General features: G+C 47.6%; 7 protein-coding genes across 14 annotated transcripts; 4 read left to right on the forward strand and 3 right to left on the reverse strand.

Annotated features, from left to right (window-relative positions):
- Positions 1–6,181: 6,181 nt before the first annotated feature.
- Positions 6,182–94,538, forward strand: Fbrsl1 (fibrosin like 1). Of its 2 annotated transcripts, XM_032887237.1 has the most exons (19): positions 6,182–6,831; positions 20,724–20,924; positions 37,254–37,358; positions 39,232–39,267; positions 59,009–59,038; positions 74,200–74,245; positions 76,049–76,367; positions 76,522–76,742; positions 77,133–77,201; positions 77,372–77,601; positions 78,273–78,323; positions 79,218–79,286; positions 79,377–79,406; positions 79,581–79,652; positions 81,458–81,587; positions 83,815–83,892; positions 84,091–84,174; positions 84,331–84,535; positions 93,082–94,538. In XM_032887237.1, the coding sequence occupies exons 1-19, from the start codon at positions 6,544–6,546 to the stop codon at positions 93,923–93,925; spliced, it is 3,108 nt and encodes a 1,035-aa protein (XP_032743128.1). In that variant the 5' UTR covers positions 6,182–6,543; the 3' UTR covers positions 93,926–94,538. The 2 variants fall into 2 exon arrangements, with proteins under 2 accessions (XP_032743128.1, XP_032743127.1); XM_032887236.1 differs by lacking the exons at positions 37,254–37,358; positions 39,232–39,267; positions 59,009–59,038; ... (12 more) ...; positions 84,331–84,535; positions 93,082–94,538 and adding an exon at positions 21,687–23,994.
- A 5,816-nt stretch (positions 94,539–100,354) lies between these two features.
- Positions 100,355–112,185, reverse strand: Lrcol1 (leucine rich colipase like 1). The gene is made up of 6 exons (XM_032886963.1): positions 112,078–112,185; positions 103,431–103,558; positions 102,197–102,322; positions 101,875–102,000; positions 101,643–101,765; positions 100,355–100,593 (listed from the first exon to the last, which is right to left on the reverse strand). Exons 2-6 carry the CDS (start codon positions 103,542–103,544, stop codon positions 100,591–100,593), a joined length of 492 nt encoding a protein of 163 aa, XP_032742854.1. The 5' UTR covers positions 103,545–103,558; positions 112,078–112,185; the 3' UTR covers positions 100,355–100,590.
- Positions 112,186–113,875: 1,690 nt separating this feature from the next.
- Positions 113,876–117,102, forward strand: P2rx2 (purinergic receptor P2X 2). 5 transcript variants are annotated; one of them, XM_032887111.1, is made up of 12 exons: positions 113,876–114,090; positions 114,234–114,369; positions 114,465–114,536; positions 114,616–114,691; positions 114,770–114,866; positions 115,015–115,095; positions 115,197–115,335; positions 115,658–115,788; positions 115,952–116,045; positions 116,187–116,252; positions 116,338–116,415; positions 116,623–117,102. In XM_032887111.1, the coding sequence occupies exons 1-12, from the start codon at positions 113,915–113,917 to the stop codon at positions 116,725–116,727; spliced, it is 1,251 nt and encodes a 416-aa protein (XP_032743002.1). In that variant the 5' UTR covers positions 113,876–113,914; the 3' UTR covers positions 116,728–117,102. The 5 variants fall into 5 exon arrangements, with proteins under 5 accessions (XP_032743002.1, XP_032743004.1, XP_032743005.1 ...); XM_032887113.1 differs by having other exon boundaries at positions 116,686–117,102; XM_032887114.1 differs by having other exon boundaries at positions 113,876–114,092; positions 114,200–114,369; positions 116,338–117,102.
- A 2,180-nt stretch (positions 117,103–119,282) lies between these two features.
- Positions 119,283–167,776, reverse strand: Pole (DNA polymerase epsilon, catalytic subunit). The gene is made up of 49 exons (XM_032886896.1): positions 167,679–167,776; positions 164,288–164,429; positions 163,815–163,895; positions 163,112–163,156; positions 162,885–162,977; positions 162,476–162,630; positions 160,119–160,260; positions 159,751–159,831; positions 159,097–159,204; positions 158,508–158,618; positions 158,191–158,276; positions 157,868–157,987; positions 156,352–156,484; positions 156,016–156,129; positions 155,546–155,758; positions 155,041–155,148; positions 154,578–154,706; positions 154,397–154,499; positions 154,163–154,309; positions 153,853–153,998; positions 151,918–152,066; positions 150,292–150,384; positions 149,959–150,103; positions 147,359–147,516; positions 146,769–146,964; positions 144,558–144,772; positions 140,231–140,333; positions 139,279–139,359; positions 139,073–139,195; positions 136,625–136,834; positions 136,185–136,394; positions 135,793–135,936; positions 131,466–131,606; positions 131,069–131,222; positions 130,886–130,992; positions 130,555–130,731; positions 130,246–130,469; positions 129,885–130,105; positions 129,444–129,648; positions 127,397–127,570; positions 125,732–125,857; positions 124,384–124,525; positions 123,572–123,749; positions 122,377–122,508; positions 122,053–122,246; positions 120,799–120,999; positions 120,329–120,454; positions 119,683–119,772; positions 119,283–119,602 (listed from the first exon to the last, which is right to left on the reverse strand). The coding sequence occupies exons 1-49, from the start codon at positions 167,738–167,740 to the stop codon at positions 119,489–119,491; spliced, it is 6,852 nt and encodes a 2,283-aa protein (XP_032742787.1). The 5' UTR covers positions 167,741–167,776; the 3' UTR covers positions 119,283–119,488.
- Positions 167,777–167,908: 132 nt separating this feature from the next.
- Pxmp2 (peroxisomal membrane protein 2) lies at positions 167,909–178,297 on the forward strand. Its single transcript, XM_032886929.1, has 5 exons — positions 167,909–168,223; positions 170,106–170,216; positions 172,300–172,462; positions 174,575–174,694; positions 177,987–178,297. Exons 1-5 carry the CDS (start codon positions 168,102–168,104, stop codon positions 178,053–178,055), a joined length of 585 nt encoding a protein of 194 aa, XP_032742820.1. The 5' UTR covers positions 167,909–168,101; the 3' UTR covers positions 178,056–178,297.
- A 4,788-nt stretch (positions 178,298–183,085) lies between these two features.
- Pgam5 (PGAM family member 5, mitochondrial serine/threonine protein phosphatase) lies at positions 183,086–190,037 on the forward strand. 2 transcript variants are annotated; one of them, XM_032886770.1, is made up of 6 exons: positions 183,086–183,314; positions 185,798–185,976; positions 186,810–186,935; positions 187,018–187,106; positions 187,201–187,334; positions 188,795–190,037. In XM_032886770.1, exons 1-6 carry the CDS (start codon positions 183,127–183,129, stop codon positions 188,943–188,945), a joined length of 867 nt encoding a protein of 288 aa, XP_032742661.1. In that variant the 5' UTR covers positions 183,086–183,126; the 3' UTR covers positions 188,946–190,037. The 2 variants fall into 2 exon arrangements, with proteins under 2 accessions (XP_032742661.1, XP_032742662.1); XM_032886771.1 differs by having other exon boundaries at positions 187,204–187,334.
- Positions 190,038–193,563: 3,526 nt separating this feature from the next.
- Ankle2 (ankyrin repeat and LEM domain containing 2) lies at positions 193,564–222,984 on the reverse strand. 2 transcript variants are annotated; one of them, XM_032886395.1, is made up of 13 exons: positions 222,615–222,984; positions 219,564–220,040; positions 217,963–218,169; positions 216,277–216,470; positions 215,993–216,181; positions 207,381–207,503; positions 205,386–205,452; positions 200,840–201,009; positions 199,697–199,803; positions 199,032–199,222; positions 195,033–195,660; positions 194,364–194,495; positions 193,564–193,985 (listed from the first exon to the last, which is right to left on the reverse strand). In XM_032886395.1, exons 1-13 carry the CDS (start codon positions 222,799–222,801, stop codon positions 193,766–193,768), a joined length of 2,892 nt encoding a protein of 963 aa, XP_032742286.1. In that variant the 5' UTR covers positions 222,802–222,984; the 3' UTR covers positions 193,564–193,765. The 2 variants fall into 2 exon arrangements, with proteins under 2 accessions (XP_032742286.1, XP_032742285.1); XM_032886394.1 differs by having other exon boundaries at positions 216,277–216,473; positions 222,615–222,896.
- Positions 222,985–226,083: the final 3,099 nt, after the last annotated feature.

The raw sequence follows: 226,083 nt of genomic DNA on the forward strand, positions 1-226,083 counted from the left end.
AAAAAGCTATGGTCCATTGAACCACAGAGGTTAGGTATAGAGTTAGGGACTAGGCATGCAAACAGATCTCATTAGGAAAAGGAAATAGAACAGGTAGCCATGTATAGGGGGGAGGGGAGAGCTGGAATGGGAGAATCAGGTGGGGAGGAAGAAGGGAGAAGGGGGAAAGGGAGCAAACATGGGGAGACACGGCTAAAAGTAAGGGCTGTATGGGGTAGTACGGAAACTTAATAAAGTAGAAGCTTCCTTAAATATATACAAATATGAAGAGATATAAATGAAATCTCCAAATAATGGGAGAGGCAGAGTCGCAGCTGGCCGTTTCTGTGTTAAAACAAAACAAAACAAACCCCCACAGAAATATTATAAGAATATGTTTTTGTTTTAATCCCAGGTGTGGGGATACCGGGCTGCTTCAGAACAGCAGCTGACTACGATTTTCCTCGTGCTCTAGCAGAAGCAGGGTTTTTGCCAGCTGCAGATAGTTTCTGTGATGTTGTGGCATCTGGGAACTTTTCGGAGGGTATATAAATGCTAGGGCCCTGAGAATATTGTGGGTGTTGGTTACAGGTCTGTCTCCCTCCTCCCTCCCTCCCTCCCTCCTCCCTCCTCTCTCTCTGTGGTTGGTGTTGGTTGTGGTTCGTTAGAAGAAACAAAAGGAAATAAATTAGATTCAGGGCTCGCTCCCCCCCTCTCCCTCTCTCCTTTCTCTCCTATCTAGTGATAGGGGGTAAACGGAGAGGGGAACAAAGGGTGGGAAAAAGAAGACCCCACAAAATATCGAAGACTATTTACATCCAGTACCGAGACTGGGTTGCATCTAATTGAGTCGTTGGCCAAAGGGTTCCCATGGGAATTCCCAAACAACCCAGGCTGCTGCCAAGCCGATGGGCTGCTCTCTACAAACTGACAGCAAGGCTTCGTGGCTGGAGATAACAACCACATAAGTCCTTTAACCTGTGTTCAGTGAGATCGAGCTGGTGCCTCCATAAAACCTTCATTGCTGTGTTCTGGTGTCTTTGCTACAGGAAAGTACTCTGCCTGCTACCAAAAGAGAATTTGTAAACACCAGCCAGCCACAAGTCCTTTGCTTACAGTGGTGTCCTGCCTGTAAAATCCCATAGAGCAATGGTGGCACAGAGCTTGGGGGAGTAGCCAACCAATACCTGATTTGACTTAAGGTCTACCCCGCAAGATGGAACCCAAACCTGACCAAGAACCAAAGACTAGGTAGTCCAGGAACTAGGATAGAACCAAATACTACCGTTCTTTTTTATACAAACAAAACAGTAGCTATGAAATGACTTTTTTTTTTTTTTTTTTGTTTATTTATTTTATATGAGCACACTGTAGCTGTCTTCAGACACACCAGAAGAGGGTGCCAGACCTCATTACAGATAGTCGTGAGCCACCATGTGGTTGCTGGGAATTGAACTCAGGACCTCTGGAAGAGCAGTCAGTGCTCTTAACCACTGAGCCATCTCTCCAGCCCCGATGAAATGACTTCTAATGTCATTCTGCTGTACTCAGTGCCTTGCTCAGCCGTCATCAGAGAAGCTCCCTCCTGCAGCAGAAGGGATCGGACACAGAAATACAGCTAAACGTGTACCTGGGAACACTCAGCCCTGAATGGGGTGTCTGTATCACATCCTTCCTAGGGCTCAGGGAACTCCCAGGAAAAGGAGGTGAAAGGAGTATTCCCGGCCAGAGAGGAGAGAGGACACCAAAAAAAAACAAGGGAGGCCCTCTATATCACGTGACTCACAGAGACGGAGGCAGCATGCACAGGGCCTGTAAGGGTCTACGCCAAGTCCTCTACATATATATTGTGGCTTCCAGTTTGGTGCTTTTATGGGGTTCTTGAGTGTTCAAACAAATCCTTCTTCTTGGACTCTTTTCTTTGTTTGTCTTGTCCAAATCTGATTATGATAGTTTTTCTTTTCTTTTCTTTTTTTTTTCTTTTTTTCGGAGCTGGGGACCGAACCCAGGGCCTTGCGCTTGCTAGGCAAGCGCTCTACCACTGAGCTAAATCCCCAACCCCAGTTTTTTAAATCATATTTTGTTATATTTTATTATTCTCCCTTAGAAGCCAGTTTATTTTTCTGAGAGACAGAAAAGGGATGGATTCAGAAGGGAGGGGAGGTGGGGAGGAACTAAGAGGAGTAGAGGAAGGGGAAACTAATCACCATATATTATGTGAGTTAGGGCAACAATTTTCCATAAAAGGTAAAACAGAAATGTAAAATAATCACAAACACCCTCCTTAGCATTTGAAAGGGAAGAGAAAAAGCATCATAATTGCCTCTCCAATTGCCCCCCTTAAGACTTAAAATACCCAGGTTGGGGGGGACTTCCAGTGGAGGGAGGGGAACATCAACCCACCAACAAAACCTTCAACCCAAATTTGTCCAGCCTACAAGATGCACAGGGATAAAGGTGGAGCAGTGACTGGGTGAACAGCCAACTTGTGACTTGGGCCAAACTTGAGACCTAGCCTATGGAAGAGCCAACGCCTGAAACTACTAATGGACACTCTTGCTATGCTTGCAGACAGGAGCCTAGCATAATTGTCTCTGAGAGGCTTCATCCAGCAGCAGATGGAAAACAGGTGCAGAGAACCGTGGCCAAACATCAGGTGGCGCTCAGGTGGAGCTCAGGGAGTCTTGTAGAAGAGTGGGGAAGAGGACTGAGAAAGCCAGAGGAGTCAAGGACACCACAAGAAGAACCACAGAACCAGCTAACCTGGGCTCATGGGGTCTCTGAGAGACTGAATCACCAACCCAAAGGCATGCAGGGGCTGGGCCTAGGCACCCCTACATAATTGTAACAGATGTGCAGCTTGGTCTCATGTGGGTCCCCTAACAACTGTAGCAGGGGTGGGTGGTGACATGATGTCTCAAGATGGGTGGTATCCAAGGGGGATAATTCCCCTCAGAGAAAGGGGAGGAGATAATGGTGGGACTGGGAGGAGAGGAGGTAGTGGAGCTGTGACTGGGATGTAAAGTGAATAAATAAAATGATGGGGAAAATATATTGTTTAAAAAATATTTAAAATATCTTATGAAAGGGAGGAAGATGGGGGTGGAATGTTTGTTGAAGCCAATAGTGGAAGGCTATTCCTGCCAAAATAGGGCTATTTTATAGATTTACTTCCTTTTTCTTTGATTCTGCTTAATCTACAGAGTTATATTTTTGTTTTGTTCTGTTTGTTTGTTTTATTTTTGAGGCAGGATCTCTCTATGCTCCACATAGTCTTGGCTGTCCTGGAACTCACTATGTAGACCAGGCTGGCCTCAAACTCACAGAGATCCTCCTGCCTCTCCTCCTGAGTGCCCATTACACCACTTTTGTTCAAAAGAATGAAATTTCTCTTTTCTTTTCTTTTCCGGAGCTGGGGACCGAACCCAGAGCCTTGCGCTTGCTAGGCAAGCGCTCTACCACTGAGCTAAATCACCAACCCCAAGAATGGAATTTAAGATGTATCTTTTACTTTGGGTGAAAATACACCATCCTAAACTTCCCCAAAAGATTGTAAGGTTACAATGTTATTGCTCCTTCCTTCTACACTTAATCTACAATGAATACTAGTGATCCTCCCATTCTGGCTGGTGGAGACAGGAGCATCAGATGTTCAGGGTCTGCTTAGGCTATAGTGGACGCTACCCAGGGCTTAAGGTGCTTCTGTTTCAAAATCAGATCTTTTCTAAGAAATGACTTGCTTTTGTTTTTTATGTGCATTGGTGTCTTGCCTGCATGAATGCCTGTATGAGGCTGTTATACCCTAGAGCTTGTGTAAGAGACAACTGAGGTGCCATCTGGGTGGTCTGGAAAAGTAGCCCGTATTCTTAATCACTGAGCCATCTTTTCAGTGCCTCGACAATCAAATCTTTTAAGAGCTAATCCTGGAGAGGTGGCTGAGGTTAAGAATACTTGGCTACTCTTCCAGAGGACCTGGAATTCAATTCTAAGCACCCACATGGCAGCTCACCACTATCTGTAAATCCAGTTCAGGGACCAGATACCCTGATACAGACATACACGTGGGCAAAACACCAATGCACATAAAATAAAAATAAGCAAATTTAAAAAAGAAAGAGTTACTTCAAATGGACCTGACAAGACTTGAACTGGAGGCATCAGTTTACAGACACCAGAAGGTGGGGCTTCCACTTGCAGTTAGATAGGATTATCATTTCCACTAAGAAACTAGTATAAGGGCTGGAGAGATGGCTTAGCGGTTAAGAGCACTGACTGCTCTTCCAGAGGTCCTCAGTTCAAATCCCAGCAACCACATGGTCATAACAGGCTGTAATGGGATCTGATGCCCTCTTCTGTTGTGTAAGTTATATATAATAAATAAATCCTTTAAAAATTGCATCAACAACTTTATCAAGTCTTTGCCAAACTGGGTGAACAAAATGGCCCTCTAAGTGGAACCAAATGAAGAATGTTCCAGCCCCTCTTAGGCCTGCCTCCCTTTCTCCCTGTGTCCTGTGGGAGAAAATCAGTACACATGTCTTTCCTTAGCAAACCTCCTCTAGGGAACAACTGAGTTACAGCCCTATTCCTCCAGGGTGGCCATGACTGGTCTCTAAGTTGGAAATGAATTAACAGTGTCTTTAATCCCGGGAGAGCTAAGGAAATTGGGAAGAAACCCAGAAAGAAAGTTCTTCCTAGCCTGGTCTCTGGATCCCCTGCCTTTCACTGAGGCATTGCATCAGAGAATATAGGAGACCTGGTAAGCAAGGATACCTGTTATTTCTGTTGAAAACTTAAAAAACTGGGTCTCAGACCTTGTTTTTGGAGTAGAAAAGGGTTGACCTAGGGGAGGGAAACTCCCCGCAAGCTGGGGGTGTGGTGGTCTTGGGAGGAGGTGTCTAAAAGAGAATAGAGTGAGCAGGAATGAGAAGCTGCTTTGGTTCGCGTCTTCCCAACAAGGTTCTTAGCTAGTTAGACTGTTTTCATAATAAAATCTGGAATGGGAAGAGGAGGGAGGCTTCCACCCCCTCACCCTGGTTAGGCTGGCAGGTATGCTGGTCCTGTGTTATTATGTGAAAGAAGAGCACTTGTGGATGGTACGCCATGTTCCCAGATGCCCCAAGGGACAGAGTGGCAGAGAGCCTGCGGCCCTTCTCAGCAGTCAGATAATGTGCACTTGAGGTCCTGTCCAGGGGCTTTCTCCAGCTGTGACTGCTTCTTTTCAGGGCCTCTGCTGCTCAGATGTAGGCATGGCTCAGTGTTCCTTTTCACTCAGTGCCCAAGCTGTAACAACCTCCCCTTTCTTCCTGTCAAATGTTCCCATTTCTGAAGGCCATCAAAGCACCTCAGAGGTTTCTGGGTAATTGTTGTGTGAATTAGTGGCCGGCTCCATGTGACATTCCAACTGGGGAAGTTGCTGAGGAAACCCACGGTTTTGTCTAGCTTTGAACTTCCTAGCAGCAGTCCCCAGGTCCTTGACTAGTGTAGGCAGGTCTCTAAGGAAAACATACTCGAGGCCGGAGGGTTTTAAGAGAGCTACCTAATTTAACTTGGGGACCAGGGTGAGACTGGGTTTGAGGGTTTGCAGGTGGAGGATGACATACTCGACGCTTACAGGTCTCCACCACTGTGGACTCCAGAACTGACCAGCCTACTCTCTCACGGGTTTCCACTCAGTTTGCCGGAAGCTGCTGTAGGTGCATAGACCCATCACCTCCTAGGTGAAAGGCGGAAGGGGCGGCGCCCACCGCCACAAACTCGATGCTGGTGGCTGGGTAGTGTAAGCTTAGCGCTAATTGCCTAGTAGGCGTGGTCAGTGAGGCGGGGCTTGAAGTGGGCGGGATCTGACCAGGACTAACCTCAGGGTCCTGCACAGGTGAGCAGGACCGGAAGGCAAGGGCGGGGCTTAAGGAACTGAGAGCTTAGACAAGAGAGGTGGAGCCCGAAAGAATGGGGCGTGGTCTGACGGGGGTGGGGGCGGAATTCTAAAGAGAAGTGCGCAAACGGGTGTGGCCTGTTGCAGGGGCGGGGCAAAGGGAAAGCCCCCCTCCCGGGGCGGGGCTTAATGTGAAAGGGCGAGGGGCAGCTCAGCGCAGAGCCATCTAGTCCGGAAGGGCGGGGTCAGGGCGGGGCCAGGGTGGGGCGGAGTCGACGGGTCAGCCTCCCCCAGCTGCGCCCGCTTCCTCTGGCACTCCGGCCCGGCGGAAGTGCGTCAGTTGTTATCCGCTCTGGCCGCTGCCACTACTGTGTCTGCCTCACCGTCCCGGTGCTCAGAAGCTCCGCCACCCGCGGTCCTCGGCCGCCCACTGCTGCTGCCCTCCGGTCGCCATGGGTTGTGTCCCTGGGGGCCTGGTCTAGGGCCGCTGAGAGCCCGCCGCACTCCGGTGCGCCGGGCCCGGACCCGGGGTCCTAGCCCGCGCGGCGTCCAGTGCTGAGAGCCCGCGCCCGGCATGCCCGCCCCTGGCCCCTGAGTCCGCCCGGCCCCGAGCCCGCACGGCGCCCCGCAGCCCGGCGGCACGGCGTGCAGGCGGCGCGGGGCGCCAAGGTCACCGCCGCGGCGCCGCCATGGAGGCCAAGGTCCGGCCGAGCCGGCGTTCGCGCGCGCAGCGAGACCGCGGCCGGCGTCGGGAAGCTGCCCGGGACGCCCGCGCGCAGAGCCCGTCGTCGGGTGAGGAGCCAGAGCCCAGTCCTGGCAAGGAGAACGCGGGACTCCACGGCGCGCAGCCTCAGCGCCCTACGCCTCTGCGCGCTGCGCGCCCCCCGCGGCGCCGTCGCCGCGAGTCCAGCTCGCAGGAGGAGGAGGTTATTGACGGCTTCGCTATAGCCAGCTTCAGCACCCTGGAGGCCCTGGAGGTAGGTGGGCTGGAAGGCCAGACCCGGGACCAAGGAAACCCATATGCATGCCTCCTGGGCCCGCGCTGCACCTTGCCAGGAAGAGGACCTGGAGTGAGGGGTGTGTGGGAGGACTTAAAGCCTGCCAACCAAGCGGGCTTTGCAGCGGTTGTTACTTGTTGCCAAGTTAACGCTGCGTCCGGGACCAGCTGGGGAGTTGGACAGTGTTGAGCCTCGGGAGGCAGCGATGATAAGATGGACACTTGGGGATTCTTCCTGTTGGGTGATCTCTTAAGGGTTGTTTGGATGAGACCGGGAGTCAAATCCTTCTTGGTGACTACTTATTGCATGGGTATAGGTAATAGGTTTTCTAAAAGTACATGTCTGAATGAGTTGTCATGCACAGTATTTGCTAAGCAAAGTGTCCTTCCTATCTGAACTCAGGTTAGGAGAGAAGGAAGTGAGAGAGATGGTCAGCGAGTGAGTGAGTGAGTGGGCGAGCGGGTAGCCACTGTGTCTCTGGAACACAAGTGGTTGGAAATGCCGGTCAGGCCTAAAGAGCACTAGCAGAACCTTCAGAGGCCCCTAGGAATGCAGAGTGAACACCTTGGGAACCATATCTCACTCCCTGGGCTGTGGTCTTAGAGACCACTGCAACCCTTCTCACTCTTGCCCTGACTGATATCTGCGATTCCCCACTTTCAGGCCAAGCTTGAGAAAGGGGAGTTGTTCATGGCATGTTTAAATTGAGCCCCTCCCCCCCATTTCATATCCTAATTCTTGGGTCCACTGGGTCTGTAGAGCTCAGTGAGGGTGGGATGGTGATGGCCACTATGAGTAGCCCTGAGTTGGGTTTGTTCCATACACATTTGAATGAATGCAAGGCCGAGGCACACCTTGTGTTCAGCCCTTGTGTCTTTTGGGGAACACAAGAGATGAGTTCTGGGCCGAAGCCAAAGATCTTAAACTAAGACGATTTTGTGGGGTGTGTTGTCTTGTGTCTGGTGCTGATGTGCTAAGACGTGAAGGCTTTGGGTTTCTGCTTTAGGCATGATAATGACAGTCAGACACTGTGCTAAAGCTCCTACATTACAACCGTGGTGCTACCACACGCTCCAGATCTGTAATCTCAATTCCTACCTTGCCACGCCTGTGTCTGCTGGGCCCATAAAGAGCTCCAAAGAGCCTGTAGATGCATTTAGCCTTTTCCGCATTTCTTCTTTGGGCCTCTCTGGGTATTGGGCTTTACTGCCTCACCTTAAATGCTCTGTCTATCTGTGTACTGTTTGGTGCTGTTACAGCTTAACCCAGCCGTCGATTTAAAATCTCATCTGAAGAAGGGTATTCTTAATTCCATTCACCTTACCTTTTGGTTTCGCCTTCTCCCACTCTGTGGAGACTTGACTGGTACCCCTGGATTTTCTGCCCCTCAAACTTGTCAATGGGAGAATTGTGACTACAGGTTCCCCCAGTACCCAGAAGGAAACAACCAAGACTCAACATAGTGAGGAATGAATACCTGTGAAAGGAGGAATAGCCCTTCAGGAAGTCCAGAGTTACTGCCTTAAGGCCACACATCACACTGTCATTAGAACAGCCCATTTGTATCTAGTAGTCTGCTTGTGTTGGCTCCACTTGTGTTCTCTGGCCTTTCCCCTCCTCTTCTAGGCCACATATATAGAGAGTTGACTCATACAATCTTACTGCTTACTCCAGGTTCTGAGAGATTACCCTGCCTCTCCATACACCTCCCCTTACACCTCATGCGCAGCCTTACTTCTGACCTTTCTGAGTTTGGCCTTGGGAAGTACTTGATATCTGGACAGGTCATAGTATCTAGATCATGTCTAGAAGAGTTTTGCTGGGTCTCATTTACTGAAACTAGTTTTTCTCCCTGAAGTCAAGTAATTTATAACCCCATCCTATCACAGTGGTGACTAGTTCACTCCGCCAGTTGTCTTTACAGATAAGAATTCATTTATCCCATCAAATGACCTTATAAGCAGGTTTGGACACTCCCCACTCTATAGATGAGAGATCCGAGACACAAGACTGGAGTTTACAGTCTGTTCTGCTGCTGGTTCCCTTGCTCTGCAGCCTCCCTCATTTGCTGGGGGAGATGGCCTGCCACATTCTCAGACCAACAGGACTCCAGCACAGAGAGAGAGAGCGCTTCTCAACAGTGACTTTAGGATCCCCACGTGCTATGACATTATTTGAGTGTCAGCAAAGTCTGTATAATCCCCCCCAAAGGCAGTTCAGTATATGTGAATGACTTGTGAGATGTATGGAAGAATGTCCCATTACCTTATTTGAAAATGTGTGTGTAGGCTCCCTGTGCCGGGGCACCCTCAGATATCTCTGTTCATCTCTCTTTGTCCTTGTAGGGGTTGCAACCTTTGACTCTTGTATCTGTGAGGATAACTACCTTCCCAAATGTCATGGTGGTGATTGTTGGCTAGAGAGGATGCAGTGTGATACTTAACCACAGATTTAAACTAAGAGCCTGTATGTAACTGAGGGCATTCGAGCTGGTCTTCTCTTAACATGTTGGGAACATGTTGGGAAGTGAAGGGCAGGGATCCATAGACCCTTGGTTCCTCCCTCTGGCATTTAGGAAAAGTAGATTTTCTTCTTGTGACAGTTCTCTTGCTGTACTGACAAAGGTAAGAGGACACTGTGCTCCCATCACCCTGCAGTGAAAAGGGTGAGGACCTGGTTTAGGGACAGAAGCATCCTCTCCACTCAGTCCATGTGCCTTAGGTCACTGAACAAGTTGTGCCGGTACCTGTATTTCTAGGAGGCAGACTTATCCCGGCATTCAGCCCCAGGCAGACAAGCACTTTCTATCCCTTAGAGCTAAGACTATGGGGAGCAGGGCTCAGGTCCATGTGGCTTTAAGGTGGCCAGCATCCAGAGCACTAGTCTTTTACTACTATCCCCAAGCAGAAACCACCTGTGCTTTCATGTCATGTGATTTTGTTGATTTGTTTGTGCAAGTTGATTGAGGGTGATCAGAAGGTGAAGCTCTTTAAGAAGGTGAGTGTAAGTGGTGGTGGTGGTGGTGGTGGTGGTGGTGGTGGTGGTGGTGGTGGTGGTGGTGGTGGTGGTGGTGGTGGTGGTGGTGGTACACTCCCAGCACTCTGGAGGCAGAGGCAGGCGGATCTGTTTGTGTGTGTGTGTGTGTGTGTGTGTGTGTGTGTGTGTGTGTGTGTGTGTGTGTGTGTGTGTTTTCAAGGCCAGCCTGGTTTATAGAGCTGGTCCCAGGACTTGAAAAACAAAACAACAACAAAAGAAAAGGAAAAAAAAAACAAAAACAAAACAAGACCAAAAAAAGCTGAGTGTCATGTTGCTTCAGCTCCAATGCAACATTCGATGGGTATCTGCCATTTTTTAGAGCCTCTGTCTGGGGAAATAGCCAGGAACAGATGTATCCTTACACATAAAAGAGAGAGGTGCTGTTTACTCCCAATGGAGTCACAGCAAGTAACAGCTATGCCATTTGCACATAAGATCCCTTATAGTGGCCATAGAGAGCAGGGAAGGAGATTGTTCTTCACAGAAGGAAGATACACAACTGGGCACGTAATGTGTCATTTATGGCGGGTTAAGGATCCTACAGTGGAGATGTGGATGCGATGCCATCTACAATGGGAGGAGGAGAATTTCCAGAGGAGACACAACTGGGTAGCCAATATCACCTATATGGAGTTGAGGAAGGTACCTCACAATGGAGCTTGGTAGAGCTATACTGCCTACACAGGGAGGGGACATTATTGCTTCTTACCCCTGTGCGGTGTGAACTATACTGGGGACAAAGAGGAAAAGAAAAATTGCCCCAAATGCTGTGTGCTGTGGTGCTCATGACGTTTTCTAAGTGTTGTGGGTTTGTTGTTTTTTTGGTTTTTTTTTGTTTTTTGTTTTTGCATTCTCTGGTCAGTACATATGACTTATAATTCATAAAATATGCTGTAAAACCACACCGTGTACAAAGCTGTACATAAGAAACTGTTTGCGACAGGGCATGGTGGTGCATACCTTTAATTCCAGAACTCCAGAGGCAGAGGTAGGTCGGTCTCTGAGTTCCAGGACAGCCTGGGCTATGTAGAGAGACTTTGTGTTAAGGGGGAAAAGCCCAAAAAAGCAAAAACCTGTCAGCCTAGCTAACAGCTACCAGTCTGCTGTGACTGCTGAGAATGGCTGAGCAGCAAACTAGATCCGTGGGTTTATCGTGAGTCTCCTGTTTGCAGGTACAGGTTCTTGGGACACAGTTTGGGAAGGCTGTGTTCTGGGGTAGTCCTTCTGTGAGCTGCTGGTCGGCTGAGTAGGGAGTGCCTCCATGTCTGTTTTTGTACATAGCTGTGGGAACTGAGACCAGACAGACTTCTAGGTGAGGATAGAAAAGAGCTATGGCCGGCAACATTTTCCATTCAGGAGTCTGTGGTACCTCCTTGTGGCTGCTTCCTGGTGTGAGGTTCAGTGTGTGCACATGCTTCGTCCAAAAGTCACAGGTCTGAAGTCTGGGACCTAACTTTCTCTTAGACTGGGCATTCCCCGGGGCTGGGTGGGGGGGTTGATCCTACTGCTGTTGGGGGTGAGAGGAAGACCAGTCCTTCAGGGGATAAATGGACATAGCATATGAAGGCAAGGCTATCTCAGGCCCTTTGGCCCACATGAATGCACAGTGCACCTGGGGCAGCCTGTCCAATGCCAAGACCTTGTCTGAAGCAGACAACTTCTTGGCCTGCCTTGCCTGGCACTGTGATGCAGGCATCTCCCCCGCCGCCCACTTCCCAACTGTATAGCTTTTTGAAAGGTCTCATTTATCTTTTGGAAACCCCATACCTTTGACCACATATATAGCTTTTCTTTTTAGCTCATTGGGCCTGTTAACCTCTTGGCTTGAGCTTCTCTGTACATCTAGATCCTTATGGCCACATCTGCCTCCCTGGTGTCCCCATACACCCACTTCAAACCTGGACCTTGGCTTGGAACTACTCTCTGCTTGGAAGGCTCTTTCCCCAACTGTCTGCTTGCTTAGGAAGGACACAACAGTGAGCAGTACCTCCTGTCCCATCGGGGCTCTTTCTGCTCTTGTCCTCTAACAGGCTGCTCCTTTCTGATTGTCTGCTCCTCAGGGGAGACAGCAGGCATCTGTGTTGTTTCTTCTCCCTTCACCATTGACCCACCACTGCCACCCACACACACCCACACCCCCTAACAGATTCAGATCTGCGTGAACAGACTAGTGTGTCACCTGGAGAGACTGAGCCAGCAGTGGTTGTCAACGTGGGGCTCTGAGGGTAGTTCCATGAGTAGAACTTGTTGTTTGATACCCTTTCCCCCCAATTCTTGTTCTGCTTCAGTGAGAAAGCGGTTTTCCCAAAGCTGCACTCATTTGCTTCTAGGCAGCAGTACTCTTGAGTTCTTTCTCACCAGCGCTTGACTCTGTTTAGAGCCGTAAATTTACTCTGCTGTCAGTTTGTCAGTTTGTCTTGCATTTCTTAGCACTGCTATTTCTCTGGCATCTTTACTTTGTGAGTGAGGTCCCTCTAATTTTGGTTCTGAGGTGCAGCATCTCATGGGGACACTTCTTGAAGCACCTTCCTGGGCCTTGATGACTGAACCTTGGTTTTGTACTTGAGATCCAGTAACATTTCAATTGTTCGCTCTTGCAGGTGTCTCTGGAACCCCAGAGAGGATTGCATGTATGGGTGGAGTCCATTCCAGGTTTTGCTGTGAGCTTTGATCCTGTATTCCTGTGGGGTTGGTCTGAGACTGTGGTTCTGTCAGCTCTACTGGATTGACAGGTTCTCTGCCCTCTAGAATAGCTACTTTATTACTACACAAAATTCTCAGGTTCCTGAATCCAGCCTTATTAACTGGTGACCAGTTGATCAGTGTGGTTGGTGGCGAGACCTGGCTTTTGAGTGAGGAAACCTATTCAGGAGCACAACCTATGAGCAGAAGCTAAGATCTGATGTATACACGGTATCTAGCAATGCCCATCTGCTAAAGCCCTGGGTACTTCAGCCTGGTTATAGTGTTCAGAAGTCTGGGAGGGGCCTAGTCCCCTCAAGTCCCAGTGACCCAAGCTGTTTACCTCAGCACCCCTCCATCCAGACTCCAGTCATTAGACAACTTCCTTGTTCCCTTCCATGAGCTAACTGGGCCTGCCAAGATGATCCAGGCTTGAATCCAGGCCCAGTATTAGCCTACAGCTCTTCCACCCACTGGGTCAACTTCTGCTAGGTGGGTTAGAACCTCTAATTGTGCTTGGCTGTGGTTGTGGCTTCCAGCTCTGGTTGATAGCTGGGGTAAGGGGGTAGGAGGGGATGCCATGGAGGATGTGTATAGGATAGAGTAGAGGGTATGAAACTAATCAGAACTACGGAGGAGGGTTGGGGATTTGGCTCAGTGGTAGAGCGCTTGCCTAGCAAAGCGCCAAGGCCCTGAGTTCATCCCCAGCTCCGGAAAAAAAAAAAAAAAAATAGAACTACGGAGGAACACAGGTGGCTGGCTGGCTCTCACATCAGCCTGTAGGCCCCAGAGCTCTGCTTTGCAGCCATTCGAGTGGAGTTTGCCTCTGGACCCCTGTGGCCTTCCAGAGGTGTGTGTGCAGTGTCACCTGTGCCAGAAGCTACTTTCTCTAAGCAAAGCAGAAGGCACCCTTTGACTGTAGAGGCTGAGCTAAGGTGTGTGCAGTAGATCTGCTTCACCCACCTGGGAGAGCCTGCTGATTCTGACACTTGAACAGATTCAGATCGGTAAGGCTGTAGAGGGGTTGAGGGAGGGTGATGCCACCCAGGCCCTCTTTGTCAGGAGCCTGTTGTCAGCCCTCTGAACTTCAGGTTAGAAAGGATCCCTTTGTTTCGGTTGGCAGGAAGTCCCTAAGTATATAACCAGTGAGGCTTTGGCATCCCATCAGCTCTGTCCAGGTCTGTCTATAGTACATGAGCAGGTAGTCCTGGCCTGGGTTTGGGGTGACCAGGCTGACTGAGCCATTGGGGTGAGCCTCTATCCTATCTGTTCCCCCTTACCTGGGCCAGCCTCAAAGGTCACCTGTAAGATCTGTCACCAGTGAGTGGCAGAAGGCATTGAGGGATATTGTTAGAGTCTGGGGGTTGTGGAGAAAGAGGCTCAGAATGGTGGGTTTCAGGTCCCCTTGAAGGGAACTGGCCAAAGTGCAACTGGGAGAGGAGAGGGAGTGCTGGTGACTTTTTGGGGGAGGTTGGTCATTGCATAGCAGCTTAGAAAGTGCTCATTTTAGGTTGGCAAGCTAAGGAACGTGTGGAGGCTGGGACAGGAGGTCCTCAAAGTATCCAAGGTAGCTTCTTAAACCAGTGTGAGATGAGTGTTGTGGGGTTAGTGTTCTAGTGCCATGCTCTATCTGTGATGTCCCAGCTAGGTATTAGTTCCTAGCGCAACATGAGCTTTAATGTGTGGTTTCTGTTGAAAGTTGGATGGAGAGCTGCTGAGTTTGTGGCCTCTCATGTGCAGAGCTTTTCTAGCCCAGACAGGTGTCTTGCCAATTGCAGTGTGTGTAGTGTACACAGTTGTGCATTGGGGGTGCCTTCTGGTAGAAACCTGGCCATGACATGGCTCAAGAGGACCGAACCCAGGGCCTTGCGCTTGTTAGGCAAGCGCTCTACCACTGAGCTAAATCCCCAACCTGACAATTTTCTCTTCTTCAAAAGGCCCAGAGACCTTTCTCTTTGAAAGCCAGAGACCTCACAGGGGTCCTTCTCATCTGCCCTGGCCACACTGCCCCTCAGCCCCTGGCTATGGGGATACTGCTCATCTGTAGCGCTTTGTTGCCCTTGACTAGATTCTGTTTTGTATGACCTGCCCTTCCCTCATTCCTTGTTGCCTATAAACTGGGACTTGACTGGCCAGACCCAGACAGGGAAGGAACATAGTGACTGCCCAGGGGAGAGTGAGTGACTTCTGATGAGGTGAGGTCATATTTTTCACTATCCCTAGCTCCCTCCTCCATCTGAGATGGGGATTGGTCAAGCAGAGTTGGGACTATACTGGCTTCTCAAGGCTCTAAATGCAGCAGTTTTCTGTCACCCAGGTATAAAATCTACATTTTCTTCTAGGGTTCCAGGAGCACCATGGACCTATCTCAGGGCTTCTACACATCCCCTAGCAGTATAGCCACTGTCTCCTACCTCCTAGGAAGAAGCCCTTTGCCCCTCAGCCTTGCCAGCCAGGCGTAGCAGGGACCTCTGTAAACTGCTTGGGAAAGAAAATCCCTTTCCTGCTCTGGGCTTAGTTCCTTATCTGCAGGAAGGGTAATGAGGCAGCATGTGCTTATTCTCCCTGCCAGGCACTGGACACTAGGATGAGAGTTCCGTGATGAACATGCTTAGGTCCGTCTAAGACCTTTTAGACTCATATCTACACCAGGTAGACAGACACTGCTGGACCACAACTGGGCCACTTGTGGACTCCAATGCAGAGAGGAGAGCAGGCCCTTTCCCCTCCTCCACCCATTTTTAACTCACCCAGATCCTTTCATGTCCCAGACTTGTGGCATCAGAAACATCCAGGCTGGCTTCAGCTGCCCCTGTACTACAGAAGAGGCTTTGGGGGACACCCTGGATGACAGCTGAGCAGCAGCTGTGCTGAAGCTTGGAGGGGCCTGCAGTATGGCAGAAATCAGACATGAGGTGTGTCTTCCCAGGACTCAGAGGAGAAAGTGCTGTTGTGCAGATAGATGGGTTGTTGGCTTGCCCTGTTCCTGACTAAAGAGGATAGGCTAGGAAAATGGCCTTCTGCCCTAGAGCCCCAAACCTTCTCACCTTCTTTCCTGCCTTTGCCACACTTTGTTTCTGCTCTGGGACCACTTTGTTCATCTGGGTTCCCACTTTTAACTGCCCTCATGCAAATCTACATGATCTTATTTCTCATTTTTTATGGCTGTGGGAAATTCTGTGTCTAGAGTACACAGAACCCACATCCTACACAAGAGTGGCCCCAAGCAGGCCATGGCATTAGACCTGAGAGCCCATAGGTCCCTCCTACATGTTCTCTCCTTTGTAGCAAACTACTTGCTATCTTTTGGGCATCTCCCTCATTGACCTTGCCCTAGGGCTTAGTCCTCACAGCAGCTCAGAGGGAAAAAATGCCCCAAAAAGACATGAGATCAGAGAACAAGACTGTATATAGTCTGTCTAAACAGACCATGGCCTTTCAACAGATTGGAGCTGAAAGGAAAGAAATGTTAGGCTGTGGATGTATTGATTGTGGAGACTGACCAGTAGTACTATTGCTCAGGCCAGCAATGGACGTGTGCTTGTTAGGGTCACATATAGTAGGTAATAACACAATGTGAACCCAAGCACGTGCCTCTCCAGGTTTGGTCTATTGCTATGTATTGTAATGCTAAATTCTAACGGAAGGTCTAGGCCTAGGTGTGACTTCTCAAGTTTACAAGCTTTTTTAATGCAAACCTTGTTCCTTTATTTAAAACGATTGGTTAAATGTGTGGGGCGGAGCACCCCTTGGGAGGTAAGGTGGAGGAGGAATGTGAAGAACTCTAGGGGGGGGTACTATGACTGGAATGTAAATCAAAAAATAGGAAAAGAAACCTACTGGTTAAATAAAGTTAGCTACAGCCAGTTACTGGAGGGATTGGAGGTTTGGGTTAGCCTGGCGGAAAGAAGCCACCACAAGGAGGGAGCATGAGCACATGGCCAGGAGAAACTGCAAGTATCTGGGTCTGGGGTACACTGCTGGAGAGGTGGCCAGACCGGCAGCTGGAAGAGTAGATTAGGGGTTATTACTCCTCCCCACTCCAGTAATTGTCAAAGTCAAATAAAAGTCTGAGTCTCATTTGTAAGCTAGTCCGGGGTAAGATTAAATTTTTTTTGGTTATTTTGTTTGTTTGTTTGTTTGTTTGTTTTTTGTTGTTTTTTGTTTTTACTACAAGTGGCCTGCATGCTTCCTTCTCTAGTTGCAACTTCTCCCTGAATAGTAAGTACTACTAATGTCAGTTCTTCATACCTTCTGCACCTCGTTCAGCCATAGAGCAAGGTCTGCTTTATCTCCAGCTGACCCTCTGCCCAGACAGTGTTGTGTATAGTGCAGCCACTAGACTGAGATCTGAAGGGACCAAGGTTCTTGAACCTTGGTGGGTGGAATGGTCAAGATACTTTGCTCAGCAGTTGCAGGATGGGCTATGGCCCATGGACCCCAGCACTATAGCAGTAGCTCTGGAGTAGCATGTGGCAGCCCCCACTGCTTACTTGGCCTATACGCTACAGCCTGCTGGCAGCTGGGTAGTGGGTATGAAGGTGAGATCCATAAACTTGTAGATTTCGGAGATGGCGTGCAATGGTCTAGAGCCTTCTGGAGCAGGCAAGAGGTCATGAGGGCCTACAGAGACGGATATTCATTCCTCTGGGGAACGTATGACACAGGTGCTGTGAATGAAACTCATTTGGAAGAAGTGTGAGCTGAAGGAGGAAGATCTGAGTGGGAGAGCTCTATTTGCAGCTGGAGAGGCAATTAGATACCGTGGTAGTTGGCACTGCCTACAGGAGTCAGGACTGCAGGGACCTCGTGGTTCATGGGAATCCTGCCTGCAGCCTAGAGAAAAGCAAGCAAGCAGGTTCATAGCGAGGTGAAGTGTGAGGGCTGCTGGGACTTTTCTTTAAACTTATTTTTACTTCATGTTGATTGGTGTTTTGTCTTTAAGGGGAATCTAGGATCCCATGGAACTGGAATTACAGACAGCTGCAATCTGCCATGTGGTGCTGGGAATTGACCCCAGGCTGTCTAGAAGAACAACCAGTGATTTTAACCACTGAGTTATCTCTCTAACTCCTGGGGGGCTTGGGGAGGGGCGTTCTTTTATCCAAGATAAGGGTTTCTCCATGTCCTGTAGCTCTGGCTGTCCTGGAACTTAACTGTAGACCAGGCTGGACTCAGATCTGCCTGCCCCTGCCGCTGAGTGCTGGGATTAAAGGTGTGTGCCAGGTGGTGACCTGGCTAGGGCTGCTGGGATTTTTAAATAGTTGGTTTGGTCAAAGGGGTCGTTGAATGCTGGAGCAATAGTTGCCCATGTACGGTTCTTGAACAGACTGTTTCTGGGCTAGGCCTCTCTGCTTTGTCTAAAGGGACAGCCTTAGCTTGTTGGTCACAGGAATATGAGTGAGCATGTACCTTCCTGGCTAAAGGAGTGGGGCTGAGCCTCAGGAGGGCCACAATGGGGGTAAGCAGCTTGGACCCCAAAAAGGAGCAAATCTCATTGTGGTTTAGTTTACTGTAGTGCAATTAGAAATTTTGTTGGTGTTGCATAGTAACACTTGGTGGGAACAGTTACGCTGTTACCATTGGAAATTGAATGGATGTGGGGAAGGTGGGCAGTAGTGGTGCATGCTTTTATTTCCAGCACTTGGGATGGAAGCAGGCAGATCTCCGAGTTTGAGGCTAACTTGGTCTACATAGTGAGTTCTAGGACAGCCAGAGCTACTCAGAAACCCCGTCTCAAAACCAGAAAGGAAAAAAAGAAAATTGAATGGGCAGTTTGCTTTAATACGCACTCAGCTTTGGTATTCTTTCTTAGGAGGGAAACGGGCTTGAAGGCTGGCTATGATTATGAGGCTGTTGCTACAAGCAGGGCCATGTGTGCAGGATTGAGTATTGGTGGGTAACATTGATGCATATGATAGTCAGATCTGCTCTGGGCTCCCAGTTTTTGGCTTCTGCCAGAAGCTTAGGCAGGAGTTGTATTCTCCAGAGTACTAGAGGAAGGTTCCTGGCACAAGGATCTGGAGCACTAAAGACCAGGGTATCTGTTTTGGTTGGCTTTTTTGAGCCTTTAGTATGTACCTTCAGTTTTAAGGTACTCAGTACTGGTTTTATATGTAGATCCAGTGAGTATCTCACAGAATGCCTAAGGCAGGGCACTACATTGAGCCAAGAATATGAAACTTAAGTTTTCTGCATTCTATGAGTGTTTTGAGCCTTTCTTTCCTTAGTGTCCCGGCACTTTTGTGAGTGGCCAATACTTTCCCTGGCCCACTTGAAGTCAGCCATTCTAGAGCTCTGCTTTCTCTTAGACCTGTGGTACCTGAACCTGAGTTGCAAGTCGGCAGTCCCATGCTCCATTGCTGGCTGCCTAGGCCCTGACTTGTGGCTGTACAACCTCTCTCTGAGCTTCAGTGTTTGTCCAGTAGGGGGCAGTAGATTGTAGAACAGCTAAAGGCAGCCCCACATTGTGTGTTATTTCCCTTTGATGATCTGAGTATATGTCAGGCCAGTGAGGATCTCTTCCCTCACTGGTGCTCTATAGTCAGGGCTTTTAGAGACAGGTTCTACTGGGTAGTGTTGTGGTCAGGCAGACAGAATGACCCACTATTCCCAAGACAGGCCAGATAACGCTCTTTTTGTTTGGTTTTTCTGAGATGGGGTTTCTTGGAACTCACTCTGTAGACTAGGCTGGCCTCGAACTCAACAAAAATTCATCTGCCTCTGCCTCCTCCTCTGCCTCCTAGCCTTAGGATTAAAGGTATGCGTTGCCTGTGTTCTAATATGTTAGGCAAAAGTGACTTTACAGGGGGAGTTTCAGAGTAGAGGTTTGGTGACAGCCCTTCTAGTACCCGTCAGTCACCTTTGTTCCCTCAGGCTCGCGTACACACAAGGTACCTTCATGAAGGAAAATTGGAAGGTCTCTTAGGGCAGGGACTAGCTGCTGTCTGTTACTCACCAGCCCTTCTCTAGGCTAAGGGGGGCAGATGGCCAATAAAACAATCCCATGTGTGAGGTGAGACCATAGAGTTTACCAGCTGAATTGGAGGGGCCAGTGGAGTCTTTTTGGCCTTTTAAAAGCAAAGTGCCAAATAGATTCAGAGAGAGGATAGTCAGTTTAAACCTGAGGCAGGGGCCTGGTTCTGCAGCCATATGGCTGTCAGCATCCCTGTCTATTTCTTCCTCCCTTCTCCCTTTCTGGATTTTGGAAAGTGAGGGCTTGCCTCCTGACTGGTGTCCTCCTAGTAGACTTATTGCTTAGTATCCATGAAGTTGACCTCAGTTTGTTTAGACTTTGGGTCTAATACACCCTGGAAGCACCATGTCATCTGTAACATCAGAGTTCTGTAAATCTTTGCTTTTGTACTTCTCAGCCCTTAGCAGCAGGACAGTCTGACAACCCAGGCCCTTGTGGGAAGGTGACCAGATAGTCTGCAGTGTGGGGACAATGAGGTCAGGACACTTGTGTATACTGCAGAAAGTCCTTATAACTCAACCCTGCTCTGACTAAGGCAGGGAGGCAAGACAGGAGACTTAAATCTTCTATCTCTGGGAGGAGGAAGCATGGTTGGTGGCTCTGCCTCTGAGGCCTTGTGAAAATAGAGTGGTTCTGTGGTGGCTCTCCTTTGTCTTCCTCATGGTGTTCCCCTACATACAGACTTTCTATTTTATGGGAAGTTTTGTTTTTCTGTAGATCTGTTTGCTGGTCACTGATTTTGGGGGAGTACATGTGTGTGTTTACCTTACTTCTCTGCCACCATTTAGTATGTCAGCTAGGAAGCATTGTAGGGAATTGGTATCACCTGGGAGGGTAGGTAACTTGTGGGGAATTTGATGTCACCTGGGGGCATTTCCTATTTTCTATATAGCATATTGCCAAGGGACACTTCCTAGGTGTCACCTGGTGAGCCCCAGGCCAACATGTCACCTCAGAGAGTTCCCAGGTCTGCCATACATGAAGATTCTACAGTGCTGTATACTGGCCCATGAGGACTTAGGGCCTCATACGTCATCCACTCATCACCTGTCCATTCTCTTTTAAACATGGCCTTTTCAAGTTAGAGGCTCCTTACACAGGAGTCACCCTAGCCTTGGAATCTGCTGTCTTCCTAGGGTTCCCACAGGCTGACCAGCATTCCCTTTTCCCTCTGCAGAAGGACATGGCTCTCAAGCCACATGAGCGGAAGGAGAAATGGGATCAACGCCTCGTGAAGAAGCCCCGAGAGTCAGAAAACTGCCCATCTTCGGAGCTGAGTGAGAACAGGCAGCCCCTGGAGGTGGGCAGTCCCACTTGTGATACAGAGCCCACTTGCGATGAAGGGACTAGGAAAGTCCCGTTGCAGCCCTCAAAACAGGTGAGCATCTGTGCCCTTTCCTTTCTTAAGACCTGCAGTTGTGGGATCTGTACCAGGACTATACAAGAACCTGGACCCCACCCTTCGGCGTTTGGCCTGCCTGGCAATGCACTCCATCGTTGCTGGGCTTGGGGTATGGGGTAGACAGGAGCCAGGCTGGTCACAGAGGTTCGGGGACCTGTCTGTCTGCCCAGCTGGAAAGGCCTACCTGGCCAGTGCTATTGCTTCTCCCCAGGAGTACAGGGGCGTGTGCTGGCCAGGATGGGTGACAGTGCCAAGCTGATAGGCCGGCCCCGTTTCCCACTGCGTCCGTCAGGTTCCGCCGACTAGGTGTCTGGAGACATCTAGAGTGTCTCTGTAAATGGATGTGGGGACCATGCTCCTGCTAAGAGAGGGGAATGTCAGCCAAAGGCTTCAGGTTGGTGGTCCAAGAGTGAAAGGAGAAACCAAGGAAAAGGATGGCCCCCTGGAGGAGCGTTCCTGCCCAGATGAGGTCTGTCAGAGCAGGTGGAAGCTGGGCTGGGCTGCCTGAGCATGGGTCTGTCCTGGGTCATGGCTCAGTGCTGCAGCTGCATCCTTCCTGGGGACTCTTACTTCTGTGCCCTCTTCACAGAAAGGGGTTTTCTCAGCAGTTAAGCCTCTGCTCTGAGCTCCTTTGGGAACTGGGCTCTGGAGAGGGAATAGCATGTCTTGGGCCTGGGCAGGATGGGGGGTCCGCTGGCGCACCTGCCCAGGTGGACACATACTCTTTCTTCCATGCAGGTGTGCTCCCCAGAAGGGGGGCCGCTCCCAGCCAGCCCCTGGCACCAGAACGGCCCGACCCAGCAACAGCAGCAGCAACAGCCCAGCCAGTCCAGCCAGCCCCAGGGGCCCCTCCCAGCCCCGGGGCAGCCCTGCCAGCCCCAGCGGCCGCCCCTGGGTCAGCGTGCTTGGCCCCATCGATCACTTCTAGGCTTGAGACAGCCCTGCCAGCCCCGGCGCCCACTTCTGGGCCCTGGTCAGCACCATCGTCCCCAGCTTCTGCTTCCGGCCCCAGATCAGCTCAGCCAGACCCAGCGCTCACGCCTGGCTCAGCCCCGCATGCCACTCTTGGCACTTCCAGGCTCCAGGCAGCGCCTGCGGTCCATCCAGACTCCATGGCATCGTTACCGCCCACTTCGGTCCCTGTTGACCTCGTGTCACCTCTGCCGGTCTCTACTGACCGTATGGCACCGTTGCCAGCCTTTGCGGTCATGGACCACACTGTGTCCCTGTGACCAGCCGTGTAGGGCTGCCACAGGGCAGCACTGCCCACCCCCACAGTCTCTGCTAGTCCAATGCCAGCAGTGCCTGCCCCCTCGGACTCTCACCTTGCAACCACGCCCACGCCGTCGTCCCAACAGCTGCCTTTCAGGCCAGTGCTGCTGCCGCCAGCGGGCACTCTTGGCCCCACATCAGCAGAGCCAGCCCCATAGATCCCTCCTGGGCCAGCCTAGCTGCTCTCAACAGTCATCAGTGGGCCCCAAGCAGCCTCAACAATTAGTTGAAAGCCTTGAACAAACTAGTCCTCCCAAGCCTGCCCTGCTGAGCCCTAGACAGTCACAACAGAAGTGCCCACGTCCCAGCCCGGAGCAATCCCATATACCCAAGCAGCCCCTCATGGGCCCGAAGAAGCCCCTGCGGTCACTTCTGGGCCCAGACCAGCCTCGAAAACCCCAACCATTACTTCCTCTTCCTGATCGTCCTTCCCTTCTGGGGCAGCCAGGCCTGGCCCCCCAGCCTCTGCTGAGGCCTCTTTGTCAGCTGAGACGGCAGTCCCTACTGGGACTGGTGCCAGCTCGTCGTCCCCGGCCTTCCATTTTGGGCCATCCTTTCAGGCCCCTGAGGTCACAGTGGACTCGACACTCTGCCCCAGGGGTGGCCCGCCAAGCCCCATCTGTGAGTCCTGGAGCCTGAGGCTTGTAGATGACTTCCTGGGTGAATTCGTTAATGCTACAATTGGACTGCACTAATGAGAGCCGGCTCTCTTTAAGCCTAAGATGGTTTCCCAGACTGCCCCAAGGCTGTTTCCAGACTACTTTGCCTGATTGGGCCCATCGCATCAGAAGGAGAGATGAACTCCATGTCATCCCACTGTCCCCTCCACGGTTGTCAGGCTTCTTGGTGTTACTATGCTCCTCACATGTGCTGCTTTGTGATGGACGACTCCTGGGCAAGGTTACACAGTCACACTAAGGACTTGGAGCTGTTGGGATCCCTCAGCATCTTTTGGTGCCTCTAATTGCCAACACTGTCTTTGCATCTCTGTCTCCCGTGCATGTGTGCAGGTGTGAGTGGTATGCTTATGTATGCCTGTATGTGGTGGACATGTGTGATGAAGTGCCAGCCTAGGCTTCACTCTCCTGTCTCCCCCTCACTCCCTCTTCCCATCAATGTATTCCCTGCCCTGAGCACAATGGCTTAGGTGACTCAGGACCATACTGTGGATTTGGTTGGCTGCGTTTCAGGCCACCGTTTTCTTGCCTGTGGGATGATGCTAGTGTCTACTTGAAGATCCTTCAGCTACATGAGAGATGTGAAGGGTGGTGACTCAGTGGCTGCTTCCCCACCTCTCAGGGCTCTTCCTTTACCCCAGAGGCACGGTAGGGCAACTGGAAGCCCCTGTCTGAACTCTATTCCTGTTATAACAGTGTTCAGCCCTGAGTTTGACACCTGTTACTACAGAGACATTCTTGGGCCTGCACCTGTCCCACAGCCCACTCTACCTGTGATCGAGGTTGTTAACCCCTCCCCAGTCCCATCTCAGGGCAGCCCCACACTGGAGTCCAAGTGGCTAAACTGAGCCCCTGAAGGGGAAGTGACCAGAGCAGAGGACATACTACTAGATTTGGACCTTCTGTGCTGCCTACCTGGGGTTCCTTGGGCTGAGTGGGCCAGGGCTCCCAGTCTTAACCTGGTACCTGTTTACCTGAGAAGGCCCCATTCTGTTGTTCAACTACAGCCTCTGAACCGAGAAATTTGGGACTTATTTTTCTGATTTTAAAAATAAAGTGCCACACCATTTTTATAATACTAGTGTTTTATAATTTAAGTACTCCGTGTTCTGTGATTTATTCCATTGAGTGGTTTTGTGTATCTAGATTTGGCTTTCCATTCACTAAGCACTGTCCTGGCATAAGCAATAGAGGTTTGAGGGAGATGTTGAGTCACTAAGGGTGGAGTTCTCCTCCCCCCCCCCCCCCGAGCTGGGGACTGAACCCAGGGCCTTGCGCTTGCTAGGCAAGCGCTCTACCACTGAGCTAAACCCCCAACCCCCAAGGGTGGAGTTCTTGAGGACAGCATTCATGCCCCTCTGAACCAGGCCTCTCTGTGCCAGTGTTTTGAGGAGGGTTGGTTACATGGGGTAGCCCAAGGATCCTAGGGCCAGTGTTATTGTCCTGGATCTACAAGGATTAGGGAAATCTATTCTTGGTGAGGCGCTATGCCCACACAGGCCCTTTGGTCCTGCCTGGAGCCAGAAGGTCTTGTTAGCATCCTCCACTGCAGCGCTTAGCCTATCCCAGGGTCGAAAGACCAGTTGTTAGCATAGAAGGTTGAGGTTGCCATAGCCAGCTGGGTTTCTAGGACTGGGAACTAGGACTTGGCATTGGATACTTAAGACTACTTGAACTTGGTGGGCGAGAGGATAGCTTAGCAGGTAGAGAGGTGCTTGTGCACAGGCCCCATCCCTAGATGCCACAAGGTGGCAGGAGAGAACAGGCTCTTGAGAGCTGTTCTCAGACCTTCATAGGCCTGAGAACACTGAGACACTGATACATGTATGTCTGCACTCAAATATATACATTTACACAAAGACTACACCCAGCATAGGGAGGGCAGCATCGCCAGGATCCTGATAGCTGGGTCACATACATGGGCCATGTTCTGCAACCTCTCTTGGGGATCTGCTGTTGTGGTATACTGATAACTCTGAACAGCTGGAGATCCAGGTTCCTCTGGATTTGTCAGATTGTAGTCTGACCAAAGGCTATGTGGGCTTGCCAGGGTATGCAGCTGGGAGTATGGGTCCTGAGGTGAGGTTGCCTGGAACTGCCCTGGAAGGAAGCTTGGGGTCATGACAGCTGTAGGGGCCAGTGGGCAGTGGGCTCATCCAAGTTGGGGTGACATGAGTGGGGTCTAGAAGATCCTTTGGAAATGGACCTTGGGCTCAGTGCCGTCATCTGCATGTCTCAGTGGTCATCAGCAGCTTCTTACTGTTAGGGCTTCTACACCAGGTTCAGTGTAGTTCTCCTTAGCTGCCAGTGAGGTAGCATAACCAAGGAGGGGAGGGGAGCCTGAAGAAGCCAGTGGCATCCCTACTGAGTGTAACGGAAAGGTGAGCCCTTCGAGTGGTTTTAAGTTCCCTGGGAGGTTAGGTAGCCCCTGTTGTAGGGTCTGGAAGTAGAATGTTCCTTGGGTTTTATGATGGATCAGTCAATGCAAATTGGGGCAGCCTAGGAGGGAAGAATGCAAGCACAGGCTACGTTGAATATGACCTCCCCAAGGCATTTACACATGCGTGCGTGCGTGCGTGCGTATTTTACTTGACTCACCCAACCTTGCAAGGCTACAAAGGTTTTTCTAGCTAGGCAGATGCTAGTCCATCCTGCCCTCCATGTTAGAAATACAGCCTGTGAACTAAAGTTTACCAGTCTTCCCAAACTGCTCACCAGGTTTCATCCAGAAACTAGTCCCAGCAAATTCCAGCTGATACGCCTGCAGGGGCCTAACTATCTTAGAAGTGGGGCACATGGCAGAGGGAACAACCAAACCTTGGCAAAGAAAGTGAGGCCATCCAGAAACAGGAGGAGAATGTCTTAGGGCCTTGGAGCTGCTTATTTGGGTGAAAGGAGGTGTCTGCCCCTGCCCCTGGGTATGGCAGGTGGCATGGTCTGACCTGGGATCTCTACCTGCCTGTCAACGCTCCTAGATGGGCTCAGATTCCCAGTGCACAAGTGGCAGAATGGCCCTCAGCTTGAAGAGGAAGTGACAGGTGGATGCCCCCCCACAGTTGGCAGAGATAGGGGAAAGTCCACAGGAGCTGGTGTTTCAGTCCCACTACAGTACCTCCTGGGCAGTTTCTAAAAGAAAAAGGTATAGACAGGTGTGTGTAGGGCCTGGACTTAGAGTAGCACTGCTGGTGGAAGTAACACATGAGCCACAAAGATTCGAAATGTCTTATAAGCCACACCAAAAGTAAACCATCAGAATGAGGTTTTTTGTTTCTTGAGGCAGATTTTTCCGTGTAAACCTGGCTCTCTTGAAACTTTTTCTGTAGAACAGGCTGGCCTTGAGCTCCCAGAGTTCTGCCTTCCTCTACCTCTCAAGTGCTGGGATTTATAATAGATATCATTTAAGTTTGCTTACTTAAAGCGTTATCATTTTAAGATGTAATTATGAAAGTAATCAGTAATGGATCAGAGGTGCCCACCTGTGATCCTAGCATTTGGGAGACTGAAGAAGGGTCGTGAGTTCAGCCTTATTACTTAAATCTTGTCTTTAAAAATATCACTGAGATGTATGTGTGTGTTTGTGTGTAGATACCTGTGTTTCCACATGGAATGTTAGCATGGGGCCTGAGGATATGGGAGACATATATTGGAGATGGGAGCTAGCAGAATCAGACACAGGGTCTCAGATAGCTCAGCGATAGCAGCTATGGGGAAAAGACTTACTAGTAAATCTACTAGGCCTACGCTTCCAAGAGATAGTCCGTCATTGAAGGGCATCAGGAGAGGAGTTCAGGGCAAGAGCCTGAAGGTAGGATCCGTGGGAGAAGGCTGCTTGTTGGCTTGCTTCCTTGCTCATGCTCAGCTGGTTTTCCCATACATCCCAGTGTTTGAGTGATAGACCCACAGTGGACAGGGATGGCCTCGCAGTCAAATCTGATCCAGGCTTCTTTTTCCCAGGTGAGAGCTCTTCCTAGGTGATTCTAGGTTCTGCCAAATTGTCAATAGAAAGTAACTGGGACAAATGATGAAGGTGAGAAGTCCCTTGCTAAATTAACCAAGAAAAACAACACAGACTGCCTTGTCTTAGGTGCCGTAGACATGAAATAGATGATCAGGAATGGGTTTATTCCAACCAAGTCAATAACTGAGTGACACAGATAAATTCCTCAAAAAATTTAGTCACAAAACTGGTAGAAAACTAGGCGTGATGGGAAATACCTATGATCTCAACATTTGGGGGGCTGAGGCAGGAGCATGGCAAGTTGTTCACAGTGGTACTCTGTCTCTACCGGATGGCAGGGACAGTCTGAACTGCCCTGTGGCTGCCAGCCTGAATTTGAACATGTGTGACTGCCCCTCCAGGGCCCACCCCTCCATCAGCCCCCTCCTCTTCCTGTTACACAGCAGTCTGATGGTATTTTAGGCACACTGTGTTGTTCACGCCTTGTTTAGCCTCTCTCTAATCTGGACAGCCCAATAATCTCCCCAGTATGAACCCAATAACTAAACCAGGATTCCAGCACAGGCAACAGTGATGGCCTGGCCATCTCCACAGACAGGCTCCTGCTCTCCTTGGCTAGCCTGTAGGTAGGCGGGGGGGGGGGTGTTCCCTGTAAGTATGGCCTGTGTCAGAGGGCCTTCAGAGTGTTCCCTCTACCCCAGCTTGAAGCCCAGCTTCCTGTACGTTGTATGTGATCCCTCAGGACCTAACTTCCCTCGGGCTAACTCACCTTTGTGGGTTTTCTCCTGGCTGTCCTTGTGTGGTGACCCCTTGCCCACTTTTCCCCAACTAGGCCCTTCTGTCCTTATTGACCAGGAGCTCTTCTGCCTGCCCATTGAAGGAGGTGTGAGCTTGTCTGTTCCTTTCCTAGCCTGTGAAACCAGCTCACGACAGCCCACCTTCAAGGTTATTGGGAGGACTAGTGAGCTTGACCTGCTTTGTCTTTCTTTAGCTGGCACCTGGCAATGTCTGCTCATCATTGTGACCAGAAATTTCTGCCACCTCAGTCAGGCATTGGGAGATTCCTGTTCCTGAAAGCCAGCTCTGCAGTCACCACATACCTGTTCACTTCTGCCAGGCTACTTTCTTCGGGGCCAAGACCTGTGGCTTCCTCATTGCCCAGTGAGCTGGAAATGGATGCCCTCTTGAGGAATGGATGATACTTTTATACTCTAGCACTGTTTCGTGTGTGCGTGTGCGTGTGTGTGATAGTAGGAGGAATGTAATTTTTTAAATATTTTTTGTTTTTGACAATTGCATGCATGTATACAAGGTGTCACATTCCTTGCACTGCCTTTTCTAGTTGGGCGGCATCCCCTTTCTAGGCCCAAGTCTCCTATCCCTATGGAGTGAGAATGTTCATTTACGTATGTCTTCAGGATATGGAAATGAGAGGAAAAGAGTAAGTCAGCAGGGTGCGTTGCCTGTACCCTGTAATTCATCCCAACCTACATAGTAAATTCAAGCCCGCCCTTGGCTGCTTGAGACCCTGTAGTCAAAAAAAAAAAAAAAGAAAGAAAAAATAAAAAAGGCAAAATAGACTTAAACTAAATGTGTGATGGTTACTATTTTTACTCTGATTTTGGTGGTTTCTTCCTCTTATACCACTTTGCTGGTTTGAGGCTCAGAGCCTGGAGGCTCATCTTGCCATTGTCTGCAGGCCCAATCCCCTTCTTTGTGTCCAAGAAGACTGTCCAATCCCCTGCTGTGTCCAAGCCAGACTGTTTCAAGTGTGATAGCTTTGTGAAGCACCTTTGGACTGGGGTCAGGGAGGTGCATTCAGGACCCAGGCTGCTGAAGTTCCATTGGGCTCCCAGGGCTCCAGGCAGATCCCTGTGAAGGTTAAATGAGACCACTCTGCGGTTTAGATCTGGGGCATCCCTCAAGGCCCATGTGCAAATGCTCAGCCTCTGGCCCTGCTGGGACACAGTTGAAACCCTAGAAAGTGGGGCTTAGTAAGAGGAAATCAGATTATTGGACACATGCTCCTGAAGGGTATGGTTGCTCCCTGGAACCCTGCTGGTCTCCGTCTCTTGTTAATTCCTCATGCCTTTGCAAGGATATATTGCCTCACCACAGAACTGAATCCTAGATGCATGTAGAGAAACCTGAAGATGGCCAGCACTCAGCTCTCCAGTACTGCTGAGTATGGGGATACAATCATCCCAAACACTGCCTGAGCTTCCCTTCAGTGGGCCTGCTATGCCAGGCAGAGGTGACAACTCCCTGCTACCAAGCTCTCACACTGAATTAGGGAGAGAAATGAGCCAGCAGTCTGTTAACTAGTAAGCTTTACATACGGTGACAGAATGCTTGAGGTAAACAACTTGTAACAAAGAAAGAATTGGGCGCGGGGTTTCAGAGGCTCAGTCTGATCTCTTACCTGTGATTCCTAGGGCAGTTCCAGAGGCCAACACGTGTTCTTTAGTACGTGGGCCAGGAGGGGTGCTCCAGACCAGCATGGTACCATTTTACTCTCACAGGGATCAGCAGGGAGCTGTAGCAACCCATCGAGTCTTTTAAACCTTTTAAAGTCTGCCAACACAGAAACGGTATAGTTCTAGAAGTAGCAGATAGGGCTTGCGTTAATCCAACTGAGCCCAGAGCAGACGAACATGAAACTTTGCTGACAGAAGAGGCTCACTGAAAGGAAATTTCCCAGTTGGAGCCCTAATGCTAATTACAACCATGAGTGCTTCTCCTTTCTGGGCTGTGTCTGACAAAGCAGACCCTCAGTGCCAGACGGCATAGTGGGTATAGTGTGAACTCCATCCAGGTCTTGTTGGGTGGCGTGGGTGGAAGAGCTAGGGATCCCCTTCACCAGGTCTGCGGTGCAAGTCTCACACATTTACATGAATATCCTCTTCCCTTGGCTGTGACCTTCTCTGTGCTGTCCATCATTGGACTCTGCAGACCCGAATACTTTCTTGAGGCAGAGATGGATTGTGCTTGCTTTCTCTCCATCTGGGCTCGTGCTGTGAGTGAGTGGCCACTCAGCAAAACATAGGTACGAGGAGCTGTTCCAGCAACTGGAGCAAAGTGGGGAACAATGGTGAGCCACTTGGAAACTGAACTTGGGTCCTCTGGAAGAGAAATATACACCCTGAGCCATCTCCCCACCCTCCGCTGGGGACAGTAGTGAACAATAGTGACATGTTGGTGCTAATGGGGAAAGAAGCAAATGGAGTGTCTTGGCCAGGTAGATCTGGGGTAGTTACATGAGGGCTCAGGTCTGAAAGGAGAGATCTGTACGGAGTGCCTAGGTCTGGAGCCACTGCTGGGTACCTGTAGAGGGGAATTGTGGGGTGTAGTCAGCGATACTCAGTGAGTGCTGCTGCCCAGGCGTAGGGACCACCTGTACTGGAGACAGCAAAACAGAAATGGTGAGTTTCCTTGCTGTACTGGCTGAGGTCTTTGCTGTGCCAGCATCTGTTCTAGATTCTCAGGAGACATGGGAAGTCAGGACTCAGCCCTGACAGTGAGTAGGGGTTATGGTTGAGGAACAAAGAACATCAGAGAGAGTCACAGCTCAGTCTCATTCAGCGTGGTCTTGCTCTGATGAAGTCTGGTTGCAGCACTGTGAGATCCAGCAAGTCAGGGTTCCTGCCTGGCACAGCTCATTGCAGGAGGCCATCAGTTACTTGGGTAACTTGGGTCAGTCTCAAGCTTAGACCCAAGATGAGCTATCCTGTGTAGCCTCCAGAGTCCTAAAATTGTAGGAGCAGGGGTCAATCTCCTAAAAAGAATAAGCATAGAGTGGCACAGAGTGTGGGCACAACATATATAAGAAGTGCAGTGTGGGGGTTGGGGATTTAGCTCAGTGGTAGAGCACTTGCCTAGCAAGTGAAAGGCCCTGGGTTCAGTCCCCAACTCCGAAAAAAAGAAAAAAGAAAAAAAAAAGAAGTGCAGTGTGTGTTCAGGACATACCATGTGCATATGGGATGTACTGTACACATAGGATATATTATGCACATAGAATGCCATGTATTAAAAATGTACTTACAGCATACAGGAGTCACCATATAAGCTGGGCATGGTGTGTACATTTGGCATGCTGTACATACAGGATATACATAGAGGATGACATGCTGTGCATACAGAATTCACTGTACATATAGGATGTATATACAGGATACACATAGAGGATGACATGCTGTGCATACAGAATTCACTGTACATATAGGATGTATATACAGGATACACATAGAGGATGACATGCTGTGCATACAGAATTCACTGTACATATAGGATGTACATACAGGATACACATAGAGGATGACATGCTGAGTGATGGGGAACCTAACCACACCTCTCTGGCCTAACCTGGGTCTGATGCCTGAGGGAACGGTTGCTCCTCGAAGGGATCTCCCAGGGCTTATAGCACAAAGCAACCAGGCAGCCGTACTCCTCATCCTTAATCCAGGAAGTGAACTGCCCCACAGTTAGGTGGACTGTAGAAGCCACAAATTAAGCATTTGTCTGGGTATGGATCAGTTTGAGGTTGTGTGACTGTCTCCTTGCAAATACTCCAGCATGTATGTGACCAATCAGACTCCCGCACACCATTCAGGTCATGCCCTGCACTTACTCAGGGTTGCCGTTCCTTCTGTCTTGTGTGTGTTCTCAGCCTGAGTAATGATGGGATTCCAGTGGGCCTTTGTGCCCCTTGAAGTGCTCCAGAGCATGAAGGTATTTGGGGAGCTGGTGAGGTGTGTATAGTACACATTTCATGGACAGCCTGGTGTGTGTACATGATAACGTGTGTCCATATGCTCTCTGGCTCTGGGTTCTGGTAGACTTTCTAACTTCTGCAAATGAAAAAGGATACTTCTGGGCCCTTTATCATCTGCTCAGCTACAGATGGCCAGGACCCAACCCTTGGACAGGCTGTCTCTGTACCCAAAACCTCAGTGTGTCTGAGTACCAGAGTAAACCACATGCTTCCTGCCTGGGACAGCAGTTCACCAGCCACCAGCCCTGGAAGCAATCACTTCCTTGTGCAGTGGGGAGTTGAGTAGGGAGAAGGAGGAACCTCATTGCTAGAGCCACCATTCATGGCTACTAGAGCCCTTTCCCAGCCTGCTAGTCTGGTTGCCCTGTTTAGAGGAACTCGGTGGAAATTGGCAAGCATTTCCGAAGGCCTCTTCCTCCCATAAAGCTGGTTTACCAGACAACACTGCCTTTGCTTTGAGCCTTCTAATGGGAGTGAGTTAGGACTCTCCACCCTGCCCTCCTGTCTCCCAAGGAGTGTCGACTGAAACCCTGTGTGTATTCCAGCATTTAGCAGGCACTGGTGCCAAGGAGGGCCCTCCCCACCCTCAAGCTCCCTCTTATCACATGTGTTCCCTGCAGAAGTCCATGCACAGTGCTGTGTACACCTCCGTTTCCCTGTCTGCCCAGTTGATAGCATGATTAACATTGAACAGGTACGGGTGCAAGTCTCTGTTGGCTTAGTTTAGTTTTTTTTTTTTCTTTTTTCTTTTTTCTTTTTTTTCAGAGCTGGGGACCGAACCCAGGGCCTTGCGCTTGCTAGGCAAGCGCTCTACCACTGAGCTAAATCCCCAACCCCCCTTAGTTTAGTTTTTTTTTTTTTTTTTCTTTTTCTTTTTTTTTTGGAGCTGGGGACCGAACCCAGGGCCTTGCGTTTGCTAGGCAAGCGCTCTCCCCCTGAGCTAAATCCCCAACCCCCTTAGTTTAGTTTTTATGTCTCATGTCCTACCCAGACTCACACCAGGAAGTAGGAAATGTTTCACTAGTACATGCTGGCAGCGGCTGCTGGATGTTGGGAAGCAGCCTGGCTCATCAGCCTACTCCAGTCGAATTTATGGATTGTGGGAAATGCTGGGCTGCAAGATCAGTTCATTGTAAGCTTGGGAACCCAGTGGGACAATATTGGCCTTTCTCTGAGGTTTCGTGAGCTCTATCTGTCCGGACACCTAATCATTGTCCCACCTCCCTCCGTGTCACTTCCTGAATGGAACTCTCCTGTCCCCTTGTCTGGGAGTCTTCTCCTTGCAACTTCCTCATAGATCTGCAAAGCCTAGAGTCAAGGACTGAATCCCAACAATACTGAGGGCCCATGAAAGTTCTAGTCCCACGGCTGCCAGTTTGGCTTCTAAACCTGCTTCTTGGAGCTGCCAAGTGACCCTAAGTTTGTGAGCCCTCGGGTTCTGTCCAAAGATGCCTTGGGTTTACGCCACTGTCTGGCAAGTACACGGTCAAGAATAATTAAAGCTCGTGGCAAGAGAGGTCACTCAATGCCAAAAGCTCTGGATGCTCTTTCAGAGGACTTGGATTCAATTCCCTGTACCTAGACAGTTGTTCACAGACATCTGTAATTCCAGCTCCAGGAGATCTCATGACCTCTTTTGGTCTCTGTGGGCAGTGCATGCACATGACATTCCTGCAGGCAAAATACCTCCACACAAAATAAAAATTTAAAAAAAGAATTATAAACCATCAAACCCATTAGGACAAAGAGACAGCTCAGTAGGTAAAGGTACTTGCTGCTAAACCTGACAACCTGTGTTCAAATTCCTGGAACCCACATGGTGAAAGGAAAGAAGTGATGTCTATAACTTGTCCTCTGACTTCCACATACACACTATGACATGCGTACTCACACACGTATATACACAGCACAGTTATAAATTAATCTCCTACATGAGGCCAATGAGAGACATGGCCAGCCTACAAGACTGGTAAAAGAACTGTGGTCTCAGAGGTGACCTCAGAAACCTAGAAAGGACTACAAGGGGAGAGATAGAGACTGAATGTGGCTGTGTCCTCCTGGAGTGCATGTGCAGTTGCATGGACTCCATATTGGCAGACATCCTGCTCCACATCCAAGTCCAAGAGAACTGCTCAGAAGTACCTGGCATGGCTTTGTAAGGAAGTCGTTTGTGTAGGTACAGTACCTATGGTTCCTCCCTGAGGATTGGCTTGCAGCCATTCCCTGTAAACTTCCTGGCTCCTGGGCTGCTGAGGGTGCATAGGAGCCTGTAGGCTACAGTCACTCAGACATGTTGCAGGAGCAAACTTCAAATGATTGGATGGGCCTTGACCTCTGATCCATGTCTGGAGCCTCCTAAAATGGAGCATACAGACTAGCCCCCCTTTGTCCATCAAAGTGGTTACATCACAGAACAAATGAAACACTGTCCAACATAGGCAGTAAGCTTGCCTGCCTTGTGGCACAGACAGAGCAGCCTTTTCTGATGGTCCTCCCACCTTTCTTTGCAGTTTGCCTCCTTAGCACCTGCTGCTGTTTTGTTTTTTCCCTTCATTAACTGTGAGCCATGTGATTTTAAAGGCTCCATGCATGGAGAGGTGTGTGTCTGTGTGTCCATTGTCCACAGGAGCCCAGTGTACAAGAAAGGACTCGGATGTTGGCTTGTCGGCTGTTTGACTGTTGGTTGGCTGGCTGATTAGCTGGATGGATGGATGGATGGATGGATGGATGGATGGATGGATGGATGGATGATGGATGGATGGGTGGATGATGGATGGATGGATGGATGATGGATGGATGGGTGGATGATGGATGGATGTGTGGATGATGGATGGATGGATGATGGATGGATGGGTGGATGGATGGATGGGTGTGTGGATGGATGTGTGGATGGATGGATGGATGTGGATGTGTGGATGGGTGTGGGTGGATGGATGGATGGATGGATGATGGATGGGTGGGTGGATGATGGATGGATGATGGATGGATGGTGGATGGATAGATGTGTAGATGGATGGATGTGTGGATGGATGGATGTGGATGGATGGATGGATGGATGGATGATGGATGGGTGGGTGGATGGATGGATGGATGGGTGGATGGATGAATGGATGGGGGGGTGGATGATGGATGGATGGAGGATGGATGGATGGATGGATGGGTGGGTGGGTGGGTGGATGGGTGGTTGGATGGATGGATGGGTGGATGGATGGTTGGATGGATGGATGATGGATAGATGGGTGGATGGATGGGTGTAGATGGAAGGATGTGTGGATGGATGGGATGATGGATGGATGGATGGATGGGTGGGTGGGTGGATGGATGATGGATGGATGGGTGGATGATGGATGGATGATGGATGGATGGATGATGGATGGATGGATGGATGATGAATGGATGGGTGGATGGATAGATGTGTAGATGGATGGATGTGTGGATGGATGGATGGGATGATGGATGGATGGATGGATGGGTGGGTGGGTGGATAGTGAGTGGGTGGATGATGAGCTGATGATAACTGGTAGCTTGGGTGGATGAGTAGATGGACTAGTGGCTTGGTGGCTGGTCTACAAGGCCCAGAGGTGGGTATAAGTATAGGTATTCTCACCTGCCCACTGGAGCAAATAGGCCACCTTCTGGCTCTAGGCAGACACAGAGGTCCAGGTATACTGATCTCATCCTTCCGTAGTTGCTAGGGATGGAAGCATGGCATCTTCCCCACCTCTAGCATAGCTAGTAGGAAACTTCCTCAGAGTGAGTAAAAAGCAAGAAAGACCAAAGGGCAAGCAGGTGGCGCTGTTTGGGATCCACCTGGTTACAGAAGGTGACAACTGTCCCATGTGTCTGTGATTGCAGTTGTTTTCAGAATACAGGACTCGGCTCTATAAAACTGCAGGAGGTGGGGTTTTCAATCTGAGGACATCTACTTAAGAAACGATAACAGACAGCAGCCCACGCCACCTCCAGGGCTCCACCATAGAGTCACAGGGTACAGCACTCACTCCAGTCTGGCTTATAGAAAAGATGGCTTCTATATATATGTATCAGGCAGAAAGCATGCCTGGTGTTCTCACAGTTCAACTCATAGGTGTACATTTCAGCCCTCACGAGTTGCCAGTGAGTCTTTGTGCACTGTGGGTCAGAAGAGAGAACACCCCCATGGCTCTCAACCTGATGAGAAAGATACAAGAAGATTCTCAGTTGGTCTACTAATGAAAAGTCCCTGTAGAGTTAGTTCAGTCAGTGACTATGATCACCTTTAGCTCCTCAGGCTGGGCTAGTTCCTCTGCAGTCCACGTAGACCAAAGATACCAACATTCACATCTTTGGAGCCTTAGACATTTGCCTGGGTGAGGGGGCCCCATTTAGCCATCTGCACATACACTTTCATCCAGTCAGTGTCTTGGTCTTGGTACTCTGTTAGCTCCAATAGGAAATGGTATATCCAGCTCCTGCCAGTCTGGAGCTGGGGAGAAGTTGGCAGTTCCGGGCCCTAAACTGGTTCTAGGGCTGGCATGGCACGTGCTTATGGTGAAATGATTGGAATCTGAGGGCCTTGACCAAATCCATACCAATGGCTCTGGGGTGTTAGATCAGGAGGGATATAAAAGATGGAAGCAGGATGAATGTTCATTCATGTGCATTCACATAACCCCTTGCTGTCCCGTGCTAGCCTAACACTGCACCCAGGTTATTCATGAGGAGACCAAGCCCATCTATTACAAGCTGTGGGAATGTTCCCCATTAAACAGACCAGAGACCCGCACTGGGCAGAAGTGTGAAGTCATCATGCCTGGACATTTGTGTTCATGTCTGGGGCTGGAATGTGGCCTCTGCAAATAGTCTGGGAATGCTGTGAGCCTAGCTGTGTGGGTGGGTGTTCCTGCTGGTGCTGGTATCTAAGGCCAGTGATATCTGTTTGTTCTAGTTCTGGGTCCAGCCTTTTCTGGGCCCGTTTTCTTTTTCTGAGAGTGAAATAGGTTGTCCTAAGGGCTGTTCCAAACAGCCAACAGACTCAGATGTGTAAAACATTAAGCATAGCCAGTGCCAGGCAGCCCTGGGGTGTTTGCTTGTGCCTACAGCAGTGCATCAGCTCCATCCTACAAATGGCAAACGGAATTCAAGCAGTAGCTCAAGATCACAAACCTAAGGAGTTGCTGTGACTCCTGAAGGAGGCACTGTGGGTGCATGGGTGTGATGTCTTACTGTGTACTGTGGTAGGGAAGGGTAGCCCAGCTCAGCAGAGCCTCAGCAGGAAGAGAGGCCAGGCTGTGAACAGGGAGAGCAGTCTCTCAGTCCCCTGGGATAGCTTCAAAGTCAGTGACTGGAGGAATCAAGGGCAGAGCCAGTCACGGTGTGGCTCCTTAGGGCATTTCGTTCCTGTCCTGTCCGGTGTTAAATTTGCAGTCATCCAGGTGGGTTTTCTGGCCCTGTGTCTCTCTGTTCTTCCTGATGACTCTTCCAACAGACCCATGTCCAAAAGTTAAGGGGAAATGTCCTCCTGTCCCGTTTGTCACTTCCAGCACTGGAATGAACCTAACTCTAGTTTGTGGGGAGGATATAACCCTGGCCAGGAAGTCTTATTGGTCAGTGCATGTTTGTCTGAGACTTTTTCTCCCTGTCCCCAGATGAAGGTCACAATGGCCAGAGGGGGTGACCGGAACAGTGACGATGACAGTGTCCTTGAAGCTTCCAGCTCTCAGCGTAGCAGCTCGAGGGACCAGCTAAGTGATGTGAGTACCCCTGACTGACATCCTGGTGTCCCTCTGAAGGTATCCCATGGTTTGACCATGCCTGGCGACTCACACGGGGGCTGCTCGTGAGCAATTAGCAGTTTGTCTTCCCTCCAGAGCAAATTAGGTCTTCAGCCGTAGGAAGGTTTAAATGAAGGGCAGCAGTTAGAGCTGGCAGGAGCCCATCTGGAACATTAAGTATCTCACAGTGCACAGTAGCAGCCTGAGAACTCATCCTGTAATCCTCAGGTGGGCATCCTTCTGCCTTAGGGCAGATGCTACACCAACATTCTGCATTGATACCTGGGTACGAATGTCTCCACAAATGTGTCTGAAACACCAGGTGCCACCTTGCCCAAAGCAGAGTAGGCAGCTGCACATGTTGGCATGGGTCCTGAGGAACCTGGGGCTGGAGGGATGGGTAGGGGTGCATATGCAGTGATACAGGGATTTGGGGATACGTATCAGTGCCCCTGAGAGAGGACCCTGGGTGCTAGGTCTTTGGGATAGTCAGGCCCAAAGCCAAGTGGAAGGGGTCTGGAGCTTGACACAGGGCTGGCCTAGTGGGCATAGTCAGAGCAACCAGGCTCACTAGAACCGAGACACAGGGACTCAAGAACTGGGGTAGAAACAGAGGGGCCACCCGTGGGGTTGCTGTCTCAGGAGATGGCTACTGACACCAACCCTGCCCAGCTCCTGAAGTGGCCTCAGGGTGGTTTTTTTTTTTTTTTTTTTTGAAGGACTAAATTGAATGAGTCGTGTCTCATTATCATTTAAATAGGGGTTGGGGGTGCAGCCTGCTGCCGCAGAGGGAGGCATAATTGCCAGGCTCCTGATCTTGTTGCTGCAAGATGGGAAAATAGGCTGGTAATTGTCTGGGGCCGCAGGGCTGCCCTAGTTAGCACTCTAATTGCGGCCCAGGATGAATGAAGCTGCATTCTGAACACAGCTCGACATGAAGCTGAGAACTCACCAATTATGCCCCACCCCCACCCCATCAGCTGCCTGTGGCTAGCAGGTGGGACCCATACAGGGGTAGGTTTGGGTGGGCTCCGCCTTCCAAGCAGTGGCCCTAGGCCTAGTCCTGTCAGTAGCCTTTAGGAAAGGATACCAGGCATTGATTGCTTTGAAGGAAGGGAGGATTGTAGCTGGGCCTACTAGCTTCCATTCCCCTTTGCTGACTGTTTCCCATCTTATTGTCTCACGAGTAATCATGAAGTCCCCCTGCCACCCCACCCCCACTGTCATTTTGCAGGAGCTCAGCCTCTCCCTGCACCCCATCCTTCCACGGCTTCTGCTGCATGTGCACACACACACACACACACACACACACACACACACACACACACACGCACGTGATTGAATCTGCTCTGTGGCCTATCTTTGGAGCTGTGAAATCCCTGGCAGCTCAAGCTGCTCCTGGGTCCTTATGCCAGCTTCCATTATGGTCACTTGGCCTTTAGGACCCATGCTATCTCCCTGTTCCAGAAGGGCCTCCCTGTGGGTTCCAGAAGAAGTGGTGAAAGGCCAGCCAGGATCTTCCTGCTGTACTTCAGGGAACAGTTTTAGTTAGCGTCCTAGTCCCAAAGGAGCAGTGGATTGGCTAAGGGCATCCCTGCAGGGCCACCCAGAGCTATTGCATAACTGCTGGCCTGTCTAAGCCAGAAGAGAGACTACTACTTCAAAGGCGGCTCCAGAAGCTGTCTGGTGCACAGAAAGTCTATGTTCATCCCTGTGTCGTTCATCGTTGTCCCTCCCCCAGCCCTCCCAGTCTCCAGTGAGGCCTTACTGGCCGTAGGGTCTATTGCCTGTCTGCTGGGGCCACTGGCTGGGGCCTAGCCTGCCACTGACTGTCTTTTTCCTTTTCCCACAGAGCTCGGCACAGGCGGTTTCTGGGAGAGGCTACTCAGTAAGTCTCCAGCCCTTCCTCCTTTACTGTCTTTGTCCTTGCCTCAGGGCCATCCCTCAGCCAAAGCTGCCTCACAGCTCCAGTGCCTAGAGGGTCCCACCACCCTGGAACCTTCTCCTTTAGAATCCTGGTTGGGTTTGACCTCAGCAGCTTCCTGGCAGGCACTGATCTTGGGACATACACATTAGAGTCTCTAGGACTTTGACCAGGAACCTGAAGTGGGTCCCTGTACAGGTGAGCAGGGTGCCAAGAAGTGGGAAGTCCCAGGCTGCTGCTAATAAGGCGAGCAGATCTGGCTAGGGACCAAGGGTCGTGGGTGTCAAAGATGCCTGTGGTGTGTGAGCAGCCATATTCCAGCTCTCAGCCCCATTCATCTATCTGCTGGAGGGGCTTGGGCTTAGGCTGGAGGCTGAGAGGTCCAAAGTTGCTGTGTGCAGAGACTGTGGGGAGATGAATGTGTGTCCAAGTGGTGGGCTTGTGGCCAATGGAGAGCCACATCGGGGCAGGATGGCATTCAGCAAGCTCATGCTGCAAATATCCCGGTGTGGGCAGCCATACCCAGGTCTACTGGAGGGGCTTGATACATGTTCAGTGAGGTCCACTAGGGGTATGACCTCAGGCACAGTCGAGTCCCTCATCTACCTGAGCTGGTGGAGTGGCCCTGGCACCAACCAGAGCAGCCTCTGAACCTCCTCATGGCTTACTTCATTTCCTCTTGAATATCAAGAGAAACATTAATGACACCATAAAACCCAGAGCTTCATAAAAGCCATTTCTGCAGATTTATAGGCGTTTTGGCTCATTGGAGGTCTGGGGCTGGGACTCCGCCTGCCTCATCCCTGCAGCCCTGATTTACTGCCAGTTAGGCCTGCCTAGTTCACTCTCTAAATCGCAGTGGCTTTTTATAGGGTATGTAATTAACCCATTAGTTACCCAGTGGGGCCTATTGGAACAACTCTCCCAACCCTGGTGTCTACCCCAGATTCCTGGACACCGGAAAGAAAGCAAGGACGAGTTGGGCCAGCAGCCCAGGCTCAGCAGACCTTCCAGAGACCAGATCAAGGGTGGGGCTCCCTGCCTTGGCTGGAGGAGGGGCCTGGCCTCTTCTTTCTCCATCTACACTTCCCACCTCCCTAACCTCACCTCTTATGTTGTCCACCTGAGGTGTAGAAAACCAAGGCTCGTCAGACCTTGCTCCACTTCCAGTATGGGTTCCACTGAAAATATCTAGTATTTGGGCCTTCGATCACAGGGGCTATGGACACTTTGGAGAGGTGACTCCTGTAGGTGACCATGAAAAGGGACCTTTCATGATGGGACTTGGGCAGCCTTGTTCACACCTGAGCACTGAGAACAGCAGCCCTTGAGAGTGATTGTGATGCCCCTAGTTTGATGGATAGGCCTTCTCTGTCACCCTCCTTTGTGTAATGTCCTGATGTTCCTGGGAATGGCTTGTGACCAGGACTTTGTTGGACACTGAGAAGTAAGCCATCTTCATAGAGGGCTCCAGTACCAGAATCTGCTGGCAGTACTCGGAACCATGAGAGTTGAAGCAGCTGGCACTGGAGTCAGCCATGCATGTCTGGGCTAGTACCTGGGCACAGGCTTAAATCTAAATTCCCAGGGGTCTGAAGCATCCCATGGGAAGGAAGAATGCTACGTCTTGGAACATACTCCTGATGCTGTGGCCCTGTGTGACACTAATGTTTGGACAGAGGCTCTAAAGCTAATCCAAGTTGATAACAAATGATCTCTGGCCTGAGTCCCCTGGAGTATGTGGGGCATCGCTGCTCTGAACTACCTGGCCATTTTTCTGCTTCCAAGTCCACCATCATCATATAAGACTTCTCTCAAGACCTTGCTTTTCTATTTTCCTAAAAAGCCCACAATTAACTTGCCAGATGCTTGTAGTTTAACCCCCTGTGGCAGCTGCGTAAGAGTGACAGTTGGGGGCAGGAAGGGAAGAGGCAGCTGGTCTGCAGTGTGACTGTAGGGCTCCCATCTGAGCAACAGACCCAGAAGGGCCTTGGAACCTACACAGCCTAGGTCCTAGCATATGCAGATATCTTAGACCTGGCTTGAATCAACAGATCTCTAGGGTCTTCCTGTGTAGAATTTTCTGCTTCAGAGTGCCATTGCGAGCCCTGATACTTACACACTATCTCTACCTGGGACCTCATGTCCATTTGTCCTATGGGTTCAGACGGGAGCCGAGCTCCAGGCAGACAGCAAGAGACACTGCCCAGTCTAATCAGCAGGTGTACATGTTTGAATGTGTGTTGCATGTAAATGGGACTTTATGTGCTATCTAGATCATGTGGCTCTATGGCTTTTTATGTAGTAACTGTTGTCTTTCCTTGGCCTGAGTATCTGTTTTTATCATCTGTAGTTTATGCATTCCAGCACATCTGTAGACATTACTCACATGTCCCTCTGGCTTCTCAGCTAATCCCGTTTTCTCACTGCGTTTGTGTGCAGCTCTGGCTGTTTGTAGCACTGGTGTGGATGTGGGTGAATGCTTCCCTACCTGAGCACTTCTTCTCCTTGCCCCAGAGCATCACTGTGCTCACACCACTATGTATCTCTAACCTAGCTTTGTAGGGTCTTGTTTTGAGATAAGGTCCTCTCTGAGTAGCTGTCACTGTCAAGCAATCTATTTATGTAGACTGGCCTTGAATTTGTAGAAATTTACCTGTCTACCCAGTGCCAAGACTAAAGGCACACCCAGCTTCAGACTCCATTTTTTTAAATTAATGAGTTAATTTTGTAGCACTAGGATTTGAACTGAGGTCCTTGTACACACTAGGCAAGCATTCCTCCACTAAACTACATCCCCACCTGCAAACTGTGGGGGCTTTTTTTTGTTGTTGTTGTTGTTTTTTAAAGATTTATTCATTTATTATATATAAGTACACTGTAGCTGTCTTCAGATACACCGGAAGAGGGCATTGGATCCCATTACAGATGGTTGTGAGCCACCATGTGGTTGCTGGGAATTGAACTCAGGACCTCTGGAAGAGTAGTCGGGTGCTCTTAACCGCTGAGCTATCTCTCCAGCCTGCAAACTGTGTTTTTAAAGTAGGTTAATTTTGCTGAGATTTATCCCCAGAAAAATCCTTATTGTTCATCCTTAGTAGCTTTCACTCTGAAAGGTAGGCACACCTCCCCAATATGCCACCAAATGTTTGTTCCATAAAATTAGTCAGTGATTTTCTTTTCTTTTTCTTTTTTTTTTTCCTTTTTTCTTTTTTTCGGAGCTGGTCAGTGATTTTCTTAATTTTGATTGCTCACAGCCAAGGTTGTGATCATGTGTCTCCTGGAAAGTGGGGCTCAGAGGTTTCCTTTAGGAAAGGAAATGAGAACAATTTCTGTACGTAAAAATTGCCAGTTGGCCTCCCATCCTCAGTACTAAGAATGTTCTAGAAGTGCCCATGCCCAGCAAGTGTAGACATTGTCTAGGATCAGGAGCAGAGGAGATGGAGGTAGCCATAGTGGAGCTGAACTGACCAGTGCTGATAGGGTGCAGACTGGAGACCTAGCCTGTAATGTGGAGTTAAACTGTTGGTATTACTCTTGCTCTGCAGATGAGGTCTCAAGGCTTGAAGAGGCTACAGAACACACCTGCCAGGCTCTGGCTTCAGGGAGAGTTTGCTGAGTCCAAGGTCTACATCTCCCTCCATTACACACACACACACACACACACACACACACACACACACACACACACACACACACACACACACACACACACACACACACACATGCCCCAAGGTCCTCTACGTGGCAGTTTGGCCCAAAGTTCCCTAAGTACCTTGTCACGTTAGAAAGGAACTGTTGTCTGAGTGTCCTGCCTAGACCCTCCACCTTGGTGCCTGGAGCACCATCAGGAACCCTGGTAGCCCCCAGGCCGCCTTCCCTGTGGTCTCCCTATTGCCCTCTGGTCTTCTCCATCATAGGGACCTTGTTACAGGTATGAGAAAGACACTGCTCATTTCTTTACCCTTCTCCTCCAGTGAGTGTTCAATGAGCATCTCCTGTGTGTCAGCCACAGTAGCACACAGCTCAGAGTCTGACCACGGTGACAAGGAAGGCATGGCTGCCCTCACAGGCTAGAAAAGTCTCCAGCCTCTGTCCTACTGGTCCCATCAAGTCAGCTGCAGCCCTGCTTCTGATCTTAGGCAACTGCGCACCTGCGAGGCATGGATACTTCCAGAGCATCCTCAGTACCGAGTGTGGGGAGCCTGGTGTGGGTGGGGAGTGAGAGGAGAAGCAGAAGGGCCAGGTAGGTGTTGCTTACCTCATGTGGTAGGTAGGGGTAGGCCTGTGTGAGCTGTGCCTAAGGGCAGCTACAGGAAGGCCCTGCAGTAGAAGCCTAAGTACGCTTGAGGGGCCACAGGCAGGTGAGAATTCTGATGAAGAAGCTCTCGAGGTGAGGCTCCCGGGCAGTGAGCCAGGGAAGCTCTGGCTGTGGTGCAGCATACGAGTCGTGCAGGAGGGTAGGATGTGGTGAGGAAGCTGCACTGCCTTCTTCCAGCCTTGATGGTTAGGGCAGGTGAGGATGCTTTTGTGTGAGGGCAGACATCAAGGCCAGGTACAGAATCAGGATCCCACCGGCAAGCAGTACCTGCTGGAGAAGTCCCCTTGGCACCTGGCACAGGGTACAATTAGCTGATTATTATAGTTATTATTCTTATTTTAAATTATTTTTAGTGTGCGTGTGTGTGTGTGTGTGTGTGTGTGTGTGTGTGTGTGTGTGTGTGTGTGTGTGTGTGTGTGTACGCACACGCGCCCGCATGCCTGTATAAGTTTATGTGTACTGTGTGCTTCTAGGTGCCTTTGGAGGCCAGAAGAGGGCTTTAGATCCCATAGGATTGGAGTTACAGGTAACTATGAGCCACCCAATGTAGGTGCTGTAAATTAAACCCAGATCCTCTGCAAGAGCAGGAAGTGATGCTCTAAACTGCTGAGCCGTCCCTCAATCCCTCAAAAATTAACTTTACATTGTTAGATTGTAACCTACTAATGTCTGTGTGAGCCACTTCCTTCTCAGCTCATCCCACTGAAGATCCTTACACTAAAGAGTCCCTGAGGGCAGCTGAACCTGGGGTGCACTTCTCATTGCTCCCTACGCTTCCAATAGGGAAACGTGCAGGAGAATGCTGGTAGGGCTTCGGTACCTGCTGTGGCTTAAATGCCAGGGCAGTCCTCTGCTGTTTACAGACAGGGCGACGCTCCTGTGTCAGAAGCCCCTCATCACGTAGGTAGCCTGACCGCCTAACAAGTAACCCTGAGGGTGATGTTGTGAAGCTCGTGAGAAATTTAGTCCACACATCAGGAGTTCACACAGGACACCTATAGCTGTCCCCCAGCATCTGGGCCCTCTAAGCATCAGCCTTGCCAGCCTGCCTCATCTATGTATTTTCAAACTGAGGCTGGTGCTTGGTGCTTCTGTGAATGGACCCTCAGGGTCACCTCATATGATCTGCGTAGCTGATATTTTGATTACAGGGACCCTACTTCTTTTTTTTCCCACAGAGACCACACCAGGTTTGGGCCCACAATGACTGTCTGCGGTGTGCAGGACTCATAGCACGTAGGAAACAAAGGTTTTATCCCAGCAGCTAAGCTCTGTGAGCCTGGGACTCCCTTACACAGCTTGAAGGATCCCCAGAGACTGAGGGTAAACAGAGCGCTGTTCACTACTGGAAGAGTGAGTGTCTGTTCTGAAGATCTGAGGCCACGTGCTCCTTGGGCTTAGCCGCTGCTTGAGGCTGCTGTTTCAGCCAAGATGCCAGTCTCTGCAGACTTCAAGGTTGTAGGACCCCTGCTGACTACAGGAACAGTCAAAGGAAGGGCTATAGTCTGTGGAAAGGGTAGCAGGTCTCCTTCAAACCCCAAACAGGCTACCTGTGTCCATCTTGTGCGGCTGGCGTGGGGACCCTCACCCAGTGAAGTTACCATACATGGCCATTTGGTTTGGAGCATAGCCATCCAGAGCTCTAGGCTCTCTGCTGTACCCTCACCCTACACGATGGACATCCTTTTGTAATCACCCCCTGTTCTTTCTGTTCTTTGCCGAGGAAAGTCTCTATGGCCACTGTGGCACTAATCCTGGGTCCTTAGGGGTAGAAGTGGAGGCTGTGCTTCCATCCTGCCGGACCATGTGAACCTGCTCTGTGCCTGCAGAGAAGAGCCAGTGTGGCTCCTCATAGCCCAGCTCTCGACCAACGTTACCCCAACCTCAGAGGACATGAGGTTCCAGCCTGAGAGTCCTGAGTGGGCAACAGTGTCCTGTTGAGGGTGCCTGAGGGCCAAGAGCACCGGGGAAGGAAGGAATTCTTTATCACGTGGATACTCTTCTTTGGCCTCTCTTAGGTTGTCGTGCCTGAGCTGTGGCACTGCTACTGGGCTCCACACCTGACCCTGCCATTTTTCTTCTGGGTCTGAGTGCTGTGCTTTGAGTTGGCTGAGCTGGGACTGACTGGCTTGCTCATCTGTGCAACGGCCTAAAGATGCCTCTGTCACCCCCAAAGCACGGTCTTGCCTGCCTCTGGAATACCTGTGAGTGTCACTGAGTCCCTAGGCTATGCTCAGGCAATCCAGAGCCAGACAGTGTGATCTGAGCAGTTAGGGCTGTTCTGCCTTGGAAGGAGGATAGACTGGAATCTCTCTGGGCCATACAACCACTTCCCCAGATGCAGGTCTTAGCTGTGCTTAAAGCCAGGTGTGTCATTTGGTTAGGTGGCCAAGGTATCAAAAAGAGAACAGAATAGGGGTGGCCTGAGGTAGATATGCCTCAGAGCTGGGGCTAACATTATACACGGGCAGAGCTGTCACCCCTTCATCAAGTCCTGAAGGGAACACAGCTATTCTGATATACCTGTTCTACCTTGTGCCTTCCAGTGACAAAAGCGAGCCCCCCTCTATCCTCTATCCCATGCCAGTGCCTCTGCCCTGGTCAGAGTCACATGTCTGCCCTAGCCTGGCAGCCCTGTAGTGTAGGCTCTGCATTCACGAGGCAGGTTTATGACATCCATTGTGCTGTTCCTAGTGCCACTTCCAAGTGATCGTAATTTGAACAAAAGCAATAAACCTGCCAGCCTCTCTCTGGAGCTGGGCGGGGAATTGGGGGGCACCTACTCCTCTCCTCCTGACCTCAGCACAGGAGTCTTTAAAGTGGAGTAGCTCATGCCTCCCACTCATCAACCTTGTAGAATGACCTAGTCTGAGGGCAACAGCATGGGCAATCTAGTTGCACTCTGCTGATCCCTCCGAGGGGGGACTAGAGATGCAGGGCTACCAGTGCAGAAGAAGCCATACGTGGATAAAACTCCTGCAGGGATAGTGCACACAAAAGACAGAAATGAAGCCGGCAGTGGTGGCTCATGCCTTTAATCCCAACCCTGTGGAAGCAGAGGCAGGTGAATCACTGAGTTCCAGGCCAGCCTGGTATACAGGTTATCCATCCATGACAGACAGAGAAACCCTGTCTTGAAGCAAACACCCCTCCCCCCCCAAAAAAGATAGGTAAGTGACATCAGAGTAACTACTTGGAAGAAAAGTGGTACTAGGTCATGCTGGAGAGATATATTGCCACCCTAGTGATCAGGGATGGATAGCACTGTGATTGCAGAGAGGCCACCCCAGTGGCCAGGGCTGAGGCTCAAGGGAGAAATGGCAAGCAGTTGGGTGAGGGCTCTACTCAGTGGTATTTTGGCATATTCAGGGAACTAGAAGAAGGTGGGTATTGCTAGATGAGGAGCCCAGAGAAGCAGAGTGTGGAGGCAAGGGACTATGAGGCAGTAAGTGTACCGGTCCTTCTCTGCATGCTTTAGGTTAGATGGTTAAGAAGATAAGAGTCCCAAGCCTGAGGGAGGGAGTGGTGCCGGGTGAGGACCATTTCAGTGGCTTAGGCACAGCTGCAGCTGGGTCACCTCAGGAGAAGTCTCCTTGGTGAGTTTGGAGTTATCGTCAACCAGAGCATAGGCAGGTCTTGCAGGATCTGGAAGATGACGGTCCAGCCATATTCTGTAGGTATGTGGTTCTGTGCAAAGGTGATGTGGGTGCAACATGAACCACAGCATTTCCGAGGACTTCTCTTCTCCCACAGTATTCCCGTCCCTTCTAAAAGTTCCTCCATGTTATCTTTTCACAGTGACAGTTGACTTTTGAAAGAGGCATAGTGCAACTTACAGTTTCAGAAACAGGCACACATCAAATCCTTGGTATGAACATTGAATAGCGAAGTAGTGGTCCCTCAAGGGCCATGTCTAGATGGGGACAGTGGGCATGGTCCTTCCCTGTCCCATTTTACCCTTAGAGACAGGACATGACCCTGCAGAGATTACCCCAAGCTTCTACTCACACTGATGTCTGGCTTAAGAGGTCCTGTCACTGTTTCTGACTCATGATTTATGTAGCTCAACTGTCAAGTAATTCTACCCTCAGAATGAGGATGTAAGCTGGTGGCTGGGCTGGACTGGAGGCCATCTAGAATGTGTCTTCACCCAGCCCTGGGCAGGGTCTTTCAAGGCACCTTCTCAAGGTCTGCCCAGGGGGCAGTCAGGAATCTCCAGGCTCTGGATGGAGCCAGTTGTAGCTAACTCAGCCTAGGCAGGCCCAGGTCGAACCAGTCACACTGCTCCAGGCTTGGGATAGACCTAGTTTCACAAGGGTGCCCTTCCCCCCCCCATGGCCTCCTTAGTTCCTCCCTATCTCCCCCTATGCCCAATGCTGCCTTCTCGGGGGTCAGTTCCTTTCTTGCCTATAACTTTGAGGTGATTCTCCCCTAACTTATGTGCCTGGGCCACTGGGCTTTGCTGTGAGAAGTGAAATAGCTCATAGGTTAGAGACTCCACTTCTCTGCCCAGCTTCCCCAGTGTTGGACAGTGGAGCTACAGAGATAGGCTCTTTTGGCACATTAGGCTTAAGACCTTCAGAGAACACTGTGTGCCATGGCCAAACGTAAGGCGGGTCTGTGGGGCTACCACACTCTTCCTAGCTCAGAAGCCTATTAGGTCCTGCCTTTTAGGCTGGAGTCACTAGACCCTTTGGGCAGTTCAATGCTGACCCAGTACAGCTGTATTCCTACTCCATGGCCTTAGGTCCCCACAGAAGGTCAGAGGGTCAACAAGGAGATGGAGCATCCCCTAATCCCAGCAATTCTGACTCAGAAGTGCTGTGGCCTGGTGCTCCACTCTTTCTGTGTCCCTCCTGGGGCTGCCAGTGCTTCCTGTCATCACAGGGACCTACAGGGACCCCTGACTGTAGGTCCTGAACCATAACAGGCCTCTCAGGGCAGCCTGGTTCCTGAGTTCTTGCCCCATCTTTCTACACCCTGAACACCTCCCAGCAACCTTGGCTAAAAGATTTCTGTAGAGGGTCCATGACTAGCCATAGTTGAAAACTAGAGAAGGCCCCTCTTTCTCAGAAGCCACAGCTAGCTGCTGGGAGGAAAATTGGGGTAGCATTGGATGATGGTCCTTGGTCCTCCAGAGGGTGACCTCGCCAGACCAGAGCAAAGCCAAAATTCAGTTATTGAGAACAAACCAGAGCTGCTGTGACACCACAGTTAGGGATGAATATTAACAGGGGCTCTGTTTAAGAGGTTGTTGATAAATAATTCATGAGGTCATTAGCACTCTCAGTCTGACAACAGGAGAATATACTAATATAGTGGACTCTGAGAAAGGTCAGCTGCATGCTGGGCCTGGCCATCTTTTACTTATCCCCTGACACAGGCTTGTCAGTTATCCCAACCTAGCCTGGGCTGCTGGGAGGGGAGTTAAGAAGAGTAGTGGGGAACACAACAGTGTGTGACTAGAGAGGAAGGTTGATAGTGCCAGGCTTGGGCATAGCTGCCATTGGTATTTCCTGGGACTGAGGCTAAAGGGTCATAGAAACCTCACAGGCCCAGTGATGGGGTGGGGGGGATCTAAAGGAGGATATTATGGGCAAGGGAAGTGGAGCAGGGACTGTGTTAGACAAGGACACACAGCGTGCAGGTGGAGGGCCCTGTGCTGTTAGACAAGGGCACACAGCGTGCAGGCGGAGGGACCTGTGCCAAAGCTGGTTGTGGGTGTACCCAAGGTAACTTACCTAGAGCACTGGGGAGGAGATGTTCCAGGAGCTTCCTGCTCTTTCAAGTGTGTAATTACAGTCACAGAGGCCTGTAGGAACCAGGAAGGTAATCCAATGTCCTGGTTAGCTCCCAGCAGAGTAGGGTAGGCAGCTGCTGCATGGGTGGATGTCCAGGTATGTGTGGGTCGGGCTGGAACTTAAGCAACATGTCACATTGTGCCATACACTTCTCTGTAGGTTGGGAACACAAAGATCACGAAATCATCAACCCAGTTAAAATGAGAGTGTGTACCCTTGAGACATGGATGGGAAATGGAGGAAACTCCAAGCAAAGTCACACAGAATCCCATGTGATGAGTGCCAGGCTGAGTCCGAAAGGCAGAACCAGTCTGTGCCCCAGACATATGACCCTGTGGAGCACACAGATGAGGCATGTTTGTGATGCAGGTCTATACAGTGTTCTGTGCTTTCCTGGGTGGTGGCCCACATAGAGAGTATATCGGGAACACTTGTCTAGATTTTCCTCGGTGTTATGTAAACACATATGAGAATACTAACACTTTTCACAATAGAATTAGACCGAAGCATAAATTGGGCTTAAGCAGGTTTTTAGCTGTGGGAAAATTATTGGAACATTTCAGATTGATAAAAGATGCTAGGCAAGTGTCCTTTCTAGGTCTGCCCCCCAGTTGTTACACAGAGCTAAGAAGAGCACCCTCCCAGGACGGTTACCCTGCAGGCCACTGTCTGTGGCTCAGGACATCATACTCTGGCTTATTTACCTTGTTAGAGTGACCTCACGTTAGGATTCTCTCCATGAGAGGCTGAAGATATCATGAGGCACCAAGGTCATGAGTATTTGCTAAGTGTGCTGGGCCTAGACCTCCCAGCTGAGGAATGAGTTCACATTGTTAAGCCTGGTTAGAGAAGTGACCGCTTGCTCTGGATCCCTCACAAATACTGCTCCGTGTTCCACTGATATGCCAACTGAGGGTCCAACCTAAATCCAGAACTCAGTCACCCCTAGTTGTGCCTGAGGATTGATGCTACTCCTCTGGGTCTCAGTTCCCCATTAATGACCAGGTATGTGATGGGACATGTGGCCCCCCATCTGGCCTGTACCAGTGCCTGCCAGAAACCCATCCAGAGAAGGAGAGAGAAATGGGGATGAATATGCTATAGGTTCTAACCTGAGGCAAACCTCCTATGACCCTGTCCATTAAGTCCTGGCCCAGTCAGTCCCATCTCAGAAGTTGACTGTATATAGACGTACAGACTTGTATATAGCTCTCCATTCATCCCCAGCTGCTGGGTCCCACTGTATCCATGTCCCTCATATGCCCATATGTAGTCAGGTCCTATTGGTCCACTTGAAAGCATACCACATCAGCCAGGGTCCAGCCGGGGTCCAGCAGAGCTGCCCTGATCCTCAGTTATCCGTGGCTCCATCATACCCAGTATTATCACCAGGCTTCAGCTCCGTCACTTCACCCTCTCCCTGTCCAGCCATCTCTCTCTCTCTCTCTCTCTCTCTCTCTCTCTCTCTCTCTCACTCTCTCTCTCTCTCTCTCTCTCTCTCTCTTTTGGAGCTGAGGACTGAACCCAAGGCCTTGTACTTGCTAGGCAAGCACTCTACCACTGAGCTAAATCCCCAACCCTTCCAGCCATCTCTTGACCGTGACCTCTCAAGGACTTTCCTCCTCCCTGTCAGTCTCCTCTGACTCTGACATTCCTTCTGAGGTTGGGTCCTTATATGCATCACAAGGCCTCTGCTGCAGTCACTGTATGGAGGCCTAAGCAACGATGTCCGCATATGAAGGACAGGGATATCATATTTGTGCAGGGATGTTCTGTCTGGCACCTCCTGGTTTCTGATGGCCCTTATCTGGACTTCAACATGTAAGAACTGCATAGCAACACTTGAATTGCCTTGCCTGGCTTCACCCTCAACTGTCACCAGCCCTATATATATTTCTGCTAGACAGCACGTAGAACCTGGTTCTGGGCCCTAAACTGAGCTCCCAGCCTCTGCCGGCTGACTTGTTACAGCAGGTCCTCTAACCTCTAAGCCTCCAGTTCTCCTCTGAAATGGACAAGTGAGCTTGGAGTGTGTGGCTACCTCATATCCCAGCACCCACAATCTAGGACAGGAACTCTTGTCCTCAGAGGTTCATCAGTTCAAAGGCTCCAGGGGTCAAGGGGGAAAGAAGTTTATGTGGTCAGTTGTGGACTGCCTGGTCCCTAAGGATACCAGGCAGCCATGGGGAGGACCCAATTGGTGACCTAGCTGCACAGGGTAGATGCACTGGCCTGCCAAACTCACTACATAGATCATCCACATGACTCCATGTATTAATCCCAATCTGGTCATCAGAACCTTTCAGTGCACTCTTGAGTCCCATAGGGGCACCCCACATATTATTATATTATATTATCCTTATGTTAGCTGGATTGCTAATTAGAATATGCATTGAGGTGAGTGTCTTCCCATTCCATACCTGCAGAGGCAATGCGTCTCCTAGGCTGGCACCATGTAGTCCTCACTCCCTTTCTTGGATTCTTCTCTGGAAAGTTCTAAGCCTGTATGGAAGCCAGAATTCAAATGTTGGAGGCACAGGACTGAGCCCAGTCAGTGTCATGACACTTGACTACCCTCACAGGATCCAGGGAGGAGTTGAGAAAATCAGGGTGCCAAGAACTGTGTGTGAGGTCTGGCTTCAGTATATACTGCAGGAACACTCAGGCACATGCAGGCGTACTAAAATACATGTGCACACATCCCAGGGCTGATTGGTGCTCACCATAAAGTTGTCATGTGCATGGAATATACAAGGTCTGTGTGTCAGCAGAAGCCAGCGGGACACCTGCATGTTATTCTAACTGTGCTTGCCTCAGGCAACCTATACCCAGCCCCCAGTGCCCCTTCGGTGTTCAACGTCCCCGCGACTGAGACCCTACCCCATTCTTGGGCCAGGCTCCGTGGACTATCATGTTGAACCTGCATCTTCTTACATTCCCGATTCCTTTGTCCTGTTTGCATCTCCTGGGGCCTCTGCAGGTGGCAGTGCCACTGGGAATATGTTTTAGCTGACCAGGAGGGACAGGCCCCTTTGTCCCAAACAGCCCTGAGGTAATATCTCACAGCTCTTGTATGGTCACTGGGTAGAAACCCAAACTACATTTGGCACTTGCCTAAGGCTCCTGCAGCCCTGCCTTGGCCCAGGTATGGTGACCTGTGGTAGTCTGAGGGAGGCCTACCTTTCTGTCCTCTCCTCCTCTATACACATGGTTGGACTTTCGGTTATGACTGGGAGTAACTCTGGCTGCAAGGCTCTCTTCATGAATCTTCATGCTTTTGTTTGAGTGGTGGCAGACAGTGGTTCTCCTCTGAATACTGCTGTAAGCTGTAATTAACATTCACAAAGAGAAGAAAGCACGGTGCTACTCCTGCCTTAACAACTGTGCAGACTTGTGTCTTTGTAGGAGTGACAGGAGTGCCCACCCCAGCAGGCAGCTGACCAGGTCTCTAGAAACTCAGGACAGGGAGGTCCATCCTAGGGATGGCTGCCAAGCTGAACAGGTGACAGACAGGAGTGGAGCTTTAGTGGGTAGTGATGGTGCTTGGTTCTCTAGTTGCCATGACAAGACACCTAGCACTTGCAGCTTAAAGAGGGGTTTATTTCTTTGTGTGTGGTGATGCCACCTTTAATCCCAGAGTTTAGGAGGCAGAGGCAGGTGGCTCTCTCTGAGTTTGAGGCCAGCCTGGTCTACATAGTGAGTTCAGGACAGCCAGGCTATTTAGAGAGGGGAGTCTCTCTCTCTCTCTCTCTCTCTCTCTCTCTCTCTCTCTCTCTCTCTCTCTCTTTACCTAATATTGTTATTGATTATTTGGGAATCTCACATCATGCACCCTGATCATGCTTACCTCCCAGTCCTCCCATGTCTGCCCCTTTCCTCCATGACCTTTCCCCTTCCCCCCCAAAAAGAAAGAAAAAATCCATTCTGATATTGTCCATATAGTCATTGGAGCATGGTCAAACTCCCAGCGTCCAGCCGGACAGGGGGAGCTGAGACCTTCTCCACCTGAACCCCGACCAGAGCCATCCAGTGTGGAGAGCTACACCTCAGCATTCCCATCTCAGTTTTTTAGGCGCTCACCCCCGACCCCTGTTTTAAGGTTTAATTGACTCACAGTTACCAGTTTGAATATAATTCATCATGGCAGTGAAGGAATGTTGTTCCCAGGAAGGTGAGGTGGTTCACATTGTATCCACAGTCGGGAAGTGTACACACTCGCGCGCGCGCGCGCGCACACACACACACACACACACACACACACACACACACACACACACACACACAAGTTATAGACCTTTGCTGTTCAATTGTGTGAACTAAATGTATTCCCATTCTAAAAAGGAGAGCTAGAGGCACAGCAAAGAATGACCAGCCAAGATAAAGCAGAAGCTAGCAGGGTAAGCACCAAGTCTTGCAGCTCCATATGCAGAATCTGGGACTCGTGATGGAATCGTCTGGGCTCCAGTAGCTCTTTTTTTTTTTTTTCCCTTCGAGCTGGGGACCCGAACCCAGGGCCTTGTGCTTGCTAGGCAAGCGCTCTACCACTGAGCTAAATCCCCAACCTCCAGTAGCTTTTGATAGCCTTACCCCTCTGGTTCTTCTGCCTGAAGTACACAGCCTCCGTCTTGAGTCAGTTCTGCTCTGTGCTGGCAGTTTTCCATGGCAGGTGTCCCATAGTCCTGACATCTACAACATCCTGGGCTCCCCGTAAGTTCATAGCTTTACACGCCTTTCTTTCAGGGAATCCAATCCTGCCACACATTGCCTGGCCCGAGCAGCTTTCTAGAGTTCTGGTGAACACCTCCTTGACCCCGTAGGTCTTGTGTTTGCATGTTTGTAAAACCAGCACCAATGTGGACAGTTCTGTCACGTTCTTTTTCCACCTCAGCTGTAATGGCTTCTGAGAAAACCTTTCCCTAGTAGATAGTTTGTCTCTTAGTAAGGAAAACTCTTTAGGGACTTTTAATTCAGGCTTCCTCTTTTAGATAAATTTGCATTATCACAAGTTAGAGCTTTGGAAAAGTAGGCTTGTACTCAGCATCCTTTCTATCGTCCCAGAACATAAGAGTTTTCTCTCTTTTTTCCCTTCTCAGATTCAGGGTCTCTAAGTATATAGACCAGGCTGGCCTTGAACTCACAGAGATCTGCCTCCCTCCAGCTCAGAGTGCTGGGATTGAAGGCGTGTGCCACCATGCCTGGAAAAGTGTGTGTATATGTGTGTATGTGTGTATGTATGTATGTATATATATATGTGTATGTATGTGTGTATGTGTATGTATGTATGTGTATGTATGTGTGTGTTGTGTGTAGGCATGCGTTCACATACACATACTTGTACATATGTACATTATATATGCATATGTTGTGTAGAGGCCAGAGTTCAACTTTGGCTGTCATATCTCAGGAGCTGTCTACCTTTAGTTTTTTTGGTTTTGTTTTTTTGAGACAGGTGCTCTCTATGTAGTCCTGGCTGTCCTAGAACTTTCTATGTAGACCAAGCCAGCCTGGAACTCCCAGAGATTGTCCTGCTTCTTCCTGAGTGCTGGGCTTAAAGGTGTGCACCCCTGTACCTGGCTACCTCATTAGTTCTTTGATAACTGACCTCTCTCTAGTCCCAGGCTCATTGACTAGGACTGGATCTTCCAGTACAAGCACACGCCGCCACGGCTGGCGTTTAACTCAAACTTAGGTCTTAATGCTTGTGTGACAAGTAATTTATGGGCTTCTCTATTTCCTGATCAAGAAGGCTTGTCCTCAACGGCACTAGTCTCTTAAAGAATTATAGAGCTTTCGCTAGGCCTTCTTTGTCTGCAACTTTCAATGGGTTCCAATGCCTTCCCTGTCTTTCTACTCCACTTGCTGCTGTCTGTTGCTGTAGACCTGAGTAAGGGCTATGCGACAGCTTGACTGCTGTGCCGTCTTGACATTTCCTCTGCCAAACGAATTCTTCTCATCATATTTTAAATCAGCTTCACCAAAGTTCTCAGGACATGGGTAAAATACAATCAGAGTCTTTGCCAAAATGTTACTGATGATGTTAGCACAGTTCTTAGAGGCCTGTTCTTCCCCGAAACCTAATCTCCAGCTCCACTGTTTATGTTGCTTTTGACAGTCTAGTCTTGCAGACCACTACCAGGACGGCCCCTATGTTCTGTTTGCACCGCTCTGTGGTGGCTCCTCTCCCTTCAGCTTCAGATGCTTCTACATTCTTCCCACAAACCAGTTCCAAAGGCTTGTGAGCCATATGGTTGATAAATCACAGCAAAGATGACATTTCTTGGTTTCAGTTTCCTTGGTTATTGTTGTTGTTGTCATCACTATGGCAACATACTTGACCAAAGCAAATTGCTGAAGAGTTTATTTAGCTCACAGTTAGAAGATATAGTCCATGAGAGAAAGTATGGCAGTAGGAGTGTGAGGAGGCTCTGTACATGCATGCACTCAAGAAGCAGAGACAAGTGGTAGTGTTTAGCTCCGGCTTTCCTTTTCTCTCAATCTAGGACCCCAGACAGTGGGATGGTGCCACCCGTACTGTGGGTGGGTCTTACCACCTCAGTGAAACCTGTCTGGAAATACCTCAGAGACATGCCAAATCCTGTCCTGTCCAGTTCACTAGATTAGCCATCAAAGGGGGACCCCGACACAACGGTGATGGTGTGATCACCATTACACCTGCCTTGTGCTATTCATGCATGTATGTATATCTTCACATAAGCCACAGTACCTTCCTGTAAATGAGCCATCATCCCTGTTTTACCAGAACCATAAACTGGGGCATAGACAAGTAAATTGGGGCACAGCATAGCTGGTAACATAGCATTAGAGCAGATGTCTTTAGAGCCGATGTCTTGGTCCCTGGATATATACATCCTTTCTCCTTATACTAAAGGCCTGTCCATGCTACCACCAAGGCCAGGGCCCCTGAGCCCTGTTCAGCCCTGAATCGTGCTCAGGTGACTTTTAGAGGACGGGCGTGTCTCTTCCCCACCTTGTTCTGATTAATTGCCTCACTCAGTTCTAACTCCATTGCAGTTAAATAAATGTTAAATCAGTGGAACCTAGTGACTTGGGTCCATTTGACTACTGCTGATGGTGCAGCACTGACAGTTATAAGATCTGGACGGCCTCTCCAGTGCCTGCTGGTGGGTTCTCTCACCTGGTACTAGGCACCATAAGCTGCCCTTCCTCATCCCCGTGTTCCACTATTTAGCCCTGCTCATCTGGCTTCAGATGTAAAAGCCATCAGACAGTCTGTGACCAGTCTAGGTCTGTGAATTGCTGTCCTGGCCATAGGATAAGGTACAGGTGGGCTCTGGGGCTGAAGAAGGAGCAGAGGGTAGGACTGGCATATGATCCAGCTGTCCCCAGGCTGCCCCAGTGACAGACATGCCAAGCAGGGGTTGATCCTGCTATACTGACAGTTTAGTGAGGTTTGATGGTAAGAGGCCTCTGGTCATGGCAGCCCAGCTGGCAAGCTCCACACGTGCCCCTAACCCCCAAGCAGCCACCTCCACTCTACCTACACACACTGGTCTCAGTGAGCTGGCACGACTACCTTACTCATGCCACCCGCACTGCCCTATTGCAGTGGCACTAGAATGTTCCGTTGTATTGAGGCTCCACTCACTTCCATAGTCTCATCTCCCACTTTCTCGAAGGTCCTCATTGGCAAACTCTCATAACACAGAGAGGCCCTGTTTTATGCCATCTCACCAAGTCTTGCCTTCCTCACAGTGTCAGGGAGGGGTCAGGGCCTTGAGGTGTCCAAGCCGAGTCCTTGCTGATCCCCACACTAAGAGCCCAGGTGAGAACAGCCAGTGCAGCCAGTGCAGCTGTGCTTCTAAGGAGGGGGTCATGGAAGGGGCTTGGCTGTATGCACACCTCAAGAACCACACATGTCTTCTTTCCTCTAAGACAGTGGCTCTCAACCTGTGGGTCACTACCCCTTTGGGGGTCACGTATCTGATACCTGCATATCAGATATTTACATTACGATTCTTTTTTTAAAAAAGATGTTATTCATTTTATGTATATGAGTACACCAGAAGAGGGTATCGGATCTCATTACAGATGGTCATGAGCCACCATGTGGTTGTTGGGAATTGAACTCGGAACCTCAGGAAGAACAGTCCACCTTCTTAACTGCTGAGCCATCCCTCCAGTCCTACATTTACAATTCTTAACAGTAGCAAAATTACAGTTATGAAGTAACAATAAAATAATTTATGATTGGAGGTCACCACAACATGAGGAACTGTATAAAAGGGGGAAAGCATGAGAACCACTATTCTAGGAAATGATGCGTTCCATGGCCTTAGCATCCAGAGTCTTGGTGCCTGCCCACCCAGGTCATGACCCACACTACAAACCTCACAGGGGACTATGAGCTTCAGGTGTGAAGCCCCCACAGCCCATCTCAGCTGGCCCGCATGTGGTCCTTGAGTTAGAATAAAGCTTCAGCTGCAGTGGGTGGCTGGTAAACACATGTTTATCTATCTCTGAACCCTGTCATTGAAGACATCGTGGCCTGCAGTTGGGGCAGTGGAAGGTAGTATAGTCTGATAGTGTGTATTGATCGTTTTGAGTACAACTTATAAGCCAGCACTGTGCACTCTGACCCAGCCCAGCCCCCATCTCGTGTGTCTCGGGGAGATTTATTTTCAGCAATATAATTTATTTGACATGAACGATCGTAATTGCAGTTACTAGCAAGCCCCCCCCCTTATTTTAGAAGAAACTGCATTGTTCTCTGGCAATGTGTCCTTTTCAAATCTGCTTACTGAAAACGGGAAGCAACGATTTGTTTTCTTGAGTTAGCCAGCTGTACTCACAAACGGGTCTTTCACACACGGGTCATCTGACTCCATCCATGGGGTCCACCCTGAGCATCCCAGGCGCACACTGAAGGCCGGTGTCTCGAGCTACTCCCACAAGAGAAGCTGCTGCCCCTGCTTTACAGAAGCATGGCTTGAGGCACTGAGAGGGCAAGGGACTTACTTGTCAAGGCTACACAGCATAAGGGTGACCTGCTCCAGAGGCCAGAGCAGCTGAATGGGGTGCTGGTATTTCCTGTTAAATTCCTGGTTTCAGACCAGGAGAAGGAACATGAGCTCTCAGCTGGGCAGCCACACCACTGTCTCCTGGTTCACTGGCTCTTGTGGGACTATCCATCTCCTCTGTACCCCATCCCATCTGGGTGTTGAAGAATAGCTATTGGGGCTGCTTCCTGGCAGTGAGAGTATGGTGAGGGCCTCCTTCATCCTGGGTCCTCCTCACAAGATGGAGTGGGCCCATGGAGGTTCCTGGGATAGTTGAGTTCATGTGGACTGGGTAAAACTCCCTGCACATTTCCAAACGTCACAGGTCATGCTGAAGCTACAGGATCTGGCCTGTTCTAGGGGACTAGAGTCTACCCTTCCTGACGGAAACTAGCCATGTTATTTCTTCCATCTGTCCCTGTTCCTTCACATTGTCCCTCCTGGCTGAGATGTGGCTAGCCATGCTTGCCCACATGTACCCTGTGGCCCTAGCAGTATGAAGGCACTGACTTACTTCTCTCTCTCTCTCTCTCTCTGACCCACAGTGCGACAGTGAGAGTGGCGTGGATGACAAGGTGAGCCTGGCTTCCCCCCAACCCCTTTCTGTGGGAGTGACCTGGGATAATCTGTCTATCCATCCCACGAAGCTAGGAAGAACTAGTATCTGGGACTTCTCCCTACTAGAGAGGCTGATACTGGAGGGAACTTAGGGAACTTCTCCCTGCTGCTGTGCCCACCATGATGGCGGTTTAGGCATCCCAACAGTAGACCTCAGATAGGCAGCCATTGCGGAGACCCTGATGGAGATCAGCCTAGGCTCTGGCTGGTTTTAAGGAGGATACAGAGCTTTGCTGAGCAGCAGCAGGCATCTTTGAGGGGTGGGGTAGGAGCTGTTAGTCATTGTTGCCTTCTGCTGTCCAAAACAAAATGCCCCCATTAATCCAGGGCTTGTGCTGTTCTGTGCTTAGTTTTGGAGTCACTTGCCACCATGACAGCTTCTCAGGGCCCTCCGGGTAGCTCGTCCTAACAGATGGTTCAGAAGTCGGGAGAGGAGGGAGGGGACTTAGCAGAGGTCACACTTATCAAGTGGGTTGGGGCAGCCGGTACAGAATTCTGTTTCTGTTTACTGGCCTTGGCCCCTGAGCAAATAAAGTCCTAGCCAATAGGATTGGGGTGCTGGTATCCTGAGTTGGATATGGCAATCCCAAATATAGAGGAGAGGCCACAAAGGGAGATGTTTCCCAGACACCCGGCACGCATGGGAAGGGGTTAGAAGTTAGACTTGGACATTGGTTTGAGGCAAGCTTTTGTGAGAAGGGTTTTCTATATGTAGGTCTTCAGGGTATACTGAGGGTGTTTGGTGTCTGGTCATGCATAGTTTATTTAGGCAGAATCTGCAGTGCAGGGCTCCATGGAGCCATGTCTGGCCTCTTGGCAGGTTCAGACCCTTCTGGCTCTGTTGGCCACTTGCCCTTACCATCTGGTTTCAAGCCTCTCTGGTGCTTTCATGGTCCCTCGGTAGTGCAGGTTCTTCTCACAGGTCCCTTGAACAGGTCAAGGAAACAGTCCTGGAGGTCAGTGTGTCCAGATGGAGCCACTGGGGCTCAGGGTAAGAGACCTGTGGGGAAGTTGGAGCTGTGCCCCCCACTGTCTCGAGCTGCTGCCTCCTTCGCTGCAGTCACCTCATACAGATAGAACATTTACACAAGCTCCTGGAGAAGGACTGAGCCTGCAGTTCCCATGGTGCCACCTCTAATATAAAGCTCACCATAGAAAGACGTTCTCTCCATAGCCCAGAGCTGCTCAGAGCAGACGGACTGGAAGGGGCATGAGAAGAGGTTTCAAACTCCTGTTCTTCCCTCATGTCTTCTAGGGGAAGCAAACCCACCCCTCACCTAAGGGCAGGTGGCCAGTCTGACTGACTGGTCCCCATCGTTTCCCTAACTTCACAGCAGCCAGAGCTGACCCTGAGCCTACAGGGTACCTGGTCTCCTATCCACTGTTGTGTCCGAGGGCTGTTCCTAGGCCTGCTGGGTGGAGTCCCAGAAAGACAGGTACTATTGGGTCTTCAGAGAGGTCCATGCTGGGGAGGTGAGTAGGGCCCTATGGAGAGGTAGCTGCCAGGGAGAGTGGGAGAACACAGCTCCCGTCACCTTTACTCATGTCCCCCTGAACAAGAGGAGTGACCAACAGTAGCCAAGGTAGCACCTGTCCAATTCCACGGTGTCTCTGTTTTGTCACTATGGTGGTGGTCTTAGTGCAGTCTGAACTGGTATAGACAAGCAGCAGAGTGGCTGCTGCTCTGAGGATATTTAGTTATGTACGTATTTCCATGGGGCACTGGATCTTTGGGACAGGCCACATGCCTGCCCTGTTAACTCAGATTGCCCTTTCCACAAGCATCTGGGTCTCTGTGTGAGGGCTGACAGGTTTACTGTCCTGGTGTCGTCTACAGAAGAGAGTTGTTGTCCTGTAGCAGTTACGGTTGCCGTTTTCTGACACTCTTGAAGCTACCGTCTCTGATGGCTCAATGTACAGCAAAGGGCTTTGTGTGGGAGCTGTATCCTCCCGAGTACCCCAACACCACAGATACAGGTCTTGGTCCAGACACCACAGCTCCTGCCACAACACAATGCTGCTTCCTGGATGCTGGGATCCTGAGTTTAGGGGTTGTGAGTCAGAGAGTCCAGACCCCATGCTTCTTCCCTCTTCTTGATGCTGGGACCCAGGTGTGTAGATCCTGTCTTTTGGGCATAGTTTGCCAAGGCCAGGTTCCCTACTGAGGAGCAAGTTAGGGCCAATTCACTGCCCTATTTCTTTCTTTCTTTTTTGTTAAAAAGAGATAGATAGATAGATAGATAGATAGATAGATAGATAGATAGATAGATAGATAGATAGGTAGATAGATAGTACACTGTAGCTATCTTCAGACACTCCAGAAGAGGGCATCAGATCTCTTACAGATGGTTGTGAGCCACCATGTGGTTGCTGGGAATTGAACTCAGGACCTCTGGAAGAGCAGTCTGTGCTCTTAACCTCTGAGTCATCTCTCTCCAGTCCGCCCTATTTCTGAGATGATGCTGTCCCCACCTTTTCAACACAGGGAGAACTCAGGAGGAAGAGAGGCCATTCAACAACTCATATCCACAGGGCCCCTGAGGAGTGTTCTTTAACTTTCACAGCCACTATCTCACCTCCATGTGGCCTGAAAGCCATGAGCAGGGTCAATGATGAGTGGTGCCTAGACCCTCAGTAAGGCAGAGGCAGGCAGATCTCTGTGAGTATAAGCCCATCCTGGTCTACACAGTGAGTTCCAGGACAGCCAGAGCTGTAGAGATCCTGTTAGGGGTGAGGGGGATCCCCAGTGAGTTCCTTGTTCAGGAGCCTCAGCACTGACTCAGAGAGGCTGGACACCCTTGGTGGAGCTGGCCAATTCACCTAGGTAGAGTGGTCCTTTCTTCCAATGCTGGCAGAACCTGAGCTTAGTTCTCTAGTACTCTACGCTTCTCCCACAGGGACAAGCCCGGAGCTCTGGTGCAAGTCAGGAGCCAGACACTCTGGGAAAGTCTCTCAGATCTCTCTGTCACCTGAAGGTCAGCAACCAACAAGCTCCCCTGGTCCCTCACAGGACAGCCGTGCACCTCCACCCGCCAGGCTGCACTCTAGTCTGGCGGCTGGCAGTGTAGGGAGGCTACCTCAGACTCAGGCTCAGATGGCTCCTCCTCAGGGCTGTGGTTGGTGTCTAACTGCTTTTTTTATTGGAAAAATATGGGTGAAAAATTGTAAAGGGGCTCATTAGGCAGCCCATTAAGTCCCGGCCGGCTGCCAGTCCTGCCCAAGTGGCCCTAGCGGCTAGCCATCTGGTCAGGCCTCCTCCCTGCTGTGTGTGGCCTCAGCTCTGTGGTTGGGCTAGCCAGCCCCCAGGACTAGTCTGCAGCCATCTGCATTGTCTACTAGGAGAAGCTCCTTACACTCTGGCCACCAAGAAGGCCCTTCCGGGGGTAAGTAGACCCCACATGGGTCGTGTGAAGGACAGCACAGGTTAGGCACAGTAGTGCATACTGCTTCCCTCAGGGGTGATGTCCCTCTGAAGTGACTTCAGGGGTACGACTGAAGCCTGCCAACCTCTTCTGCTACCCTGTGTATTCTTAGTTAGATTTCTGTGGCTGTGTTAAAACACCATGACCAAAAGCAGTTCGGGGAGGAAAGGGTTTATTGAGCTTACAGGTTGCCATCCATGATCATAGGAAACCAAGGGAGGAACTCAGGGTAGGAATCTAGGGGCAGAAACTGAAGCAGAGGCCATGAACGGGGGCTGGTGTTCCCCATGGCTTGCTCAGCCAGCTTTCTAGTGCAACTCAGTACCATCTTGCCAGGGACAGCACCACCGGCACAGGGCCCTCCTACATCAATCACTTATCAAAAAATATCCTACAGGCCAAGTTGATAGAGGCATTTTCTCAATTGGGGTTCCCACTTCCCAGACAACCCTGGCTTGTATCAAGTTGACAAACAAACAAACATCCACCAGCACAGTGTGCCTTGGGCTTTGGTGTCCGGTGATTCGTCTCTGAGTTGGACATCTCTGGGTTCCAGACCTGGCTGGCTGGCACCCTGTTCTCTTCTGCATGGGCACCTATTGGACTTGGCATGCAGGAAGCCCACTGGGCATGGAACATGGGGTCCAAGGTCGCGGAGGCATCTGCTTATGACTGGTACTTCCTGGGACCCAGACAACCCCATGATACCACTTCCTCACTGACTTTGTTAGCAGAGCAGGCCAGACCTCTGAGGGACAGAAACTTCCTGCTGTGAGTAGAGGGGTATGATTAGCGGAGGTTCAGAGCCCTAAGTTGTAGGAGCAGATGACAGGACAGCTGCACAGAGGTGCACAGAAAGGGAACGAGGGCATGCCTGTCCTGGGTACCTGATTCTATCTCAGAGCTCAGCAATAAAGCCAGTATGGAGTGAGGGTATCCCGAGGGGGGCCCAGGCACAGTTCCTGGACCTCAAGGGTTTTATAGAATCCTACTGTGTATCTCCTATGCACAGCAGGAGGCTTTGGCCCAGGGTCAACACCATTCATGTGTAGAATTGGCTAGGGTTCCTAGGTGGGCCTGTTGAGTACCTCAGCTTGAACAGGCCAGAGAAGAAAGGGCTGTACCTGATGGACGTCCCTAGGAGATGTTGGTTGTCAGGCCAAGTAGTTCTTGTAGCCACCCTTAGCCCTCCAGGTGGGTGCCTTTCACCTGGTGGTGGCCTAGGCAGGATGCACTTCCCATCTGTGCATGGAGAGCCACCACTGGCCATAAACACCCTCTACCTGCTGACTTTAGGGTTCTGCCAGGTGGGAGCAGCTAGATGGATGCCTGTGGGGTGATCTCTATCTCAGGGCAGGAGAGGAGTGAGTCCAGCCAGCCTCAAATAGGATCTCCAGGATACAGAGTAGAAGGGAGTTGGGTGAAACTCCAGAACCAATAATGAGACCTCAAGCCTCAGCCCTGGGTTGGCTAGATAGAGCTGGTCATTGGACCCAAGCCAGTGCTGCCCTGAAGGCTATGGCCTTATATATGGGGTTCCCAGAATAGCATCTGATTCATTATAGGAATGCCATGATGCTGCCCTGGCTGTTTTGAGGGAGAGAGGTCAGTAGACAGGAAAGGATCTTGGGCGCTCTCTCTCTCTCTCCCTCTCTCCCTCTCCTCTCTCTCTCTCTCTCTCTCTCACACACACACACACACAGAGAGAGAGAGAGAGAGAGAGAGAGAGGGGAGGAGGGAGAGAGAGAGAGAGAGAGAGAGAGAGAGAGAGAGAGAGAGAGAGAGATGCTTATCCACTCTCACTTTCTGATACAAGGAGGCATCTTGATTCCCCTCAGGAGCTGTAGTGAACACATATCCTGGCGAGTCTTTAGACATTTAGTCATTTAGAACCCAGCTCCACCTCAGGCTGGGTTCCACCTCAGACAGTGAGTGGGACTGGCAGGAATGGGTATCAGAGATCAACAGGTGAAGCCTGGCGTGGTGGCATCTACCTGTAACTTCAGCATTTGTGTGGCTGAGGCAGAGCTGCAGGCCAGCTTGGGCTACATAGTAACATCCTGTCTAGAAAAAGGAAGCGAGGAAAGAACAGGTGAGAGGCGTGTTCATGTAGCGCATGTGTAGTCATTGCAATGTAGCTTAACTGGGGGTGAGGGGGTGGCTTTCTTCACGACTGCAGCCAGAGCCAAAAGCTCAACATTCTGCAGTATTCTTTCCTGTGCCCATGCCTCCCCTCTACCAGGCCCCAGAGCATACACAAACTGGTTTTTGCCTTCAGCCCCCACCAGGGGTGACCACAAACCACAGGGATCTCAGGCTGCCAGGGACTCTCCAAGCCTGTTTCCTTGCCTGAAAAATGGAGAAAATAAAAGTTCCTCCTCCCTTGACACAGCCGTGAGGCAAGAGAGCTGCGTTGACCATGGCCTTGAACAGGCTGGCTATGGCTTTCCGATGGCTAATGTTTGGCAACCACGAATAAACATGCAGCTGTGTTCCGCTCTCTCAAAGAAGCAAGTGGCTTTTGGTAAGAGGGTCATATTTTTTTCTAACAAAGCAATATAGGACTGTATGGCTGGTCTAAACACTGGCCCTTGCTGAGCACTGAAGTCCCCCATACTGGAACCCAGCAGTCCAAAGTCAAGGTGCTGCAGGGCCTGTCCATCTGCAGGCCCTGAGTTTACCCTCCCTTGCCCAGGTCCTGGCAGCTTCAGGGTATCTCTGAGATGTGGCCACCTCCCCAAGTCTCTGACCATCCTCTCATGACTACAAGTCTTTATAGAGTCTGTTATGGTAATTCTCAAAGCATGGTCTACAGGTCCACAGATGCTGGGTGTTCTCAAGGTCATCTATTAATGGACACTTATAGGCAGCACGTTTTGCCACTCACCACACTGGTGAACATAAAGCTCCTGCCCTTGGCCCAGGAAGCCGCCATCACCCTGATGTCCTGTTCAACTGGCTCAGGTGCTCACGTCAGATCTACAGGACAGAACCAACAGCTCCCCAGATTCCAACACAACACCTGTGCCCGTGCCTCTGCTGGAGGACGCCACTGTTCCATAGCCACATCTCACAGTTCTTTGCCCTGTGGCCTCAGACTCAGCTTCTGAGGGATTGTCTACACAGAGTAACAGCCAAAAGGGAGAAGCTCTTCCCTGGAATGTGATCCTATCACAGGGTAGGCCCTCAGGGAGGCTCAGGTACTAGCTTTAGTCAAGTGAAGGTAGGGGTACTCAGGGGTGTCACACTAGCACAACCCAAAGGACTCCAGGTAGTCCCAGCATCTCTCAGTTCCAGGGTAAGCCCCTCAGTGCTCACATCTTCCCCTAGAGTCATGGAATGATGACGGAGTGAGTTATAATGTGACTTGTTGAACTCACGTGGCTTTTGGATAAATGTGCCCCAATACCACTGTTAAGCCCCAGTGGATTATAGATATTTGGTTTGGAAGCCTGATATTTGATATCAGTGTTATCTCTAGCGGCTGCCTTTATTTCCCATGATAATCTATTCTCCCTCCACTTCCTTCTCAATTTCTAACCTCATTAAACCTCTCATATCACAGTTATTTTCCTTCCTAAACAAAATTAGACAGGCCTGCCCCAGGTTCTGAAAGTCTAATTTTACTTCCAGACCAGGGTGGGAGGCTTGTGAACAGGGCTCAGGGCCTGTCTCTTGCTGTGAGTTTTAAGCCGTTGGTTGGATTGATCTCTCTTCAAGGGCTCTTCTGCCAAAGATAGCCTCGGGAGTGACAAGAAATGACAATCATAATTGTTATGCGATAACAACTCCTCTGTGGTTTGGATGTGTGAGTAGACGAGGCCCCATAGAAGGGAACCTCAGGGCAGGGTCTTGCCCTAAGAGAGGATAGACCCCAAGTTTCTCCAGTAGCACTCGTGCGTTTACTGCCTGTGCTCTTCCATTCCGTTCATTCCTGGGACCCAAATACTGCCAAGAGTGGTACTTTCCACCCTGGCATTCACCCATGCTATGAGACTGCCATTGTCATACCTCTGGGCCTTTCTGTCTGTGGCTCTCTTCTGTAGATGATACCAGGAGCAATAAACCTTTCCAGGCTAAGAGTGTACCACTCTTCTACAGACTCAATTGAAGACCAGAACACAGCAACTCTCAGAGCAGTGGTGCTTAGCAGAAACTACACCAGGGGCTGGATGGGTGAGACAGTACAGCACTTGCCTCCCTGGGCTCTGGAGGGCCGACGGGCCAGCTAGCCAAGTCAGCCAGTTAGTACAGAGTGAAGTCCCAGAAGCAGGCCATAGCTGGAGGGTCCTGCCCTGGGCCAGGCATCCAGAAAGAGACACATGTACCCCTTTCCCATACATCCCTGCTGACCTTTCTGTAGCCCTTATCGTGGTGTGTGTAAGGATCACTTCAGGTGACCATGCTCTGTCACTGCTCCTCAGCTCTGACTCCCCACAGCCAGTCCACTCCCATCCCAGGAGGAACTTGGCCTACTGAATCCTGGCCCCTGGAACCAGACCCTTGACCATATCAGTCTCTCCTCCCTGTCAGTTTTCTGATTGCTGACTGGTGCTTGTGAGAATGTGGCTGTTAGGCATCTAGCACAGCCGTTTTTGTTGTTTTGTTTTGTGGGAGCAAATAACAGGATTTGGTGGTGATTTTGCTTTTGTTATTTTTTTTTCCTTTGTAAGGAAAGGACCTTTATTTGGTAAATAAGTCAAACATAATGAAAGAGCTGAAGATACTGTTGACACTTCTGACAGGTCTCCAGTTATCACTGGATTTCCAAGAGCTGCAGTTGTAAAGATAAATGCTGGTTCTACCTCTAATGCACCCCGTGGAGCTGGCTCCCACAGGCCTAGCAATGGCTGAATTCCCACAAAGTGGATGCCCATGCTGAACCAGGCCTCTGAAGCCCAAGTAGGGGTCCTTCATCCACCTCAAGCTTTGTGTGGGTCCTTGAATTTCAAGGGCCTTTGCATGGAATTGCAGAGCTCTGTGTTTCACCTGTGTGCGTGCTGGACTTGAAGGGCTCGTTGTGCTAAGGTCTGTGTGGCAGGCAAGCATACTCAGCTTCTTTGTGGACTCTGGGCAGCTCTCCTGTCCTCACAAACAAACAAGCAAGCAAGCAAACAAAACTAGATGCTTTGTGTCTCCAGCCTTCTGTAAAGTAACTAGGGCTCAGGGGTTAGCCCTGGCGCCACAGCCCTTTTCAGCGTGGGATGGCTTAGAGTCAGATCTGGATTCAAAGCAAAAACAGGGTTGGTTGGCACATTTGCTGTTGGCTCTGGGGATCCTGTCAGCCTTTCATACCCCAGCTCCTGGACTTGCTAGTGGTCTCGCTTCTTTCTGGCGCTGTTTCCCTTAATGTAAGTGGAGTACCAGTTGTCTGTAACTTGTTTTTGTGATGATCATGGAGTAGAGCCCATGGGCGTTTCTTGTGGCCATTGAAAGTTGAGCCTGGGGTACCACTGGGTCAGATCAGACAGACAACCGTCCTGTGCGGGCAGATCTGCGCCTCGGGGCTGGATTAGTTGGGCCTGCCCGTGCCCCGCCCACACAGCGCTCCGCCTGCCCGCGCCACCACCACCCCGCCCGCCCGACGGTTCCTGGCGGCTTTGCCCAGAGCGCCCGCAGCGCTCAGAGAAGGCGCGGGGTCTTGTGCGCCTCGCGCGTCCCCGGCCCGGGTTCTGGCTAAGCTGGGCATGCAGAAAGAGACTCCCTGGATGGCAGGCCCGCGGGAGTTTCTCTGCCACCCGCGTCCGTGCAGCACCTAGGATTGAGACCATCGACGAACGCAGAGAAGCGCGCAGGATCTGGGTGCCCGAGAGGTCAGTTCGCGAAGAGCAAAGCGGGACTTAGGGTATCGCGGGTGGGGAATCACCGACTCCTTAAAGGAACGGACAAGAGGATGACTCTGGAAATCCCGCTCACGCATCCTCCACCGGAGCAGGTTCCTCAGAGTCCCCGTGTTTCCGCGGCTGCACCTGGGGCGCCTGTGGTGGCAAGCGGCAGGGTGTTGTCTGGTGAGGGTCCTGGGTCCATCAGGCGCGCGGCGTAGGCAGGCGGAGTACGGTAGGGGCGCGCGTCTTTGTCTGCGCCCCAGTGCTCAGTCCGCCACCGAGTGCGTGGTGCCTTGCTTACCTGTCTGGAGTTGAGTTCTTTGTCTGGGGCGGGGTGCGGCCAATGCTATGTTTCTTATCTGATCCGAGAGCTGTCCCTAGCGTCCAATAAGTCTCAAACAAAGCACGCGGTGACCCTATCCCCGAGCCATATTGACGCCCCTTGGAGGATTAGTGGTGTCTTCTTGCCAGACGTGCCTTTTGCCTGGTCCCACAAGCCTGCAACCTGGGAATTTCCCACATGCGTCTTGGAATGACGGGATCGTATTCTTTTCTTCTGTACTCTGGCTCCACACCAAGATTGGAGGAGAACTGCGTACCTGAGTCTCATCCCTGTAGATAATGCCCAGAAAGTTATTAACGCAAGTCTGTTGGCCTCTATGAGACACCTGTCTTGGCCTGGCTAGCCAGCCAGCTCTGAAGTTTGGCAGAAAGGGCTTGTCTGCCTAGGAAGGCAATCACTCAGACTTCTACCATTCCACCACTGGTTCCCCGGGAAGTCCTGGAAACTGGAGTCTTCTGGGTCAGAGCTTTCCTGAATGAGAGTGACCAGCCTGGCCACGTGGGGGAAACCCCCTCTCCCCCCACAAAGCACTAGGATACTTGCATGCACCCCTGGTCTTTCTCAGCAGATTTGCCTGTGCCTGGAGGGAGTTGGCTGGCCATGCCAGGCACTGTTCTGTGATGGAGAGAATATGCCACCCCTGCTTTTCCTCACTCTGCTCCCCACCCCTTTCCCTCTCCTGGAGTCTGGATCATAGATCTGGGTCCATAGAAAGTTTGGGTTTCACATCCACCCTTGGGGAAAACAGTTCTCTGCTGGGATCCCCACCCCCCAACCCTAGCAGATTGAAGACCAAGGAGCTTAGGCCTCCTCTGGGACAGGAACATTCATTGCTTAGAAGTCATTAGATCTCAATTAGAGGCAGGCAGAGTAGGGGTCATCCTCCCCACCCAAATTTGAGTTGTTTCACTGCTTGCTTGCTTATCTTACACCCTAAGGTTTGGAAGTTTCCTTTTGGCTTGGATGTGGAATTGCAGATCCTGACCTTGATGGCTTGTTTCATTTTCCTAATTGAGAGGTCACAGTTCTTTTCTGGCTTGCAGGGCCCCACGCTTACTTGGAAGCTACATGTGGTGCAGAGTCCCAAGATGGGCATGCAGATTTTGTAGTAAGGGCTGGGTGGCACCAAGAGGCCCTGTCAGTGGGGCTGATAGTGGTGGACTTAGGGCAGCCCCCTCAGAGGAAGGCCAGCTGCTGTCCATCCCCTGGTGCCTTCGGGGCTGGTTATGTAGAGGGCCCCAAGAGTTGGGGTTCCCAGAGCTGCTGCACAGGCGGCTACAGATAATCAGCAGGACAGGCTCAGTCAGGCCCGACTCCAGAGGAGCCGCATGAGGTGCCAAGAGAGCTCAGTGGGGAGCATGGTGGCTCTGTGTGCAGAATAGGATAGGATAGGAGGATCCAGAGATTCTACAGGATTCCACTACAGTCAGAGGAGTCTGTGCTCTGGTCTGGGGTAAGCCTTATGTTTTCTCAGCTGGGTGCCATTGTTCTGATTTGGTTTGCTATAAAGAACTTTGTAAAGGCTATGGTAGCCCAAATAGTCCTTGTACAGGAACTGATGACAAAGTGGCCCACCTGAGCTCTGATGGGGACATGACAGAACCTCCTGGAACCCTGGGTGTCCTGGCAGACAGGGCAAGGCAGTAGGGGCAGGGCTTGGTCAGGACCCTGGTGTACCTGTCTGCAGACCAGAGTGATATGTAAACAGCTGATTCTAACCCCATCAGGCCCTCTTCGCCAGCCCAGCAGGTCTCTGGCTTCTCCTATCCACTGACTGAGTCCCTAGTCCTTGTGATTCTGATGGTCAGTCCTCCCAGCAGTCCAGAAGTAGGATTAAGAAGGAAAACAGCCTGACCCTGAGGAACCTTGGCCTTCTCCTCTACCAAACTAGCTTGAAGTGGTGGCTATAGAAAGAGCAGAGGGGTCAGGGTTAGAAAAGCCCCAGCTACAAATCGTGGCATGGTGCAAAAGGACTGGGCGGGGGTGCAGTTAGGTGATCTGTGGGATGCTGGACCTCACTGGCTTTAACTGTAAAGACCTCTGATTAGGCCTAAGCTGTGTTAACTTGTGTCGGAAGCAACTGGACTCCACCTCCAGGGCCTAAAATCCAGCACATGCCACACTTGGAGTTAGAGGTTTGGTTGTACCCTCTCCTCTACCCACCCTTGGAAGCACCCTTCAACCTCCAAGGAATTGGGAACCACTGGTTCCATACCATGTGTGCGATGGAGCACAGAGGCTTATAGACTACAGAAGTTCACTGCTCACTGACTGACTGGAAGTCTAAGGTCAGGACACTGAGAAATGCTATGAGAGGTGAGGTGGCCTGCTTTGTGCTCTAGAGCACTATAGTCAGTCACCCAACATGTAGGAAGTACCCAGCATAGAAGGCAGGAGCCCATCCCCAGGAGAAAGCACAGTTGGGTAGTCAGAGTGGTCCGTGGGTAGGACCTGCCTCTCTGTCCAGTGATGGATTCTGCCCCTCACCGTTCTGGGGTCTATCTGTCTTCCTTCCTTCCTTCCTTCCTTCCTTCCATCCATCCTTCCTTCCTTCCTTCCTTCCTTCCTTCCTTAAGATTTGTTTATTTTATGTATGTGAGTACACTGTCACTCTCTTCAGACACACCAGAAGAGGGCATCAGATCTCAATACAGATGGTTGTGAGCCACCATGTGGTTGCTGGGATTTGAACTCAGGTCCTCTGGAAGAGCAGTCACTGCTCTTACCCTCTGAACCATCTCTCCAGCCCTGGAGTATTCTTTCTTAACTAGAAAAGAAAAGGGAAAAAAAAGCTGGGTGTGGTGGTGTACACCTTTAATCTCAGCACCCAGGAGGCAGAGGTCAACCTGTGGTATACACAGTAATTTCCAGGCCAGCCAGAACTATAAAATGTGACTTTGTCTCAAACAAATTAAATTAATTAGTTAGTTAATGTGTGGGTGGGGGGTGCTTTTCCTGCATAATATGTGTAACATGTACAAAAGAGACAAGAAGGTCCCCTGGGACCGAAGTTACAGAGGATCGTGAGCCATTGAGTGGGTGCTGGGAACTGAGCTTTGGCTCTGGAAAAACAGCTAGTCTTAAACACTGAGCCATCTCTCCCCAGCTCCAGTGTTCTGGGATTTTCCTTAACTTTACCAATCAGAATCCTATCCCGCATCCACAGCTCTCTGGCTGAGGTAGTCTGGACTAGATATTATGTCCCCTTTGCCTGTGGATGGACACTGGGGTGTCCTCACCCCATGACAGCTGGGCCTGGGCCTGGCATCCTAAATAAACCCAGTTCTACACAGCCCCATCCCAGGCCTTGGGCCAGGCCATATGGCTCTGTGGACAGTCAGGGCTCAACAGCTCACACATCCTGACATTGTCCTGTTAGATTGCGCTGGGGAGCTTGCAGGTAGTAGAGCTACATTACGTTATGTTAAGTGTCGGCCAAGGTTGTTCTTTTGATTTCAAGTTTACTCTTCTGAGCTGTTTCTCCCATGAGTTCTCTTGGGGCAAGCCTATTCCCCTCCCCTACAGAGGCTATTTCATTACATTCAGTGATAACTGAATTTCTTTTTTCTAAAATCATAAAGTAGTTTTGAGCCCATGACCCGAGACCCACCAAACCCCAGCAATCTCCAGTGGACACATACCTTCCAGAACTTCCTAAGGCCTTACGGACATAATTACATACATTCACACTCATTGTATGTGCCAGGATATGTAAACTTATGCACTAATGTAGCTACCCATACCTGCTTACACATGATCAGCCTTATGCCTATACAGTATAGGCGCCCAAAAGCACGAACAGACATGTACTTGTACATATACCTGTACATACACATGTACATTCACCTGTCCAGTACACACCTGTACATACACATGTACATTCACCTGTACATACACCTGTCCAGTACACACCTGTCCACACACATGTACATTCACCTATACATACACCTGTCTAGTACACACCTGTACATACACCTGTACATTCACCTGTCCAGTACACACCTGTTCATACACATGTACATACACCTGTCCAGTACACACCTGTACATACACATGTACATTCACCTGTACATTCACCTGTCCAGTACACACCTGTACATACACCTGTGCATATATATATATATATATATATATATATATATATATATACCTGTACAGTGCACATATGCAGGTGCCCTGTATACACGTTTGTGGCCGACGAATGACATCTCATTGTTGCTACGTTTTTGGAGCTGTACCTTTAAAGCATTAAGTGGGCGTGATGGTCTTCACAAACCCCAAACTTCATCGAATCATTTATGTGCAGTTGCAGAACAGGGAGAGGCAGAGAGTCTTGGGGCTTCAGATAAAACCTAGAAACTCAAGGCCCTGTTTTTGTTGATGAACTGGTTCTGTGCTGGATTGTGGTGGAGGCTCTCCCCAGATCCACTCACCCCATACATGTGATGTAGCACAGAAGACAGCAAAAGTTCACAGCTCACTGCTAGATGGAAGTCTAAGGTTAGAGGGGCACAGGAGAATCTGGTATCTGTGTGGTGCTTCCTGGTTCACAGAGGGCACATTCTCAGTGTCCTGTCATGGTGGAATGTCAGGGAGTCCTCCAGGGCCTCCATCATAAGGACACACTGATCCTGCACTCCTTCCATTGACCACAGATCGCTCGGGGTGCCGTCACATTAAGAGTTTCAGTGTGAATTTTTTGAGGACCCACTCAGTTCAAGTGAGGAAGTGATCTAAGGGGACAGAAAGATCTATCCAGGGTCACTTACCAAGTGTTCTCAAACTGCCAAGACCTTCAGAGTATGGGCCCTCCATTCACCTTCCATGGCCACATTCTCATTCTAATTACTTGCATAGCTGCAAACTAAAGGAATATGCTTCTCTGGGAGAAATGGAAAAGAGAGAGCTGCAGATCCCTCAGTTTCATGTGCTTGGACTGCATGAGCCAAGCCTGACTTGGCCAGTCCCAGATGTTGGGAATGTTGAGAATGGCACTGTACCACAGCATGAGACCCACCCCACACCTAGTACCTAGTCGGACCACTACTGTGGCTCACAGCTGAATGCACCCCAAGATATCTTCGAATGCAGCCTGGCACATTTGTGATGGCAATGTCAAGCCACAGTGTCAAAAGGTTGTGCATCTCTGAATAGGTGGTTCTTCCCTTTCTAACTCTCCAGACACTAACTCTGTGCCCTGGCCACAAGGCAGCCACAGTAAGGACTGTCTTCCATTCTCTGCCTTCAGCCTGTGGCTGAGACAGACCCAGCAGAGCCCTGAGCACAGAGATGGGCCACCTGCCAAGCCACTGCCATTCTCAGACCGGTCCACCACAAGGCCATCATGCATGGCCCATTTTGAGCAAGTCCATTGAAGCTTTATGAACATTGTAAATATGTGTGCACAATGCCAAGTCCAGGACTAAGTGTGTCTTCCCTCAGAAGTGTGTAATATACCAGGGATCGGGTTCTGCTGGGGTGGGTAGTCACTCTCAGCTCCAGCCTGTTAGCTTCTTCTCTCTCCTCAGGCATCTGTGGGCTCTGAGAAGCTCTTTGCCCCGGCACCTGACAAAGGTGAGTGTATCCCCAGCCCAGCTCCTGGGTCTCCGGTAGGAGAAGGCAGAAGGAGCCTTGGGAGGGTCTGTTTATCTCATTGGGCAAGGATGGTGGTCTAGAAATAGTGGAGCAAAGGGAAGCAGTCTTACTGTAGGGACAGCTTCCGCTGATCACTGCAGGCATCAGAAAGAGATGGGTATTAGTGGGTACATGTGTGCCTGTATGAATGTATGATAATGCATGCTGCAGCCAAGAGAATAAGCAGAGGTTGGACAGTGTCAGCCATGGGGCAAGTCCTTGTAGAACCCTGATCTTGTCTACAAAATGGGGTCACAAGAACTGCACCTAATGTCCCAGGCCTATCTTACCAGCTATTTTGGAGGCTGAGGTAGGATTAAAATTCAAGGCCATTGTAGGCTATGGAGTGAGTTTGTGGCTATCCTGGGTGCCTTAAAGCAACCCTGTCTGAAAATTAAAAAGTCAAAGAGAGCTAGAGAGGTAGCTCAGTAGCACAGCACTTGCCTAGCATGTGCAAAACTCATCTTGCAACACTGAGATGGCTCAGTGGTTAAGGTGGTGCCAAGTGTGCACACTGCCAAGTCCATCTTCAACGGACTTGAGTTCGACACCCAGAATCCATATGTTAGAGGGAGAGAACTGACTCCTACGAGTTCTCTTCTGAGTTCCACATGTGTACCATGGCATGTGCACACACAAGCCCACGTATACAATGTGAAAAAAAGTATTTTAAAGAGAAATAAGGACATAGTATCAGACACCTTTGATCCCAGCACTTGGGAGGTAGATGCAGGAGGAGCTCCTGATTGTTGAGGCCAGCCTGATCTACAGAGCAAACTCCAGGACAGCTAGGACTGATAGAGAGAGACTCTGTTGTCTTTAGTGGGAGGGAGTAGCTGGAGAAACGGCTCAGTGATGAGGAAATCATACTGCTCTCTAAGAGGACTACTAGAGTCCGGGTCCCAGCACCCGTATCAGGCACTTCTCTCCAGGTGTACTCACAGGTGTACTCACAGGTGTACTCACAGAGACACATGCCTTGAAAACACATTTGTTTGTTTTAAAAGAAAAAAGGGGCTGAGCCGTGGTGGTGCAATCCTTTAATCCTAGCCCCTGGGAAGCACAGGCAGGCAGAGCTCCTGAGTTTGAGAACACTTTCTCAGAGTGAGTTCCAGGACAGCCAAGCTATACAGAAAAACCTTGCCCCAAAAAGACCGAAGGAAGGAAGGAAGGAAGGAAGGAAGGAAGGAAGGAAGGGAAGGAGGGAGGGAGGGAGGGAGGGAGGGAAAATAAGAGAAAAGGGGGAAAGGGGGCTAGAGACATGGTTAAAAACACTGATTGCTCTTCTAGAGTACCAGGGTTAGATTTTTCCATACTCCCATGATGGTTCTCAACCATCTGCAACTTTAGTTCCAGGTGATCTGATGACCTCTTGTAGCCTCCGCAGGCATCAGGCAAGCAGGTGTTGCAGCTAAAACGCTCACACTCAAAATAAACATGGGGTTTATAGGGAGCCTCACGGAAACTTTAAAAATGGGCTTACACGCTAGCCTTACCTTGGGGCCTAGAATTCTGGAGTTATGAAAGGGACCTGGGGCTGGGCACCAGGCAGGAGCCTGGCAGACCTGTGTGACCTCAGATAAAGAACAGGACTTATGTTGCCCCACTGGACACCGGGAATCATCACTGGGCCCTTAACATTGTACCAAGATCAATGGCAGGGTCTGAGCATTCTGGTTAGTGGCAAGTGGTGCTTGGGTACATAGGGCCAGGTCCAACAACACACATGCCCTTTCTCTGCAGGTTCTGGGAGAGGTGAGAAGTCAGAGGCCAAGGCGGGGGCAGTGCCCAAGGTGTCAGGCCTGGAGCGCAGCAGTGAGCTCAGCACCGAGTCTTTCCTGCCTGCTACAGCACCTGCACCCTCAGGACCTCTGCCAGGGGCTCGGGCCAGCCCCCTGGTGAAGAGAGAAGCCCCCATCGTACCTCACCACGTTCCGCAGCCACAGCTTACCCCGCAGCATCGGGGCTCACTCCCAACACACGTGCCTCTGTCCTTGGGCGCCTTCGTGGGCCCTGGCCCTGGCCAGGTGGCATCCAATAGCCTGCACCTGCACAGCCTCAGGTGGGGAGTGGGTGAGGCCACGGCCTGGGGTAGGGCTGTGGCTTCCTGTCCATCTCGGGGCTGAGGGAGGTGTCGCTGGCTTTGGAAAGGGGATGTGGCCATGGGATATCCAGGTTCTGACAGCAAGGATGCCACTGAGCCCTGTGTCCTGCAGCAGGAGCAGCAGCACGGTCAGTGGTACCCCTCTGGGCCTGGCAAAGCACGTGACACTGTCTCCACACGGCCCTGGCCCCCACCTGTCTACCTCACACCTGGCGCTCAGGTCCCAGGCGCAGCACCAGCATCACGCCGCGGCAATGTTCGCTGCTCCCCCAACACTGCCCCCGCCCCCGGCGTTGCCCGCCAGCAGCCTGGTCATCCCAGGACACCCCGCCGGTAGGTGTTACACCCAGGGGTGCATGCTCAATCTCAATGGGGCCCTGGGCCTGGATGAAAGAAGTGAAGATCCTGGGAAGTTTGTGAGCTAGCCGTTCAAGGGTTGTGGTGGAGGGGATCTTAGAGGACTCGTGGGTCGTGCGCATAACATCCCTACTCAGGCAGGCAGTCCCTACTTCGCATTGGCCTCCTTCACCTTTGCTACTTGAAACTTCCAGAAGACCCCGAGTAGGGTTCAAGTCCCTCTTACTTCTGGCTGGAACCTTCACCAAGTTTTAATCTGAAGGATTTCTGAGCGGAGCCAGCCATCTGTCCTGCAGTGCCAGTATCCCAGCCTGAGGCCGCAGGCCTTGCTGGATGGGGCTCACAGACTTCTCTCCTTGCCTCTAGATGCCAGTCTGTTGATCTCATTCAACCAGCCAATCATGTATTGCCAGCCTCATTCGGGGATTCTGATTGGTACTTGGTCACAGGCTCCTCTCTTACCTCCACCCCTGGGCCCGCAAGTAGCGAGCGGCCACCACGGCTTGGCCTGCCGAACCCGGGAGTGCCAGGTGACTATCCGCCTCGCCCCGCTGGGAGCCCGCGGCCGACGTGCCTCTCTGTCTCTCTCTCTTTTTCTCTTGTAGATCACGAACTGCTCAGGCAAGAGCTGAACACGCGGTTTCTGGTGCAGAACGCGGAGCGGCCTGGCGCCTCCCTGGGCCCGGGGGCTCTGCTGCGGGCCGAGTTCCACCAGCACACGCACCAGCACACGCACCAGCACACACACCAGCACACACACCAGCACCAACACACATTCGCCCCCTTTGCAGGGCTGCCCCCGACGCCGCTCATGCCGCCCACCGCACCCTCGCCGGTGCGTAGGCCTGAGTGCTGGCTGCTGGCCGGGCGGGCTGGGTGGGATAGGCAGCAGTACACACAGATGCACACTCACTCTCATGCACATAGGCCTTGAGCAGATGACCCTGGTATCTCGCGCCGGTGTGTGTAGACCTCACTTGGCTGTCATGTCGGGTGCTAGACTGTGGGCCTGAACCCCAGCCCACCCTCTGGTCTCCCCTGCTAGGACCTAAGCCTGGGCTGACTGCAACAGTGCTGTCTTAGGCCTGACTTTAGATCTCCAAGACTAGACAAAACAAGGATCCATGGACCAGGCAATTGCAGCCCTCTCGTGTGTCCCTTGGGCCATTTCCACCTTGCTATGTGCAGCCACTTCCTCTTTGTCACAGCCGGGAATGGGGGCGGGGGGGGGGCGCAGAGGTTCATGGCTTTCCTTCAGCTAGGGCTTCATGCCCACTCCCCTATCTCAAGCCTCAGCTGAGTAAACACCAATCTCTTTGAACCAGGAGCCTAGGCCCCACAGGGCCAGAGGCTAGTGCTCTCAAAGAGCCAGGTGACACCAGGCCATCTGCTTCAGAAAGCAGTAGCCAGCCTGGTCACTGCCCACCCCAGCCTGGGTGGGTTCTGGGCCAATGGAGGGCATTAGGCCTGTACAGGAAGTCTTACCTTTGCTTTCTTTCCTTGCAGTTTGACAAATTCTCACCCAAGCTGGACAGCCCCTACTTCCGACATTCCAACGTGAGTCCCGTGCTCAGACCCAGGTTTCAGCCCGCTGGGGGTGGGGGTGGGGGTGGGGGGGGTGAGGAAGCTACAAACCTGTCCTTGCTCCCTTCTGGATAAGGAGGGGAGAATCAGTGCTCAAGGGCCCTTCACAACGTGGGGCTCACAGCCCAGAACTCTGTCTCTCTCCTGCAGCTCTTCCTGCCCTTCCCTTCCACAGGCCTTGGGCCGCCCACCCTGCTTGCACACCCTGGCCTCCTTGGGTCCCTTCAGGGCTCTTTTCAGCCCAAGGTACAGCTGCTCCTGTCAGGGAGGAGGCTGGCAGGTGGGTGGGTCTAGGGCATGGGGCGGAGCTACAGAGTAGCTCCAATTCTTGTTGGGCTCTGGCCTTACTGTGAGCGACCCCTGCTGGTCGAGGGCCTGTTTGCAGTCAGAAAGCCTGCTACAGAGCCAAGCCGGAGTTGGCCAGCTGACTGTGAAACCCATCCCCTTGCCCAGGTGGGAAGGAACAGGAAGAGCCAGGAGCTGAGCAGGAGAGGTTCCATGGCCTCTCCCTCCACACAGAGAATGTAGGCCCCATTTCACTGAAGCCACCTATGCTCATGCAGCAGCTCCCCAGTCTCCAGGGCTGTGGACTGTGCTTGTTCCTTCTGGAATGCCTTGTCCCTGGTATGTAGGTGCCTCTCATACTCCCCAGGAAGGTCGTAAGCCAGTCTAACTGCCCTGGAAAACCCTTTTGCCTGAAGGAGAAGTGGTCTGTGATGGGGCTGAGGTAACTACAGGGCCCCACCAGCAGACCCAAAGCATAGTCTATCCCAGAATTTGGGGCTCCCAGAGGCCTCCTGCTTGCTTCCTCCCTCCTCAGTATATAGGTCCCTTATGCTCTCTCTCCCTCTCTCCCTGCACCTCCAGACTTCAAACTCAATCGAGATAACAGGCCGGTCCAGTGCGGTTCATACTTTCCTGCAGAAAGCCCCTGGGGTAGGTGTCAGCAATCACCCATGTACAGCATACACTCAGGTCTGTGCTCCCATAGAGCCTGGACGTGACCCATCTCTCTCCTCACCACAGGTGTCTGATTCATACCGGACAGCAGTCAGGGTGAGTGAGTGCATGCTGGGAAGAGGAGTTGGAAGCACACCCAGGGCTGTGGCTGGGAAGGACTCCGGTTCTCTCCTGGGTGGCCTTGGGGTGGTCCTGATGGTAGGAATCTGGGGAAGATGAGGCCTGGGAAGAGGCGCTGGGCTCTCTGAGCACATCCCGGTCCTGCCACAGAAACCAGGGAAGTGGTGTGCGGTACACGTGCAGATCGCCTGGCAGATCTACCACCAGCAGCAGAAGATGAAGGTGAGGCCGGTCCAGGCGGGTGCACTGCCAGGGCCTCCCTGGTGGGGCCATTTGGGAGGACTCTAGGGTGTGTAACGAGAGGCTCTGGCCAGCTCCAAGGTTGCAGTGAGAAGCATTCATGGAACTTCTCGGGAAGAGCCTGGGTCGGGAAGACCAGGGATAAGGGCCACATGCATGTGCACAAGTGTCTGATTGGCAGGTGGTAGGTGAAACTGAGAGGGACAGTGTCCTCACCAGGATCAGGACACTCTGCAGTACAGATGCTACCCCTGATGTACTGCACCTTTGTGTACATGTGTAAAAGTCTCCTAAAGGCCTTAAAGAAGTCAACAGAGAGGGTCTCGTCAGAGAGCTGTTTACAGCCCAGTGCACATGCCTTGGTGGAGGTGGGAAGGTACTCAAAGTGTGGATTTCCAGGACTGGAGTGGTAAAAACTCGGGGTGACCACAGTGGTTCCTGAGTGATCCCTAGTGATATTTTAGGAAATTAGAGCTCAGTTCTCACTCAGCTGTTAACTTGTGATCCTGGTTGGATATGTCATTATAGACATGAAGTTCTACCTGCCTCCCACCTAACACAGAACACTCCAACATGGTGATGTGTAAACCACACACACACACACACACACACACACACACACACACACACACACACACACACACACAGAGACAGACAGACAGACAGACACTTTAGGAAGTAGGAGGAATATGAGCTCCCAAATGCTGGACATAGCAAGGCACGGCAGGGCAGGTCACACAGGCAAGGGTGGAAGAGGACAGAACCCTTGTCCTTGTCCTCAGAGCCACACTCAGTGGAGCCTCTGGCCACAGAGCCCTCAAGGGATGGCCAGCAGAAAGGAGAACAAGCACCTCAGCTCTACATGAATTTAATAAAGTCATGGTTTGGGTGTGTGTGTGTGTGTGTGTGTGTGTGTGTGTGTGTGTGTGTGTGTGTGTTGTGGCTTACATGTGTGTGTGCACCTGCATATGCAATACATGTGTGCCATGGCATGCACTTGGAGGTCAGACAACTTGAAGGAATTGGACTTCTCTTTCTGCCATGTGGGCCCTAAGACTTGAACGCAGGTCCTCAGACTTAGCAAGTGGCACGAGCCTTTACCTGGAGCTGTCTTGCTGATGGAGATTCATGTCTTTTTTTTTTTTTTTTCCAAACTTCTTGCTTCTTTTTTTTTTTTTTTTTTTAAGATTTATTCATTTATTATATGTAAGTACACTGTAGCTGTCTTCAGACACACCAGAAGAGGGCATCAGATCTCTTTACAGATGGTTGTGAGCCACCATGTGGTTGCTGGGAATTGAACTCAGGACCTCTGGAAGAGCAGTCAGTGCTCCTAACCGCTGAGCCATCTCTCCAGCCGGATTCATGTCTTTAAACATAAATTGCATCATTGGAAAACAAGCAAATTTGGGACAACTTAGGCCTGTGGCTGTGCTTTTTCAGCTGAATTTTGTGACATCCAAATGAAGCCATTTTCTGTGAAATGGAATGCACAGAGATGCTATGTTGTAAAGAACAGGCTGATTGAAAGCCATGACATAAAGGAGCTGCATGCCACTGTGACTCCATGCATTGCATGCTGTAGTAAGGTTTTGGTTCTCCTGTCCCAGATGAAACCCACTAAAACTGGCTTTCCTCCCCCTTCCCTGCGGCTGCCAGAGCATGGGCGGTTCCTAAGGAGGCGCCTCCAGTGAGGTCCCTGTTCAGTCCAGGGTACCAGTTCACGGTACCTGGGGCAGTTGCCAAGCCTCTGCACACAGCCTGGCACACACTCTGTCCCCCTGCAGATGCAGCTGGACCCCCACAAGCTAGAGGTTGGCACAAAGCTGGACCTGTTCAGCCGGCCCCCCGCCCAAGGCATGTTCTCTGGGTTCCACTACCCACAGGACCTGGCCCGGCCCCTCTTCTCCAGCACAGGTGAGACCAAGGGTAGCTGGAATCAGGGGTCTGAGTGGGGCCAAAATATCTGTGGGGATGAGAAACACTGAGACCCTGGTGCTACTTACTCAGGGCCCTGACCACTGTGTGTCACCTGGGCCTCTGTCCCACATTACCTGGTCCCTCCTCATCCCGGAACCCCTCACACCTTAAGCTCACCGCCCCAGGACAGTATCTGTGCTGTCTCCACGTGTAGGAAACTGCTTCCAACGGCCTGTGCCCCAGCCTTCCCTAAGTGCACGGCAGTGCAGAGTTATTAGCCCTTAGCCTTGGAAGCTAAGACTTTGCAGTAAGACTTCAGGCCCAGGGTTATCGGGGACACCTGTCTGACATGTATCCAAATGCCGCATCTCCAGGAGGAAAAAGAGGCTTAGCATAAGGCTACATGAATGAAGTCTAGACACAGTGTGTGCAGCCCATCAGTTATGGGCATGGAAGGAGCTTCCTCAAACTCAAAACCCAGATATTGGTAGAGACAAGTTGAGGGCCTCTCTGAGAATGTTCTTCCAGCCTGCGTCCATGAGGTCTCAGGTCTGTTACCTCAGAGCCCCAGCTACCCTCATCTCCGTCCTCTTCCCACTTGGCGCCCACTTTGGTGGATGAGGCAAGTATGTTTCCACCTTTGCTAACATGTTAGGACAGCAGCGCTGGCTAACCACCCAGAGCTGGCCTCACAGTGTGGTGGCCTTTCCCTGTTCCTTTATCTGGCATCCTGGTGGCCTCTGGACTGTGACCCCTCAGATCTGGACCCTCAAAGCAGAGGTGTTCCTGATGGCTTACAGCCTGGCTCAAGTCCCTTAGTGCCCTGCAGAACAGTATAGAAACCCTTTCTTTAAGTGACAATAACTAATGGTTCATTAGTGCTGGCTCCTTTCAGAGACAAAAGTCGCTCATGTTGCCCAGCCCTGCATCTCTCCCTTCACTAGGACAGACAACGACCGGCTTCATCAAAACTTTACACATAAGACTTTCTCTGTGTATTTTTCCTCGACCGTTATTTCTTTGCTGTCCTTTTTCTAACTAAGTTGGGAGCTTAGAGAGTTAGAGTTCGGCCTTTCTTCCAATGCCTACAACTCTGCTCATCTTCCAAACTACACCTTTGGCTTTGATACAGTGGAGTTGCATTGCTCTGAGAGGGCTGACTTCTGTGCCCAATTGAGAATATGGGTTATTTGCTTGTTAGAGCCTCAGTGCAGACCAAAAGCTCTGATGGCTGGAGTGGGAAGTTCACCCACATCTGTCCTCTTAGATTATGTGCCTCACCTGCTGCTGCTCCCCCGACCTGCTGCCCCTCACCTGCTGCCACCCCACCTGCTTCCCCCCCACGTGCTGCTGCCCCCCACATGCTGCTTCCCCCCTGCCTGCTGCCCCCCCACCTGCTGCCACCCCACCTGCTTCCCCCCCACCTGCTGCCCCCCCCTGCTGCCCTCACCTGCTGCCACCCCACCTGCTGCCCCCCACCTGCTGCTGCCCCCCCACCTGCTGCTGCCGCCCCACCTGCTGCTGCCCTACCTGTTGCCCCATGCAGAATGGGTTCTTGACAGGTTCCAGCCTGGGAAAACCTAGAGGCCAGTAGGAAAAAGGAACCGGATCTTATGTGGGACACCTGAAGACACTGAGCTGCTGAGGAGGGAGAGGGTGGAGAGTAGGGATGGAGGTGTGGGGGCATCGACAGGCCTTGGAGCATGGAGGCTGTCTCTGCTTCAGCACCCATGGATAAAAGTCACCCCTTCAGCAGTCCCTGCACTGCTCTCCACACCTGGTTCGTGGAGACCCAGGGTTTGGTTGTTGGTGATGCCAAGTTGGTGTCAGATGACCTTTGCCGGTAGAGCCCTGTGTTCAGGGCTCCACAGAAGGCCATGCACCCAAGACCACCTGCCTCCCGTGGGTGGTCAGGATCATTTTTAGTTCCAGTCTTAAAACCTGGGTAACTACTTGGGGGCTCAGTACCATGATGGCTCACTTACTTGGGCCTTCTCCATTCTTGCCCACATCTTGGCTTCCTCTTCTGTGTGAGCTCTGTTACTGTCAGTACCATTGCCCCTGCCCACCCAGGGGCCTCAGATCCGGGGAGACTGAATCCCAACCTCATGCTCTAACTACACACCTGCACAGTGACGTAGACTTGAAAGAACCGGGGTGTCCCACCAGTAGAGGCAGGAGGTCCCAGCTCTGGTGACTATCAACCTGGCTACTATCTATCCAGGTGCCACCCATCCAACCGCCAACCCATTTGGACCCTCAGCTCATCATGGCAGCTTCCTGCCCACTGGTCATCTGACAGGTAGGTAACCTGGAAGCCTGGGTGGCATCTTCCATGGGCTAAGAGGAATATGAGTGGGTGGGATGGAGGTCCCACAGCCTCTCAGACCAGTCTGGGTGGCACTTGCCCAGACTAGAAGCTTCTGGGCTTCATTTTGGTGTCAGGGTCGAAGACTTGTAGATTTCTGACCCCTTTTTGCCCTCCCCTCACCCCCTGCAGACCCCTTCAGCAGATCCAGCACTTTTGGAGGCCTGGGGAGCCTGAGCAACCATGCGTTTGGAGGTCTGGGCAGCCATGCACTGAGTGAGTGACTACCACATCCATTGCACTGCCCCTCGCTCACCCTCCTGTCTGCTGCGTACCCTTCCCACAGCCTCTTAGGATTGGGCATTGCACTGCTGGGGGCGGGGCATCTCGCTCAGCTCACACTCCTGGCCCTGTCTTCATCTCCCACTTTAGCACCTGGGAGCAGCATCTTTGCCCCCAAGGAGGGCACAGCTTTGCTCGGCCTGCCCAGCCCCCATGATGCCTGGAACCGGCTGCACCGTGTGCCACCTTCCTTCCCCACCCCACCCCCGTGGCCCAAGCCAGTGGACACTGAGCGCCTCTCAGCCCTGACCAACCACGACCGAGAGCCTGACAAGGGCCAGGAAGAGCATGAGCGGTGAGTTCATCTGGCCCCGAGACCTCCCTGCCTGGTTTGATTTCTCACCAGGCAAGTGTGTTAGATCAGGATTGACCAAAGCAGTAACATGAAAGTAGAGAAGGAAAGACCAAACTTAAATCTCCATGGGAGGAGGCTGGGTGCCGGGAAGATTCCATCTGCAGATCTGTTCCCAAAGGGTCTCTCTCACACTTGTAAATGCCAGCAACGGTCGGTACGTTAACCTCTCAGGAGCTTCCTGGCTTCTAACTGCCTGCAGGTTTCTCAGTATGTCAACTTAGCTGTCTGGAGTTTCTCAACTTACCGGAGGTCTTTAGGTCATTAACCCTTGGTTCCAGACCCTCAGAACATGCACAGGGGGTTAGGGGATAGACAACATACCTCTTTAACTTTTGCACCAAAGAATCTAATTGGTCCTGAAGGACATTAAGCTGACCTGAAAAGGCAAAGACGCAGAATATAAGACAGCCATCTGGTGACAGCATGCATTCTCGGAGTGTGTTATAAGGGAACATAAGAAAGTAACAACAGGCAAGACAGCCATGTACAGAACCCTCGGAGGCTTGTCATAGGTGCTAGCAGGACCGGTGGCTTTTGTCATTACCGTCCCTTGTAAGATGTGAGGCCACTGGTTTTGTGGAAGAGCTTCAGACATTTGTCATTGGCCAGCATAAGTTCAGAATTAGTCCTCAGAGCTCGTTTAGTACAACCTTGTGGAGAACATTAAGAGACTGAAGCTGATGAGGAAATTTTTTAATCCAAGTTTTGTTTAGTAAGGTAAAGTTGTACAACTGTCTGAACCACGCACCAGAGCCCCATAGAAGAATAAGGTAACTGTAATTGCTGCTTACTGCATCCATGTCAGACTCCTGCAAGCACTTGGAAAGTCTGTAAGACAAGTTAAAGTCTAATTGGCACCTTATTGGGTCCCTATTATAGTATTGTCTAGCAGTGTCCCAAGGATACCATGGGATATCCTGCATAATTTTCCAGACCTATAAGTCTGATGACAGAGTATCTGGCAGCACTGCAAGGTGGTGAGGGTGCAGAAAGCCACATCACACTATGAGAAGCGATAATGTGCCATAGTTGGTAAACACAAATTGGATTTGACCTCAGTGCTTAAGGATATAGGCCTGCTTTTGTCAGCTGTAGAGAGACACTGCTGTACTGAAGTAATCCAAAGGTCACGTCCTATATCTGGGTAGTGGCTATATCAGGAAAAGAGTTGTTAGTGAGAAATAGTTATCCAAGTAACATTTCATGTAGTTAAGTATAATCTGAGGATTGGACTGAAAGAGACACACTGATCATTTTAATTCTGGATATACTTTCCTGCTGAGTGAGACCACAGAGGTAGCCAAAATTAACTTTTGTTTTTGTACTGTCAGGTCCAATAAAGGATCCTGTCCTCTGGGGTCAGTGGGTGTGGGAGGAGCCTCTGGTCTGTCTTTCACCAGTTAGTCTGTCTCCATCTATATGAAGATAAGTCAAAGGCCTATCTGACCACTGTTTAACTTAGAAGTGTGGAGGAAATTTTCCCTCTGTGTTGGTCCTCCTCTGCAGTGGTTATATCAGCAGGCAGGCATGGTGCTCGAGCAGTAGCTGAGAGCTACAACTGATTTGATAGTAGCAGGCAGAGAGAGCCCAAGACTGGACCTAGCGCGAGCTTTGAAACCCTAAAAGTGACACACCTCCTCCAACAAGACCACACCTTAATCCTTCTCAAACAGTTCCACCAACTGGGGACAGAGCATTCAAATATCTGAGCCTGAGGGTACCACAGATGGCCTGTCTGCCTCCTCTTTTGTGAAGGAGTACTAACATTTAGCAAGTCCCACTGTGATCCTTTTAGGGCCAGCACAATTAAAGGCATGAAGATGGCCATGGTTTAACTTAGAAGATAGGACAGAAGCCTTGCATTCTAAGAGATACTAGGGGTTGTTTGTTTTTCTTTTTTAAAAGATTTATTTAATGTACATGAGTACGCTGTAGCTGTTGTCATATACACCAAAAGAGGGCATGAGATCCCATTACAGATGATTGTGAGCCACCATGTGGTTGCTGGGAATTGAACTCAGGACTTGTGGAAGAGCTGTCAGTGCTTTTAACTGCTTAGCTATCTCTCCAGGCCCAGGTTTGTTTTTCAAAACAGAGTTTCTCTTTGTCGTTCTAGAGGTCCTGGAACTCTCAACATAGACCAGGCTGGCCTCAAAGTCAGCCTGAGCACAGGGATTAAAAGCATGTGCCACCATACATGTCCATATGTGAGTTTTTAAAGAAATAGTAGTGGTCAAAATATCCTTTAAATGTTTGCATTTTATATACATCATCATATGCAGAGCACACTTGAAAAGCATAGACACATGATCCTCTTATCTAAAGGGAAGGAAGCTGTCCAGAAGGAGGATGCACCCTGGAGTTTCTTGAGCCATTTATTTCTAATTTTAAAATTATTTTTATTATTTTCAGTTATGTATGTGGGTGTGTCTGTGTGCAGGCATATGCATGTGAGTATAGGTGCCCTTAGAGGTCAGAGGTGTCAGATCACCCTGTAACTGGAGTTACAGGTGGTCGTGAGCCACCTGATGTGGGTGCTTGGAATTGAACTCTAATCCTCTTGAATAATACGGTCACTGAGCTACCTCTCCAGGAAGGCTTTTTTCACCTCTTAAAAGTTATTTTATGGGGTTGGGGATTTAGCTCAGTGGTAGAGCGCTTGCCTAGCGAGCGCAATGCCCTGGGTTCGGTCCCCAGCTCCGGAAAAAAAAAAAAAAAATTAAAAAAAAAAATTAAAAAAAAAAAGTTATTTTATATCTTTAAGCAATGGGGACCATGTTATAGAACCAGAATTAAGGATTAAGAGATAATATCTTGACTGTGTGTTTTCTTTAAAAGCAGATTTTATATTAAGAAACTCTTAATTCTTCCAAAGAAAGGTTTAGGGCCATTAACCATATGTTTGTATTATCCATGTCATCCCATTGGTTAAATGTATTTTTGTTTTTATTTTGTCATTTTATGTATTCATACTCACACAGAACATATATTTTTTAAATGTATTTTTATTTTATGTACATTGGTGTTTTGACTGCATGTATATCTGTATGAGGTGTCAGATCCCCTGGGAACAGGAGCTACAGGCTGTAGCTACGTCGTAGAACCACATAGGTGCTGGGAATTGAACCTGGGTCCTCTGGAAGAGCTGTCAGTGTGCTTAACCACTGAGCCATCTCTCCAAACCCCAATTTAAGGAATCCAAATTTCGAATCTGATTGTTTATTGGGATTGTTCTTTATAGTTCTCTTTGTGAAAGGGAACCAACATAAAGATCTTTAAAGCAGAAACAAAAGCAGGTACATGTGGAAGCAAAGGGTACTGGAGGAGGAGAAGGAACATTTTACCTCAGTTAGAGGAAACCAGGCCTGGAGACACTGGCAGAGTATTAGGCATTGAGACCCAGCTGTCATAGCAGGTCCTCACTGGGAGCAACTTTTCCCATGGGTTGGGATCTGTGCTTTACTAATGTTTAGCTCTGATTCTCCACAGATCTTGTGTATTGGCTCCCTTTGTTAGTGTCCCAGGGCTGCAGGAATGTGGCTGGGAAAACTTAGGTCCTTCTTAGGATCCAGTAAATGTGCTGTGCAAAAACTGTGTCTTAGTCACTGTTCCATTGCTGTGAAGCGACACCATGACCACGGGAAGTCTTGTAAACTAAGCTTTAATTGTTGGCTTGCTTACACTCTCAGAGGCTCTGTCCACTATCAACCTGGCACCAACCATGGCACTAGAACAGTAGCTGAAAGCTTCCTCCTGATCTGCAAAGGAGGTGGTTGGAGGCTGGCACACCAGACTACATTTTGAAAACTCAGAGCCCACCCCCAGTGACACATTTCCTCCCACAAGGCCCCACCTGTGAGCCTGTGAATTCTTACTAAAACTACCGTAGTACACTCCCTTGCCCCCACCGGCTTGTGGCTGTATCACAATGCAAGAAAATGCACTTAGTTCAGCTCACGAGTCTCCACAGGCTCAGTCTCAGGACTGCCTCACAGTCCAAAGTCTCAAAAGGCAGTGTAACTACAACGCCCCGTAAAATCAAAACCAAAAGTCAAAAAGCAGATCACACACAGTGGCACAGAGTATATTTTATCATCCAAAAAGGTAGGAATGAGAGCATACTAAGGACCAAAGCAAGACCAAAACCCACAGGGCAAATCCCTAATTCTATATCTTCCATGTCTGATGTCAAATCGATCTTCAGAGCTCCAGCTCCTTCCAGCTTTGTTGACTGCAGCACGATACCTTTCTCTAGGCTGGTTCCACAGGCAGCGTGCAGCTCTCCGTGGCAGATACCCCACAGGTGGCATCTCCAACATCTTGGAGTCTCCAGCACAGTCTAAGCTTCACCTTCACAGTTGCATGCATGACCTCTCCAGGCCTCCATGCAGGGACACCCCTGACACACACCTGGCCTCAGCAGCTTTCCTTAGCTGTGGAGAGAGAGTCCACAACCCCTTTGTCTCTAAAACCAGAACCACATGACAGAAGCTGCCAGGTTCTTCTGTTTGATGCGACTGGAACTCGGCCCCCTCCTTCCGTTGATGGTTTCCTTCACTGCCTGTTTCCCTTTGATTTCTTTGCACAGGTTGGAAGCTTACCTGGATAGGGTCTTTCTGTGGGGTCATGATTCCCTTTATTCTGTTTAGGATCAGGCTTTCCTTTAAACATTTTTTATCTCTTTGTCCATCTTTGTTCCTCTTCATGATAGGTCTGCATAAGAGCCATCACTAATAACAACATTGCACAGTCAATATTAAGCTGTCCTGAAATCTCTGCCAGTGCCATTAATTAAAAACTCTTCAGTTCAGCTACAGGCATATTTTCAGGACAAGGGCAAAAGGCAGCCACATTCTTTGCCAAAGTGGTCTCTAGGCCACTTACTAAAGTAATTGTGTAATTAAGTTACAAGTTCAAGTTTCTTGAACTAGGCCAACACGATTCAAACCACCCTCAGCACCATGTCAGTGTTCCTAATATGATGGTCCAGTAAATACCATTTAAAGTGTTCAACCACTTTTCTAGTCTAAAGTCCTAACGTCTCTCTGTTCTTTCAATAAGCAGCATGTTAGACCTCGCACAGCAATACCCTACTCCTGGTACCAAATTCTGTCCTAGTCACTGTTCTATTGCTATGAAGAGACACCATGATCGTGACAACTCTTATAAAAGCAAGCATTTAATTGGGGACTTGTTTACAATTTCAGAGAGTCCATTATCAAGGCAGGGAATGTGGCAGCAAGCATGGTACTAGAGAAGTAGCTGAGAGAGACAGACAAGATAGAAAGACAGATTGAAAGACTAGGACAGACTAAGCCTGGCATGGGCTTTTTACACCTCAAAGCCCCAGTGACACTTTTTCAACAAAGCCACACCCGTAAGAGCCTAGGAGGTCACCACACTGTCAAAACTAAAAATATTAATATCATTTTATATAATTACATATATATATATATTTGAACTTCTGATGTTACTGTTAATCTCAAAGATGTGATAAAAAACAACCTATCCAAGTAATCATCATGGACAACTTAATTAAGGCAAGCTTTTTATTTGTATGCACAGGCTGCCTCCTCTTAAGGCAGTTTAAAGAGGTGAGCATTGAACATGGGCAAGATATACCTTTGTATAGCTCAGGGGAAGGGTGTTTCCAAATGGGGATTGGGCAAAATCGGCAGGATGACAGAAGCAAAACATAAGTAAGTTTGTCTTTATCGTAAGATGAGTTTCAAGACCAAGATGGAGGCAGGCTGGTTCATTAGTTATCTCTGTAGTTTATCATAAAAGGAGGACTAGGCAGTACCAAGGAGTTTTATGGATGGTGCTGTTTCTTTGTTGGTACCAAATGGTTACATTCACCAAGATGGTGGCAAGGTCACATGCTGTTTGCCATGTTGTGGCATCATTAGCAAAGATGGTGGCCAAGTCACATGTTGCCTCCATTTTAATGAGTTCATCAGCTAAGATGGCAGCAACCACATTTCTGCAAGGTGAGCTCAGCCCTAAGTAACCCTAACCGGGGCACAAATCCCTGTGAGATCCACCATCCCCCAGGGTCAAACAGGACTCATTACACCCTTTACTTTACAAAGACACTTTAGTTAGTGTGGATGGACACTCGTGGGCGGGGATGGACCCTGTGGCCTACATAGGCAGAAATGGCAAACAGAAGTAAGAGTGTCATAGTCCCAGCTTGGGGAAGCCGGGCCCCACAACAGCTAGGATCCTAGAGTAGCCAGGATCATAGCATGAGTTCTCTCCTGAGTTGCAGAGTAGAGAAGGGAAGGAAAGAGAATAAAGATGCTTTTTAAAAAAGCTAATGTTTAGGGGTTGGGGATTTAGCTGGGGACCAAACCCAGGGCCTTGCGCTTGCTAGGCAAGCGCTCTACCACTGAGCTAAATCCCCAACCCAAGTCTGAGACTTTGAAAGCCAAAAATATTACCCAATCTGCGTTGGGTCCAGTCAGTCAACAGACTTACTAATGTCTTCAGATTTACTTTAAGGCAAGACAAAAGTGTGTAGGAATGGAAGTCTTGCATCCCATCTTAGGCAAGGTAAGTGCAAAGCTCACTTATGGTAATGAATGGTCAGCTGCAACCAGAAAGTGATGTGGGGGGCCAGGGGGCCGGAACAGGGACCCCCAATTTCAGTGACCAGGCAGGCAAAGCGAAGCAGAGAGTTGGAAGACCTCTGAGTTGTCAATGAGTTGCTTATAAACCGAACTCGGATCTAACCTTAGTGTATGGGTGTTGTATGCATTGGTGTGGGGAATGGCAAGGCCTCTGCTCTAGGGGTTCACAGTTAGTGAGAGGTCCGCATTAGCGAGAGGGAGGAATGAGAGGTCCTCATTAGCAAGAGGGAGGAATGCAGAATAGACCAGGAAGACTTCAAACCAAGTTTACGTGGCTCACCAATAAAACCTCAGAGTGGGGTTTGCACTGTGTATGAGGACAAAGCTTGCGTAGACCCAGAGGTTTCAGGAAGTAAGCCGGGTGAGCAGCCACACTCTGGGTGAGATGTCAGAAAAGGAGCTGGGTAAAGAGTGAGAAGGGGGTGCAGAGCCCCACATCCTCCTTGGATTGAGGATATAGCCCAGTAAATGTACTTGCCTGGCTCTGGCATCCATTCCTAGGACCACAGAAGTAAAGAGTTCCCTAAATATCAGAAGGCAGGAGGGGCCTCCAGATAGATGGGTGGACCTAGAGCTTAAGGGTTCCTTCTTTCTCCACAGATGCCCCACATCTGTGGGACTGAGGGGTGCACTTCAGTCATATTTGGGCAAGGTCTAGGCTACCAAAATCAATGTAATATGTGTTTTCAGCAGGCAGCCCAGGGTCGAAAGCCTGCTTGGTTGACATTCCTAAGAGTTGCCCAGACAGCGATGCCCTCAAGTCCAGTAAACCCTAAGCAGGGCCCCTTGTGGGTGTCTTCTGAATTGAGGATGGGGTTGTTTATGGGGATGACAGTGAATTCTTTTTGAGACAGGGAAGGAGCTGGCTGGGTGTAAAGCAGATGTGTGGGTCAGTGTAGGAGAGGAGGTCACCAGTATCCAGTTAGGGTGGCCTCAAGCCCACACCTGTGCCACAGCCCACTGTAAGCACTGAGAGCTGAAGATGAGGCAGAAAGTCCACAGGAGGTAAAGGCCAGTCTGAACCATGCAGTTCCTGCAGTAGGCACAACCCTGCTTAGGGTGCTCTCCCAGGCCCCTGGTCAGTCTCTGAGGGCTTTGTCAGGCCTCCAGGCCTAAGGAGCAGAGTTGCCTCCCTGCACCACCACCACCCCTGCCTCACAACACCCCACCCCCCATGCCTTCCCTGTGACTGACTGGGCTAGGTGAGAAATGAGCCCTGGCCTGCTCCCGGTGCTGGAGCAGATGTGGGAGAAGAGCTTGCGCTGCTGGGGACCAGGAAAGGGTGGGTGTAAAGGACTATTGTCAGGTTCCTCTCCTGGCCCAGGGGTGGCAGTAGATCTCTGCCACAGGACCCTCAAGGACCCCAGGGCAAGTTGCCCAGGCTAGCCTTGAACTTTATAGTGGCTCTTGAACCTATGAGTCCTGTCTCAGCTTCTCGCCGACTAGATTACAGGCCTGTATGTTTAGGCTGTTGCTAAGGGAATGAATGTAAGGCAGCTCTCCATCCATCTGTGGTTAAGTCAACAGAAAGCAGCTGCACACACTTGGCGTCTGAGAATTCCAGGGTTGGAGCAGTCATGCTGCCTTGCTTTCCCCCACCTGCACCCCATGTGGGAGAACTCCCCTAAATTTGCTCTACTGCAGCCACCCAGAGCAGTATAGAGAGCTGGGCCAATAACCAGGGAAGGATGTTAAGAGCTTCCTGCTGTCTACTGTGTGCTCTCAGTTGGGCTATCTCAGAGGAGCCCAGGATACAAAGAGGCTTCACACTGTAGGAAACTTGAGGTCATAGAAACTTGACAAACAGCTTTCTAGCAGCTGCTGTAGGTAATGGCTCTATCCTGTTGTCCCCAGAGACCTCCTGGAGAAGACGCGCCTGCTCAGCCATGGCTCGCCTATAGCACCAGTGGGCCACCCCATCAGCAGCCTCCTGCAGCGAGGCTCCGGTGAGCTGAGCCGTCCTGGGGTCCTCACAGAGCGTGAGGCTGAGACTCGGGTCAAGGAGAGCCACTCACCCAGCAAAGAGGATGGCACCAAACTGGCTGCGCGACCTCCATCGCCCTACTGCAAGGCAGCCCTGGGCGACTGCCTACGCCTGGCAGGCCTACTGGGTCGGGAGTCCGGGAAACAGACGCCCGATCGGCCCCAGGGCGACGTTAAGGTCAAGGAAGAGCGCAGGGAAGACGAGACACCGGACCTCACGGGCGTCAGCGTGCACTCCACAGCTACACACCTGGGCCTGGGCACGTCAGGCTTCGTGTGGGATCCGCCTCGCGACACCTACCGGGGCCTGGACCTGCCGCGCCGCTCCTTCCCAGCCCCGCCGCCCGCTGCGGGACCCGCTCCGTTCGAGCTTTCCGAGCGCGCCTACCGGGACCGCGAGTCTCACGACTACAGCCCGGAGCGCCTGCGTGAGGTGCGCCGGGAGGAGCTGGAGCGCGCGCGCGCCCCCGACTCAGACGCCGCGCTGCTGCCTGCAATGCACTACCCGCGCCTGGCTCCTGGGGCGCTGCACGGTGCGCTCCTGGCCCGCACCCCGCCGGCCGCCGCCGCGCTCGGTGCGCCTCCTCCACTGGTGACTGCGGGCGGGGTCCCCACGCCTCCCGCCCGTCCCAGGACGACGCCCCTGGCGCTGGGGCCTGGCGAGGCCCGAGACTACTCGCCGGCGTGCAATCCGCCCGAGGTGGAGGCGCGGTAGTCCCGGAGTAGCGAGCTGGCTCACTTTAAATTCTTGGGACCTGAGCACAGTTCCCTGAGTCCGGGAGCAGCGCCACCCGCTCCACACTGCAGCCTACATACATAGTCGAGGACTTTTCGCTTTTCTGGGGGTAACATCATTTTCCGAGCTTGCAATTAGGTCACTGGGAAAAATTTAGCTTTGTATCTCCCCCCTCAAGTGACAAGCATTTTTAATGGTTTTGTATTTTTCTTAATTTTGTGCTCTAACGACATTTTAAAGAACCAAAAAAAAAAAAAAAGAATTTTTAGTTGGGATTTGCAGTTTAACTTCTCGGATCCCATTTGAGCCCCAGGGTTTGTCTTATTTATGGAAAGAAACAGTCTTTCTGTCCAGCGCACTGTGAGGCTCCGAACTCAGGCCCGGCTCTGGCCTTCCCTTGGTACTTGGAACCGACGTTACAGATATATATTAAAATAATAATTAATAATAATGTACAAAACTTTGGGTTTTCTGCCTTATTCTATTATGCATAGGTGTAAGAGAATTTCCTTGTTTTTTTTTTTTTAGGAAAAAATGTAAATACTGTTGATATAATTATAAAACTTATTAAATTCTTAACCTGGACAGTCTATAACAAGTTTCTAGAAACCCCTCTGGTTATTTGTGTATGTGGTCGCAAAAACCCACTCCACTGTCAGTCGTGAACACACTCAACAGTTTAAGTGCAACAGCTATCCTTCAACTATGCACGCCTGGGAGGGCAGAGCGGGATGTTCAGGGGAGACGGTTTCTGAGCTTCCTATCTAGGTGGTTGCACCTTGCAGAGAGCCACACTTCTGGGGTTCTGCTTAGATTCATAGTGGGCTTCAGGACTGGCAGGCTCTAGTCACAAGGACCAACCTGCACCCATGTTCTAGTTTTAATGCAGTGTTCTCTAGTTTTATGTAGGTCAGGCAGAATCTCAGAAGTTCAATCGTGTAAAGGTTTGTTACCAGGAGATGAGGTTTTTTTTTTTTTTTCTTCCCCACCACTAAGCCTCTCATCCATTCGTTCCCGTTTGGCTTTGGTTTTGCATCCCTGTCCTCTCAAGCTTTCCCGTGTGTTGTACGTGTGTTGTCAGCTTGTCCTTTTTGACCAGCATAAATGTGCTGGTCTACCACTCTGTTCAGTTCCTTCCAGCCTGGTTCCCGAAGTGGGCTCTGGTTATTTTAAACAGTCTGTCTTCATGTCAGTTGACACAGAGACAAATACAGCCGTGATTTGGATGAACCGTGGTGCAGTGTTTTGTTTGGCTCTGAGGTAGGTACCTCACTGCCTGCATCCCTCCCTGGGGTATGGGGCTCAGGGCTTCAAAGTACCTCAAGGACATCCCGAGAGAATGGCTGGCATCCGTCCTTGCTGCTCAGCTCTTTCCTTTGCTCCTTTGGAGCTGTGCTTTTGTGGCACTTCTGCTGCAGCAACCCCCTCCCTGTCTTCATTCTACTGACCGTAACCGGTTGGCCCTGGGTGACACATGACCCTAGCCACCCTAGACACAGCAGCCCCTATTACCAGAGTGTCAGGTTTTCTGCATGGACCCCACCCTTCAAGTTCCCACGTTTTGTGCATCGGGTTTGCGACTCACAGGAACATGTTAGTTACCACATGGGGTTGGACTTGACTCCCACTGTGTTTAGCGCTACACAGAATCAGGTTAACCCTTTGTCCAGTAAATGAAAACTTAGAATGAATGCCTGAGTTAGGAGGTGGCCAATGGTCTCCTTCCACCCTTGCCCATACAGATGAAGCTCAGGACACCTGTACATCTGATTTGGTGTAGCCGTCACTATGGGTTTTGAACCGGAGTCTTAATCAGGTCACCTTGATGAGTGACAGGCCTGGGTGACAGGACACCAGTGACAAACCACAGCAGTATTCCACTGGAGTCCAACTTGGGAAACCAGTGAATTTATTGGGCCAACTCTCAGAACATGGGTGGCCCTGAAAGCAGCTGCATGACCAGAAAATGAGAACCCAAAAGAGAACTTAGAGCACCATAAATAAGCTTTCCCTGTAGCTCCCCAGCTCTGACACTCTAGTGCCTCCCTAACACAAGGCTGTGTTCAACTTAGGCAGAATTACATCCAACTGACCAGGGGGTGCAAGAAGAACCACGTAAAAAGTGAAGGTCGGTGACCCTCTCTGTCCCCTCCTGTGAGGAGATGTCAATAGACCCCAAGCCAGATGTTAGAGGTTTTTTGAAAATTGTCACAGCAACTCTGCTGATGACTGTCAGTGCTCGACAACCACATGGCTCCCCAAGCCTCAGAATGAAGGGCACCGTGAGCACCATGATGCTTTGGAGTGGGTGGCAGAGGGGAATGTCCCCTGCATCTCAGAAAGTCGTGAGGCAGATTGGTCTTTCTGACATCTACCTCCTCCCAGGGTAGCCTGGACTAGACTGGGCCTCTCTATGTAGACCAGGCTGGCCTCAAACTCACAGAGATTCATCTGCCCTCCTCATCTGCATTAGAGTGATTCCAAAACCTGGTCCTCAAGAATATACGTTGTTGCCTAGGTGTGACCACATATACCTTTAACCCCAGCAAAGGCAGAGGAAGATGGATTTCTATGAGAGCATAGCATGTTCAAGACCAGCCAGGCTACACAGTGACACCTTCTCTTTCTTTCTTCCTTTCTTTCTATTTTTTTTATTTTGTTTTTACATCTTCTGCCAGAGCCCCGAACCCTGTTCAAATGCCACAGGACTGCCAGGGCCACAGAACTCACCATGAGGGGTGGACAGCAGGTCAAGGGTGTCCTCCGGCTAAGACCATCTTGTGTCTAAGGAGTTCATGTAGATGATTACTGAATTGGCAGCCAAGGAATACAATACCTCAAGCCCTGAGCAAGGGAGCGAGTGGCTCCAAGCTCATGCAAGGTCCAAAAGGGTGCTTACCTGGTGCTGGCCCCTCATTAGTGTGGCACTGGCCTTCGAGTCAGGCATTCATTCCTTTTTGGAGTGGAATGTTACTTTTGAGGATGATGGTCTCGGATGGGCAGGATTCATGATACCTTCTGCTATATGGGCATCTCTGTGAGAATCTGGGTCCAGTGGGTGTCTTTGAATGAGGATGCAACACAACCTGGGAAGACCCAGAGCAAAGGGTGCATCAAGAGAAACATGGAAACAGAACTGGCCCATCAGACTCCATAGTTGCCCACGCCATATGTGTTTCAGCCCTCACCAACCTGCCTGCCTGCAGCTGGCCTCCAGCCAACAACCAGCTCCTAGGCATCAGCATCTGTGAAGACAAAGGGGACAAGATGAGATGTCACTGGGAGGGAACAGACCTTATCTTGGATCCAGTGGGCAGCAGAAGAGGCCAGAGACCTCTACGAGAAGCTGCACTCTGGATGAAGCAGCTGCTGCTGCAGCAGAAGCCTGCTCTCTGAGAGGTAGAGGCTTGAGCTTTGTCGATACCCCTCCGGCTGCTGCCACTGCATGGAGTCACTCATCTTCACTCCTAGATGATGCGAGTCGAGATTGGAAGACCCCCATCTGTACCCCAACTGTAACAAGTCCCCTAGTCTGATGTGCCTCTCAAGTGGTCTGCGGCTACGAGGCTCTACACATAAGAGTGATCTTGGCTCTGAGCAACTTCTGCCTTTCGGCAGCTTTTTCCTCAAGCGTTCTGCCCTCACTCTACTGATAAACTCACGAGTTCCTCTTCACTGTTCCTGCAATTCACTGCTACCTGGGGTCTGTCCTCACTCCCAAGTTAATAAGCAGATTCTCATCCTCGGTTCCACCTTCACGTTATGTGACGCTCTAGACTTCTAGCAAGAAGGACCCCTGATTGCCTCCAAGATCACTTCCTGCAGGAGCCTCACCACCAGCCGTGTTTCTTTGTGACCTGCCTGACAGCTTGGGCTCTTGTGATAACCCCCACAGGACCAGCCAGTGGCCCTGCTCAGCTGTGGTTTCTGGTGCTAATTGTAGATGTCAGTCTTTCCTGACATGAATAAAACATGCGCTGAGCAGCGACCACCCCCTTTTCCACCACCATATTATTAAAGCCATAAAGCACTTCTGAGGTGTTGCCTTGGGCAGGCTCTCCAGGGACCAGCACTACCCAGCCTGCTGCATCTTTGAAACATTGGTTTTTACTTTCCACGGACCAAGCTTCAGATGCAACGGCCCTGGGAATCAACTCCAGAGCTAACCTTCATCCCGGATGTCTGACTTTTGAGATTCAAGACTGTCCTCAGAGGCTTCCAGCCCTGGGTTCTGCAGAGCGGTGATCCCCGTTGTCCTTATGTTTCTTTTTGCAATCCACTTGGCTCAGGCTGAAACTATTCAGCAGGAAAAACAAGTGTTACAGGGACAGATCAAGTCTGGGCTCAAAGGGGGAGTCTACTCCACTTTTGGCTGTTTTATTTTCTCTGGATCAGGTACCAATTCCTGCCCAGGCACTTTCATGCCAAGGCCATATCACCATCTGGTGGCTGTTTTTGGAACAGCACACGGTCTTGAGCTGGTGCCCATTCACTAGAGGCTGTGACTCAGGGTTCCTGCTTGCTCTACTCCTGTGTCTTTTTCAGTCTCAGTTCATGGTTTTCATTGTGCAATCCCTGAAACCTTGCTTTAAAAAGCAAAATGAAACAAATAAAAAAAAACCGAATTCCCCAAACCAGGCACTAACTATAAAACTGACCACAGTTAGGATGTCCTTCCCTTAAGAGGATGGCTACCTCCCACAGTCAGCACCGGAATCCTAACCTGCTGACAGACTCTTCTGCATACTAGCCCCGACTGATCCTCATAGGAAAATCCAGAAGGACCTGAAAAGATCGGGGTCAGAAATAGGCCTTCCCACATAAAACAAAACAAAACAAACAACATCTCTCAGCCGGGAATGGTGGTGCACAAATTCCAGCACTTGAGAGGCAGTGGGAAGTCAGCTGCTTTTCCTTTCTCTTGTTCTTGCTTTTTTTCTTTTTTTTCTTTTTTTTCGGAGCTGGGGACCGAACCCAGGGCCTTGCGCTCACTAGGCAAGTGCTCTTCCGCTGAGCTAAATCCCCAACCCTCTCCTTTCTCTTGTTAGAAGACATCACAGAATGCTGTTTTATTTATTTAGTTTGCATTTATTCAGTTGGGAGGAAGGCATACCTTTCCCCCTCATCTGTGTACATGTGTATGTATGTATGTATATGTGTGTATATGTGTGTTTGTGTTTGTGTGTATGTGTGTGTATATGTATGTGTATATGTGTGTATATATGTGTGTGTGTGAATGTGTGTGTTTGTGTGTATATGTGTGTGTATATGTATGTGTACCTCCGCATATGAAGGCATAGGACAGATTAGATGGCAACTCTAATAAGCCCTTATGAAAGACACACAATCCGGATATTTTCATTATAAACCGCATGCCTAGATTGGGCAGGTCTAGTACTAGTGCTAACTTGTTCCCCAGCTATAAGACCCCTGCTTATAGCTACTTGCAGTTTCTCCCAACCCAGCAATTCTCATCCATTTCAACGTTTTCCTCCTTCTCCCCCTCCTCTTCTTCCTCCTCCTCAGTCCTCTCTCTTTCCCTCTCTACCTGCCACCCGCTCTGGAGCCTCCAATCCCACCTCTCCTCTCCACTGCCCAATCACAGGCTATAGCCTTTTATTAATCACTTAAAATGGGGAGAAGGTTCGTGTATGTGATGGACTGCTCTTCAGGGACAAACCTTTTTTTAAGAGATTTTTATTTTATATATGTGAGTATACTGTTGCTGTCTTCAGACACACCAGAAGAGGGCACCAGATCACATACAGATGGTTGTAAGCCACCATGTGGTTACTGGGAATTGAACTCAGAACCTCTGGAAGAGCAGCAGGTGCTCCTAACCACTGAGCCATCTCTCCAGCCCTGGGACCAACCCTTCTCGAGGAACCAGAATTAACATTAGAATACAAACAGCATCAGGCCAATCCATTACACAACCTCTGGATCCTAGGGATAGAATTCAGATTATCAGCCTTGGCAGAAAATGCCTTTACTCACCGAGCCATCTTTGTTGGCTCCAAAAAGCTATTTTGTTAAGTATAGTTAAAGATGACGATGAAGCCAAAAAGTTGGAAATAAAATGTCCTAGGAATGTCAGCAATTATTAAGAATTGCATATTGTCATTTGAACTTATACATTTATAATTTATAAGTGAGAGCTGATGTCATAAACAATATTAAGCTAATTAAGCTAAAGTTGTCTTCTTCTGTGGTACCGAAGTTTGAACGTACAGCCCTGTGCAGGCCAGGCTAGGTCACCTCCTGTCCTCGAATCCTTTTCTTAAAGAGGGACACCAACATCTAAAATGCTTCTGGTGATCCCAGTAGAGCTGAGCAGATCCAAATGTGTCTTCAGGGTTTCCAAAGATTTCCATACATTCGTTATTGAAAAACATGGACTGGACAAGGTCCTCGTCAATCAGCAGTTTTTATTTACGTGTAGTAACAGAGCAGCAATCCTGTGATCTGTCCCCGGATGCTTCACATGTGGGACTCGAGGGATTCACATTAACAACAAGCAACAGACATCTCTAATCCCTACAGATTTTCAGAACCCAAATAAGGGAACGGTCTGGATGTGAGCAAAGCATTCTCTGCTCTCTGAAGTCCAGCTTTAGTTCTGTATCCCACAAGATCATGTTCACTCACTACGAGACAGCAAAGATCAGAGAGAGAGAGAGAGAGAGAGAGAGAGAGAGAGAGAGAGAGAGAGAGATGAGCTTCATTCTAAGCACCAGCCACAGCGCTGTTTGTTGTTTAGGGCCCAGGCACTGTGGATGGGACTACTTCCCTCATTCAAACTGTTCCCCGATAGCTAGCCATGTGTCAGGATGTCTGAAGTGGTAATCACGCTAAAACACACCCAATAGGTTGGGCTCTCCTGACAGGGGCCGTATTCTTAACCTTAGGAGCTATAGACCCCTGTGCACCAGATGTTATCATGGTGTCTAACAAAATGTGTACTTAACCCCACATGGCCCCAGTGGCATACATAGCCCATGCACACAGTTAGGCTGCTCATGCCCACAAGCCCTATTCTCCATAGCCCTTGTTCTGTGAGCTTCTGTCCACTGGGTCCACTAAGGGACCGCAGAAAGTAAAGAAGGTGGGAGGGAGAGAAGCTAGGAGACCGCTTGCCTGGTAGGTGTAATGGTACATTTCCTTGGTAGACACCACAGACACACACACACACACACACACACACACACACACACACACATGCTGGCGTGCATGCACACACACATACACACATGCTGGCGTGCATGCACACACACACACCATCCACACACACACCATCCACACACACACACACACTCACACACACGCACAGAGACAGAGCTATGAGAGAGAGACAGAGTCTGAGCAGGACAGAGCAGGCATGTGTGCACATGTACAGATATAGACTCACACTCATAGGCCTGCTCCAGCTCCTGGTAGTTTCAACACCAGCTTCCTGAGGTAGAGTTTCTGGCCCTCCATGTGTTTACCATTGTGTTCTATACTTTCATACCCAGGGTGCTCAGTGTCTGGTCCAGGAACTCCCCACCCCAAATCCCCCCAAGTCTGCTCCACAGAGACACATGAACACTAAGTACAGGGAGCCGCTGTGCCCTTTGTTGGTGGGATTTGGTTTCACACACAACCCTCACCCTACCCCTACCGCAGCAGTTAGGTAAGGGTTGGGGCCCCTACTCACCACGGGCAGGCAGAGGGCCAGGAGCCCGGTGCGCTTTGTGCAGTGGGGAAGGCTGTTCTCGCTCAGCGGGAGGCAGCACAGGCTCCAGCATTCAGAGTGGGTTTGGCATACTTCCCCTTCGGGCTGGAGAGAGCCGGTCAGATATCATCTAGCCCCAGGGAAGTCCCTCTCCCCCCTCCTCTCACCAGAGACCCTTCCTCATGGGTCCATGGTTCCCTTGTCCCAAGCTCACCTTGCGCCAAGACACACACTGCAAGAAGATGGACTTTGCTGAGCAGAACTTGTCTGGGTTGTTGCTAGTCCTGATGCAACAGTTGCTGTGGCATTCTGCCTTTTCTTCACAGAGGTACCCATTTGGCTGTGAGGGATCAGGGGACCAGCACTCTCTGCTGCCAGGGATTCCCTTTCCCTCTACCTCCCCTGGGAACTTCCTCTCTCTCCCTCCCCAGGGGCCCACTTCCTCTAGCTCATCTAAAAGCAGGTAGGAGTGGGGCTAGAAGGTGTCCCCTGATGGTTTCTCTCCCTCCCGAGGTGTTACCCAGGGCCCCAGTCACCTTCCTCCAGGGCACACATTGCAAAAACACCGTCTGGGGGGTGCAGAATTTCTGTGGGTTCAGGCTGTTGGTGACACAGCAGTTGCTCTGACACTCAGAATTGTATTGACACATCTCTCCGATCCCCTGAAACATCAGGGGGGTTTGTTCCCATGCTTCATGGCAGCAGCAAAACCAGTTGCCAGAGGGGCTTCTCCCTTTAGATGTTGGCTCCACCCACTCTGGCTTCCTTGTATTAACCTCCCTTCAATGCAAGACAGAGTTGTCTGACCTGGGAAAAGGGGAAGACAAGGAGTGGGGAGAGTGGAAGAGAGCGTGTGAGTCTGACCATTGTGGTGCACTCCCTTTAATTACAACACTCGGGAGGCAGAGACGGGCAGATCTCTGAGTTCGAGGCTAGCCTGAGCTACAGAGTGAGTTCCAGGACAGCCAGGGCTACACAGAGAAGCTCTGCCTCGAAAAAGCCAAAAAGGAAAAAGGAAAGAAAAATAAAAGTGTCTGTCATAGGCCAGGTCCCCAGAAGGTCAGCTGGGACACAGAAGAAAGAGACAAGTGTCAGAACACGGGACATGGGCAAGGAGGGCTGCAGGGCAATCCTGCATAGTCCGCCTTAGTACCATTGATGACAGCTAGAGAAATCAATGCTTAGAGACAATCACTTTCCCCGGGGTCACACTGCTCCTCTGGACGGAGAAAAGGAAAACCGGGGATTTCTACCCAGGGACATGTTTGTCTTGTTTTTATAACAGAAACTGCATATTGGCTGTAGGTTAAAGGCAGAGGAACTGGTAAGCCCACTGCAACCAGGGGTCAGTAAGGAGACACGGCAGGGCACACAGGAGAGAAGACTGAGGAGAAGGAAATCACAGATCAACAGGGCACAGTGTTGGGCGATTTGGGGTATGAGCAAGGCAACCAGGGATATGACAGTGCACAGAAAGGAGTCAGGGAGAGCCTCGCACAGTCCTTGCTGCCTGCCTTCTGGTGTATTCTCCCAGTCTGCTGTGTCTTTAGGACTTCACGGAGAGATGGCATTACGTGAGGGTATGTGTGCAGCCGTGGGAGAGAGACCCTCAGATGCCTTTATGACTACCACTCATCATCCCTCCCCACTGGGCCTGCCCACATGCTCCAGGCCCCTGTCACCTCTGCTCCACCCAGGTCCTGGGCTCCCCACCCTGCCTCCAGCCTTCTAGATAGTAGACATGCATGGGAGGGCATGGCCTGAGCTCACCTTGTAGGCTGAAACCACCTTTACGTTGTCATTCTGGAATGTGGGCACAGCCCAGAGCAGCAGGAGCAGCAGCAGCAGCAGCAGCAGCGGCGGCGTCCTCACCATGACAGACATATCTCACGTTGGGCCTGTCACGGTTTTATAGAGTAAGCCCTGCCCTCCCCAGAAATTTCTCTTAGAAAATAGCTTTTATAAACAATTTTTTTGTAATTTTTTTTGTTTTATTCTTTTTTTTTTTAAAGGACTTAATTTATTATGTATACTGTTCTGCCTGCATGCACACCTGAAGGCCAGAAGAGGGCACCAGACCTCATTGTAGATGGCTATGAGCCATTATGTGGTCGCTGGGACTTGAACTCAGGACCTCTGGAAGTATTCTTAAACTCTGAGCTGTCTCTCCAGCCCCCATAAATAATTGTTTTTATGAGCAGCTTTGGGTTCACAGAAAAAAAATGTGTATAAGACCTGGTAGACTGATTGCCTAGCATATAGAACACACTGAGTTTGATCCGCCATCGCTCCATAAACCCGATGAGATGGTCGTGACTGTACTCCTAGAAGTTGGAAGTAAAGTCATGATGATCAGAATTTTTTTTTTTTTTTAGCTATATAGCAACTTGGAGGCCAGCTTTGACCATGTGAACACACATTCTCTCCTCTCTCTCTCTCTCTCTCTCTCTCTCTCTCTCTCTCTCTCTCTCTCTCTCATCTTTAACTCCACCACACGGAAGTGGTAGTCGGATGTGAGTTCCAGACAAGTCAGAGCTACATAGTGAGACTCTGCCTCAAAACAAACAAAGAAACAACAAATAAAGGGCTAGAGAGGTGGCTTGGCTTGGTGGTTAAGGGCACTTGTTCTTGCAGAGGATCCAGATACAATTCCCAGCACCCACACAGTAGCTCACAATCATTTGTAAATCCAGTTCCAGGAAATCTAACACTCTTTACTGACCTCCTTGGATACTAGCATATACGTGTGCATAAATGTATTCTGGTGCATATAAATAGAATAAAAATAAATAAATACTGCTGGAGAGGTGACTCAATAAGTGGTTAAGAGCACTGACTGCTCTTCCAGAGATCCTGAGTTCAATTCCTAGCAACCACATGGTGGCTCATAGCTATTTGTAATGAGATCTGGTGCCCTCTTCTGGCCTGTAGGCATATGTGCAGGCAGAACACTGTATACATAATAAAGTTTAGAAAAAGAAAAAGAAAACGGCGTGTCCACTGTCGTATCACACAGAATTGCCTGTTCTTCCTGTTCATCCTCCCCCAGCCCAGCAAAGCAACTGCTGGGGTTTTTTTCTGCAGTTCAACTTTTCCAGAAGGCTCTAGCTGGAACCACAGTCTGTGACTTTTCAGAATGGTTTCTTTCATTTGGGTTAAGGATCCTCTGTGTCTCTTTCTGATTTGTTAGCTCACCCCCCCCCTCTTTTTTTTTTTTGATCTAGGGTTTCTGTGTGGCCCTGGCTATCTTAGAGCTCGATCTGTAGACCAGGCAGGCCTCAAACTCACAGAGAACGTCCTCCCTCTGCCTCGCCAGTGCTGGGCTGAAAGGCATGCACCACTACTTCCTGGCCCACATTGGAGTTCTTTATGTGGGTTCTAGGGATGGAACTCCGATTCTCACGCTTCTACAGCAAACACTTTACTGATTAGGCTGAATCTCTAGCCTGACCCTGAACTTTCAACATCCCTTCTTCCCATTGAAGCTAATTCCAAATGGATTAGATTCTCTGTGAAAGTCAGGAAAGAGGTCAAACATTAAGGAGTGTAACATCAGAAGAGTATACTCTCCCTGTTTTTGCCTTTATACAGGTGCTGAGAGCTTCACAGTGCCTTCCCTGCATGCAGCAGCGGTTACAGGAACTGTTTCTGCTCAGCCTGTCCTTGTCGTGGGTCATGGTCCCTGTTTCTTTGTGTTTTTATTTCGGTGTGCCCTAAACACTGAATGACATGCTGAGGATGGCCTGGATTCCTTTGTTTCTAAGAACAGTGTCTGTTTATCTCAAGAAGCAGTTAAAACCGGCTGGGCCTGGTCCAAGTCTGATTCTGTGGGTCTGGCATAAGCAGTGGAGTGCTAAGGGGAAAGGTTACCAGATAGCCTGGCGGAGTCTGAGTGCAGAATGCTGGGACTCTGGGATATGTCTCTTCACTTTCCCTACCCCTCTCACGTCCAGCTGCTCTGCCCTCAATTAACAAAACATAGTGCCTCCCTCTCTGTCCACAAGTAGCTATGTCCTCTTCACCCCTGAAGCTTCAGAGTCCCTTTTAAAGTATTCCATGCCGAGTTATCACCGGCATCTGTGAGAGACGGTTGTTCTCGTGCCAGAGGCTACTGTGAGTTTGCAAAGCGCAGTGTGCTCCTGGGACAAGCCAGAGAACATCTTTCCTATCTTCCTAATGATGTGAACAGAATGCAATGATTCTCCCCTCGTTACAATCTCCCAGAAAACATGCAAATACGCCCAATAGGACGTAATGTCATACTATGACCTTTCAGGAAGAGCCTCCCTGAGGGCCTTGCCGTCTGCTCAGGCCAGAGGCAGCCCCTGAGTGGTGTTTGTGAACACCTAGGTTCCAGCTCCTGTGTGCCACACTGTCAGTCTCAGTTCTCTTGAATGTTTGCTGCTCAAGAAACTGCTATGGAAGGGCGGAATTCGGATCCCATATGTTTTTCAGGCAGCAAGTGTCACAGCACACCATGCACCATTTAAAGTGCATAGCTCCACGGATCCTGAGTTCAGCATAGTCACCGCCTGCAATGCCAGAGAAGCTGGAGCCAGCCTTCCCCGTGCTTGATGTTCTGTGCCTGGGAGATCTGTTGGACAGGTCCTTGGGCCTCTCACTCCAGCACAAACCAGGCTCTCCAAACACTACAGTTCAGCAATGCAACGCCCCCAAAGCCCTGACGTGACCCTTCCCACACTGCATAATTGATCAGGTGAGTCCCTAAAATTGTTGTTCATGCTGTCACCCCTAAACTGATCTCCAGCCCGATCCCCATCTCACCAGGATACCCCCCAAACCCCTGCTTTACACACATTTTAAAATCTATGAACACCAGTTTTTACTTCATTCTTTTCAGGCATGCCAACCTTGGGGTCCAGGATAGCACACACACTGGGCTCCATTCTATACACACAGTCTTGGCCATCAGGGACTTCCAGGGACAAGGACATCAAGGAGTCTTTTGTGGACTTGGCCGTTTTTCCTGTAAAGTCGGGTGTACTGGTTTTGTCGATGTGATACAAACTTCTTGACACCTGACAAGAAGGAACCCTAGTCACGGAATTGCCCTCATTAGACTGGTGTTCAGGAATGTCTGTGAGGTAGCGTCTCGATTGACAATTGAGTGGGAAGGACAAGCACACTGTGGGCAGTGCCATCCCTGGGTGGCGGTCCTGGGTTGAGTGTGAGCTGGGGAAAGAAGAGCCAATAAGAATCCGTCTTTCACCGTCTCTGCTTCCCTTCCTGCCTCTAGGGTTCCCTAGCTCAGGGAAGGGCTGTGATGTGGAAGTGGAAACCAAATAAACCTTTTCTTTCCAGGTTGGTTTCCGTTGGCATTTTGTCACAGCAGCCAAGGGCAAACTGATTCATGCGCCACCTGAGCCTCTGGCTTTCAGGGGATTCCCAGTGACATCGTATTTGGTTTCTTCTGTTCTTCCTGGGAAATCTCTGTGTAAAGTAGAGTGGGGTGGGGCAGGGGGAGGAAGGGAGAGAGGGAAGGACAGAGAGAGAGAATGTCTGTCTGTCTGTCTGTCTGTCTGTCTGTCTCTCTCTCTCTCTGTGTGTGTGTGTGTGTGTGTGTGTGTGTGTGTGTGTGTGTGTGCTACACCCCAGACTTCTTGGGGTTATGAGCAAGAAATCCTGCTAGAAGAGAAGTTGACACTAGGAAGCTCAGATGTGGTCTCTAGCTAGCATCCCCCATTTGCTGCTGGTTCTGCACTGGTCCTGGTGGGGTACTGGGACTACAGGATGGAAGACCCGAGCGAGCCCAGGAACAGACACAGTTTGGAGTATCAGGAGGGGAGGAAACCCATACCCCAAGGCTCAGGACAGAGGTGGGAATTTCCCCAGCGCCTTTACACTTGGCCAGGGGCATCGGGCATTCTCTCCTCCCTCTTGGATTCCTAAACTGGGGACACTGGGAGGCAGTGAGGACTGGGGAGGCATAGGGGTTCTGATCTCCTCCAGAGCTCTGTTCCATGCCACCAAGCTTGGCATTTTTTTTTTTTTTTTTTTTTTTTTTTTTTTTCGAGCTGGGGACCCAACTCAGGGCCTTGCGCTTGCTGGGCAAGCACTCTACCACTGAGCTAAATCCCCAACCCCTCAAGCTTGGCATTTTTACTGAGCCACTGCTGTGCGACGTGTTTGCCCAAATGATATCCTAAGATCACCTTTCTGCCAACCAAGTGCCTCCCTGAGGATGAAGTCCACCAGGCAGTGAATCTCAGCAAAGAGTTTCCTCAACCAATCAGCAGGACACGTGGTTTCTTTGTGTTTTGGGTTCCATGACATCAGAGTTATAGGTATACAATAAGCCACAGCTCACTGCGCTGGAACATTTCATCGGAGAGTCTGGTTCATTGGTTTTGGGAGAGAGTATTACAGCCTGAAGGCCTAGTCTTATTTTGATCTTCACTAAAAAAGAAAAGGGAAGAGAAATAAAAGGAAGAAAAAAAGATAAAGAACCAGTGGGAAAAGGGCTTACTACGAGGAATGAACACGTCCTCTTCTAAAATCCACCATTTAAAGGTACACATTGGGCTGAAGAGATGGCTCAGTTGTTAAGAGCGCTGACTGCTCCTCCAGAGGTCCTGAGTTCAAATCCCAGCAACCACATGGTGGTTCACAACCATCTGTAATGGGGTCTGATGCCCTCTTCTGGTGTGTCTGAAGACAGCATGTACTCATATACATAAAATAAATAATTTTTTTTAAAAAAAGAGAACACATCACTTTGCTTTGTGTGCAACAGAGGTTTGAACCCCCCAAAGCCCACCAGGTTAAGTGCCCTGTTTTTATTAATTGTGAGTCTTGCATTGTTAGGCTGCCCAGCCATGATTCTTCATGGTTCTGCATGTACCCAATTCCAAGTCACTTTTTGTTCCAATAAAGTCTGCCATGTTTATCTATCTTAGAGTTCTCCCTTTGAGGGGTGAGACAGACTCTCACTGTGTAGTCCTGGCTGTCATGGAACTCTCTGTGTAGACCAGGCTGGCCTCAAATTCAGTCTCTTGCCTCCATGGCAAGCTTCAAGTTTCTCTTTTGATATAACGTTGCCAAGTCTGCTTACACTGGACCCCAAGAAACACTTTTCATTTTTTTAGCTTGCAACAATAGAAATTTATTCTGGAGCCAAAAGCCCACATGCAATCAAGGCATCAACAGGGCTGGTTCCTTCCAGAAACTCTGGAGGATACTCCCTTCCATTGTTGAGTCTTACCGCTGTGGCTCTTATATCCTGTGGTCTCATCATTTTCATTGTAGATCCCTTACCAGAAGTACTGGGCTGGACAAGTAGGCATGCACCTTTAATCCTAGCCCTCAGGAGGCAGAGGCAGATCTCTTCAAGGCTAGCCTGGTCTACATAGTCTACATAGGGAGATCTGGAACAGCCATGGCTGCACAGTGCTACTCTATCTCAAAAACAAAACCTCAAAAGCCCTCCAAAAGACACTGTCGTTTGTTTGGAGTGAACAGCGCTGCACTAGGAAGATATGTGTTCTGGCTAACTATGGGTATGTTCCTGGAGGTTCAAGGGCATGAAAATTTATTCGATTTATGTTTTAATTTAGTGTGTACGTGGAGGTCAGAGAATAATTTTTGTGAGGTCAGTTCTCTTCTTCCACCACATGGGTTACGGGGATCAACTCAGGTTTGTGCTCCCAAGTGCCCTCAAATGCCTTACCTACTGAGCCGTCTTACCAGCCACGTAAAGAAGTTTTTAAAGACAAAACTGATGATTATATCAGACATGTTGAAACAATAATTTTCTTTCTCCCCCTTCTTGAAACAATGATTTATTTGTTTGTTTGTTTGTTTGTTTATTCATTTACTTGAGACAGACTCTCACTGTGTAGTCCTTGCTGGCCTGGAATTCACTGAGACCAGGCTAACCTTGAACTCACAGAGATATGATTGTCTCTGCTGCCTTCGGAGTGATGGGATTAAAGACTTGCACTACTATTCCCAGCTCTGGAACTATGTCTTTGACTACGTGATTAACAACCTCCCTCCATGTTTCAGCACTGTGTATGAGTTTGTAGGATACTCTAGGCAAACTGCTGGTCCTAGCAGAGGCGTCTGAGATGGCCGCCATCAGGCAGTGTGAAAGAGAGTCCTTTCTTCATAACCTCTTGGCTTTATCTTGTTAGGGTTCACTGTGCACAATGTTTCCACAATGTTTCATGCCTCTGCCAGAAACAATCTTTGGTCCTGAAACAAAATATACAGGTCCAGCCTATTATGTAAAATCAGACTTGTGGGGCTGGAAAGATAGCAATAAAGAATGCTTGCTGCTTTTTGCTGAAGACCTGAATTTGGTTCCTAGCACCCACATCAGGCAATTCTTCTGGGCCTCTTGGATACCTGCACTCACACAGACAGATCCACAGAGACAGTCACACATATATAATCAAAAAGAAAACACTTCTGAAAAGCCAGCACTGTTGTGAGGCTGAGACGATAGCTCTGTCAGGAGGACCTGAGTTAAATCCCAGAGTTCATGTAAAAAAGGCCAGAGGTGAGGATGTTGAGATGGATCAGTAGGTTAAGGCTCTTGCCTACAAGCCTGACGACCCAGTTTGATTCCCAGGACCCACAGGTTGTCCTCGAGTCTCCATACAAGCTCCTCCTCTATATTAATGCACACAAAATAAAATGTAATAAAGAGTGGGAGCTGGAGATCTGGCTCCGCAGTTAGGAGCTGCTCTTTCAGAAGACACGGCTCAGTTCCCAGCACCCACATGATGGCTCACAGCTGTTTGTCATTCTAGTTCCAGGGGACTCCAATGCCCTCTCTGGCCTCTGCGGGCAATAGGCGCATACACATGGTACACATACATACATGCAATTTAAAACACCCACACACATAAACATGTATATTTAAAATAAAAATATAGATATGAATAAAGCCATGGGTAGTGGTAAGCATACCAGCACAGGGAGGACCCTCGGAGCCTTCTGGCCAGTCAGACAAGCCTAACTGATGAGAGCTAGGCTAATGAAAGACTCTATTTCAGTGCAGCAGAAGATACATACTAAGGCTGTCCTCTGCTTCCACAGGCATGAACACACATGACAATAGACATACATACACATAAGCAACAACGACGACGGCAGAGCGTAGAGCCACAGCCTGAGGTGCCAACCACGTCTGCTCCAGCAGGCAGATCTTCTGCCAGATCTCTGCCTCCATGTCCTTGGTTTTTTTTTTTTTTTTTTCTATTTTTATTTTTAGAGCTGTGTTTGTTTCGCCTGCACGTAATTATGTCTGTGCACCACATACATGCCTGCAATTGGAATTGTAAATGATCGTGAGCCACCATGTGGTTCTCTAGAAAAGCAATAAGTGCTCCTATCTGCTGAGCCAGTTCTCCGGCCTCGGCTTCCATGGCTTTTAGTTACTCTGCCAGTTCAAGACCAATTGTACTTCTTGTCAGTAATGTGAGACACCCCCTCTTCCCCGTGCTGACCAATGGCCCCTTCTTCTCCTCCTCTTTCTCAGTCACTGCCTGTGCCAGCCACAGGAATGGGACCGACTGCTAAGGGTAGAAAGAATCTACTTGTTTCCATCACAGCAAGTCAAGGGTCCCAGATGTCCCTTGTCACCAGGTACTGGGGAGCACATAGCATTGTCCCAGTCAAGGGAGTAGATCCACCTTTTGTACAAACTCATCAAGTGTTCTTCCCGTGTAGCTTAATAGGCCTCATATGTTATAAATTGAGCCACAACCTGAACACTTTCGAATTTCAAACTTGCCATGTTCTTTCTGTGCTTGAAACCAGGAAAAGATTTTTGTTTTTAAGCCTTAACCCTTCCTTTAGGTCCTGACAAGGTCACAGGCCCTGTTTCCAAGTTGGGCAGGGTATACCTCACACAGCCCGAGAACACTTGTGTTATTGCCCATGAGAAGCCCGGTATAAAAAGGTCACAGATCACCACTGTTCACAAAGGTCTACTGGACAGGAAAGCATGGAGCACACCGTGTTAAATAAATCAGCTAGTCACAAAAGGCCAAATACTGTTGGACTCCACTTACACGAGGGCCGTGGAGTCGTCAGATCCATGGAGACAGATGGAAGAGTGGTGTCAGGGCCTAGGAAGGCATGGTTTAATGGGAAGATGTGCTCTGTGGGGCATGGAGGGCTTTGTGGTGACTGCTGAGGTCAAGCTACACCCTACTCTCAGTTATTTCACATTGTACAAAGCAGGGGTTTTCCAGGCTGTGCGCTGTCACAGAAGAAGCCGTTTTACAATTAACTTTTCAGGGTGACTGCAACCCCGCTGGGTAGACCCAGGAACTATACTGTTTCCTGTCAGGTACCACCCACCCACCCACCCAGGACAGACTAATCTGACTTATTCCTGGGAGCAGAAAGGTAGTTTTTGGTACTGCTAAATACCCAGTGGCCCTACCTCCTTGCCTCAGGTCCACTTGCTCCTCTGTGCAGTGAGAGCAGCCAAACTGCAGTTTCCGAGCCGACGTCAGCCTTGAAGTAGAGGGTTACAGGTTAGCCAGCGAACTTGGCCTCTAGTCTCTGAGCAGTAACTCTACTCCACTCCGCTTCCTACTTCCTGCCCCGCCCTCAGCAGAGGATGTAGAGATACATGGATATGGCCTCCCGGCACACTTTCCCCGCTTTTTTGCTTCTGTTCCAAATCAGGACCAGCTACCTGTGGGCCACTCCTCCACAGGACCACTACACCTCAGGAACCTAGAGTCCCCTTTCTCTGTCCCCAGGTCTCCACTGTCAGGTGCTCATGTCTGTTGCTGACTCCACCTCCTGATAATGGTCTCAGTTTGTTCTCATTTATCTACGCTTCTGTCTGTTCTACAGTGCGTGGGCTGTTCATTCACTTGAGATTTTCGCTATGTGTGGGGCATGTGGACTGAACCCAGGGGCCCACAAACACCAGGCAAGTGCTCCACCATTGAACTATTCTGAGGGATAGCTCCAGCACTCCTTGTTAGCTCTTTAGGATTGACTAGGATTGACTACTTACAATCCTCCTGCCTCCACCTTCCCAAGTGGTGGGGTTACTTGTTTTGTTTATGCATGCTCAGCCTCAGGCAAATCAAACCAGGATTTAGCTAAGAAAGGAGGACTCATGAATAGTGACACCGAGGTCTGTGGAGGTCCTTGGTGGTAAACAGGAGGGATGTAATCAGCTTGATGATTTCCGCTGAGGAGGTTCTGTCTGGAAGGGATCTGGGCAATTGGCAGTCTGAGATGGGCTAAGACCCAGCCTTTTGTTACAAAATATTCCCTAAAATTATGCATTCGGTTGTTCTGAATTAGATTGCCTTTGCTCCCTAGACACTGGTCAGATTTAATAAAACAGCTCAAAAATGCAATTTAACTGTGCTGTTAGCAACAGCAAAGAGATGTCCAGGTTTACCGAGGATGGAATTGCTCTGACCTCACTTTGAAGTATTAGCAAAGATCATGTGGGTGGGTCTTGAAAACATGATAAAGCCAGATGGATGCAGGCGTCGTATTTCAAAGAAAAACCCTTCGAGACATGAAGACTACTGTCTGATAGAGCTTAGGAGCGGGGAACAGGAATCTGGCTTCATGGGTAGGGGTTTATTTTGAGGTGGAAGAACATGTTTTGTGTTGTCCAGGGAAGGGAACGTTCAGCACATACTACACTCGTTGGATTGTTCATACGCTAAATGCATCTTATTTCCACAAAAGACAGCTTAAAATCATCTCTCTGAGACATATTAAGATGTTTGATATTTGCTTCAAATAACCTGGGCTCAGGAGAGACATAATCGGTTACCAGGAAACAATTTTGGTTTGCAAGGGGTGGTGGGGGTGGGAAACAGAATTAACAGCGCAATGCTGGGCAGTTCCGTGGGGGAAATGAGGGTTGGAGCTTGCGCCCTTACGTGTCTGTTTTGAGAAATCTGGGGTGCCATCCCTTGGGCCTTTCCTGAGCCTCAAGTGGGTTGAGGGTTGAACTCTCCCAGTGTGGAGCTTCTTTTGGGCTCCCCCAGGACTCTCCAGGCTGGCCTGGCCTCTCCGCCCTGTCACCAAGCTGCACCACCAGGCTGCATTCTGAGCCGCACCCTGCCGCACCTGCAGCCTTCAGGGAGACCAGTACATACAATTCCATCAGCTTTGAAACAGGGACTAGATGGCTACTGTCACAATGGGCGGGGAGCGAGGCCACACCCCCAGCCTGCCCACTGGAGCCGAGGGTGTGAGGCGCTCCAGCAGCCCTGGTGGACCGAGCTCCTTGGGCCATGGCCGCTGCACAGCCCCGGCTTCCCGCGGGGGCGGCCATGGTCCGGCGCTTGGCCCGGGGCTGCTGGTCCGCGTTCTGGGACTACGAGACGCCTAAGGTGATCGTGGTGCGGAATCGGCGCCTGGGATTCGTGCACCGCATGGTGCAGCTCCTCATCCTGCTTTACTTCGTGTGGTGCGCGGGCCGGGGCACAGTGGGCGATCGGGAGGAAGGGGATCCTCAACTGGGGCTTGCGCGGGCGCCCTTAGGGCTTCAGGAGAGGGACATCCTGGTCTCTCCAGAGTTGCCTCCGGAGCCGGCACCGCCCTGTCCCACAGGTACGTCTTCATCGTGCAGAAAAGCTACCAGGACAGCGAGACCGGACCGGAGAGCTCCATCATCACCAAAGTCAAGGGGATCACCATGTCGGAAGACAAAGTGTGGGACGTGGAGGAATACGTAAAGCCCCCGGAGGTGCGGCGCTTCCTGCCCCAGGCCAGATGCTCCTCCGCGGTGTGACTGGTCTGAGTGAGCTGACAGGCCCACCGCGCCTTTATTTCTGCACCCAGGGGGGCAGTGTAGTCAGCATCATCACCAGGATCGAGGTTACCCCTTCCCAGACCTTGGGAACATGCCCAGAGGTGAGGCGGGTCAAGGGCGGTCTGGGAAAACCTAAGCCAGTTACAGAGTCTACCCTCTGACCTACAGTCTCCACTCTAGAGCATGAGGGTTCACAGCTCTACCTGCCATTCAGACGACGACTGTGTTGCCGGACAGCTGGACATGCAAGGCAATGGTCAGTGTGCACCAGGGACAGTGGTGGAAGGCGGGGTTAGCACAGACCTCAGCAGATTAACCAGTGTGTGTCCTGTAGGGATTCGCACAGGGCACTGTGTACCCTATTACCATGGGGACTCCAAGACCTGTGAGGTGTCAGCCTGGTGCCCGGTGGAGGATGGAACTTCTGACAAGTATGCGGGATCCAAAGACCCCATTGGCAGTCTCCTCTCTCCTTACTAATGAAGATCAGATTAGCTGGGGGGGAGGAGGGAGACTATGCCCTCCCTTCCCCGGGGCTTTGGGGGAAAGGAGATTAAACCACTGTCTGTACCTTTACAGCCATTTTCTGGGTAAAATGGCCCCAAATTTCACCATCCTCATCAAGAACAGCATCCACTACCCCAAGTTCAAGTTCTCAAAGTGAGTCTGAGGGACAGAGATCAAATGTCTGGCCAGTGTGTAGGCTTGTGCTGGAAGACAGGTGTTTAGAGTACAGGTCTGTGTCTTCTGCAACTCCTTAGGGGCAACATTGCAAGCCAGAAGAGTGACTACCTGAAGCATTGCACATTTGATCAGGACTCTGACCCATACTGTCCTATCTTCAGGCTGGGCTTCATTGTAGAGCAGGCAGGAGAGAACTTCACAGAACTGGCACACAAGGTGAGGGACAGAGGGCATGGGGACAGAGAAGCTGGGTGCCAGCATCTGCTACCCGGGAAGGGTTTTACTGCATCTAGATGTCCCTTCTTTGTTTTGGCCGGCTATAGCTGGGTTTAGGCAGAGGGGAGAAATGTGATCACGGTCTGTGCAGGCACCTGCTCAATTATTGACACCTGGTCCCATGACTGGTGCTAGTACCTCGCTATGCCTCCAAAGCCAGAGAGTCACTTGTTCCCTGGACCTTTGGCTCTGAGCTGAACCCTACCCCTTGAGGTTTGTCTGCTCTGTGCTCTTCAACCCTCCTTGGCTTACTTTTCTGCAGGGTGGTGTCATTGGAGTCATCATCAACTGGAACTGTGACCTGGACTTGTCTGAATCAGAGTGCAACCCCAAATATTCTTTCCGGAGGCTCGACCCCAAGTATGACCCTGCCTCCTCAGGCTACAACTTCAGGTACCTTGTTCCCTGAATGTCTGGATCCATGACATAGACAGTGATGGTGGCGTTGATTCTAGTTACACCAGAAATGGGCCTGAAGAGAGGAAGATGAGTGTGCTCACATGCCACAGTCCTCAGAATGACAGCTTCAACACCACTCTGGTTCGCTCCACCCTAGGTTTGCCAAGTATTACAAGATAAACAGCACTACCACCACTCGAACTCTCATCAAAGCCTATGGGATTCGAATCGATGTTATCGTGCATGGACAGGTATGCACAGCCTGAAGGGTTCCGCTTAGGTCTGTGCTGGGCTAGCTCCGTGTCCCCTATAGCATCCCACCCTTGAGCTCCATTTCTGCCACAAGCAGCCTGTACTGAAGGTTTAACTAAATGCAAGTCTGTTCTCTACAGGCAGGGAAATTCAGTATCATTCCCACCATCATCAATCTGGCCACTGCTCTGACCTCCATCGGGGTGGTAAGAAATCCAAACTCCCTTGGGGATCTGGGTCAGGTAGGGAGTGTTTGGTAGGCCTTTACCCACTGGCACCTGCTGATCCTAGGGCTCCTTCCTGTGTGACTGGATTTTGTTAACGTTCATGAACAAAAACAAGCTCTACAGCCATAAGAAGTTCGACAAGGTGCGTACTCCAAAGCATCCCTCGAGTAGATGGCCTGTGACCCTGGCCCTTGTCTTGGGCCAGATCCCTCCCCCACCTAGTCACTACTCCCAGGATCAGCCACCCAGCCCTCCATCAGGTGAAGGACCAACTTTGGGAGAAGGGGCAGAGCTACCACTGGCTGTCCAGTCTCCTCGGCCTTGCTCCATCTCTGCTCTGACTGAGCAGGTGGTGGACACTCTTGACCAGCATATGGGACAAAGGCCTCCTGTCCCTGAGCCTTCCCAACAGGACTCCACATCCACGGACGCCAAAGGTTTGGCCCAACTTTGATCTCGTCCTCACTAAGCTACAGACCTGGACCTGGGAAGGCAGAGACAGCTTCGGCTGCTAAGGCAGCCCTAGAGATCTGCGCTCTTCAGTAACCATGTCCATGTGACTGGGAAACAGAAACCTGTGCAAGAGGACAGGCGTCTTGCTTTAGCCCAAGCTTACATTCTTCCTCTCCCTAAGGCTTCTGGGGAGAAGTGGGTTCCCTGCCATCTCCTTTCCCAACAGAACTCCTCATAGGACCTTTCCCTGCCCACCTCTTGTACTCTCATACAGTATTCAGGGACCCCAAGTTAGGGGCTATGCCCTCCTGTTGTATAATTTCAAGCCCCCCTTTAGAAGTTGCAGCATGCTGAGTTCAATAAACCAGGATGAGCTTTCTGGCCTCAATTCTTTGAGAGTAGCTTTGGACTCAGGAATATAAGACAGGAGAGTCAATCTCCTTCCTACGGATCCTGTACTCTGAGTTTGCCTGCATTCTTAGGTCTGTTAACCAGATTGGGTATAGAGTAAAGCTACATGCCAAGGGGATCAGGCTGTGTTCAGAATCAATGTCATGGGGGTGAGGACAGTGAACAGGTGAAGCACAAAGCCAGTACTAACATCGGGGCCTGGGGTAATCAAGTTACTGCGTCTTTCCCCTTTAGTTCCCTGGGAATGTCTGTGCTGAATGCTACCAGAGAAAGCGTCCTAGCTTGGAGCAGTACACCAAGTAGCAGAGTGGCCAAAGAACTAGGGAGGAGTCCTTTCAGTTTCTGCCCACATTACCTGAAGATGGTGTTTGTGTTGGCCACTGACCGTCACACTGAGTGTTACAGGATGCTTGGAAGAACACTGGCTCCTGATACTCCCAGAGCCTTCCTTCCTTGGTCATGGCCTCCACAGGCCACCAAATATGTTTAACTTCCTCTATGTTTGGTTTTAAGTTTATCTAGTTTTAGACAAACAGTCCTTTTCAGTTTGGTATCTGGCCACAGCTCAGAAACCAGGGCCAGAAATACAGTTTTCTACTTCAGAATCCCTAGACTGACCTCTGATTGAACCCAGGGCTGAGTAGTATGTTTGGCTCCATTACCTACCCTGTGCTGCTGTAGATTGGCTTTTCTGGGAGACAAGGCGATGTCTCTTGGGCCCAGAAATCCAGGAAGCTAAGTTAACTAGCTCCCTCCTCCCCTCGTATAATTTGATTTGATTTCCATTCAGAATGTCCCAGCACTGCCAGTTCAGTCCACATTCCAACCAGGGAGGGATCAAGTACGTATCATGTTTCTCCCTGCAGACAGCCTGAGCTCACCAAGGTTCAGACAAATGCCTGATGGATAGATGTTAGATATTACCCTTCCCTTTCAGAGACTCCCTGCACAGGCTCATGTGTATAGGGTTCCTGTACAAATGAAAGTAGTAAACTAGGAATTGCAAACTATACGGGGTTAAAGAGGTACCTAAGCAGATAAGAACACTTGCAGCTTTCTCAGAGAACTGGAAGTTGGTTCCCAGCACATACATGGTGGTTTACAAGCATAATTTCAGTTCCAGGGGATCCAATGCTTTCTTTTGACCTCTGTGGGTACTGAACATACGCTTGGTACATAAACATACACATAGGCAAAATACTCACATACGTTAAGTTCAGTAGGGTTTCCCATCTCCCTTGTAGGTATCTCATTATTTGGAGTATTTGAGTTTGGCACTTGGCTGCTGCCCTGGTAAACTATGGCCTGGACCAGAAAGAAGCAGTAGACAAGGGCTGCATTTAGCTCAGTGAGATTTGAGAGTTCTCTTATTTCATGAAACCAATGAAAGGTTCTGCACATCTAGCAGATAAGTCAGTGTCAGTAGAGAGTAGGTGAGAGCAGCTACGTACTCCACTTGCAGTATTAGAAGGCATCATATTAAAAAGGCTGGAGATTAAGCCTTTAATAAGAGGGTACAGCTTCAGTGCTCCGGGTCTGTGATATCCCGAGGAAGAAGTGATGGCTGAGTACAAGCCCTCAATAGATCTGAAACCTCACAGGACTGTGTTTCCTCATGTTCCTTGCTTCTTCTTCAGTTAAGCCTCAAATCATGCATGTGAGAAGACATTTTTCTAAAATCTTAGGGTGTTCGAGACTATGATAAATGACACTTAAAAACCCTATACTTCTGGGCCTCAGGCTTAAGAGGTCCTTGCTATAGCAGTCCTGGTGGACAAAGAGTGGGTTTTCCACATAGACTGGCAGGGCAAAGGTTTTCTACCCTTTAGGCCCACCTCAGCCCAGTTCTGGACAGAGATCCAGGTCTCATTCAAGACACTGAGTGATAGATGACCCTCTTCATACTTTGCTCTGAAGAAAAAACCCTGGGTCTCTATGTTTCTGGATTTCCCAGAAAGCAGCCTGAATTCTATACCCATGAAGCTGAGGAAAAGGTCCATTTGTCTGAAAATAAGCAAGACTCTGGTCACAGTCAGGGTTTTCTACTGGCTTCTGCATCTTCTCTGCCCACATCCCCTCAGCTCATCTTAGAACATATCTCATGCTTAGACCAGAGGCAGAAGAGGTTTGTATGGAAGCATAAAGTAGAAACTTCAAAAACTTGTATATTTAGCAGGTAACTAAGGGACAGAGTCATTCCATCACTGCTTGTTTATGCCTTTTGACATTCCCGGAAGTATTCTCTCTGTTCTTCCTAGACTGTGGTCATGAGTTTGGAAAAGCCAGGTGATTCAGACTTTTGGAGCAGGTAGTAAGGTGTGGGATTCCAAGGTGTCTTTAGCCTAGGCTTGCTAAAAGTTTGATACAGGGCTTGTCTGTAGCAGCCATTCTATGGTCTCTTGGAGATATGACATGTTGTAGTACTTGGCAATGTTCTGGAAGATTCTAATCTGTTCCATGAAGACCTGTAGGACAAAGAAGCACAATGACTCTGGGTTCTACTCAGACAGAAGGGGAAATGCCCCACGGTGTGAGAATGGCTCACCTCAGTATGGATGGTGAGAACAAAGTCCCCTGCGCAGCCGCAGTACACAGGCATATGGGTCTCTTTCATACCACGGCACTTGAGGCACACCTGAAACAAGCAAGCAGCACCACTAATCTTGGCTCAAACTGGATCCTACCTGCAGCTTTCCAGCCTTGCTGAGGAGGGAAATATCTATGGAACCAATGGCAAGTTTATTTCCCTGCTGCCGTCAGTCATATCAGGACTCAGTGCTTGATGAAATTCAAGAGTTACTCAACTCTTGCCACTTCTTCTCCAAGGTGCCCACCTTGCTGTGGGTATCCTCAACCTGGACTACAAGGGGTGGGAGATCCTGTGTCCCAGTTGGCTGTGTCCTAATGGCTGTCCAGGGATATACCCAAGGGCTCTGCTCAGGTCCTCACAAACTGCTGCTGAAGCTTTTTCTGCTCCGCTCCTGCGCTCTACCAACACCTTTACTGTCCACTGTCTATCTCCCCCCACTGGACAGATGCATGTGCCCTCAGGAGGTATCAACAGATAATGACAGTGAGTGGGCTAGGTCCATGGACAAGGACCACTCCTGGGGCAGTCAGGACCCAAGCATGATCTTGGCTTCCCTGAGATGCCGACAGTGCTTGGAAACTCCTGGGTGTGGGGAGCTCACCAGGTCCTGAAGTGTGAAGGCCATCAGTTTCCTCTGCAGGGCTTCCACCAAGGCTGACTCAATGGCAGATGAGTCGTAGGGGGCCTGACAATTGGAGCAAAGCCACTGAGGCAGGATGGCTCCGTCCTGGGAAACGGGAGGAAGGCTGAGATGTCAGTGTGAGTGGTAGCCAAGGCCCACCTGGGCAACAGCACAGAGGCCTGGTGTAAAGGGAAGATGTAAGGGGATTGCTGGGGCAAGGGAAGCCATCGCTGCTCTTGGCTGCATTCCATGGAGCCTGAGCCTTTTGTTTGTGCTGATCAGACCTTTTCAAAACAGATTTTTAGCATGCTGCAGTGAGTGGCTAAGGGACGGCCTATTTTTAATCCATAAAAGAGTCACTGAGGCCATATATGTTGAGTATTACAGGTTGGGCTACATGTCCCAACCACTTGGGACATTTAGAGGTTTTGATCATCAGCTGAGCTCACCTGAGAGAAAGAAGAATCTTTGCACAGGTCCAGGTCTCGGCAGAAATTACAGCTGTGGCAGATTACCTCAGGGAGCACGTAGGAGTGGCAGGGGTCTCTGAACTGGGCCTCCTCAGAGAATTCACCAACGTCTACCAGGCGAAGCAGGTCTCTGTTTAGCTTATTCACCTGATTTGTGATGTTTGTATCCAGAGATAGTACCTATGGGGACCACAGGCCATCATGAAGAAGCTCCTAGGCCTTTGTCGCTCTGACTCGACCAAATACCTCTTCTTAGTTCATTTCCCAGCACCATCTCAGCCCTTCTTCCCACTTTTTTTTTTCTTTCTTTTTTTTTTTTTTTTTTTTTTTTTTTTTGGTGTTGGGGACGGAACCCAGGGCCCTGTGCTTCCTAGGCAAGCGCTCTACCACTGAGCTAAATCCCCAACCCCCTTCTTCCCACTTTTAACAGAGTCTTACTCAATAGCTTTTGAAGATACAGACTGTCCTCAAACTGGTCCTCCTACCTGCCTCAGCAGTCCCTGGGACTGCAGGTGTGAGCTAACATGCCCAGCCCAATTGTGCTTTGAAAGGGTGTAAATATTCAACGGAAAGGGCTCTGGAACTGGACACCCTGGAAACTTGTGCATACACTGTAAAGATGAACTAAAAATGGACCACAGATCTAATGTGCAGTTCATTACAGCTTGTTTTCTGGGAAAGATAGGTCAGTGACTGTCCAAAGTGCATCTGTGGAGAAGAAACACCCCCAGCTTACCATGTTAAACCCCAAGGTGTAGTCACTTGATATTCAGTGTTCAGCTTCAGAGTGAAGCACTGGGATGCTCAGATGGCACAGTGAACAATAAGTGCTTTGAGTAATGACCCCACACGGCACCGGTAATATCATCTCACCATGCTGGCCCGTCTTTCCCAGATAACAGACTCTGTCACCTCAGTTGGTCTCAGAGGTCTGCTCTGACTGATCAGGCCCATCAGGCCCACTGGTTGCAGGTGACCCATGGACTACTTCCACTTCCACGGGCTGTAACTTTCCCAGCACTCTGCTCTCCTACTCCAGAGCCTCTGTGCCTGGTTCCAGGTCCCCCAGAGTACCCAAGTCTCTTACTGTTTATTGCCAGGCTTAGGATCTATCAGAGCAGGGCTTCTTCTGTAAAACCTAAGCTCAAGTCCCTCAGTGATGGTCGCATTTGATAGGGACCCAGCAGATGCTGATGGAATGGCTGAAGGACTTATACTTATACTGGCCCTCACCTTGCACACGTATTTGATGAACTCCAGAGCAGGGTTATTGAGCAGCAGATGTGAACCAGGGAGGACAGGGAACATCTCTGAGGGCTCAGTGGTGTTCCGAGAGCCTGTGACTTTCTTCTGAATTTTCTGAGTAATGGTGAAGAAGGTCTGAGTGAGCTCATTTGCCACATAATCTTGAGAGAAAGTGATCATTCCTGGGAAAGAGAGAGTGCTAAGGGACAGACTCTGCTGGCACTGGACATCTCCTACCAATCTGCCTATACCATCTGAAGATACTATCAGGTCACGGCACGCAGCAGTATCCTGTGACCAGGGACTGCTCACCAGGAAGGGCCCCGGCTGCCCCTTCAGCCTCCTGGGAGAACTGGCTGGCCCCCTTCCTCTTCACAGGGGTACTGCCTGGGGCACTGTGTCTCAACTCATCCTTCATGCTTTGGTACACAGCCACGATGTATGCTGCAGAGAGAAGCAGATATAGGTCACGGAACATTGGAAAAGACTCCAGAATTTGAAGGAGCCCTGTAGCTGCTTAGATGGTCAGACATGCTCATCTGAAATGTCAATGCTAGCGACAGCTTATCTGCTGCCCTTTGATGATTCCAAAGTCAAATAGAGAACTAAATATCAGAAGGGAATTTGCAGCAGGGTGGTGGTGATGGCACACATCTTTAATTCCAGCGCTTGGGAGGCAGAGGCAGGCTGAGTTTGAGGCCAGCCTGGTCTACATAGCAAATTCCAAGACAGGACAACCAGGGTTATACAGAGAAACCTTGTCTCAAAAAACAAAACAAACAAAACAGAACAAAGCACAAAACACCCAACAACCAATACCTACCTACCTACTTACCTACCAACCAACCAAGAAAATCCTACAAAAAGGGAATCTGCTGATGCCTGAATTCACCCTTAGAATAGTGAATAAATAGGACAGTTTATGAAAACAGACCCTTAACAGCAAATGCCAACCGTACTGTAAAACCTGAGCCCACATGTCTGGAATATTTCTCTTCCTTCCTTCCTTCTTTTTTTTTTTCTTTTCTTTTCTTTTTTTTTTTTTCTGGAGTTGGGGACCAAACCCAGGGCCTTGTGCTTGCTAGGCAAGCGCTCTACCACTGAGCTAAATCCCCAACCCCCTGTTTTTCTGTTTTAATGAATGGCACTGAATTATAAAAGTCTAAGTTTATGCTTATTTGCATATTGACCACAATAACCAGGTCTACAAATACTTTCAAGGTATGAGTTTCCTAGTTAGTGGGCCCCTGAGGCCAGTCTTGTTACTGTATGAGCACGCACATGTTCCCAGGGATGTCAGAAAAAGAACTGGGAAAACTCCCTCAGGGGAGCTGCTCAGGAGGCCCAGAGAGAAGACAGAAAGCCCTTCCATTAGTTGTCCTCTGGTCTTTTTGCTGGGAAAAGTTAAGGCAGCAGCAGCTCCACTGAGCTTGGCACTGTCCTCTCCACATCAAGGAGCCAGAACCACTTTCAATAACTCAGCTGGTTCAGCCTCAGCGTGGCTCACCTGAAACGATCATAAGGAAGTAGCTCTGGCAAGAGGCTGCCTGTGGCAAGAACTGTAGAATGTTCCAGTTGTTCTCCAGTAAGTCCTCAACCTCAGATTGCCCCATGTCCTCCTCTTCCTCCTCATCCTTTTCATTGTCCTCTTCATCCTCAGTTTCCTCCCTTGTCTGGGAATCTTGCTACAACACAAAGACAACCCCTATTTCTACCATGGCAGTAACAGTAAACAAGAAGACATGTGCTTCTATTTAGGGCTAACAAACAAGAAATTCCCAGTGACCAGCTTCTGGTCCTTTAACGATTTCTTCTTTAGCTGGGAGCAGTGCCTTTAACCTATGCCTCGATACTCAGGATGCTAAGGTAGAGAATCCTGCCTTTTCACAACTCCCCTGAACTGACATTGCCTGCTTTTCTTTCCCTTGTGCTGTGGTAGTCTCAGAGGGGGCAAGTAAATGCCAGAATTTCTATTTTAACATTGAATTCCATTCTGTGCAAAAACTGGGCACTGCCAGCTCTCTGTGATCACCTGAAACTACTGCCCAAACACCCAATGTGCCTGAGCTGTCCCAGCTCCCAGGGGGTCTTGCTCTCTTGACATGTCTGGCTTTGCCAGTGTTTCACAACTCTCTCTCCTCCTTCTTTTCCATGAGTTTTGATAGGTTTTGCCTCACGGAAAGCTCTTTGCCCTTACTGGGGCTAACACTATACTCCTAACTTTTCCTGTAAGCCCCGGGAAACAGGATTCAGAGGGGTAAGCAGTACCTGCCACAGGGGGTAAATGTGGTCACACATATATATGTGGACAATACCTACCTCTCTTACTTGTCCACAGTGAATACTGGATGGGACTTTTCCTTTGATTCCACCATAGTTGGATGGATCCATCCAGAGAAGGAATTCCCAGCATCGAGAGAAAGAGATTGTCAGGGAATGAAAGATCTCTTTAGAATGGATGCTGCAAGAAGACAGACAGAAACTGTGAAAGCAGCAGCAGCTTTCCTTGTTCCTCCCTTCCCTTCCTCCCCTTTGTAGCTACACTCATCCTTCTACTCACAAATGGACTTTAAGTGGATTCACACAGTCCCCAAACTTCCTAGCATACTGAAGGAGCTTCCAGTAATGAAGGTGACCAAGAGGAAAGCCAGGACAAGACCGGATCCACTGCGTCTACCTTAGTCAGGTACATGTCACTGGCAGCAGTTTCCTGTTTTCAAGCCCTGTGAGCTTTCTTCATTGGTGCCATTCCTAGCTAAGTTGGCCTTTATCCCTAATCCCACCCTTGGTACCAGTGAGGAGGGAAGGAGACTCTAAACAGATCCTCCTCTTCCTCGTTTTTTTTTTTTTCCCGGAGCTGGGGACCGAACCCAGGGCCTCAAGCGCTCTACCACTGAGCCAAATCCCCAACCCCTCTTCCTCATTTTTTTTTTTTTTTTGGTTCTTTTTTTTGGAGCTGGGGACCGAACCCAGGGCCTTGCGCTCGCTAGGCAAGCGCTCTACCACTGAGCTAAATCCCCAACCCCTCTTCCTCGTTTTTTAAAGGATGTGTTTATTTATTTACCTTAACGTATATGAGTGTGTGCTGTTAAGAACATTTATTGCTCTATCAGAACTGGAGTTCGGATTGGGCGGCTTAACTGTCTCCAAGAGATCTGACTGACAGATCTTTTTTCAAGGCACCCACATACACTTTCTTTCTCAAGAAACAAAACAAAACAAAACCACCCCAAACCTAAAAGAGTCTGCAGTCAAACCCTCAAGACTTCTTATTTACATTGGAGTCTTTGGGCCCAGACAGACTTGAGAATAGGATTCATCCAGGCAGTAATGACTGCCTGAAGCCAAGCCTACAGCACAGGGTCCTGCAATTGAGAACTGATGACCTGGAATCACAACACTCAAGTGTGCAGCTCACATCTGGGAAACGTTTACATAACAGCACTTTATAGAACCTTCTTATAAACAGAAGGCGGCATTGCTTTAACATTTCAGACGTGAACAGCATGCTCTGTATCTGAGTTGTCTACCATAGGTAAACCTCAATGTAGTAGTCACTCTTTCAGCTGCTGTGTTTAAACCTTGGTGTGCTTTCTTCATCAGCAATGGAGACACCCTCAGGCCTTTCTCTATGGCAGCTACATCACCAGGATGTCCTTCCACTAACCTGTTGGTGATATATTCCACATAGGCAAGGGCATCCTCTATCCGGCGTTTCTTTGTACAAAGGATGATGCGATTGAAGTTGGCATAGATGACCGATGACCCCAGGCGCTTGAACTCAGCAATGAGCCTATGGAGTATGTTTGTATTAATGGAGGAGGTGCCTCGGTGTAAAACGAAGCCAAAAAATATAAAAAGAAACCATGAAGAAGACCATGGTGATACTGAAACAAGAAGTATCCTGAGGCTAGAGAGATGGGTTTGTGGTTAACACTGACTGCTCTTCCAGAGGCCCTTAGTTCAAGTCCCAGCAAGCACATGGTGGCTCACAACCATCTGTAGTAGGATCTGATGCCCTCTGCTGGTGTGTCTGAAGACAGCTACAGTGCACTCACATAAAATAACTAATCCAAAAAGAAAATTTCTTTTAAGATGAGGTTTGGGGGCTGGAGAGATGCCTAAAGTGTTAGGAGCACTGGTTAGTCTCCCCAAAGACCCAGGTTTGATTCTTATCACCCATATGGATGCTCACAGCTATCTATAATTTCAGTTCTAGGGGATCCACTACACTTTTCTGGCTTCTCTGGGTACCAGGCACACACATGGTATGGATATACACAAAGACAAAACACTCATAAACATTAAAAAACAAAACAGAGACAGATGAAGTCTGGCTGCACTACTAGGCCTGACCCTGAACTTTAGGTCTCAACCTCCTGAGTAGCTGTGACCACAGGTGCGTGCACCACAGCAGAGCAAGGTCCCTCCTTTGCATAGATGGGAGTGCAGCACGGCAGAAAAACAGCAGGAACAAAAGCAATAGATAATAAAAAGGTGAAGAGAAGATGGTTAGCTCTTATTATATATGCATCTATAATATATAAATGGCTCCTTTTCATACAGAACTCAGTTAGGTTTTGGTTTTTTATTTTGAGGTGGTTTCCATTGTCCAGGCTGACTAAGAAATTCCTACATAAACCAGGCTAGCCCTGGACTTGCCATTTTTCTCAGCTTCCTGAATGTGCCACTTATCCAGGGAACATGACTGGGGCATATTTGACTCTACAGCCATCAGGAACGAGCTACTTCTCAGCAACCATGTCTTCAAATCCATCTGCAGTAAAGTAATTAATGATAAAGGCTCACTTCTTTGCGGTGAGGATCTTCTGGTGGTCATGGAACTTGAACTTAGCTCCACAAAGAACCTCAATCACATATTGCTTTCTCTGCAGCTTAGTGAGGGTGGACATGAGGACCTGGCCAATGAGAACCATGACCACTGGGCCCTGGGGCTTCCCAAAGGTACCATGAATACCTGTGTGGAGCCTAGACTGGGGACAGTGCTGAGATCAGAAACTTGAAAAACTGCCAGAGAATAGTCTCCAAGGTCCCTTAGGACAACCATACAGGCAACCAGCTTGTATACACTAAGGAGGTTGCTGTTTATGACCACTGTACAAGGGCCCCATGGGGAACTCCTCTCAGGTTTTTGTTTGGTTTGGGCTTTTTGAGACAGGGTTTCTCTGTGTAGCCTTGGCTCTCTTTGAACTTGCTCTGTAGATCAGGCTGGCCTTGACTCTGCCACAATACAGTTAAGACTGCCCTGGGCTTCTTTATACAGCACAAAGGCTCATGTCCCTCCGCCCACAGCGCAGGGTGACACACTCACTGCAGGAAGAGCTTCTTCATCATATTGTGCAGTGTCCGGTGAAGGGCCGGGTCGTGGAGCAGAGAGCACGGTGACTGGAGCCAGCGGTAGAAGTGCATCACCTGGTTGTCAGCATAGATGTTGTGGTACTGTGTGATTTCCTTTACCCAGCCAACCACCATGCTCTTCAGGATCCTGAAAGGTGGGAAAGGAGGATGAACTCCACCATATGCAGCTGCTGGCATCACTGTCCCTTCTCATAACCCCCAACTGCCTGTCTGAGATTCATTCCTTGGCCCCATGACTTGTGAGCTTTGCCTCCTCACCACTTCCCTCCATGTAACTCCCGGACTTGCTTATCACACCCGGACAAGGAGACGCACATTAGGCTTTTGTCTTTCTTAAGATCTATTTCTAATTTTTCAAAACCTTTGTGTAGCTGTGATGGTCTGTCCAGTGATTCTGGGTGCCCACAGAAGCCAGAGGTGTTTACTACACTGGAGCTAGATTTACAGTGGCTGTCAACTACTCAACATGCATTCTGGGAGCTAAACTCATGTCCTCTGCGTAGCAGTATTCTTTATTATTTTTCTGAGACGACAGGGTCTCACTGTCAGAAGAGCAGGAATGAAGAGACACAGAGTTGATTATGTATCTTCCATGTGAAGGACCAGGGACGGACCCAAGCTGCATTTTCTAGACACCGATGAGACTCAGGGGAGGTTCCTGGAATCAAACCAATGCTTAGGTAGAACAGACTGGACTTGGGTCATGAAGGGGCCAGAGTATCAGAGACAGGATGCTGAGGTCACTCTTCTGGCTCTCTGTACAAACGCCCACTTCCCTCATCCTGGTTGCTCCATCTGTGTCTGATCCTCACCTGCTCCTCAAGGTTCAAACACTTTCTCTGCTACAACTCTGCTCAGATCCCAGGCCTCCTAACCTAGTTCTTACTTCATCAAATTCTTTTCTTCCTTCATTTGGAGGCAACAGGGCTGAAATACATGTTTTAGAATCACAGACATGAAATATCCACCTCATACTTAGCCACAGTAACCCATCATGACTGCAGCCCCTTAGACCGTGGATTCACTGTTCCTAGCATGGGTGAAGACTGTACCACCCTGCAGGGCTATGGGAGTAGGCAGAGTAAAGCGCTCTGTGTTTCTGGCACAAAGGGAGCACCCTATAGTATACACTGTTCCATCTCTAGAAGCCAGGGCTGACATATCTCTGACAGATGATACTGGCTACAATGACTCATTAGGCTAGGTACCCTGGGAATTTCCTGCAGATACACCTTTGATTACACTTAAAGCAACTATGTATCAAAAAGTTCTTTGTGAGAAAAGCCTCTGGCCTCAGAAAGGTCAGATGAGAGCACTTGTACTGCCTACTATCAGGTAGGCAGGGACAGGAGGGTCTTGCATTATGGAAGACTCAAGGGAGGGCATGTCAGGACTGCAGACTCTAAGGCTGAAGACGGCACAGTAGTCAAGAGCACACACTACTCCTACAAGACTGGAGTTCCACTCCCCAAACCCCCAAACCAGGTGTTTTATTCCTCCTGTAACTACTTCAGGGTATCTGGCTTTTCTGGCCTCTTTGGACATTCATACTCACATGCACTGTACACACACACACACACACACACACACACACACACACACACACACACACACACACACACACACAACCATTCCCTTTTCTGAGAGGGGAAAAAGGGTAGATGGGATGAAGGGGAGGTGAGAGGGAGGAATTGAGAGGAGAGGAGGGAGGAGAAGCTTGGATCAGGATATAAAGTAAGTAAATGACTTAATAAAAATCTTAAAAAGAAAGTGGAATGTGTGGCACATACATCAATCCCAGCACCTGGCAGGCAGTGGTATGTGCCTTCCATGAATGAGGCCAGTCCAGTCTACACAGTGAGTTTTAGGCAATCCAAAGCTACAGAGAGAGCCCGACAATATGTATCTTTTGCTGACTCTGGCTTTAGCATTCTTAAGTGGAGGTTACCTTTCCCCTGCTGCCTTGGCTAAGAAGTAGCATATTATAAGAGGGTAGATACCTGAAGGTACTGGAGCAGAGGGCTGTCTCATCGTAGCTGGCCAGGGCACTGGCAGCTTGATTGCCTGTAACCATGTCCTCTAGGGAGGCCTGCTGGATCACATCGAAGCTGATGCCCATGCTGCCAGCCCCCTCCATGTCATTGACATGGTGGGACTGGAGGATGGTGTTGACTGCCAGGTTTTGAATGTCCAGCTCCACGCACACTGCAGAGAAACACAGCTTGTCCACGTGTCCCAGCCGGCACTAGCATCATTTCCGAGGTCTGTGCCAGTCATTGCCACTAATAGAACAGTCAGTGCTGCCTAGCAAAGGTCAGGCATGGCACGTGACCTCCGACTAACACCTAACTTGATGGAACCCATTTCCTAAGACTTACTTGCCTTTGGGCTTCTTCCACATGGTTGAGCAGAAGACCCCATCTTTTCCTTCTCTCACTCACCAGTAGAGTAACAGCCGGAATTATTGATCTCCACAGTGGCTCGGTCATCAAACTCCATGACAAGGCGGTTGTCATCAGCTTCCTTCCCACCCAGGTCAGGCCGAGAGGTAGGGGACAACCAAAGTAGGTGGTTATGGCGCTGGAGATGGCGTGCAAAAAAGAGGTCAGAGCCGAAAGTGGAGATGTCTTCTGGCAGGTTTCCAACGGGGATGTGGAAGTACCTATTCAGGGGTACAGGTTTAGTCCCAAGTATACGAGCATCATTTAGGGACCATTCACAGGGCCACACACTGTAGGCTCCCAGCTTATTTACCTCTCTTCTTGGGGGTGTGGTACTATTGAGTTACATCCAGCTCCTCACCTGCTCATCTCAAAGGCCTGTGAAAGGCAAATGTCTAAATTGAGGTAGTGCCGGATCATTCGGCGAGCTCCGTGGCGCTGCCAGTCCAGGACTGCATAGCTGATCTTGTCAGCCACTCGGACAGGCACGAGTGGGAACTCCTCTAAGACTGGAATCTCACTAGTCAGCCTACACAGTTCCCAGCTAGACTGGATGGCGATGAGCGTGGGCCCCCGGCGCTCTTCCTGGGTTGAGAAGGCAGAAAGACAGGGCTCAGTGGACAAAGCCTCGGGAGGGGAGACACTTACCACTGGACCCCAATTCTCTTACCTTGTAGGCAAGCAGGAAGCGTTGGATAGCTCTGCAGATGGTCTTCAGGTTGGTTTCAGCACGAACTTCAAAGGCGTGTTTTGGGGGAGGCAGGAGGTTGGGGCCCACCTTGTCCAGCAGCAGGCTGTGTTCTGCTGAGTACAGGGCACTGAGCCCTGGCATTTGGTTGCTGCGCACCTAAGCAGACACCAACTGTTAGGTCTGCTGTGTGTGTGTAGCAGGGCAATCACTGTGCCTTTCTATTTCTAACTGAATGGCAAGAGGAGTGTCTTCCTTCCCCAAATTCTGCCTGACCCACATATTCTCACATGCCCTGGGCCCAATGACTCACAGTATCCAACACAAACACAGATGCTCTTCGCTGTGAGGGGATAAAGACCCCAAAGAGTGCCTTGTGGCCCTGTGTGTGATGGTACAGGTAGATGTGGCGGATACTCCCTGTAGAAGAAAGGAAACCGTTGCCTGAGATGTAGGGGAGGCAAGGCAGGTGATAAGGCTGTTGGTAAGGTCATACCTGGTTCCAAGTAGCTGAACTGGGCCAGAGAACGCATTTCAAGGTGCTCGAGGGCAAAGGTTTCAGCTTCCCAGCCCGAAAGTTGCCTTGCCAGCTGTTTGTTGACCACACACACACAGCCCAGCTGCACCAGGGCCCGGAATAACAATGGGACCTGGGAGAGTGGTGAGTATATTGGGTCAAATGGGACCCTAGCACCACAGCTTTATCTTTGGACATACCCCAGGATAGCCTGTCTTTACCCAGAAGAGACCACCTTAGGTAGACATGCTGCTGACAGCCATGACTATCTAACCCACCCACCCACCACTGCCCCCTGCCCAATTCCCTGTGGGATCCTCTCTGATTATCCAGCTTCATTATCAACCAGGTGGTCAGTGGCCAGGGAGAAAATCACCTGAGTCTCATACACGCCCTCAATGTCTGGTGCTGACAACTCAGTGTTGATCTCGTTGATGTGTTCTTGGTACATGTCCTCTGGTACTGAGTACTCATAGAGATTGTAGACGATGTTGGAACGAGGAAGAGCCCGATTCACCTGGTGACAATGTGGTGATGAGCTTATCACAGCCTACATAGTGGAGCACTGACCAACTCCTAAGGCTTTCAGGACCCGAGATTTCAAAGATTACAACTAAAAGACCACGGTATAATAAAATAGCAACCTGGAACTGGATTATAAATTCTTTCCAACTGAGGCATCGTCAACTCTTGTCTAGAGGATGGGCTCCCAGTCAATGTTTCTCAGATCTCTGATTTATCAATTGGAGGTTCTTGGCACCTAAAACCCACGAATAAACCATACTTTTTTGGCCAGAGAACTAGAAAAGCGATGATCAGACAGCCCTATGTGTGTACTGGTTGCATGTATGGGAGCATGGAGCGAATACACACTGACTCTTCATTAATCTCCACATAAAACACAATCTTACTTCAAGCTGCAAATACACAGACATACATGGTCAGAGGAACACAATTTGAAAGCTGAGCTGACGATGGAACCTTTATACAAAGAAGGTAAGGCTGAACTTGAGATCTAAATTAACAGGATTGGCTGTCTCAACATTCTCTAAACAATTAAACAATTAAAGAAAGCATCTGCTTGTTTGTTTATTTATTTTGTGTGTGTAAAAACAAGGACCTGAAAGAATCAGTTCTCTGCTACAATGTGGGCTCAGTTCCCTTTACTCACTGAGTCATTTTACCAGTGCATGGATTTATAAAATGCCCAAAATATCAAGTGCAGGCTGTCCTTGATGGAACACGTTTCTTGATGTAGCAATCAGGGAAAAATGAGTAATTCTCAAGAGAGCACCATCAAATGCTAGCCCTGTGCTGAGTCACACATCACAACTAATAACAGCTTTATGGCCACTACAGCTGTGCCTACCATGAGCCAGCTACACTGTTACAGCTACACTGTTACAGCTAGACTGTTACAGCTAGAATGTTACAGCTAGACTGTTACAGCTAGACTGTTACAGCTAGACTGTTACAGGTTCATATACCTGGAACCCCAGCAGGGAGGCTGAGGAAAGTCAGCTGAGAATAATGTTGACCTATGTAATAAAATTGTTTCAATAAAATAACAAAACGTCCACAGGAGATGGCTCAGTTGGTAAAGTGCTTGCGGTATAAACACAAGGACCTGATTTTGGATGCCTATCACCATGTAGAAAGCCTGGCACAGAGACGCATGTCTCCATCACAGCGTTAAATGAATGGATGCATGAAATCCCTACATGGATTGTAGAAACAGTGAGCTCTAGGTTCAGGCGCAAAGTGATTGAGGTAGATGTCTGATGCCAACTCTGGGCTTCCACAAGTGGCATCCACACATTCAGGTGCATACATATACACGCATACACATCAAGAGCCAAAACCTACCACAGCATCTGAGCTCAGTAAAAGAATGAAGATGATAAAAAAAATCCTACTGAATGCATGCCTGAAGCAGCAGCATGAAGCCTCAGAATGAACGAAAGTAGTCAGGAACCAGGGAGCTCACAGAGCACCAACCAGCAACAGTTTCCTGGCTTCCCCTCTGGGAAATACCAATGGGTTACCCTACATGACAGGAGCCAGACTGAAATTTCAGAGTACAGTATGATTCCATAAAGGGGCATTCTAAAAAGGTTATGCTATAGCGACAGAGGTCAGTGTCCAAGGATGGGTGAAAAGAAATGATTTGTATCTTGAATATCATGGGCAAAGGACCCACGACTCCAGCCACATATATGGCAGAGGATGGCATTGTCCAGCATCAATGGGGGAAAAGCCCTTGGTCCTGTGAAGGCTCCTTTCACCAGTGTAGGGTAATGCCAGGGCGTTGAGGTCAGAGTGGGTGGGTGGGAATGAGCACATCCTCATAGAAGCAGGGGGAGAGGAAATAACATTTGAAGTGTAAATACATAAAGCACTCCAAGAAAAATAAATTAAAAAAAAAAAAAAAGAAAATCATGGAACTGTGGCTGCCATCACCCATGCAATATTAAGGTCAAAAGAGCATTTTACTGTATTTAAACCAACAAAATAAAGCCTGGAAAAATAAATACCAAATTGATGATGGCTGTGTCTTCAGTATCTAATTAGAAAATGGAAAAAATTTAAGAGGGAACTTCCCAGCTCATCCTACAGATTTCAGCTTCTCGATGTTGCTGACAAGGACTTTCTATGCACACACTGCAGGTGTAGTTCTTATCTTAATACATCGCCACTAATACAAACAATGCCTGAACCAACACTGAACACCATGAGCTCAGGAAGGTAATTATAGGGTCTACGGAATGACACACTGACATGAAGCTCCAGGAGATCAAGTGCATCTACAGTTACAGAAACATGGATCTCACACAGCAGCAGGAAGGAGAGGGGGGAGCATGCTCTGGGGAGGTGGCAATGTCTACCTGGATGGTGGGAGAACGATTCAGGTAGCTACACTTTTCAAAACTGATGCAAGTCAACAGTGACCACACCTATGCTCCTTATCTGCATTAGGGAAGGCAGGTTGCAACTGACTATAACAACAATATAGTCCCAGGTTCACAGTAATGTTTGTTTAAAATTGTTTGTTTTTGAAACAAGAGTGCTGCTACGTAAGCCAGACTGGCCCTGAACTTGAGATCCTCTTGTCTTGGCATCCTGAGTGTTGGCCTTACAGGCAAGGATCACTCCACCCAGCTCACAGGAATACTTTTAAAACATTAAGAATGGAAAAGAAAAGAAAAGTAATCTACTTGCCACTCATTACCCTGGAAACAATATTACTTAACGGCAAAATAGTAAACATTTACTTTTTAAGGAAGAAACTAGTTTGCTCCTGTGCTGGAGGACGTAGCTTAAGGAAAGAATGTGTACCTAGCAATTCACTAGTCTTTGGGTTTGGTCTCTGGCATTGAGAAAAACACAATTCATGAGCTTAGTATTGTAACACAGGCCTATAATCCTAGAATGTGGGTAGCAGATGCAAGAGGGTCAGGAATTGAAGGCCGGCCTCACTTTTATTGCAAACTCAAGGCCAGCCTAAACCACATGAGACCCTGTCTCAAACAGTGACCACCTCCACCCTGAAACAATTCAATTCTGAGTGAGATACAAAGTTCTTACACAGAAAGGGCAGAGGCAGAGATGCTCCATCCTAGACTCCCCAGGGATTTACCAAATGCCAATGCCAAGGACAGTGATGTACACCGAGCCAGAAGGGAGCAGATAATCACAAGGGAAAAAGGTTCTGTAGTGCAGACATTCTCCTACACAGACGCTCACCACCACACAGCGCTACCTGTATGAAAATCCATTAGTCCAATGTGTCCATTATCCTGCTGACCCTGCCCACTTTCTAGGTTCATATTTTACCACGTCAATGAGCTAGAACCAGGCCTCACATATTCCACCTACAATGTCTCCTCTCCCAGGTGTTCCTTGTATACAGCCAATGTCTACCTGGGAGCAGACACTATCATTAAGTAGCTTTACCCTGAGTTATATATTGAGTTAAGTGCGGTGCTCCAACTGAGATGTCACATAAAGAGAGCCTTCCTCGGAATCTTCTAAGTCTGGCTGGAGAGATGGCTCAGTGGTTAAGAGCACTGACTGCTCTTCCAGAGGTCCTGAGTTCAATTCCCAGCAACCACATGGTGGCTCACAACCATCTGTAATGGGATCTGATGCCCTCTTCTTCTGCCTAAGAATCACCTACCCAGAGTACAACTCCATATCTGAGATGCTGTGACTAAACAAGTCCTCAGGCAGGAAGTGGGAGAGTGGTTGGCTGCCTGGGGCTGCAGGGAAGAGCAGGCTTCCAGCTGACTAGTACACGCTTCTTTTGGGAATGACTATAGTTCAGATGCTACAATTTCACTAAAAGCCATTGAGCTAGAGTCTTCCAGTCAACAGACTATATGGTAGATGAATTTATATCCTAACGATGCTAGTAACTACAATAGTACAAACTGCTATTACACAAACTACTTGTCACCTATATCCAATTCTTCCCTGCTCATCAGCTTGATGGAGAGCGGCAGTCTCCATTCCTGAACAGTTTTAAGTAACTCTTTCAATATCCCAGTATCAATGAGGTAATTGAGAAATGGGAACAGGCCACATTGCTCACTAGCTATGTGGTCTTGGGTTGGCAAAGTCCATGCTTCCGACCAATTTTTTATGTGGCCTCCATCATATGGAGACACCTCAGAGGTGACAAGCAATACCAGGGGCCTCCTTACCTTTCGATACGAAGGCCCATCCTCTGCTTTGGCTACCCGCTGGTTTACATAGAATACTCGAGGGATACTCAGCTTGATGCAGTGCAAGTCGCTGCCAATGATAGCCCACAGCCGGAACAGACCAGCCTGTCTGGTCTCACTGATCTGAGAAAACACAGAATACATAATACATAATGGAGGAACATACCGACACCTGTGAACAGGTTACCTCCCACAATAGCCTCCAGCCTTGGCCACATCTTCCTATGTGCAGGGCCCCTGTGACGGGCAGGAAGCTGAAGGTATTTCTTAGTTTCCATCCTATATTGCAGGAATAGCTGCACACTCCCTCCTCCAGGCCCATGAAGGACTGCTCTCAACATCCTGCCACTCTCATGGAAGAAGGCCCACACCTGTATGATCTGCCAGGGGAGGTCCATGATGCTGCGGGCGGTCCGTCGCAGAAAGCTCCCCAGTCCTGTGGCAGGCCCCTCTCGGATAGCCCCAAGCCTTGGCGTATCTTCTGTGGACTCTAAGCGCTGTTTCTTCCTGCGGGCTAGGCGCTGTTGAGCCTGCAGCCGCCACTTTTTCTTGTGGAACTGGAGCCAGACCAACCACTCTTCCTGGGATGGATGGCAATGAACAATTGCTAACGTACGCTGATCATCAATACCTTCCTCCAACAGCCTGCTTCGTGTTCCTAAGCTTCAGCAGCTTTAAATGCTCTCTAACACTCAGGCATTTATGTAACCAATTTGTTCCAGGCTTAAGGATTTTTGCCTTTAGGATCCCTGTACCATGGAGCAAACCACTAGGAGACAGAGCGCCATAGCAACTTTCTCAGAGGTCTCACCTGTGTGGTTCCAAGGGAGGGAGGCTGCCCTAAGACCTCTTGCCAGGGCACAGTTAGTGTGATATCCTGAGACTCCTTTTGGCTCTCCCAGACTCGCTTCCTCTTAGTAGCAACTGGGACTGTAGAGTGATATGGCTTTGTGGGTCCAAAGTCCTCCATGTCTGGAGTGCAGAGACTCAGACTGTTTTCTGAAGCCCGGGCCATCACAATCTGGAAAAATAAAACCCAGCCTTATAATTTAGAATCTCAATCTGGTAAATTCTATTCACAGTACATCTCCTGAAAAGGGCTGTTAACAAATTACCATAACTTAAAAAAAAAAGATTTATTTTTAATCATGTGTATGTACATGAGTGCAGCTCCCTTAGAGGTCAGAAGATATTGGACCATTTGGAGGTGGAGTTACAGACAGTTGTGAACCTCCTGATACCGATATCAGGAACTGAATTCAGGTACTCTGCAGGAATGGTATGTGCTGTTAACTGCTGAGCCATTCTCCAGCCTGTTCTCCCATCCCCCTTTTGGAGACTGTAGTTCTCCCTGCCCTGGAACTCTCTATGTAGACCAGACAGGTTGAAAACTTTCAGAGATGTACCTATTTTTGTCTAGAAGCACTAGAATTAGATCATTTGCCTTAATTCTCTCAGGGAAGCTCCATCTTAAGTTTCCCAGGTGCTTATCAGAGAATGTCAGTTCTTTCAAAAAAGGTGTACCTGCAAGCCTTTTTACAAGGTTGTATGTTTTGAGTCAGAGCTGAAGTTTTAACACTAATTTAACCCTGAATATGAAGGGAGCACTAAGGGAAAGAACAATACCCAAATGCGAGTGATTCCCAAGACAGAATCATCTTGGTGGTACCTGTTCAGTTTTTTGATAGGATCTCACTGCATAGGCCAAATTGGCTTTGAACTCCGGATCCTCTTGCCTCAGCCTCCCCAGTAGCTGTAATTACAGGTCTGCCACACTCGAACCAGGTAAGACTATGTGCTGCTGTTGTTATTATCGTGAAAGCACCTCTTACGTTTTAAAGGACTGGAACTTTTGCTGGACTTTACAGCCAAAGTATACGTGAGGTCAATTAAAATAAGACTACAAGCCTCCTGTGTACTCAGAACTGTTTAACCTGCTTTTAAGAGAACAATGGAACAACCTCACTTGCCTTGACGTTCCCATGTAATCAACTTTTATAACTTAAGCTAATGATGTCTGCAATCTTAAATTAGGTATGAGGTACGAGATATGAGGTATGGGGTATGGGGTAGGGGGTATGGGGTAGGGGGCAGGGGCAGGGGCAGGCAGATCTCAGGACAGCCAGGACTACACAGAGAAACCCTGTTCTGAAAACCAATCAAACAAAAACACAACAATAGCACCCAAACAACCCAAAACCCCAACAGTCACCCTAACTACCCCTCCCCCCAAAACCCCAAAACGATGATGCTTGTTATTTGGGTCAGATTTCTGTAAAGTACTCCATTCCTTCCCCCATGTAATGCTTTCTATGCTGTTCAATAGATATAGTAAGAAACCCCTTGTTAGGGAGACACACAGACAGATACCATTCACACGTGGACTCATACAGACCAACAGACAGACACAGGAGCAAACAAACAAACGCAAAAGGCAGAAACAAACTCATAAAATAAAATTTAGGCTGGCACTGATTCAGACTCATATAACAGATGGACAGAGGATGGAGACACAGGGAACATGAAGTAGAGAATTTAAATATTAACCAGATCTTGGTTAAATGACTCCAAGGGGAAGTGCTTTTATTTCTTTCCTTAATTCAATACCAGCGCATTATTGGTGACTGGGAGCTCGTCACTAATGCATATAGTCTGAACAAGCAGCCCATGCTCTGACGTACTAAGTCATCTCTTTAGCCCCTAATTGCTGAGCATAAGGTTTTATTTGTGCATTAAGTATAGCTATTTAAAAACATGGGGCTAGGGAGATGGCTCTTTTAACCTCTGTGGCACCAGGCATGCACATCATGCACACACATATTTATTCAGGCCAAATACTTACATACATTAATTTTATATATTTTACTAATTTGTGATGTATTCATTTAACATTGTTTATGTTAAAAATTTTGAAAACGATTGTCAATTTTTCTTTTATTTAATATTTCAGTGTAATTTTTGATTGAATCGAGGCTACATTGTTAGAATTATGTATTCCTAGTGAATCAAGACTTGTAGAGACAGGTGGCTCAGTAGGTAGGGTACTTGCCTCCAAACCTGCGAATCTGAGTTTGACTCTCCTAGGTCCTACATGGTGGAAGGAAAACTGATTCTCTTGACTTTTACATACATGCAACATATACATACAAGTAATAAATAATAATAAGTAATAATTTAAATGAGACCGTGTCACAAAAACAAAACATATACATTATGGATAGCAGCTTGCAGACTTGGTACCCTGGGTCCTGTGTGTTACCTGTCTCTTTCCTTCAAGCACAAAGAGCTCACTGATCTTCTTCTGCTTGTAGATATCATTCTTCTCTAGTAGCTTTTTGTGCAGCCAGTCTGGATGTTTGACACGTGGAACTGGGTTCTTCACCTAAGTGAGGATAACACACACCAGGAAGTTCTGGGTCTACTGGCCTTTGTGGTCCAGGGTGGCACCCATGGCTTTTGTCTCACCTGCTGCAGAGCTGCAGGGATGGTGATGATTTTCTGGATGGCACTCCCCAGCCGCTCTATGTAGTAGTCCCAATCCAGAATCTGCATACAGAAAAAATGAGAAGCAGCACTTGTCTACACTGTTACATGTCAACATCACTAAATGCTACCACTAATGAGAATAGGCCAGCTAACCCTGTTGCTGAAGTCTGCCCTCTGTAACGAATAAAAGCTGTGTGCTTTTTGGGTTCCGGGTTGCCTCTCCCTGTGTGGATGAGGAACCGCACGTACATGGATTAAAAACCTTATTCCCTCAAAAAAAAAAAAAAAAAAAAAGATTACTAAACGCTGTGATTCACTTCATCTTCTAGGAATGATGTGCTCATTTAAAGCTTAATAAAACTATAGGATCAAGAGATGGTAGATGGTTAAGGTAGTACCCCAGCTTTATTCCAGCAGCTTAAGGGCTTCCTGATGCCTCAGAGCAGTGAGTGTTTCTCAATCTTTCTAACACTGTGACCCTTTAATACAGCTAGTTCTTTATGAAATTATTTTTATTTCTATTTCATAATTATAATTTTGGTACTTTTTTTTTTTTTTTTCTTTTTTTTTGAGCTGGGGACCGAACCCAGGGCCTTGCCTTCCTAGGTAAGCGCTCTACCACTGAGCTAAATCCCCAGCCCCTGATTTTGGTACTCTTATGAATCATAATGTACATATCTGTGTTTTCTGTTTTAGGTGATCACTGTGGAAGGTCAGGTACATTCTGACGAGCTTTTTTTCCTAAATCTTTAATAGTATAAAAATAGCTAGCAGGTAGCAATATGGCTCAGTAGATACAGACATTTGTCTCATGACTTGAGTTAGATTTTTGGCACCCACATGATGGAAGGGAACCAACTCAAGTTAAGTTATCTTCTGATCTCCACCCACCCCCACATACAAACTCTCTCAAAAAAAAATTGGCACTCACTGTCCGAATATCAAAGTCTTGAAGTGATGAACTCTTTAACCATTTCCGGAGAAAATGTTTCCTCACTGTAGGCTCTGCTTGGAAAATGGCAAGTGGAATGGCCCTAGGTTAGGAAAACAACCAGAATCAAAGACAATGCAAACCTCTATAACTCTTATCAAATGTACATGGGATAAAGACTCTGTACACACTTAATCTTTATAACATTCAATGACTGAGTGATGCTGTGTCATGGTAAAACACTTAGCTTAGGGGATAGGGACCTGCCTCACTGGTAGAGGATTTGCTTATCGTATGTAAGACTTTGGGTTCCATTCTCAAAAATATAAAACAGAACAAAGAATAAGGAGGAGAAGAAGAGGGGGAAGAGAAATACATGAATGGATAAAGAAAATATGGCAGGGGCTGGAGAGATGGCTCAGCGGTTAAGAGCACCCGACTGCTCTTCCAGAGGTCATGAGTTCAATTCCCAGCAACCACATGGTGGCTCACAACCATCTGTAAAGAGATCCGATGCCCTCTTCTGGTGTATCTGAAGACAGCTACAGTGTACTTACATATAATAAATAAATAAATCTTAAAAAAAAAAAAAAAAAAAAAAAAAAAGCTGGCTGCTCTTCCAGAGTTCCTGAGTTCAATTTCCAACAACTAAATAGTGGTTCATAACCATCTATTATGAGATCTGGTGCCCTCTTCTGGTGTGCGAGCATGCAGGCAGAACAATGTACACATAATACACGAACAAATCTCTAAAAAAATTTTTTTTTTCTTTTTTTCGGAGCTGGGGACCGAACCCAGGGCCTTGCGCTTGCTAGGCAAGTGCTTTACCACTGAGCTAAATCCCCAACCCTTAAAAAATATTTTTTTAAAAATTAAAAAAAGGGAAAGAAAATATGGCACAGGCACACACACAATGGGGTAAACTATATGGAGTTAAGTATATTTTCATCCCATTAATTGTTTTACTCGGTCATAAAGAAAAATGAAATTATATCCTTTACAGGAAGAAAGATGGAACTAAAGATTACGTTAGAAGAAAAGATAAATATTTCATGTTTCTTTCACATGCAGCACCTAAATTTAAAGATATTAAAGCACAAAGGAGCCTATTTTGGAAAAGGAACAGGAGTGGGGGACTGTGGTGGTTTGAATGAGACCCATAGACCATATTTGAATATTTGGTCCCACTTGTAACATTTGGGAAGGATTAGGAGGTGTGGCCTTGGTGGTGGCAGCCTTTGAGGTTTCAAAAGACTTCCCTCGTTTTCAGTTATCTCTGATCCTACTCGGGCATTAAGATGTAAGGTAAGGCCTCAGCTGTTCCTGCTTCCACCCCTTTGCTCTGCCATCATGGACTCTAACCCTAGAACAGTAACCCCAAATTAAACTCTTCTATTTGTCTTGGTCAGTGTCTTATTACATCAATATAAAAGTAACCAGGACAGGACAAAACAATGGCAATTAATATGATCACAGATACTGTATGTATGAACGTGTCATAACGAAGTCCCCAGAAGTTAATACGATCACAGTATGTTATGGGTATGAATGTGTTATCATGACGTCCCCTAATACTACACATAACTGAAGAAGAAGGGGCTGAAGCTGAATGCACATTGCCCTGTGTTAGCTGCTTGCTTCGTATGCAGCCACTGTTCAGAGCTGTTTACAGCCATTCTTACATGTGGGCAGTACACATCTAAAACATTATCCATTGGGCAGATACACAGGAGATGAAATGCTTTACTAAGGAGTGAGTTGGTTTTCATATTATCAATAAAGCAGCTGGCAACGTTCAGTTGCCCCAAAATGTTTTTTATTATGAAACATTATAAACTTAGAACACAGCAGGTACTCACATACTCAGCTCTGTCAAGCTGCAGTGCTCTAAAATGTCATTTCCTATGAGAGACAATAAAGAGGAATGCTGCAGATCCCCTCCTCACAGAGACGACAGCACAACCCTTCTCTGGTATTTATTACCTTTGTGCATGTCTTTACTTTGGTGTAGCCACAGTAAAGAAAACTAGGTGGCAGGGTTATTATTATTATAGCTATTATTTTTGAGGCAAGGTCTCCTGATGTGATCTAAACTGTCCTGGAACCTCTATGTAGTCCAGATTGGGCTGCCTCGGCCTCTTGCGTGCTAGGATGGCAGGTGTGCATTGCCAAACCCAGGTCCTACATGGTAGCCTTGGCGAGATGCTGTCTGAGCTCCTCCCTGGTGTCTGTGATAATAGTTAGACCCTTTCAACACCCACATAGCATGTCTTCATCTCTTGTTGCTGTGCAGGAAACTGAACCCAGGGCTTTGTTCACACAGATAGTGTTCTACAACTAATCTGCACGCAAGATTACTTCATCCTTCTGATCTTAGGGGTTGCATTCAGGGCCTCCCAGAAAAATACTCCCAGCCCTTTATTTCTATTTTGAGACAATGCTGCTAAATTTTCTAAGCCTGTAGGATGTCATACAGGTGAAGGCAGGTACGAGATAGAACGAGGTCTATCATTGGACGAAAAGGAAGGATGGGTGGAAGAAAAGTTTGAGGGTGGAGGAGACTGGAATGGGAAGAGGGGTGAAGCCAGGGAAAGAACATGGAGGCTGATGTTAAGATTCCTCTCTGCACATTTATAGGTTGTTATGAATGTTCTTAAGGGATGGATGTGTATAGGGCTTTGTATGTCTAGGTGGGCAGTTATATCTTATCAATTGAATCAGAGGTTATTGTGTTGTGTGTTCTTTCATGTGGCGATTTAAGTTCAAGAGAATATGTGGTGGCTGGGGACACTGAGCTGCTATGGAATTGTGATGTATTTCTGGCATGGTGGCAACCTGCCTTGAGAACTAGATGGGTAGAGAGATTGTTGCCAGGCTCAGAAAGAGGCCAGCGGCAGTGTGATATGGGATGGAGTAGAGCGGTGAGATGCTTTGCTGACTCCAACAGATGTCTTGGGGCACTGCAGTGTCGGACCTAGTGTGGGTAAAAGAAAGCTTTTTTTGTTTTTATAATTTTACAGCAACATGAACCTTTCCAGCAGCTTCAGATTATATACTATACCTCCATACTTAGCTCCTGCAGAATATATTACCACTAAAAACCAGCTGTCCATTTCTGGAAGATGCTATTTTCTTTCTTTTTGTTTTTTTAAAACAGGGTTTCTTTGTTTAGCCATAGTTGTTCTAGAACTCGATTTGTTGACCAGGCTGGCCTCTGACTCCCAAGCATTAGGATTAAAGGTGTGTGCCACCATTGCCCAGCAAGAAGAATGCTATTTTTAAGGCAGGTACATGTTACAAGGTATGTAAAGCTATGTGAGACATGTACTCCTAAGTGCCAAGTGGGAATTGTGGATGTAGCCCACCTGGTATGCTGCTTTATCTGATACATCCTCGGAGTTGAAACGTGTTTTCTTCTCATCTGTGATGGTGACTGAGAAGTGTTGGTGCTATTGGCAGGTAAAGTAGCCTCTTGTACGCCAGAGTCCTACTCTATGTGACTCATCATAGAGCCACTCTCACCATCAAGTTGTTGTATCCAAGATATCCATATCTATGTCCATGAAAAAGAAGCTGACTTCCTTCAAACCAAAATTCTCCAGACTTACCATTCCCCTTCCAGAGTTCTACTTGGGCCCCAGGAGGCCTTCCTATGAACTGATATGCATTCGATGATGCCAGTTTTCCCTTTTCTTTCTGAGACAGGGTCACACCTGTAGTACTAGCTGGCCTTGAATTCACAGAGTTCCATCTGTCTCTGCCTCCCAAGTGTTGAGATTTAAAGGCATTCACTACCATACCAGGTAGACTTCCTTCTTTCAACAGCTACCAGATCCACATTCTTCCTATGGAAACTCCATTATAAGGGTCTAGAGGCTCCACCACAGGTGTGGATTTACAAAGCCAGTTTTCGGTTTTGTCTTTTTAAAGCTAGGGAATGACTATGTAGCCCAGTCCAGTTAGGCCTCAAACTCATTATAGTCCAGACTAACAGTGAACTCATGAAACCTTTGTTTTAGTTTCCCAAATACTGGGCTTAAAAGTGTATACCATCATACCTGATACCCCAAACCCCTTCAGGACAGTCTCTTAAGTTGCCCAGGTTGGCCTAAAACTCAAAATCTTCTGGTCTCAGCCTTTTGAGTACAAGGATTACAGGCACTCGCCCATCTGCTCAACTCTTATTTTGGTTCTTTTTTTTTTTTTATTTTGGTTCTTTTTTTTTTTTTCGGAGCTGGGGATCGAACCAGGGCCTTGCGCTTTAGGCAAGCCTCTACCACTGAGCTAAATCCCAACCCCCTGCTCAACTCTTTAAAGAGGCCTTTACCTCTCAGTGACAGGAGATCCCTCTGGCTTTCGGGAGATGATGTAGCGGCAGCTCAGTCCAGCATCTTTGACCATCTGGTCTCCCAGGAACTCAGCCAGGCGCTTTGCTGTGCTGATGGACGTAGACTTCTGTTCCCCATAATCTTCTAGCTTCCGCGACATGGAGCGGTTCTCAGAAATCAGTTCGAATAATTCGGAATCGGGCATATTAGCAGCCTGGAGAAAGAAACAACAGATGCCAGGAAGATGAAGGCATATTCACTTTGATTCTGTCAGATTGTACATATTTCTTCCCTAGAAAGATGAAGGTAGGCTTTGGATTTCCAAAGGGCAGAGTAATGTCAAAAAACAAACAAACAAACAAACACCCTTAAAAAAGCTACCCTAGCACCTTCGGTTTGAGCCCTAGCACTGCATTAAAGTGTGATAGGATAGTGCAATGGCAAGATAGCCTAGTGGGTGAAGGCGCCTATGCCAAGGCTGACAACTGAGTATTTTTTTTTTCATTTAAATTCGTGTGAAAGGTTTTGTGTGAATGTATATCTGTGCATCACTGTGTTCTTGTGCCCACAAAGGTCAGAAATGGTGTTAGATCCCTTGTGACTAAAATTATAAAAATTATAATGTGAGTTGCCACATGGGTGTTAGTACTCAAACCCTGGTCTTCTTAACTATCAAGCCATCTCTCCAGCCCATGTTAACCTGAACTTGATCCTTTAGGACCCACATGATGTAAGCAGAGAACTGGCTCCTACAAGTTGTCCTCTGACTTCCACATGTACACTGCATTACTCCGGTGTCCCCTATCCTCAAAATAAATGTCACTTGAAAAAAAGGCACACAAAACCTTACCTTTTATCTGACTAGGTTGTGTACAAACTTATCAAGAAATACCTATGAGCAATAAATGCCAAAGCCATACTGTGTGGGGAATAATTATTCCCAATACAGAAGATAAGGTGACATCTGTCCAAAAGAACTGAAGTTCATGTGACACTGGCTAGAACAATGGGATTCTTAAACTTCCTCACAGATGGAAATGTGCAGACAGATGGATTGATAAGTGGCCCAAAACATAACAATACAGAGATAGTCAAATACTTCAAGGCAGAACTAAAGGCATTCCCTCCTTTTCTTTCTTTGGTAATGCTCAAGATAAATTATGAAAATGATGTTATAGCTGGGTATCGTGGCACATACTTTTATTCCCAACTCTAGGAGGAGGAAGAAGTTAAGTGATCTCTATGAATTTAAAGTTAGCTTAGTCTACACACCAAATTCCAGGACAGCCAGGATACATAGTAAGACTCCTATCTCAAAAAAACAAAAAAAGTGGCTGGAGAGATGGCTCAGCGGTTAAGAGCACCCGACTGCTCTTCCAGAGGTCCTGAGTTCAATTCCCAGCAACCACATGGTGGCTCACAACCATCTGTAATGGGATCCAATGCCCTCTTCTGGTGTATCTGAAGATAGCTACAGTGTACTTATATATAATAAATGAATTAAAAAATAAAAAGAAAAAAATTATGTGCACATTAAAAGACTTTAAAAAATCGAGGTCAGCATGATGGCTCGGCAGAAACTTGCCACCATGAAGACTTTTTAGTTCAAGTTCTAGCACCCAGAAAATGGAAGGAAAGAACTGACTTTCATAGGTTGTCCTCTCACTTCCACACATACACACACACACACACACACACAATTTTTAAAAGTTTTTAAGGGGGGATGGGGAGAGCATTTGTTGCTCTTATGGAAGACCTGCCTTTGGTTCTAGAACCTACACAGCAGGTTACAACTGCCTTATAATTCTACTTCCAGAGGAACCGATGCTGACCTCTGGCCTCCGAGGACAGCAGACACACACAGTGAACACAGATACATAGTCAAAATAAATAAATAAATAAATAAATAAATAAATAAATAAATAAATAAATAAATACACATTAAATAAAAACAATTTTAAAAAACACAAACTCAAAATTCAAAGAAATTGGTTTGATAATTGTTAAGTTTTTCTCTGACTCCTTTTACTATCATGCTGGCACTCCAAAAGCTAGGGAATTTTAGGGTATCAGAGCTAAGGAAGCTAGGGTTCATCAAACTGATCCAGGTTCATTTGTTACCTGATTCTCCAGGAGCTTAGCATACAAGTCCAATTCCTTGAAAGATGCTTACTCCTGAGAACCAGCTGAGGAGGCGGGTGGAGCCTTACCTTGCTATAGAGCACATCTAGCCAGTAGTCAGCCACTTTGGCCACAGAGGCATACACCTCCTCTAGTGTGCTGCCCTTGAGGAAGGCCTCAAACACTGAGGACTGGAAGATTTTAATCAGCTGCAACTCCCCTCGGCGTTTCACCTCAAAACCTTTCAGTTCAGCCAAGGAGCCATCTTCATTGAATACAGCATATCTAAAAAGCAAGGAAACACCACAGAGAAATGAACCTCAGGATGCTAGGTGCTTTCTGTCTCCCTTCTGCCTTCCTGCTTCACTGCCTGACCCTCTTGTCTTTAAGGCAGCAAGTAGCAACCCCCACCCCAACGCCCCGCCCCTGCCCGTTAGGTTGATGGCTTTAGCAAACTGGAGTGCACTGAGAGACCACTGCTCACAGAACCAGAATAGAAGACTGACACATCAGCATCCAGTTTTTCCCCCCTCAAATTAAGTAAACAAAACAAACAACAAACAATGAAACCCTACCCAGTTTGTTCTTATTTTGGCTCTAGGTTTATTTTCTTTCCTGAGTCCTTAGTTTGTCCATCAACTGCATTTCCTTTCTAAAACATAGGCTCTGAGATGCCTACCTTTTCTTCAGCTTCTTGCCTTCTTCCTTGGAGGCTGGAAGGATCATAGCAAGGTATGGTCCATCGACTTCAAAAAAGATGCTGTTCTCAGAGCGGGTGACATAGGTGAGAGACGAAGGCTCTGTTAGTTCCTGGTACTGGTGGTTGGTAAAGCCTTCCTAAGAATCAATAACAGGAAAGGTAACTTCACTCCTATGGGCTCACACCCAGGCCCCACCTCCTCTCCTCAGGGAGCGGGTAGGTCAGCAAATTAACTCTACCACACAATGGACAAAATGAGTAGCAGACAAGCAGAGGGTTCTGACAGCAACATACTGAGACTCAAGTATAATTAACAGGGTCTAGGGTTGCATGGTCTATGTTTCCATAAATATGACCTGGGAAAGGAAAAAAGAGCACAAAAACACAAGAGTTGCCTAGGTTTCAGTGGAGGAGAAACTCCTTGAAGAAATGCTTCACCCCAGAGCTAAGACAGGAAAGATACAAGATAAACATAAAGCTAGAGTATCTTATAACAGCAAGTAAGAAAATGCTCCAAACACAAGATCTAAAAAAGGGAACTGTGTGTCTTTGTGGCCAGCTAGGAACAAATTGAGCAAGAAAAGACATGAGGATCACACTGGATTATCCTCCTAGGTATAAAAGAGTCTGCGAATCCATGCTGCTGTAAATCAGGACGGACAAGCAGGGGAATACAAATGAGAGAAGGGTAACACTACCCCCTATAGACTCCAATGAGCAAGCAGAAGGAATGGGATAAACAGCAACCTGCCATGAACCTACACCAGCACAGGAGATGTGATGCAGGAGACATTACTGATGCCTGCAAACCTCAACAAAGGTCAAGAAACATCTCATAGGGGGTTGGGGATTTAGCTCAGTGGTAGAGCGCTTGCCTAGGAAGCGCAAGGCCCTGGGTTCGGTCCCCAGCTCCGAAAAAAAGAACCAAAAAAAAAAAAAAAGAAACATCTCATAGCACGCCTTCATGATACGTGTTGATATGAGGTGCCTTTAACACACGCTCAGATGCTCTTTGACACTCATTCCTTCAGGTGTGATTACTGAGGAAAGAACAGCATGATGAATAGGGACTTGGGGAACTTCCCTGTAGAGACACCTGGCTGATGTGGACAACCTGGCGATGAAGCCAATGTCTCCAACAAGGAGGAAGTGATGATCAGGCATCATCCCCATGATATTCCCCCAAGGAGACCCAAATAACAGCCTGTAGAGAGAATCTGTGTGGAAGTATCACCCGTCAATAAAAAGCTGATGGCTTATTAACTGAAGCAGGATTAGAAGGTGGGACATCTGGCAAAGAGAGAGAGAGAGAGAGAGAGAGAGAGAGAGAGAGAGAGAGAGAGAGAGACTCTGGAGAGTCAAGAGTGGAAGATTTTGCACTGGACTTGGAGGAAACAGACAAATGGAACTAAGGGGAGGTAACTAGCCATGTGACAGACATAGACTAGAATAAAAGAGTTGTATAAGTTACAAGCTACTAGGGAATAAGACAAGGCCATGGCTTAAATAACTAAGTCTCAGAGTAGTTATTCTGGGAACAAAGAGGCTATGTATAAACACTTGTGGCTACAATAGCCTTAGAATGAGGTCTCCAAACTGACAGCAGAAAACAAAATTCCAGACCAAGGCACTATCCAGGGTAAAGAGGACATAGCGTGGGCACCTGGAAACTGGGGACTTCAGATAATATTTAGTTACAGGGTATGTCAACAAGCATGCTTCAGGCAGATGCTAACATTAAGTAAGCAGCCTGAAAGGTATAAAACAGTTTCCTGCAATATTTGTGCATGGTATGTGCACATGGAGGCCAGGTTGACCCTGGATGCTTGCCTCAACTCTTCCTCACTTTGTTTTTCAAAACAGGGTTTCCCATTGAACCCGAAGCTCATCAATTTGGCTAGGGGTGCTGGCCAATGAGGCCCAGGCATTTACCTTTCCTGGGTCCCCGAGGCAGCACTGGACACAGTATGTGCTACCATGTCCCGATTTTACAAAGGTCTAGAACATCCAATTCAGTGTTTGTGTGACACACACTATGCTGAGCCATAGCCCCACCCTTCTTTAGTACTCTTTGAGACTTTTGGATAAGTTTAAAATTGCTTTCAAGTAAAAAAAAGAAAAAGAAAAAAAGAGAAAAAGGGTTGGGGATTTAGCTCAGTGGTAGAGCGCTTGCCTAGCAAGCGCAAGGCCCTGGGTTCGGTCCCCAGCTCCGAAAAAAAAAAAAAAAAATTGCTTTCAAGTAAACGTAAAACCAAAAGCAGTATGGTTCTGCGAAAGTAGCTTTCTTTTTTTTTTTTCCGGGGCTGGGGACCGAACCCAGGACCTTGCGCTTCCTAGGCAAGCGCTCTACCACTGAGCCAAATCCCCAACCCCAGTAACTTTCTTTGTAACATGAATCTAACAGTTGTACCAAACAACTGAGGAAATTAGAACATTACATCTAAGGTAAAAGAACGTTACAGATGGGTGGTTTTTGTAGGGAGCCAAAGATACCAAGAGCTGAGATCTTTCCAAATATCCACACTGGGGACAGGCCAGAGGTCAGATTATATGTGTTTACTTGCTGCAGGCCCACTCACCTTGACCATGATGTTCAACATGGCACCAGGATAGGAGATGGTCAGTTTGGGTTTTTTCACATTGGTTGTCTTGATGACAAAATTTTCAGGAAAGCTATTGGGTAGAACGCACCATATTCCGTCCGTGTCCAGTTCTAAAGGCCTCCTTCAAAGAAAGGAGTAAAGTTCATGGATACAGGGCAATGCCCCCAAGTCCTTAGAAGCCAGGTGTCAAAACCTCAAATATGATAATATCAAGCTGAGTTCTGTCTTCTCAGTCTTTACGATTTCCTATCACTGCCCTGCTGTGCCTCTGTGGTGCAAGCCCTGCAGCCAACCCCAGGCCGCACTCACCCGATCTGCTCAATCAGCTCCCTTGCCTGGGTGATGATGTTGGCTCCTGTAAAGCAGACGATACCAGCCATCTCCATGGAGTACCAGCGAGCTCTGGAAAGGACAGCCAGTCTACGGTGAGCAGGACTGACAGGAGACTCCCTCCATGGGGAATCGAAGGAGGGAGGAGATCCCCAGCAGAGATGATAGAAACAGTCAAACATATTTGAAGCAGGAAAGAACTAAGGTGGAATTTGGCTTTGACCTAGGGAAACTTCTATCCCTAGTCAGGGTGGACCCTGTGCCTCACAAAGGGTTAACATGCTGTCACTTGACAGTTCAGAGTTTCAGAGTCACAGGACTTTCAATCCCACTCTATTCCATGCCATGCCTTCTTTATTCTTATCATAGCTCTTTCCAAATCCTACTCTCACCCACCTACTTCCAGAAACTCTAAGCCCATATCTGGACAGCTGTTCTCAGCCTCCTGCCAGCTCACCCTGCCGTCCTCCTCATTGTCTGGGTTTAGACCTCTTCCCTGTCCCCTCTTCATTCTGACCCAGCAGCATTTAGCACATCCACTGTTATTAAAAGTCAACAATAGGGCTAGTAAAATGGCTCAGTCAGTGAGTAGATGCACTTGTTACCAAGATGTATGATCTGAGTTTGACATGATGTACTCACGTGGTAGGAGAGGACTGACCGTCCAAGTTGTCCTCTGACCTCTGCACGAACACTCTAGTACGTGTGTGCCCACACTCTTATCCAATTTTTAAAGACCCCAACATATAAACACAATCAGATGTGACCTCCTCACAATCAACTCCAGTCAGTTCTCTCCTTTTCTGTGGAGCTACAGGTTGAAAGTACTCTTTTCTCCTGTGTTCCTGAACATTCAGTCTATTGGTTTGTTTCCCTAGAAGACCAAACTAGCTTTGTCCAAGGAACAGAGCCCACGCCCTCCTTGCCATACCACTCAAACCATGCCCTATTCTCTCTTCCTAGAACAGTCTCCACCTTGGCCGTGAGACCTCAGCCCACCAGTCAAGTTCTATGTCGTTCATTGGTCATTCTTCTGCCCACTCTTTAAATAAACTGATGCCATTAAATACCAAAAGCCCTTTCTACTGCAGCGAGGATACAGTGATATAAAACGTCAAATAACCAAATCTTTTTTTTTTTTTTTTTTTTCTTTTTTTTTTTTTTTTTTCGAGCTGGGGACCAACCCAGGGCAAATAACCAAATCTTATCTCCAGCCCACTATGCTTGCTTCCATCAAAGTGCCGAGTAGAAAGTAATGTTTTTTTGGGTTGGGGATTTAGCTCAGTGGTAGAGCGCTTTGCCTAGCAAGCAAGCAAGGCCCTGGGTTGTCCCCAGCTCCGAAAAAAAAAAAAAGGAAAAAAAAAAAGAAAAGTAATGTTTTTCAACACTGGACCCTTGAGCCAATGCAAGCCCTACTCTCATGGACTCAGCCCCAATTAAGCCCGTGTCACCAGCATGTTGTGAGCAGGAAGACCATTCCCATCCACACCCATCATCTGCTCGCTCTGTCGATAACTGAACTGCTCCTCCCCCACAACTTCTTGCTTTTTTGCCGTCCCATCTTGCTCATTCCCTCCCTGTTCATTTACCGCATATGTCCCGTACCCTTTGCGCATGACATAGCCGTAGAATGAGTTCAGGATGCATTTGTGAGCCAGCTGCAGCGAATCATAAAGGATCTCCATGTTCTTGCAGCGCTTCACCTCTGATGCATCGCCCACCTCTACAGCCGCTGAGAGCTTCTTCTTCCACACCTGGAAGAACACTGGGGAGCCTAAGTACCTTACAGCTTCTCCAATTTCAGTCCACAAAAATCAACAAGCATAAAATTTCAATATTAAAAACTTTCAAGTCTGGGGCTAACGAGATGACTCAGTGGGTCTTGCAGAGGACCAGTTTGTTTTCTAGTACACGCATGACGGCTTACAACAATCTTTAACTCTAGTTCTAGAGGATCTGATGCTCTCTTCTGACCTCCATGCGCATCAGGTACATATACATACACACATGCAAAACATTCAAACACAGTAAAAACAAACAAACAAACAAAAAACAATATAAAACAAAAAAGAAAAGAACTACTTTCAAATCCAGAGAACTTGAAAAAGGATAATGAAGACCAATCCCTCTTCAGACTGGCCACCTGTTAATACCTTAGCGCATCTCCATTCCATGTGTCATCTATCCCCATAAAACAAGTACTTCTAGTCTACCAGGCCTCCCATCAATATTGTCATCTTGATTTAAAAACAAAGCCAGCACAGGCCTTTAATCCCAGCAGAGGCAGGTGGATCTCTGAAGCCAGCCTGGTCTACAGAGCTAATTCTACAATAGCCAGGTTTTTATCCAGAGAAACCGTGTCTCAAAAACAAAGTAAAACAACATAAGAGAAACAAAGCCAGCCAACTATGGGCTGAGATCTATGAAACTGTAAGACAAAATAAATCTTAAAGTGATGTTAAGAACTTGGTCAGAGCAATGAAAGCCTGAATAATACAGAAAATAAAAGGCTTTGAAGAGAGCAGTGACAGTTGCATAACAGCTGCCACCCAACTATAATTACAAATGTTAAACTTCATGATACAACAGCTCACCACTATAAAAGGAGAACCAACAATTGTGAGGAGAGTGATGAGGACTGTGTATCAGAACAGCGCGGAGTGCAAGGGACATCAAGCAAGGATCTCACCAAAAATGGCCTCAAGGAACAAGCTCTCAGAATTTAACTACCCGATAAAACATAAAACTCACTTTTTAGTAGGAAAAAAACTCAGGTGGCTCCTGGTAAAACAGAAGAAACCATTTAAACCTCTATACAAAGGGATAGGTTCTATATCAGGAGATAAAATATGTACATGAAAACACTTCCCCTGCGGCTAGAGATGGCGGTTAACAGTACTGGCTGCTCTTCCATAGTACACAGGTTTGATTCCCAGCACCTGTAAGGTGGCTCACAAATGTCTGTACATCCAGTCCCAGAGGATCTGACACCTTCTTCTGATCTCCACAGATACCAAGCACACAGGTTCACATAAACATACATTCAGGCAAAACACCAATACAGATATAAAAATAATGAAATTTTTAAAGAGAGGGGGAGAGAGAGAAAAGAAAAAACATTTCCCCAATTCTTCTAAGTCAGAGGTTAGCAAACCACAGAGTTAAATCCAGTGTGTATGGTGGCCTTAGAGTCTGTAGGGACGACTTACCTGCTTGTACTGGGAAAGCAGTCAACTCACGGCTGTATCTAGCTCAGTAAGTCCTTGTCAGCTCAACTAGTGTCTTTTGTAGCTGCTGCTCTACATAATTATTTCTGAAACAATTACTCAGCACAGTTCCAAGGGCTCAGGCCACGACAAACAGTCTGCATCCTCTCTGGCCATTAATTCTTTAAGTGTATTTATTATCCAAATGCATATGGCGGCTCACAGGGTGCATATGGCAACCCACAAACTACAAGGTGTTTGTAGTTGACCAAGGTGTTTCCACAGAGCCAAACCAAGACCCTCTCACTTCAGACACCAGTTTACTTTGACCCACCTTGTGCAGTCCTTTGAATTCATAGCGCCTGTCTCTGAAGGCCCGCACTGTGTCCACATAAAATGAGTTTTCCCGCTGGCAGATGGTAGTCAGACGCTCTTCTACCTTGGTCATATGGATCTTCTTATAGGCTTTCCGGCAATAATCTAAGACAATTCAGAGTGTTGGGACAGTAGCTGAGACCTTCCAGATGACAAAAGAGCAAGCTGGGACACCTGGATGCTAAGGAGCTCACTTAACTAAGGTAACATAAAGGAATGGGAAACCCAGATACTGCTAATTGTCATTGTAAAAGAGAACAGGTGCTCACCTGCCAGCCTCCGTTTCTCGTATTTAGCCTGTTCTTCACGGGACAGCTCGTGAAAGGCCCTTGCTGGCCCCTCTGGGAACAAAGGGGGGAACTTCTCCGACTCTAGCTGATGCTGGATTCGATGGTACTCACTACGACTGGCTGGCACTGGAAAGGAAGTGATGGGACAGGTTCCGAGATCAGAATCTAGGTCTGTCCTGACCTGCTGAGCACCCTTTAGGGCCTGACACTCACTGAATTCTCCCCTCCACTGCCAGGCCATTTTCCTCTGACAAGTTGCTCCAGGCTTATTGAAGTCACAGGCAGCACAGGTGGCCTCATCCACTATGGCAGAAGGCTATGAAAGGAGGGGAGGGTCAGAATCAACTTGGGTCTGCAAAGAGAGATGACTATGATATGAGAAGGGAGGTCTCACCTGCAGGCGGTTGGTGAGGATTATGTTAGGATACATGGCCCCCACATCTAAATGGTAGATTAGAGGACATTCAATTCTGTTAGGAACATCTTTTAGGGAGGTGAGTTTGTTCTTAATCTGCTCACACACCTATAGAGAAGGGAAAAACAAAGGGACGTTGGTGGCCAACGTAAGAACTAGGTGCACTGGATGGTGATGGTGCATCCCTTTGATTCTAGCACTAGGGAGGCAGAGGCAGATGGATCTCTGAGTTCAAGGCCAGCCTGGTCTAGGTCCAGAGTGAGTTCTAGAACAGGCAGAGCTACACAGAGAAATCATATCTTGAAGAAACAAAAACAAATACAAAACCCAAAAGAATGAGGTACAGTAATGATAATCAAGCCAGGATGGCAAGTCTAGAGGGAGTAAGAGGAAATCACACCAAGAGTCAAATATAGGCCAGCCCTGATTCTTAGGTGGGTACCTCCTGGAAGTTGGTGGCTTGTTCCACAGGCACCTTCTCTTCTTCTTCAATGGCATGGCGCATAGTCTTCTCAACTCGCTGCAGCAGGAAATCAAAGGCTGCAGGATTCTAGTGTGAGACACGAGAGGGCACAGGTCAGGCAGAGCTTTCAATCTGCTGCCAGTGTAAAACAAGGCAGGAGGCACCAGAGGTGCTCTGCAAGGAGACTGTGTCTTTTTTTTTTTTTTTTTTTTTTTTTTTTTTTTTTTTTTTTCGAGCTGGGGACCCGAACCAGGGCCTTGCGCTTCCTAGGTAAGGGCTCTACCGCTGAGCTAAATCCCCAGCCAAGGAGACTGTGTCTTAGAAGGCACCACACGAAAGCTCGTCTTATGTAAGGGGGACGGGAGTGATACTGAACCTCAGAGATGAGATGAAGATAAGACTGTTCAGGCCATTGCCTCTTGGGTTTTACAACAGTACAAGTATGGGAAGAGCAGAACCCCAGAAGCTCAGGAAAGAGGTATACCATCCTAAACCGGCAGGGGATATCACTTCGGAAGACACCAGACTCTAGGGCCTCCACATGGCCCCCAACGTAGGTCTCAGCATCTAGCACGTGGCCATCATCTGTCAGCTTGTTGAACTCCTGCTCTTGCTTATTGGGAAAGATAATGTTGGCATGGAAGGCTTGCACCATCAGCAAGGCTTCGCACAATGTTCCAGAGCCCTTCCGCAGCACCTGCAGGAAAGATGCAGCTGTAGCTATGCATGCCGATCCCAAAATCCCAAATCTATGCCAAAAGCCCTGACTCCTAGGCAAGACCACGACCACCAGAAACCTTGACTGTACCATGGAAGGAAAATTGTGCAGCCGCTAACAGAAGCCCCTGCCTCCTGTGGCTATTCTCACTTTGGTGCCCCAGACTCCAGGAAGATGCCAATGGTGCCACCCGTAACAGTCCAGAACCATCCCACCTGGAGCATCGGTGCACTGACCTCATCAGGTTCCATGGGAATAATGGTGCAGAGGGCGAATATGAAGGGGTGCACATATTTCATGTACAGGTAATAAGTAGCAACAGCATCTGACACTGAGTAAGTGGCCAGAGTCTGGGGAGAACATCAGAGAGCAAGATCATTAAAAACTAAGGGTCCAAGAAATTCATGAAATACAGAAAGTAAAGTTCAGGAAAGAGGCAAGGCTGAGCAGGAGTGATCAGGAAGGAAAAGCTGGTACCCATATCTCAGGTAACCGAGCCTCTCCAGTCACAATGTCTATGACTTCAGGGATACACAGGAGAGGGAATGGGCTTAGGGAATGGGCTCACGTGCCTGGGGCTGTTCAGTGGCCATACGGCACATATCCTCAGGGTCCAGCTCCACAGGGTCATAGCCAAGTTTGGCTTTGGCAGCTGCCTTGAGATTATGACTGCCCACAGGAAGGTAACTGTCCCTCTTCACCCACCTGGAAAAAGGACAGATTCTAGAGATGAACACAAGGCTGGCAAAACCAGACATATCACAATAATGTAGGTTTTAGAGACATTCAAGGGACCAGTGCCGCTTGAACATCCACTTGCCTCGCAGGAACACTCAAAAAATTATATGTAAGAATCTGGATCCTTTGTACCCTTACCCCACCCTCCACTTTCAGCAGAGAACTCAGCCTCTTGCTATGGAGAAATAAAAAGGTAACACAACAAGAATTCCTAGGCCTCTATGAGCCTATCAAACTGTATTGCATGAACTACCTGTCCATCTGTCCTCTGTTTACCCTGTCCTTTCAGTATGCACTCTCGCAACAGCATGCCCTTAAGATGTTCTCTAGGGCTCGGAAGATGGCTTAGTGGGCAAAGAGCTTGCCATTCAAACATAAGGTCCTGAGTTCAGAGCCCCAGCATTCATGTAAAAGCTAGGAACTGCACTGTCCAGTGGCCACACCTAGTCTCTATCTCCCATGACCTGTCCTAGCAGCTGTTCGCTCCTACAACTTCTCTGTGGCCCTTCCTCTGTAGATGTTCAGATATTCTCTCATTACACTTCTAACCTTGCTAGTTTGCCATCTATTAGAACTTTGACCAACCCTATGCCTCTAGGTGACACCATCTAGTTTTGGGCTCCTCCAAGTGCACAGAGACTTCCACAAAAGCATGATTACAACAGAATCCTCTCATATCTTAAATTTATTCTTTCTCATTCCAAGTCAACTGAGCAGAGACGTTAGGTACCTATCTATCCCTAAGCCCCCGCCCATGCTAGCAAACCTGAGTGTTGATCTTTCTTTATCAATGAACCAGTCTCAACCTCTTGGCTTTCCTCTAACCCAAAGGCTAGACTATCAGAGAAAAAGGAGCAACAGCCGATCTCAGACAATCTTGGAGGCTGATGAACTCATGTCTTGGCCCAGCTCAGATGCCACCCTCTTCAACTAGCTCTTTGTATGTATGCGTTCATACCTGTCTTCCTACCTACATGGACCTATGTTCTAAAGACCATGACTTCAATACCTGGGGTAACTACTCGCTTTCAGTCAGCATGAAGCACACTGAGCTCATCTTGAAAATATACAGCCTCTGGGAGCCTCATCTGACTTCATCTATGCAAGCATCAGAATCTTGCTCTATGCTTCTTTCTAGCCAAGCTTTTCCACCTCGCAGGGTATTGTTAAGCATTCTTGACTAAATGGAGGACTAGCAGCAAGCACACAGCAAATCCCTGCGGCCCAAAGCCATTTCTTGGAGGCCAATCACCTCTCCCAACAGATGTGCAAACAGTCTGTACAAGGAGCCTTTCTCTATCACTGATGGGATCACAGGCATGAGCTGCCTACTATGTGGTGTATACATACCTGAGGCAGTCCATGTGGATGCACTGTGGTGCCTTATATTCCCCCTGGCTATCCTTCTGGAAGCCTATCTCCTGGTACATGCTTAGGCCATGAATTGCTGCCCTGGCCTCCACAAACGGCCTAACAACAAAAGAGACAGGCAATGGGGATAAATGAGCTGCCAGTGCTTCCTTTGATCCTTGTGTGTAGGCAGACTGCTCCCAGGAAACACTGGTCCCATGCACTTCTCTGTGAAAATGAAAACCACTGATACCAGCAGGCAGAGCTGCTCTTCTCCCACCCTTCCCTGACACAATTAAACCTTAACAGGAAGCTGGACTCACCAGTCAAAAAAATCCCCATTGTAGGTGACCATAATGGTAGGTTTGGTCTCCTGGATATGCTCAAACCATCTCTGGATCAAATGGACCTGGGCTCAACAAACCACAGAAGTTAGCGGAACCCTTTCTCGGCTTTCGGCAACTTGCCAATACTTCCCCAAACTTAGAAACAGCAGCCTCACGTCAGCCCAGATGCCCAGGACTTATTCTAGCCTTGGCCATGGAAGAGGAAGCTGAACAACAAACACCTGACCAGAATCGGTTTGCATCCTGGCACCTCATGCCAAATACCAGGCAGGCTCTACAGGAAGTCTCTTTACCTCATCGGGTTCATTGAAGACACAGAAAGGCCCTTCATATTCTGGCTTGGGGGTGAACTCAAAATCTTCAATGTCTTCTGAAACAATCTCCCTGTTAGTGATGAGGTAGCCCTGGTAAAGTTCACGAGCAGACAACACAAGTCAGCTACAGAAAAGCTGAGACGCAGACTCCTAGCCCACCCACAAGCGTCTCAACAAAATAATTTCAAAGAACTCCACAAAAACATAAAGGTGACCTGCCTATAATCCTAGCACTCAGAAGGCTGAGGCAGGAGAGCCACCAAGAGTACAAGGCCAAGCTGAGCCACAGAGTGAGTGATACTCTGCCTCAAAAACAACAGCAAAGGGCTGGAGAGATGGCTCAGTGGTTAAGAGCACCGACTGCTCTTCCAGAGGTCCTGAGTTCAAGTCCCACAACCACATGGTGGTTCACAACCATCTGTAATGGGATCCGATGCCCTCTTCTGGTGTGTCTGAAGACAGCTACAGTATACTTATATAGAATAAATAAATAAATCTTTAAAAAAAAAAAAAAACAGCAAAACATCACAAAAGCATTTTGAGTTTCCCAAACAGAGACTCTGTTCACCTGGCCATCAATCATATAGGAGATCATCATAATCTGATCTGTCTCAGCATCAGGGAATTTGAGAGGTAGTTTGGTTGTCTCAATGTCAAATGCCAAAACCACAGGATCCTAAAACGACAAAATACACCATGAATTCAGGTCTGCATTCATCCTTTGGACACCCACATTCTGCCCTGGGTTCAATCACCAGCACCAAAAACAAAATAACCACACATATCTCAAAACAGTAACAAAACCCCCACTGGGGGTAAGAAAATGAAAACACACAAGGAATGAAGCTTCCGGTCAGACCACCTCAGACCCGAAGCTCCCTAGCATTCATTCACTGTCTCACTTGAACATTAGTTAGGACAGCACTGGCAAGGGACCGTGTCCAGGACAACATCTTCATCTTGCAAACAAGAAAACGGAAGACATGGATACCTGAATGAGATACGAATCTACTTCTCACCAGTCACTGGGTTATCAACTACCTAAACGAAAGCTCAAGGGTTCAAATCCAGCTTAACTCAAATACTAATGTTTGAGGCTAACACACAAGTGCAAAAATATGTTTTTAGGTTGGAGACCAGGGGAGAAAAACCTCCCTAATTATTTTCAGAAAGTATTTAAAGAAGAAATAGATTTTAAAACTGAAGAAATGTAAAAACTTACAGGTCGTTCAACGAGATCATCTCGTCGGACAATTTCCACAGGAAAAGCATTTCCTCGAAATCTAACATTGTACCAGTGGGCCTAAGGAATAAGGAAGCACACATTAACTAAAAAGTTCTCTATCCAGAAACGTCTATCTCTCTAACAAAAATGTTTTAATTATTTACTTAGTGAGTGGGGTGTGTGTGTGTGTGTGTGTGTGTTTGTGTACACCGTGTAGGTCCTGGGGATCAAACTCAGGTCATTACACTTGGCAGCCTTAATCCACCAGTTCATCTTGCTGGCTCCAGTAAAATCAATTTTTATGCAGATTTATCCATAGCTCCCCTTGGCTCTTAGGAACTTAACTCAAGCAACCTTCCCCTTACCACATGGATTCTGAGGTCAATGGAGAGGCGAATGTGGTAGGGAACATCATACTCCCGCATGTCCACTATGTTGTCCAATTGGTCAGCTATCTTCTTAGAGGTTTCCTCCTCATCAGTAATTAGACTGCCTCCTTGCAGAATACTGGCAAATAAGCACAGGAAGCCACTAACTCAGTTATGATCTACGAGGAACTGCAGGAGTAAAGACAAAGGCAGCTGAGGAGGCTGTGAGGACCAGGGTAATCTCTTAAGAAATGGCCTTGGATCATCACCCAACACAAGCAGCAGGCCACAGAGAAAGGAAAATCAAGGTATACTGGAGAGGTGTGCATTCTACATGATGTAAGTTAGGCTGTGCACAGTAGTCAGGAGGGCTCCAGTGTGGCTAATCCCAGTGCATTGGCTCTACCAGCAGGCTGCTCCAGCGAGCGTGAAGAGTCGAGTTGGCACCACAGAGACTGTGGAGAGCTGCAGTTAACAAATGAACATCCCTTTCTTTATTAAAATAAAGATGATGGTAACTAGATTATCCTTTAGGAGTGAAGTAAGAATAAGATATCATAAAGCATCCAGCTTAGTGTACAATGAAGTGACTAGGTAATGTCAACTACCTCTATAAAAGTCTATATTCAAGTAGAAAACCTTACACTGGAATAGCCACTCAATATCCTAATAACTGGGAAGCAAAGGCAGGACACCCGGTTTAAACATAAGGCCGGCCTGGCTTACATAGTGTGCTCCAAGCTAAACTAAACTATAGTGTGAGACCCTGACTCCAACCAACCAATGAACCACTGAACCAAGGAGACAACCAATAAGGGGAAAAAAGGGACAGAGGGAAAAGCTCTGTGGCATGCATAAGGCTCTATGTTCAATCCTCATTCACACACACAAAACACACACACACACAACACACACACACACACACAACACACACACACACACAAAACTTAAATTAAAATTAGACAATATACTCTATCACTCTAAGTTTAAAATCAAATGCTTTGTAAGAGAAAAAAAGAGCGTGGGGAGGTGACTCTTGCAGGAGACCTGGCAACTCATACCCATCTGTAACTACTTCTGAGGACTTAACCCCTTCTGTGGGGCCAAGCATGCACACAAAAGCACATACACACAGGCAACACATTCACGCCTATAAAATAAGATAAATTAATCTAAATTAAAAGAGAGAAAAAGTAGCACCTATCAGATGGCTTGCAGGTCCCTATGGTTCAGTTACTAATTGCATCTTAAAATATTCTGAAGAGTAGAGATGACTGGAGTGGGGCGTGCAGACTGAGGAAGTATCCTAAGTCTCAGATCGATTTTGATGTACTTTTTTTTTTTTAAAGATTTATTTATTTCATGTATGTGAGTACACTGTCGATGTCTTCAGACACACCAGAAGAGGGCATCAGACCTCACTTCAGATGGTTGTGAGCCACCATGTGGTTGCTGGGAATTGAACTCAGGACCTCAGGGAGAGCAGTCAGTGCTCCTAACCACTGAGCCATCTCTCCAGTCCTTGATGTACTTTTTAGTGTGTGTGTGTATGGCACAGTGCACATGTGGAAGGTAAGAGGCCAACACTGGGTGCTGGTCCTTGCCTTGCTTCTTGTTGAGATGAGGTCTCTTTGCTGTTGTTTTGTTGCTGCACACACCAAGCTAGATGGCTTGTGAACTTTAGGAGTTTTCTTTCCTCTGCCTCTGATCTCACCATAGAAACACTGGGACTATATATACATTAGCTTTATGTGTGTTCTGGAGATTCAAAACCTGCCCCCCTCCTTGCTTTCTTTTTGAAACAGGGTCTCTCTGCATAGTCCTGCTGGCTTCAAATTCAGAGATCTGTCTGCCTGTCTCCCAAGGGCTGGGATCAAAGGTGTGTGCTACTATAGCTGGTTCTAAAATTAATTCTTTATCAAAACACTGTGATCACTGTTTCTGAAATCATGTTTCATTTTTATCTTGCTTTTCTGTTATTAATGTGCCTAAATATTTAATAATAGTACTTGGTGTTCTGCACTTAAACTTCTCTGTACACTCCAGATTCTCTGGAGAAGATATCTATAAAACAAAACACTTGATAACATTTGTAGACCGTGTTAAAGTGGTGGAGGCAGCACTCTAAAATATTCTCATTGTTATAGCAACTCAATTTTAAAGCCACAAGCCTCTCTCCTATGTAAGAGGAGTTCAAGCACAAAACAGAACACAATCTTGGGAAGACAGCGTTAATTTAATAGAAAGATATCTAACATGGCCAAACATCAGGGGAGTCGCTCTGAAGAGCTCCTGCCTCCATTAGCTTGTTATTCTGGAGTAACTGGCACTTTGCTCTTGAGAAGGAAAGTTACCTGGAGAGCATTGTTGTATACTCGTCACTAGCATGGTCCTGCTCTCGGTTCTTCTTCACCGCAGGAGAGATCTCCTTTCTCACTTTGACAAGGTCCTCCACAGTGTGGAAGGACAGCTTGATGTAACTCCGCTTCAAGCCCACTAAGTGGTTTGGCTATAAAGTAAAAGGACAAGCTGATGGGTTGATGAGAAACAGGAGGGTAAGCCTGCGAGGTAAACACGTCAAGTCAAAGTACCTAGCTTACTTTTGCCTGTGTGTAACACCACCGAGTTCCTTAAAGATGGCTTTGGGAACAACTACCATCCCTCATCCTCCAGGCTGCCCCACAACCCAGTAAACGACCTGACCTTCTACCTCATCCAACACTGTCCGTCTCACCTGCTCCTGGGAGGTCTGGGGATACTTACCAAGTCCAGGTCTTCTTTGGGCACATTCTCTAACTTTGCAATTTTACCCTGAAACTTCTTGGATAGAAAAGATGAAACTTCTCGATCACAACCCTAAATTGGGATCAGAATTCATGTATTTTCCATTAGTAAGATCAATCTCCTTATTTACCTATATCAGTTCTGAAACCCGCCCAGTAGAACAAGGAACAGATCATTTGACCAATTTCTACCAAGCACAGACTTACCTTTCTAGCTGCAATGTAGAAATATGGCTTGTAGGGCAAGGCCACCTATAAAAACCATTAAAAGGGTGTAAGAAAAAAGGAAAAAGGGAGAGATAGGGGAAAAAGATTTCAGAGTGGCAACTGATGAGCAACCTGGATGCAAGGCACCTTGGACCTTGACAGCTTTTTTTCTTTTAAGATTGATTTACTAATTTTTATTTTATGTGTATAGGTGTTTTGTTTACATGTGTGTCTATATACCAAGTACATGCCTGATGCCCACAGACAACAGAAGAGGGACGCATGAGCCCGGTGGTGAGGGCACACACATGCCTTTATATCTCAGCACTCAGGAGGCAGAGGCGGGAAATGTCTGTGAGTTTGAGGCCAGCCTATTCTACAGAATGAGTTCCAGGTCAGCTAGGGCTACAGAGACTATCCCCCCCCCCCAACCCTGCCAAAGGATACTGCATACATGAAATTTGGACCTGCATATCTCTCAGGGGCAAGAACCCCAGAAGCAATACTGTTCAAGCTCTTGAGCTACCTTCCCTCAGGATATCTTAGATGTGACTGATGAAGCTCACAATGAGCTGCAAGTACCTGCACACTCACTACAGCCTCCCATCCCCCCTCCCCCCTGACAGAATAAATGAATACCCCTTATTTTAGACAACTTATTTAACACAGATAGGTTTTTAGATTTTTGGAGTCAAGGGCTTACCTTAAATCTGCTTCCATCATCTTGAATGAAGTAGTAATCCACTGCACTGACTAAGCGTTTGTCTTCATCTAAAATCTCTGTCTATGAGAGAACCATGGAACACGAGCATGTTAACCTCTGTGAAGCCTAAGAGCTCTTTCCAGGCTACTTTCTGAGAAACTGAGTACTCTAAAGATGAAATCCTCACACCTAGCCCTTCTCTGCACCCCTATACAAATACCACCAGCCTCCTTCGTAAGAACTGCATTATGGTCCCTCAGTGGGGAGTCTTCTGAATTTTCTCTGATAATTCTTGAAAGCGTTCTGCTGAGAGCTAACAGATTCCATTTTGTGGAAAAGCACCTCCAATGACCAGGTCTTTCAGACATGCCTTCCTCTCCTCTATCACTCATCCACTAGACAAGGTTGACATTTACAAGAAGAGGTGCAGCCATCCCCCAGAAGCAAAGGATGGGCAGTGTTAAGGGACATACAGGGTGCATGTTGATAAGCCAGCCAGTCCTTTCTCCAGGCTCTTTCAACCTTTCAAAGCCAAACCGTAAGTCCATCTTATCCGTCCACTGGCTCCGTTCCAGACGCTTGAGTGCTGAGACTGAAGAGGAGGGACCATCATCCCTGAGTAAAAGAAGAGAACCAGGCGTCACCACTCAGACCCCTAACTTTCATCTATGTTTTTATTTTATTTTGTGTAGTTTTGTCTTTTTTGAGACAGTGTCTCAATGTAGACAAGGCTGGCCTCCAACTCACAGTAAGCCACCTGCCTGTTTCCCAAGGGATCAAAGGAGTGTGCCACGACATTTGGTGACTATGTATTTCTGATATGGCATAGCATATACATTCCTAGAAAAACATCAAGGCCGGTAGAAGGCTCAATGAAACAAACAAACAAACAGCATGTCTAGGAAAAATACAACAAAGTCAACCCCCACCTCAACCTGTTGACTTTACCACCAGAACACTAACAAAACACCAGTCACACCAGGGTGCTGCTGCTTCCTGTGATACTAAAACCACACAAAGAGCAATATGGCAGTGCTGAGCTTTATGCCCAGAGAAATGAAAACTTACTCCCCAAGTAGTGGGTTTGGAGGGGAACGACCACGCCCAGTCCTACTTGCTTCTTTTTGAGATAGTCTTTCCTTGCCTCCATAGTGGTGGAACTACAGGTGTGCAATGCCACATCCTGCTTGGATTTACTTCAAATTAAAATCAGAAACTGTTTTTAACTTTGCTAGAGAAAAAGAGCTTTAGTCTGCATCCAGATCTCTTTCAAAACCAGGGCTGAATGAAGTGCGACTTTTGAGATATTACTATTTTTGGAGCACAAAACTCCCTGGCCTTTAAATATCATTCCAGTGAGTAAGTTGGTAAAGTAGACTAGAAAACTATTTACCCAGACACCATCTCCTCCTAACATGGGTTGCTCTAAGCTGTCTACCTTACTTTTTATTCAGCCATAGTGTAAAAATCCAAATACATGATGAAAGTACCAGACACCTGCTTACGTATTACCTCAGGCAGTGTCAAATCGCTCTGAGCATGCATTCTCAGTTCATTTTCATGACAACACCCATGAAGAGGACCACCCATTTCCTCATTCAGTGAATACGGAGGCAGTCATACCTAAAGCTCACTCTCTACCTCTACCTGCAGCTTCAAGGACACACGCTGACCTCATGGGACTCTTTCAACAATTAAGTGAGCTAATCCACACAAAACACACAGGGAGGGCTGGAGAGATGGCTCAGTGGTTAAGAGCACCAACTGCTCTTCCAGAGGTCCTGAGTTCAAATCCCAGCAACCACATGGTGGCTCACAACCATCTGTAATGGGATCCGATGCCCTCTTCTGGTGTGTCTAAAGGCAGCTACAGTGTACTCATGCAAAATGAATAAATAAATCTTTAAAAAAAAACACACACACACACACAGAGAATAAGCATACGCTAAACGCTATTACTTGTCCTCAGATCTAAGAGCACACAGGCAGTACAAATTGGGTTATTTTAAAAAGAACAAGGTCTCGGGGTTGGGGATTTAGCTCAGTGGTAGAACGCTTGCCTAGCAAATGCAAGGCCCTGGGTTCGGGTCCCCAGCTCCCAAAAAAAAAAAAAAAAAAAAAAGAACAAGGTCTCAAAGTTGGAGAAGTGTTTATCTGGGAAGAATTCAGAGGAGTAGGGTATGTGTGTGAATATTAACCAAATTCTTAAAAACAAATAAAAGCCTTCCAAAAGCTATTGTTTATTTATTTACTGCAACAACAGCTTTCATCTGCTCAAGTACGCGGCAAAGTTGGATGACTAAGGGCATGTCCTTAGCTGATGATATGTCTTAGTGGTAGAGTATGAGAGGCTCTTTATTCCACTTCTAGCTACATATACATATGTAATACAGAAAGTATGTATTATATATCCAATATACCGTGCCACAATAATATGTAGTAATACAATGCATAAAATCTAATATATAACACATTTTATATATATATATATATATATATATATATATATACACACACACACACACACACACATCATGCAGTCATGAGTATAGATAAAATACTTCCCATCCACCTCTCACCTCTAAACTGAAGTCTAGCATGAACGTAACAGTACGAGTACTGCCCACCTCGTGGCTTTTCATGGCATTATGGACATGAAGACAGCACAGTAACTATCATCACTGTTGGAGGGTTAGACTGAGGCTCCAATGTATGAAACGGAACACAGCTCCTTTTCTAAATCAGGAATGAGCTTCGTGGGGCAGGTAATAGCCTGAGACCTGGGCCTTGAGGGAGCTGTGGATCCAGGTCCTGAGAAATCAAGTCTTCTCATCCTAAGGGACTATGGGTCACAGTCCCAAGGCTGCTATGTGCTCTGTTTATGACACTGTGTGCGCCCCCCCACCCCCATCTTCTATGTAAGACATTGTACTTTTGGGCTTGAAGAAATGGCTCAGTGGTTAAGACCTTGCAGTGGACCCAGGTTTGATGCCCAGCACTTACACAGTGGCTCACAATCATCTGTAATTAAAAGTACCGGGAGATCTGATGCCTTTTTCTGGCCTCCACGGGCACCAGGCACATAGGTGATACTGAGTCTTCACATCCTAATACTCATGCACACTAAAAAGAGATGCTCTACTTCTTAAAAAACTTGCTTGTGTGAGCCATCAGCCTGTGTGACACCTCCTGATCCTGAACGTTCTTATCTTCAGGATCTCATCCCCCTGGCCCTCACTCTCAGGAACCTGTCATTGAAGAACTACTTACTGATCCAGGTCAACTACCACTGCTGTTATGCAGCTGTTGTACAACAAACCCAGGGCTTCACATATCATCGGAAAACACTGTCACTACTCAGCTCTGAACAGGTTTCCCACTCAGGGCTCGCACTCTGACACATAGTCTTATGGCTCACCCAACTGTTTCTGCCACTAGGCAGTGTCACCAATCTCAGTATACGCTATCCACATCTCGTTTGTCACCATACTCTAGTATCTCTTGCCGATGCATAAAAGGCTTGCGGCTTTTGGTGCCCACGAGTAACTGATGCTTCTTTAATCTCAATAAACTGTTTTACTTCGCCGAGACGGACAAGACAGAGTCTTTCTTTGGTTTTCCTGTTACCTCCTCGTTTGATGAGAACAGACACACAACAGGCACAAATATTTCTAGAGAAGCAGCCTGAGCCACGGAGTGAGTTAGCATCTCAATAAAACTACAGAAACACACGGGAAGACTGGAGCCCGCCCTGTCCACCGCGTCGCGCGTCGGGCCCGCCGCTCCCCCGGACACGGCGCCCGCCCAGGTTTGCTCCGGCCGCGGCTGCCGCCAGCGCCTTCGCAGTAGGACACCGGCTCTCACCGGCTGCCTTCGCTGTCCGCGCCCGGCTCGGGATGCCTCCGTCCACTGTTCCTCAGCACCATCGCAGCGTTCCTGAGCTCCCTCCAGCTCCCGGGAAAATTTGGCGCGCTCTCATGTGCTCTCGCGAGACTACAGCTCCGGCCAATGAGAAGGCGCGGCCTCAGACGGACGTGTCCGGGGCCCGCCCCGCCGCGCCCCTCGGCTCTCCAATCGTCCGCGGAGCCGGGAGGCTGGGTCGCAGGGACTGAGGGAAAAGAGTGTGCAGGCTGGCTGCGCGGGTGGCGGGACGGCTGGGTCCGCTGAGGACCGAGGTAGGGCAGGAAATGTCAGGCCGTCCCCGCCCTGTGCCCCAGGTCCCGGGCCGGGCGCCCGGCCGCCTAGCTGTTGGGTGGGCGCCCGGGACGACTCAGAGCCGGGATCGCGATGGCACCTGCCGCGTCAAGGCTGAGGGTGGAATCCGAGCTCGGGTCGCTTCCCAAGCGAGCGCTCGCCCAATACTTGCTGTTTCTAAAGTTCTATCCCGTGGTCACCAAAGCTGTCAGCAGGTGGGCGCACACTGGGAAGAGGAGTGGAAAGGAGGGCTGTCAACAGGGGAGACGCTCGTGCAGAGGAGGGTGAGAGGGAGGGGGCCGGCGGACAAAGCAGCTCCAATCCTGGGGGTGGAGCAGCAGTTCTCAGCCTTGAAGGTTGGTCGGCCTTTCCACTAGGGTCTCAGATCAGGTCTCCTGTATAGAAGGTATTTACGTTAAGTTTCGTAACAGCAGCAGCGCTGCAGTTTAGAAGTAGCAATGGAAGCAGTCTTATGGTTGGGGGTCACCACACCATGAAGAACATAGGAAGGTTGAGAACCACTGCTATGGAGGAATGTGGGTACCAAAGGCAGAGTTCTGCATTAAGGTGCGCCCCGTTCTGCTTAGCCACTAAATGCCAGTTTGTGTACTGGGTCCCAAGCGCTAGCCTTTGCAGTCTGAATGTTGTGAAGACCCGCGAGTCAGGGACACATTCCAACCCTGAGCCACCAAATGCACTGTTGCTGGTGAACTCTGCCCTTTGATCTACATCTTTCGATTTCCTAACGAGATATCACCCTGTTTCTGTTAATTTTTATTAACAGAATTTTCTAGGTTTGTTCTCTACTAACTTAACCTTTCACAAGTGTGTACAGAGTGTTTCCCGTGTTCCGGGCACATAGCTGTGATCAAAACAGGCGCATATGCTTTTTCTGTCTTGGAGCCGAGAAGGAACTAGACCACTCTCCCACCCCCACACCCTACCCCAGCAAAAGGCAGATAAATGTATAACTTAGAGCAGTTAGGGAAATTTCTCCTGTGTTGTTGACATTGATCAGAAGCACAGAGAAGAGAAGCAGTTGTTCACAGGGCACAGTAAGTGCAAAAGTTCTGAGAGAAGAATACAGGGCATGTTGGAAGGTTGAAGAGAAGGACTCAGGGGGAGAAAATGTAAATGGAAGGAAGAAGTAACTAGGGGTCAAGTCAAAAGGGTCCTTATGATCCACACTAAAAGTTTTGGATTTTATAGTTTTTAGAAGACAGCTTGGGGTTGGGGATTTAGCTCAGTGGTAGAGCGCTTGTCTAGCAAGCACAAGGCCCTGGGTTCGGTCCCCAGCTCTGGAAAAAAAAAAAAAAAAAAAAAAAAAGAAGACAGCTTATAGACCTGTGGTGGTTAATGCTAATTGTCAACTTGATGAGGGGATTATCTTGATTAACTTAATTGACCTGGGAAGATCACTAGGAATGGCCCCATTCCTGGTTGGTGTCCTTGACTGTAAGTGGAAAAAGTGTGCTAGCTTTTTTTTTTTTTAATCACACCAACATAAAAGAAACTAAGACAAGACCCATCCTTTTAAAGAAGCAACTGGTCCTGTCTTCTTATTGAGAATTTCACTTCAGGAGTGTAAATTTACATACAACTATTATAGAAGTGTTTTGTTGTTGGGTTTTTTGTTGTTGTTGCTTTCTTTTTGTTTTCAAAGAGAGAAAGAGAGAAGAAAAGAAAAAGAAAGAAAAAAATCCCTGGTGAATTCTGCCCCATTTCAAATGTTTATTTAAAAAAAACTACAGCATAACATAGAGTTTCCAGCTTGAATACAGCCCACAGACCATGGTCAACTACAGAAATGTCCTCATGAGGATCCCCCCATTGCCTTTTACACCCATGCCTTCCGTGGAGCAGCTGTGGGGATGTTGGAAGGCACGCAGCCCAGCAGGTGGAAGTCTCACTGTGCTCATCTGTGGTTTGGCTTTAGGTCTTAGAGTCTCCGTCTTTGTCTAAGCAAGTTACTTCAACAAGGACTCCAGTATCCCATGATCTACACAGCAGGATCTTACAGCAGCCCTGCTATGGCTATGCAGGAGAGGCAGACCCTTGTGTCCGTTGCTCATTTTCTGATTGCCTCTTCCTCTACAGTGGCATTTTGTCAGCCCTTGGAAACCTTCTGGCCCAGATGATTGAGAAGAAGCAGAAAAAAGACTCTCGAAGTCTAGAAGTCAGTGGGCTTCTCAGATATTTAGTTTATGGGTAAGTACCACAGAGAGCTGCCTCATCTCTGCAGACTGAGCACAGCAGAGCTGCCTGTCAGCATTAAGCCTTTGGGATACTTTGTTTTAAAAACCTAGTTCTGGGGCTGGAGAGATGGCTCAGCTAGGAGCGCTAACTGCTCTTATAGCCGTCCCAGGTTTGATTCCCAGCTCCCATGTAGCAGTTCACAAACATCTGTAACCTCCAGTTCCAGGAGATCTGATGACCTCTTCTGACCTCATAAGGCACCAGACACATACTTGGTGCACGAATATACCTGTAAGCAAAATATCCATGCACAAGAAATAGAAAACAAAAATTAAAATTAAAAAAGGAAAAGGAAAAAAAATAATTCTTTAAGCAGCATCAGAGAGCAGGTATGTATGGTGGTGCATATCTTTAATTCCAGCATTCAGGAGGCAGAGGCAGGTGGATCTCTGTGAGTTTGAGGCTAGTCTGTTCTACATAGTAAGGCCCTGTCTCAAACAAAACAACAAAAAAGAAATATCAGAGGCCAGATATGATGACAGAGACTTTTAGCTTAGCCCTTTGCAGGCAGAGGCAGAGACAGTAGTATTGCCACAAGTTTCTGGCCAGCTTGTGCTATGTACAGAGATCTGCCTTTAAAACAAAATCCTCCTTGAGTTCTTTGACCACCACTAATGAAGTGGCTGGATGATTTGAAGTCTTTCCAATTGGAGTGATTTAAAAAAAGAAAGAAAGAAAGAGAAGAAAAAAAAGAAAGAAAGCTGGATGGTGATGGAACTCACGTTTAATCCCAGCACTTGGAGGGTGGAAGCAGACCAATCTCTGAGTTTGAGACCAGACAGGTCTACAGAGGGAGTTCTGGGACAGCCAGGACTACACAGGTAAACCCTGTGTCCAAAACAAAGAAGCAAACTTTGTGTGGGTGTGTGGTGTTAGATTTAAACCTGTGGCTTCATATACGTTGTCACTGATCTCACCTATCTTCATCATTTAGTTGGGTGTGCTAGTATTAGTACTTGGGAAGCCAACCTCGTCTAAATGGTGAGTTTCAGGTCAGCTACACCTGTCTTGAGCCAAAATAAATAAGTAAATAAGTAAGTAAATAAATAATCAGAAAGACCCCCCCCCATGTGTGTAAATAAAAGAGACTGAACTCTCTCATATATCCTGTGAACTCTGATGATCCCCTTGCCTCCTGCGTGCTAGGATTATAGATGTGCGCTGCCTTATCTGTTTTTTGGTTTTTGTTTGTTGTTTTGCAGTGCTGGGAATCAAACCCAGGGTTTTTTATTTGTTTATTTGTTTTGCATACTTGGGAATTACTCTACCAACTGAGATTTTTGATACCCACAAAAAGCTCCCAAGAATAATAATTCCACACCATTTATTAAAATGTTTATGAAGCGACACCACCCCCCCCCATACTTTAACAAGTAACCTTTACCCCTCTCACATGGTCTTGGCCTCCCAAAGACTTTAGTGGCCCACAGTGATGCAAGAAAGTCCAGCTGAAAGCCTTGTTAACAGATTTCGGTTGTTGGAATTGACGGTTCCTGCCCTTCCCTGTATTACTGTGCTTTGTGAAACTCAGTTTAGCTGGACTTGGCTCATTCCCAGGTGAGCCAAGTGTGGACTAGAAATCTGCACTTTAGAGAAGGCAGAGGGTAGTACCAGGTTTTCTCTTGCCAGTTTCCACCAAAAGTTTGAAAATCTCTGGGAGCTGACCTGTGTCTATTTGTTTCTCAGAGCCTGTTAAGGCATAAGGGCACAGACGAGGACAGACAGCATAATTGCCTGGAACACAGAGGAGTCAGATGGGCATAGACCTCAGCCAGGGCCATCATTGTGGCTGTCCCAGCTCACCAAATGGAAGAACTGGCAGAAGTAACTTCAGTCTTTGTGGGCAAAAAGACTGCCTGAAACTGGCTGAAAGGAAGTTTGTTTTTTTTTTTTTTTCTAGAATGTCTTTATAAATTTGCATGGCCAATAAGTACTTTAGGAAGAAAAGAGGACTTAGGATCTGAGGTGAATCTTGGGACCAGAGACAGAACTGTAGAAAGAACCACAGTGCAGCTCACACCCCTGTGGCGTCCAGGTTGTTTGTCACAGGTCCCCTGAGTCACTACCTCTACCTCTTCATGGAGTACTGGGTCCCTCCTGAGGTTCCCTGGGCCAGAGTCAAGAGGCTCCTGCTGGATCGCCTGTTCTTTGCCCCAACCTTTCTGCTGCTGTTCTTCTTCGTCATGAACTTGCTGGAGGTGGGTGTTTGTCTTGGCATCTGCTGTGTCTCCAGTTAAAGGTGGATAGGTACCCTGCTTCCTGGGGTGGGCCCCAGGCTCTGAACGCTCAGCTTTCTCTTTTCTTCCCTCCTCTTCCCTTTCCCCTCCCTCCCTTCTTCCCTCCCCCTTCCTTCCTTTTTTCTCTTTTTACAATTTTTTTTGAGAATCTTGTGCATGCCTCTAATGTGTCCACCCCCATCCTCACTCTACTTTTCCTTCCTCACTTTCGTGTGTTCTCTTCTTAAAACCTGCTGAGTTCACTTAGTGCTGCATGTATGTGTTGGGTATAGGTCTCTCAGGGGTTGCATACCTAAAAAAAAAAAAAAAAAAAACTCTTTCTGAGAAGCTATTAATTTACAGTAGCTCCTCGGCTGGGGGAGGACTTTACGAACCTCTTCCTATCCATACTGGGGTTTCCTGGCGTGGTCTTGCTTGGGTCTTACGCACAGAGTCAAAGCTTCTATGAGTTGTTGTGTATAATAATGCTGTCAAGTTCAGCAAACGGTGTTCCCTGTTTTCTCCGTGTGTTTGTGTTTCTGCATGCATGTACTACAGGATGTATGTAGAGACCAGAGGATAGCCTGTAGGAGTTCCACTACGTGGGTCCCAGGGATTGAACTCAGGCCATCAGGCTGTACAGCAAATACCATTACCTGCTGCACCATCTTGCTAGTCCTCAACTTTCCGTTTTCATGTTTTCCATGTGAGCGCGAGCACAGGAGTGTTAACGGAGCCTGTCTGTCCCTAGTCGAGGTTATGAGCCTCATGTGGTGGCTGTTGCCCTTAGGTCTCAGTACCACTTCTGCTGTCCAGGAGGCCTATATGCTACTCTGTCATAGACTGGCTTCCAAATATTTTCATAACTTTTAGTATAGTTTTTTTTAACCTGTATATATACTAATAAGGTTCTAAGCCAAGCTTGGTGGCTTGTGCCTGTAATTGCCATACTCAGGAGGCTGAGAAAGGAAGATTACCACAAGTTCAAGGTCATCCTGGAGTACCAGGTGAGATCCTGTCTCTAAAACCTAAATAAATAAAAATATAAAAAGTAAACTAACACATGATTCCGAGAAAGGCTTTACCAAAGAGACCTGTGCTGTAGATATCTTAAGGTTGCCTGAGATGTTGCGAAATCCTTCACAAAGAGTTTATAACTATCAGGTGAATGTGCCTTCTCTTGCTTGTCTGTTTATTTTTTATACCTCATTTGTAAGGGCAGACATTTTTATATGCCAAATGCTGTGTATTCTGTGAACTTTGCTTCTTTTATATTAGTGGTTTTCACTTTTTCTCCTTTTGTGGAAGGGTATTCTTTGAGATAGGTTTCATGTAACACAGGCTGGCCTTACACTCCCAGTCCTCCTGCCTCTACCTCCCAAGTATTGAGATTACAGATGTGCACCACTGTGCTTTTTTTTTTTTTTTTTTAGAGGGACTTGTATATTTGGATAGATTAAGGATAATAGTCCTGGGCCAGAGAGATGGCTCAGAGGTTAAGAGCCCCGACTGCTCTTCCAGAGGCCCTGAGTTCAAATCCCAGCAACCACATGGTGGCTCACAACCATCTGTAAAGAGATCCGATGCCCTCTTCTGGTGTATCTGAAGACAGCTACAGTGTACTTATATAGAATAAATGAATAAATCTTAAAAAAAAAAAAAAAAAACCTTGGCAAGGCAGGTGCTTCTATCCATTTTCAGCATGGTCACTCTTAATACATTTATTCTTCTAGATAACATTTATGCGGGGGTTGTCTCTTAAAAACTGATAAGTTTTGACTGGAAAGTCATCATCTTTGAAAGTTAATGTAGGAAGCATTGATAGCTGAGGCTACCACAGCACAAGTCATCATCAAACAGCCATAAGGAGCTGATGGGACAGATTCCACCCAGCATGAGAGGCAGTGTGTCGCTGAGCTGTGTCACTGAAGATCTTCCACCTGGATAGTTGACTCCTTTAGCTGCAGAGCAGCACATGCAGATGTGTTTTCAAATATAATACAGGTTTTATAATTGATCGTCAAGGTCAGGGTGCCATATTATAGTTTCTATCGATGGAGGGACTGCTCACAGCTTCCCTTCCCTTCCCTGCAGGGAAAAAACATCAGTGTCTTTGTTGCCAAGATGAGGAGTGGCTTCTGGCCTGCTCTGCAAATGAACTGGAGGATGTGGACACCCTTACAGTTCATCAACATCAACTATGTGCCCTTGCAGGTGAGGTTTGCTTGTCTCCACTGAAGGCCTTTGTCATTTTCTTCTAACAAATGGTTGTACTCTCAAGCCATGTTCTCACCCATATCTGGAGGTCTGGTACATCCCAGATCATTGTCTGTGAGCTCTGGATTCACAGCTGCAAAGTTGCACAGAGACTCCCAAGCAGCGGTTTCAGCCTAGTGTTTTCTGGTAACTGAAACAATATGTGCTACTTCAGTGTCAGCTGAACAGGCAGATACAACAGTCGAGTGCAGTGGAGTAGGTAAATAGAGAAGATCTTGGCATGGAGCGGGGTCTTCAAAGGACTGGCTGGTCAAAGAGAAGGCCCTTGGAGGTAACTGGGAGAACTGCAGTGCTTGTGGGCACAAAGGTGATGCTGAGGAAACTGCCTGCTGAAGGATGAGTGAAGCTGTTGGCTTTGAGCAGTGCAGAGCCCAGGAGAGTGGGCAGCACCCATTGGTTCAGTGTTCCACAGTGCAGAGCACAGGAGGGTGGGCAGTACTCACTGGTTCAATGTTACACAGAAATTCTACAAATTCTATAGCACTTGTGCACTGCTTCAGGCTGCTGTGTACTAGCTGTCCTTGTGCCAGGCCCATCCCCTGTGTTTACCTAAGACCTCCCTGCATCTGGAAGGACTCACAGTCACAGTAAGTCTACACAGTGGATGGCAGGATCCTGCTAAATCCTAAGGAAGAAGGGCCATCAGAGATGCAGACTTTTCCTTCTCCAAGGTCGTTCTTCCTTTGGCTCTGGGTCTGATTCTGCCCAGGGAACCAGCACAGTTCTTCCAAGACTTGGTACTGGGTACCTCTGCCAATTTCCAAACCAAGGCGCTATGTCTATACACACTGAAGAAGGAAAAGGTGAGAACATTGACACCCAAGTTGCCACCCAGGGCCATTCTTCTAACCAGGTCTCTCTTGGATGGCAACCTTAGTCTATTCTGGGAACTTAATCCTCTTCTGTGCTCTGTTAAACATCTTTTCTATAGGGATCTCACAGACTAAGGGCCCACTGAAGGAGGAACAGAGTAGGTCAACATAAGACTTCTATTGAGTAAAAGACGAGGGAGCTTGGCCAGTGTGCATACACATACAGCTTATATACTATAAACATATAAACCATTGTTGCAGTAAAAATAAAAAATGGTGGAACTGATTCCCACATGTATCCTGGCCGTCGTGCTCTCTTGATAGTTCTGGCTCTGGCAAAACTAGCACCAATTTATCTCAGTGGCTCCCTGATGCCCATGAGCCATTCCAACACTGCATCCTGTCAGGTTGCCGCGCCCTCACTCACTGCTCTCTTGGCTAGTTTCCACCACACCAGGCATACACATCCCAATTCTGTGGTGGCCCAGTGCATCTGACCACTATACACTCTCTTGAACTCAATTAAGTCACCACATGAAAGAACACATCACACAATATCCTCTGATCCAATTGATAAGATATACTTTTCCCATATAGACAAGGCAAAATCCTGTACACATCCATCCCTTAAGAATCATCATAACAACCTGTAATGTGTGCAGAGAGGAATCTTAACATCTGCTGCCATGATCTCTCAGCTGCCACTGCCTTGCTCTGGTCTCCTCTGCTTCTCAAAACCATTTCTCCTGTCTGTCCTTCCTTCTTGTTCAATAACAGGCCTTATTCTATCCTGTACCTGCCTTCACCTGCATAATGACATCAACCTATATGCCATGTAAACTACACTCTATACACAGACCACATTAGGTACACATACATACAAGGAGGATGAGAGGGAGAGAATAAATGAGTGAGTTAGCATGTATACACACCACATATACATCATTCCATATACAAGCCTCACTTTATACCACACCCTATAGTACTTATCCATATGCCTATATGCATATACATATATTGCCATAAAGTAGGAGGAAACCAGCAAACATTTAGGATATAACAAAGGGCTGGTCAACCATAGCAGAAATAGTAGAACCTCCCCCCCCACCCAAAAAAACCTAACAGATGCCCAGCTTGACGTAACCTTACCAGTGACCTTCCTAAGAGCCATATTGGGATGAATTAGGAGCTAAAGCCAGATTGCTTTGACTTGAAGAGTGCGTGGGAAGCACACAAATCACAACCCAAGTCGAGCATGCTGGTGCCTGTAATCCATCACTCTGGAGGCAGAGGCAGGAGGACCAGGAATTCCAGGATGATAGAGGGGTCTTGAGGTCAGGAAATAATACCATGTTTACCCGTCTTATAAAGCTGGATTCACACCACCTTTAATCCCAGCAGCTGGGAGCCAGAGGTGAGTGGACCTCTGTGATTTCAAGGCCAGCCTGGTTTACAGAGTGAGTTCCAGGACAGCCAGGGCTCACAGAGAAACCCTGTCTCCAAACCAAACCAACCAAGCAACCAACCCCAAAACTATGTTATGTATAAATGTGGCTGCCTCTGAAATGGGTGGACATTCAGGTCTAAAAAGAGGGTCCTGTAGAGCCGTCTTAGGAGGGTGAGTGAATGGGGTTCCCTGGTTGAGTGCAGAATCATGGGCAGGTGGGTGCTCTTTCTTTGTGATTTCAGAGAGTTGATATGAATGGTCAAGACTGTTTGGCCTTTCCCCTCTGGGTCTGAGCAGAGAAGCAAGTTAGGTATTTGGAAGAAAATAACACTTCTGCGTTAAGAAGAAAAACCCTCTTAAATAAGGTTAAATAAGAAACCCTCTTCGTTGTGGGCCTGGGGCTGTTTTCCTCATAGTACTGGAATCTACACTCAAAAGTCCTCGGGAGACCTTTAACCCTAAGGCATCCTGGAAAGATACAAAGGGATTGGTGAGTTGAGGAATGAAGAGCCTAGAAAACTGCTTCAAAGCAGGGATGTGAGGCTAGGCTTAAGGTTTTAGTTAGACAGTTGCACAGGACTGATTGAGGGACAGGAAAGTTATGTATCAAGTATTGCTAAGCACTACTTTGTGCTCCAGTGCCAAAGACTCATAATTAGTAAGACAGGGGCAGATTGTCGGCCTAGAAGAGATAGCACCTGACTGAAGGTGCTTTCGGGTGGGTTAAGTCCAGGTGATTGGAGCAGGCACTGGAGTGATGGGCTAGGCTGAGGTCAAGTCACAGAGAACATTGTTAGGAGAGGGTAAATGATACTCCTACCTCTGCTAGAAAGGCTCAGGACATTCAATAGTGGGAAGGTAAAATATCAACAGCAAACCATTGAAGGGATAAATTCCATCTTGGGTGACTAATGTGGGAGAGATGTGGTCAGGATTCCCACTCAGGGAGTAATGATTGTTCTCTTGGCAGTTCCGGGTGCTCTTTGCCAACATGGCAGCTCTGTTCTGGTATGCCTACCTGGCCTCTCTGGGGAAGTGATGTCAGATACACCGTGGATGAGGTGTGGGGAGATCCAACCACCAGCAGGAGAGAGCAGAATCCATCATTAAGGACACCTCATGACTAAATTATGTGATTCAAGATGCCTTAAAATTACAGAGGGAGGAATGTGTCAGTGTCGGAATCATGTGCTTCAAAGAGACAGCACCAGTCTCGGTGGAGTTAATCTTAGTTGTCATTGCAAACAGGTAAAGGTCAATAAACAGTGATGCAGCTGCTTCCATGGTGGTTGTGATTTCTCAGAACAGTAGCCGTTGCTTGGAGAAAAACGCATTGCCAGACTCTTTAAATTCTTTCACCAAAATGCATCAACACTTAGCACTTAAGTGTACAGTTCGGCAGCAGTCCGTACAATCATGGCACTTTGCAAACATCAGCATCCATTTCTAGGTGTTTTTCATTTTCAAGTAGAGCTGTTCCTACTAAACACCAGCTCCCCTCTTCCCCTTCTTTTCATCCCAGTAACACCATTCCTGTGTTGTCTTGAGTGTGAACCACGTCCCTCGTAGCATCTGTTGATACTGCTCTTTTAGGAGCTTATTCCCCTGCATAATAGCTGCACGTTGGTTAATCTTGGTGATCAGCTTGTAGGAGTTAGAATCACCATGGAAACATACCTCTGGGTGTGTCTGTGAGGGTGTTTCCAAAAGGGTTTAACTGGGTCTGCAGAACCAGTGGTTGAGAGCACTGGCTGCTCTTGCAGAGGACCCAGGTTTGAGTTCCAGTAGCCACATGGCAGCGCACAGCCACCTGTAATTCTAGTTTCCCGGAATCTGATGCCTTCTGGTCTCCACAGGCGCTAGGTTCTCATGCACCAGGCACAGGTATGTATGCAGGCAAAACACTCATACACATAAAAAAATAAAGAAAAGTTTAACCAAGGAAGGACGTTCCACCCCAGATATGAACAGTGCCATTCCCATGGGTTAGGGTCCCAGACTGAATGAGAAGAAAACGAGCAGAGCAGTAGCACTCGTCTCATGTTCCTGCAGCCATGCTGTAAATACTTCCTTACTAAAGTTCCTTGTCAGGAATTTGGTTACAGGAACGAGGAAAGTAACTACATTTTGCCATGGTTTGAATTTGTGTTGAAACTTAATCTTCGTTGTAGTATTTAGAGTTAGGGTCTTTATGGCAGTTATTAAATCTGACAAAGAACAGATTAATGCCCTTATTAAAAGAAGCTTCATAGAATTTCCTTCTTGCTCTCTGCCTATGTGAGGAGAACCTTCTTCTTCCAGGACCATCCAGGACCATCTCAGAAACAGTGCTTGATCTTGGGCTTTTCAGCCTCCAAGCAGACGTAAGTTTCTGTTGTGTGTTGAATAGTCTGGTATTTTGTTATATTTAAAATTCATCTGTATCATTGCATGTCAGAATTCCCTTCCTCTTTGAGGCTACATATTCCAAAGTGTGTATACCACATTGTGTTTATTCCTCTGTCAGAAGACCTCTGCATCACTTTTAAGAGTTGGTCATTCTGATGCTGGTGTGAACAGGGGTGTGTAGGCCTTGTTCCTACACTGGCCTTCAACTTAGGACCCCGACAATAATAACTGAGCCCCTGATTGATACCAGTTACACAATTTACAGCATACTCCTAGCTGGACACATCTCAGTCTGACCCACCCTGCTGGGTTGTGATAGAGATCTGGATTCCATGCACAGCTCTAGAGACCAGCAGCTGCAGTGCTGATGCTTGTGGTCCTAACTGCTTGGGACATGGAGGTGGGAGGATAACTGGAGCTCAAGTGCTCAGGACCAGCCTGGAAAATGCAGTAAAACCCCATCATTAGATTTCCCACCACTCAGTTCTAGAGGTCAGCCATGATAATATTTCCTGAGGGATTTCTGTGCCAGCAGTCTTCAGTGCCCTTCATGAGCTTCCATCGCTTGATCCTGTAACAATGCTGTACTGCTGTTCTCTGCATTTCACGGATGGGGAACCTAATTCATGTGTTCAGGTGTAGTCTCCAATGCCTATTTTTTTTTTCTTTTTTTTTTTCGGAGCTGGGGACTGAACCCAGGGCCTTGTGCTTGCTAGGCAAGCGCTCTACCACTGAGCTAAATCCCCAACCCTCCGATGCCTATTTTTGTTTTTTTTTTGTTTTTGTTTTTTTTATTTTTACATTGCTGGGTTTGAAAACAACAGCATTCTTTACCATCTTAGCATGTGGCCTCGAAATGTCAGTGCTAGGCCAGTATGGTGAGGTCACTAAAGTAGATACAGGTTTTTGTTTGTTTGTTGAGCCATGATATCAGGTAACCAGGGCTACCTGGCTGGCCTTGAACTCATTGTGTAGTTAACAGTAACCTGGAATTTTTATAAAGTTTGACACTAGAATTTTAATTTTTTTGAGTAAAGTTTTTACTAGGTAATCCTGCCTGGCTTGGAATTTGCTGTGTAGATTAGGGTATCCTTGGATTCACAGAGATCCACCTGCCTTTCACCCAAGAACATGGGGATTACAGGAGTATGCCATCACGGTCAGCCATATCCTGCCTCTTCCTCTAAAGTCCTAGACTTACATGTCTTACCATGTCAGCCTCTTTGCTTTAAGATGCTGTGAATTCCTATTTCCGGAACTTCACAGCCCACATCATTCAGCTTATTCCATACATGTTTGTTGGCACAACCACATATAAAGAAGCGTACTCTTCTACACAGTCTCCTCCACTCAGACATCATTGTCTTTACAAGTGGGTAAATGAATTGGGAATAGTTTTGGTAGGTAAGAGAATAGTCTTTTCCTCATATTTAGCTCTGGATACTTTGACCAACATTTTCTTTAAAAGATTTTATTATTTTTGTTTTATGTGTATGAATGTCTGCTTGAATTTATGCCTGTGTACCATTTGTGTCCACTGCTCTTAGAGGCCAGAAGAGGGTTTTGGATCACCTGGAACTGGAGTCACAGGCTTGTGCTGGAATTAAACTTGAGACCTCTGGAAGAGGAGCCAGTGCTCTTAACCATCTCTCTGACCCACCCCACCCCACTCCACTCTCTTTTTTGAGGGGAGGTAGGGTCTTATGTATGCCAGGGTGGTCTTGAACTCCAAGGATGCCCTTGAGCTTGTGAATCTCCTACTTTCACTTCTCATTTGTTGGGATTATAGGTGTGCTCCACAGTACCTGATTTATTGAGGCAATACTAAGAATTGAATTCAGGGCTTTTAATACCAACTGAGCTATGTACCCAGTCTACCAATATCTATATGCAACACATGAAATGGCTTTACAACTGTACCGTCATATGTTGCCGCAGTTCAGCACGTAGCTCCTGCCTACCCTGTCCATTATCCCTTTGCCCCCCACTGCTGTGATGTAAGATAGAGTACTGCAGAAATAGAAGCAGTTTCTTGGGATGAAGCAACACATTTATTTGTTTACAAATTTAATGTTCAAAATAGCCACATAAGCAAGGCTTGGTGGCAAGGGCCGTTCCCCCATCACCCGGGAGACAGAGGCAGGTGGATCTGTATAAATTTGAAGCCAGTCTTGTCTATACAGCATACTCCAAGGCAGCCAACGCTACACAGGATTCCATCTCAGAGGAAGCAAAAGGAAACAGAAAAAAAGAAAAAAGAAACAGGAAAAGACACCTAGTTCCAAGAAGACAGACTGTGGAAGTCCAAATAGTTTAAGGTATCTAGAATACAAATCATGGGACAGGGAGCCAATAAGTAAGCACTGTTAAGAACTATACTGTAATTTCGTTACAGATTTTGTTAGGCCTTTATGTATGCACCTTATTGATGCTTCCTGTGAAAGATTAAAGCATTTAACAGGTCCTGCTCTGGTGCCTGGCTGAGGCCCTGTCAGGAAAGCAGACTCTTACGGACAACTTGCCACACTGCCCTCCTGGCAGCCAGTTTAGAGAGATATCAGGGCCCACTATGCAGACACCTCTGCAGCCACAGTGGACCACCAAAACTTCTGTTGAACACTTGCTTCAATCGTGATCAGCCCAGACAGCCTCCACTGACACTGAAAAGTAGTATGAACAAGACATGCATGCTGGTGAACGCCGATGACCTTGCGATAATCTCATCCAAGTCAGAGGGAGAGCACTTCCTCGGTGGCTCTGCACAAAGCCTGTGGTTGATGCAAACGCATGAAGGACTGCCAGGACTGGGACTAAGACCCTTGCCACATCCCTTTTCTCTTTATATATAAGCCAACTGAAGCTCACTTTCCAGTCAGTGGAAATACAGCTTCTTGTGTCCCTTTATTTGATATTACAATTTCAGGCCTTAAAGATTTTTGTAAATAGTTTAGTTTATTTTTATTGGTAGTAGGGTAGGCTGAGCTGGTTACACAAAAAGGCTGAGTGAGGCTAGAGAGAATAGAGAGCTGAGGTTATAGAAGGCTGTGGAAAAAATGAGAGATTCTGTTGCTAAGAGTTTTAGGGCCATTTTAGTCATTGTCAAAGGCCAAGGGTCCTGAGAATGTCTGAGGTTAGGGGTTCATTCAGGAGCCTTATTACCTTATTATTACCAAATGCCTGCTGCTGTTCACTGCTGCTCAAAGCTAAAAATTATAATAGCTGCCAAGTGCTGGGCCTGTCGGTAGTTAAAGCCCAGAGCAATAAGCCCAAGCCTATAAGTCACTGGGCCTGCTAGTCTAGTCCCTAGGCCTTGAATTTGGCAGGGCCTAGAACTGCCAGCACTGGAAGGGCAGGTGGACACTTTTCCTACACAGAAAGACCTGGTCATTTGATCAATAACAACTAGGCAGAGGCGCGATGGTAGGTGTTAGGAAGATGTATACACTTAAGGATTACAAAAGAAAACACAAAAAACTTTAGATCTAGAGCAAGAGCCAATCCTGAGGTTTTTCAATTCATATAAATCTAATGCCTGACTGATTCGTCCCCCTGGAGTCTCACCCGCCAAAGGGCAGGCATCTGCGCCTTCTACCCTAAAACCACCGGCAGGTGGCACCCCTTGTCGCGTTTCCTGCTGTTTCGGGGAAAGGGGTGGGACGTCCACTAGCCGGAAGCGGAAGCGTGTCCCTGGCATCCCGCCGTCCGGTCGTGCGGCTTGCGGCATGGCTTTCCGGCAGGCTCTTCAGCTGGCGGCCTGTGGTCTGGCGGGTGGCTCGGCCGCTGTTCTCTTCTCGGCGGTAGCGGTAGGGAAGCCGAGAGCTGGCGGGGATGCAGACACGCGCGCGACAGAGACGCCGGCCTGGAACGGAGCGCGCCCGGGGCACGGCGTCTGGGACTCCAACTGGGACAGGTGCGGGGACGGGAGGGTGGGGCTCAGGCCTGTGCCCTCACATCCATCTCGGTGGGGCAGATATCGGTTCCCTGAAGGGGACGGTGTGTGCTAGTGGGTCTTGAGTTTGTGTGAATCGGGGCGACGGCCCTTTGAGGGTTCCCGTACCAGGAGGTGCATCTTCCGAGGGTCTTCGTGCCTAGACCATCCATCCCTCTGAGGGACCTATACTTGCTCGGACCCCATCCTCGAAGAGTCCTTGTTCAGAGACCGTCCACCCGAAGGACTTCGTCCCAGGACCTTTGTGGGCCTGAAATTCTAAAGGCTTAAATTTTACTTATAGTCAGGGTCTTGATCAGGTTTGCCTCACAAATTGTCCTGATGCAGCTTGGGGGGAAATTGGGACTACGAGCTTGCTTTTCCTCCAGAGTCAGAGAACCTGTGCTTGAAATAGAACTAAGGGAACCCATGGAAACCGGGTATAGTGGCGTAGGACTTTAATCCCAGCACTAGGAGTCAGAGGTAGGCAGATCCCTGAATTCTTGGCTATGTAGAAAAACCCTGTCTCTAAAAAAGGAAAATGAAGTTACCTGATATTAAATGTTTTATTTATTTTTTTTTTGCCATGTCTGCATATGCAGATGGACCGGTAGGTACAGTGACTGGATCTTTGTTAGGTGGGGAAGGATGCATGACAGACAGATGGATAAACAAGACAGGAAGGGACTAAAACTGGCATATCCACTTGGTTTCTTTCTGCTGTGCCTTCCTCTCTGACAGTCCTCTTCAAATTTTGTCTGGTCCATTCCTGTATCTGCAACAAGACTTTGGCTTGGTTGTATATGGGGCTAACACCCCAGGTTAGCCTGCTCAGATAATGCTTGAGCCACCACCAAACTCTGCAAACCTTCCTCTTCACCATTGCTGTCATTTGTCCTGTTCCTGCCTCCTACATTTAGCTGAGTAGCTTCAGTTTCTTCAGCTCCTACATCCAGTCCACTAACTGCGGTCCTCAGCATTGTGATGGTCACTACCTCGTGACTAGTGAACATTTAAAGTGTGTTTAGTGTGATTTAGAAAAAAGCTCTATTTTTATTTAGTTTTAATTTAATTATAGTAATCCCTCTAATGCTGAAGGATTGGTTCCAGGGTCTCTGAACATATCAAACTCTGTGGATGTTCAAAATGATGAAGTATTTGCAGATAACCTAGACATCTAGCTTATCTTCCTGTATACGTTAAGTAATTCCTAGATTATTTACCACCCCCAATACAATAAAATTGCTACCTAAGTAGATGTTAAATTATATAGCTTGAGGTAAAAATCACATACAGAAAGGTCTTTTTAATTCAGCTGTGAACTTTTGAGTATTTTTGATGCCCGGTTGATTGAATATTGAGTATGGAATCTTCAGCTACAAAAGACCTAAGCATATTCAATTTACTTATTCAACCTGGCCTTTTGCAACCCTTCCTCCTCAGCTTTCCATGTGTGAGGAGTCCAGACTCGTACTATGAGAAAATAGAGCCAAGGGCCCATGTCTGATATTTTTAATTTATATTAGGGATGTTTGTGCAAGCTTGTCCTCCTTGTGCTTGGAAGGCTGAAGTAGGGTTGCTGCGATGTCAGCCTGAGCTACACCAAGAGGGCCTGTCTTATCACCAACAAAAGGAGTGAATGAACAGCCATGGGCTGGAGAGATGGCTCAGTGGTTAAGAACACTGACTGCTCCTCCGTAGGTCCTGAGGTCAACTTCCAGCAACCGTATGGTGGCTCACAACCATCTGTAATGGGATCTGTTGCTCTCTTCTGGTGTGTCTGAAGATAGCGGCAGTGTACTCATATGCATAAAATAAATAAATCTTTAAAAAGCAATGAAACAGCCCCATGACTACCGGAGTCATACAGACAGTCCTGTTCTAGGCTCTGTTGCAATGCATCTTTCCATTCTTACCTCTGTCCTATCACTGCTTGCATATTTGTGGCATTATTGACAGTTTTCCTTTTTTTCCTTCTCGTGCCTGTGTGAGTCTGTGTGAGAGCCTGAGGCAGATAATGGACGTTCTTTCTTGATCATACTTCAGATTTATCGTTTAAGGCGTGGTCTCTCAGTCAGGCCCAGAACTTGCTAATAGAAGTAGTCTGACTACACAGCTTCTTCTGGGCATCCTGCCTCCACTTTCTGAGGGTGGAATTATAGGTGGGTCACTATGCCTATCCAGTATTTATGTGGCTTCTGAACTCCAGTCTTCCTGCTTGTATAACAAGCACTTTAACCTCTGAGCCATCTCCCCAGCCTGTCTTCACCAGAAACATGAGCCTAAGGCTTCATGTTATATGCACACATCTGTATCACCCAGAGCAAGGCTGGCCTTCGGGAAGAGTGAAGATGTGCTCTGTGAGGCTAGGCTCTCTGGGCTGGGCTTCCCCCCTGGCCTTTTCCCAAGCACTGAAAGGTGTCTTGGACAAGAGGTCACAAGACAAGACATACTTTCATAATTAGGCGAGAGCCACTGTCACTCATTAACCTGAAGAAAAGGAACGTGGAATCTGGAGAAGATGAACTGGCTTCCAGGCTGGACCACTATAAGGCAAAGGCTACAAGACACATATTCCTCATCCGGCATTCCCAGTACAATGTGGATGGCTCGATGGAGAAGGACCGCACCCTGACCCCATTAGGTATGACTCATTGGTTGGCCTTGAAGTTACCAGCTAAACCTGGGATCTAGGCCCTCTCTCCTTTCTTTCCTTCTCCTCCCTCTCCCCTTTCCGCATGGTGATGATGGGGGCAGTCTCATTATGTAGTCTGAATTCCTGGTGATATCAGGTCACCACTCTGGTGATGCAGGTTACTATATCCAGCAGGAAATTATTTTCAAAACAAAAGGAAAATGATTTCTTAGAATGTTTTCAGTTATATGCTGAAGTACATTTAAGGAAAAAGCATTTGCTGTCACTGTCTCCTGTGACTCCAGAGAATCAGTTTGTAGTTTGTGTGTTTTGTTTTATGAGGCAGGCCATGAACTCATGGCAACCTTCCTGCCTCAGCCTCCTGGGTGTTGGGATTACAAGTCTGCACCACCAAAACCAGTCCAGTTTTCATGTTTTTCTTCGTGTTATGTTGAGTCTGTTGTCATGAGGCGGCGGGCTACCATGATGCTGAAACTGGATTTTGTTCTCCCCTTATCGGTACTGGGAATCGCACCCAGGGTTTTGAATGTTAGGCAGTTCTAAAAGTGGGCTATATTCTATTCCCAAGTAGAACTTGGTTTTGAATGTAGTTGAATAAAAATAGGAATAGCAAAAGGTCTACATCCCACTGCTGCCAAGTTTACACATGTTGCTAATTGAAATCGATGTATTTTCTCTCGGGGTTGAGGACAACTGATTGTTTCTTTGCTCCCTGAGGCCCTGTTTAAGCCTATGAGGATAATGTCTTCAGTGTTGGTACCTGTTTTTGCAGTAAGTGGAGGATCCTGGTTTATGACATTCACGGGTGTATTTCCTTCAAGGTCGGGAACAGGCTGAACTCACGGGGATCCGACTTGCAAGCCTGGGACTGAAGTTTAATAAAATCGTCCATTCCTCTATGACCCGTGCAGTAGAGACCACAGACATCATCAGTAAGCACCTGCCAGGTGAGTGCTGGTTGTCGACTGTGCTGAGTGTGTAGATTGACTCTTGGGCTGCACTGCTGACCAGGGACCCGCTTTTGTCCAGGTGTCTGCAGAGTCAGCACAGACTTGCTACGGGAAGGTGCCCCCATTGAACCGGATCCACCTGTGTCTCACTGGAAGCCAGAGGCTGTGGTAAAAATGTCACCCCTTGTGCCACTCGATTAGGGCAAGGCCTGCCCTTACCCTTGTCTGCTTGCACACTGACAACTCCTTACTTTGCTCCTAGCAGTATTATGAAGATGGAGCCCGGATTGAGGCTGCCTTCAGGAACTACATCCACCGAGCTGATGCCAAGCAGGAGGAGGACAGCTACGAGATCTTCATATGTCACGCCAATGTCATCCGCTATATTGTTTGTAGGTAAGTGCCAGCAACAGCGCCTTTGTCCAGAACACTGTCCGCTCCCAGTTTCCCTGCCACCATCCTTCCTGGCCTTGTGCTTCTTCAGCCCAGGTGCCGTATGACTCACAGGAGAATACTGGTGAAGCCTGACCGATTGTAGAATACCTTTGTTTTCCTTCCTCTGCTCTATCAGTGATAAACCCCGAGTGAAAGTGGCCATGACAGTGTATAATGTGATTAAGGAGCTGTGTTCTGGCCTCCACCACCTTATAAGAATGGTCTTAAGGTTTTTCTAGACAGGGTTTCTCTATGTAGCTCTGGCTGTCCTGGAACTTACTCTGGCTTCAAACTCAGAGATCCAAATGCCTGCCAAGTGTGGGGATTAAAAGCGTGTGCTACCACCCCCTGGCCTGTTTTTTATTTTTACATACCTGTTCCAGTTGCCTGTCGGTAGATGGTGCCAGTAGCAGTCAACATGGACTTGCTCTGAGATTTTGTTTCCTTCGTTCTGTTGATATCAGAACTTCTATAAGCATCATTTTTCTCAGTGTTTGTGAACAGTTTGGGCACCTTGGGGGTCCTGATACTTTTCTGCTACTCCTGCACATGTAATTGGGCCTGTTGTACATTATGGTACGACCGTTGGTTTGCTGCTCAGTCCGCTTTGTGTTTTGGATTTTCTTTACTTTCTATACAATAGAACATTCCAGGCTCATGCTGTTTCCCTGCATATCCTTGCTTTGGCCACTTTTCCATGGGTGCCATCATAGTAGCTTGCTACCTATTTTTGGACTGTTACCTGTGCCATGATGGTGCCAGGAACGTCCTGGATTATTTATTTTGCACCTCATTATCTTATATTCTTTAATAGTCCCTGAAAACCGACATTAATGATGAAAATGCAGAAGGAATTAGGATCCTGGGAAGAGTATTTATGCTGTGAAGAAAGGCAGTTTTTAGTTCTGTTCAGGAGTCAGCGTCCTGAGTTGTAAAGGGCAACACTAAGACTACAACGTAGGTGCTGGGAATTGAACTCTTCCTCTGGAAGAGCAGCACGTTGCTGCATCTATCCAGCTCTTCTCCAGGATAGCCAGTGTGACATAGAGAGACCCTGTCTTAAAAATACGGGAGAGCACGAGCCATACCTCTGTCCTGGGAGACCAGCCACGTCTTGTCAGAAATACTTGTAGCACAAATTTGTGTTGCAGTGGAGAACATTAAATGCTTTGATATCACTAGTCCTGAGCACATTTCTGACTTATTTGGGTTAAGCTCTTGTCCCTACAGGTTGAGTACCTTACTTAGAGCTCTATTGAGACATTTCCCCTGGACACTCTTCCCTGAAGACCTCCATTACTGGCCTAGCTGAATGCATCTACTCTAAGACTGTCAAGTTGCCTGAACCCAGCCTCTCTCCCTGAGAAAAGCAACTGTGTATCACTCTGAACTTTCTGCTAGCATTATCTTTCTTTCCCCAGGGCACTGCAGTTTCCTCCAGAAGGTTGGCTCCGCCTGTCCCTCAACAATGGTAGTATCACCCACCTGGTGATTCGACCCAATGGTCGTGTTGCACTCAGGACCCTTGGGGACACAGGGTTCATGCCCCCAGACAAGATTACTCGGTCCTGAGGCTGCCTGTAAGACTGCACCCTGTCCTCTGCTGGTGGCCTGCCTACAGCCTTCCCTTGTCTTCCACAGCTGTGCTGTGGCTTCACGTTCGTCTCCAGAAGAGGATATCTCAAGTGTCACATTTGGGTGCTTACTTCTGGCTCAGGCTGAAGAAGGCAACGTATGAGTTAGATGGCCTTTTTGAAAGCTCTCTACTTTACTATTACCACCAGCATAGCCCTAGGAGGTGCGACAGGAGTCTTCCTAGGCAGAAGGCGGGCCTGTCACGGGTACTGTATCACGGGATTGTAGTAGATTAACCGAACACTCTATGACCTCTGGAAGACCTGTCAGGTAGTGGGGTGGTGTTTACAGGTGGTTATTTCACTGCAATCTAGGGACTTTGGTTGCTTATTTATCAAAGATTTTCCTCATGTGGGTTCTTGCTTTGAAAACCAACTTCTCAGCTCAATTAGGAGATTCTGTGTCTACTGCGTTTGAATGATGGACAAAGGGGCTGGCTTCCTATGAGGTAGATAAAAGCCAAGAAAATGGCACTGCAAAAGGACTGTGGCCTGTATAAGGCAAGTAGGTGATAGTTCTATAAGAGGTTCCTTGGAAGCAAAGATAGCTCCACTGACCAGAAGAGGTGGCATATACTTGTAATTCTAGCATCCGGGAGGCAGAAGCAGGATCGTGAGTCTCTAGCCAGCCTGAGTTATGTTAAAAGACCCAGAAAAATATCCCTGAGTGACGGTTCCATTTTAGTTTGCTACTGTTAACCTTGAACTTGTAGGTTATTTAGAAATGATGTGTTTATTCCAGATATTCTGATAAGAAAAAAATGGTTTTTGTATGTGTGGTTTTTGTTTTTGTGACAGAATCTTAACTGTTGCCCAGGCTGGCTTCAAACTTGAGACCCTTCTGAGTCTTGTAATTGTTGGGATTGCAGGTATATACTACCACACCTGTCCGTCCGTCCCCCTATCCTCCAAAAAACCCAGTACAGTTTCTATGAAGTGGTTGTGAGCATCTTCTGTAATCAATGCAATGAATTGGAATATTTGATGTATCTCTCTGCCCTCTTTGGAAATAATAAAATTTTACTTTGTTGTTGTTGTTTATTTGTTTTAAAAGAAAAAAGGTGTCTAGAGCCCTTTCTCAGTGCCTTCTATCCCAGGGCTAATCCCAGGCTTCCTGTTTGGAGGACTACCTACAAGCCAGAAGGCACACTGCTTCTTGTCCAACAATAGGCCTGAGAGGTATCCCTTAGAGTTAACTTTGGCTACCCTTATGCTGCTTTCTAGAAGTAATTGAAGCAAGAATGGTAAGCTGTCAACTTCTCACCTGTCAGGACTCCTCATCTGACCTGATGGGAAAGTAAAGCATTTCACAGGAGACAGTGACTTGCTCAGGGTCAGTGTACTAAGGATATCCCCGTGTGGTACAAACTCCATAGCAGACCTTTAAGAACTGGCAGTGTTTTGGGAATAAGCCTTCGCTGTGATGAGAGGTGAGCTCCTTGTATGGGAAATGAGTTACCTTTCTTGGAATGTAAGGCATAATGATTGCTTGTAATAGCAGTGGCCCTGCAAGCTGACCCAGTCTGACCCAGTCAGTTCTAACTCTTCAGATTCTACTTCTCCTTATCACCAGTCAAAATTCACACTGCAAAGTGATTGCCGAGAGTGAACAGTAGGGACAAGAGGCTAGAGCAAGGCCTGCAGAAGTTTGTTGTCAGGTCATGATACAAATCTGATAAGACTTCAAAGAATGCTCCTGAGTCAAACCTTGCTTGCTGGACTGTTCACATTTGCTAGTTCAAAATCTGTGATCCAATAATTTTTAAATGTTCCTGGGTTGGACCTTTCTTGCTAGGCTGTTGATCTACACAATGCTATGTCAAAATCTCACTATTTTCTGATTTCAAAGTTACATTTTTTTTTCTCATTTGTCTCAGGAAAACAATGGAATGAAATACTATAATACAACTCCTAAAGTAACTATACTAATTGTTCGGTTTGAAGCAACCATGTGAAATTAGGTTTCCTTATGGTCTGCACCTGCTGTGAATACTTGGGCAAGAGTGACCACCAACCCCATATTAGGGAGGGATCTGACCAGTGGGTCTTAGAGGCCCATGAGATTGTGACAGAAAATGTGTGGTGCTGGATATTGAAACCATATTCCTTGGTTTAAGAGAAATGTTTAGAGTTCTGAAACACTGGTGACAGTATTGGCAAGTCTTGCCAGAACAGTTTACGAGTAATTTGAGGGAATCTGAATCAGTGGTAAGAATGCACGCCGCTGCATAGCACTGATTCTTCTTGACTACTGTGGTTTGCTTTATTCCAGTGTTTGCTATGAGACAAATGAGAAATGCTAATAAAAATTTTAAGTCAGAAAATGACTAGATCTTGACATAACAAGTGTGTGTCAACTGCCCAGCAAGCAAGGCCCAAATCTAGAAGACAAAACCCTAACCATTTCCTCCAGAAGCAGTGAAGATGGACTATTCAGTAGCATCTCTTGTTGGTTCCTGCCATAGAGCTGCAAGCACTTATTTTCAACATTGTCTCCTCCTCTAGAAATGAGGGATGGTGGTGGTAGTAGGGTGTCTGTTACAAGTTCATCCATACCAAGCCACTGCAGGAAGGATGCCTTTTACAACCCCATCACACATTAAAAACTCATAGTTGTTAATCAGAAGAAGTCTTATACTGCTACGTAATCAAATGTTATCAACTGTGCTAGAATCATCTGAAACCCAACAAGTAAACTTATCTTGTTCAAGGCCATCAGGGCATGCACAGAGTAAGACCACCTCACAGACACCAACGTGGTGATACTCAATGTACTTTTTAATGAAAATATTGTTTACAGTTTTACTAAGAAGGGGATTCTGTCCAGATAACAAGGAATCATTTCTTATACAACACTTTGAGAAAGATCAATTAAACAGTGTTTATGATATAGAATCATGTGTTACTAACAGGCATCATATACCCTTCACACTAGTGGAAAAATAATCTAGTCCAAAGGTGGCTTAAAGTTTAAAATGGGCCAGCAAGATGGGCTCAGCAAGTAAAACTCAATTCCAGTGACCTGAGTTGGATCCCTGAGACCTACATGGTATAAGAACTGACTCCCAAAAGTTGTCTTACGTAAATGTCATTAAGAAATAAAGAGTTAATGCCTAGCGAATAAAGCAAGGCCCTAGGTTGGTCCCCAGCTCGGAAAAAAAAAAAAAAAAAAGAGTTAAAAAAAAAAGTTAAAAAAGGGCAAAACTAGTACTTTGGTTTTTATTTGAGTATGGAAAAACAACAAAAATAACCCCACAGGACAATAAGACTTTAGAGAAAACAAGATCATAGCTGAATCTAATGTGTGGGGTTTGGTTTCTTTTGAGAACAAAGATTCCCTTTGGGACTGTTTCCAGGTCACGTTATTGGCTGTCTTGTACTTAGAGCTCAGCTGCTTACAAGGGGAATGAAAACAAACTGAATCCAAAGTCCAAAATCTCAATTCTGATATTTCCTACCACATTAAAATGCTTCAAAAAAAAAAAAAAAAAAAAAGAGGACCTAAACATTTGAGCTCAGAATTTTTACTTTATTGGTTTTTTTGTTTGTTTGTTTTGTTTTTTGTTTTTGAGACAAGATCTCTGTGTAGTTCTAGATGTCCTAGAACTCACTATGAAGACCAGGCTGGCCTCAAAGCTCTGAGAACCCCCTGCTTCTGCCTAATGGGTGATGGGGTTAAAAGAGTGCCTGGTAACACCCATTTAGCACTATAGTCTCAAAATCTAAATTTGGAAAAATTAAAAAATGGCTCACAAAAGGCACTGAAGTTGGTAAAATCAGTGGTGTACTTCTGTAGTGGGAGTAAGACTGCAAGTGTCTGTAGAACACTACTGGCTTTGTGCAAGCGGCCGTGCCACATAGCCAGGACCCAGCGTTAGCAAGGTGGCTTGATCTTGGTGCCTTAGGGTTTGCAGTGCCACTCTTTACACATCTCCTGGGATAGCCAAAAGTAAACACCTCAAGCCACTGAAATGAACTCAGGTCTCGAGTGCTAAACTCTGGTATAACACTCTTTAAGTAATTTCTGGAATATGGGATACATCTGTCATGTTAATCATGCTCAGTGACATCTCAGGATAAATGTTAAGACTAGGGAACAACTCCCAGATTGCTTATTCATTGACGAGCACTGAGAAATGGTTCTGTGTTTAGTTACTGCTGCTGAGTTTTCTATGATTACTGGCATGATTCTCAGTGGCTTTAAGTCTCCCCGCCCCACTTCCTGGCAGTGTTTTGAGCATTGTTACTGAAGTCTGAGACAGTCAAGGCCCATCTGCTTCTCTGACACCTGTTTTCTCACTGTTGGAACAACTGGGATGAAGTGACAGATTTGCAATTGCATATCAGAAAGCTGTCCCTCCCCCAAAGAGAGACAGCACATAATTCATCGGTCTCAGAAACTGGGTGTGCTGGCACATGCTGCAGAGCTGCTGCTAACACATCCAATCAGAGCAGCACCTCACTTGTCAACTGCCTTTGTATCTTTGCTCCACTTCAAAATCAGAAGTTTCCACCTGAAAAGTCTGAATCATTACTATAGCCACACTTTCAAACAATTTGTATCTGAGTTTGCTTTCATTAACTTCTTCCAAAATATCAGACATTCAAATTCTACTCAGAACATTGTATTTTTTAAAATTCTGGTACCCTCAAAGTGAGGATTATACATTCTTTTATGGAATTTTTACCAATAAGCATTACTCTTCTTTAAAAAACAAAGAAGTAAATGAATCCCAGGAGTGAGCATACTGGCTGGCTCTACAGAGCTGCAAGTCGGGCCATGCATGCCACTCTTTGGAAGTGTCTCCCATGTGCTGGACTGTAGCGTCCAGGGCTGTGCAGGCCAGAAGAGAATGTGGTGTGGCCAGGCTTACTGGGGCTGCTCCCAGCTGGGCTGCTTCGTCCTGAGCAGCTATGACAGCAATCAAGATCCACCAACTCAGTTGTGAACTTCCCTTTGAGTGCAGGACTTGGCCAACTACGGAAACCAAAACGATTTGTTACCACAGAAAGGCACACCAGAGAGTCGAGATTTAAGAACAAAACAAAGACATAGGCACGACACTTGTATTAACAGAGAGGAGATACTCCTACATCCCAAATATGAAGACTTTACCCACAACACCCATGTTCCAGCTATAAATTCTGGACACTGCCTCCCCGGATGCAGTTTGCCAGGAGCAAGCCTGGCCTACTTTTCTACTCAACGGACATCTGCCTTTGTGACCACATCTACATGGACACAGGCCAGGCTTGCATTGGGGAGCTACCCCGGTTAGCTTTATTACTATGAGAAAGCCACCTATGCATGATAACCCTGTCAGTCTCTGCACTCTGATGTTGTGATTAGTAGTACCTCTGTCTGTCTGAGGGTGAGTAGCGCATGACGGTACTTTTCCATCTGTGGACTGCTGGGTACAGACCAGGGTCAATAATCGCACACTCAAGGGCTGCTAAAACATCTCGATCTAGTTTTGATGGCTCCTCTCTAGAATGCAGAACAGAAGATAAATAAGAAAAAGCAGAAACACTGGGGTTGGGGGCACTTTTAAGGTATTGTATTTTTAACTCAAGAACCAATCTGGAGGGGCTAAAGAAATGGTTTAGTAGCTAAGGGGTCTTACAAAGGACTGGATTTGGCTTCTAGTATCCAAGTTGGAAAGCTTACAAGCACAAAATAAATGAAAAAAAAAAAAAAAACAATAACAACAAACAAAACACCACCAATCTGGGCTGAGCATATAAATCAACCCCTAAACCAGCCTAAGGTGAGTGGGTAGGGGGAGCTGGTATGCAAGGCCAGGGCTGGTCAAGGTAAGTGCTGTCAGGAATGGGTCTTCCATCCATTGGTTGTATCGTGTGCCCTTATTACTAACATGGGTTTGAGTCTTAAACATAGGGCAGATGAAATCATTCTGTAGGTACTTATCCTTACCGACACTGGATTAGCACAGCCCAGAGAGAAGACCCCAAGGATATTAGAAAACTGTACACTCATTACAGTTTACAAACATCTTTAACTTACCCAGACAGGAAGAGCCTCTTGGTGGGATCTGCTGTGGCAGATGAGAACCCAGGTTCCAGACCAGCCTGAACCCCAAGTTGGGGGCTGTTGGGGCCCAAAGACATTTCAGCCATTGCCTCTGACACCTCACTGTTGGTCCTGACTTGCTTATTTTCAAGTCTTGCTATTGCAGCAGGAGATGCCAAGCCACTTTCTACTACACCTTTACTTGAAGCCAGTATCTTATCCTCTAGTTCCCTATTTTTATTTGGTGTCTCGAAAAGGTTATCTCCTAGACTTTGCAAATTCAGTTTATCAAACTCTTGAGTCAAAATAGAAACAGGTGGTGGAAGGGCCTCCTCTCCATTGGTGGCCTCTGTTTCCCTTCCATCTGCAGTCCTGCTGTTCAGAGGATAACAAAACCCATTTCTGCTGTTATCTGGGTAAAATCCAACTGCGGCTTCTCCAGGGTCCGCCTTCTGTCCCAAGGAAGGGGAACCACTTTTGGAGTTTTGGAATTTGTCGACTGAGGGCTGACTCTGACTTGGAACTGTATTTTGCTGATTTTTAACTTCTTCCAAGCTAATGTCATCACCCCCATCTAGAAACGCTCCCACGGAGATGGAGTTGCTGTACTTCTTTCCACTGCCTGTAAGACAACAACACTGCATGTCAGTGTTCAGGATGAGACTATAACCCTAACCCTACAACTCGAGCAAGAAATGACTGCACTGGGTTAGGCTTTGAGACAAGGACCACGTGGCCAGTTACCCTCAAGTTGGTTTGATAAGGTTCTAGAAATACTATGTAGAAGAAGCTCGTGAAAAATTACTTCAAGGGGCCAGGAGAAATGGCTGAGCGGTTAAGGGCACTGACTGCTCTTCCAGAGGTCCTGAGTCCAATTCCACACGGTGGCTCACAACCATCTATAGTAGAATCCAATGCCCTCCTCTGCTCTGTCTGAAGACAGTGACAGTACACTTACATAAAACAAATCTTTAAAAAATAAATATAAAATAAAACTACCTCATGAAATATCAACAACTTGAGAGTAACACTGAAGTCAGTTGCTATAAGAGAATTCTTCAACATTAACTAAGTGCTTATAGTCAAGTCAAGCAATAGGTTTAGAGCACATAAAGAAGCATCCTGACACTGACTGCCAGCCTGGGGCAGCTTCTTCCACAGCCCACGGACATAGCCTTTTCTCCAGCAGATTCAAGGTTGCTTCTCAGACTCATTTTTAATTTGGTATGACGTGTGTCTACATACATAACATGTGCTGTGTGTGTGTGCTGTGTGTGTATAGGCAGTGGCATGAAACTAGAAGTCATGAGTAGTTTGTGGGGTTCTCTCCTTCCACCTTTATGTGGGTTCTAGGGATAGAACCTGGTCACCAGGCATCTGTAGCGAGTGCTTCTACTTGCTATGCCACCTCAAGGAACCAATTTCTACTTACATATATCATATTCTCCCTCCTTCCCTACATTGTTACAGAAAATTTAATTTGTAGGTCAGTACTTCAATTTTAACTTAGAAAGCTTTAAATGACATTAATTTCTATTTTGGGGAAATCAAAGCTGCAGTTATCCCTGGCTCCTCTAGAACCCACTTTGCAGACAAGGCTGGTTTCCATCTCAGAGATCCTCCTACCTGTGCTGGGATTAAAGGGTGCACCACCAGGGCCTGCCTGTTCCATTTTATTTTTGAGACAGGGTGTCTATACTTTATTCCTGGATTGCCTCTTCTTGCATAGATTAGGTTGGCCATATCCTTCCTGCCTCCTGACCTCAGTTCTGGGCATTCACTAGCACACCCGTGTGTGAGGGGCCTCATCCAGCTGGCCAGCCTGGCCTCTAACCTTCCGTGGAGCTGCAGTTTTCAATGCACTGATCTCCTTCCCAGCCCCTCTTAGGTGCTAATGCTATAGACACTGCTATACTGGGCTAAGACCACTATCTTTAGTTTGACTCATAACACAGTTTTATTTTTGACATAGAATAAAGAGCTGCTAGACCAACAGCAACCCTAAGCTGTTTCTTCAGGGAGGGCGGTGCTCTACGTTGCAAGAACAGAAATGCAGGAGTGAGGGGAGTTAGCTAGAGGACATATCTGCAGTGAAGACTCTTGACTTTCTAGCTTGTTTCCAATGTGCTGTCAAATTTACTAGGTTTGTTTCATTTTAGTTTTAATTACAAAAATGATAATATGTTAGTTGGAAAACATTGAAGTGAGATGTAACTCTAATGTTGCTATAATCATCTTAATATTTTGAAAATTAGGAGGTTCTGACAGAGCCCTACTGATACAGATGAGGATGGTTACAGCTAACCATTGGATTGAACAAGGGGACCCTGGTGGAGGAGTTAAGAGAGAAGGCTGAAGCAGTGGAAGGGGTTTGCAACCCCATAGGAAGAACAACAATATCAACCAATCAGATGACCCCCCCTCCCCCAGAGCTCCCAGGGACTAAACCACCAACCAATGAGTACACATGGAGGGACCCATGACTCCAGCCACATGTGTAGCGGAAGATGTCATTGTCCAGCATCAGTAGAAAGAAAAGCCCTTGGTCCTATGAAGGCTTGTTCCCCAATGTAGGGGAATGCCAGGGCATTAGGTTGGAGTGGGTGGGCGGGCATGGGAGCATCCTCATAGAAGCAAGAGGAGCGGGAGGGGAAAGGGAGTAAAGGGGATAACATTTAAAATGTAAATACATAAAATATCCAAGAAAAATAAAATTATTTTTTAAAATCATAAAGAAAAACATTTTGAAAACTAACATTGTGTAAATATACTTAAAGTTTTTTTCTACATTAATGACTGATTATTCTACATCACTCATTCTAATTGTTTACATCATTCACTACTTTAAAGAATTTTAAAGCATAATTTTATTTAAAGCCATGATTTTTCTGCTCAAGGATAGAACTATTTACTTCCTCAGCCAATCCTCAACTGTAGGTGAGGGTCCCTCAACTATATGCTTGAACACTGGACTAAGCCAACGGTCTGTCCAGAGCCCGGACAGCACATTTATTTTCTGGGAAACTCTCCACGTTGGCATAGAGTTTTAAGGTGTTTCTTTAAAACATTTTTTTAAAATATATTTTATTACGTGAGTGTTTTGCTTGCTTGTGTGTCATGTGCATTTCGTGTGCCCTGTGCCAGCAGAGGTAGAGGGTGTGGGAGCCTCTGGAACTGGAGTTGTAGGTGGCAGTGAACCACCACACACATGGGTGCTGGGAACTGAACTCGGGTCCTCTCCAAAAGCAGCAAGTATTTTTACCTGCAGAGCCATTTCTCCAGTCCCAGTACTTCTTTGATTTGAGTGAGATACATGATTTTCCTTCCTTTAAAGACTATTTTTCTTGTCCCATTTCACTTTAGGTGTATAACATTAAAAACTTTAATATGCCTTCCTACCCCCAGTGCTGGAAACTGAATCTATGGCGTTGTTCATGGTAAGCACGTTCTACCTGAGCTACAACGCAGACTAATTTTACCTTTTTCAATGGTGTTGGTGAATGATGACCTATCTTATGCTTTTTGTACTCAGGTTAACCTTTTCTAAGCACTCCACTAACTTGCTTAGTACTCAGTACATGCTATACCCAACGACTTCACAAAATACAATGTGCAGTACTCTGAAAGCTATGCTCCTTACTCTTTTTCTGACATTACACACTATATTGAAATATAAAACATATCTAGGTCAGTAAAAGAAGCTCAAAGTACCAGACTCCTTGCAAGGATGCCACATTTTTTCGTGTAGTATACACACGCTGCTTGCTGTGATTCTGAATTTTTATATACTAACCCATGCATACAGCATAATTCATAAACCTGCATAAGCACAAGTGCCCCAGACACAGAGCCTGCTGTGATACCTTGTTTTTGTTTGCATGTTTGTTTTAACACAACTATATGTACATTTTCTGACATCAGTTTGAGGAAAAGATCTGATTTTACAGTAAAAACATATTAAAAAAGAAAAGAGAACCACACAGATACCTGCACCCAAATCTGAGGTTCTGTCCTGAAGGCAGTCTTCCTCTTCTCCTATTGCATGTTGAGCCTTTTGGTTTAACTCCTTCTGGATAAGGTATTCTTCTAGTCTTTGCAAGCCTTCCTGGGAAGACAGATCAACAAAACATCCCAGAAATTCCCAGTATTCAACCCAAGGATACCCCAGCTCATGAGCTAGCTCCCTGTAAGAAATAAAACACAATAGTTGAGAAAACAGGAAAAGAAAAACAAAACCCCACCTACACAGATAATAGCATGTAATCTCTAAAGGGCCACTGTTGTTTTGGGTATTTTATTTGCTCTAATTTGGGGCATTCTCTCATGCCCCCCCAGTGGGGGGCCTGCATGTTCTTTGAGGAATTACTCTGACATAGCAAACTGACTCTTACTCATAGAAGAAGCCTAGTGTACAACCACAACTTCAGAGCAAAAATAAAAATCACACACAAATCCTCCTAACGTATGTCCTTGCTTTGGCTAAGTATGTAAAACTTTAGAGGTCTGTAGCAGGTTCAAAGTGGGCACATCTTTTGAGAAAAGGCTCTAATTCCTTCTGGGAACTTACATTTCAGTATACATAATTAATATTTTTTATCATTTAGCCACAACCACACAGCACACTCTGCTCAGCCTGGCAGTCATGGGCCTATGAATACCTTCCAACTCTCTCAATGCCTCTTTCTGGGTCAGACTTCCTGATGCTGTGGAAGAGGCCTGCTTTTTTTCGAGGTGGAGTTTTCCAAAGCTTTCGAAAATCTTCTGCCTGGAAGAAAAAGTGTCAAGATAGGCAATGCTTCATGCAGCTCACTTGAGACTTGGAAGCACCAACACCACCGACTTATGACTTTCTACCATGTTACAGATTCCGCAGTCACTTTTACACATGGCCAGGAGAGAGAACGGCCTCAAGGGACTGGGAAAGCGGAGGTTGGCTGTCTGACTGTCCCTAGGCAGATGCTTGCACCTCCAGGAAAAGTGACACAAAGAGAGCTGTCTTTTTGTGCTGCTTAATGTCGAGGGTCAGATCTGGCCCAGGATAGCCTACATATGAAGCCCCACCTCACGGACAGCAGGCGTTGTCTGTCTGTCTGCCACCTCACTGGTTCATATTCCCTCCCCCTTACACGTAAAAGGAAAGCGGACATCTCTCTCTCAGAAGTAATCCTTACCGGAATTTTCTTGCAAATTATTTAGAAAGTTGTTTTGTGACAAGATCTTACTATGTGTATTACCCAGGCTTATTGTCGTTATGATATGCCTACCTTAACCTCCCAAGAAGCTGGAATTAGAGCATGTGCCACTATGACCAGGTTACTTAGAAAGTTTTAAATAATCCATCAGTAAGAGATTTCATTGGAGAAAGTGGTCAACCGTAAACGTGGTGCAAAAGCATGTATACCCAGCAATTCCACCATTTGTAAGTAGAGGCCGGCTAAACAGTGTATGACAGGAACTCAGGAACATGGAGGAAGGGGTAAGAGTTTCATGTGTAGGAAGCTCAGTCTGGAATCTGAATTTGCAAATGTGGAGCTCCCTAAGTTGCAATGGACTGGTAAGGAACAAAAGGAACTTGGCCAGGAAAACACTAATATGCTGGGAGGCCTGGGTTCGAGTACACCTTCCCTTGGCCACAGAACAAAATAAACACTCCAAGGCTTCGGTAATACTCCCTCAGAGGTGACCTCAGATAAAGATGACTTTAGGCGTGCATGGTTGGCCTCCATGACCCAAACCAACAGATCAAACCCTAAAGCGGAGTTAGCCAGGACTTCCCAAAACTTCTTTTCCTGGCCACTTACTTTGGATGGACTCAGAGGCCCCACAAAAGCTCTCAGTGTCATCACAGGATCCCTGGGGCTACTTCTGCAGTGGTCGGCACTGGACGCTTCAGCTTTCTGGTCTGAGGACCACAGCTCCCCAATGACAGGAGAAGTGTCTTCGGCTCTCAGAAGTGGTACATAGTAGTGACCTGAATAGGAGAAAAATGTCAGCCCAAGCTTCTATGTAATTTGGTCTGAGTCAGGGTCTAGGAGAACATCAAGGAAAACAGTGACAGAAAGGACCAGGCAATAAGATAGGTTTGGGGTCCAAGACCAATTTGTGTCAACAACTACTAAGTGAGCCTCTTCTCCACTCTCTACTAAAGCAGGATTTTGTTTGTTTTTGTTCTCTGAGCCCTGCATGCATAATGGAGACAGTGCTACTCCTTGCAAGGCTTTGAGATTACAAATGAAGATGCGTACTTAAGGTATTCTTCAATACATGAGTTGCCAAGAGGAAATGTTCGTAAAAACATGAACTATGAGAAAAAGGTCAGCAAGGTTCAGTCCTATCCCATAGGAACAAACAAACAAACCTACCCCATACTGCTTCTACTCAATCTGCAGTTTCCTGTTTTGTTCAGTAGTTTATCAATGTTATTTCACCAAAACTTCAAATCTAGAAGGCATCATGTAATTCTTCCTTTGTCTTTAAAAATTATCTGATCTGTTACTACTTCTAGGTAATTCTACTTTATGGTAAAACTTCTGAAGCCTATTCTTTTCTTATTCCTAGTCACCATCATCTCTCTTATACACACACGTACACATGCACGGGCACACACACACAGGCCTGTACATGCATGCACACACATACACACACCTCTAAACTCTTTTCTCTATATCCATCTATAAAACACACTAACAAATTCCTGCCCTGAAACATACTGAATATAAACAAAACAAAAAACATTAAAAAATAAAAATAAAAAAGGAATGAGAGAAGAGGCAAGCAGAAACCCAAGGAAGCTGTAAGATTGCAGCCATGAGTCTGATGAGGTCACACTTTCTTCTTCCCTGACTCAATTTCTCATTCTTGTAGAAGAGGTTGCTGGAATATCAGCTTGTCATGCTGCTCACAATTTCCTGGGAATGTTTTATTTCAAGCGCTTATAATAGCTTTTATATCTTTCCTTTTCTACTTAAAAGAGTGTTAACATAGAGCCCACCTAGGAAAAAACCCACAGCATTAAGACATATCTTTAAAATTTATTACTTGTCTAGAATGCACCCACGGGGGCCCAGGTTTGATACTGACCATTCCATAGCACTGGGCACGGTGGCTTCTATTTATAATCCCAGGTCCCGGGAGGACAGGGAAGAGGACCAGAAATCAGGGCCATCCTGAGTTAGTGAGTGTGATACCATCTTGGGCTGCATGAGATTCTACATAAAAAACCAAGTGGGTGATGGAGGCAGAGTTCAGCAGTCAGGAGAACCTGCTGCTTGGGCAGGGCACCAGGGTTTGGTTCTCTAACTCTACCTACCTACTTCGTAGTAGTCCAGTTGCACAGAATCCAATATCCTCTTCCACTCTCTGGGTACCAGGGATATGTACTCGATGCATACACATATATGCACACAGGACACTCATGCATATACAATAAAAATAATTTTTAAAAATAGGAAAATGGTTGGGCATAGAGGCATATGCCTTTAATCCCAGCTCTCTGGAGGCAAAGGCAGGCTAATCTCTGTGAGTTTAAGGCCAGCTTGGTCTACAGAATGAGTTCCTGGGCAGCCAAGAATATATAGTGTGACCCTGCCTCAAAACAAACAAATCAACCAGGGAAATGTATTTAACATTTCAATATCTGAGATTGTGATTGATATTACATACCTATAAGATTTTCATAAATGACAGATTTCTATCCCCTTCCCATCTCAGGGATTTTAAAATAGCTGTTTTTTGGAAAGTACACAACAGAACCCACGTATAAGCTAGCTATTCATAAAATACAGCTTACCTTTCTTTGGAATATTCAAGTCCTTTAAAAGTTTGGAGTGTGTGTATGTGTGTGTATGAGTATGTGTGTGCACAGGCTGAGGATAGAACCTAGGGCTTTGTGTATTAAAATGTTCCAGAAATATACTTCACCACCGCACGATGTTAAAGCCTGTTTATAAAGGGCTGTGAGGCAGATCAGAGGTAGAGGTGTCCTGCTTGCTTGAGGACCAGAGTTCAATCCCCAGCACTTTGGAGAAGGCAACAATACTACATTAACAAACCGGGATTCATGTCCTCAGTGGTTTTGTGTCTATCTTTTTTATCCCATTCATTTCTTTAAAATGTTGTGCGTTGGGGGCTGGAGAGATGGCTCAGAGGTTAAGAACACTGACTGCTCTTTCAGAGCTCCTGGGTTCAATCCCCAGGATCCACATGGCAGCTTATAACTGTCTGTAACTCCAAGATCTGACACCCTCACAGTCATACATGCAGGCAAAACACCAATGCACATAAAATAAACAAATAAACAGCAGTGTGTTCTCTCCCTCTATGCTAGTTTGGGTGTCTTCTGGGTGACTGGGCAGCAATGCAGCAAAGCAGTCAGTTCTGCAGCATGCTCCCTGGGGCGGTAAGTCTTGAATGTGAAAACTGCCACAAGACAAACACTGAAGCTCTTGACTGGGTTTTAATGACCCTCAGGAAGAAACAGGGAAGGTATGCGAAATCCCACAAGGCTGAGTAACAAAAAGGAGCATGGATGCAGAAATACCATGCTAATCCCACAGAAAGCTAGGTGACAAGATGATCTTAGCAGTGATCAATCACATGGTTACAAATAACAGAAGTCCCACCACAGACTGTAACTAAATACATTTTAAGGTATTTCTGGCAGTTTAGTTTAATTGTGTTCTGTAAAACACCTGGAATCTCCAACAAATGACACCTTTGCCTCCTCCACCACACACTGGGATTCATGGGCACATAGGCGGAAAGGACTGAAAGAGACCCGAGTACAATTAAAAATCTAGATGGAGTCTGTGACGGTTTGTATGTGCCTGATCCAGGCAGTAGCACTATTAGGAGGTGTGGCCTTGTTGGAGGACGTGTGTTACTCTAGGGTTGGGCTTTGAGACCCTCCTCCTGCCTGAAAACAGCCTTCTGTTTGCTTCAGAAGAGGATGCAGAACTCTCAGCTCTTCCTCCAGCACCATGCCTGCATGGACACTGTCATGCTCCAAATGGATTGAACCTGAGCATCTGTACACCAGCTCTAATTAATGTTTTCCTTTATAAAAGATGCCTTGGGGGGTTGGGGATTTAGCTCAGTGGTAGAGCGCTTGCCTAGGAAGCGCAAGGCACTGGGTTCGATCCCCAGCTCCGAAAAAAAGAACCAAAAAAAAAAAAAGATGCCTTGGTCATGGGGTGTCTCTTTACAATTGAACCCCTAACTAAGACAGTTAGTACCCAATTCTATAAAATGTCAGATATACAGGCTACAGGGCCTCTGACTCGAGAAAATACCCAGAGACATTGTGCCAAGCCATTGCCATAGCTATATACATAAGAAAGAAAAAAAAAAAAAGTCAAAACAGAGGCCAGAAAACTTCAATTTTACTTGGTCGGCAGAAACAACAAATGGGTCCATGAGTGGAGACAAAGGGAAAGCATCATCACATCTTCTGAGATGCACGGAAGACAACATAGTAGGACGGTCCTCGCCAAACTAACACCCACAGACCAGAAGCACAGAAAGAAAAGGAGAGAAGTGTAACAGCCCTCAGACCTCCGCACACAGACAGCACCGCCTGCCAAAGTGAGCAATGAGCCACCGTCCGTACCTCTAAACATACCAACCTTGCTTTTGGGCTTCTGTCGTTCCTTCCACTGCTGGCTAACTAGAATAAGTTGACCAAAGATAAGGATTTTGTGCTAAAAGGTCACCCTGAGAAAGACTCATGGGCATGCTGGGATTCTGAGCACCTACTGAAGCTGCTGGCAGGCTAATACTTTCTACTGGCTTAAGCCCATGTGCAAGCAGTTTTCTTTGGTGGATACCAGAGAGGAAAAGAGAGAGGGGACTGAGGAGAAAGAAGGGAAGAGAAGAAAGTGCAGGAGAGAAAGAGAGGAGGGGAAGAAAGAGATGGCAAGGAAAGAGAAAATGAACATGAATGGATATCGTACCTCCACAGTCCAGCAGGGTAATGGTCCTGACTGGGTCCTAGGTTTGAAAGGTTAAGCTGAGCTGGACACTCACAAGGGCAAAAGAGGGAGACAGACCCAAGATACAGCCTCTTTGAGACGAGCCAAAAACGAAAGCCAAATAACTAAACAAGGAGCTCTGGGCTTCAGCCCTCCCCAGTGAGAAATGATCAGAGAAACCTGCTTCAGAGGTGGAGTGAGTCTCTGAGCAGCAATCAATCAAGTAAAAGAGAGCCTAAAATCAGAACGAGAACAGGTGGTATGAAATCAGGCAAGGAGGTGCAGTATCTAGGAAAAACAATCATTTCACAGCACTGTTTTTTCAATCTCCACTGCACTGCCCAGGTCCACTCGTTCATACATCGAGTCCACAACTTACCCATTAAGTATTCTCTAATCCTTTCTCTCAGTTCTACAGATTTGTTTTTGCTTCTTTCACAAATTACCTATTTAAACAAAACAGACAAAGTGAGCATTCTAAATATTACTATATTGTTTCCTAACAAATAAATGTTTTCTTAACTTTAAAGCTAGTAAAATAGGATAGTATCTTTAAAATTTGTATTATTTATTATGTTTATGGGTATATGTTGTGTATATGTGTGGTATAAGTGCAGATGCCCCAGAGGATAGAGGAAGGTGTTAGTTCCCCTGGAGCTGGAGTTGCAGGCAGCTGTAAGTCATCCAACCTGGGTGCTGGGAACACAACTCCAGTCTTCTGCAAGAGCAGTAAGTGCTCTTTTTTAGTTTGTTTTGTTTGGTTTTTCAAGACAGGGTTTCTCTGTATAGCCCCAGCTGTCCTCCTGCTCTGTCTCCTGAGCAGGGATTAAAGGGGTGTGGCACCACCCCAGCAAGTGTTCTTAGCCACTGAGCTTGTTTCTCCAGCCCTAGCATTATCTTAATGCTAAAAATTTCACAAAACTCACACTCAGAAAACCTGTGCTAGGGGGCTAGAAAGATGGATCAGCAGTTCAGAGCACTGGCTGCTCTTTCACAGGACCTCAGCACCCACGTGGCAACTTACAACTGTCTGTAACTACATTTCCAGGGTTCTGACTCCTGCAACAGACATACTGCATCATACAGACATGTGAGTAAATACCAATGCACATAAAGTAAAAATAATTTAAGAAGTATATCTAGTATGAATACATGAACATGCTACAGCTTCTCATCTGAAGGAGTTTTACAGTCTGAAAGTATTCCCTCTCTACACAAATTTTTGCTGTTGAGTATCTGAGCTCAAACAGTGCTCTAATCTCATATAGAACACAGATGCATTTTGCAGCTACAAGAATCAGCTTTCTGAGCTCCTATGCAATTGCGATAGTAATAATACGTTGGAAACAACAGAAAAGCAGTTACTTTCAAATAACATCAAAACAACAACAAAAAAAATCCACTTTGTGAAGCAAACTAAAATTGTTCACTCAGTTTTAGAAGGCTTACTTAGCATATTTGAGACACAGGTGCTATGCCTAACACTGTATATATGACACACAACAGTCACATATACAATTTTAGGCTGGTTATCAAAAATCATTTTATTAAAAATATAAATAAAACTATATCTCTCTGTAGTAAAATTTTATTGTTTTTTGTTTCTTCCTACCTCCATTCCTGAATACCAAGGCCTAATATATGTCAGGGAAGTTTTCTACCAACTGGGGTATGTGAGTGTGATAAAATGTTGTAATAGCTAAAGAAGGGGCCTGGCCCTAGGGCAGACATTCTTACTACAACAATGTCCTTTAGGCTTTATTTCTCAAAGCAGGAGACCTAGGTCAGCTAGCGGTATGTAATGCCTGATCCTTAAATTAGCAGTTTGATTCTTAGGAGTTCTAGGTCTGACTTTACGTCACAGGCGCAGTGTGCACACGTATCACATTTCGTTCTACTGCTAGGAACACGAAAAGGCAATCTTCACTCAGCTTGAGTGCAACAGTATGTATGTGGGCTGGTTCCCTAACTGACAGCAATCAGCTGCTTTACACGTTATCACAATCACTACCACCACCATAGCCATCATCACCACCGCTACCACCAAGGCCCACAGCCTCATGACCACCACCTGCTTTCTCTCTGAACTCGGTTGGCTCATGTGTTTAGAAGGAACATGGTAACAATGGGTTGTTCAGAACAACTGATGGCCAGTTTCAGAAAAATAAAAGCAGCAAGACTAGGTTAGCCCATTCCCTCCTGGCTCCACAAATACAGTGGTTTCAGAGTACATTATGCTCAGCAGTCAGCATTCTTAATGTGCCCCACCAGGCAAACACAACTCAGTAATGCACTTTTACTAGCTAGTCACAGAGCGCAGACTTACATACTTTAATTTCTAACACAAGACAGCAGCCATTACAACGTCACTTACGTCTTCAGGTGTTTTACCATATTTATTCCTTGGGTTTTTCACAATCAAAGGGTGGGAAGAAAGCACGTTGACTACATCCACATTCCCAAATTTACAAGCAAAATGCAATGGTGTGTCAAAGCCCTGGGAAAGAAGCACAATTGCTTACTCAAATTACTGACATGATACAGTGAAAGTGGTGTTTACTTAAAACAGTGGTTCTCAACCTTCCTAAGCCTGCAACTTTTAATAGTTCTTCGTGTTGGGTGACGCCCAACCCCCACAAAATTATTTTCATTGTTACTTCATCACTGTAATTTTACTGCTGTTACGAATCATAATGTAAATACCTGTGTTTTCTAATGGTCTTAGGCAACCCCTAGGAAAGGGTCATTTTACTCTCCAAAGGAGTTGCAACCCACAGGTTGAGAACCAATGATTCCTCCTCTTCTCTTCCCAGTCTCTTTCCCTCCCCCTCACCCCCTCCCCGTCTCTCCTCAGAGAAGGGAAGACCTCCCATGTTATTAACATGCCTTGGCATATGAAGTTGTAGTAGGAATGGGTACATCAACTGAGGCTAGACAAGCACGTCTGTCCAGTTAGGGGAAAGGGATTCGAAAGCAGGTAACAAAGTCAGAGACGGTCCAAGCAGCTGCTATTAGAGGTCCCACATGAAGATCAAGCTGTACATCTATGTGTAGGGGGCCTAGTCATCCGTGCATACTCTCTTGTTGGTGAAGAACTACTAATTTAAAACAAAACCAGCAGGCTGTCCGCCAAGCCTGACAACCTGAGTTCAATCCCTGGGTGGAAAAAGAGAACTGTGTTCTGTGACATCTACACCCCCTCACCCCCAGCACACACACTAAATAAATATATAATAAAAGTGTGTCTCGAGGCAGAGTCTCACTACGCAGCTCTAGCTAGCTTGGAATTCCCTATGCAGACCACGGTGGCTTTAATTCCGATCCTCCTGCTTCTGCACCTAAGTGCTGGCATTAAAGATACGTGCAAACATTTCTAGAAGTTGTTTTTTTTTTTTTAAATAACAAAAAGTAAAAAAGCCTCAGACTTTCATGATAAGACTTGACAAGTGAAGACAGAAGGGTCAGGAATTGAATGTCATTCTTAGCTACATAGTAAGTTTGAGGCCAGCCTGGATTACATAAGATCTTATCTCAAAGGCTGGAGAGATGGCTCAGTGGTTAAGAGTACTGGTTGCTCTTCCAGAGGTCCCAGGTTCAATTCCTAGCACTCACATGGCAATCTGCTAACCTAGGCCTAGTTCTGGGAGTTTCTAGCCTCTATTCTGGCTCAAAACACTCCCTTCCATTTAGCTGATTCAACCCCCGCCCCTACTTCCTCTGCCTTTTTTGAACTGCTCTGCTTTACCTCAAACCACCTCTAGCTATCTGTTCCCATCTGCTGGTTCCTTCTCCTTCTCTGGCTCATTTGGTCATCACCCGTGTCTAGCTTGTTCTTTCTTAACCCGTCTCTGTCAAAATCACTTGGTTAGACTGCTGCCTCCTCTCTGCCTGGTCCTTCCTTTGGACTGCCCCTGAAGTAGCTTCCCTTTCTTCTCTTCTCATGAGAGCTGGGCATATCCCAGTCTGTCAGATCTTTCTCTGATTTATCACTTTGTCTGCCACTCAACTAGACATCACTTTCAAACATGGGTATCCTTCTAAAACTAACGTTACCTTCACTGTTGGGATTAAAGGCGTGTACTAAGGGTGAGCCACACCACAACTAGAAACACGTTTATCCAGTAAACAACACAGTCTCAGGGTTCACGGTGTGATCAAATATCCTGCAACAGACATATGCAGGCCAAGCACTATTGTATATAAAAATAAAATAATTAAAAAAAACAACTCTGTCTCAAAATTGAACACTCCAAAATAAGGGCCTCAGAAACAAAAAGATACTGCTTTTATTGCTGGCAAAAGCACTTGGCATGCTAGCATACAGACATTGCTTGCCAGGCCCTGAGCCTGGCACATTAATACCTGTCACTCTTCATTTGATGTCAAGTGCCCAGATCCAAGGAGACACTTACAGTCAAAGGTATAGTCAATCTTAACTTTAACAATTTGGAACCCAGTATACAGTCAGGGAAACAGTGTTCTAAGAGTTGAGAAAGTCGGGGTTGGGGATTTAGCTCAGTGGTAGAGCGCTTGCCTAGCAAGAGCAAGGCCCTGGGTTTGGTCCCCAGCTCCGGGGGGGAAAAAAAAAAAAAAGAAAAAAAAAAAAAGAGTTGAGTAAGTCAGCAGGGACAAACTGGGCACATGGCTAATATCTAAGGTTAGGATCATCTTTTGTGACTAAGCCCTGATTGTGTGGGAATCTCCATATTACCAGAGCTGAGCTGGAGTACACCCAACTGGCATCCTCCACACTGTTCTGATAGCAGGAGTGTGTTTTGAGGGTATGGAAATTTGACTTTATTCCTTTTTGTTTTAAATCTGTTTCTATAGTTTTGCTTAGTTGACTAAATTTCTCTCTAATTATACAATTTACTTCTATCTTGTTATCTTTAATTTCTTTTCCTATTTATTGTTTGAGACAGGTGTATTTTTGCAGCAACTGGAATCAATTTCCTAAGCCCTTGGATAATTATAACAGAAATATGTTAGAAACAACAGCCAAGCTGTCACTTTCAAATAAATACAAAATAACAATAATAAAACCTAAAAATCACTTTTTAAAAGAAACTAAAACTGTGGGCTTAGCGGTAGAGGGCCCCCCTAGCCTGTATGAAATCTTAGGTTCAGTTCCCAGCATTCCCATTCCCATACATGAGTTTTAGGCTAGCTACCTGAAATCACTTATAAAAATACATATCAAAGTATATTCTTCTCTTGTAAAATTTTACTCCTCTCTTACCATTTTGTAGACCAGGCTGGCTTTGAACAAACAGTCCTCCTGCCTCAGCCCTCCAGTGCTTTCTTTTATTCTTCTCCACTGTTTTCTAAACTCCCAGATTAGTTGTTGGCTCTAACCTGTCATTGAATTCTCCTTCATGTAAAATAAATTCCTATGTCTCACCCTTATTTAAGACTTACACAACTAAAAGCTATACTTTTGAAAATTTTTCCAAATCATTATTTTAGAATTTTATTTATTTATATAGTACACATTGTGTGCACACATGCTACAAGGTCACAGAACAACCTGTAGGAACTGAGTCTTTCCTTTAACCATGAGTCCCAGGGATTAACCCCGTAAGGACAAGCTCCTTTCCCTGATGAACCACCTCACTAATGTTTTTTCCTTAGTAGTACAAGGGATCAAATAGAGCTTTACACTTACCAGTTACACACTCTGAACAAGGTTGTGTACTGTCTGGTTTTTGGCATTCTTTCTAGTCACAGCCTAGCTGCCCTTTCTTGACAGAAGGCAAGCCACCTAGAATACTCCATCTAGCTGCTTTCTGACTGTCTACTCACTACCTATGGAATCTCTTCATCAGAGAGCATTACTTTCATAACCACAAATTTATTGAGGCTTTTTGGTTATCTTAAATTATCTCATTTTATGTGTATGGTTGTTTTGTCTGCAAATATGTCTGTATGCAACATATGTTCCTGGTGCCCAGGGAAGTCAGAAGAGGAAGTCAGATCCCCGGGAAGCAGAGTTAGATGTTTGGGGCGGGTGGGGGGGAAATATATATATATATTTATATATTCAAGTCCACATATATATGGACTTGAATCCAGGTCAGCTGGAAGAATATATATGGACTTGAATCCAGGTCAGCTGGAAGAATAGCCAGTGATCTCAACTGCTGAGCCATGGGGTTGGCTGGTTTGTTTTAACACGTAGTCTCACATAGCACAGAGTAGCCTTAAACTCATTGGGTAAGCTTCTACTCCTCTTGCCTCTACCTCCCAAGTACTGGAACAAAAGGCATATACCACCATAGTTTTCTATGCTGCTGACAACCTAATTAGGACTAATTGACAACTAGGCAGGCACTCTATCTACTAAGCTACATGCCCCTGCCATCCTTGTTCTGTAAGTTTCCTCTGAAATTCAAATTTTCCATCCTGCGGTGAAGCTCTTTAACAGGAAGGAAAAATAACTCAAAATAGCTTCAGGAAGTCCCTGAAATTGACCATATTTATTAGGTTCCTCCCAGCCAGAGTAAACAATAAAAGCAAAGAGTACCTCTCATACTGAAGGAAGCTGAGCTGCAAACACAGTGAGACAGACCACCTGGTAGTTTGAATAGCAATGGCCCTCATTGATTTGAATGCTTGGTCTCTAGGGAGTGGCACTACTAGGTGTGGCAATGTTGGAGTAGGTGTGGCCTTGTTGGAGGAAGTCTGTCACTAGGGGTGGGCTATGGGGATTTCAGAAGCTCCAGTGAGACCCAGTAGCTCTCTCTCATCCTGTTGCCTGTGGACCCACATGTAGAATTCTTATACTACTTCTCCAGCACCATGTCTACTTGGATGCTGCCACATTCCCTGCCATGATGACAATGGACTAAAAACCTGTGAACTGTAAACAAGTCCCAATTAAATGCCTTCCTTTGTAAGAGTTGCCATGGTCACCATGTCTCTTCACAGCAACAGAACAATGACTAAGATCAAAGACTTGAGTACTGCTGTGATAGGACTGGAGGTTGGACTTTTTTTTTTGGGAGACAAGTTTCTCTGTGTAGCCCTGGCTTTTGTGGAACTCAACTTTGTAGACCAGGCTAACCTTGAATTTACAGAGATTTACCTGCCTCTGCCTCCACAGCACTAGGATTAAAGGTGTACGCCATCAACACCCCTGTCCATGCTTTGTTTGGAGGAATATGAAACACTTTGGAACTCTGGAATAGAAAACCAAGTGGACACTTTAAGTGGGACTTAATGGGCCACGCTACTAGGGGCATAGAAGGCTGCTTTTTGCCCTTGTCCAAAAAAATCTGCCTGAGGGTAAAATGATTCTTGGATTAATGACCTTGGGAGAGGAGATTTCAGGGCAACCTATTGTTATTGATAGTGACTTTTATGCAGAACTATAAAGAAAAGGAGCAAGTTGAGCAAGAAAAAATACAAAATACAGAGGAGAAAAGGAGCACTAGAGTGTATCAGAGTTAAGTCCAGAGTTAAATCAACAATTTAACAGAAAGTCTGATCTTAAATAGAATAAAGGGAGTGAGTGGTAACCCTCAGGGTGTCACCTACCCAACTAAACTTCCAACTTGTGAAAAGGAATTAAAAGTTTTAATACCAGCACTCAGGAGTTTGAGACAGGCTGATCTCGCGTTTGAGGCCAGCCTGATCTACAGGGCAATTTCTAAAATAGCCAAGCTTAGTCAGTGAAAGAAAACATCAAAACCAGAAAGCTAGCTAAGGCTACACAGAGAAAACCTGTCTTGAAAAAACCAAAACAACAAAAACAAAAAACCCAAATCAAAACAAAACAAAAATGAAACAAGCAACAAAACAAAACAAAACAAAACCTGAAAGCTGGTGGAAATGTATTTGAGGACCTGTTCCAGCCACAGCAAGCAGAAGAACCTGGCAGCTTTGGCCACCTGCTTCTGGGCTTAGGGTCAAGGACATAAGAAAGTGGTTGTGGAATCAACCCTCTGTGGGACCCTGAAAGGCACCCTAGTGAAAGGAAAATTATACAGATTTAAGGTTTAAAAATATGAAGGTAAAAGAATAAGTTTCAAAATTCAGACTCAGGACTAAACACTGTGAAAAGCAAGTCCAGGCAGGCCCGCCCTGCCGCTAGGACTAACAGACCATAAAGATAAAGAAAAGGAATGCAGGAACCAGCCCGAGTTATCAGGACTGACCCAAACCATCTGGCAGAAGGGCACCTCCCCCAGCTTACTCAGAGTCACACCTTAACCAGATGTCCTTCAAACCCTGATACGCCCCTAGCTTCTAAAATCCTGTACGCTCCAGTCAATACGTACTCTCCTGCTGTGCTATAATCTCACTGCCATGTTTAAATGAGCCAATCACTTATAGCCGCGCCAGAAATTAGCCAATTGTGTGTAACCGCGCCAAACCCCCTAGCCTTCCCTATATAAACCCCTGACTTTTTGAGCTTCGGGTTGACACCTCTGTCTCCCTGCGCAGGGATACGTTTCACCGGAGATCCCTGTAATAGATCTCCGTAATAAACCTCGCCTTTGCTTATTACATCCAAAATGGTCTCTCTGTGTCTGGGGTCCACGATTTCCCAAGACTCGAGTAAGGGTCTCTCTTCGGGGATCTTTCACTAGTTCCCAGTTGAGGAGGTTTAAGACCCTAGTCACTCTGAAAGGACAGTAGGCGTTTCACCTGACTCCCAGGAAGCCATGCCTGTCACTAGCCCGCAGCCCTCTATAGATTTGTGTTACATAAGGGCAACACCCCAAGCCCCTCCACAGGTATAGGATGAGATCACAGGTAAAGTAGTTTCTAGATAGATCTCCATGCTAATGAGGTACCTAAAGGCCTGGAGGCTCCAGGCCTAGCCAATGAACTTTTCTTCCCAGACACTCCTCCCTGCAAAAGGTATCTAATCTCAGGCCCACTCTGAGAAGTGGGGTACGGTTTTACTCCAGTTTCCTCCATGACAATAAATGTCTTAAAAGCATGGACTGTCTCTTTTCATCAAGATCTACTGTGGGGAGCCACAGAGAAGGCCTTCGCCTACAGAGCTGCTATCTAATCTCCCAAAGAAGACCTCCCTGCGCTCCCAGCCACCTCCCCTGCTGGACCAGCCGGAGTTCCCTTTTCCCCCTTGGCCCCAGGCTACATCAAGCCTGGCAGCCCCCACTCCATTCTCAGTTCTTCCGAAGCATCCTAGAAGGGCCTGGATGCACATGAGCCTGAGAACCTGACAGCCCCAGCCTCCTTGCAGGCCTGGGAACCCCTGAGCCAGCTCTGGCTGTGTCCTGTGCCCCAGACTGTGCTTCCCACCCCTGATCGGTGTCCCATGGCTGCCCTACAGCCAGACACCCACCCAGTGGGCTGTGAGGGGTAAGCCCGGTCAACTTCCTGCTTCCTGCCTCCCCAAGTGGCCCTGAGCCCTCCCAATAACCCTACAACAGGTGCCAGTTAACCCTACATCCCTCCACTGCTAAGCTGCTGCAATGTCAGGGGTGACCCTGCATGGAGGCCCAGAGAGGTCATTTCGTGAAACTGTGGAGGTAAAGCCTAGGTTGCTTTGGAGAGCCCAAGATGCTGGAGAAGCCAGAGCCAAGGGATACCTGCCAAGGAAAACTGCAAACCAAGTTTGGAAGCAACCCAAGAGATAGAAGTGTGCTGCAGTCAATAAAGTTGAGTGGAGTTAGAAATCTGAAGAATGCTTCGATATCAGACACGGAAATTCAGAGTTTGGAGTTTGCGCTGCTGATTTTTTGGTCCTATCAGTCCAGTATTTCCTCATTATGTTCCCGGTTTTCCCTTTTGGAATCGTAAAGTTTATCTATGCCATTGTATGTTGAAGTATGTGACCTGCTTTTTGACTTTTAATTTATAGGGATTAGAGTTAAGAGATTGCCATGAGAAAAATCTCTAAAGAGATTTTGAATTTTGAAACAGTGCTGAGGGCTGGAGAGATGGCTCAGCGGTTAAGAGCACCCGACTGCTCTTCCAGAGGTCTTGAGTTCAATTCCCAGCAACCACATGGTGGCTCACAACCATCTGTAAAGAGATCTGATGCACTCTTCTGGTGTATCTGAAGACAGCTACAGTGTACTTGTATATAATAAATAAATAAATCTTTAAAAAAAAAAAAAAAAAAACAGTGCTGAGATTATAGACTATGAAGACTGCTGAAGTTGGACTAAATGAATTTTTGCTTTATAGCCAAATGGAATGTGGTGGTTTGAACAGGAATGGTCCCCATGGACTCACAGATTTGAATGCTTGGTTGGAGGGAGTGGCAATATTAGAGGGTGTGGCCTTCTTAGAGGAAGTGTATCGCTGGGGGTGGCCTTTGGGGTTTTAAAGTAACTCAAGCCAGCTCCAGTATCTCTCTTCTTCCTTCTGCCTGTGGATCCAGACGCAGAACTCTCAGCTACTCTCCAGCACCAGGTTTGACTGCGTGCCACCATGCTTCCCACCATGATGACAATGAACTAAACCTTTGGACGGAAAGCAAGAACTAATTAAATGCTTCCCATTCTAAGAGTTGCTGCAATCCTGCTGTCTCCTCACAGGAACGGGATGTTAGGACAGACCAGCTGCCTAGACATGGGTGAGACCAACTGAGGCACCTGGAAAGACCATCCTCTCATCTGCTGAGCTGCCTGCAGGTTGTACAATGTGTTCTAGGTTCCCAGCTCTTTGTAAACTGTCACCCATGCTAGTGTGGGCCCTGGTGGTGCAACTGTCTTTGAGTCATTTCTGCTCCTGTAAGTAACCACTCATCCGTATTCCTAGAAGTAACACCAAGTTGGGCTTTGGTGGTATCTGTACCTTTGGTCTGTCAAGAGGAGTTCCCAGTGTGTGTGCTGTGTCTCCCAAAGATAAGTGTTGTTATGTAACACCCTCATAAACATCTAAGTCAATGAGTTCTTGTCTCCCTAGTACTCCATAAGCCTTGCACGTTGATGTAGCACAGAAAAAAATACTCTCACATATCAGGAACCCAAACCTTTATCAGACAAACTAATGAGGAATACTTACCACTTTGTCAGGAGTATTAAGATACAGGTCGACAATGTAGAGGATACGTTTCTGTAGCATGTCCATGTTATCATCTGGGTACATAAGACGCATAAATTCAGGGTTCTCCAGAGTCTCTAATGTCAGCTGGCACACAGAAGCCTGATTCTCTTTGGCAGCAACATGCATGACATTGTACCTACATCCTTCCTGAAAGAAGACCACATGTTGAGCTTCATATTTGTTAAAACACTGTCACTGTTCAGGAACAAAGTGACTAGAAGTGATATTACAAGCATACTTACTTGCACAATGGTTGGGTTGTCCCCAGAACCAATTAGATATCGAGGATTACTCCAGATAAGATCAGAAAAGGTGTGTTCCTCCCCTCTTTCAACAGCTTTCCGCAGCTTGGCAGTAAGGTCCTGTGTACGGGGGTTTTTATAACTGTTTGCTCGTTCTTTGTTTACTGTTTCTGATTCAGCCAGGCACAAGCCATCTGCTATCAAGAAGCAGAATTGAAGAACACTTAATCTCACAAACATTTCCTTCTTTCCTAGTCTACTGTGGTGAAGGCTGCTGCCTCTCTACAGAGGATGTGCAGCTCTTGGGAGTGACAGGTAGGAAGGGACAGGACACAGAGCACACCACAGCACTAATGAAGTGCCGAGTCCAATCAGATGGCTGAAGACTGAGAGAAAGATAGAATTTTGTGTATTTTTTTTTTTTTGAGAAGGTCTTGTTGTGGTAAAAATAAAAAAGAGAGTGGCCAGTTCCCATACTTCACCACTCCACGCTAGCCCCCTGGTTTTCTCGGACCTGGGCGGTTGCTCCCTATCTTCCCTGTCTCTATCCTGATTCTCCTACTTCTCCTCCTTCCTCTCTCCCAGGCCCCCCTCCTCCACCTACCCTTTCTTCTCATCCAATGATAGGCTTCACCTTATCCTGGACCTGCCTTGCTGCATACTGACGTCACCCTACAAGGTCTCACTATGTATCCCACGCTGGTCTCAATCTTACACTCATCTTCCTGCTTGTGCCTCCTGAGTGCTGGTATTAAGGACATGCACTACCATGTCTGACCATTTAGTGTACTTTGAAGATTAAGTCAAGAAGATATAACCTACAATCTATATTCTATAATAATATAATCTATATTAACATGATATATACCAATATAATAATACAATCTGTATCCTACAATTTATAACATATAATCCCAGTATTCAGAGGGTTCAGATAGGAGGACTGCATGTTCAAGGTAGTGTGGATTAACATGATTAAAACCTTGTCTCAAAAAACCCAACCGTAATACTCCCTTAGAGAAAAAGAGTTCCACATACAGTTTCTAAAAGGTTTAATAAAAACCTGAGAGCTTCGTAAAATAATTTCCTGCAGGGGCACTTTCCCAAGCTGAAAGGAGAGAAACCTGAGTGAGGGAAGAGTAGAAAGCAACAGACACGCCAGAGGTCCACCTCAAACAACGGAAGGGACTTTTCCTACAACGGCTGTGAATCAAAGTCAAGCTTCTCCAATAGGCCTCTGGTTTTGAGTCACACAGAGGGCGGAGTCAGATTTCTAGCTTCTATAGGGAGACTGATTCTTGAACATCTTAGAAGGAGGTGTATGTCCAGGTGGGATTATAGATTGTCAGCATCAAAATACCCACAACTCAAATTATAGCTAGAGCCCCAAGACATGGAACTGTTCCCTTTGCCGCTTCTGTGGTCCACGTGCCCAGTCTTGGCTCATCAGCTTCAGGGTCTACTAGTACCAGGCTCCATCCAGCCTTAGGCCTTCAGACCTTCCCAGGGCAGCCCCCGGCCCCTTTCTCTTTGGTTGTTCCATTGTAGGACACCTCAGCTTAATCCCTCTTCCTACACCAGATTTATCTCCTAGATGAAGAAATCGTGATGCCTGCCGTACATCAAGAAAGAAAACAAGAGAGTAACTAACAGCAATGACAAGGTAGGAGGTACAGAGTGCCTTACCTTTTGGCCCATCATTGCTGCAGAGGGGCATTGCCTTTACAGGAGACAGTAAGGACATATTTTTGCTGGGAGAAGGTAAGTAATCACATATCCCTCTAGCAAATTTCTCAGCATCTTCTCTTGTTGGAAAAGCTTTAAACCGGGACCCTTTGATCAATTTGACAGCTTGTAAGGCTTCCTTTTTATCTTCGTAAACATGGATCCTTTCTGGGTTTCAAAGTACCAAGGGAAAATTAAGAGATGAATAGGTTGAACCATGTATTAATTGTACCCAGAGTTCAGCAGTCAGTTTACATTTGTTAACAAGTCTCTTGGTTTCACTCTCTCATGGTCACGGTTCAGATTTTCAAGCTTTTATAAAAATATTTTTTTAGGATAAAAAAAGTGTATCAGTGTGTTTTTTATAACTATATGTATATAATGTGTGAGTACCCTTGGTGGCCTAAAGAGAATCAGAGCCCCTGGAGCTGGAGTTATAGGTAGGTTATGAATCTTCTAACATGTGAGCTGGGCTATGCAGGAAGATTATCAAGTGCTCTTAATCGCTGAACCATTACTCCACCCACTCACCATTTTTTATCTTAAAGAGGTCCTTGGCCATCCAAAAATTCACATGAATACACTTGACAGTGTGTGTGTATGTATATAAGCAAGCAAGGATACCATAATATATACCTATATGTTAATTTCAGAGGTACAATAACTTACAAAATGTGACGCATTCATGAGAAGTATGATAAAAAAGTAATAACTTACTAAAAATGAATTTTAAGTGGATTAAAGATAGAAATAAAAAATTCGAACTTAAATTTAAAATTGTTGGATCAGATACAGTGGCTTATTCCTATTATCTCAACAGCCATAAGGAAAAGTCAGAGGGTTGAGATTTGAAGCCCACCTTAGGCCATATAGCAAGATCCAGGCCTAAGCACACAGTTTAATCCTGACTAAAATAAAATTGCAAGTCTGTCTGTCTGTCTTTCTTTCTTTCTTTCTTTGAAGAGACAATTTCTACATGCTGGCATCCACCCAAGTGGATACATCAGGTTTGTATGGCTCTGGGGATTGAATATAGGGCTCCATGCATGCTTGGCAAATGCTCTACCAACTACAGTAGATTTCTAGCCTAAAATGTACAATTCCTTCTACAAAATTGCAGTTGCACAATTGGTACATTTACAATTATTATTGGTACATATTGCTTTTTTTTTTTTTTTTTTTTTTTTTTTTTCGGAGCTGGGGACCGAACCCAAGGCCTTGCGCTTCCTAGGCAAGTGCTCTACCACTGAGCTAAATCCCCAACCCCCTACATATTGCATTATTAACCTAAAAGTTGCTCAGTTTGTAATGAATTTAAGAGGTAGAAGGAAGATGATTAATCAGCAATTACTAACGAACAGAAGCGAGCCAATCGTTTGCAAATCACATCTATCTGATGGAAACCATTTTCCTAGTAATTAAAAAAGTATTCCTTAGAGTTTAAAATTAAAAAAAAAAAAAAGAACCAGAGAATAGAGTGTAACAAATATGAATAATAAAATTAATCTTGGTTGGTAAGATTATAGTTTCTCAGTGTAAGGAGAAACTACACAGCATGTTACCGTGTCTCACAAGGCCATCCTCATACACTGGACACACTCCATAGTACAGAAGGGGCTCCTTAGCAGTTGTCACTCCAGCCTTGTGGTTGTCATTCCTGGTGGAGGCACTAAAGGGTATCGGGTGCACACTGGATGTTACAGCTTCCTCTTCTGGAGGGTTCAAGCCCACACTATAACCAAAATCTCTGTCTTCAGATAAACAGGCCTGCTGAGTTTGTTTCCTGTCCACAAATGCAGGAGTCCTTGAAGTGCCATGGATAAATGCCGTGCCAGTCACCTCACTGTGCTTTGGAAGAGAGGAAGTCAGCAGTCCACCTTGTTCTAGTAAGGCCTGCGCTAATTTCTTCTCAAAAATAAATCTTGTAGTTGATGTAATGGGCCCACATTTCAGTCCAGCTTTCATAACTTCTTGTCTGAGGTCATCTGGATTCAAGAGTTTCAGTCGAGCCAACATAGCATCCATTGTCATCACTTCACCTAAGATCAAGAAAGCAAACACCAACGTGAACCACAGGACTGGAGCTCAGTGGTTCAGCACATGCTGAAGTGCTCAGCTTCCTCACCTTAGACACGATCTGTATTCCTACTCTAAAGCTATGTTTTTAACCTTAGTTGTTCAAAGAAGGTTTTGTCCCTGCAGCTTAACACATAAACAGGACTTCACACATCACTAACTTCAACCTTAGGATAATTATTGAGACCCCAAGTCCTAATTTCCTCACCTACAAAATAGAAATAATGAAGGTCCATTCTTGAGTTATAATGAGACTCAGATAAAATAATGAACATAAATTCTGTACCACTGGGTCTGACACTGATATAATACCCATAAATGTCTGCTACAGCTATTGACCTGTTGAGGAACACAGGCTTATTAGTCCTCAGAATGAGTAATAGCACACTGGAAAGTTAATTAAAATTAAAAACAAAACAGCAAGAACAAAAACCCTCTCAGACACTCAAGGGCAGCCACCTCGGACACATAAAGAGGCCACAGCTGCTCTCCAAAAAGCCTCTAACAAAACAGGTGAGGGCAATAGCTTGGCAACTGCATTGTATTGAACTCATTGAACTCAGAGTTAGCACCTTTGTCGTCTCAGAAAGATGGATAGATTGATAGAGACATGAGAAGTTAAATTAGGTCTGCAGATGAGACAACAGTGTTCTGTCACTGTTCATTTCCTTGCCATACTTGTGGTGTGATTATGTAGTATAGAAAATCTACAGAATTCCTTTACCTTTTTATTTTGAAATAATTTGTAGACTCAAGAAATTATGAACTCGGTAGAGTTCCAGTTGGCCAATCATCAGCTTTCCCTAAAAGCTGACACTTTTTACAACGATAGCACATCATCAAAAACAGGAAACTGACTTCACAGAACAATTCAGTGAGCACAGTGAGCAGACTTGGACTTGCTAATCCAGGTAGGTTCTTTTTTTTTCTTGTCTCGATGTTACAAGATTATAGCAACATACCACATCCACCCACCCACCCACCCACCCCATCCATCCACCCATTCATCCATTCATCCTGGGTGAGATAAAAAATTTTCAAAGTCAGCCTAAGGTATATAGCAAGAACATTAAACAAGTAAGAGTTTCATTTCTCTAGGACAAAAGCTTATGGGTACAGGGCAGATTTAACTTCCTTGAGGCACTGCTAGACTAATCTCCAGAGGGACTATACCATTAATAAACAGACACACCAACAATGCAGGAGAGCCATCTTCTCAGCATTTGCAGATTTTTGCGAACATCAGCCTTTTAAATCTTAGTCAATCTTGTAGGTATATGCACTGATACCTCACTTTAGGTTGAACTCTTCTTCCCCTACTGCTGGTAGAGTATCTTAGTACATGAGTTGAACTGTTCTATATTGTTTTTATAATCCTTTATACATCTAAAATGATTTCAAAACTAAAAACTAAGAACTGAAAAAGAATCTTTTAGTGAAAGGAGATGTCTCACTGGGGTTTGGCTCTATACACTATTAGCCAGTACACTACTCTACTTCAGTGTCTGGATGATTTTCACTGTGACCTTCTCTTGGTTTTTGGTACTGTGTTCACTGAGTAAACAGACTATCGCACACTATATTTATTAAAGATGCCCTTACTGTTTTGTGCTTTCCTATAATTGCATGTACAGGTGTATGTGTATGTATTCCCAAGTCAGAGACTAGCCTCTTTAGGTGTCACTTCCTTTTTTCAAACTCAAGTATTTGTTTGATATCCTGACCACAGTTTGCCCGCCCTCTCCTCCCAGTCCCGTGTCCGTCCCCCCGCCCCCCCCCGTCTCCCCCACCCCCCTTAACCAGCCAAGGCACATCAAGTTGCAGTAAGACTATGTGTTCTTGTCCTAGGGGAACAGGAGAACGTAAAAACCAAAAGACAGGGTGTTGGCCCGTTTTCACTACACAAACATGCTATCTCTCCACAGCCATGTAAACTAAACAGCACGACTCTGACTTTCCTGTTCTCCTTTCTTCAGCAAAACAAACCCAAACAAACAAACAAACAAATAACACCAAGAAACCAATGACTACTAAGAAAGGGTTGATATGTACGTCCGTGGTAGAAGACTTTCCAAAATGTGCCAGGCCATGAGTTTTATCCCCAGCCCTAAATAATTTAAAGAAATGAAACTGTGTTTAAGTTCATAGTAGCAAATGGAGTCTCTCAGTTACCCGTGAGATCTTGTTAGGTTTGGGTTATCTCTAAAGTTCTAAGGTTTAGTCAACGGTTTAAAATGTCATTTTCCTTCTAGAATATCTGGGGGGAGTTACTATTCATCTTACACTAAAAACTAGATTTAAGAGAAAGTGAGTGTTAGTGAAAAGTGGCTTCTGAAGAACACATACCTCGTAAGTAAGCATGGGATTATAGTCTAGAGAGGTGGAGGGCTGAGAGGAAAATTGCTAAAAACAGGGGTGTGGGTCCTTGTCAGGAGTTCCCAAAACACCCGCCAGAGGACCGGGGGCCGCGACGGGGTCCTACGGTATCCAGGGGCGAGGAGAGTGAGGCTTTCCTCCCACCGCTAACGCTGTCTTACCGGGCTGAGCGGACACCGCTGCAGACGCGCCAGGCAGAGAGGAGAGTGTCCCGCAGCGGTTCGGGTCCCGCGGCCGCTTCTCCAGGCGCCGGACCAGCCAGCGCACGGCGATGAGCAGCACCGAGGCGCCCAGGAGCTCCCAGGCCAGGGCCGCCCACTCCACCACAGCCAACCGCTGCCACAGCATCGCCACCGCCGGCGCCGATGCCTCGAGCGCGGCCGCCGCAGCCACCGCCCGCGCCCGCCTGGGGCCCTCTGTAGGCCGCTCGCCCGGCCGCCGGAGCCGCGCCTGCCTCAGGCCTCCTCCCGGGCCGTGGGAAAGCAAGGCGCGCTGCGCGCGCAGTGCGGAGCCTCCCGTGTCCCAACGACCAGGCCAGAACGCGCCAGGACCCCAGCCTCAGGCGGCTTCGGAGGCAGCCGGGGTCCTGATTCATACGAGCGCAGCCCGGCAGTGGCTCGGGCAGCTTCGTCGGGGTCCTGAGTCGGACGCGGCGCACTGCCTGGCGCGCCGCCATGAGTTGTTTCTTCGCCGCTGGTCCGCCCGCTGGAGAGCGAGAGCCGGCTCCTGGGCCACCGAGACGTGTGCATCCTGAGGCCAGCGGAGCAGGAGGCCGAGTCCTTGACTGGTAGGGGCTGAGGGTGAACGCGGCGGCCAAGTCCAGAAATCTACTCTGTAACTCTGCCTCTTGTTAATGGAGAGGTTTCTCTGGAATACAACGGACACGTCAGGCAAAAAGCCTGTGCCATTCTGACGGATAACGCGAAAGCCTGCCTAGCACTGGGATTGAAGATGCCAGGCCGATAATTATAGTTTTTTAAAGACTTTTCTTTAACCTTCTCCCCTTCTTGAGTCTTATTATATACCCCCAAACTGGCCTCATGCTGGAGATCTGCCTCCTTGAGCTCGCAGAATGTTGCGATTACAAGCATGTCACCATAATTTCCCTTCTGACTACAGATCACGAGGGGACCGAAGACTGTGGAAGCCCGTGATGGCGGAGAGGCATCTCACATGTACTTTGAGTGGTCTTCAGCAAGAAGTGCAGGCTGCTTATTTGGGGTCTTAGAAGGCAGAGTGCAGGGTTGACGCTGGAATGGAGGCCTGTTCTGTTCAAATGTGTACCCTACCTTCCTGCCAATGAGGACTTGATAAGACCAATTCTCACTATCCATAGAGGGTGCCCTGAGGAATAGCCTCAAAAAGGCCGGAGTTGAGGCCCCAACGCGTTGTGTGCAGAATCAATTTACAGGCTACCATCTGATGGAGTCAGATATACACACCTTCAGCTCATGTCTTCAGTTAAAGATGTTACTTACTCCCCAGGGAAGCCCGCGGAACTAGATATAAAACAAAAAACCAACCAGAAATGCTAAGATGAATTTCCATTTATTCTTCTAGCCCCAGGATTTAGAAGGCCAATATATTTCAGTTTAGCTAGGTGTAGTGGTGCACATCTTTAATCCCAGACAGATACAAGTGGATCTCTGTGTTTGAGGCACCCCTGGTCTACAGTTCGAGCCCTAGGGGCATCCAGGACTAAGTTTCCAAACCCTGTCCCCAAAATCCAAATAAGTAAATTTAATTGTAGACAGAGACAGATGGGTAGTCTTAATTCCTTCAAGAAACAGGTACAGGAATATGTCATAGAGCAGTGGAGAACAACTTTTAATGTTTTGTCTTTGCTTCATAATTGTATTTTAAAAGACCATGTTCATTAAGATTGTTAGACCTGGGTGTGGTGACTAAAGCATTTACTTGAAACCCAGGTAGCTGAGGAGGATGATCTTGAGTTCAAGGCCAGCCTGTTTCAAAAACCAAAGACTTAACAGAAATGTGCTGTATTTTCAGAGATCCAGCCATATATTAAGTTATATGCAGTTGGTCTCAGCCCATAGCAGATAATTCAGTAGAGAAAACAGCAACCAGGAGCCTGAGGTTCTCAGGCAGAGACATGCTATGCTAGTTCATACGACTAAGGTAGGGAAAACAGCAGGAATAATGGGCTATGGGTTGTAGCTAGGCCAACAATAGGCTGGCAAGGGGCTCTGGACTTTCTTTCAGAATGACAAGGTACAAAATTGTTGAGAAAGCCCACTTCGATCTTCCTGATGGAGACAGTGAGGTCTACAAAGTAGACAAGGGTAGTGGAATGCATACGGAAATGCTAATGTAATGTTCAGAAAACTTAATGTGGGGTGTATAGGTCAAGGCTACTCCTCCATAGAGTTCCACTACTCTAGGATATTCATACAGAACACATGAGTATTTTACTGTGAAGGTAATATTTGGCCCTAATTATGTATATAGAAAGTCTACAAATCACCTGCACATACCTACCTGAAGCGGCATAGGATGGGGCACAGAAGATGTATATCCATGGTGCTATCTGGAGCTGACTTGAGGAAGAGCCAGCACTTCTTATCTGGGCTGCTACAACTGCAGCCTAGTAGATGCCATCTTCAACTCTAACTCTAGTTCAATTATGGAAGAACACAAAAGACCTATGAATGTAGGTTGTTGTGAGTGACTGTCCTCTGAGTCAAGCAATCATTACTTTTGGAGTTCAGCTGTTCCCCTTGTAAAAGGATTGTCCCTACTGGGTTTTCTGACATTTTATATCCCCTTATGAGAACTTTACCTGAATATGTAGTTGCTCCCTACCATCTGCTGTATTTGGAGAAACCAGAGTCTAGAGTGGGAAAGAACAGGGAAGGGGTGCTCTATCTGTGCCATTACCGGGAAGCCCTCCTTGCAGGGTAGAGGATTTCCAACTGCACCCACATTCATGTAATTACCTCTCTCAGCCATGCTCTGTAAAGAACCCCACTAATCTCACTGCTTCCCCAGAGTGAACACTGTTGTTTACCTCTCAGGTCGCCACCCAGTTTATTTTGGGAGCCAGGATCTCGTCATTGTAAGAGCCACGGGGATGGATATAGAAATAGTGTAGTTATACAAAGGTTGGCAAAGGGTAGTGAAAGACAGATTCTAAGAATTCTTACTTAGGCTGGGGGACCGTTCAATGGTTACCCACTGTGGTGGCTTGAATGAAAATGGCCCTTACAGACTCACGGGGAGTGGCATTATTGGGAGTGTGGCCTTGTCAGAGGAAGCATCACAGGGGTGGGCTTTGAAGTATCAGTGTTATCCTTTCTGCTGCCTGCTGACCCAGCTGCAGAACTCTTAGCTACTTCTCTAGCACCACATCTGCCTTTGTGCTGCCACACTTCCCACCATGACAATAAAGACTAAACCTCTGAACAGTAAGCCAGCTCCAATTAAATGTTTTCCTTTATGAGAGTGGTGGTTGCAAGGCAGTGGGGTGGTGCATGCCTTTAATTCCAGCACATGGGAGGACGAGGCAGGAGGATCTAGAGAGTAAGATCCAGGACAGCCAGATGGAGGCCTAACAGATCCTGTCTCAAAATACAAATCAAACAAGAAAAACTGAAAAAGAAAAAAGAATGT

The sequence above is a fragment of the Rattus rattus genome, chromosome 16 (assembly GCF_011064425.1).
Source record: "Rattus rattus isolate New Zealand chromosome 16, Rrattus_CSIRO_v1, whole genome shotgun sequence".
NCBI lineage: Eukaryota > Metazoa > Chordata > Mammalia > Rodentia > Muridae > Rattus > Rattus rattus.

Bases quoted from the DNA above. Each gene is read 5' to 3' on its own strand.
- Fbrsl1 (XM_032887237.1), top strand. From the start codon at position 6,544: ATGGAGGCCAAGGTCCGGCCGAGCCGGCGTTCGCGCGCGCAGCGAGAC. The intron at 20,925-37,253 runs GTGAGCATCTGT...CCCTGTCCCCAG, and splicing joins CGTTGCAGCCCTCAAAACAG to ATGAAGGTCACAATGGCCAG. The intron at 39,268-59,008 runs GTAAGTCTCCAG...TCTGACCCACAG, and splicing joins TTTCTGGGAGAGGCTACTCA to TGCGACAGTGAGAGTGGCGT.
- Lrcol1 (XM_032886963.1), bottom strand. From the start codon at position 103,544: ATGTCTGTCATGGTGAGGACGCCGCCGCTGCTGCTGCTGCTGCTGCTG. The intron at 102,001-102,196 runs GTGACTGGGGCC...GATCCCTCACAG, and splicing joins AATGTGTGCCCTGGAGGAAG to CCAAATGGGTACCTCTGTGA. The intron at 101,766-101,874 runs GTGAGCTTGGGA...GGCTCTCTCCAG, and splicing joins AGTGTGTGTCTTGGCGCAAG to CCCGAAGGGGAAGTATGCCA.
- P2rx2 (XM_032887114.1), top strand. From the start codon at position 113,915: ATGGCCGCTGCACAGCCCCGGCTTCCCGCGGGGGCGGCCATGGTCCGG. The intron at 114,370-114,464 runs GTGCGGCGCTTC...TTCTGCACCCAG, and splicing joins AATACGTAAAGCCCCCGGAG to GGGGGCAGTGTAGTCAGCAT. The intron at 115,096-115,196 runs GTGAGTCTGAGG...GCAACTCCTTAG, and splicing joins CCCAAGTTCAAGTTCTCAAA to GGGCAACATTGCAAGCCAGA.
- Pole (XM_032886896.1), bottom strand. From the start codon at position 167,740: ATGGTGCTGAGGAACAGTGGACGGAGGCATCCCGAGCCGGGCGCGGAC. The intron at 160,261-162,475 runs GTAACTTTCCTT...CTTATTTGCCAG, and splicing joins TATACAACAATGCTCTCCAG to TATTCTGCAAGGAGGCAGTC. The intron at 153,999-154,162 runs GTGAGCACCTGT...GAATTGTCTTAG, and splicing joins CGAGAAACGGAGGCTGGCAG to ATTATTGCCGGAAAGCCTAT.
- Pxmp2 (XM_032886929.1), top strand. From the start codon at position 168,102: ATGGCACCTGCCGCGTCAAGGCTGAGGGTGGAATCCGAGCTCGGGTCG. The intron at 172,463-174,574 runs GTGGGTGTTTGT...CCTTCCCTGCAG, and splicing joins TCGTCATGAACTTGCTGGAG to GGAAAAAACATCAGTGTCTT. The intron at 174,695-177,986 runs GTGAGGTTTGCT...TTCTCTTGGCAG, and splicing joins TCAACTATGTGCCCTTGCAG to TTCCGGGTGCTCTTTGCCAA.
- Pgam5 (XM_032886770.1), top strand. From the start codon at position 183,127: ATGGCTTTCCGGCAGGCTCTTCAGCTGGCGGCCTGTGGTCTGGCGGGT. The intron at 185,977-186,809 runs GTATGACTCATT...ATTTCCTTCAAG, and splicing joins CCGCACCCTGACCCCATTAG to GTCGGGAACAGGCTGAACTC. The intron at 186,936-187,017 runs GTGAGTGCTGGT...GCTTTTGTCCAG, and splicing joins CATCAGTAAGCACCTGCCAG to GTGTCTGCAGAGTCAGCACA.
- Ankle2 (XM_032886394.1), bottom strand. From the start codon at position 222,801: ATGCTGTGGCAGCGGTTGGCTGTGGTGGAGTGGGCGGCCCTGGCCTGG. The intron at 207,504-215,992 runs GTAAGTATTCCT...CTTCTTTCCCAG, and splicing joins TTAATACTCCTGACAAAGTG to GGCTTTGACACACCATTGCA. The intron at 205,453-207,380 runs GTAAGTGACGTT...TTGTTTAAATAG, and splicing joins ATGGTAAAACACCTGAAGAC to GTAATTTGTGAAAGAAGCAA.